The sequence below is a fragment of the Schistocerca piceifrons genome, chromosome 1 (genome assembly GCF_021461385.2).
Source record: "Schistocerca piceifrons isolate TAMUIC-IGC-003096 chromosome 1, iqSchPice1.1, whole genome shotgun sequence".
Lineage (NCBI taxonomy): Eukaryota > Metazoa > Arthropoda > Insecta > Orthoptera > Acrididae > Schistocerca > Schistocerca piceifrons.
In genome coordinates, this window is record NC_060138.1 from 727115416 (window position 1) to 727322745 (window position 207330).

The window sequence follows — 207330 nt, forward strand, 5'->3', positions numbered from 1 at the left end:
ATCATTACAATATTAAATCACTTCCTTTTCGTAGGAAGGCTATTTGGAGTTTAATGTTATGTCACCATCGACATCAAATTTCCATCACACTAAGCCACACCTAAAGAGAAAATCAGTGTTAGTTAAAGAATGATACTGCCATCCATTAAAGGATAATATGTTCATTGCGGTGCAGCTAGTTGAGAATGAACTGAATATGAATTGAACAGAATTTGAATTGAATCTGAACTGTAAAATCAGTGTTTGTTAAATAATAATGTGTAGACACTGTGGTATAGCTGAGAATCTATGGTTACGAATCTTCTTCTTCCCCTTCTTTTACTACTACTACTACTATACTGCTACTACAAGTATCTATTGCAATCTATAGTATGAATCTACCGCTTCTGCCTTGCTGATTTTGCCATGGGACCTACTGTTTGGATCTGCAGCAAACACTATAACACTCTACCAACTGAGACACACTGATCACATGTTTTTAAGAACTACTGTAGCGGATTTTGTCACACAAGCAGCTTGTGGTGTAAGACTCAATCATGCTATAGTGGTTCGAGCAGTACTCACGCTGATGTCTTAGCCATCGAATTCGTCTGATCCGAATGCAACTGGTATGATCTGCAACTACAATGTATGGGCGTTGACAGTAAACATAAGATACCAGATACTGTAGAACTGATTTGCCTGCGTGCTCGGTCTGCTGGAAATCGTAAGCTTGCCTGTGGAACGTAGCGTAAATTATAACAACAGATCTCTCTATCATGGCCATCTGCAGACTTGGTCAGCAAAATACTTGCAGTGGTAGCATATTGTTGAAGGAATCACACCCACATTCTTCAGCGGCGATCTACAAATCCCATGGAAACGTTTGATGTCTATGTCTGTAGTTTATGTGTTCTGACATGGGGTACATTCGCAGTAGAGTATAACAATCTGTGTCCTGTTTCCCAGCAGGATCGTTGTCTCTGTTACATGGACTGAGTTGTGCTGCATTGGTTTGTGGGAGCAATGCCTATACTGCTCTAACCATGTGCTTCATAAGTATTGTGAAAGAGAGGTAAGTTAGTATTCTGTTCACGATGTTAGTAGAACATCAGCAGCATACAGTGAAGTTCAAACCTCAAACGCTGCTGGCCTTCACACGTCTATTTCTGTCAAGGAGTTAGCTTGCATTACATTGGTCAGTGAGATATGTAATGATAGTAGTTGTTTTCTTGAAAGTAGAACCAATAATCAAATGTGAGAAATGAGACGAAATGTATGTTTGAAATATGTGAACGTTGTGACAGTATCATTCTGGAGACTTCCAGAGAACTGAAAGCCGGCCGGTGTGGCCGAGCGGTTCTAGGCGCTTCAGTCTGGAACCGCGTGACCGCTATGGTCGCAGGTTCGAAGCCTGCCTTGGGCTTGGATGTGTATGATGTCCTTAGGTTAGTTAGGTTTAAGTAGCTTTAAGTTCTAGAGGACTGATGACCTCAGATGTTAAGTCCCATAGTGCTCAGAGCCATTTGAACCATTTTTTGAACTGAAAGCATGTCACTAGCTATATACGTAAACAGAAAGTACTTGAGAGATTTAATACCATTAAACATGTTAAATTGCATGAACCGTGGATGTCTATGGTACAAGGGCTGTCTAATACATGCAGCCATGACTACGCTGCTTCTGGCAACATTAAATGTGTTCTGTTTGGTGTAGGTTGTTGCAATTATGGATAGATTAATTGCAGGGAATGCCCTACCGTGAAGAGCTGCATCAAATTCCTAATACAATCCTTCTTGTCACAACTGGTATACTTGTGAGGCTGTGTTCAATAATACGTCTTTCTCAAAGCTATGAAATCTCTGAACTCATATCATTCCAAAGTACAGAAGAAGCGGATGGAAGACTTAGGCTCGAAGCACACGAGCGATTTACTATCGCGCGATCGCAGCATTAGTTTCTCGCGCGTTTCAGCAGTGCATGTGAAACGATGGAGCGGCGCATACTACGGCGGTAGCGATGCGAAATAGTGAGATCGCGGTTCTATGCGCGTCAGTCTGGAACCGTGCGACCGCTCCGGTCGCTGGTTCGAATCCTGCCTCGGGCATGGATGTGTGTGATGTCCTTAGGTTAGTTAGGTTTAAGTAGCTCTAAGTTCTAGAGGACTGATGACCTCAGATGTTAAGTCCCATAGTGCACAGAGCCATTTGAACCATTTGAACTTATAGGCTGTTCGGTCTGAGATTGATTGCCAGACACACAATAGGCTTACCTTACGTGACTATTTGTGGGGTGATTCAATGGCTGAGAGTGGGTGTCTGTTCACGAACCTGTTGTGCGTTCTCTTAGTCAGCCTAGTCAACAGTGTGTGTCACGTGGTTCTCTCCAGTGCGGCAGTGGAGGTGTGCAACACATCGGCGACAAGCGGCAGGTGCGTGCGCAGATGGATGCTGGCGTAATGGTGATGATGTTCGGTTTGTGGGGCGCCCGTAGAATGTCCGAATTATTACACAGTCATATTTTTTCACAGTCCAGTCTAGCCACTGTTACGAAAGATGATGATGATGATGATGAAATGATGAGGACAACACAAATACCTAGTCCCTGGGCAGAGAAAAATCCCTAACGCGGCCGGGAATCGAACCCGGGACCCTGTGATCCAGAGGCAGCAACGCTAGCCACTAGACCACGAGCTGCGGACAGGATGCTGGCGTGAAGTTAACTTCCGAGTGGTCCTGCGTACCTGACTTTGCGACCAGGGGAAGGGGGCTTTCCTCAGTGTGGTGTTTATTTAAATAAAGATACAGGTGTTACCATCCTATACCCAAAAGTTGTTTAACCATAAAGACAGTTGTTTAAATTGCGATGTATGGCTGTTGGGAAAAAATGTTTAAATTTGAGACAGCTGGGTTTTACCTTCGAGCAGCTGTGAAATTACGTTGGTAACGAAGAAGCTACGTTATTTCCTCCTCACGTGTGGACAGTAGTTTGCACTTTCTTATGGAGAACGACTAACGCCTGTGAAATCTTTCGTTCCCATTTCAATGCTTCGTGTGAATCTCCCACCCATCTTCAGGTTTGTGAAAAGTCTGAAGCATGAATAATGAATAAGTCGATACCTACGTAAGAATTAACTCTGAAAAAAAATGGCCACATTATTATATAAGGTTTACATACGTTTTCTGACATCGTAAATAATTCACCTTTATTGTGCTGGGACGAAGATGATTGAGCGCGCTTCACGAGTAGTGCATAAGATCCTTGATTCCATGTTTATCTGTAGTTCTCTTACTTGCCTTTCAGTTGTACAGCGGTAGAGCACTCTTATTTGACGCGTAGCAGCAAGCAGTTGAGTTCTTAGAGAGGGAGATCTGATTTTTGTGGATTTTAGAGGAATTATGTAGCATATTTGATTACGGACATGACAACTTGTTTGTAAACACATGTTATTAATTCTGTTGCTGGAGAAAGATTATTTGAAGGAATTTTTCACGGTAACCAAAGCATGCGCAAGAATGAAGTGTTTGTTTGTCCGAACTAGTAATTAAGGGAAATCTTTCCCTCTTAGATAATTAATAACATTCGTGATTATGTTCATTTCATATTTTTGTTTTCATTGTGTCACAAATAACGCAGTTGGTTGGAATGGCAGTAATTTTTGAATTGAGAGAATTTCGTAATTGTTAGGGCATTCTTATGTTGTACAGTCTTTTTTGATAATAATCAGAGTTTAATTTTTCAAGAACGACTTTCTTTAAAGAAAATCTTCCTCCATCATTATTAGTAAAGTTCTGAATTCTTTTGTCGTGTGAGAATTGCACCTTACACCACACGGAGCAACAGATTGTTTGTGAGAAGCAAAAAAACAAGTTTTGCAATCAATAGTTCACTTTTTTCTGTAGCTGCTGCATCTACTGACTTCTATTTGCTTTCGAGAACTTCCATACAATAGAAGCAAAGCAATAGGCTCAGAATGGGGTTAAGTTATTTTTATTTCAGGGCAGCTCTCACGTTGCATTCTTATGAGGCAACTGTTCGGAGTCAGAAATGTCATGTGTTGAGATAAGCAAACAGATTAATTTGCAGCGAACAATGTAGGTAATCTGAAACAGTTATTTTTCTTTTGAGTGACGCAGCAGTTTGTTTTTGTGGACGGTTCAAGTAAGAAGTAGCACATCATGCCAGGCAGCTTTCATAATGTACTTCAGTATTGAGTTTCAATTAAACAGTTTGCACTGAGTACACAATTAGGTATTTTTGGCGTTTAATTAGATCAGTTTTAGTTATTTCAGGTTCAGTATTACACTAAGTTTAAAGTTTTTTTTATGAGACTGTGCAACTCAGGGCCAATCAACAGTCAATATTGCTCAGCAGTTGAATACGATATCTAAAGCACACATACACGAGGAGAAAGGATGTCCAGTATTTTCATTTACAGGTGCATTTTTATAGAAAACTTACACATGTCTACCATATTCGCCTAGGATAGTCCTCTGGTTTATCTGTGATTATGGATTTAGATTGCAACACAGCTTCTCGAAAGCAAATCAGCACTACGCGTGCATATTCCAACATTTCAGCTGTTGTAATTCCTTTGTCATTTTTGTGTGTGATTTGATGTGTTTTTTTTTGTAAAAATAGTGAGTGTGAAGATCTTCGTTCCATATGCAGACAATAGTGTATCCGTGTCAAATATTTCAGTGGTACTTAAGAGTTTTCGCAGATATTTCTGTTGCATGAAAGAAATTACTACTTACGGTTATTTAACCAAAAATTAACTTCATGTAGTTACTATAGAAATTTTGTTTGGTAATTAAGATTTCTCCATTTCAACATTATGACTAGCAACAAATTATTCCGTCGTGCTGCCTGATCGCAAAGAGTAATGACTCAATAATTAATGAAACAGAACAAGCACAACAGTCGTTACACATAAATAACTTACTTGAGATTTGAGAGAATGCAAGTAACTTTCCAACACAGATGAATGCTTTATTGGTAAACACAACAGAACAGGTATCCAACAGAGAACAAGAAATTTCAGAAGACGAATCCGCAGACGAAAAGCCGTCTCAGACATGCGAAATTTCGCTGCAGCCTCTTTTTGAGACAGTCGATTCAGATTTTGCTTCAGCGTCTTTCTGTCACACAGTACACGAGCCAACATCCGTTACTGACGGTACACACTCAGTCGTTGCAAATCCAGTATACAAGAATGCAGAAATCACTAATCTAACTTTATTAGAGTTGCTACTAAACATTAACATCTGAAAAAACACAAAAGCGCAAGAGGGAATCAGTGAACAATTTCAGAAAATAGGCAAAGCGTTAGAACAAAACGCAAAATCACAAGTAGAAAGAACTAAAGCACAAGAAGAAATAGGTAAAGACATTAGAAAAGTTGAAGAAAAACAGGAAAACCTTTCTGTAGAAATGTGACAACAGATTAGAAATGACTTACAACCTATTATTACGAGGCTAGAGGCCAGGCTACGCAACCTTGAAAGTGAACAAAATAATTTAAAAACGACACAACAGAGCAATGACAAAGAACAGCTACTCCCGCCGGCCGCTGTGGCCGAGCGGTTCTAGGCGCTATAGCCCGGAACCGCGCGACCGCCACGGTCGCAGTTTCGAATCCTGCCTCGGGCATGGATGTGTGCGATGTCCTTAGGTTAGTTAGGTTTAAGTAGTTCTAAGTTCTAGGGGACTGATGACCTCAGAAGTTAAGTCCCATAGTGCTCAGAGCCATTTGAACCAAGCCCATAGTGCTTAGAGCCATTTGAACCATTTGAAAGCTACTTGCAAAAATAAACACCGCTATACCGAGCGCAATAGCCTCAGAACGTCACGACCACATTAATATGATGGTTAAAAGAAATAGAGAACAGGTAGATGCATTAAAACTGAACTCTGGCGAACAAAAAGAACAACTTTGTACGTTAACCAAGGATGCTGAAGATTCGACGACAAAGTTGGCAAATTTGTCTACAAATTCCGATAATGATTCTGATGTCACACGTCCCGTACCATTCTGAGACACAACAGAAATCAGGCACTTAAGAGTTTTAAAGAAAGTCCGGCGAAAGTCAGTTAAAGACAGAAAAAAAGATATAAACAACATGCGAGAATAGTTGACATCTAGCTAAGCAGTAATGACGACACCAATGACTGCACACACACACACACACACACACACACACACACACACACACACACACACACACACACACACACACTTTCGCAAATTCAAAATTGTTAGAAAATTTAGTAATGACATCCACCCCCAAGTCTCGCTATATCAATTTTATACTGTAGAACAAAAGCGAACTAGTACCTTTCGTTTGTTGTAATGTTGTTCTACCATGAACCGACGGAAGATTCGGTTAACAGATCAATTTTTGTTTTCTTTTTCTATTGCAAAACTGGCTTTTAGGCCATAAACAGAAATTCATGTGTGGATACCCCGAAAGCAAGCTTGCTGTCAGAGTGCGGTCTGCAATCTGAGATTGTTAAAGTGAAACTGATTTTTACCGCGCTTTCCTGTATCCGTATTGGTCGCAAACTACTCAGAATTGAGTAAAGTACAGGGTTATTACAAATGATTGAAGCGATTTCACAGCTCTACAATAACTTTATTATTTGAGATATTTTCACAATGCTTTGTGTTGTGACGTAACAAGACTGTTACGCCACACGGTAGTAGCCAAAAGAAAGGCACGCTATACTAATGCTGTAGCCGATAGTGCACGCATTAAGCATACGGGCGTGAAGTCTGGAACATGAGAACTTATGAATGAATAATAAGAAAAGTATGTAGATGCTTTTTACTTATCTTTTCTTTTATTGCTTCCTTGGAATACACGTAAGCTATAGTCACTGATACAAATGGCTCCTTGCTAGTTCGTAGCCATTAACTTAGCTGATGGCTATTATGTCTCTCGGCTAATGAGAGAGAAAGGCTTCATACAACTGGGCGATAGCTAGGTTCGCGTACAACTGGGCGGTAGCTAGTCTCTCGTACAACTGGGGTCGAGTCCTCTCTCGTATCACGAGACCTGCCTTGGTGGTGGCGCTAGGTCTGCGATCACAGTGGCGACACGCGGGTCCGACATGTACTACATGGACCGCGGCCGATTTAAACTACCACCTAGCAAGTGTGGTGTCTGGCGGTGACACCACATTCCTCCCCCGCAAATCGGCGAACGGTCGTGAGATAAGGCTTCCGCCCGCCGTGGGGAGGACCACATGTTGACGTATGCGATGAGGTGGGGAGCCTAACAACAGGCGAGGCTGTGCCACCCGCACCCGGCCATCCGGTCCGAGGGGAGCTAGGAAACGCCTGCAAAACTAGTCCAGGGTGCACGTCAACATGCGGTGTAGGCGCCCGTGAGAAGACATTAGGGACCGAAGGGTCTATGTCCATGGCGTCGGGGGAGCCGACGCGCGATGACGTCATGTGGTCCGGAGCGGGCTGGAGTTCCATGGCGGAGGACAGCTGGTCACGGGAAGCGATCGGCGGCGCGTGACCCTGGGAGGCGCCTGGCGGCTGCAACGAAGCGTCGAATGCGGTCGGCGGCGGCGGCTGCTGCTGCTGCTGCTGCTGCTGCGGCGGCGGCGGCGGCGCGTCGCCATGGGGCAAAATGGAAGGCATCGTCGGTAACACCTGGGGATGAGGCGAGCCAGTAGATGGGTCCCCAGGGCGCTGACCGGACGGCACCGTCGCTGAAAGCAGACGGGGAGCGGCAGAACCCGAGCGACGACAGAGGCGCAGCTGATTGAGATGCCGACGCACCTCACCAGAGGCCCCCAAAACCAAATACATCGCGCGGCCGAGGCAGCGAAGAATGCGCCCTGCGAGCCAACGCCGTGAACCTCGATAGTTGCGATAAAATACAACGTCGCCTGGAGCAAAAGCAGGAGTCTGCCGCTGCACGGGAACCTGATGCGGCGGATGCAGCAAAGACATCAAGGTGCGATGAGGACGACCGTGGAGCAACTCAGCCGGCGAGCGACCATCTCGGGGCTGAGAGCGATATGAAGACAAAAAGAGCAACAATGCGTCCTCCCGAGAATGCGACTCTTTCAATTTCAACATGTGGGACTTGAAAGTCCGGACCAATCGTTCAGCGGCACCGTTGGACTGAGGCGAAAACGGCGCGGATGTCAGATGTTGAATACCATTGGCCTGGCAGAATGACTGGAATTCTGCGGACATGAATTGTGGGCCATTGTCGGAAACAATAGTCTGCGGAAGACCTTCAATGCAAAAGATAGCAGACAACGCTTGGATGGTGGCAGAGGACGTCGTGGAAGACATCCGGACAACAAAAGGAAAATTACTGAAGGCGTCGACCAGAACCAACCATCGAGCATTCCAGAATGGACCAGCAAAATCAATGTGCAAGCGTTGCCAAGGGGAAGTGGCTTTTGGCCACGCAAAGACTTGCCGCGGCGGTGCGGACTGTTGTTCGGCACACGCCGGGCACGAAGAACACATATCCGTAATCGCAGCATCGATTCCGAACCAAGTACAGTGCTGACGAGCAAGTTGTTTCGTTCGCACTATACCCCAATGTCCTTGATGAAGAAGCCGTAAAACAGAGGACTGCAACGAACGTGGGACCACGACTCTGGACTGATCATTATCAGAACGCAACAACAAAACACCACATCGAACAAAAAGTCTCTCTTTGTGAGCAAAAAATCGGCGAACCAACGGATCCTCGATCCGAGACTTTGACAAAGGCCATTGCGTAGCAACAAAACGTAAAACAGTAGCAAGGACAGGGTCAGCACCTGTGGCTGTAGCTACACGACGAAAATCAATCGGAAACGATTCGACCACGTCATCGGTTTCCGAATCAATGAACATGCAAGCAAGTTCGGAAGAATCGAATGCTTTATCCTCAGCAACAGGCAAACGGGACAACGCATCGGCGTTGCCGTGCTTAGCAGTGGACCGAAACAAGATATCGTAGCGGTACTGCGAGAGGAAAATAGACCAGCGAATGAATTTCTGCGCTGTACGTGGAGGTACAGGCTTGGTCGGATGAAAAAGCGACGTCAAAGGTTTGTGGTCTGTGATGATGGTAAAGTAACGACCATACAAGAAATCATGGAACTTAGTAACACCAAACACGAGAGCCAAAGCTTCTTTCTCTATCTGTGAATAATTTCTTTGCGCAGACGAGAGCAATTTGGACGCAAAGGCAATAGGGCGATCATGGGAGCCAACTTTGTGCGCAAGCACAGCACCGATCCCGAAATCTGATGCATCTACCATCAACAAAAGGGGTTTCTGGGGATCGAATGGCGTAAGGCAAGTATTAGAAAGCAACGCCGATTGCAACTGGCGAAAGGCGCGTTCGCATTCCGTCGTCCAGACGAACGGAACACCTGCACTGCGTACGCGATGAAGCGGAGCTGAAAGAGAAGAGGCATTGCGCACATTCACTCACACCTTGTGATTCGAGATCGTGTAACGTTCTGGCGACCTCATCACGCAATGCGTGGGGAACATTGCGCGCCCTGAAAAATTTCGGTTGCGCGTTTACCTTCAGTTCTAAATGTGCTTCATAGTGTTTAGCGCAACCTAAACCCGGTGCAAAAATGTCTGCAAATTCGTCACACAGCCGAGAAACACTGTCTGTAGGCACAGTCTGATTCACTGATAGGACCTGATTTACAATAGACATGTGAAACAACTTAAACAAATCGAGACCAAACAAGTTCACTGCAGAAGAAGAACGAAGAACGTAAAATGACACAAGTTTTGTTTGTCCCTTGAATGTTGCAAGAAGGCTGCACTGTCCTAACACAGGAATTTTCTGTCCTGAATATGTAGTTAGCGTAACATTTGCGGCACGCAACGGAGGTGCGCCCAGTTGTTTGTATGTGTCGTGATTGAGCAATGAAACTGCAGCTCTGGTATCGAGCTGGAATGGTATCACTTGGCCTTCAAAGTCTAAGTCCACAAAAAGTTTATTGTCCTGCTGACGACAAGAGCGACTGTTTTGTGCAATTGGAACAGACACTGGTACAGAATCACTTGCTAATTGACGTGACTTCCGGCGACGTCGACGCACAGTTTTTGTGGGACGATCACAGTTACTGTCAGAGAAAGTGTCACTGGACGAAATGGAATGAACGACATGAATGTCCATAGGCGCAGGTCCACGAGCCTGAGTGTCCTTGGTTCGATTCCGGCGCGAAGCAAAGGGCCTGGAATGATTGTGATTGTCTGATCTGAGCTTTTTCTGGCAAACACTTTGAACATGTCCTTTCTTATTGCAGAAAAAGCAAATAGCTTGGCGTGACGGGCAATGTTCACGCGAATGTCGAGTAGCACACCGCGGGCATGATTTCACTGCATTTGCGGGCTGGCGCGGCACACCTGGCTTAGCACGCGGCGGTCGCTGTGCGTCCGTGCGCGAGGCCCGGTTACCGGGCCGCGCTGCGCGTCCAGCGGGCCGGTTAATGTTACACACGGCTGGCGAAGTTTCAAAAGATTCCTGAGCACAGTCCAGTGTGTCCTGTCTATCCAATATGTCTATCACTTGTTGAAGGGAGGGATTAACTAGTTTCAAAATTTGCTCCCGTATGCGAACATCAGAAACGTTCTGTGCAATTGCATCACGCACCATTGTATCTGAATAAGAAAGACCACAGTCACATTCAAAGGCACAGTCCCTAGTAAGTCCTTGCAATGTTGCTACCCACTCCCTATAAGTTTGACCGGCCGTACGTTTTGTACGAAAAAACGTATACCGTTTTGCAACCACATTAACTGTTTCTTTGAAATAGGCATCTAATGCAGACAAAATTTCCTCGTATGACAAAGTTGCTACGTCGCGTCGGGGAAACAATTTCACTATCACACGGTATGTGGACACACCGACACAAGAAAGCAAAAACGGCTGCCGCTCATTACCTTGAATTCTGTAGGCAGCCATGTGAAAGTTGAACTGGCGAGACCACTCTTGCCACGTCTCATCGGCTGCCACGTATGGTCGAAAGGGAGGTGCAACAGCAGGTTGCGGCTGCGGTAGCGAAGAAGCGGCGGCGGCCGCATCGGTGTGCAGCGCACGTTGACCCTGGACGAGCTGTCCAAGGGCATCCAGTAACGCCTGCGTCTGCTGATTCTGCAAGCGATAAAATTCGGACAGTACATCTGGAGAATGTGGCGAAGCCATGACACAATTAAATGTAAGCAATCAGAAAGAAGTTTTTACTCGTCGCCAATCTGTTGTGACGTAACAAGACTGTTACGCCACACGGTAGTAGCCAAAAGAAAGGCACGCTATACTAATGCTGTAGCCGATAGTGCACGCATTAAGCATACGGGCGTGAAGTCTGGAACATGAGAACTTATGAATGAATAATAAGAAAAGTATGTAGATGCTTTTTACTTATCTTTTCTTTTATTGCTTCCTTGGAATACACGTAAGCTATAGTCACTGATACAAATGGCTCCTTGCTAGTTCGTAGCCATTAACTTAGCTGATGGCTATTATGTCTCTCGGCTAATGAGAGAGAAAGGCTTCATACAACTGGGCGATAGCTAGGTTCGCGTACAACTGGGCGGTAGCTAGTCTCTCGTACAACTGGGGTCGAGTCCTCTCTCGTATCACGAGACCTGCCTTGGTGGTGGCGCTAGGTCTGCGATCACAGTGGCGACACGCGGGTCCGACATGTACTACATGGACCGCGGCCGATTTAAACTACCACCTAGCAAGTGTGGTGTCTGGCGGTGACACCACACTTTGCACACACATACAAAAACTCAAAAAGTTTTTTTAGGCATTCACAAATGTTCGATATGTGCCCCTTTAGTGATTCGGCAGACATCAAGCCGATAATCAAGTTCCTCCCACACTTGGCGCAGCATGTCCCCATCAATGAGTTCGAAAGCATCGTTGATGCGAGCTCGCATTTCTGGCACGTTTCTTGGTAGAGGAGGTTTAAACACTGAATCTTTCACATAACCCCACAGAAAGAAATCGCATGGGGTTAAGTCGGGAGAGCGTGGAGGCCATGACATGAATTGCTGATCATGATCTTCACCACGACCGATCCATCGGTTTTCCAATCTCCTGTTTAAGAAATGCCGAACATCATGATGGAAGTGCGGTGGAGCACCATCCTGTTGGAAGATGAAGTCGGCGCTGTCGATCTCCAATTGTGGCATGAGCCAATTTTCCAGCATGTCCAGATACACGTGTCCTGTAACGTTTTTTTCGCAGAAGAAAAAGGGGCCGTAAACTTTAAACCGTGAGATTGCACAAAACACGTTAACTTTTGGTGAATTCCGAATTTGCTGCACGAATGCGTGAGGATTCTCTACCGTCCAGATTCGCACATTGTGTCTGTTCACTTCACCATTAAGAAAAAATGTTGCTTCATCACTGAAAACAAGATTCGCAATGAACGCATCCTCTTCCATGAGCTGTTGCAACCGCGCCGAAAATTCAAAGCGTTTGACTTTGTCAACGGGTGTCAGGGCTTATAGCAATTGCAAACGGTAAGGCTTCTGCTTTAGCGTTTTCCGTAAGATTTTCCAAACCGTCGGCTGTGGTACGTTTAGCTCCCTGCTTGCTTTATTCGTCGACTTCCGCGGGCTACGCGTGAAACTTGCCCGCACGCGTTCAACCGTTTCTTCGCTCACTGCAGGCCGACCCGTTGATTTCTCCTTACAGAAGCATCCAGAAGCTTTAAACTGCGCATACCATCGCCGAACGGAGTTAGCAGTTGGTGGATCTTTGTTGAACTTCGTCTGGAAGTGTCGTTGCACTGCTATGACTGACTGATGTGAGTGCATTTCAAGCGCGACATACACTTTCTCTGCTCCTGTCGCCATTTTGTCTCACTGCGCTCTCGAGCGCTCCGGCTGCAGAAACTTGAAGTGCGGCTTCAGCCGAACAAAACTTTATGAGTTTTTCTACGTATCTGTAGTGTGTCGTGACCATATGTCAATGAATGGAGCTACAGTGAATTTATGAAATCGCTTCAATCATTTGTAATAGCCCTGTATGGTATAATAAAGATAAAAAATTTTGATCCGTCCATGTGTTCTTGTCCAGTCAGTTATTTGGACGAGATTTTACGTAGAAACCAACGTCTGACAAACACGTACAGTCTGTCTGAATTGATACACATATGCTTAACAAAATTGCCTTCACATTTGTGTCACATTATATTAGCAGGAAGATGCAAATACGAGAAGATGCTTTCCAACGTTTGCACAAGAACTAGAAGTAGTCACCGACAACCGAATCATCAGAAAATATGACAGCAGATATCGTCACTCCCGACATTCATTTCTACTGTACGATCATAGAAATGACGAATGCTCTTGCAAAACTATCACAAAGGCAATTACAAACCATAAAAACAGGAATCATCCACATGATTCACACTGGCAAGACCGAAATAATTATCAATGGTTCAAATGGCTCTGAGCACTATGGGACTTAACATCTGAGGTCATCAGTTCCCTAGAACTTAGAACTACTTAAACCTAACTAACCTAAGGACATCACACACATCCATGCCCGAGACAGGATTCAAACCTGCGGTCGCGCGGTTCCAGACTGTAGCGCCTAGAACCGCTCGGTCACTCCAGCCGGCGAAATAATTATCGTAACAGAAACCATGTCCCTAATGACGATGATGATCTCGGTAATCGAGAGAACAGATACTATTACAGAACAACTACAGGGCTAACTTGTATTCTGACGGATACAATTCTGATAGATCAAAGCCACAGAACTCATGGCAAAACAGAAATTCTGGAGACATTCTTCAAAATGGGCAGCATTATCACAATAACAGACGACAAGACAATCGACGCTGCAAAATGCAAGTAGATAAAGCCTGCCGCGACACGCTAAGATAATTGAGATGAGATCCCCTAGCTCGGTCAACAGTCAGCGGCGTGGAAATAACACACGCGAATGACTCGCAGGGCTGGTAGCTGACGACATTATAGACAGGACTGAAAACATCGCTACGGAAACAGTACACTTCGTACCTCTTTCTAGACGTAAGAGATATTTTATTACGGGAATCAGATAATACATTGATTGCCGATGATACAAGTATTAGCTATCACACCCAATAGAAAAACTGGTGAAATTGTAAACGATGTTTTTCAGAAAATCATTAAGTGGTTCTCTGCAAATGGGCTCTCATTAAACTTTGACAAAACACAGTATATACAGTTCCACACAGTAAATGGAATGACACCATTAATAAATATAGACCTCGATCAGAAATCAGTAGCTAAGGTAGGATATTCAAAATTTCTAGGTGTATGCATTGATGAGGGAATGAACTGGAAAAAACACACTGAAGATCTGCTGAAACGGTTGAGTTCAGCTACGTATGCTATTAGGGTCATTACAAATTTTGGCGATATACATCTCAGTAAATTAGCTTACCACGCCTATTTTCATTCTCTGCTGTCGTATGGTATCTTATTCTGGGGTAACCCATCATTGAGTAAAAGAGTGTTCATTGCACAAAAGCGTGTAATCAGAATAATTGCTCGAGCTCATCCAAGATCATCCTGTAGACACTTATTTAAAGAGCTAGGGATCTTCACTGTAGCCTCACAATATATATATATTCACTTATGACATTTGTTATTAACAATCCGAACGAATTCATAACTAATAGCAGTGTACATGGCTATAACACTAGGAGAAAGGATGATCTTCACTACTCAAGGTTAAATCTAACTTTGGCTCAGAAGGGGCTAAATTATGCTGCCACAAAAGTCTTTGGTCACTTACCTAATAGCATGAAAAGTCTGACAGATAGCCATATAGCATTTAAAAAGAAATTAAAAGAATTTCTGAATGGCAACTCCTTCTACTCATTAGATGAATTTTTGGATATAGTAATTGGGTAATTTCCCCATCCCCCATCCAAAAAAATTAAAATATTAAGTGCCGTGTAATATTTTGTGTAATGTAATATCTTGTATATACACCTTTTATTAACCTGACACGTTCCACATCACTACGAAGTGTCGTATTCATGATCTATGGAACAAGTACTAATGTAATCTAATCTACACAGAATGCCACCGCACGTCCCGTAATGTAACATCACTTTCTCTGCTGTTCCTGACTCCGGCAGTCCATATCAGTGGTTAGTGAAATTGCTTTCAACAGAGGTACAAAAACGACAGACTATCCTCCAATACCTTCACGCAAAATCAATACAAGGTGCTATTTCAGGCAAAAGTGTTGGTGTACGACATCAAACGTGTTTGGATTTCACATATCAAGGCCACAAATTTGTAACGAGTTTCTTAATAGCATCGCTTTCGTCAACAGAAATGCTATTGAGAGTAGACTTTTTAATCAAACACAAAGCAATTTTAGATTTTAATAACGCTGAAATAATCTTAGAAGCTGAAGACAAGTCAGTTATTCTGAAATTTTAAGATTGGATCTCAAAATAACATCAGGACGTTAATTGCCTGTGCTTTTGGCAGACCATACAACACATTTTCCATCTGAATTCTTTTATGATGACGTTGTTTACGTTCTTATTGTGATGGCATTGAAAGTAGATATCCACTGTTTGATTCAAGAGAAAATAGGCAAAAGTAGAGCACTGCACTGATACAGATAGGAGGAAAGTTTTTGACATTTTGCATTTACAGTCAATTGTTTTTACTCACCGTACAGGAATTGTAAAAGGTTTTCAGTGCAGATATTAGGTGAAAGACCACAAAATTTTTAATGTTAAGCCATATGTTGTTTCTGCATGCTACGGAGGTAGCTTTCGCACCCCAAGTTCTCTAGTGCAGCTTTCTTGTGGCTTCGAAAACAATTTCATTCGATCAGTCATAATGTTTCACAACATATTTTTTTTGTTATATTAAATTTCAGCCTTCAGTTGCATAAGCAAAGAAACTTTACCTAGGTTTCGACTATAATAATCTAGCCTTCTTCAGAAATGTCACAATATAAAATTAAAATTAAAACATGCCAGATATTGGCCTTGTCAGACTTAAAGTGTTGGTGCTACAGTACACAGTCATAAGAATCCGTCACTTCTACTGATGTTTTGCCGATAGGCCACACCAACGGGCCAGACAGGTGGGCCGCGGGCGCTGAGTCGTAACAGGGCGCCGCGGGCAGCGACGCAGCGAGCTCAGCATGTCATAGTCTTATGACTGTGTACTGTAGCACCAACACTTTTGAGTTTGACAAGGCCAATATCTGGCATGTTTAGTTTTAATTTTATATTGTGACACTTCTGAAGAAGGCTGCATAGCCGAAACCTAGGTAAAGTTTGGTTGCTTATGCAACTGGAGGCTGAAATTTAATATAATTATATTTTACAGTTGCTGACTCTGCTGCACCACGCTAAAAATATTTTTTGATAATGCCCCACGACTTTATGCTTGTTTTGTAGGCTGTTTTCATGACTGTCTGTTTAAAATATAAATAAAAGCACAACATAAACAGTCAAAAAAATAATCTTTTTATTAGCGACATCTGTCGAGGCTTTGCTGCATCTTCAGGCGTATGCTTCAGTTTCTAGTTCAGATGCATTTCTCCTTGGAAACAAACGATGTCGAAAGATTTAGAGCGTTTTAAGTTTATCAGGATTTTGACTTAAGAACTGCAATAAGTGCAACATGTAAGGATGCTGATAGGCAGGAACCAGCAACTTAAAGCTCACGGCAGATGACGAGCTGCTCGCTGCCTCTCTCCTGACTGATTAGCTGCGTTTCACTTGACAAACAATGAGCCCTAGACTTAGAGCTTCACTCTCGTGTGAAAGAACGCATCAAGTTCAACGCAGCGCAAGTCACATCAACTCTGTAAATCTGTATGCACAGTACGCTGTATGGAAGGATGCAGAGTGTGTCCTTATGGTGATTGGAGAAGCTGAAAGGAAAGGACACATCTGCTAATCACATACTGACGGCAAAATTATAACATCGAAAAATAATTAATGTATAATGAAATTTCGGCAATACATTTGCCTAGGTAACATATTTAAGTGATAAACACTGCAAGATCACATATTAATGGAAGCGTTAGATAAGCCACTGCAAATATAAAATGCTGGTACATTAATAACCAGTGTACCCGCGGAAATGTTGAATGCAATCATGCAAACGTGCATGCTTTGTATTGTACGGATGCCGGGTAGCCGGCCGAGGTGGACGAGCGGTCCTAGGCGCTACAGTCTGGAACCGCGCGACCGCAACGGTCGCAGGTTCGAATCCTGCCTCGGGCATGGGTGTGTGTGATGTCCTTAGGTTAGTTAGGTTTAAGTAGTTCTAAGTTCTAGGGGACTGATGACCACAGATGTTAAGTCCCATAGTGCTCAGAGCCATTTGAACCATTTTGATGCCGGGTATCTGTTTTTGGTATGGAGTTTCATGCCTGTTGCACTTGGTCAGTCAATACGGGGCGGTTAATGCTGTTTGTGGGTGACGCTGGAGTCGTAGTCTAATGATGTCCCATATGTGCCGTATGGAGGGGCTCGGATCGATCAGACCAAGGCAACACATCGACACTCTGTATAGAGCATGTTGGGGTTTCAACAGCGATATGTGGGCTGTGATGCTGTTCATGAATGGCACTACAACAGTACAGTCACAGTGTGTGGAATAACCACAAGAGCGCTCCTGCTGTCATATGAAATCGCACCCCTGACCATAACTCCTGGTGTAGATCTTGTGTGTCTAGCACGCTGACAAGTTGGTTACAGACCCTCAACTGGCCTCCTTCTAACCAACATACAACCATCACTGGCACCGAGGCAGAACAACCTTTCATCAGAAAACATAATAGACCTAAAACTTGCCCTCCAATGAGCTCTCGCTTGACACCACTGAAGTTGCCATTGGCGGTGTTTTGGGATCAGTGGAAAGCACGCTGCAGGGCGTCTGGCTCGGAGCTGTTTGAAGTAACCGATGTATAACAGTTTGTTGTGTCACTTTGATGTCAGCTGCTGCTCATATTGCTGCTGCAGGTGGACTACAACGTGTCAGAGCCATATGCCGAACACGATAATGTTCCCTCTCGACAGTGCCATGTGAGCGTCCGGAACCCGATTTCCTGATCACCGCTGCCAGCAATCATTTACAGTGGCTACATTCCTGCCAACTCTTTCTGCAGTATCGTACTAGGAGCATCCAGCTTCTCGTAGCCCTATTACACGGCTTTGTTCAAACTCAGTTAGGCGTCGACAATGGCGTCACTGTCGCCTTAAAGACATTCTCGACTAATATCGACTCACCTAGTCGAATCTCAAAGGCAACTGACGCTCACGACCGCTACATCTACATCTACATATATAGTCCGCTAGCCACCAAACGGTGTGTGGCGGAGGGCACAATTCGTGCCAAAGTCATATTTCCCCCCCTCCGTTCCACTCGCGGATCGCACGAGGGAAAAACGACTGTCTGAACGCCTCAGTACGAGCTCTTATTTCCCTTATCTTTGAATGATGATCATTACGCGATTTGAAAGTTGGTGTTAGTAATATATGCTCTACATCCTCGGTGAAGATTGGATTTCGGAATTTAGTGAGCATCCCCTTCTGTCGTCTATCTGCAAGTGTGTCCCACTTCAAAATTTCTGTGAGATTTCTAACGCTCTCGCGATGGCTAAATGTACCAGTCACGAATTTTGCCACTCTTCTTTGGACCTTCTCAATTTCTTGAACCAGACCCAACTGCTAAGGGTCCCATACAGACGAACAATACTCTAAGACTGGACGAACTAACGTATTGTAAGCTATTTCCTTTGTTGAAGGGCTGCATCGCTTCAGGATTCTACCAATAAACCGCAAACTAGGGTTCACCTTACCCGTTACTTGTGTAATCTGATCATTCCATTTGAGATCATTTCGAATAGTCACAGCCAGACACGTGACTGATGTTACCGCTTCCAAAGACTGATCATTTATTTTGTACTCATACATTAATGGGGATTTTCGCCTTGTTATACGCAGTGGGTTACACTTACTAATATTGAGAGATAATTGCCAACCATTACACCACCGCTACAGTGTATATTGAAAGAAAACCTGATGTGCATCCTCGTAGTGACGCTATTAGCGCCACTCTTATGCGACTGGAGCGAAATGTAAATAGACATCTTTCAAACGTGGAAAAACGCCTACCAACTTTCGTTTCTGTCGCACAACTATTTCTTGCTGCTGCGAATTTTTTCCGTCAGTATGTTTCCGCAACTAAATTTCTTGTATGCTTAACGCCACGAGACGTAAACTTGTTTTCTTCTCCCTTTCCATCTTATTCTTTTGTATTGTCGACAAAATGGTTACTTCTATCAGATTTTCTCAGGAATGGATTTTACTCTGTATCATCCTACGTGGCTGTTTGTCCTAGTGTCGACACTGCGACGTTTATTTGTGCCACTGGCTAATCAGTCGCGCGAGGTCGTCACGATTACAGCAGTCCTGTAAAGGCTACGTGCCTAGAGCTGTCCGCCAACTTGCACTGCGCCATTCTGTACAGAGAAGGTCCAGGTGACGGCGACCACTTGTCCGGCAGCGGCGCCAGGCGGCTCGGCGAATCAGAACGGCGCGAGATCGTGCCCATCTACAGCTGCGGCTCGCGGCCTTATGTGGCCGTCCCACTTCGCTGCCGGCGCGAGTGATTCACAGGGCCGCGCAGTTTCGTAATGCCGGGTCACGTCGTGGAACGCACAAACACTCAACACCTTGTTACGAGTGCAGAGCTCCTGTTGCAAGTAATAAACTACTGCCGATCAGCGTCTCGTGACCTCAAAAGCACTGGTGGTGAAGTTTACCGCGTCTTCACTCGTACTGAGGATAGGCATGAGACGATGTAAGAAGTCAAGTAAGGTCGGCTCACCTCCACCTTCACTAAATGAAGACTCCACTCTCTAACTCAACCTCTGAAGATTAGTTTTGCTCATTGTGACACAAGGGATTAGACTGAACCTGTTCAACGTTCTCCACTCTTTTTTCTTTCTGCAAGTACCATCCATTTTTCAAGATGATGATTTCTAGCACGCCGTTCGTTTCGTTTACTGCTACTCTCAAGCTGTGCACAATTGTTTCGAGGGAACTTTTTCTTGACTTTATTTGTGACTGTACTTGCTGGTAACCAAAAAAAGGATGAAATTCAGATGTTATTCTTTTGATCCTTCTTCTATGGTTACTACTTCTCGTCAGACGCCAGGATGAGTATTTCTGACAAGAGAGCATAGCTTCTACGGGTGTGTGGACTGAGCATAGTGCATCCTTATCCTCCAAAATTTCTAGTTGTATGGTGAATGACTGATAGTTCTAAATGTAGAAAAATGTAAGTTAATGCGAATGAGTAGGAAAAACAAACCCATATTTTCGAATACAGCGTTAGAAGTGTTGCTTGACACAGTCGCGTCGATTAAATATCTAGGCCAGCCGGAGTGACCGAGCGGTTCTAGGAGCTTCAGTCTGGAACGGCGCGATCGCTACGGTCGCAGGCTCGAATCCTGCCTCGGGTATGGGTGTGTGTGATGTCCTTAGATTAGTTAGTTTTAAGTAGTTCTAAGTTCTAGGGGACTGATGACCTCAGATGTTAAGTCCCATAATGCTCAGAGCCATTTCACCATTTTAAATATCTAAGCGTAGATGTAGATGAGCACAGCCCCTAATGATGCTGCATGTATCCCTGATAGCTACATCCATTACTTTGGTATAGTAGGACTTGTGCCATACGTGGTATGCAATTGCAGAAGGATTCACAAAGCTATAAGAAACGGAATGGGCATATGAGGATTGTAGTGGGTAAGGCCAATAGTCGACCTCGATTTATCGCGAGAATTTTAGGGAAAGTGTGGTTCATCTGTAAAGGAGATCAAATATACGACACTATTGTGACCTATTGTTGAGTACTGTTCGAGTGTCTGGGATTCGTTCCGGGTCAGGCTAAAGGAAGACATCAAAGCAATTACGACGTGAGCTGCAAGAATTGTTACAGGTGGATTCGTACAACACACAAGTATTACGGAGATACTTCGAGATCTGAAATGGGAATCACGGGAGGGAAGGCGACGTTCTTTTCGAGAAGTACTATAAAGAAAATTTAGAGAACCGGCGTTTGAGGCTGACTACAGAACGTTTCTACTACCGTCATCGTACATTTCGCATGTGGACCACGAAGATAAATTTAGAGAGATTAGGACTTGTACGGAGGCTTATGGAGAGTCTTTTTGCCGTCACTGTTTGCGAGTGGAACAGGAAAGGGAATGACTGGTAGTGATATAGGGTATTCTCCGCCACGCACCATACGGTGGGCTCTGCAGAGTATGTATGTAGATGCAGATGAGTACAGCCTGTAATGATGCTGCATGTATCGCTGGTAGCTACATCCATTACTTTGGTATAGTAGGATCTGTGCCATACGTGGTATGTAATTGTGGAAGGATTCACAATTTCTGATTGTTCAAACGGTCCAAATGGCTCTAAGCACTATGGGACTTAACATCTGACGTCATTAGTCCCATAGGCTTAGAACTACTTAAACCTAACTAACCTAAGGACATCACACACATCCATGATCGAGGCAGGAATCGAACCTGCGACGGTAACAGTAGCGCGGTTCCGCGCTGAAGCGCCTGGAACCGCTCGGTCGCAGCGGCCGGCTTTCTGATTGTGCTACGCAAGTTGCTTCCATAACTTTTCTTACAATATTATTCTTGGCAACCATTTTCAGCTTGGTATTCTCACACTGATGCTTAAAAACAAGGTGCAGTCCAATGTAGGCTGGGAATTTTAAGGATAAACAGAGTCCCAGTGTTGTTCCTTCCCAGGTGAGATTAAGCTCATCTTTGCCCTATGTTCCTCAGATGAATAACATATTTCTGTTTTCACCAGGTTAGGTTTGCGCTCGCTTCTCTTATAGCACGTAGGGAATGTGCCAATGCTTCCGACAGACACTTCTCAGATTTTTTGCTTTGCGCAGAGACAGCACAATCGCCAGCTTAGATGAAACTTCGGATAAATGTTGATGATTAGTACAGATGTTAAACAGAAGTCGTTTTGGTGCACTTTCTTGAGGTTATTCATTATTAAGCTTACTCTGTCTGCTTCTTTAGCCTTGAAATTGCTCAAAGAATCTTCGGTTATGAAGGAGCGCCGGCCGAAGTGGCCGAGCGGTTCTAGGCGCTACAGTCTGGAGTCGCGCGACCGCTACGGTCGCAGGTTCGAATCCTGCCTTGGGCGTGGATGTGTGTGATGTCCTTAGGTTAGTTAGGTTTAAGTAGTTCTAAGTTCTAGGGGACTGATGACCTCAGAAGTTAAGTCCCGTAGTGCTCAGAGCCATTTGAACCATTTGAAGGAGCTTTCTGAGCGTGAAGGTTATGAAATTAACTTTTTTGAGATGACGTATACGTTTTCGAATAAAAAGACAGTGATTGTCGGTTTCTCTATCTCCATCAAACCGCCATGGTCGGGGCACTAAAGAGTTTAGAATGAAAGGGGAAGTGCCTGTGACAAGTGGAAACTTCGTCTCCGTCTATGAAGACATTCTCTGAAGGTATAATTGGTAGTGCGCTATTCGCGGAGTGCAGGAATTTTAACTTGTCACTTACACTCTTCTGAGAGTAAAATACTTATTTCTCAATAATGAGATTGATTGATTGACTGCTTTTCAGCATGACGTACTAGAAATATAACATGAAAAAATGGAGCTATGGAAAAGATCAAGACGTTATATTTCCTATTATTGAAACAATTAAGATAGCCAATGCAGCTATACTCATATCCTATGATCATAAAGAGATATAGATTGTTATTACTGTTACTGCTATTCACACTATTGAGTTCTGAGGTACGAAGCAACAGTAGATGTTGTATTGATATCAGGTCTAGGTCAGCATGAGACCAATGGCTGACGAGATGCTCAGAGGAGGTATTAAAAAAGTGTTACAGTATTAAACATTAGTCCACAAAATTCGACAGTTGATGATTCGACGTTCAGGCAGCCAGCACGGGCAGAGTTGGTGTGGCGTTTCGCCGTGGAATGCGCCGGTCAGCTCTCGGCACGCTGCTGATAGCGTGTTGGCTCAGCAGTAGCGACATCACGAGGCCTGTCACCTCTCCCACGTTAACGTTCAGCCGCGTCCATGGCAAGCGAGGCTGCACACAGATCACGCGAGACAATGGACAGGACACCCACGACCCTGTCACAGTCTGCCCACGGGGGAGGCGTCTACCAGCTCTGCTCTGAGTTTGTGAAGTCGTGCAGAGAAGTGTCATGGCTTTCCATCAGAAGAGAGAGCCGGCCGGAGTGGCCGAGCGGTTAAAGGCGCTACAGTCTGGAACCGCACGACCGCTGCGGTCGCAGGTTCGAATCCTGCCTCGGGCATGGATGTGTGTGATGTCCTTAGGTTAGTTAGGTTTAAGTAGTTCTAAGTTCTAGGGGACTTATGACCACAGCAGTTGAGTCCCATAGTGCTCAGAGCCATCAGAAGAGAGAGACTGGCTCCATCGAAGTCCGCAGGTGCAGAGATGAGCGGCAACAGAGGTTCATCCATACAATGAAGGACGTCAATTTGCTCCTAGGTCCTGCTGGTTAACCTGCCAGAAGACCTGCCAAATGGTGAGGGCTACAGTTTCCCATCAGTCTTGACTCGGTAGTTGGTACTGCAGCTCACAGCGACCAAGTCCGTCCAGACTTGATTTGCTGCTCCACTGAAGACCAACGGGTACTAGACGAGCAGAGGGTCGACTGACATAGAGCTACCCTCCTCTCAGGATGGCTGCAAACTGAATAGAACTCCACCAAAATTGTAGAAGTATTTATGCAGGACACGCTTGTATGCTCTGCTATAGTTAGGTGGCAACAATTTTATTTGCCCTCCTGCTTTTCTCGTTTGGTCAGCTCCCTCTCTCCGCCATGTAAGTAACCGAATAATTACTCTTGCATCTCTCTTAGGACTTCTTGCACTTAGGTTTTGCACAGTGACAATTACGACGATATCCCACCCTGACCACGATTTCATTTTGCTACATTGTTCGATCGGGTGTTCAGCTCGCTCAGGGTTTTTTAATACCTTCCACGTTCGCTGATGCTCCATCAGCGGTCCTTTCTTGCTGCCTTTCCACTTGGCTATTGATCTGTGCTACTCCGCCTCTGGTGTTGCCAGGGAAGAACTTTGAAGTTTTTCTGGCTGCACCAAGTATTACACTCTGCTGTGCGACACATTGTACACACTTTACTTCCTCATCCGTTTACAGCTGTGGTAAATGGAAAGACGTAGGGAACGATACTCTTGCCTCATCATTCAGGTAGAAAATATTTTCCGGGCATTATATGTTTCTAGTAAAACAGCGGGCTTCGTTTTGTTTTCTGCATTATTTGTGTATCTGAAAGTAGTCACTAAAGACAGAAAGCAGTAATGGGCATCAGAGCTGTGACTGAAATTAAATACTTTGCTGACCATCAAAATTGCAACATTAGGAAGAATAGCAAATAACGAAATTTTAATTTTTTGTAGTCTGTTAACAATGATGTGTTGAGATTAAATACAGTGGTCTCGAGGAAAGTACGCTACAAGGATGGACGGGACGGCTGATATTTCGAAATGGATGGTTTTATAGGCGAAATGCACTTGAGCTAAACATCTCAACCGCTACCTGATGATGAAGCAGAACCTCTGAAACTTGAAAACTTAAAATTTATATTCTCGTAATGTTGTGTTTTTACTTGTGTTATGAACTTTTTTCAGAAATAGATACAATTAAGAAAAAGACAATCCCTCCAGAACGTCAAAATATTACTCTATAAAATAAATTGTCTGTACTAGTTTTATGAAACACAAGACCATACCGTAATAAAGGTAACGAAATTATTCATCTGTAAAACACTATGTAAATCTTTCCTGAAAAAAATGACAAGACATTCTGTGTACTTCAACTGAACGTGGTTTTAAGGAAACAGTTTATCTTTATTTACTATACCCTTAGCCTTTGTTCCAGTTATTAAATTCTTAAGCTGCAATTTTTACACAGTAAAAAACAACGATGAAGAAAGAGCAAACGAGATTGTTTCTTTTACGGACTATTTCATGAGGAGCACTCGTTAAATGAAGTTAAGATACGTGCATTTGGTCCGTGACTCATATGCTGATTTGTTGCTTGTTTTACGTACTTCATTAAGAATGTGTTTCTCAGTAAGAGGACGTTCTTGCCCAGAGCGTGGTTGCTGCATATACTGGGCAGAGTTAAGGTGGAGTGCAGTTTACCCAGGAAGTAAGAACTAAGCCTCAATCATCGACAAAATGCAGGTTGTCTTTAAACAGAAGCTCGTTAGATAATATCTGCATACAGTTATGCACATTGATCTGAACAGAGACCAGAGTCTTAAAGTAATGCAGAAATATATAAAATTTCGACTGAAGTCCGATGTGTTGAAACTATCGAAGTCCCCATGTTTTGAAACTATCGAAGTGGAACATTTGTCTTCGAGAACAGCTTCTTGTATGCGAGATCCTTTTCCTGTAAATGGTCTGTTGTCTAGATTGTTAGATTTCTGTGATGTGAGTCAGAGTTAAATTCTCTGGCAAGTGACTGCAGTTGTAAGACTGAGGATAATGTGTACAGTCACAGCCGAAAACACATTTTAAACTTTTCTTGCCCTCGAATGTAGTCTTCAGATTAAGGGAAGCAAATTGACTAGTAGTTTAGGAAATGGATGGATGGATTTACAATTTTTGGGCGCTAAACAGCTTGGTAATCAGCGCGCGTAGTTCGGAAAGTAGCTCGAGTTTGTTAAACATTGGTACATATACTGAGGTGATAAAAGTCGTTGGATATCCCCCAATATCGTGTTGGACCTCCATTTGCCCGGCGTAGTGTGGCAACTCGACGTGGCATGGACTCAAGAACTAATTGGAAGTCATCTCCAGAAATACCGAGCCATGCTGTTTCTACTGCCGTTCATAATTGTGGAAGTGTTGCCTGTGCAGGATTTTATGCACGAACTGACCTCTCGAGTACGTCCCCAAAATGTTCGATGGGATTTATGTCGAGCGATCTGGGTGACCAAATCACTCGAATTGTGCAGAATGTTCTTCAAACCGATCGCGGACAATTGTGGCCCGATGATTTGGCGCATTGTCAACCACAAAAATTTCATGAGGTGATATGCTCTGTGATTACAGGCTTTCTCGACGTATCCCAATGATAAAATCTTCTCGGTTGGTCAGCCGAGTGGTGGCGTCATCTTATCGCAAAGTTTCAGTGAGTTTCGTATCCATCATATAGATACGCAGCACATGGCATCCCGACATTTCACCTGAAGATACCGGCTACCAAACTCTTTGGAAAGTTGTGACAAGACTATGCCACCTCTCGGCTGACCACCAAAGAAGATTTTATCACTGGAATATTCTCTTTTTTAAATATGCTATTGTATTGCTTTCCTTCCACTAACCGTGTAACAAAAGTCTTCTTTTGTTACTAGTAAACACCACTAAGTGATCAGGCCTTAGGGATGTTCCGATGGCCGCCTGCTGCCTACAAGGCAGTACTAGGAGCTGTCTATGGTCGTGTGACATGTGATCAGCATGACACCAATCCGTCCGCCGTTATTGCCAGCAGATGAATACTGACGATGCCGCTGCTTCTTTATTCAAGCAGCTCCTCATTTGATCTCAGAAGCGCTGAGTGGGCCCCGTACCAGACGTCCCTACCTCAGAAACCATTTGAGGAGGTACTGTGAATCAAACCTGGGTCCTTTCGCAACGAAAGTACCAACGCTTACTATTTTTTTTATCTTCGTTCTTTAGATCTCTTTCTTCGTCGTTTTCTCGTCGGTGCTATTGTGCGGATGTAGTATGACATCTTTCAAATTCTATCGATGAGAAACTTTCGGCTACGGAGGCCCTCTTTTCTGTTATTAAACTAGTCATCTTACTTACAGGTATCTGCCAGCACACGCTGATAAGAAGATGAAATCTGAGGTGAAGTTCTTGATTAACTCTGTATTTATTCCATTTATTCATGCAGCTCTTCGATTTACTATCCTATTTTGTGGTCCATCGATTGTTGTATTGTCGACTTCTATTTATCGTTTTCCTCATCGTTGTATGAGGAGAAATATTCACTTTTAATTGATTTATGATGTAAGACGTACGCTACAAAACTGGAAAATTTCTTCTGAATTATTCAAATTAAATAAAAGATTGAGAAGTCAACTAATAACTTTAAATGAAAACTATACACGTCGATATAACTTTGAGAGGCAGTGGTCATCTTCAGTAGGATCATGGAAGAGGAATAAAGTAGTGCTGCCATTTAACCTGAAAAAAATTAATGAGAAATGAAATCGAAATAAGTGTTTAGGGCGAATAAACCTGTGAGCACATGAGTAACTTTCTGTGTAAAATTTCATCATATCCATCTGCAGAAGAGAGAGTAGCGGCTGCTTTGATAGTGATATGATACGAGGAGATCTCAGTTCTAGTTTTTATGAAAGAACCGTATCTCGAAGAAATCAGGTGAAGATTTAAATTTAGATTGTTTGGCTATTAACACCTGGTTCTCTTGGTTACGAGCCCTTAACGTTATTTTTGCGCTCTATCCGATTGTTTGCTTATAGCTGACAGAAAAACGTGACGTAGCGTTACTGCGGTTTCCAATTTATAAGCGTTCAGTAAATTAGATAAACGATGGGTAAATTCTTTCAGAATCTCGGCAGGCCTTGAATCAATCAATGCTGATCGCTCAGACGCGATAAGACAGTAATGTGCACAGAGTGATATTTAATTTGTAAGACTCAGTCAGTTGTGGGTTCGAGATACCAAAATAAACCGTAAAAACTTTATGTGTTTGCTTTTTAAGCTACTTTATTCTTAAGCTATTTTTCTGCATGCGTGATTCAAAGAGCAATGTAACAATAGCTATCATCGGAAAACTTGTACTGATAATATGACCAATGGTTCTGTTACACTTGGACGTCAGCATATAATAAATCCAAGTGAAGCTCTCTGTCTTCAAGTCATTGTGCCAGACTGAAACCTGTTGTAACCTGCCTGTCGCTAAAAATGCTTCGTAAATGGAATTGAATGGACTGCCTTAAGGATTGGGTCTGTAGGGAGAACCGGCCGAGGGTAAGTCTTCGGGTTATTCATACGAGCTTCTCTGCTTCGTACGGTCACTCCTATCCGCTGCGACTTCGGGCTCCACATTTTAAGAATCATCTTGTGTTTACCTAGAGCTGCCAAATCATATGCATACTAAATACACTATCTGATCGAAAGTGCCCGGACATCCGTGTGTAATATAGAACTGACCACTAGATGTCAGTCGGCCGCGGTAGCCGAGCGGTTCTAGGCGCTTCAGACCGGAACCACGCGGCTGCTACGGTCGCAGGTTCGAACCCTGCCTCGGGAATGGATGAGTGTGATGTCCTTAGGTTAGTAAGGTTTAAGTAGTTCTAAGTCTAGGGCACTGATGACCTCAGATGTTAAGTCCCACAGTGCTCACAGCCATTTGAACTATTTTTTTGCACTAGATGCCAGGAGAGCGGACCCGCCAATATAAAAAGAGGCGAAAAGTTTAATGTTGTCAGTTGAGAAGCAGAAACAGCGGAGTGGGTCTGTCAGGAGAACTTAGTGAATTCGAACGTTGACTGGTCCTTGGATGTCACGTGAGTAACAAATCCATCAGGGACATTTCAACCCTTCTAAAGCTGCAAAAGTCGACTACTGATGATGTGACTGTAAAGCGACAGAAGGCACAACCACAGTTGAAGCAGAACTATGCAGACCCAATATACAGACTGACAGAAACCATCGAACATTGCGGAGATAGTTCTAAAAATAGTACGAAATCAGCGGATGGAATCACTCGCTCATTCTAAAGTCCTGTCATCAGTCAAGCTTGCACAATGACAGGGCGTAGGGAGTTGAATGGAGTAGAATGGTCGAGCAGATCCTCAAAAAAATGGTTCAAATGGCTCTGAGCACTATGGGACTTAACTGCTGAGGTCTTCAGTTCCCTAGAACTTAGAACTACTTAAACTTAACTAACCTAAGGACATCAGACACATCCATGCCAGAGGCAGGATTCGAACCTGCGACCGTAGCGGGCGCGCGGTTTCAGACTGAAGCGCCTAGAACCACTCGGCCACAACGACCGGGCAGCAGCTCCTCATAAGCCACGAACTTCCGTAGTCAGTGCTAAGCTCGTCGGAGACGGTGACTGTAACAGCATAAAAATACACTCTGTAACAATGTAACGTCTGCGAGGCAGTGGTTTGTGTACAATAAATGAAATGAACTAATAATGAAATGAAGTGGCTTGCCCGAGTCCCGACTTGAACCCAATGGGACACCTCTGGGATGAGTAAGAACGTCGACTTGGCACCAGACACCAGCGTCCAACATCACTGCTTTGTATGGTTTCGGTTTTTGCGGAAGAATGGGCTGCCATTCAATCACAGACATAAAGATAGTCACTGTAAGTGTCTCCAACAGAGTTCAAACCCTAATGAAGGCGAAGAAAGGACACACCCCATATTAATGTCCACTAATATTTGTCCGGATACATTTGTTCAGACAGTGTAGTTAGATAGCAGAGGGCTCTACTTTTGCATACAAATTGCTGGCTTAATGAGGTAAGACACACCAGTCAATGATAGCCTTACCTACTCCATCAGAAGATGCCTCGCGAGACAGTCAAACCACGATCAAAGAGATACATGTTACGTATTTTAACTCATGGTTATTAATGATGATATCCCATTTATTTATGACTGGATGAAAAACTTTGGATTTAAGACAATTCCGTCAAATCTCAAGCAATCCTCCTTACGCACCGAAGAGTGATCAGTTTTTCAAAAGTTTCCACACCGACACTAGTTTGTCGATGTAGTCTGTGTAGTTGCTAGGTACGATGTTGTTAGGTTTGCTTACAGTATGCTTGTGTGTTCCTCGAGTCCCCTGCGACTTGCTAGTCAGTTAGTGCGTGACAGTCCAAGCATCAGGGCGCTAGTAGAAGATGGGATTTACAAATGCAGAAAAAGCCGACATGCTCACGGGATGTGGAGAGTGTTGAAAGAATGCAGTTCGTTCTTGTACCTAGACGTCAACCATCTCGGCAGTTATTTGTCAACTCCTTCAACCAGTTACGTGAAAGAGGTAGTGTAAAACCTAGACGACATAAAGGAAGGAAACAAGTGACGACAGAAAAGGGAGAAATTGATGTTCTTGCTGCTGTTGCAGTTGATCCGCACTTTAGCTCCCGCGCAGTCACACGAGGAAGTGGCATGAGTCAGGCAAGTGTCCTACGCATTCTCCATCGATATAGGTTTCATCCCTACCACATCTCTCTCCATAAAGAGCTGCATGAAAACGATTATGAGAATCATGTTTACTTTTGTACAAGAGCATTAGGGCAGGATACTCCGGATGTGTCATGAATCTTGTTTCGCGATGATGCCACATTTGCCAATCATGGCCACGTAAACAGCCGAGACATGTGCTATTGGTCAGTTGACTTGGTCAGTTGGGACGTCAGCGTTCTCGGAGTGTAAACGTGTGGTGTGGGGTAGTGGACCGCCAATTCATGGGCTCGTTTTTCGTAGACGGAACACTGAACGCGCACAAGTATCGCAGCCTTCTAACAGACCATTTACCACGGATTCTAGTGGACGTCCCTCTGCAGAATAGGAGGAACCTATGTACCAACATGATAGCTGTCCAGCCCATAGTGCACGAGGTACTACAGCATTTCTTCACGAATTGTTTCCAAATCATTATGTTGGACGCAGAGGACAAGTATCTTGGCACTTGACACTTGACACTTGACACTTGACACTTGTAGACCTTGTTCTGTTGAGGAAACTGAAAGACGCTGCCTACAAGGACAGACCAGCTACATCCGATGATATGCAACGACGTATTACTGCTGGCTGCTCGGACATCTCCGCTGCAGAGCTACCACGTGTGCACCAGTCATTCCATACCAGACTGGAAGCGTGTGTTGTCGCTGCCGGTGGTCATTTTGAACACAACCTGTGATGGCCAGCTGTCTCGTTTCTGGTCAGATTCCACATAACTAATGTACAGAGGATAGGCAAAATAGTGTGAACACTTATACCTACTTGGGAACGGTTTATTAATAAGGAATTGGACCCAAGTTTGCTCGTAATACAGCTGCGATTCTCCTTGGATACTGGCACACAGTGATTTTGTAGTCTCCAGTGGAGTGTTATACCACTCTTCGATTAGAATCTCTTCTAACTCCTGTAGTGACGAAGAAGGCGGAAATCTCCTTCACAGTCTGCGCCCAATACCGTTCACAAGCTTTCGATAATGTTCAAGTCCGGGGACTGTGCTGGCCAGGTAAGACGCTGCAATTTAGTTGCATGCTCCTCATACCACGATTGTACTGTCCTGGCTGTGTGAATGGGTGCATTATCGTCCTGAAATATGGAATCTTTGTTGGTGGACAATATTTGAATCATGAAGTGCACCTAATGACGTAAAATGTTCACATAATCGTTGTCTGTAACACAGCCTTTGAGAGTAATGATGGTACCAGCAGAATACCATGATATGGCTGCCCACACCATCGCACTGATCAGCCGTCCTGGATTCATGCTCCAGACACCATGTTTTACGCTTCTTTGCGTTGGTTATCATCACTAATGGTTTCGATATAGTAGATATAAAGCGTATTCGCTTAGTTCTCGGCGGACAGTGTCGATAATGTTCGCCTCCGTTGCGCAGCGGTAGCAAGGGGGCCCGGGTTCGATTCCCAGCAGGGGACTGGTTGTTGTGTGTACTTCATCACCATTTTCATCATCATTGACACGCAAGTCACCGAAGTGGCGTCAACTAAAAAGACTTGCAATACGGTGCCGAACCCCGAAGGGGATATCCCGGTCAACAAATGCCATACGATCATTAGTGTCCATAGACGCTGGACTCGAAAATGGTTGTTGAGCTCTACAGTCACTTTAGCCGCCGTAGTTTTGTGTTGTTTTGACACAATTCGTGTTAGCGTACCACGATCTCTGTCATTTAGTTTTGATTTGCGCCCACTATTACATTTGCACTATGAAGCCTTTCCTTGTGTTGTGTAGGCTGTCAAGACTGTTGAAATAGTCGCTCTTGGAACGTTCAATAAGCTGGCTCTCTTTTTTACTGATGCTCCAGCTAATCGGGCCTCCACAATCTGCCCTCTTTGGAACTCTGTTAGGTCTTTCACTGCACGCCGACCTCGGCCTCTGAATGCAAATACGAAGTGTGCACTATAACCTGCACTGGTGCCTAGCCCGTACTGAACACGCACAGTCCAGCGCGTCACGTGCCTTATCTGTGTTGTTGACCGTCAAACACAACCATCCCATTACTACCACTGTTCACATTATCTTGCGTATCCCCTGTATGTACGTGTGTGGTCGTACAAGTACATGTGTGGAAACTTTCCAAAATACGATATCTCGTACACAACTCGCACTAGAATCTTACAACAAACACTACCGACATTCTAATTTATCTTACTATTATTTTGTTAGTGTCACTAAGCATTGTTAAATTTAAAAAAGGGTATGTCTCCACAAAAAATACGCTTTCTAAGTGTTATTATGTTCTGTCTAACAATACGAGCCGCTGACTACCAATCCATTCTGTGAAAACCGCACACCAAGAACACTTTCCATTTCCGCAATATTTGCGGTGCAAGTTTTATGTGATTCACACATCTTCGTAGCTAGAAATAGTGATATAATAGTACATGAGCAGTTAGCCTATAATGCAAATAATGGCCTAGCTTTTCCCGTGTTCCATACACTGCAATGTACTACGAAGATATCCAAACTGCACCGTCATCTCCTCCAAAACTTCTCCGTGAGACGTATAGGCGACAACACATCGATCAATGATGACCTTACCTGTTCCTCCAACGGACTAGCCTCATTGCGCATGGTCAGAAGAGAACATACTATCCATTACATTTCCTTCGTAGTGTCTTCAATATTCGTAAATGCAGATGTTGTTGTCTTCAGTCCGAAGAATGATTTGATACATCTCTCTACGACAGTCTATATCGTCCATGCCCCTTCATCTCAGTGTATCCGCCACAACCGATATCCCTTTGAACCTACTTACTGCATTCAGGCCTTGGTCTCCCTCTATAATTTTAAGCCGTATAGTTGCTTCCATTATCAAACTGATAATTCCTCGTTGCCTCAGGGTGCGTCCTATCAACCGACCCATACTTAACGTAACTTCCTTTTCTGCCCAATTCGATTCAGTACCTCCTCATTCTTTATCCGATTTACCCAACATATCTTCAGCATTCTTGTGTATCACTAATTTCAAAGCTCCTGTTCTCTTCTTGTCCTCGCTATAATATCTTTGAGTGGCGAACTACAAAAATCACAGGTATTTTAGCTGCCGTAATTGTAAGATCAATCCTTCCTTTCTCTATATACAAACGGCAACCACTCATGATTATTTAACTATTATTAAATGTGATTAGTAAAAAACTAAGTGGTTTCCACAACAGCGCGTGTATTAGTCAACGGTAATCATTGGTAAGCTGCAAACTGTATCTTTGGATGACGGGAAATTCGATTATGAAATATTACGAAGCGTAAATTGTGACTTAAAAGCTATTTAACGTTTCATTTCTAATCGGCCAGAAATAATACAAAATCAGAAACAGTGCGGATAAGTAGTAACGTCGGAAATAGGAAGTTGAAACAATAACATCGAAAGAAGTTATTAACTATCTTGTCTTCGGAAACGTAGCAACAAATGAAGGGTCAAAAGTCAACATTAATTATTATTATGAAAACCCGAAATTAGTCGCCGTTACAGTGAAGATGTTTGTGGCTGCTCCATCTGATATGCAGATATAACGAAAAGTCTGGCATATACAGTAGATGACAACATCAATATCTTACATCAGAGAAGCCGACGACAGCAGATCGACTGAGGGCGGCTACAATACGTAATCTACCCATCCAATCTTCAACATTCTTCTGTAGCACCACATTTCAAAAGCTCCCTTTCTCTTCTTGTTTAAAGTGTTTATCGCTCATGTTACACTTCCACGCATGACGACAGTCCGTACCAATACTTCCAGAAAAGACTTCCTAATATTTAAACCTATATTTGATGTTAGATGTTAGAAAATTTCTCTTCTTGTCAAACGCTTTTCTTGTCATTACCAGTCTACATTTTATAACTTCTCTATATCGGCTATCATTAATTATTTTGCTCCCCAAGTAACAAAACTCATATACTACTTGAAGTGTCTTGTTTCCTAGTCTCATTCCTCAACGTACCCTGATGTAATTCGACTATATTCCACTATCCTTGTTTTGCTTTTGTTGTTGTTCATCTTATGTCCGTCTTTCAAGGAACTGTCCATTCCGGTTCAACTGCTCTTCCAAGTCCTCTGCTCTCTCTGACAGAATTACAATGTCATCGGCAAACCTCAAAGTTTTATTTTTTCTTTCTGAACTTTAATTCATACTCGAAATTTTTCTTGGATTTCTTTTACTACATGCTCAATGTACAAATTGAATAATAGCGGCGACAGGCAACGGCCTTGTCTCACTCCCTTCTCAACCACTGATTCCCTTTCACAACCCTCGTCTTTTATAACTGCCGTCTAGTTTCTGCAAAAGTTGAAAAATAGCCTTTCGCTCCCTGTATTTTATCCATGCTACCTTTAGAATTTGAGAGAGAGTATTCCAGTCAACATTGTCAAAATCTTTCTACGATTCTACAAATGCTATAAACGTGGGTTTTCTTTTCCTTATCCTATCTTCTAACATAAATCGAAAGGTCAGTATTGCGTCGCGTGCGTCTGCATTTCTCCGGAATCCAAACTGTTCTACCCTCAGGTTGGCTTCTACCAGTTTTTCCATTCTCCTATAAAGAATTCGTGTTAGTTTCCTGTATCCACCACTTATTAAACTGATAGTTCGGTAATTTTCGCACTTGTCAGCAACTGCTTTCCTTTACATTTTTCTTGAAGTCTGAGGGTACTTCGCCTGTCTCATACATCCTGCACAACAGATGGAAGAGTTTTGTCATGGGTGGCTCTCCTACTTCTGACGTAACGTCGTCTACTCTCGGGGACTTGTTTCGAGTCAGGTCTTTCACTGCTTTAACAAATTCTCCTCGTAGTATTATATCTCCGATCCTATCTTGATCTATCTCTTCTTCCAGTTCTATAATACTGCCTTCAAGTTCATCTCCTTGTATAGACCCTCTATATACTCCATCAATCTTCCAAATTTCCCTTCTTTGCTTAGGACTGGCTTTCTATCTGAGCTTTTGATATTCACGCGGCTACTTCTATTTTCTCCAAAGGTTTCTCTAATTTTCCTGTAGGCGGTATCTACCTTTCTCCTAGTGAAATATGCTTCTAAATGCTTACATTTGTCTTCTAGCCATTCCTGCTAGCCATTCTGCACTTCCTAACAATCTCATTTTTTTAGACGTTTGTATTCCCTTTCATCTGCTTCTTCTGCTGCACTTTTGTGTTTTCTCCTTTCATCAATTCAATTATTTCCTATGTTATGCAAGAATCTCTACTAGGTCTTGTCTTTTTACCTATTTGCCGCCTTCTCTATTTCATCTGTCAAAGCTACCCATTCGTCTTCTACTGTATTCCTTTCCCGTGTTATAGTCAATCGTTGCCTCGTGCTCCCTCTGAAACTCTCACCTACCTCGGTTCTTTCAACTTATCCAGGTCCCATCTCCTTCATTTCTTACCTTTTTTCAATTTCTTTAGTTTTAATCTACAGTTCATAACCAATAAATTACAGTCAGCGCCCACATCTGCCCCTGGAAATGTCTTACAATTTAAAATCTGCTTCCCAAATCTCTGCCTTACCATTATACGATCAGTCTGAAACCTTCCAGTGTCCCCAGCTCTCTTCCACGTATACAGGCTTCTTTCATGGTTCTTAAACCAAGTGTCAGCTATGGTTAAATTACGCTCTGTGTAAAATTCTACCAAGCGGATTCCTCTTTTACTTCTTTCCCCCTGTCCATGTTCACCTACAATTTTTTCTTCTCTTCCTTTTCCTACCATCGAATTCTACTCCCCTATCACAGCTAAATTTTCATCTTCCTTGGCTATCTGAAACATTATTGAATGGCCAAGAGGTCAAAACCATGACATGACAAAATTCATTAATACGTGAGCTGTACGGAGAACGAATGCCAAGTATAGTGAAATAAAGTACAGACTTTATGATGTGTGGCAGACACTGCATCTGGGGTTTGGGATACGGGAGAGCGCGGGCCGCGCTGGTGGGAGGGGCGTGGGCGTGTACGGGGAGCGTTGTGCGCGGCGGCAGCGCAGTCCGCCAGCGGCCGGCACAGCAGCAGCCAGCAGCCAGCAACCAGCAGCCATCAGCAGCGACCATGGGCAAGGCAACCGCCGTCGGCATAGACCTGGGCACCACCTACTCGTGCGTGGGCGTGTGGCAGCACGGCAAGGTCGAGATCGTCGCCAACGAGCAGGGCAACCGCACCACGCCCAGCTACGTCGCCTTCACCGACACCGAGCGACTCATCGGCGATGCCGCCAAAAGCCAGGTAACAACACCAGCTGTCTTCCGCACCGGCGAGCCACCCTTCTCCGCGCACCCAGCCCTCCCTTTCGCTGTTTTTTTTCTTTTTTTTGTCAGCATTATTCTGGCTGGTCTAAAGCAGCCCGCCATTAATTCCTCAGCTACTCCCTTGCGCAAACATCTTCGTTTCAGAGAAGCACTTGCAACCTGCGTCCTCAATTGCTTATTGGATATATTACAATTTCTGTCTTCCCCTATGTTTTTACCTTGTACAACTCCGTCTAGTACTTACAAGGAAAAGCCCCCAACGCCCCCCTCCTCAGATTTAGTGGTAGGATGGCACAATGGACAGCCCGTCAAAAACTGAACACAGATCGAGCATGAAAACAGAGAGATGGTGTACTGAACTGTGAAAAAAAGAAGCAAAATATGAACAGTGAACGGTCGAAGCCCAAGATGTGAGCAATCGAGCGAATTTTCAGAACCAGGCGTCGTGGTTATGTGGTCAAAATGTGCCGGCCCGTGTGGCCGAGCGGTTCTAGGCGCTTCAGTTCGGAACCGCGCTGCTGCTAAGGTCGCAGGTTCGATTACTGCCTCGGGCATGGATGTCTGTGAGTCCTTAGGTTAGTTAGGTTTAAGTTGTTCTAAGTCTAGGGGACTGATAACCTCAGGTGTTAAGTCCCATAGTGCTTAGAGCCATTTGAACCATACACTAATACGGGAGACAGATATACATTTGTCTTAGTTCCAAAACTCACCTGGACTGTGCAATTTTGCTGGCACGGTAGCTCAGCGTGTTGAGTCAGAGGGTTTAGCTTCCCTCTGTAATAAAAAAAAAACTGAGTGAACGGATCAGCGAACAACCTGAACGGGCGTCATCGGACGTCCGCCCCGAACAAATTCAGCGAACGGTATAGAACAAAATGAGATAAAAAAAAGTGTTGGGCTGCAACTTGGAAGAGCGCTGTTCAGATCTCCCTCCCTCCCCATTTTTTTTCCTCGTAAAATTGTAAACTGGTCGTCCAGTCACTACGAGTCTGTTCGCTGTATTCAAATTTGTGCCTGTGTCATGCAGTAACGTCCGTTTGCAACAGCGATGTCAAGGAAAGGACCTACCTCCTACCTGTTCTACACAAGTACCCCATGTTATGACTCTTACGTTCCGTTTATTTGTTGTTTTTATTTCTATATGAGGTCTGTGCGGAATCTGCCTGCTCTCACTATTTATCGAATTTACTTACACTGAAGTTATATTCTTATCACATGACTCATTCTATAGGCAGTGTATGTTATGAAACTTGCCATAACTACAGAAGGAGAACAGATGCGTCAATGACAAGACACAAAGACTGTAATATTGTGAAGAAAAATGGGTGCGAGGGAGATTCGAACTCGGATCGCTCACTTTCCAGTTCAACACCGTGACCGCACAACCACGGCGCCGTGGCTCTTCAGGTTCGCTCGCTGTTGCACATCATGACCTTGGACCGTTCTCGTTTTTTTCTAAAGTCTTTCTTCTATTATCAGTCACAACGTCAGAACTGCCTCTCTGTGCCTTTATCTGTCCGAAAGTCAAACTGATCGCCACTTACCAGGTCCTCAATTCACGATTTATGCGTGTGTTACGCATGCACCAGTAGCGCAGACCGCCCCTGAGTAGCCAAAGTCACTAGCGCCCACTACACTCGATTCGGAGGTGCCAATTTCGAATTCTGGCTGTCGGAGATATTCATATTACAGGAATGTGACTGACAAGGGGACAAGAAATGACGTATATAGTTTCTGTTGCCTACGCACTATTCTTTGCAACTTCAAAATGCTTCCATAATTGAAGTTGGGGATACGTTATTGGAAATATGATACTGGTTAATCACGAATGATCTCAAATACGAAATCGGACATACTTATTTTGGAGGGATCATCCCAGAATTCGCGTGAAGTTCTTTACAGAGAACATAAAATTTTAAATTAGGAGGGCAGATGAGTGTTTGAATCTCGTCCAGAATACTTGTTTGTTGCCCTAAGCACTGTGCCACTTTGTTCGGTTCCGGTGTCCTGGGCTGATCTCAAGACTGTGGGCAGTGTGTTATCGAATGAAAAAATGTGACACTGTTCGTGATTACTGACACGTCGGAAAGTGTTGTTAAGTTAGGGAAGCAACTGTGCTGACGTACGTTTCCGTTCCACATCATGTCGCTGCGTAGCGGTGATACGCGATATTTCACAAATGTGACAAAGTTCAGAGGTTTATCACTGATGCAAGCTTCTTCTCAGTGTACTAAACTGAATTTATGTATAAATCTTAGTCGAATCGTAAACGAACCATCTGAAAGATCTACTCACGGCGTTAGTTGGTTAGCGGACTACCGTACCATGCCAGCTGACGTATTAGTACACCACATAGTCTTTCGTACTGCTGAACTGCCAATCAGTTGATTATTATTAGATTACTGTAACAGCATGAGGCGCATCTGTTGATGACAGCTGATTGTATCTTAAAAACATCACTTAACTCTTTTGAGATAACCACTCTGACAATATTTCTGTAGAGCATCAGTCTGCATTCCTACATTTCTTTCTCTTCTACAACCTTTACTTTTAATATGGTTCCCGGAAGAAATTTTAGATCTTTCTTCACGTATTTTGCGGTACTTGTAAACAGAATAGCGTGGTAGCGGGAAGGAGAATTATGATTTTAATGTTCAGACGATGACTGACGCATTCGTTACAGACGGATAGCAAGTTCACGTCGGGGACGCACGTGGGTGTATATCGATTTCGTCCTTTTCATAGAAATCAATCCGGCATTTGCTTTAAGCGTTTTCTACAATGATTTTAAAACTACAGGACAGAATCCACGAGTTGGTTAGGAAAATGCGTTTCCTCCGAACAAATAAATCTCGTAACAGCCTGCGCTACACAGGGTCGAGGTGCTCTGAACAGGGCGAGGTGAATACTCGATCTTTCAACTTTGCTGACAGTCATCACGCCTGCAACTCTAGTCGTATAGCACTAGAAGCATTGACGTCTACCAGTAAAACACCAAGATCGTTACCATTGGCTACTAGTAAGTGTATTCCAAAGTAATCAGAGTTCATACTGCTTAACGCGGCATCAGAATTTAATACCGGATACTATAGATGTCTATCTGGCGTGATAGTGAAGCGCCCATAATTGTTATTGGGATGTCATAGAGCCATCTGCGTGTTTTTCATAAGGTCGTAGTACAGGAAACAGTGACTTATCCGAAAGCATGAAATTGTTCAAGGAACAATACTCAACGAGAGTCTTGTAATATGGTAAGCTGAGACATGAAGCCTGAGCTTTTGGTCACATTTGGCAATGGCACGTTCACATGAGCTCAGATATTCTGTTCAGAAAAAGGCAGTCTGGCTGATGGTGAACGCCCGTTGGGCGTTTTACGGTCGACTCCGTCCCACGCGGGCTAGGAATTGAGACCTATTATAAAAGGGTCGTTGGAGACGATTTGCCTCGGTTCACAAACCTTTAAAACGGTGAGATACCCCGTCGCGCAAGTGGAGCCACTCATCTGACAGGAAAAATTTGTTTCGCAGGAATCTCTGCTCTAACTGTTGAAGAAATGTCAGGTCGTCACTATAGAGTTTATTTGTTTATTCACTTCTCAAATTATTTCACCTGGCAAGATCAGTCACTCTCTGTCATCTAACCAGATATCTTTAGTGAGTTTATATTAGGCGGCCGGTGTGACCGAGCGGTTCTAGGCGCTTCAGTCTGGAACCGCGCGACCGCTACGGTCGCAGGTTCGAATCCTGCCTCGGGCATGGATGTGTGTGATGTCCTTAGGTTAGTTAGGTTTAAGTAGTTCTAAGTTCTAGGGGACTGATGACCGTAGCTGTTAAGTCCCATAGTGCTCAGAGCCATTTGAACCATATGAGTTTGTATTACAATACAGCCCCACATAGTTAATGAGTTGTAATTAATGCAAGTAAGAACATACTAACACAGATGTGTGTTAGCAGGACAAAACAAATCAAATCTGGAGAATCAGTTGACTGGTTCGGGGAAGAGCGAGAAATGATAAGGCAAGAGTAGCAGAGGAGGAACAAGGCAGAGATAGGAAGGGTGCTGGAAAAGATGGATAGTTTTAACCGAGTGAGAGGAATTCTGATTCGTTGTTGACTCTATATGGAAACATGGAATCAGGTACCGAATTCATGACCTTCTTCCCAGCAGTGTGTTTTATTACGATCGGAACAGGTCTAGACGGAATGCCACTCATCTTGTAAACACACGGCATTCTCTCACACTTGTACGCTGCTGGCCATTACAATTGAAATACCATGAATGCGGCACACAGCAGATGTCAACGTAGCGTGAAGTGTACTACATGCTTGGACACGCAGATGATTAGCATTTCAGTCCAGCTGCTTAAATGAGGTAGCAGTAACGCCGTCTGCATTCTAGAGATAAGAAAAGATTACACACCAAGTTTTCTCATTCATAAATGTTATTGGAATGTCGGTTGTTGGTGAGAAGATTGTATTATGCCTCGTATAAAGAGGAAGTTAAGACTACGAATAGGTGTCAGAATTAGACAGCGGCAGCCTATAGAGATTGCGGTTTATCGATCCCCAGCATTGCTCCTCTCGTTGGTAAAGATCCCATGAATGTCTTGGGAATATAGACAATGAGTTCGGGCCATATGCAACGTCATACAGGATGTCAGCAGCCCTGTGCGAGTACCGCCCGAACATTTGGCGTAGACGTATTGTTCGCTCGGCCGTGCATAATCGCACCGCCACTTCACCTACCCTGAGTCAGAAAATGCACTTGTTTTTCAGCAAGACAAGCATTCGCAGGTGTTATGTACTTCTTCGTACGCAGCGGTAAGGAGAGTGGGGTACAGAGTGGTGCAGAAGCTGTCGTCGTATGGTAGGTGGGCAGGAGCAGAAATGATTAGCGAACACTTAAATACAATGCACAGAAGTTTTACGTGTAGCTTTTTCCAAGCGTTACGAAGAACCTTTAGAAAAGAACAAACACCACTGGCGTCCAACTATTACAAAAGTGCTTCGTGCAGTCTGAGGCTCCTGCTACTAATGTACGAGCGAACTGTCGAAAGCTGACTAAGACTTAAGACTGTTCAAAACTGCGACTGAGATTGGGTTATTTAGCTGCTGCTAACCATCCTATACTGCGGCGGCAGAGGGCGGTCGTAGTCAGAGCTAGCCGGTGCACATCATTGGATCCGCCGGGTTCCCGCGCGACTGCTATCGCCGTCTGTCGGAAACGTGAGTTTCCGTTGCCAACTGTGAGACGCTGGTGAGGGTGGTATCGACATGATATCACAACAGGGACGAAAAATTCAGCACGGCGACCATTGTAACAGCTTTGCTTACGTGGTAACAGAGAGAGCCACGCCGACGTTGCTGTGGCCAAGACAGGAGTCTCAGCACGTCATATTTGGAGAGCAGTCCTGATTCAGCTTACAGCATCAAAATGAAATTATCCGTATGTAGAGGCCCCGGGAAGAACAACTGCTGCCATGTTGCATTCATCTTTGTGATATTGCCTCAGCACGTAGAGTGATGATATGGGGTGCCATTAGGTATTCAATACGATCACCTCTGGTGTGCAAGTCTGGTAATTTGGACGGCAGCCGTTAAAACTATGACGTGTTAATGCAGGTGACTGTGCCCTGTATTTGAGGTCTCCATGGTGACGTCTTTCAACAAGATAACGCAAGACCCCATCCATGTTGCCCATGCTGTCCTGGCCTAGGGTGTTAGACTGTTGCCCCAGCCTGCACGTTTTGCAGAGCTCTTGCCTGATGAAAACACTTGGCCGTGAGTTGCCGAGAGACTGACATCTCACCAGCCACTACTAGTGGTGAATTCTTGCATGGAACTGAAACAGCACGGGATAGGGTACCGCGTCTGACCTCCTATCTCAGTTCGACTCGGTGTTCAGCCAGGTTAGAGCGGCTGTTGCTCTCAGGAGTGACAGATGTTTTACATTTGGCACTGTTAACTGCTTAATCACCTACAAATTTAATGATGTCTTCTTCCTACTATACCATAAGCACAGAATGAACAAAATTTCACTATTTGTTACCCTCCAGATATTGTAATGGGCAGGAGAGTACATGGCGCTGGTGTGGGCGCTGGAGGAACTGTCGCGGCCACAGGCAGAGACAGAGCGGCGAGGACCCGCCGGCTGCTTGGTCCTGGGCCAGATCGCTGGAGCTGCGGCCAGTCGTCCGACTCGGCTATTTGCGGAAGGCGGGGGCGCCTCGCCCTCCTCCCCCCCCCCCTCCACCTATACCACGCCACTCAGCGCGGCTGCCCAAGACGGCGAGAAAGCGCGACCGCGCAACCCGGTGCGCTGTCCCCATTTGTTCAGGTCGCGACCGGGACTGGGGCTCCTCACATGTTACGACGGCAGGGCATTACTCTAGCAGATGCAACCACAACACGAACGAGGCTGAGCTCGGGCTCACTAACAACAGCGAATCTCACACTGACACTGTTTTTAGAGATGTTCACGAAGTGGATGGAGCCTTCATCCACGATGTAGGTTAGTCTTCTCGCTTAATGACACTGCATGATGGCGACTTCAGCTTTAAAATAGATTCTAAGAAGGAAAAAACAAAGAAAAAAAAAAAGAAACTACGGAGGAACAATCTGAATGGGACGAAAATCGGCGTTGTGATGTCGGAGGTGAAGGTGGCTGCAGAAAGACAGACGGCGTGCATGTAAACACTTCATTTCTCCAACAAGCTACAGCGGTTACAGGTGCGCTCCTAGCGCACACCAGGGTCGACACGCGGCGTCCATTTCCATGGGCGGGGTGAGGTGTCGGTATCCTAGACCACGGCGAAGCGCAGCTGTACTGCTGCACGTTGTTTGGGAGGCTGCGAGGCGCTTCGGCGGTGCTGACGCACCTGGAGCTGAGGTGGCCGCTGGCGGTCAAGGCCTCCACGGTCCAGCTAGTGGTGGCCTGCGAAACCGGTGGTGCTGGGCGGCAGCGCAAGGCGGGACAGCGCGACGACCCATCTTAAGAACCAGGCATACAAGTCGCCGGTTGACGAGGACGGCTGTCCGCGACAATGGCTGGGCCTGTGCGGCGGAGTGGTTTGCCGGCTCGAACTTCGTGCCTGCTGGCTCGAACGCTGCGTGTAAACAACGGCCCCCATTATTGTATCCTGAGGTGACGAAGTCATGGGACAGCGATATGCGCATATACAGATGGCGACAGGACAATAAGTGTAAAAGAGTAATAAATTGGCGGAGCTGCCATTTGTCCTTGGGTGATTCATGTGAAGATGTTTCCGGCGTGATCATGCCGCAAGACGGGAATTAAAGTGCGCGTCATTTATGTTGGCGGCCGAGTTTAGGTTCGTTCTGCGCATCTGACGTCACAAAACACAGTCAGCCAATGAACAGAGAACGACGTTGCCAGATCTCGACTGCAGTGCATAGCATGGATGAGTGTCTTCAGTATTAGAAACGTTCAGTCATAAATAAAGTAATAGAACAAAAGCAATGTCTTGATAGCAGACTTTCTTTTATAGAAAGTTTGGAAAAAGCATTCTTTATACCAATTGCTTCATATTCTATTAATTAATTAAACCAAACAAGCAATAAGACTCCTAATTCTGGCGATAGGAAGGAAAGGTGTTTGTATCAATCTCACGAACCGCTTTTTCGCACTAAAGAAGAGCGGTAATTGTTTATTTCCTATTGTACTTCGACGAAGCGTGAGTAATTCATAGTCATACCAAAAGTGTTTGTCAGTATTTTGCGTGACGTGTTAGACTCCTCACCGTGTTTTGTAGACAGACGATTTGCGTTAGCGTAATGGTTAAGGTGTTGGACTTCTCTGTGAAAGGTTATGAGTTCAAACCTTGTGTGGAACTCAATATTTTAATTATGTAAAAACAATATCGAAGTGCCTTACTTCATGGATTATATTTGTTTGAATGAAAATTTTTGAACTTTCTAGTGCTTTGTCTCTTCATTAACCGTTTCGCTGCTGCAGACACGTGCTCCCCGCATTCCGCGCTGTGCGCAATTTTGTCATCACTGCACTGCTCGCCTGTCCAGACACATGGTGTTCCCACTGCTTTGACACACTTATCATTCGATTTCACAAAAACTATTTGGCCCAAAAATTTGATTTTTGCACGTCTTCTTGACTGGTACCTTCCCCCCATAAATGACTTAATTTTGTTTCGATGTTCAATGCAGTTATTATGCAGCATTAAATGTAGTAAACCATTGCACGAAATTTTGAAGAGTTTGCAGAGGTAGAAGTCCATAGCATATACTTTTCATATGGTCGATTTTAGTTGCCACAATGTTGAGAATGAAATGTGGACAAGATACCTAAATTTCATATAAAATTTACTGTATAACAATATCTCATTTAATTTAAGTACGACATAGGTGTCGTATGTAATATTGAGAAATGTTCCGTCTTTCGCGACTGTAATAAAGGTTTTATTCACACCGGACGCGTTTGGCTTTATTTTAAAGCACTTCAATCAATGAAAGGTATGGCACATATAGAATGGTACTCATGTTCTCTTTCTTGTTTTTGTTCCACAGTCGCAGTTTCATCTATGGTACTGAAATATATTCCTCTTCTGCAACTGTAATAAGCGACTTATTTAGACCAGACGCGTTTCTCTCTTTTGAAGCATCTTCAGTGGACAGTATTCTGTCTCCTCCATTGTCAAGTCACCTTTCGTAGTTTTGTGCTGCGGTAACACAATATTCAACGTTTGTGTTGGCTGATCAGTGTTTTAGCAAATAAATGATGTTTGTGTGTGCCACACACAAAAATTATATTTGACATAGCTCAGAGCACTTCACTGATAGACGGTATATTCAAGTCCTAATGTTTTTGTAAGTCCACAGTTTTGTTTAATGTATTTTGTCTACTTCCTTTTGATTCATTGAAGTGCTTTAAAATAAAGCCAAACGTGCTCAGTGTAAATAAAACTTTTGTTACAGTCGCGAAAGACGGAACACTTCTCAATATTATGTACGACAACTATGTGGTATTTAAATGAGATATTGTTATACAGTAAATTTAATATGAAATTTAGGTATCTTGTCCACATTTCATTCTCAATATTGTGGCAACTAAAATCGACCATACGGAAATATACGCTATGGACATCTACCTCTGCAAACTCTTCAAAATTTCGTGCAATGGTTTACTACATTTAATGGGGGGAAGGTATCAGTCAAGAAGACATGTAAAAATCTATTTTTTTCGCCAAATAGTTTTTGTGGAATCGAATGATAAGTGTGTCAAAGCAGTGGGAACACCATGTGTCTGCACAGGCGAGCAGTGCAGTGACAAAATCGCGCACAGCGCGGAATGCAGGGAGCACGTCTTTGTAACAGCGAAAGGGTTAATGCGGCCGTGGTGGCTTTACTTCATGAACTGCGCGCTTCCCCCTAAACGTAAGCTTGCGAACTATGCTATACTATGGCGCTGCTTCTATTGGCGCGTGCGTCGTGTGCAACTGGCAACGCAGCACTCTCCCGCGTCTGGGCGGGCATGCGCGAGCCGCCAAGATAAAAGAATTCAACTATAACAGACTTCGAACGCGGAATGGTAGGTGGAACTAGGCGCATGGAACATTCAATTTAGGAAATCGTTAGGCGAATTCAATATTCCGAGATTCTCAGTCTCAAGAGTGTGACGAGAATGCCAAATTTCAGGCATTACCTCTCACGCAGTGGCCGACGGCCTTCACTTAACGATTCAGAGCAGCACCGTTTGGGCAGAGTTGTCAGTGCTAACAGACAAGCAACACTGCCTGAAATAACCGCAGACGTCGGTGTGGGACGTACGACGAACATATCCGTTTGGACAGTGCAGCGAATTCTGGCGTTAATGTGCGGTGGCAATAGACGACCGAGGCGAGTGCCTTTGCTAACAGCAGGACATCGCCTGCTGCGCCTCTATTGGGCGCGTGACCTTGTCGATTGGACCCTACACTACTGGAAAACCGTGGTCTGGTCAGATGAGTCCCGATTTCAATTGGTAAGAAATGATGGTACGGTTCGGGTGTGGCGCAAACCCTACAAAGTCTTGGAACCAAGTTGTCAACAAGTCACTGTGCCAAGTGGCGGTAGCTCCATAATAGTGTGGGCTCTGTTTACTTGGAATGGACAGGATCCTCTCGTCCAACTGAACCGATCTTTGACTGGAAATGTTTATGTCTGACTACTTGTTCCGAGCAACGATGGAATGCCCTATATCACTGTGCCACAATTGTTCACGATTGGTTTAAAGACCATTTTGGACAGTTAGAGCGAATGATTTGACCACTCAGATCACCCGACATGAATCCCAGCGAACATTGATGAGACATAATGAGTCGTCAGTTCGTGAACAAAAACCTACACCGGCAACACTTTCTCAATTATGAACGGCTGTAGAGGCGGCATGGTTTCGTATTTCGGTAGGGGTCTTCCAAAGACTTTTTGAGTCCATGTCACATCTAATTACTGCACTACGCCAGGCAAAACGAGGTCTGGAGCGATATTAGGAGGTATACCATGATTTTTGTCACCTCAGTGTATGTTTGGCTGTCTGGCGGCGAAGGAATGCTGCACCAGCTTAACGCAATGCTGCATCGACGGGTGGTTCAAATGGCTTTGAGCACTATGAGACTTAACATCTGAGATCATCAGTCCCCTAGAACTTAGAACTACTTAAACCTAACTAACCGAAGGACATCACACACATCCATGCCCGAGGTAGAATTCGAACCTGCGACCGTATCGGTCGCGTGGTTCCAGACTGAAGCGCCTAGAACCGCTCAGCCACACCGGCTGGCTCATCGATGGGTCATTAACGAAATTCTTGCCACACGTTCACTTAACGTGTGGTTCTTCGACAAGTCGTTCGTGTCGTCAGCCGCGTGCCTTCCGACGTTAACTGGAACAACATGTCCCAAATTGCCTCAGCGTCGCAGCATGCCCAACAGTACATTATCAACAAATTCTTAATTTATACAAAAGAAATTTCACACCCAACATGTTTTCAAAATACGCATGTTCGAAAATGTGTTTTACGAAGAACTGAAAAAGTCTCATTGGGAACTGAACGCAATGGTCAGTGATGTGATGCCCTAGTGAGAAATAATGAGCTGAAAATCAGTATTTTTAAAGTTGCTAAAATGTGGTGTAAAGTTTAAAGCGGGACAAAGTGCCTCTACACAACGTGTTTTCCAGTGTCTCTGCCGCATGGTCGACAGTAACAAGTAATGCCAGCATGACGACGACTATTAAGTGTACATATAGTAAACAGTACATAACTACAAATCTAATCCGTTAGTATATCTTGAGATTTAGAATTCTGACCATTTGTTGTCGACTTCTGTCGAGCGTAGGCCGAGCGAGGTGATTAGAACATGTCGAATGTAAAACTCTGCAATCGCTTCCAGTCAGTAGCATGTACTGGAAGAGGTTTGGGGCAAGGTAGTCCTTGAGCAACCACAAAGTTCCTAAACATCCATTTGGTTTTACAAGGGTATATCTTTTATATGTAAGCACTTAAACACCCTTGGGCTGCATATTACAGTTACGTTTAGAATCAAAGCTTTCACTTTCGTTTCTCAAATATTCAACGTACGCTCCTCCAGACGCACGACAAACATTCATCCGCTGAATTACGTATCACTAACGTCGACTTGCAGTAGAATTTTTGGAATGTGTACTATCCTCGGACATTATGGATTACCTAGAAGAAAACAACTAGCTCTTTATTCTCACGAAGTAATGAGTGCTACCGACAGAGGACGTCCGATTCATCCAGAAGGCTTTTTACACTGTTCCTCACAAGCGACTTCTAATCGAAATGCGTACCTATGAAGTATTGTCTCAGTTGCGTGACTGGATGCGTGATTTCTTGTCAGAAAGGCCACAGTTCGTAATAATTGACAGAAAGTCCTCAAGTAATACAGAAGTAATATCTGGCGTTCCCGAAGGAAATGCTATAGGCCCTTTGCTGCTCCTGATCTACCTAAACGATTTAGGAGACAATCTGAGCAGTCTTCTTGTATTGTTTGCAAGTGATGCAACCATTTACCGTTTTGTAACATCATCAGATGATCAAAATGAACTGCAAAATGATTTACACAAGAAATATGTATGGTGCAAACAGTGGGAACTGATTTTAAATAATGAAAAGTATGAAGTCATCCACGTGAGTGCTAAAGGAAATCCCGTAAATTTAGGTTACACGATAAATCACACAGATCTTAAGGCTATAAACAGAACTAAGTACTAATGGATTACAATTACGAATAATTTAAATTGGGACGATCACACAGAAACGTTGTGGGTAAACCAAACCAAAGACTGACTTGTTTGGGCAGAACACATAGAAAATTTAACAGGTCTACTACAGAGAATTCTTACACTAAGCTTTTCCGCCCTCTTCTAGAGTATTACTGTGCGGTATTTGATCAGCATCAGATAGAACAGATGGGGGACATCAAAAAAGTTCGAAGAAGGGCAGTTCGTTTTGGATTATCGCGAAATAGGGCAGAGAGTACCACGGATATGAATCACGAATTGGGTTGGGAACCATTAAAACAAAGACGTGTTTCCCTGCGACGTGACCTTCTCATGAAATTTCCATCACCAACTTTCTCCTCAGAGCATGAAAGAATTTTTTGGCACCCGTCCACATAGGGAGAAGTTATCATCATAATAAAATTTCCAAAATCGGTGAAACACATACTTTTTTATTTCCAACAGATTATACAAATACAAATTTGGAAACCTTTTCTTAATGAAATAATTTCATAAAACTTTTCATCGTCTATATCGCTTCCCTAGGTGACTGAGTTTCCAAGAACGCTGGAACACACATTTCTTAATTTCCAAGCGAGAAGTCAAATACCAATTTTTATATATGTAACTTGAAAATGTTTGTTGTAGTTCTTTAGTAACTATGCATTTTCAAAAGACTTTCGCTAACTCTTTACTCTCTTACTGGTTAAATTTTCAAAAATGCTGAAACCACACTTTTTTTGACTGACAAATTAAATACCAATTTCCGTAGTTCTAGCTTCAAAATAGCCTTACTAGTCACATATTTTCAAAAATCCTTTCATCCCCTATCTCACCCCCTTAGCAGTGAAATTTCGAATAATCCTTTCTTAAACGATGCCTGCAGTATAAGATCTACACCCTCCCCAAATTTTAAGTTTCTGTCCTTAGCGGATTGGGCTGGATATTGATCAGTCCGCGAATCATTCTGGTCCTATTTCCCCCCATTAGACGCTGAATTTCCAAATCACGTATTTTTTAAAATTTCTAACTGGGATCCCAAAAACCAATTTTCGTAGTTCTAGCTTCAAAATTGGTTAATAGCAACACATTTTGAAAAAGCTTTTCATCCCCTATTTCATACCTCTACAAATTTCAGGTTTCTGTCTTTAGTGGTTGGGTATGGGCGATGATCGGTCAGTCAGTCACGACATTGCTTTTTATACACAGGATGAACATTAATAAAACCGACATAATGCAGGGACGGATTGCTGACTGGAAATGGCGGAAAAAATGCCCATGGTCATATGCCCGGAAATGCATCGTTGCCACGGTAGGTGGCACTGACGGATGACAAGTACTCTGATCACATGCCGTGTGCTCCTTATGTGTTGCAGGCTGAGTAATTGACATAGCGTACTGTAAGCAGCAGAATGGTCGGGTACTCATGTCGGGAACAAGCCGGGATAGTGTTTGTGTACGGCAAAGCAGGTGGAAACGGTCGAGAAGCAGCGTGGCTATGCCAAAACAAGTACCCTCACGGACACCCACCACATTACACTACATTTCAAGCCCTTTTTGGGCGTTTGTGTGACTATGGGTCCTTTCAGACAGACGAACGTGCAGGGACGCAGCGTACTGTGCGAACACCAGGTTTGGAGGACCGTGTTCTACAGGATACTGCGACGAATTCTGGTACAAGCTCCAGCCAAGTGGCCCGCCAACTTGGTGGAAGCCAAAGTACAATTATGTATATCCTGCATGATAACTGCCGCTGTTCCTATTAACTGTAACACACAAGGAACTCACGGCACATGATCAGAGGAACTGTAATTCATCAGCGCCGTTTACCGTGGCAACGATGCATTCCCAGATACATGTTCATCGGACCTCTTTTCTTCCATTTCCAGTCAGGAATGCGTCCCTGCAGTTTGTCGGTTTTATTAATGTTCAGCCTGTACAGACATTTGACGCACTTTTGAATGATGTTCGAAATAATGCGTAGAAGATGAAATGCTTGTTTGTTAGCGGCGTATGAAGACCACTGAGTGAAATTCCGCCAGCTCTTGTACTCTTTGAAATTCTAGGTTTAACCTTGAACTTTAAATGCGCCACCGGTACCACATTTACCAAACCAATTGATCATCCAGGACCTCACGCCTGATGAACTCCAAGATGAACGCGATATTCTAACGCCCGTTGCCGCTTTCAAACAACGATCACCTCTGACTGGCCCTCACCTTATGTCCCCAGCGGAAAACCAACGGATCCTCCAGCGGCAGCGTGGGCATTCGGCTCCAGGTTTGGATGGCAACTTAAACAAACACCTCCTCTGGCTCCCACGCAAGCCGCTGGTCTTATTTACCAGTATCCTGAACCGCTGTCTACAACTCACATTTTTCCTCCACAGTGGAAGCAAGCCAAAATGACTGCCAACCCCAAGCCCTCGAAGGATCCAGTGGTCCTTACTAACAAAAGGCCCATTAGCCTTCTGAATACCATGGCCAAGGTTCTAAAATCATTGATCCTGCATCGCATTTCCCAGCCTCTGGCGGTGGCTGCGACAATCCGTCCGGAACAGTTTGGATTCGCTTCGCACCTGTCGGCCGAACTCCAAGTCCTTAGGATCACAGAACATGTCAGCAAGTGCTGTAACTCCACCATGTCGACGCCAGCGGTTTTCCTGGACGTGCAAAACGCGTATGACAAGATCTGGCAGGACAATCTTGTGTACAAGATGCTGACACAGACGACTATGCCCGACATCTATGTGAAGATCGTGGATAATTTCCTCCACGGTAGTACTTTCTTGGCTACTCAGCAAGGCCATCCTCTAGCTTACGTCTTCTATCCTTTTTAACATTTATATTAACGATATGCCAGTCCTCCCACACTGCCACATGGCGTAATACGCCGATGATACGGCGCTCTATACCACCGGCCGCAACACAGACCAGCTCATTGCTCACCTCCAGAGGCAAGTGGACGCAACAGTGACCTGGTGTCGTTCCAACAAGATTGCCCTCTATGCCACCAAAACTACGGCAGTTTACTTCACTAAACGGCGCCCCATCCTCCGCCACAACATCACTATTGCAGGCGTCCAGGTCCTATGGTCCCCTGATACCAAATACCTAGGTGTCTGGGTGGATAAAAAACTGCTCTTCCATCGCCAAGCAGAATATGTGACCCAAAAAGGACTCAAACTGGTAAAAGCGTTGTACCCATTGTTTACCAGCAGGGAACGGAACCTCAACACCAAGCTCCAGCTATATTGGATGGTTGTCCACCCTTCCATCACCTGTGTCTCCACTGCGTGGGCTACGATTAGTGCCTCCTGGATGCAGACCCTCCAGCGCCTGCTGAATAAGGTGCTTTGGTCGAGGCTGCATGCCCCTCGCCTCACGAGGATAGTTACCCTCCACGAGGAAACGGACATGGCCACTCTCAAGACGTCCACACGAGAGAAGGCAAGGCGTCTCTATGCCAAAGTAGAAGCCCTACGAGACACAGTCGCTTCTTTACGAAACATTAGCACCATGACACCCCGGCTCTGGTACCGACACTCTGTTCCTCTTACCATCCCTTGAGGACTTCGACCATAGCCTTCTTACAGGCATTCATGCAGCGTTAGTATTGACTTGATCACTCTATGGGTGTCAACTATCGTAAACCACCAATGTTGGTCGTCGTTATGTTATCTCTTGCCTGCAACCTGAACTTCCACAGTCGGAGGGTAGTATGGGACTTCAGGTCCCACTGCGATACATTCAAAGTGCACTCCAATGATGTCTTTGGACTGGCATCACTGTGGAATGGAACAGTTTTACCGTCCACCAACACAGTATGACTGTGAGAAACCGGTGAAGCTGTATTTCAACCTCCCACAAAAAAAAACCCTCAGTTGTCGTACGTCATTTCGAGCCTCATTCAAAGGAGCGACAACTGTATCTCTAATCTGTTTCCTTTGTTACTTATATATTGACGACTTCACAAAATATTTGACCGCTCCTTTTCACTTTTTTAAAATTTTGAAATTTTGTTCAGAAAGCGTGAAATTGATATATTTAAATAGCGATCGGTATTCTGTTATTAGTAACAATATATGGATCAAGAGAAAGCAGAGAAGTTGCAATTTTGTTTGTGTTCCCGGTCGCGGAACATGGGGTAACGGTTGTTATGGAATATTTGTCCCTTTTACTCTTTTGACACGGAACCTTTCGTTCCATCTCAACATTGGGGTGAGGATGACCTCAGATGGTTAAGCGATTTTATTTTTTACACCCGATGGCGGAACTTAAGTGTTCCGAGACCGGTCGTGTCCCCAATAAAATATTGTGTATTAAGCAACTGTCCTGTGGTTTCTTCAGTTTTCAAAATGCAAATTATACTGTGATTCTGACGCTTTTCTACAAGTATATTTCATTTACACAGCTGTGAGCTACTGTTCGTGGAATATTTCAGTTTTCCCTCAAATCACTAAATAATTAGTTCTTAATTATCAGGATTAGTTTCAAGCAATTAAGCATTTTTTTTCGGAACAAGATCTCACGCTGATCAGTTTGGTACCTCATTTGTCCATTTCCCACTCTTCGTTTGGATATCAAACTTCGGAGAAAAATCCATTGTCTTATTTCTAGGGGACCTTGTTTCTCTCCTCTCAAACATTTTATCGAAAAGGTAGCTGATGTCTTACAGGATTACCGACTGAGATAGAACAGTGGTAAGACACTGGACTGGTAGACGGGGGGACGGCGGTTCAAATACCCGTCCCGTCATCCATATGGTTTACTGTGATTTCCGTAATTCGATTGAGCAGAATGCCGGAATAGTTTCTTTAGGAAGATGAGGTCGACTTCCTTCTCAATGCTTTCCCAATCTGAGCTTCTGCTCCGCCTCTGACGACCTTCACGTCGACGAGACGTTAAACTCTTAATTTTCGTTCCTTCATTCTTACAAAATCGGAGCGTAAGCGAAGTCGTGTCATTTTACCTCGTACCTCAACACGACCGCGAAATCGAAGTTGCGCAGCACACATGTGGGACAGGCGAGTCTATTTTTAAGGAGACTGTCCCGAGCGATTAATAAGTTGGCGGATGCCTCCGCTGGCGGACTGCACGTGTTGGCACGCACCACGGCCTGGCGGTGTCACCGTACACTGGCTGCCACTGCTGCAACCTACTGCTCTCTACGTAACAGCCACCTCTAGTTAACGCAGCGTCTCCCATCTCCTGAACGCGTGAGGCCTGATTAAGGGAAGAACCCGAATGTGCTTGAAGGAGTCGACTGTTAGCGTTAGAACACCTAAAAAAATGTGTGTCACCCCTTACTTAAGCTACACCGCTTTAAGCGCAGTTTTCTGATCGAAATACGTGTACTGTTTCAGTATTTTCATTTAACAGCGTAATATACTGGTTTACATAGAGAATAATCCCTAAAATAGTAAGGATAGAAGCCCTTTTCTAGGAAAAATGAATGTGTTGTTAAGGTTGTAGTGCACCGTAATCCTGTCACATGCATACCGGCGGCGCTATGATACGCTTGTGTAATCGGTATACAGTGAACAACTGCTTGTTTCAACGTTAGATTGTAGGCGGTGTTGTGTGAATGACAAAGGACCGTGATGTAACGATTTTGGTCGAGTGATGTAATGTAATTGCCAAATGATGTAGTATACTGGAAGAAGTGCGTATTCAGACGAACGTGTCCAGATGGTTATTCGCCTGATCTTATGCCGTTCATTTCCCTTTGGTGCAACTTTTACACGTTCATGTTCTTCTAGCTGTTACTGATTTTTGGACTTTCAATGTTGCTATTATTTTTGGACTTGCAGTGTTGCTAAAAGCTTGATTATTGCTCGTAACGTCAATCAGCTTCAACACACAAAAACATTATCATCCTTTATTGGAGTCTCTGGTTCAACGACTTTATTTTATTTCGTCGAAGTAAAAGTTCTGTGGGAAACCGAGAACTAACTTGAACTATTCAATAACACCATTTTTTATATTACGAGAATATTTACAAAATTGTATGCCCTTCAAAATAGTGTCCATCAGATCCACTTACTCCAAAGTTTCAGCCCATTGGCTCGAACTGTTTTTGCAGTCGTCCATAGTAATAAATATAAATACTTCTAACTCATTTATTTGCTTAACATGTGGTCGTATATTCAATACTATGTTTTATTATCATAAGCGATAATCGTGGTCTGTACAGTCCCATGAAGCTTTTACGTGTTTTATGGAGCAACCCAACTACGTTAAAGAGTATATACACAGACAGTTGTGGCAAATGCTACACAATGCATCACAAGTCCGGTATTTATCTAATTTTATGGAGACGTTCATCGCTTAATGGATATTAAGTGATTAAACTTTCATTCCACACGGAACTTATATCTATCACCAACATCAGTACGACGTGTGATCCAACGAGCACGAACAAGTTCTCGCATTCGTCGTGGCATGGACGCAAAAGCCTAAAGAAATATGTAGCCATGGCTGAAATGCATGTTGTGCTGTGTTTCATGAGGATTACTTGCTGAAGGCTGTACGAAAGTATACATCATCTGATCGAAAGTACTCGGACACCTGTTAGTGGAGATTAATATGGGGTGCGGGTCAGGGATTTTCTCTGCTTAGTGATGACTGGGTGTTGTGTGATGTCCTTAGGTTAGTTAGGTTTAAGTAGTTCTAAGTTCTAGGCGACTGATGACCATAGATGTTAAGTCCCATAGTGCTCAGAGCCATTTGAACCAATATGGGGTGCCTCTACCCTTCGCCTTTATCACGGCTTGATCTCTGCTGGAGACACTTTCAATCACGTGTCTGTATTCCTGTGGAGGAATGGTACCCCATTCTTCCTCAAGAGCCGAAACCAGAGATGATAGTGATCGTGGATGCCGGGATCTGGAGCGAAGTCGACGTACTAACTCAACCAAAAAGTTTTACATTCGATTCAGGTCGGCATTCTGGGCAAGCTAGACCATTCCAGGAATGTTACTGTACACAGAGCGTTGCCTCACAGGTTCTGCTTTATGACAGGATCCATTATCATATTGATATTAAGTCATCGTCTCCGAAATATTCTTCTACTGTAAGCAGTACACAGTACTATGAAATGTGTTCATATCCTCCCGCCTTTAGCGTTTCATTAAGCGCAATAAGGAGATCACGCCCTAACCACGATAAAAAGCACATGCAGTTAACACCACCACCTCCACACTTCACTGTTGGCACTGCGCATCGTGGCAGGTAACGCTCTCAAGACATTCGCCATACCGAAGCCCTTCCATTGGATTTCAGTCTAATATAGTATCATTCATCGCTCCAAATGACTCGTTTTCAGTCATCTACTGTCCAGTGACGCTTCTCTTTACTCCAAAAGAAGCGTCACTAAGCACTACAGAAATGCGTGGGTACTCAACGATTCAACCCTGTTCTGTTCAACTAGTTACGCATAGTCACTGTGCTAGCCGGACTACTGATGTCACTTTAGAAGTCATGAATGATTCATTTCGCTGATTTCGTGCGATTCTTTACAACCGCCTTCCTCAATGCTCGACGTCTTCTGTCTGTCAGTACATGAGGTCTGCTTGGCTGTAATTTAATTGTGGTTGTACCATCGCGTTTCCGTTTCTCGATTACATCACTGACAGTCGACTTTGGCAGCATTAGAAGGGTTCAAATGTTTCTGACTGATCTGTTAGGACATCCAATGACTAATCAACGTTCAAAGGCACTCAGCTCTCCTGGCTCACCCATTCTGGTGTTACGGCTTATCTACCGACAACCCAACTGTTCCCGCATTCTTTTGTAATGGTGTATCCGCCTTTCGTGACATTCAGTGGTCAATTCCACATTGCATCCGTGTGTGCGGATACTTCTGATCATACAGCGTATGTCTCCCTACCGATTCACGGATGTGGTCTGTGGGTGACGAATCTGAGGAGCAGGCTGGCCACTCTCTGGTCCCTGCATTCCTCAAGGGGTTTGTGCTGTGAACTGCAGTGTGTTATCTTCCATTATCCTGCTAGAATATACAATTTTGGTATCTGTTCATGAATGGTATGACAACTGGGTTCACCATTCTTGTGATTCAGTGGAGACCATTCAGCACCTCTACAACAATTACCTAATCGTTCTTGTTGTCATATCCATCAGCTTCCCACACTACGATTCCATGACTTGGGTCTCAAGAGTCGCTGCTCCATGTAAGTATTCACCAGGTCGTCTACAGACATGCATCGTTCTGACCACCATAAACAGACACGAGCTCATCTCTGAACACCACAGACTGTCACTCAGTAATCCAGCTGACTCTGTCTCTACATTACACAAGTCTCTTTTGTCCCTATTATGGTGTCAGCGGTAAACGACGCATGGAAACTCGAAAGCTCAGCCTAGCTTCCAGTATTCTGTTCCCGACGCGTTGTGGCGACAACATGCCAGTAACCTCAGCCAGGCTTTCAGCTGTTGTCATCCGCCAGTACGTCAGAGCAGTAGAATACACTCACGATCTTGTCGTGGTTTAGTCCTTCTGAAAGCACATGCGCCTACTCTTGTTGCCACACTGTTGTCCTTAGTCCATCTCGTCACCACTTGTTTAGCAGTCATTTAAGTACAGCTAACTACCTATGTGATCATTCAGTGTGACGCTCCCATGTCCGTCGTGCCAACGGTTCCAGCTTTTTCAGCGTCAGAAAGATGGCCGTAAACTTCATGTGCATCTCCTCTGAGTACGCTGTGTTGCCAACAGCACCTGTATAGTTCCAGTAGCGCTAGACACGCACAACAGTAATCGTGGACTCACGCCATCCTTCATGAATGCTGTAATTTTAATGAACATATCCCACAGGATTGGAAATAATAGAGTATGAGTTTCTATTTCCGTCAGGATATTATCTTTCATACAGTTTAGAAATCAATGAAAGTAGTTGGTAAACAGGTTGTATGTAACATTGATACAACATTTCAATTTTCCAACCTCTGGTGGTCATATTCGTAATAAATGCGTCCAGCAGTCGAGCCCTGCTTGGATTCTTCAGGCTGGACAGATGTTCAAGCTGCCAAGGTGTTTGCAATTAGCACCTGACCTCTCCGTGTAACTTTCAGCAGTAAAGAAGATACAAAGAATTCACCGAGAGACGTGTTGTATGTGCCCAGAAGAATAATGGTCAGCTTAGTGGCAAAGTGATCGGTTTTAGTTAACAGCACTTGATGCATACAAGTACGATGGCGTGCTGAAAAGGAATCGTGCGTAATTTTTTTATTCTGTTCTCAATATTGGTTGAGGTATTACTCGTCATGCGTATTACTTGGTCGATCTTCCCGCTTTGCTGACGCAAATTCCAACCCTCTGCCACTAGAGAGCTCCGAATTGTAGCGTTTAACGTCACTGTGTGCAACGTAACTACGTCGGTGCGTGAGAAACAGCGTGTTGTAATCGAGTTTCTGACCGAAGAGTTCGTCCACTTGTGCAGCACCGTCTTCTTCAGCATGACAATGGCAGACCTCACAGGACCGCTGAGACATCTGCAACAGTCCGACCCCTTGTGTTCGCTGTCGCTGATCATGCTTCAGAGAATCCTGACTTGGCCCCATCCGATTTTCGTCTGTTTCCAAAACTTAAAGAGAACCTACGAGTATTCAACTTTGATAGTGATGAAACGGTGCAAACAGAAGTGAGGTTGTGCACCATCAACAAAGTCGAAAGTTCTACAGAGACAATATCAATAAAGTGATGTCTCATTGGTAGAAACGTGTTTGTTGCCAGGGTGAGTGTGTTGAGAAATAAAAACAAAAACATGAATAATAGTACATTAAAAGAAAAGATGTAGAAGAAATTTTCTCTTCAAGGTAATTATAAATTGGTTTTTAAATTAGTTTCTACATTGATGAATATAATAGCAAAAAATATTCAATGATAAAAATGGCACTGAAAAATGTAAACAAAGACAATGAAAAACATTGTTGCAAGCTGTTTATGCGAAAAATTGGTTGTATTTGATAATTCACACAATAGATGGGCAAATAAAGCCAATATAATTTTTAAAAATGATAAAATTTTTTTATATATAAAGCAGAGTTATTGAGAATGTAAACATTTTTTACATTGAATATAGTATCCATTATGCTTGTTGTTTCATTAGAGAAGATAGAGCATATTCTGATATTCAAATAAAGGTTAACAAAAATGACTTAATTTCAAAATCATTAGAGTGGATGGAATCAGATGGTATTAATGAATGCTGTTTATTAGATGTATATAAAAACGATCATGGAAGTTATTTTAAATTTAATTGTGGTAAAAGTACTCGGCAATTTTGTTTTATATTCTAAGAAACATCTGCTACATTATTTATGTCTTCATACAATTATTCTCGTGAATAATTATCCGAAACATTGAAATTGTTTTGGTGGAAAATAATTCTTAAATTTTCTTTCATTTGGTGATATAAATTTACTGAATCTGGTACATAATTAATTCTTAATTCTTCACAGTTTAGATGCCTATTTCTGATAATATCTATTAGATTTTGTACATTTTTAAGTTGTGCTCGAATAACATAATACTCATAATTAAAGTCATATAAACTTAACAAAGGTTGGGGTTAAATTTCGATCACTTGTTTGAGGAACAACATGTGATAAAAAAAATTTATTTGTACATATCTTTCACATAAAATTTCTATAGCTTTATCAAATGGTTCATCTGATTATCCTGATTATCCTTAATTTTATTCAGTTCCTTTAAATGATTTATTTGCCCTTTATAAAGTCATATTACATTGATCTTTATTTTCTATTCACTGTGTTTTAGAATGGATGGTAAAACTACTTTGTATCCCGATCTTGAAAAATTTCTGCTAAAGGCATTTTTGATTTCATAAGTAATGAATATAATTCAGTTTCATTTATAAAATTTTATATGAATGTAAGTGTACCTTTGGTTGTACTTCAATTCTATATTTTTTTTGTATATTTGCTTTTAACATTATCACTTAAAGATTTTTTTAAAATTCGAATATTCCAAAACATCACAAATATTTTTAGTTTTAAGCATGGATTATTATTTTCTTCAATCATTATCAAAAAATTTTTGTCATTATATATAAGTTTATTATTGCTAGATTCACAACTGACATCATTTACATGTAATTAAATTTAATATACTTTTTATTTTTTAATTTGAATAACTTTCTTTCCCTATAAATGGAAAGCGAAAATAAAATTATTTGTCCACTGTGCAATCAAAAAAGAAATTAGCGGTTTTTTATTCAGTTCATTATCGTTATCATTGTTATTAATATTGTCATTAGAATTTGCAATGAGATCAATTAATTTTTGTTTATGAGATTTGGGAAAATTCTTTACATTTTCTGTTTTACAAATTGATAGAAGTTCTTTTATAGTTTATATTTTAGTTATCTCCTCTCCATTTCTTTTTCCATTTTTTTCTTATCGAAATAATCAGTAAATTTCATCGGAGTATGTCTACTTACATATGAATTACCATTTTTTTCAAATAATTTTTTAAATCTGTATAACTCAATCCATATTTTCCTTTAAAATAATAGTCTAAGTTCTTAAATAGCTCATTTTGTTTTGGTTGTATTTACATAGAATGAAATTTGAGTATTTGTTATTAAAATGTTATGATTGAAATGTAGCTTCAAGATTTTTAATATAAATTTCAAATAGATGGAATAGATAGGTAAGATTTGACAGATCACATTTATAACGAGATAAATTTATTAGATTGTTATTTTTGAAATAAATCTGACTTTGGATCTTCAGTATCAGAAAATGTTTGACGGCTCTTATTCTAAAGAATACAATTTATTAGATTTGTAATTTTTTAAATAAGAAAATGAGAATTTTTTTGGTGTAGGCAGATGAGATTTGGAGGTTCTTATTTATAAAGAAAAAAATTTATTAGATTTGTAAATTTTAAACGAAGATTTAAGAATTCGGTTTTATCAGCATGGGCAAATTAAGTTTCCCTGGAGAATACTTTGAAATTAGGATCTTGGTTTCTATCCTGGAATTTTTTATCCAATATCCTCTTTAGATATACTAATCATAACCAGCAATTGGGCGTCAAAGGAAAAGAGATGGCAGTTTTCAATTCCTGTTCAAATGACTGTACTCAGGACCCTGATTTAAGTACTAGATCTCTCCTCAAGATCAAAGAGAGGAGATAAGATGTGTCAGATGTTGACTTTTCCTTCGAATGCGGACGATGGGAGTGATTCAGTTGTCACTATTCGAGAGGAGAAGGCTTTGTTTGAGTTAATCACTAACAATGGCATGCCTACAGTGTACATGTATAACAGCTTCACTTGTGACGTGATATACGCGTTTCGTCAACGCAAGTACCAATAGATTGAATAAAAAATGCTTCTTGAAAAGGTCGATTAAACCACCCATTGGTTCTTTACCAGTTCATCATTCTGTTTACATAAGTAGATTGCTTGTCGAGATCTATCAGAGAATAGTTAATGAAGTGTTTCTGGTCCTTGGTTATGATTTTAGTCAGTAAATTAACGTCCAATAAATCTCTTCTTTTTCGAGTCTCTCTCGGATCCTTTTCCTCTTTTTCTTGTTTTCTGTTGTTTACCAGTTATAAATGATATAAGTGCGGCGCACGCTTTCTTGTGCATGTCCGACATCTTAATCTTGTTTCTGACAGACAATATTACTGATGGTGTGAGAGTCTGCTCAGTTTGATAAACTAGTAACTTATCCCTAAGGGTTTTTTCGTTCCGTCGTTACAACTACAAGAATTGCGTGGTCTTCTCACCAGATGCGTTTCGCTTTGTTGAGTCAAAGCATCATCAGTGATGGCGATTCCTACTTCGTTTTCCATACTTGGAAACGAAGCAGGAATCACCACAACTGATGATGCATTGGCTCAATAAAGTGAAACGTGTCTGGTGATAAAATCACATATTTTCTTGTAGTTGTAACGACAGAACGAAAATACTCTCGGGAATTGTAAAGCAATTATGGACAATACAGCCACACAAATGAAGAATTTAGTAATTTATTGAACCTGTGCAGGTCCTTTATAGTAGTCAGCCAGACATAGCAACCTATGATGCTTTGGACAAACAGCCAACTGATGAGCGGCGCACCTTTGCACTTATGAAACAGTTCGGCGTGGTTTTTCAAAATGATACTTGTTTTGGTTAATAGAAACACCGTCCACCAAGGTCTTATTGGAGGAAGATAACTACTGAATCACGATTTCACACTGTAATTATTCCAACCAAACAGGAGAATTTGGATGTGGTCACAAACAATACTTACACTCAGCTGACAAATTCATAGAACAGAGATATGCATATGTACAGGTGGAGGTAGTATTACATACTGAAAATATAAAAGGTTAGTAAATTGCGGAGCTAACATTTGTACTCAGGTGATTCATGTGAAAAGGTTTCCGATGTGATTCTGGCCACACGACGGGAATGAATTGATTCCAGTGCTAGCAGATAAACAATGTGGGACTTAAACGATGAATGTATCCGTTTGGACAGTGAGGCGAAATTTGGCATTAATTGGCTACCTTCAATAGACGACCAACAATAGTGCCTTTGCCAACAGCACGACATTGCCTGCAGTGCGTCTCTAGGGCTCGTGACCATATCTGTTGGACATAGACGATTGGAAAACCGTGGTCTGGTCGGTTGACTCCCAATTTCAGTTGGTAAGAGCTGATGGTAGGGTTCGAATGTGGTGCAGATCCCACTAAACCATGGACTCAAGCTGTCAACAAGACACTGTGCAAGCTGATGGTGGCTCCATAATGGTGTCGGCTGTGTTTACACGGAACTGAACTAATCATTGACTAGAAATGGTAATGTTTGGCTACTTGGATACCATTTACAGCCATTCATGGACTTCATGTTCCCAAATAACGATGCCATCGAGCCACAATTTTTTGCCATTGGTTTGAAGAACATTGTTGACAATTCGAGCGAATTTTTTGGCCTCCCAGATCGCCTGGCAGGATATCATCATTTATGGGACGTAATTGAGGAGTCAGTTAATGCCCAAAATCCTGCACTGGACACTCTTTCGCGATTATGAATGTCTGCAGAGGCAGCATGGCCCAATATTTGTGCAGGGGAAATACAAAGACTTGTTGAGTCCATGTCAAGTCGAGTTGCTGCACTACGTGGGGCAAAAGGAGAACGGACACGATATTAGGGGGTATCCCACGACTTTTATCACCTTTGCATAATGTGCCACGGTCAAAAGGTGTGGCGTAGAAAAGTATAAGATGGACTGCAGCATTGAAGCCAAATATAGCTGATACCTTTCGATGGCGTAGAGATGTCACCCATTCATTGAACATTGGGAAATAATTGTCTCTACCACTAAAACGTGGATACACGAGGTTTCCGCAACTTTTAGGCTTCATAAATGAAAATCTGTGATCCTAAAAATCAGCCAGATGGCGCTTATACTTCATTCTGAACGTGCCATATTTTCAATCCGGAAGGACTGTGTTGGCGAATTGTCTGTGAAATGTCTGTAACCGATGGTTATTTCTTTAGTAACGTCCTTACCAGAGCGATTCTTTATAACTGTGAAGAATGTCACAGTATTCTTCAGTAATTATGTACTTTTCTGTAACATCTCTGTCCCTTTCCACAGTGGTTATATTCCATTGAGGAATGGCATGCGTAACGGCACGATAACTGTGAACCGCTGATGCTCTGAATTTTTCCGTGTCCACATTTTCAAAGTGACGATCAGAATGAGATCCCCAAAGTGATCCGTACAAATGACACTAATTCTGTTCCATATGACGTCCAGGATAGAGTGCCTTGAGCAAACATATGTATCTCATGCCAGAAAAAACACTGGAAATTTTAAGCCACGAAATGGGTAAAGATATGCTTCAGGTGATGAATTGGACAGTAACATTATTTCCTAAAATTCACCAGGATCACATCCCTCTTACCACAAAAGACAGTCATCATCTGATTTTGTCCATTATAAATGTTTTTATCTTTTTTTTGAAAGCCTGCGACTGTGAAAACAATGGTTTTGTTTATAAATAACTTTTTGCTGCCAGTCAAGTTTTATTTATTATTTACACGACACGTTTTGGGAAATCATTCCCATTTTCAAGTCTGTATTTATTTGTATTATGCCATTTTTCGTAATGTTTCCTATGTGTGAGGTTCTGCTTTATTTTGTTGAACTTACTGCAGTGTATAAACAACCCGCAATTTTCAGTCAGTTATCGGTTTTTATGTGTAAGTGTGGCAAAATTTGGATGAACTTGTACTTACAGTTTTCTTATGGCACATTTGTGCAGAGTGTCACACATATTAAACGTCACTCAAACTCTCAATGCGCAGTACACATCGAGAATAACTTACATCAACAAAAACTACTGCTAGTGAAAGGGGATGCCATAGATATAACAGACATTCTGAATTGCTTCAGTACATGAGAAAATTACATTTACAGTGGAACATGAACAAAACAAAAGCATCAGTTACCTGGACCTATATATTACAAGAAACAACAACACATGCATATTCAAAATTTACAGGAAAATTACAATGACAGACACCACAATCCCTGCAACCACGTCACCTTGACATCCATAAACAGGCAGCATACAGATCAGTGCTACATAGAACAACTAAAATACCTGTGAACCAAGAAAACATGCAACAAGAAGTAAGCATAATAAAACAGATTGCAGTTGCTAATGGTCATACTGCTTCTATGGTAGACACAGCCCTAAAAAAAGTGAAAAAAGAACGAAACACAAAGTGCACCACAGAAGAAAAAGACAAAAACAAATGTATATATATAGCATCCTATACATTGGCAATATATCACAGAAAATCGCAAATATTCTCAAAAATCACAAGGTAAAAGTTGGGTTTTCTAAAGTCAAATAAACTGGAGTAAAAACTAATGCATAATATAAAGTGTAATCATGACCCATACTAAGACTCTGGATATACAAAGTAACATGCCAGGAGTGCTCCATATTCTACCTAGCACAAACTGGCCGAAATTTTAACACCAGGTACATAGAGCACATTAAAGCCTACACGCATAACAGACACGTATCAGCAATAGCTTCACACGTACACAATGCAGGATATTCATTTGGAAAAGTGGAGCAAAATATCTCTGTCAACTACATCTAAAAACATCTTTGTAACTTTGTTTATATGTTATTCTCCATATGTTCTGTGCACTGACAGTTGTGAGTGATGTTTAACATGTGTGTGACTCTGCACAAATGGACCATACGAAAACTAAGTACAAGTTCTTCCAAATTTCGCCCCTATGTAAAACTCGATAACTAACTAAAATTGCGCGTTTTTTATATATTGCATTAACTCAACAAAACAAAGCAGATCCTCACACATCGAAAACATGACGACAAATGGTGTAATACAAAGAAATACACATTTGTAAATGGAAATTATTTCCCGAAACGCGTCGTGTAAAACATAAATAAAAGAAAATCGTGACCAGTAGCAGAAAGTTATTTATAAACAGACAGTCATTATATCATTCCCTGAGGGCTGCATATTTTGGTATAAAATCCTTCCGGGTTCAAACTATTACACAGTTGGGCAGGAGTTGGAGTTTTGACGATTTACACCACCATCATCGCCAGGAGCCGACTGGCTTTTGGCACAAAAGGGCGTCTATTGTATAGTCGTAACACACACAATGGGACGGACCACGATTATGTAAGACAGACTCATGGATCCCAGCAACTGCTCAATTCGTGATAATCTCTGCTGAAGTATGAAGTTTATGTTAACCCTGGTCTAGGTGTAGCGTCTCTCCTAAGTAATCAAAATAGCTTACTTCCCAGGTTCGATTCCAGTCACTATTCAAATTTTGAATAAAAATTATTAGCCAGTGCACCTGAAGACTTCCGGTATAAGTTACTCTCGTTCTGTCAAGGGCCACATCAATAAGAGCCGAGCAGTGGACAGATGTGTATTGCACCCTCTTGCCTTTGGCGATGGAAGAATGAGCACTGATCAATGGCATGAGGATGCAGAAAGCAATGGGAACCACTGCACTAAAGGCTCAATGTGTATCCACAGGACTTGTGGACTGTAATTTGAAACGTATCATGATGATCTATCCACTGACAAAAGATTCTGGACTTATTAAGGAGGAGGTAACGATGAGAAAAATATTGCAAAACTAATGAAAGGGTAACATTGTACGAACCAGAGTGTGGAAAGTTAGAAGTTTGGAAGTGGTATGGAAGCTAGCAGATTTGAAGAAGAGAATGCAAGGGCTCAGTTTAGATATGGCGGATTAAGTGAAGTGAAGCAGAAAATCTGCTAATGGGAGTAAGGTTTATTGTGATAGGGAGGTAGCGCAAAGAGAGATTACTTTGAATAATAGAGTGATAGGATTATTATACACAGAATCGACAGAAAACCGATTTGACAATAGTACATATATACATGCCAGGGTCACAAGCGAAAGTTGAAGGGCCAGAGGAAATATATGAGGACACTGAAAGGGCAAATAACGACGTAACAGGTGATGATAACCTAATAATGACGGGGAGTGGAGCGCTGTGGTAGGAGAAGGAATTGAAGATGGTGTTATGGGAGAATATAGGCTCAGTGAAAGGAATTGGAGAGGAGAAAGGTTAATATTCTGCAGTAAAGTACAGCTGATAAAAGCGTGTAGACTGTTCAAAATCGTAGGAACAGGGGGTGTACTTGAAAAAGCCTGGAGATACAGAAAAGTAAAAGATAGATTACAATATGGTGAGACAAAGATTCAGAAATAAGATATTGGGCTGTAAAGCATACCCACTAGCTGATAAAGATTTAGATCACATTTGGTGATGACAAAAAGTAGGCCTAGCTGTAAGAGAATCATCAGGAAAAAGTAGCATGGAAAGAAATGATGTACTGAAGTACTGTGGAAGTATGGAATGCGTACTAAGTTTTCTGAAGCTGCAGATACTGCATTGGTGAAACCCCCATTAGGCAGTTCAGGTGAAGACGAATGGACATCTCCAAAATGGGCAATCACAAAATTAGGCAGACAGACGTAGGTGCAAGGAAGATGACTACAAAGAAACCTTGGCTAACAGAAGTAGACAGGAATACTGCAAAATAAGTCACATAAGAATGAAATAAACAGTAAGTGCAGGGAAGTTAAGACGAAATGGTGCAGCAAAAATGTGAGGAAATCGAAAAAGAAATGATCATCAGGAGGACAAATTCAGATTCAGAATACAGAGAAGTCAAAATAAAATTTTTGTGAAGTTAAAATCAGGGGTGTCAACATGAAGACTGAAGATGATATACCGCTATTAAACGTACAGGACAGAGTGGATAGGTGAATAAATGCGCTGAAGGTCTCTATTAGGGGCTGACCTGATAGGAAAAGAAGTATTAGTCAATATGGAAGACAAAAGAAATAGGAATTACAGTCAGTGTCTGTCAGAGCTTTGGAAGGCCTGAGATCAAATAAACTGAAAGGTATAATAGTAAACATTCCTCAAGAATTTTTAGAATAATTGGGAGAAATAGCGATCAAACAACTATTCAGTTTGGTGTGTATAATCTATGAGATTAGAGAGATTCCATTAGACTTTCGGAAAAATTTCATCCATACAAGACAGCAAGGGCAAATAGATGCGATAATTATCGCACAATCAGCGTAACAGATCTGTATCCAAGTTTATGACAAAAATAATATAAAGAAGAATGGAAAAGAAAATTGTAGATCTCATAGACGAAGACCAGCGTAGCACCAGAAAGAGAGATCTGATGGTGCAATTGATAATGGAAACAGATTTTAAAAAATTAATAGCTTTTCATTGGATTTGTCGACCTATAAAAGGCATTCAACATATCCAATAGTGCAAGATTTTCGATATTCTCATAAAAATATGGGTACTCTACAGAGAAAGATGTGTAATATACAATGTCACTAGTACCATCTATGCCGATCTTGAGCATTTTTGCTCTTAAATGACCTTGGAAAGTTCCACTGAGCTAGAAACTCCATAGCTCTACTACCCATGACATCATCAGCCCCCACCCTCCATATCAATAATTAACCACTCATATCAGAGATGTCACCAGCTTTATCAGTGATGTCATCAACACCACGTGACAAGCCACTCTCTTCCTTGTCCTCTTCGCAACAAAATCATTCATCATCGTTTTTCAGGCAATAGTAATGTCAAGCCAATGCATTCACCTTATGAAGAAGTATCAAACATTTATCATTTTGGGCAAATAAAATTTTCAAGTATAAGTGGGAATAGTCTCTATGTGTTTTACTCTTGAATACATTCCGCACATTGCAAGCTTTCCGGTACTCGTCACCAATTATCATTTCTCCTGTTAATAAACTTTTAAACCTCTCATTTGGGGTAAATGATTTTCTAGTAAAAACTATTCATTTCTTACAGACCCTTACAGAAAAATTTCCGTCTGATTGACCAGATTCCACTCAGAATCATCTTGAAAATATCTCCTCATTTCCTTGAGTTCACCTGATTTCTGGCATGGTACACATATTTTGAGTGAGCAGTCATGAGCTTTAGTGTTGTTGTGGTCTTCAGTCCGAAGAATAGTTTGATGCACTTCTCCATGCTACTCTGTCCTGTGCAAGCCTCTTCATCCCCGGATAGCTTCTACATCCCATATCTTGTTGAATATGTTTACTGTATTCATCTCGTGGTGTCCTATGATATTTGCCCCTTCTCCTCCCCCCCCCCCCCACCACCCACACACTTCCCTCTAATAATGAACTGATGATCCCTTGATGTCTCAGAATGAGTACTGTCAACTGATCCCTTCTTTTAGTTAAGTTGTGCCACAGATTTCTTGTCTCCCCAACTATATTCTCGGTACCTCCTCATTTGTTACGTGATCTACCCACCTGATCTTCAGAATTCTTTTGTAGCACCATATTTGAAAAGCTACAAATCTCTTCTTGTCGTCCATATTTCACTTCCATACATGGCTACAACATACTTTCAAGTTAGGCTTCCTAACTCTTAAATCTATATTCGGTATTAACAACGCTTTTCTTGCCATAAAAAGACAACATTTTATATCCTCTCCACATCGGCTATCATCACTTATTTTGCAGCCCAAATAGCAAAACTGATCTACTACTTTAAGCGTCTCGTTTCCTATCTGATTGCATCAGCATCAGCTGATTTAATTCCACTACATCCCATTATCCTTGTTTTGCTTTTGTTGATGTTCAACCTATATCATCCTTTCCAGACGCTACCCATTCGATTCAACTGCTCTTCCAGGTCCCTTGCTCTCTCTTACACAACTGAAGTCTCATCAGGAGACCACACAGTTTTTATTTCTTCTAACTGAATTTTAATTTATATTCCAAATTTTTCTTGGGTTTCCTTTTTTGCTTTCTTAATGTACACATTGAATAACATCGTGGATAAGTCACAGCTCTGTCTCACTCCCTTCTCAACCTCTGCTTCCCTTTCATACCCCTCGATTCTTATGATTGCCATCGTTTTCTGTACAAGTTGTAAATAGCCTTTCGCTCCCTGTATTTTACCCCTCCTACCTTCAGAATTTCAAAGAGAGTCCTTAAATCAACATTGTCAAAAGCTTCCTCTAGGGCTACAAACGCCATAAAGGTAGGTTTGTCTGTGCCCAACCAACTATATTGCTTCACGTGTTCCTACATTTCTTAGAAATCCAAATTGAGCTCCCCTGTGGCCGGCTTCCACCAGTTTTTCCATTCTTCTGTAAGGAATTCTTGTTATTATTTTGCAACCATAACTCATTAAACTGATAGTTCGAAAATTTTCACACTTGTCAGCACATGCTTTCTTTGGAATTCAAATTACTGCTTCTTCTTGAAGTCTGAGGTTGTTTCGTCTGTCTCACATGTCTTGCGCACCTGATGGAAGAGCTCTGTCGTGGCTGACTCTCCCAAGGCTGTCAGTAGCTCAGACGGAATGTCGTCTGCTCCCAGGTCCTTGTTTCGATTTAGGTCTTTCAGCGCTCTGTCAAATTCTTCTCGCAGTATCATATCTCCCATCTCATCTTTACCTACATCCTCCTCCGTTCCTGTAACATTGCCAAGTTCGTCTCCCTTATATCAACCCTCTATATACTCCTTCCACCTTTCAGCTTTCCCTTTTTGCTTAGGATTGGTTAGCCATCTGAGCTCTTGATACACATACGACTGCTTCTCTTTTTTCCGAAGGTCTCTTTTCTTTTCCTGTAGGCGTTATCTACCTTTTCCTTAGTGAAATATGCTTCTGACTCTTTACATCTGACCTCCAGCCATTCCTGCTTACCCATTTTGCATTTCCTGTCAGTCTCATTTTTTAGACGTTTGTATTCCCTTTCGTCTGCCTCATTTGCTGCATTTTTATAATGTCTCCTTTCATCAATTAAATTATCTCCTGTGTTATCAAGGATTTCTACTACATCTTGTCTTTTTACCTATTTGATCCTCTGCTGCCTCCCTGTTTCCTCTCTTAAACCTACCCGTTCGTCTTCTACTGTATTCCTTTCCCTGTTCTAGTCAAATGTTGCCGAATGTTCCCTCTGAAACTCTCAGCAGCCTCTGGTTCTTTCCGCTTATCCAGTTCTTCAACTTATCCAGGTTTTCCTCTCCTACCTTTTTGCAATTTCTTCAGCTTTAATCTACAGTTCATAACCAATAAATTGTGGTCAAGAGTGTTCATCTGTTACTGAAAATGCCTCTCTAATTAATATCCGATTCCGAAATCTCTGTCCTACCATCATATAATCAATCTCAAACCTTCCGGTGTCTCTGGGTCTCTTCCACGTATACAACCGTCTTTCATCATCCTTAAACTAAGTGTTAGCGATGATTATATTAGGCTTTGTGCAAATTTGAACCAGGTAGCTTTCTCTGTCATTCTTTTCCCTTAGTCTTTATTCATCTATAACTTCTCTTTCTCTTCCTTTTTCTACTATCAATGCGATTCCCCCATCACAACTAACTTTTCGTCTCCCTTAAATAACTGTATAATTTATTTTATCTCATCATACATTTCTTCAATCTCTTCATCACCTGCGGAACTAGTTGGCAATATAAACGTGTAATACTGTGGCATACATGGGTTTCGTGTCTACCCTGGGTACGATAATGCGTTCGCTATGTTCTTATTCATTATTAAATACTCTCCTTCATTACCTCTGTCTGACTTTAGCGAATCGATAAATAATGAATTTATATTGTAGTGCCTCTCGGTGCAATACTGCAGTACTCTTCATAAATAATTAATATTTCTCTATATTAGATGGCAGCAATTAACCGCGACCTGGATTTAGTTTAACTTCTTCATAGCCACCTGTCGTCATTTGATCGCATATGTTTGTGATCAAGAAATGGCCGTCATGATTGGTGAGATTGTAGAAGACGACTGGCACTGTCTATTGAGGCCTGTAGTTTAAGTCGCAGCTGGAATGTGCTGCTCCTCGGTATGGAGCAGTGAAATAGCAGTCAATGAAACGCTAATTCTTCTTCGGAACTTATTTACAAGTTTTTACTTTGCAGTAAAAAGTCATTCACACACTCCCCGCTAACTCACAGCTGTTTAGTGAACCATTTCATGCAATCACTGCCACTTAAACTCGGAGTATCCCCCCAATTGCAGCAGCGTACGTAATAGGCTATGATGAACGGTGTATCCATTGTATCTAATCGCAGTACAAACCAGAATCACTGCTACGACTGCAAGTAGCAACTGATTCTATCACGGATTCCGTATCAGCCAAAATTACAAGAAGCAGCTTCAGTTTGTTGCTGAACTTGGTAAATTTTATAAAATCGCTCTTGCCTCTAGGCACGACACTGGTTTAAACTGTGTGTAGTCAATTAAGTACATCTAACTTTTCTTTAGAATTAAAGTAGCACAGACAACACTCACACACAACAAATGGGTGCCATTGACCAGTAATGCTTTTAACTGCTAGAATTGAGATGTTTTTTATGTAATAGGCATGGCATGTATCTGTGTTACCAAGATACATCAACAAAAGTTTTGTGTCACCCAGATACGTCATGCAAATGCGTTGCTATTGTCAGTATTCCTGTACCGATTAGAATATCACCCCTGATTTTGTTTGTAAACATACACACGCGTTACCAAGAGCGTTACTTGGGGTAAAATGCTGCGCTCAAATTGACTCAAGTCCTTCAGCTGAAAGTAGAACACCGATAGAGATGCTTTAGAGACGTTTGTGGAACAATAGAGTGAACTCCCATCATGTCACGAAGGTCAATCATGATCAGTGATTGGGTCTGCACCATCACGTTCCACGCAGAAGGCTCGTCAACAAGGGTAGTTGCTCAACGTGTGAACTGGGGTAAAAGTGATGTTACGCGGACATTTTTAATGGGATGCTATAGTTTGGTACTTATTTCCCGATAGCGGTTATCGAGACGAATCCAATGATGTGTAACAGTAAGGTCTTTGAAGGTCAACGAAGATCACAAAGGTGGCATGAACGTCCATTTACAGAAGATGTTCGAAGTGATGATCATTGTTATCAATGCAGTGCTGCAATCATCTTACCATGGATTAAGTGGATTTCCTTATCACATCGGCACTTATTGAAGCACATGCTCTGACAATTCTCTCTCGCACATCTTCAGGTATAGTTGGAACGTCTTCATAAACAATGTCATTTATGGATTCCCACAAGAAAAAATCCAGAGATGTCAAGTCTGGCGAACGAGCCGGCCACGACACATCTCCTCCGTGTCAAATCCAACGATTTGGGAATTGTCTCTGCAACTCATTTCTAGCCATCAGCGAAAAATGTGCCGGACACCCATTGTGTTGATACCACATTCTGTTCCTTGTTCCTAAAGATATTTCTTCCAATAACAGACCTAATGTTTCTTGCAGAAATGTGGTGTACTTCCTACCATTAAGATTTCCTACGATGAAATGGGGACCTATAAATCTGTCCTCCAGAATCCCACCCATACATTCACCGACCACGGTTTTTTGTGTGCAACTTGCCGCAGCCGGCATGGGTTTTCAGTTGCCCAATAATGCATGATATGAAAATTAACATTTCCTTGGTTCGTGAATGTAGCCTCGTCAGTAAATAAAATCAAATTAATAAATGTGTCATCCCTCTGAATCTGAAGTTGAGCCCATCGGCAGAATTCATTGTGACGCATACAATCCGTACCAGTTAATTCTTGGTGGAGACTGATATGGTAAGGATTATATTTATGGCGATGCAGAACACGGAAAACACTACTCTGGCTCTTGCCAGATTCCTTTGCGATTTAATGCGAACTAACACAACAATCCACAGTGGCAAGAGCACCAATTTCGGTTTCCTCGCTAGTAACTTTCCTTTGCGGATATGTATCCGATGCATTAAAGATCCAGTTGTTCTCAGTTTATCATACACATATTTAAATGTACGACGTGTAGGGTAAGTACGTTGAGGATATCTTTGAGCCACCTTTGTGACCTTCATTGAGCTTCAAAGACCTTACTGTTACACATCATTGAATTCGTCTCGATAGCCTCTATCAGAAAATAAATATCAAACTATAGCATCCCATTAAAAAAAAACAAAAAAAAAACAAAGTTGACCTTCATATCTCTGACGCGACCCCATCTAGCAACAAAAAACCAACGTCATATTATGGCGCCCGTTATCTCATGCAACATTTGTCCCACAAACTTTTCAGCTCCTATCATAATTTCGGGGTTATTCTAGGTGGCAACAGTTAGTGACTCACCCTGTAGAATATGGACTGAGAGTAAACTGAAGAAAGATGAAAGTAATGGGAAGTAGCAGAACATGATCAGTGAGAAAATTACTATCAAAACTGGAGACACGAAGTAGACAAAGTGAAGAAATGCTGCTACATAGGAAGCAAAGTAACATCTGATGGACGATCCCATGAGCATATAAAAAGCCGGCTGCAGCAGCAAAAACGGCTTTAATGGCTTAAAGAAGTGGCTTTGAGGAAAAAATTTCTGAGCACTTGTGTCTGGAGAACAGTTTGTATGGTTGGTTAGTTGAGTAGGGGGAAGGGACCAAACAGCGAGGTCATCAGTCCCATTGGAATAACGAATGATGGAGAAGGAAGACAGCCGTGCCCATTCAAAGTAACCATCCCGGCATTTGCTTGAAGCGATTTAGGGAAATTACAGAAAACCTAAATCAGGATGGCCGGACAAGGGACTGAACCGTTGTCCTCCTGAATGCTAGTCCAGTGTGCTAACCACTGCGCCACCTCGCTCGGTAGTATTGTATGGAAGAAAATCACGGACTGTGGAAGAATTGAAAAAGAAGAGGATCGAAGCGTTCGAGATATGGTGCAATGCAAGAGTGTGAAAAATCATATGGATTTATAAGATCAGGAATGAGAAGATTGTCAACAGCAGCGGCGACGAAAGAAATTTGTGTTAAAAACTGGTAAGAAAAAGGGACAGGATGATACAACGTGTGTCAAGACATCATGGAACTAACTTGTATTGTACTGAAGGGAGTTGTATTGGGTGAAAACTGTAGGTGTAGACAGAGATTGGAATACGAGGGTCACTTCAAAAGAAATGCACACTATTTTTGTAAAAATACAGTTTTCATTCTGCATATGTGAAAGTTTTACAGTGTGTACAGACATCCTTCCCGCTTGTTTTCAAACTTAGTTCAACCTGTTCCCGTGAGTGGCGCCATCGCAGCATGTCTTCAAGTTGCCTACTACACTTGACGTTCGTCAGAAGCGACGTGCTGTCATAGAATTCCTCTGCTGTGAAAACCAGACAGTGGGAAACATCCACAAGAGGTTGAAAAAGGTGTATGGAGATGCTGCTGTCGATCGCAGTACAGTTAGTCGGTGGGCAAGCAGGTTATGTGATGAAAGTGGGCACGGCAATATTGAGGATTGTCCTCGCAGCGGCAGGCCTCGTACTACACACACTTCAGATAATGTGCAGAGAGTTAACGATTTGGTGACTGCTGATAGGCGCACCACAGTGAACGAATTGTCACGCTACTTTGGGATAGGGGAAGGAAATATTTCTAGAGACGAAGAGGCAATCAATGGAGTGGCATCATGAAAATTCACCCAAGAAAAAAAAAAAAAATTCAAAACCACACCTTCTGCTGGAAAAGTTATGGCTACGGTGTTTTTCGATTCCGAAGGACTCTTGCTTGTGGACATCATGCCAAGTGGAACCACCATAAATTCTGATGCATGTGTGAAGACACTGAAGTAACTTCAAGCTCGACTGAGTCGTGTTCGATAACATCGACAAAAGCAGGATGTTTTACTGTTGCACGACAATGCACGGCCACATGTCAGTCAAAAAACAATGGAAGCGATCACAAAACTCGGATGGACATCACTGAAACAGCCGCCTTACAGTCCTGACCTGGCTCCACGTGACTATCATCTCTTTGGGAGACTGAAAGACTGTCTTCGTGGAACAAGGTTTGAAGACGATGACTCCCTTGTGCACGCTGCCAAACAGTGGCTCCAACAGGTTGGTCCACAATTTTACCGTGCGGGTATACAGGCGCTGGTTCCAAGATGGCGTAAGGTAGTTGAGAGGGATAGAAATTATGTGGAGAAACGAAAATATTGTTCCTAAAGGATGTATCTACACACTGTAAAACTTTCAAACATGTAGAGTAAAAGATGGATTGGAAAAAAAAATAGTGTGCATTTCTTTTGGAGTGACCCTCGTATATCCAACCATTAAATGAGGACGTTGGGTGCAAATGCTGCTGGAAGGGTTGTCAAAGGAGTGGAAGTTGCGGTGGGCTGCTTCATAACCAGTCACACGACTGATTACCACCGAAAACAATACCAACAATATTTTGTGCTAAGACTTATAGATTATGGCACAATTTTAATTTTTGGCTTTACCGTCAAACAAACACACCAAACGCTACTGATATGCTGCCTTTTAAAAAAACAAATATATGCTTACAAAGATTGTCCACGATGGTCAGAACAGGCACAAAGTTCAAATTTTTTACAGTAACAAAATTTTGTACAGGGCTACTACTCTGTAACAAGCCTTTGTAAGTATTTCGTTCTCAGTGGCATCCCAGACGTCTTCATAAATTTCCAGTCACCGTTCACTGCCGTTTGAAGCATCACACTGCGAACAATCCACCGGCTGCGGGGATGGCAGAAAAACTAGTGATGCAAGTGTGGTACCTGCAGTGAACTGTGCACTGGTGGTAGACGCCCAGGAGACGAATGGTTATGCACCCTGAAACGCACCCCAGGCTACACATATGTATACACATCCCTCGACGCAAGACGAAACATCATGATTAGCAAGCCAGACTACGAACAAGAAAATGCATTGTCGAGCACTTTACTTGCTCAGCACTAATGGGTAAATTATGACCACTGACCATCGCGACGTTTTATAACGCCTGGTGGCCTTGCGGGCATGTGGCGCGGTAGCAAAAGTATGTAAGCGGAGCAGACACGGGCGGGGAATCACCCAAGCGAAGATATGGGCTGAAAATGCGGAAATCCATTGAGATAAGCGACTTTGACGAAGGGCATATTATTATTACGCAGAGCTTGTGAATGAGTGTTTCGAAAACGGAGAAGTTGGGCGAGTGTTCACGTGCTACTATCCTGAGCATCTACGGAAAGAGATAGAAGGATGTGAAATGACCACTAGGGGCTAAATGGTTGGACGTCCACGACTCTTCACAGAACTTAAGGTTCGGAGGCTCGTCTGCTCTGTAAAGTAGGATAGGTGGTAATCTGTGGCATCTCTGTCGAAAGAGCTCAATGCAGTGCACACACCAGTGTTTAGGAGCACACCGTTCATCGTATATTGTTGAACATGGAGCTCCGCAGCAGACTACCCCTACGTATTCACATTTTCACCCAACCACATCGCAAATTAAGATTGCCGTGGGCCCGGGACCATTGGGATTGGACCGTCAATCAATAGCAACGTGCCGGCTCTTCGAGTGAATCACATTTTTGCTACACTACGTTGATGGTCGTCTCTGCGAACGTCTTTATCGAGGTGAACGGTGGCTGGAAACGTGCAGCGCGCCACGGACGGTGGCTGCTGGGAGCAGTATTGTGCTGTGGGAGGGAGACATTCTCCTGTGCTTGCGTAGGACCTGTGGTAATAATCGAAGACGTGCTGACAGCTACGAACCGCCTGCATCAATTCATGCTTAATGTCTTCCCCGACGGCGATGTCATTTCTCAGCAGTATAACTGTCCGTGTCACGGAGCCAAAACCGTGCTACAGTTGTCTGAAGAGCCTTATAGTGAACTCACGTTGATGTCTCGGCGACCAAGTTCGCCTCATGTAAACTCTATGTAACCCATCTGTGTCGCTATCGGGCTCCATCACCGCGTACGCAAATCAGTGGCCCGTTATTTACGCGAATTACCTATGACCTATGCGTAAACATCTAATGCCACATATCTCCACAAACGTACCACTAATTGCCAGATCCCTGATACTCAGATTCAGTGATGTATTTCGTTCCAAAGAAGGAAAAACAAGCTATTAAGCAGGTGGTCATAATGTTTGGCTCATCAGTGGAAGCACGAAGTTACCTGCTTATCGTAACGTCCTGATTTTTACCTCATCCACGGTAGCTGCGGTTGCTCATGCTGGAATTTTCCGCTAGGCGTGTGTATTTCTGCGCTTCTTTAGCCGGCCAGGCTCTGGACGATGTCCAGCGGCCAATGTTACGCCCCGAGGAGATGTGTGTGTATGTGTGTCGTGGTGAGGGGAGGCGGGGAGGTAACAGACGACGGCGTGGGCGTAGGTTTACGCCTGACGCGTGGACCGAATCTGCCGATAGCAGCCTCCTGCTGCAGGCAGGCGCTGTTTATACGTCGCCTGTGCTGCTCCCCGTTTCTGATCCGAATCTCCACTCCTATTTCAGATCCAAGAGACGAGTTCCCACGCCACCATGCAGTGTACTCCGTGGCTTGAGGACATGTGACGCTGAAGTGGGTTAACCGTAGACATTCATTTTATTGGAAATATGAAGTGCTCTGCAAAACGGCTGAAATGGACGACACATCGAAATAGCCACGCATACAGCGTCTTGATTTCTTAAATTTCGCTGTACTGGAAATGGTCGCTGTACTAGACAGCCTTTCCCATTCTACAAGACAACTCGTACATATTTTTCACTTAGATAGCATTTTCCAGCACGATAGTACTACCTAATCCACTTAGAACTATTACCTGACATTTTCTAAATGGAGAGAAGCGATCTCAAATACGTATTTTATACAGGGTGCCCAGGAGGAGTGGCCATTATTCAGGGATATGACAGAAACGATCGTTCGAAGCGTAAAGAATAGTAAACACGTGCTCTAAACCGCATACCTTAAGAGATATGAGCGTACCGTAATTTTCGATACTATGAAACAAATCTCTTCTACTGCAAATTCTTTTTTTTCTCCATATTTTGGGGTGTGGTAATATGGATCAAAAGAAGAAAAAATGCCGCTAAACAGGGGCTCTAAAGTGCATACCTTAAGAGCTATGGGCACTTGCTCATCTTCGCTGCTGTGAAATGCATCTCTTCCACTGCAAAGGTGCTCATAACTCGTAATGTATACGTTTCAGAATCTATGTTTACTGGACGTTTTTGCTTGGAATTATCGTTCCTGTCACATCCATGAATAGTAACCATTCCTTCCTGGGATATCTTGCACATAAACTTTTTTAAGAAATTATTGCCCGCATCTCGTGGTCGTGCGGTAGCGGTCTCGCTTCCCACGCCCGGGATCCCGGGTTCGATTCCCGGCGGGGTCAGGGATTTTCTCTGCCTCGTGATGGCTGGGTGTTGTGTGCTGTTCTTAGGTTAGTTAGGTTTAAGTAGTTCTAAGTTCTAGGGGACTGATGACCATAGATGTTAAGTCCCATAGTGCTCAGAGCCATTTGAACCATTTTTTAAAGAAATTATTAGAAAGCTGTAAATGGTCTGGATCGCAGTTAGACAACAATAATTAGATAATTAGTATCGGCTGAAAAAATGAGCCCTCTTCCGATATGAAAAGAAAAATTAGTATAAGTGAATTTTCTGTTTGCTATTTCCTGTCAGATCTGAAGACGATTGATTTTTGAACCGGAACTAGTTATCTATTCATCGTTGTTTAACTGCTATCTCCATAATTAAGAGTTTTCGAACAATATGAAAAAATCCTGTACAATATATATATATATATATATATATATATATATATATATATATATATATATATAGTTAGTTAAAAATGATACAACCTTTTAACTTACGTTGCACTGCATATATATATCTTATTAAGAGCAAACCACCTGTAACTAGAATCTCTGTAATTAGAATCTCTTTGACAACCTTATTGGTGTAGTTTACTGTCTGTTTAGTGAAATAGCACTATCTTCTGTAATAGTATCATCCAACAACATAGCTCTGTTTCACGAAGATGATGTGCTACAAACGCGAAATTTAACCGATAGGAAGAAGATGCTGTGATATGCAAATGATTAGCTTCTCAGAGCATTCACACAAGGCTGGCACCGGTGGCGACACCTACAACGTGCTGACATGAGGAAAGCTTCCAACTGATTTCTCATACACAAACAGCAGTTGTCAGGCGTTGCCTGGTGAAACGTTGTTGTGATGCCTCGTGTAAGGAGAAGAAATGCGTACCATCATGTTTCCGACTTTGATAAAGGTCGGATTGTAGCTTATCGCGATTGCGGTTTATCGTATCGCGACATTGCTGCTCGCGTTAGTCGAGATGCAATGACTGTTGGCAGAATATGGAATCGGTGGGTTCAGGAGGGTAATACGGAACGCCGTGCTGGATCCCAACGGCCTCGTATCACTAGCAGCCGAGATGACAGGCATCTTATCCGCATGGCTGTAACGGATCGTGCAGCCACATCTCGATCCCTGAGTCAACAGATGGGGACGTTTGCAAGACAATAACCATCTGCACGAACAGTTCGACGACGTTTGCATCAGCATGGACTATCAGCTCGGAGACCATGGCTGCGGTTACCCTTGACGCTGCATTACAGACAGGAGCGCCTGCGATGGTGTACTCAACGACGAAGCTGGGTGCACGAGTGGCAAAACGTCATTTTTTCGGATGAATCCAGGTTCTGTTTACAGCATCGTAATGGTCGCATCCGTGTTTGGCGACATCGCGGTGAACGCACATTGGAAGCGTGTATTCGTCATCGCCATACCGGCGCATCACTCGGCGTGATGGTATGGGGTGGCACTGGTTACACGTCTCGGTCACCTCTTGTTCGCATTGACGGAACTTTGAACAGTGGACGTTACATTTCAGATGTGTTACGATCCATGGTTCTACCCTTCATTCGATCCCTGCTAAACCCTACATTTTGGCAGGATAATGCAGGACCGCATGTTGCAGGTCCTGTACGGGCCTTTCTGGGTACAGAAAATGTTCGACTGCTGCCCCAGCACATTCTCCAGATCTCACACCAATTGAAAACGGCTCGTCACAATACGCCAGTCACTACTCTTGAGGAACTGTGGTATCGTGTTGAAGCTGCATGGGCAGCTGTACCTGTACACGCCATCCAAGCTCTGTTTGACTCAATGCCCAGGCGTATCAAGGCCGTTATTACGGCCAGAGGTGGTTGTTCTGGGTAATGATTTCTCAGTATCTATGCACTCAAATTGCTTGAAAATGCAATCACATGTCAGTTCTAGTACAATATATTCGTCCAATGAATACCCGTTTATCATCTGCATTTCTTCTTGGTGTAGCAATTTTAATGGCCAGTAGTGTACTATTTTTCTTTTCATACTCCCAACAACAGTCAATAATAGTTCCAGTATGTACTGAAAATAATAGTCGTTAGCTGCCCATTCGAAAAGGGTCTTGGTTATTGAAAGGCAAACATTAATTGATATGATCTACCAGGTTTTCTTGGAGCGAATAGTTAATGTAAAAAAACAACTCGGCGTAACACTCGGAAGCACACTGTTATACATTAATTGAATAAAATCTATGTACCATACATTGACTGATTATCACACGTCTTCAGTAACAAAGTTTCCATTTTGTTGGCACTTTGCAGAAGCGCAAAATACGTTTTCAAGAGTTTGGTCTCGATTTCTTCTCGACAAATGCTCAACATAGCATTTTATTAAGATGATTACCTGACACTGTCAGCTGTATTGGAGGCGATCTCAGAACCTAAACGCTGTTGTTCTTACTACGGAAGTTTATTCGCCCAGATCGCATAAAAATTCACAATGATTACTAGTTTCAGAGAAATTAAATCGCCATCTTCAGATCGTTTGTATACACGGCCAATTCATTTCGTCGACTGCTCACATTAATTGGACATAGCTGTAATGTAAATAAAGGAACAATTACGGAAAATTCTGACGTCAAACCAACATAAAATGCCTACAAATTCAAAGTTAACTTCCTTATGGAGACGATACTTCATAGTACCGTCTCTCGTCATAAAATGGTTCAAATGGCTCTGAGCACTATGCGACTTAACTTCTGAGGTCATCAGTCGCCTAGAACTTAGAACTAATTAAACCTAACTAACCTAAGGACATCACACACATCCATGCCCGAGGCAGGATTCGAACCTGCGACCGGAGCGGTCGCTCGGCTCCAGACTGTAGCGCCTAGAACAGCAAGGCCACTCCGGCCGGCTCTCTCGTCATACAATAAGATAACAACCGTGCGAACAGTGCACAATAATCACAAATAAAATTCATAAGACGTATATAAAATCCTTTCTTGTTGTGTGCTTGTTGACATCTGATAGGAAACTTACGAGGCAATAATGGAGTACATAGTGTTTTGAAAGACCACCATATGGCAGCTTTCTTTTACAACATAGGATTACTTCTTTGAAATAGAATGTAAAGTATATTTATTATATTGTTTATTCATACAAAAATTTATAAAAGTAAAAGGATTATATAGCTGGTTTTCTAAATGTACGCCTCAGAAAATTGCTACAAAAATGTTTTTACTGTCTCTTATATCAGTGTTATGGTCAGCGTTACCAGATACTAAAAACTATTAAGGCTTGTTGGTTGATTTTGGAGAAGGCACCAAACGGTGATGTCATCGGTCCCATCGGATTATGGAAGGCTGGGGAAGGAAATTGGCCATTCCTTTCAAAGGAACCATTTGCCTCAAGCGATTAGGGGAAATCAAGGAAAACCTAAATCAGAATGGCATGACACGGGTTTTAACCGTCTTCCTTCCGAGTGCAAACTAGTAAGGTTACAGTAATAAATTCTTTGTATCTAGTAATTAAAAATATGATAATGGTGTTATGTGTAGAGTCTCGCATAAGACTGTGTGTGCAATGATCAGCTGATACGTTCTGAGCAACTCGAGGTCTAGGTTATGCTCCAGTGTATTAAATCCCTTCTTTGAATAATGGTCTAGGTTACGATAAGTGTTACATGTTGACTCATTACACAAAAGCTTCGGACCAAATTCCATCTTTAAACTTAAAAAGTGAGAGAAGGGTTGGAAGGTGGAACCACAAAAACACCTGAGGCGGCACCTTGTTATTATTTACAATACACGCTGGTGAGATCTGTTTTAATCTATTGCATTACCTTCTAGCGTAATATCACGTACAATTACATAACATATAACAACGTATTTAAAAAGCTATTAACGGAGTACATAAAAAAATCATTACAAATCTTACAATATTAGGTATCAGATAGCTTTATTATCAATAAAATATCAAAAAACTTTATACTGTTGGGCGAATAAACTTCTGTAGTAACAAGAACAACCGTGTATAACAGTTTATACTTTCGGCTGTGTGAAGCAAAAACGCGCTTTTAATTTGAATTAAGTACAGAAAGTAAGAACAAGGAAAGGAGAAGGACACACTCTAAGTGATGTCCGAAGTAGCCACCCTTTCAGTTTCTGTAAGTTTTATTTCGTCATCTGTTTCACGTAAACGAGAAAACAATCTGATGCTACATATTTCCATTTTCGTGTTTTACAACTGCTCTACATATCTTTTACTAAATGATTTCAAAGTTATTTCTGACGGGAGAAAGTGTTAAGAAATTTTCAGTTATGTTACAGTACGTTTCTCTACCTAGTTCGAATCCCTTCGTTGTGTTTTTTAATTTTTTTATTTACAAAAACGGCACCGTCTGTTCTATCGGTATTCATGTTTAAGTTAGTTTGTGCTCCATTTCTTTTAGTCTCGGTGTCGAGGGAGCAATCCTACAACAACTGTCCTTTTTTCAGGAACGCAGGGATTCACGTGCTCTCGTGTAATGTACTGAAGTATGAAGAATCAGTTGTGTGCGTGTGCGTCTGTGTGTGTATGTGTTATTTGGGTAACTTATAGGTACTGCATAGTAATAGCGAGGAAACTGAAATAAGAAAAACTATCGTCTTTGATTCTTCTCTCCAACAGCAGTCCAGCACCTACCGCAAAGCAAATGATAAATTTGTATGAGTAGGGAAATAAGTTTTCCTTCTTTAAAGGGGCTTCGCACATAACAGATTATACACTCCTGGAAATGGAAAAAAGAACACATTGACACCGGTGTGTCAGACCCACCATACTTGCTCCGGACACTGCGAGAGGGCTGTACAAGCAATGATCACACGCACGGCACAGCGGACACACCAGGAACCGCGGTGTTGGCCGTCGAATGGCGCTAGCTGCGCAGCATTTGTGCACCGCCGCCGTCAGTGTCAGCCAGTTTGCCGTGGCATACGGAGCTCCATCGCAGTCTTTAACACTGGTAGCATGCCGCGACAGCGTGGACGTGAACCGTATGTGCAGTTGACGGACTTTGAGCGAGGGCGTATAGTGGGCATGCGGGAGGCCGGGTGGACGTACCGCCGAATTGCTCAACACGTGGGGCGTGAGGTCTCCACAGTACATCGATGTTGTCGCCAGTGGTCGGCGGAAGGTGCACGTGCCCGTCGACCTGGGACCGGACCTCAGCGATGCACGGATGCACGCCAAGACCGTAGGATCCTACGCAGTGCCGTAGGGGACCGAACCGCCACTTCCCAGCAAATTAGGGACACTGTTGCTCCTGGGGCATCGGCGAGGACCATTCGCAACCGTCTCCATGAAGCTGGGCTACGGTCCCGCACACCGTTAGGCCGTCTTCCGCTCACGCCCCAACATCGTGCAGCCCGCCTCCAGTGGTGTCGCGACAGGCGTGAATGGAGGGACGAATGGAGACGTGTCGTCTTCAGCGATGAGAGTCGCTTCTGCCTTGGTGCCAATGATGGTCGTATGCGTGTTTGGCGCCGTGCAGGTGAGCGCCACAATCAGGACTGCATACGACCGAGGCACACAGGGCCAACACCCGGCATCATGGTGTGGGGAGCGATCTCCTACACTGGTCGTACACCACTGGTGATCGTCGAGGGGACACTGAATAGTGCACGGTACATCCAAACCGTCATCGAACCCATCGTTCTACCATTCCTAGACCGGCAAGGGAACTTGCTGTTCCAACAGGACAATGCACGTCCGCATGTATCCCGTGCCACCCAACGTGCTCTAGAAGGTGTAAGTCAACTACCCTGACCAGCAAGATCTCCGGATCTGTCCCCCATTGAGCATGTTTGGGACTGGATGAAGCGTCGTCTCACGCGGTCTGCACGTCCAGCACGAACGCTGGTCCAACTGAGGCGCCAGGTGGAAATGGCATGGCAAGCCGTTCCACAGGACTACATCCAGCATCTCTACGATCGTCTCCATGGGAGAATAGCAGCCTGCATTGCTGCGAAAGGTGGATATACACTGTACTAGTGCCGACATTGTGCATACTCTGTTGCCTGTGTCTATGTGCCTGTGGTTCTGTCAGTGTGATTATGTGATGTATCTGACCCCAGGAATGTGTCAATAAAGTTTCCCCTTCCTGGGACAATGAATTCACGGTGTTCTTATTTCAATTTCCAGTAGTGTATTTGTGGGCATAAAATTGCAATATTTCAGTTTAGAATATGAGCCAAGACAGTAAATTTCCACGCTTGTTGCCAACGACACTGTCTTTGTAGAGAGAACTGTTGGATTTTGTAACCGTCTGACGTGACTGACACATTTAGTTGTGTGTTTACGTTATCGACTTCCTACTGTGGAGTATTATACCAGCACTCGCGCATTTACGTTACTGTACGATATTACAGTGCCTGTCTTTGTAAGAAGTACGATGCAATGCTCTTCTTACAAATACAGGCACTGAAATATCGTATTTGTACCCTGATACCAGGTTAACGACTTTAGATTAAATATCTCCCCTCTACGGGGGTGACAGTAGGTGTACGACGAGTACAGGTTAATGAGTCATGGAGGACAACATATGGAAATTTGGGTCTAGCCGTGAAGCGTGCAAGGATAGCCGAAATGGTTAAGGTGATCACTCGCGACAAGCAGGAAATTCGTGTTCGAGTCCTAGCCCGACACAAATTTTGAATGTCGTCATTCCATTCTACAGTCGGAGGTGGCCGTTTTCGCAATTGGGAATACATTTTCTGTACTCATTATATGTGATTACGTTTGGTTTCAATTACGTTGTAACACATATGCAAGAGCCTGATCTATCTAGTGGTGCTGGGATGACATTCCACACACGTGTTTTAGGTAATCTACGCAAAACAATGAATATTACAGTTATAATGGTACAACCAATTTCGAAAATAACGCAAGATGACACAATTGTGGTGATGATGTGTTCACAGGTGGCCATGAACCCGAAGAACACGGTTTTCGACGCGAAGCGATTGATTGGAAGACGCTTTGACGATCCCAAGATACAAGACGACATGAAGCACTGGCCCTTCACGGTCGTTTCCGACGGCGACAAACCCAAAATTCAGGTGAGTCATAGCATTTGTAATTTTTAAAATATCTATCAACATATTAAGCCCATGCTATTTCTGCTATTGTCTAAAAATATTCTTTAAAAACTGTAAGTATCTGCATCACGTGACAGTATTCTCTTGTTTACCGTTGTACAAATAATTTCGTTTTATTGGGAGTGGCATTATAGATGGGGACCAAGGAATAAAGCTTTCTTATTATTATTTTTTCCTTAAAGAATGTGTATGTGCAGTAAATTAATATTATCTGGCTCTTTTGTAAACAAAGCAAGGCTTCCCTTAACATGCTCTGGACGAATATCATAGCATAGCACTTGAAGTTACTGTTGCCAGTTTTAGACTGTTGTTGCTTCCACAGTGACTTCTTTCAAATAAACTATTCGACTTAAGTGCTGTTGGAAAACGTTATACTAGATCGCAGAGTGGGAATGAAATCCACTCCCTTTGAGTTCCCTACAGCCTTCGACCCAATCGTCGTCAGATCGAAAGCATGTCTTACCATGCAGTCAGACTGGTACTGCTGGTGCTTTCCAAATGTTTCTAATAATTAGTCTTCAGTTGCGAGACAAGTTATCAGGGTGTAACTTCCCCCTCACTTATCGACCTTAATGACAGTGAAAAATTAAGCCGCGTGTACCTAATGCAAATTTGGGAAAAGCAATCGTCACCGAAGTTAATTTGTCGGTAAAGAGGGAGGAAAGGGTTACATCTAAATGAATGATAAATGCAAATGAAATTAGTGGAAATTATTTTCAGAAAAGGGTAAAATTAATAAAGAAAGTAAATGTGCGGTCGTTACGTTAAAATTAATTGGCGTTAATTAGATATTTGAGATTTGGGGAAAATTACGGTCGCCACTCCTATGGAAAACTTCTATAATAACTGAAAATGAAAGATTAATACACATATAATTAGCACTAAAAGCGTGGCAACTGAAGGTTGACACATGCTGTGTGAAAACTGAATGTTTGTCAGAAGTAATAAATTTCGCTACACTCTTACTTAATTTAGCAAAAGAATTAATAAAACCGGAAAATTGAAAGTTAATTTAGTGACTGAAATTAATAGTGAACTTTGTTTCTGAAGCACTACGAAATTCAATAAAATAAGGTTAGTTTTGGGCTACCTCAACAATCATTTCAAAAGCTACTTGAATCTACGCAATTTAGAAATAAGAGATTTAACTTTGAACTTGAATTAAATGATTCTGAACAATTAACAATAGTAAAATTTAGTACGTACCAAGCTGAGCTGCAGTCACAGGCAAGCTAAAATATGGTAACAAAACTCGCACTCTTAATTTCTGCTTGTGTAATCTAAATATTGTAGACAGCTATGAATACTTTAACTGAACTTTGAAATTAAAGCAGTGAAATGGAATGATATTTCTTTAATGCTGGCGTATGAATTTCAACGACACCCGGGTTCATTCCAGAAAAGGAAGGGACCCTGCTTGGTAATGCAATTGGGACATTGAGCAACAAAGGTTCATGCTAAGTTGCTTTATTTTTGTGATGCAACAGTTCGAAAAGCGGAGGTCTGCCATACAGTTCTAAAACTTTACGTGCTTTTAGTCTTCCTTGTTGGTTGATTGAAGGTTTGCAGTCGTCGATCGGGGAGGTGGCGACAGTCACTCATTGTCGGCCGTCGCTGTTGCAGAAGCTGGATGTTGGCGCGCCTACTTCTCGAAACGGTCACCAGGCGAAACGGACTCTTGATGTGCGCCAGCTAATGCTTCCCGTCCGTGACACCGTGTCTGTAACTATCACAGCCAGTCGAGCGCAATTACATGCTGCCAAACCCCGAAAGCGCGGCAACTCGCGGGATCGTCACACAACACACCTACTCCACTGCCCTACTCCAGCCAGACTCCCTCTGCCCGCGGTCCATGCGGCAGAGTTAACACTACCAAAGATCCTAAACACTTTGGTTCTCCACACGACCTATCGATGTAATCGTTCAATAGCATAGTTTTCCCTAGGCCAGACTCAGCGTAAAAATACAAATAATATTTACAAAACAAACCAATTATACATCGACATAAATGCATATATATATATGAAGGTATCTTCAGGTAACAAAATAAGGAGAAAAATTTATAGTACAATAGGTGGAAATAGGAGGATATGCATTTCCGGCGTTACAAGGGGCGCTGACGAAGGTTTCATGCAAAGCTCGATTCACAATATTTGCCTTTCAGGACATCCCAACGGTCAATTGAAACCTTCGTTCTTCCAGTACCTCTGCCTAATTTCGGATATCGTACGCATTCCTGCCAGATGTCTACAGTGGTTGGACAAGAATGTGGATGCTAGAACATAAATGCAGACGCTGGCCAAACCTGCGGGTTACGCTGTTGCATTTGGCCACGAACGGCACCTGTGTATTGTCCTCAGTTATTTGCAAGTGTCACTTTTCGTGAGAACAGCGCTCTCTCCAGTTGTGAGTGTATTATGTCGGTCCTAATTGAATTCGAACATAGGAAAATTGTTGGTGGTCGTATTGTGGGTGCTTGTCGTGTCCTGACATAGGTGGGAGAGGGAGAAAAGGGGTTACTGATCAGCCTGCGGTCCCGAGCGGTACAGAGCAGGAAGCAGAAGGAAAATTCACAGTGAAGGCATTTGATTGTTTTCTTCTACCTGAGCCTACATTGGTAGCATTTACTAGAAATGCAGATGGTGAGACTTGGTAGGGAACTCGTTGTGGAGACTCTTGTTCAAACAGGGTTTTGACATAGTTGTTTATTCCAGACAGGACTAACTAATACACTGGAGGCTAGTTCTAGGGTTAGAAAAAGCATGAGTAACATTGTTACAACAGAAGCCAGTGCAGAAGTCCCCCAGCAGTGAATGCTAACCACAGTAGCAAACACTAGCAGCATCTTAAGGTAACAACTTAGTTACAAAACAAAACATGCTGAATGTGACACTGTTAACTGAGGCACTCCAAGTGAGAGAGTAGACTTACGCGGAGCTGGACCGAGGCTGGAGTCGACGAACGCGGATTCGGCGCACAGATCGTCTGACTGAGAACTCTGTCTAAATGCGGAATCTAGGGGTTTTAAAGAGTCGCGTGGTGGCACTGTTTATCCCACTTAAAGCCACCCAGCCAATCCCGAGTCTCTTGCAGGCGCCTACCAATCACAGTTTAGTTAGTATTGGTTAAAACCAGTCTTGGTTGCAATTTTAGTTTTTTTTTATCTTTCAAAGACGCGTTTCACCTTATTTAGGCATCTTCAGGTTGTCTAAATAGAAAACAGAGAACAAATACATCTAATTAACAATCGCGATCGCGTTGTGCAGACTTGGATAACATGTAAACATGTATAAACAGATCACCTATTGAAAATATAAACAGATCACCTATTGAAAGAGCAAATATCTTAATTTGGTATTTCTTAAGAATCTTTAGTCAGTGTAGCCAAAGGGCATCGTCGAATATATCAGGCCAACATTGCCTTCGTTAAACTCGGCAAAAACTAGAAATACAAATTGTAAAATCATTGCCTTTTCCAGATGGACGCGAGAGGCACCAAGATCTGCATAACGCGTTCCTGTTCGCAGGAGCGAGTAACAGTAAGATGGGGGCTCAGGTAGTAAGCATAATGCGCCCCAGCGTCGTGGGCCAGTACTGAAGCCTCTAATACATAATAAATGACAGATCGTAAACTGGATATACATACACACTAAAACTTTATAAATGTAATGCACATAAAACAGATAGATGTATTTATTCTCTGTTTTCTATTTAGATAACCTGAAGATGCCTAATAAGGTAAAACGCGTCGTTGAAAGATAAAAAAATACTAAAATTGCAACCAAGACGGGTTTTAACCAATACTGTTAAGCACTGGTTTGCTGTAATGCCACATATGGACTGGAAGACTGTTTAGTTAGGTCCCTCTACTGCTCCTAAGGCGGGGATGTTAATGCAGTTGCACTAAGTCCGTATTTTGTATCAACTTTGTTCAGCTGAAAGCTAAACGTAACTGCTCTGCCAAATAAGTCTTGCAACATTATTGTTATAAATCATTTAGCCCCGCCCCTCAGGCCCCCGGAGTAGGGACTGTTAGGGCAACAGTTTTTGGCGTTTTCGCTCTCTTTCTAATCCTTGTGAGCCTACCGACGTTGCTGTTCTCAGGGGTGGTATCAAGCTGGCTCTATACGCTAATACGTGCCTGTTGGTTACAACGTTCTAAGATGGCAACCTACCACAGTGTCTAGACGACATATGAAGTTACATGTTCATTCATTGAAGAGTAACTAGCACCCTGGGACGGTGTCTGGGGGTGTCTGCATTTTCGCAAGTCTCTCCCCTTACGGTTTACTTCATGTAACATCATCTCTCCTAGTTTCGTCTGCGCTGAGCATCGCCTCTGCTTTCGCGCCTTGGAGCGCCTGTCCTCCTTTCTCACAGCTTCAAGATAACACTACAGTAGCAAGGAATAATCAGTATATCACATGCTTCCGTAACCAAGGTAGGCGAAGTGTTTGGTGTTTCAAGAGGCATCGTATCCAAAATTTAAATGACATACTGGTAACGCGAAGAAACATCATCCGCTAAGTCACTTTATGCGTTTGGTCGTTTACTAGTCGATAGTTATGAATATTATATTATTTGTGATAATAAAAATTAGTAGACTGCCAAATAACACTGTAAATTTAATAAAAGTTCATCCGATTAAACGTATTTTTCCCATTATATCAATTGTAATATAAATAGTAAAGAAAATGACTGTGTTGAAAATAAAAAAAAACTGACAAACGGAACTCGATCCAGCGATCCAGCGGCTTGAACGCCAACCACTTTTTTTTTTTTTTTAAATCTTGTTCTATATTGTTCGGTGAATTTGTTCAGGGCGGACGTCCGATGACACTCGTTCTGTTTGTTCGTTCATCCGTTCGATCTGTTTTTTGTTAGAAAGGGTAGCTAACCCTCTGACCGAACAAGCTGAGCTACCGTGCCGGCACCACTTCGCTGCAGCCGCTTCATGGTTAAAATTGCCACTCACAGATATATATCTGACGACCGAAATTATCTTGCGATTTTCTCAGTAGCGCTTGAGAAGTACGCGCTACTGCTTACACATTTTGTTGTCTTCATGGAGCACTACGAGTGTACGAAGTTTACAGTAAATCCGCGTTCCAAACGTCGTGGCCTTCCCTTGTTAGAGTCTCTGTCCCGCGGAGCGTTCTCCACTAGTAACTGTTGCTGACTGGCGCGTTGGCGTGTCGCAGGTGGAGTACAAGGGCGAGACGAAGAGGTTCGCGCCCGAGGAGATCAGCTCGATGGTGCTGAGCAAGATGCGCGAGATCGCGAGCACGTACCTGGGCGCCGACGTGCGCGACGCGGTGATCACGGTGCCGGCCTACTTCAACGACGCGCAGCGCAGCGCCACCAAGGACGCGGGCGCCATTGCCGGCCTCAACGTGCTGCGCATCATCAACGAGCCCACCGCCGCCGCGCTCGCCTACGGGCTCGACAAGAACCTGCAGGGCGAGAAGAACGTGCTCATCTTCGACCTCGGCGGAGGTGGGTGGCTCAGGTCTTATCACGTAGTCCTCCAACCGGGTGGCGACACATCTGACGGTTCAATGTACCTTTTGGTTCAAATGGCTCTAAGCACTATGGGACTTAACATCTGAGGTCATCACTCCCATAGACTTAGAACTACCTAAACCTAACTAACCTAAGGACATCACACACATCCATGTCCGAGGCAGGATTCGAACCTGCGACCGTAGCAGCAGCGCGGCAATATATCTTTTACTTCGATATTCCTTCCTGTCTAGAACCGTTGGTAGTCACAATCTTCACAAGCCAGGCTGCATACAAATGGCAACTCTGAAAAACATTTTGAGTTGTGAATCTACATTTTCTTTCAGTACCACCAAAGCCAAAGTCCATGCAAGCTTCTAATACTGTGCAACAAGTAACCTTATACGCCGGACGAATCAAGGCCAAAAGATTGGTACATAATGTGAAGAACAATCAAACAATTTAAAATTAGAGATGGTAGTTCTAAGTCTAGGGGAGTGAACTGAGTGAAAGACCAAATCTGCAATAACTGTTTATTGTGTTTTCACCGTATGACGACCGGTTTCATACCCTGGAGGTATATCGACAGGTCATATCTGCATATAGACTGAGACTACACAAGTAAAAGCGCTAATAGTCAACATAGCCTAACCAACAATATAGACAGTAAAGAGATGTACTCAATAAACTAACACTTCATGTGCTACGAATTCCAAGGTGCAAGTGCGCATAAAAACATACCACTCCTCGGTGAAATGGCACAGTCATAAAGCCGACCCCGGACAGCACGTTACAGTCCACATATGATAGGATGAAACCTACGAGTACAAAATATTGTAGAATGAACGAACGTAAACGTAAAGTAAAACACAGCTCGCGGTGTCAGTAGAGTATAAAAAAGGAGAAACCTATCATCGTCAAAATCCGCGGGGGAGCAAAGAATTAAAAGACACACCATCATTGGGAGTCGTCGCCATATTAAAATATATTGGCAGGGGTCAAATAAAACTGCACACCACAGCGCTAGCCACACACTGAGTACTGTGAAGCCGAGCAAGCGCCACACCATCGCAGGTTGAAGATCGCGATGTCTAGCTGTAGAAACCAGATTAAAAGGACGCGCAGACTGGACCTTGGAAATCGCGGTAATATAATGGATCTCAGTGTCAAATAACGATCAAATACAAGAGACAGAAAATATTGACCATTACACTTACGAGAAGTAAAATACACTTTAAATTACTTACGGATAAGTACACTTGTAGGGTGAGGAATAAATGAAGATCAGATTCGCACCATACAGGATAGCTTTATACATCACAATGGGAAGGTGAATATGACACCTAACTTAATTCGCCGGTTATGAGCAAATTTGACTATCAGTATGTAAATCAAAACAGGGACGACACTCAATCGACAGTAATTAACACACCGTTCCTGTATAATACATGTCGATGAGCAGAAGGGGGAACAAGCAGCGAGAGGTGTTTTAGTTTGGAATTTCAGAGGGGCAAGCAGAGGCAAGGCTGCACTACAGGGGGTACCATGGAAACAACTTAAAGGGGAGTCCCAGGCAGAAAGTCAACGACCGATCTGGTGACTTAGATGGGGAGAGCGAGTATAATTGCCCATCTGAGGGAGGACAGGAAAGAAAGCTTTTTAAAAATGTGCTTCGGTATTCCAAATGGATATGAACAAAGCCAGTGACGCATTTTCGATCATGTGTCCAGCGAGTGCTACACATGTGAGAGAGTCAATGTACGCATTTAGGCATCTGGAACGGGCACAAAATGTCCGATAGGCGGAAACGTGCTAGGAAGTAGAAAAGAGCCAAAGTTTCGCCTCAATTTAATGGCAGTGACCTTGCGATTGGTAGACAGAGTTTCCACAATATAAGAGGAACGCTCCTATTGGTCGAAAAAAGCCATTACGTGAAGAACGAAAGAACCCAGGTGGGGAGACAGTTCAGCTATGAGTAAGACAAGACGGAAATTTCGGGGGACTCTTCTCTGAACTGGCGTCAAGTGCAGAACGGTGCGCATAATGCTCTGCAGACGCAGAGAAGAAATTTGGGTGAACACTGCTTTCACAGCGGCTGACATACAGCTAAAAATCAGCTGTAGCATCGTTTAGCTCCAACTGTGGAGAAACGAACCAGCCAATTAGTTAATTATTCTTGCAAGAACTGAGAGGCCGTTATAATATGCAAGCTGCTCCAACCATGCGCGTGTATATCGCCACATTCTAAGACTAGGGATGAGTACATGTTCTCTCGCATAATGAGAAACATAGGGAAAGCTTCTGCTGGAAAATTCAGCAAAGGTGTAATTAGTTTTATAGGAATTTCAGCGGAAGAGAGTGGGTAGCAGACAACGGCTCATTGCAGCTTAAGGTAAATACCGCATGCAGAGGCATAAACTTGTTGGTTCACCAGCTTGCAGCCACGAGTTTTCACCTTACCATAAGCAGTGGCTCTAACAGACCGTCATCTGTTGGATGAGCTTCACCGTAGTTTTTGAATGTGGCTGTTACTTTTCCCATCATTCAGGAGGTGAGGTTTTCAGTTTCCGAGCTGTATCATGTAATTTGTTTTTAAGCTGTCTGTAATAAACATTGCATGCTGCCGCGAGCTGCAGCACCGCACGCTACGAAGCCAGGCATATATTCGCCGGTCTCACAAGCGAAGGCAGAAACATGATATCAATTGATGGCTGAAGAGAGACGCCATAAAGTGGGAGCCGCCCAATAATTTGAAACAATTCATAGAATTCTAGGAGACTAAATTATTGTACCTAAACAGGTGTATTTTGCAAACTGATCATGATCTCAACCTCTATTTCTTATTCCTAGTCAATGTGCTGTTACTATGTATGACATTCATATTGAAACACTATTCGTATTTCTTAGTTGTCGTTTATAGTTCCCCCACCTCCCTCCCCTTAGGTGGCTGGTAGCTTTCATGATGTCGTTCCTCACTCTCTGATGAAAACAGTTAATTTATATGAGTAAAAATAATGATATTAATCTCGATGAGATTATGATGTGTGTGTTCTTGATGCTGTGGGTCCGTGGTAACATTTGGTAGACGAAGGATTTGAAAGCAGATGGGGCTGGAGAAGATATTGATATAGAAAGGATATGGGATAAGTATTGGGAAGAATCAAGAGACGGGATTCAGGTGGTAGCAGGTGGATAGGCATGCAGGAAAAGGGTTGGCTACAGCCTTCATATGCAAATGGAAAAAGTAGAATAGGCTGCAGCTTATAGGACGCTTAGGTCTCAGGAATTATTTCATGGTCCGGGGAGGAATTTCAAAATCATTACTTTAGAAACGGACGTGGAGCGGCTGGAAATATAAAGATGATAGAATGTGGTGACAGGTGCAGCAGCAAACCAGAGTTCTCAAGCATGGCAGGTACAGCGGTATTTAGGATTCCACACTGCGGCAGATGCAGGACTTGTGAAAGTATTCCATATGCTTAAGATGTGGAAACCTTATCAGCTGGTGCAGGATACAGGTAATGAAGGGTAGAAGAAGACTGAGGCAGAGAATACGACAGACAGTGGTTTGTCGGGCGTGGTAAAACTTAACAATCTGTACTTGTTGGATAACCCATACGTGAGTAAGTACAAGGTGTTCCAAAATGATCCGTACGTCTTTGATAACAAATATTTCAGAAGTGGTGACAGACAGAAAGGTGCAGTTTGCAGCGTAATGTTCACACACACTTAATGTTTCAGTTTCCGTTTATCAGACTTAAACATGTGCGCCATCTATAACGTGCACGGCATCTAAGTGATATTCCAGTAGCCGGCCGGGGTGGCCGAGCGGTTCTAGGCCCCTCTTGTCTAGAACCGCGCGACAGCTACGGTCGCAGGTTCGAGTCCTGCCTCGGGCATGGATGTGTGTGATGTCCTTAAGTTAGTTAGGTTTAAGTAGTTCTCAGTTCTAGGCGACTGATGACCTCAGAAGTTAAGTCCCATAGTGCCCAGAGCCATTTGAACCATTTTTGATATTCCAGTTTCTCCCACGTCCGGCCTTGCATGTTCTCATTAATGTGTGTAATTAATGCTCTAACTAAAGCAAGCTTCGTTCGTGAACATGATCAGTTTCAGATAGTCTGGTTCATCATAGATAAGATTCAGAATCTCAACTGCAAATGCTTTGCAGTTTGGCCGGTCATCAGTTTGAAGCATACAGCAGCTGCACCTAGTAGGCATGAAGCATCAGTCTCGTGTAGCTCCTGAGAACTGTGGTTGGTTGTAGCTGCACCTGTCCAGACACTTGAAGAGTTGGCTTGATTGGGCTCCAGAGAAATACCTGTTGCACCCGTTCCACAATTGAATTGCTCCTGTTTGGGTGGCCAAATATCGTCGTCTTCATGAGATTTTCCGATTCCTTGAACCCAGGGTACCATTTCTGATGGTAAGACGTGATGGGGCTGTGCTTCTGTAACGTGTCTGGAAGTACTACTGGACCTGGGTGTCAGTTTTGGTCTCTGTCAACCATTCCAAACACTGTGCCATCTGTTTGGGGGGGGGGGGGGGAGGGGAAGGGGGCATTTTTGTCAATAACTAACGTAAAAAAGTTCTATCTATCTAACCCCATTCCTGAAATACATATGCTCTATATTTTTAGATTTCCAGAAGGGTTTTGACACATATACACCAAATAAATTAGTAAGAGTTGGTACTGATCACCCTTGGTACACAAAACAGGTCAGAACGCTGTGGTAGATGCAACGAAAAAAGCATTCCAAATTTCAAAGAACACAAAATCTCTAATATTGGTGACGTTTTACAAATACTCGAAATTTATCGCGAACTTCTATGCGAGATGCTTTTAATAATTTCTCCAACGAAACACTCTCTCTTGAAACATGGCTGAAAAATTCAAAGAGATTCTGGTCATATGTTAAGTACACCTGCGGGAAGATACAGTCAGTAACTTCACCGTGCAATAACAATGGTGATGTTACGAATAACAGTGTCACCAAAGCAGAGTTACTAAGCATAGTTTTCCGAAATTCCTTCACCAAAGAAGACGAAGAAAATATTCCAGAATTCGAATCATGAACGTCTGCCAACATGAGTAACTTAGAAGTAGATATCATCGGTGTAGCGAAGCACCTTAAGTCAATAAAGGCAACGCCTCCGGCCCAGATTGCATAGCACTCAGGTTCGTTTCAGACTATGCTGATACAATACCTCCACACTTAGCAATCAAATACAAGTTTCAGCTAGTAATAGCGAATACCCTGTTCAAGAATCACAAGAGGAGGAGGTATACTTGGAAAAGGCCGGGAGATACGGGAAGATTTCAATTAGATTACATTATGGTCAGACAGAGATTCCGAAATCAGATACTGGACTGTAAGACGTACCCAGGAGCAGATATAGACTCAGATCACAATATAGTAGTGATGAAGAGTAGGCTGAAGTTCAAGACATTAGTCAGGAAGAATCAATACTCAAAGAAGTGGGATACGGAAGTACTAAGGAATGACGAGATACGTTTGAAGTTCTCTAACGCTATAGATACAGCAATAAGGAATAGCGTAGTAGGCAGTACAGTTGAAGAGGAATGGACATCTCTAAAAAGGGCCATCACAGAAGTTGGGAAGGAAAACATAGGTACAAAGAAGGTAGCTGCGAAGAAACCATTGGTAACAGAAGAAGTACTTCAGTTGATTGATGAAAGGAGGAAGTACAAACATGTTCCGGAAAAATCAGGAATACAGAAATACAAGTCGCTGAGGAATGAAATAAACAGTAAGTGCAGGGAAGCTAAGACGAAATGGCTGCAGGAAAAATGTGAAGACATGGAAAAAGATATGATTGTCGGAAGGACAGACTCAGCATACAGGAAAGTCAAAACAACCTTTGGTGACATTAAAAGCAACGGTGGTAACATTAAGAGTGCAACGTGAATTCCACAGTTAAATGCAGAGGAGAGAGCAGATAGGTGGAAAGAATACATTGAAAGTCTCTATGAGGGTGAAGAGTTGTCTGATGTGATAGAAGGAGAAACAGGAGTCGATTTAGAAGAGATAGGGGATCCAGTATTAGAATCGGAATTTAAAAGAGCTTTGGAGGACTTACGGTCAAATAAGGCAGAAGGGATAGATAACATTCCATCAGAATTTCAAAAATCATTGGGGGAAGTGGCAACAAAACGGCTATTCACGTTGGTGTGTAGAATATATGAGTCTGGCGACATACCATCTGACTTTCGGAAAAGCATCATCCACACAATTACGAAGACGGCAAGAGCTGACAAGTGCGAGAATTATCGCACAATCAGCTTAACAGCTCATGCATCAAAGCTGCTTACAAGAATAATATACAGAAGAATGGAAAAGAAAACTGAAAATGCGCTAGGTGACGATCAATTTGGCTTTAGGAAAAGTAAAGGGACGAGAGAGGCAATTTTGACGTTACGGCTAATAATGGAAGCAAGGCTAAAGAAAAATCAAGACACTTTCATAGGGTTTGTCGACCTGGAAAAAGCGTTCGACAATATAAAATGGTGCAAGCTGTTCGAGATTATGAAAAAAGTGGGGGTAAGCTATAGGGAGAAACGGGTCATATACAATATGTACAACAACCAAGAGGGAATAATAAGAGTGGACGATCAAGAACGAAGTGCTCGTATTAAGAAGGGTGTAAGACAAGGCTGTAGCCTTTCGCCCCTACTCTTCAATCTGTACATCGAGGAAGCAATGATGGAAATAAAAGAAAGGTTCAGGAGTGGAATTAAAATACAAGGTGAAAGGATATCAATGACACGATTCGCTGATGACATTTCTATCCTGAGTGAAAGTGAAGAAGAATTAAATGATCTGCTGTACGGAATGAACAGTCTAATGAGTACACAGTATGGTTTGAGAGTAAATCGGAGAAAGACGAAGGTAATGAGAAGTAGTAGAAATGAGAACAGCGAGAAACTTAACATCAGGATTGATGGTCACGAAGTCAATGAAATTAAGGAATTCTGCTACCTACGCAGTAAAATAACCAATGACGGACGGAGCAAGGAGGACATCAAAAGCAGACTCGCTATGGCAAAAAAGGCATTTCTGGCCAAGAGAAGTCTACTAATATCAAATACCGGCCTTAATATGAGGAAGAAATTTCTGAGGATGTACGTCTGGAGTACAGCATTGTATGGTAGTGAAACATGGACTGTGGGAAAACCGGAACAGAAGAGAATCGAAGCATTTGAGATGTGGTGCTATAGACGAATGTTGAAAATTAGGTGGAGTGATAAGGTAAGGAATGGGAAGGTTCTATGCAGAATCGGAGAGGAAAGGAATATGTGGAAAACACTGATAAGGAGAAGGGACAGGATGATAGGACATATGCTAAGACATGAGGGAATGACTTCCATGGTACTAGAGGGAGCTGTAGAGGGCAAAAACTGTAGAGGAAGACAGAGATTGGAATACGTCAAGCAAATAATTGACGACGTAGGTTGCAAGTGCTACTCTGAGATGAAAAGGTTAGCACAGGAAAGGAATTCGTGGCGGCCCGCATCAAACCAGTCAGTAGACTGATGACCAAAAAAAAAAGAAAAAAAACAACCGCTTGCTCTTCGAAAGATACGTGTCTTAAGAGAGGAAAACTGCACAAGTCACACCAATACCAAAGACATGAAGTAGGAGTAGTCCGCAAAAATACAGACCCATATCACTAACGACGATATGCAGTAGAATTTTAGAACATATACTGTGTTTGAACATTATGAGTTACTTCGAAGAAAACGATTTACCGACGAACAGGCAACACGTATTGATAAAATACAGCTTTAGTGAAACACAACTAGCTCTTTAATGTCACGAAGTAATGAGTGCAATGGGTGCTATCGAAAGGAGACGTCAAACGGATTCAATATTTTTAGGTTTCCAGAAAGTTTTTGACACGGTTCCTCACAAGATTCTTGTTATAAAATGGCCTGCCTATGCAGTATCGGTTCAGTTGTGTGACTTGATTCACGATTTCTGTTAGAAGGGTCACAGTTCATAATAATCGACGGAAGATTATAGAGTAAAATAGAAGTAATATCTGGTGTTCCACAAGGAAGTGTTACAAACCTTCTGCTGTTCCTGATCTACATATACGGTTTAAGAGACAGTCTGATCAGCTCACTTGGATTGCTTGCAGATGATGCTGTCATTTACCGCCTTGTAAAGTCATCAGATGATGAAAACCAATTGAAAAATTGATTTAGACAAGATATTTCTATGGTAAAAAATGGCAGTTAACTCTAAACAATGAAAATTGCGAAGTAATTTACAAGAGCACTAAAAGGAATCTGCTATAATTCGGTTACACGATAAATTACACGAATTTGAAGGCTGTAAATTCAAGTAAATGCTTGGGGATTCCAATTACAAATAATATAAATTGGAAAAATCAGATAGGTAATGTTGTGGGGAAAGCAAACCAAAGACTGCGATTTACTGGCAGAACGCCTGGAAAGTGGAACATGTCTACTAAAATGACTACTTATATAAGGGTTGCCCAGAAAGTAATGGACCGAATTTTTTCTACAACAATTCTTTATTGAACATAATGTGAATTACACACATGAAAGAAAGGTATCTTATCTACACACCCTATTTTTTCACGTAATCTCCGTCCCGTTCTATGGCCTTGCTCCAGTGCTACACAAGGGCGTGTATGCCCTGTCGGTACCAATCTTTGTTCTGGTGGCGGAGCCAGTGCTTCTCTGTGTGAATCACGTCCTCATCATCCTCAAAATGTCTTCCACGAATGGTATCCTTTAATGGCAAGTGACAACATCAGCTTGCTGCATGTCAGGTGTGACAGCCGTGGATGGTCTCCCCGATCGCTGCAAATCGTGGAGCTCCGCCGAACCGCCTTATGATGACCTCACCCTCCGTGGCCAGCGACTCAATGTACATCCGTCGACAGCAGATGCTCCGTAGAGTTTACACAAACATTTGTGAATATTCTGCACAGTTTCTTTCTCTGCAGTAAGAAATACAATGATGGCACTTTGCTTGTAACGTATCGGTTCCAGGCGCTTCAGTCTGGAACTCCGCGACCGCTACGGTCGCAGGTTCGAATCCTGCCTCGGGCATGGATGTGTGTGGTGTCCTTAGGTTAGTTAGGTTTAAGTAGTTCTAAGTTCTAGGGGACTGATGACCTCAGAAGTTTAGTCCCATAGTGCTGAGAGCCATTTTGAAGCTTGTAACGTACATCACCTATAGATGCCATTTTGAAACTGTCCTGCAGCTATGCTATCTGTCGGAAGTGACGGGAACTTGGCGCGCTCACTCAGTAGACTTCAAATAATACGTACGAAACGTTTCGCATTCGTAGCCTTGTTTTCGGCTGAGGAAAAAATGCAGTGGATTACTTTCTGGACAACCCTCATACTACACCTGTCCGCTCTCCTCTGGAGTGTGATGTGGGCTCTGCATCAGATACGATTGACGGAGGACATCGAAAAAGTTAAGAAGGGCAGCTCGTTTTGTATTATCGAGATACAGGGTAGATAATGCCACGAATATGATACTCGAATTGGGGAGTGAAATCTTTCAAACGAAGGGTTTTTTCGTTGCAACAGTGTCTTCTCATAAAATTTCAATCACCAACTGTCTTCGGACTGTGAAAAAAGTTGATTGGGTCCTCCTACATAGGGAGGAATAACCGTCATAATAAATGTAGAGAAATCAGATCTCACACTGAAAGATTTAAATGATAATTTTACTTGCGCGGTGTTCGAGAGGGGAACGGTAGAGAAATAGCTTGAAGGTGGTTCGATGAACCCTCTGCGAGGCACTTAATTGTGAACTGCAGAGCAACGGAGCAGAGTGAGTTGATGGAGGGCAGTTTTTCTCAAACTGTTGCAGGCACTTTTGACGTGTCGGTGCTGGCCATCTCGGAAGGGTCGCTGTTCGAGGTGAAGTCGACGGCGGGTGATACGCACCTGGGCGGCGAGGACTTCGACAACCGGCTGGTGCAGCACCTGGCGGAAGAGTTCCAGCGCAAGCACCGCAAGGACATGCGCGCCAACGCGCGCGCGCTGCGCCGCCTGCGCACCGCCGCCGAGCGCGCCAAGCGGACGCTCTCGTCCAGCACCGAGGCCAGCCTCGAGATAGACGCCCTGCACGACGGCGTCGACTTCTACGCCAAGGTGCGCCGAACTGCCACATTGCCGACTGCTAACCGACACACTGAGCGTCTTCGCAAACATAATGGCTCGATTAATACTTGACTAATTTATTTATTCGTACCGGTTAATCATTACTAGTCGAACTGCTTGTGAAGTGTCAACACTGTCTCGATAGTTGGCTACACTGCATTTTATCGGAAAGCTGAGCTCTGCTGCATGCTCGTGCATCAGTTCTGGTAAACTCGTATTGTTGAGCTGTTACAACAGTGGGCTAGTTTGCATTAGAACTGAGAATTGATACTGTGGAGTATTACATGAAGACGAACTCCATCAAGGAATGTAAAATAAATGTTTCAAGGGAAGTACGCTGGTAGGAAACTGCCCACTATTCAAGATCTGTACAAGAAATGGAGGGGTGGAGGATCCGTTCAGAGTGTGTGGAGGAATAGGCGACCGACAGTGAGGACCCCTGAAACAATAGGCAATAGACAAAATTCACACCGAGCGAGGTGGCGCAGTGGTTAGCACACTGGACTCGCATTCGGGAGGGCGACGGTTCAATCCTGTCTCCGGCCATCCTGATTTAGGTTTTCCGTGATTTCCCTAAATCGCTTCAGGCAAATGCCAGGATGGTTCCTTTGAAAGGGCACGGCCGATTTCCTTCCCCATCCTTCCCTCACCCGAGCTTGCGCTCCGTCTCTAATGACCTCGTTGTCGACGGGACGTTAAACACTAATATCCTCCTCCTCCTCTTCCACAAAATTCACATGGACATTACAGTAAATCCCCTCAAGCCGGTAAGGAGGTTATCGCAGTAGGTTGCTGCATCTCGTACAACATGTCATCGTGTACTAAAGGATATGAAATTAAAATTACAATGAAATGAATACCCCTAGCTGCATACAGGCGTTGATATAAGTCAACGGGGACAGTTGAAAATGTGTGCCCCGACCGGGACTCGAAGTCGGGATCTCCTGCTTACATGGCAGACCCTCTGTCCATCTTTATTTTCGGTATTGTTCCTTGCGTTTGGTCTGGGTGGACGTCACAAGACATCCGTTGAAGTTGATCGTTGATTCCTTTATTCAGTTTTTTATTACAGAGGGCGAGGAGCCCTCTGACCAAACACGCTGAGCTACCGTGCCGGCATCCATCTGAGCCACCGAGGACACAGAGGATAGTGCGACTGCAGGGACTTATCTCTGGCACGCCTCCCGTGAGATCCACATTCCCAACTTATTGTCCCGCACTATATTCATAGTGCCCCTGCCCATTATACTCATTACTTGCGGCTTTTTGCCGATTTCCGTAAGAGTTCGGGCACTGTTTGTGCATCCGCACAGAAGAAGATGGTAAAATGGCCGGTGAGCCTTAACTATATATTAAATTAAAGGTCTATTGTGTGAGTTGGTGCCAGAGTTGAAATTTGGGGATCAGGGAACAAGAGTTCATTACTGTAATCAATTGCTAACGGTTAGCTGGAACTCTTGTCCGCCTCTGGTAGCTGAGTGCTCGGGAGCGCCGTGGTCCCGTGGTTAGCATGAGCAGCTACTGAACGAGAGGTCCTTGGTTCAAGTCTTCCCTCGAATGAAAAGTTTATTTTCACAGTCTGCCGCCGGCAGTGCTGCGAGGCGGTCACGCGCCAGAACGCTGCGGGCGAGGTGCTCACCGTGTGTTTGTGTTTACTTCGGCCGCTGTTAAGTGCCGTTTTCCCTTCTAGACTACCATGGCGCACAACTATCGGAAGAAGACATTACGTTTCAACTTTTGTTCCGACTTCGCCCGACCCAAGGCCCTGGAGGTAGAACGATTTATACGCGATGAAGTTAAAATACCACCAACGGATCTAATTGGTAACCACTTGTCCATAGTTAGCAGTACCGTCTACGTCAAAATGATCAACGATGCGGCGTGCGACAAGGTGCTTCAAGCGGCAAAACGGGGACTGCACTTCTGCCATTCCGACGGCAACGTCGGACCCGTTACCGTCGATCACGAAGGTCTCGGCACACGGACGATAAGGATCTTCGAACTGCCGTTCGAACTACCTGCAGACGTCATCATCGAAGCGCTCCGTCCCTATGGCAACGTTCTGGAACATGTTGCCGAACGATGGGTACAATTTCAAACCTATCCCGTTTTAAACGGTGTTAGACAGGTCCGCATCGAGTTGCAGAAACACGTGCCTTCCTATCTACGTATCGGAGGCTGCCGTGCCATTATAATGTACGACGGCCAACCCCGGACCTGTTCCGGTTGCGGGAAAGGTCACCTACGGTCTGAATGCATTCAACGACGTGTCGCGCAGCTCCCGTTGTCGGAAGTGTCCGTCACACCCACGATGACCGCCCTACCGGTCACTTACGCAGCGGCTATTGCCAAGTCTACAGTTTCGTCCAGTCCGTCGCCCGGTCCTTCCGATCGGCACGTCCCACCGTCCCAGTCACCTATGGACGGTGCGGACGTCCCACCTGACAACCTTGCCGCCGAACAGGTTCCCACACCGGACGCTGAGGAGAACAGTACTTCTTCACAACACCTGTTTGACAATTTCATTGTACCCACCGACGCCTTCGAACCAGGTTGACGCTCCTCCTTGCCGTCGTCCGACACTGAGGAACACGTGCGCAAACAACGCTCGCCACGTAGGTGCAAACGCCGCCGCCGTTCACCCACGGGCTCTCAAAGCGTCGCGACCCGCGACGACGAAGACGACACCCAACCAGCTGACATTTCCACGCAGAGGTTGGCGGACAACTTTCACGATGAACAAGACGTTTCGCAGGACGGGACCACCATGGGGTCGCCACGCACAATGTAACGAACGGTGCGCAGGTTGGGACGCCTGTCTCCCCGCCGACAACTCCAGATCTCTCCCACCACGACACAATTCCCATGGACATTGGACAGTCCCACGGCACAAGGGCATGGGCCGACGACGTTGAGGAAGATACGCCCCCTCCTCCGGATGAATTGCCTCCGCCGGACAAGACTGCCTGTTAACATCAAAAGGGAGGCACTGCAGCTGATGGGACGGGACTTCCTGTCGGTGCCCTCTTCATACTCCCCTTGGCGATGGTCGATGCGCGTCCTCCACCACTGAAACTAACGTACTGGTTCGCCACACTGAACATCAACATGATCGGCACTGCACCCAAGCTGCAACTCCTCTGTGACATGCTTCGGGCCTCTGACGTCGACGTCGCCATTCTTCAGGAAGTACGCGTTGCCTCACTACCACCAGTTTACGGCTACGACTCATACACGCCCACATGTGATCAATCAGGTCGACGTCGCCCTTCTTCAGGAAGTACGCGTTGCCACACTACCACCAGTTTACGGCTACGACTCATAACACGTCCACATGTGATCAATCAGGGCGTGGAGTGGCTTTCTACATACGCGAAGGAATCCCACTCAAGGACACAACAATCCTTCCCTGTGGAAGGGGCATGGCTGTTACCATCATCGACACGCGCGTCATCAATATCTACGCTCCGTCTGGCTCCACAAACCGTCGGCAGCGGTCCACTTTCTTCGGACATGACGTGGCGCCCCTGTTTTCTGGACGCTATGATCGCCTTATCACGGGAGGCGATTTCAACTGCGTCCTCCATCCGCGAGACCAAATGCCTGGTTATTCGCCATGCCCGGCGCTGCTCACCTTAATCGAAGATTTTCATCTAGTGGACGTTTGGGAGAAAATTCATGGCAATACCCCCGGTTTTACCCATTATACAGCACATTCTGCGAGCAGACTGGACCGGTTTTATGTCTGTGCCCACCTTGGCAATGAAGTCGCCCAAGCTGAACGATGGCCCCTTGCATTTTCGGATCACTGCGCCGTCATTTGCTCCCTGGCTCTGCCACCTCAGTCATTGTGGCGCAGCAAAGGTTACTGGAAGCTTAATACCTCCCTCCTTAATGGTCCACACTGCCGACAGTGTATTGCCACTACATGGGCGTCTTGCGAAAGACGTCTCCCGCAGTACACATCCACGTTCCATTGGTGGCTCAAATGTGCCAAACCTGCGATCAGAAAGGTCTTCATGCAATGTGGCAAGGAAGCAGCAGCATGGCATCGAGACACCACAAATTTTCACTACGCCGTCCTCCGTGAGCTCGATGCGCTCCCTCCATCGCCTGACACCCATAGGGAACGACAGCATACTAAAGCTCGTCTCCTCTCTCTCCAACGTGGACGACTGCATGGTGTTGTGGTGCGTTCCCGACGACAAGACCTCCTCCACGACGAAACCCCATCCACAATCCATGCCGCATCCGACCATAGTCGTCGACGTCGACTTTTCGTCCCCAACATCACTACATCCGATGGTGTTCACCACACAACACAGGCGGCAATGCTGTCTGCCTTTGCTGAACATTATCGCCAATTTTATGATGATGAACCGATGGCAACGCCAGTTCCTGATGATCTCCGTCCTTCCTCTGATCGGACCCTCACCGTAGCGGAGTCAACGTCCATGATGTCTGCAATCACCGCAGAAGAGGTGGTAGATGCGATCAACAAACGGGCCAAGAACAAATCACCAGGACCGGATGGTCTCCCAGTGGAGTTTTACCAGGCGTTCACCACGTTAATGCTTCCTCGCAGGACGGAAATGCTTCGGGAACTCTTTACTCCGTCCTTCCCAATTCCACCTGAATTCGTCACTGGCATTCTTCTACCTGTGCCTAAGCCAAAGGGAGGGTCTCATGTCTCTGCATATCGCCCCCTTACACTACTGAATACAGACTACAAAATCTACGCACGCCTCTTAGCAGCGCGCATACGCACCGTCTTACCCATGGTCCTTTCACCAGAGCAGACTGCACGTGGTTGTGGGGCCACCTTACAAACAGCCCTAGGAGAATGCCGTGACCTCACCGCACTGGCGTCGGCTTGTCGCCTTCATGCAGCACTGGTATCCGTCGATTTCACGAGTGCCTTTGATTGCGTTCGACACCCATTCCTCCTCATGGTGGCGACACGTATGGGTTCCCATTACTTTTTGTCGATGCCATTCGCCGGTTACTACTTCCCGCGGTCTCGATGGTACAAGTCAATGGGAGGCTTGTAGGACCGATTCCTATACGCCGCTCTGTGTGTGAAGGATGCCCTATGTCTACTTAATTATATGCCATTGCACTTGAGCCCCTCATCACTGGACTTACCTCTAGACTGCAGGGTCTCACTTTGCGTGACTACACCTTTCACTGCAGGGCTTATGCGGACGACCTCCTCTTTCTCACCTGCTCCTCCACGGAACTCAGTGACGCCATCCAATGGATCCACGTCTTTCTGGTAGCATTCTTAATGTCCGTAAATCGACTATGATGCACATTGGGCGCGGCCTCCCGGCTATGGTGCCGACCCCACTCCCAGTCAGTACCACCCTTCGTTACTTGGGTATCGAATTTACGAGCTCCACACACCGCACAGTGGCCCTGGCTTACCGGCGGCTTTTGCAGTCGATTCGGCACCATGTCCGCGGTCAAGTGCACCGTAACTTAAACCAACTCCAACGTGTGTCCTATGTCAACATGTATGTCGCCCCTAAACTGGTACACGTCGCCCAGATCCTCCCAATGCCGTTACTCCTTGGCCGCCGCATCCAATCAGCCTTTGGATATTTCGTATCAGCAGGGGCACTTTTCAAAGTCCGCTACAACACTCTAACACTGCCTCCTGCGAAAGGTGGCCTTGGACTCGTCAACGTGCGGGCACGATCTTCTCCACTCTTTGTCCACACTCTGTTGCGGCACTGGCAGGGGCCGGTCCCGTCCTTAACACGCAGTCTCTTAGATATCCTCCGACCAGCTTCTCTCGATCCACCGATCAATGTGGCACCTATTTCTCCATTATTGTACTACGTCGCCTATTGTTTCATAGAACTCAGCTACGTTCGGGCCGATCTTCCTGTCACCCGTCCTCCCCGTACTAAAGATTATTATCGTTTGTTTATGCAGTCCAACCCTTGCGACCCCATGGTGCTACAGTATCCTGACATTAACTGGCGAACGGTTTGGAGGTGTGTGCATGCACCCTTTTTACCGTCGTCTGTGGCTGCACTCTGGTACGTTTTAGTCTATGGCAAATTCCCGACTAATAGTCGACTTCATCGCATAGGACTGGCTACCTCCCCACTCTGCCCTGACTGTCAGCTCGAAGACACCGACGAGCACCGTCTTACGTGCCCCCTGAAACAAAACGTATGGCTCCTCATCCAACGCATCGTGGGCTTTTACCTCCGTGCCCCGCCAACGACGGTAACCCCGGATTTCCTGTTGTTGCCCCCAGACATTTCATTACCCTCTTGCTAAGCACCATACCCTAATCTGGTTTCGAGGACAGGCTTTAGAATACCTCTTTCGGAGTGGTCCGCATACAGTCCTTGACTTCTGGTACAAAGTTGTGACCGCGCATAGCACCCTCACCCGAAAACCATCTTACCGACAAACTTTTGCCGGTTATCTCCGCAGCGTCTTCCTTGACCCCCCTCAAAGTTGGGGTGTGCCATGTCTACCTGTCACATGATGCAACACCCTTATCCACTTTCTCATGCATCGACCGAAAAAAAAACAAATAAAAAAAAGGAAGAAGACAGAATATGTTATATTTTGTTGTATTTAATGTTTTTTTGATATTTTGTTTTGTTTAACTAAGTCATTTGTATATGTTTAAATAGTACCTTAAAGAACTCTTGCATAGTGAATATATATGTAATTTTAGTTTGTTCAATACAGATTATTAAAAAAAATAAAAAATAAAAAAAAGTGATCAGCGCGACGGAATGTCATACCTAACGGCCCGGGTTAGATTCCCGGCTGGGTCGGAGATTTTCTCCGCACAAGGACTGGGTGTTGCGTTGTCCTTATTATCATCATTTCATCCCCATCGACACGCAAGTCGCCGAAGTGGTGTCAACTCGAAAGACTTGCACCAGGCGAACGGTCTACCCGACGAGAGGCCCTCGCCACACGGCATTTCCATGTTGGAACCCTTGCTTTACTTCATTTCAGATGAGGACTATTTTATTTGACAGGTTATTTAAACTCCCAGATTTTCAAGACAATCCACATATTCTGCATGAATAATCTCCACTCAGAGACGATAGGTGTTAGGTGTGCGTTGTCTGGCATGCGTATTATTGGGCCCACATTTTTCAATTACACTTTCAACAGTGCCAGATATCTAGAGATCTTTGACTCTTTGTATGCACAGTTAACGGATGCAGAGAAACTGTGTGCAATATTCCAAAAAGATGGAGTAATCTCTCACACATTAACCAAAGTATGGCCCACATCACCAACGTTTTCCGTGAAGACGGACTTGTTAGTGGAGGTATCTGGCCCCCAAGATTCGCGGACCTAACATCGCGTGATTTTTATTTATGGGGCACACTAAAAATAAGTGTATGCCGACAAACCTCTCACAGTAGACGACCTTAAACGGAATATTACTAGAGAAATTAAAAATATTACGCCTGCAGAATTACAGCGTGTTGCTTGCAACGTCATCGACACTAAATCACCGATGCCTGGATGCCCATAGCCACCACTTCCAGCATCTCTTATAAACAAGTAATTAGATGTTTTAACGTTACTGTTAGCTACTCTTTTTTAGTAAGTTTATTGTTACTTGAATATTGGGCATGAGGTGTACCAGTTTTATGTGGGCTACCCTGTATAAAAATGTAGATTTTAGTCAAATACAGGAACTCGTAATCAAAGATGTAAGATATATTTCACTTATGCAGGATTCGGTATAGGCTGCAGCTGTCTTGATATAATACAGGGGATCCTCTTGATGGTATCCACTAACGGACATTTTAGAAGGTAATTATCAATGGAATTAGCAAACAGCCATGTATTACACGGCTACTGGCGAATTTAATTGATAATTACTTGACCAGCCGATGTCCCCTGTCCATGATGAATCAACAGAGATTGTAGGAGCTGTTCCGTTGTTTGTGTTTGATCACACTCACTTGTCAGTGGCTGTGTAGCCCCCACCATTTCATAAGTTGTTTTGATCGCGCGTGCATGTACGAAGTCGGTCCAACATTTTCCAGTGTCGCCAGTCTAGGTGGGAGTCCTGGGGTAGAGCTTCCTCTGTGATAAGGGCTTCAGAATGTTCTTCTTGCTTTAATGATTTTATGGAACTTTCATTTGGTTGCACTGGGTATATGAAATTTCGTCTAGATTTAAGCCTTTTGGGCACGGCTTGATGGTTGCGCACCGGGTAATGCTGGTCATTCATCTTTTTGTTCCTTTCTTAGGCGCACAGGAACGATCTTGTGACATTTGGTGGGGCAATACCCGATTATGAATATAAATGGTCCACTTTAGCAGGTCTCAGGTAGCCAATTATCTTCTTGCAGGTATCACTTAAGAGCGCTTCCATTTTTCTAGTTTGACGAGATCTTTCCCAAACTGGGCATCCATACTCAGCGAACAAAATCATGTGGCGAAAGCTGTGGAACGGTCTACTTTCACATTGGCGCTCCACTCTGCAGATGATAGTTTGTTCTGTATGCCATTACGTGTTTGTATTTTAGCTTTTGTTTTCTCGATATGTTTCTTATATTTTAAGGTTCTGTTGAGAGTGATGTCCAGATAGGATCGTCGGGGACAGTTGTTCAAGCGTGATATTAAGCTCCTTTCCTGCCTCCCGGTTATTGACTAATAGAACCCAGTAACTGTGTACTGGACGTCGAATGTTCCATAGAAACGGAAGTAACATCGAGCGCGCCACAAGGAAGCGTAATAGGACCTCTAGAGCTCTCAATACACAAAAACTGTTTATAAGATAGGATCAGAAGCACTATACGACTTTTCGTTGACGATGCTGCAGTCTACAGTAAATTATCATCCTTGGACGATTGTGAAGAACTGCAAAAATAACTGGACAAAATTTCCACTTCGTGTAAGGAATGGCCGCTCTCTTTAAATGTGAATAAATGTAAGATAATGCTTATAACAAAGAGAAAGAATAGGATAGTATCCTAAGAACAATGGGCAGCATCTTCAGCACGTCATATCACGTAAGTATTTATACTGAGAAGCGATATGAAACGGGAGGATCAAGTAAAATTAGGTTTAGTGAAGGCGAAGGATGACTTGTTAGATTTCTTGGCAGGCTTCTGAAAAGCTGCAATACGTCCATAAAGGAAATCGCATTCAGGACGCTAGAGCGACCAATCCTATTGTTCCAATATTAGTTGTCCTTATGGCGACAGATCAGATATTAAATGAATTCAGAGACACCTAGTTGAAATTGTAACAACACGGAATGCTCGGGCAGTCCTTGGAAGAAAGGAGACCTCGTTCTCGTGCAACCCTCTTGGGTAAATTTAGAGAAGCTGTGTTCGAAGAAGACAGGGTGTTCATTATGGCGCCACCATCGTGTATCTCATGTAGGGATCATGAAGTAGATAAGAGGGGTTAGGGCGTTTACAAAGGCTTACAGACAGTCCCGCTCTCAAAGGGACCGTAGGAACGTCCTTCCGGCCATTTCATTCGTACTGAGAGGACGTGTAGGGCACGACTGGAGTGCCAACATGTGTAAACAGAAAGACGCAACTCTTGATCGAGTTTGAGAACTACAGGCGTAATTAGACTTTGTAAGGGTCACTAGTTTTCAAGTACTCCACAACATAGCGAATAAGCGTTTAGTTTCAGAAGCGCACGGTCTGTGGTTCGAATCTCGCTGCTAGTAATTTTGTTTTTCATTCCCAAGTAATTCAAGCAACAGGCATTACTATGACTGTGCAAATTATCAATATCGAATAAATCATTTCATATTTTCATTACGTTATCCTGAGAAAAGGAGAAAAATTGCTCATAAGATTGGAAATAAAAAAGGATACACGAGAATTTTGAATCAAATCAGTACAGTCACTTAATTTTCATTACTGTATCAGCATTTGTGATAAATATAATGTGCAGTCATTGGAGCCCTGCAAGAATCACGATGATACTGAACACAGAAACACGAAAAGCGATTATTATTGCGACATACAGCACTTGTAATGAACGCCAGATTTTTGTTTGTTGCTTGGTTTTTTCAATCTGTCTGTTGCAAAATAAACTTCTTTTATCTTTATAAACGGTTCTCGCGCATCACAACATCGCGGCGTACCACTGATATAGAAGCATATCACCAGATATATGGTGTAGATAACTGATGATGTCCGATTGATTGAATGTTTGATCAATCTTCTCTAGAATCTATCTCTCTGTTCTGGTTGACGATGTATGTGTCATTCTGTAGTCGTTTTGTAAGATTCTTTACGTCCCTGTAAAAATAAACCTCGCAATGCTGCATCAGTAACTACTTTGATACTATACGTTGGCAGATCATCTTCATCTTGAAAAGTTTACGTGGAAATTAAAAGTAAAAACCGTATGGACGGCGAGATTCGACTCCAAAACCTCGCGTTTATGAAACGAAGCGCTTACTCGCTCGGCTGCGCACTGCTTGTGTACAAACGACCATACAAAATATATAAGCACGCTTAAAATTAAAGACGTCTCTTTAATTACGATCGCAATTTTATCAACTATGCCATTCTGCCACCTGGCGGTGAATTTATGTAGTTTCCTCTTAAGATAACATCTTCATTTTTTTCAGCCATATTTACGTATTTAATTTGTACGCAAAAGAAATCAGAATTCGTTGTTGCCTGTATAACAGTAATTAGCACTTCATACAATAATTCCTATCGAATTCATGTCAGTTCTACAGCCCTATTTACCACTTCGTGTGCAGTTCTCAAACCTTGTGCACATTTCAGAAGCTAGCCGTTTCCGACCTCCACAGGTCTCTTTCGTTCCAGGTATGCGTTCCAAGATTTCTGTCATCCATTGTTTCCTGCAAATATTTTGCCCGTCTTAGGGCTGGCCTTCCTCTCCTTCTTCTCCTGGGTGGCTTTCAGTTTAAAATATTCCTTGGCCACATATGGTTAGGCATTCTCTTTATGCATCCTTATCACTGAAGCGCTCCTTTCTGTAAAGTTTTTGTTACCGAGTTCGTTATCTCCATTCGCCTCCGTACCTCCTCGTTTCGCATCCTCTCTTGCCTCGGTAACTGCAGATATCTTCTCAATGTTCTAATTTTCTCCCTAACTTTCCTCGTTTGATCACTGCTCTATATGAAACTATATTCTCTCCCACTTTGTGAAACATTCTTTTCTTAATGTCCTGCCGATTATTATTACTCCATATTATCCCAAGCAAAGCTTTAGTAGCTTCCTATCCCACTGCTATTCTGGAACTAATATCCTTATCACATGTACCGGTGTTACCTACTATTCTTTCCAACTATTTGAAGCTTCTGCATGATTATATATATATATATATCCCTTGTTGTCCAGACTTATTCCCAAACCCCATCTGTTATACTCCTCTTCAATCTTCATGCATTCCACATACCCTTCATCTTGAGACAATATTAGCTGTTCATTCGCAAATAAAAGAGAGTCAAGAGCATCGTCGCCATTCTTCACTCCCATGCCTGAGCTTTTCCTGTACCTGGCGTTCAGTGCCTGTTCCAAATAAATGTTAAATAGAATTGGTAAAATCCGTCAGCCTTGTTTTAGACGTTTGGCAACGAAACTATTTTGAGTAACCTTAAAACATGAAAGTGTATAGGACAGAAATATAGCTGAGAAACAACGAAGAGTTAATAAACATTTAAACAATTCTTAGATTTACGTCTAGCTAGCGACTACAGTCTAGAGTTTCTGGTGCATCATCTAAATAGTAATTCAAATCCTCTTGATGCGATCGAAGTGTACACTAACGGCCCAAAACATTATGACCATCTGCTTAATAGAATGTTTGTCCGTTTTTGGAACGAAATACATCACAGATTCGGCGTATCAATGATCCGACAATTTGTTGGTAGGTTTATGGAGGTGTGTGGCATTAGGTGTCTATGCACAGGTCATGCAATTCGCGTAAATAACCGGCCACTGATCAGCGTACTCGGTGAAGTCACGCGATAGCGACCCAGATGGGTTCCTTAGGATTTACATCAGGCGAATTTGGTCGCTGGGACGTCAACTTGAGTTCACTATAGTGCTCCTCAAACCACTGTAGCACGGTTCTGGCTCATAGACACGGGCAATTATACTGCTGAAAGATGGCATCGCCGTCGGGGAATACATCAAACATGAAGTGATACAGGCGGTTCGCAGCTGCCAGCGTGTCACTGATCACTACACAGGTCCCATGCAAGCGCAGGATACTGCTCCCACCAGCCAGCGTCCGCGGCGAGATGCACGTTTCGAGCCGCCGTTCACCTCGATGACGCTGTACGCGGAGACGACTATCGACCTAGTGTAGCAAAAATGTGATTCATCCGAAGAGCCGACACGTTGCCACTGATCGACGGTCGAATGCCGAATGTCCCGTGCCCACTGCAATCGCAACTGACGATGTCATTGGCTCAACACGTAATAACGTAGGGGTGTTCCACTGCGGAGCTCCATGTTCAATGAAGAGTGTGGTCCGAAACACTGGTGTGTACACCAGTATTATGCTCTTTCGGCAAAGATGCTACAGATCACCATCACAACCTCCGGCCCCACGTTCTGTGAAGGGTCTTGGACGCCCAACCACTTAGCGTCTAGTGGTAGTTTCACTGTGCTTCTATCTCTTTCCGTAAATGTTGCCGATAGTAGCACGTGAACATTTGACGATGTTCGCCTTTTTCGAGATTCTAGTTGACAAGCTATGCGTAATAATAATCTGCTCTTTGCCAAAGTCGCTTATCTCAATGGATTTCTTCATTTGCAGCCAGTATCTGCGCTAGGATGATCCACCGGTCGTGTCTGCTCCGTTTACATACTTTTGTTACCGCGTCACTTGCCTGCAACACCACCAGGCGCATCCAACGTCGAGGTGGAAAGTGTTCATAATGTTTCGGTGTATTAGTGTACACATCCTCAAAATGCATTTGATAGTTTGTAGCGGCACGTTGCAGCTACATGTAGGTGTCCGACTAAAGCCCCATTTATGTAGAGACTCCTTGATTTGGGCTTTCGTGACAAGTATGGATACTCCTCAAAATGGTTCAAATGGCTCTGAGCACTATGGCACTTAACATCTATGGTCATCAGTCCCCTAGAACTTAGAACTACTTAAACCTAACTAACCTAAGGACAGCACACAACACCCAGCCATCACGAGGCAGAGAAAACCCCTATCCCCGCCGGGAATCGAACCCGGGAACCCGGGCGTGGGAAGCGAGAACGCTACCGCACGACCACGAGATGCGGGCGATACTCCTCAGGTTAACAGAGTCTCTGTGAATAGTTGTGACCCTGGTGGGAGAGTTCGTCATATAAATGCACCTCGTATATGAGGCTCTGTGAACATGTTCCATCCGTTGTGCCATTGCTCTGATGAGATGTAATAGTTCTGGCTGAGTGTGTTCATTCGCTCATTGGAAAATGCTCTCCGCCTGACCAAAAAAGTGCAGCACCCAGAGGACATGGTCGGATGCCAATAAAACTTGTACACGGACACACCATCGGCGGATATATACAGGATTAGAGTTTCAATTGCTTGCTACAGGTAGGACGGTCACCAGAGTGAATTAGTATTGTTCGCTGTTGGTTTGTTACCAGGCCTGGTATAAGAGGCTTGAATGGCTTGAATGATCGCTGTGAAGGACACGGAGATGCCCACGTATTTGTGTGAAAAAGCGTTGTCAGCCGCTGACATCTGACATTGTTGGTGTCCATTTTGCCGGCTCTTCGGACCCAGTATCCAAATTTGTGAGGCACTCGGATGTGAGAATGGCTCAATGCTGGAATGTATAGGCCATGAGTCTAGGCATTCTCGTCTTCAAGGTTCCAGTCAACCATGTCTGACCATCACCAAGAAAGAACGACGTGTTGAGCATCAAACTCAGTCCCTTCATATCTGCACCCATCACCCGAGAAGAAGTAATACATTCGCTGCTTCCTTCTGTGCCATCCCGCACCATTAATCGGAGATTAGTAGGACATGGGTAAAGGAATTATCATGATATGTGTAGGCTGCAGTTAACACCAGAGCACAAACGACTGCACCGGGAGTGGTGCCGTGAACGGAAAGCAGGGACTGCTGGTGAATAGCGTCGCATGGTGTTCAATGATGAATTGTGTTTCTGCACTGCCCTGGATGACCATCGTCGGTGAGTATGGCGGCGACCTGGGGAGAGGTCCCAGTCTCCCATTGTTTTGGGGAGGCATAGTAGTGTTGATCCTGGTGTCATAGTATGGGGAGCATTCGTGCATGACTTCAGGTAATGGCTGGGTATGATTGAGGGAACAAGCACGGTACAACGGTACCTCACTGGCATCCCTCATCCTTGTGTGTTAACTCTCATGCGATCTCGGTGCCATTTTTCAATGGGGTAAAGGTCGCTCACATATGACAATTATTCTATGAACTTTTTGCGTGGTATTCGGGTGCTCCTGAGACCAGCAATATTCCCAGATCTGTCCCAGATAGGACATGTACGGGGCCAGCTTGGACGTCTTCTCTGTCCCAGTGCTATTATGCAGGACATTTAGGACCATTTACAACATTTGTGAGCCAGCTTGACTCAGTAAATAACGCCTTTATGACATCGTTCGGAAGCGAACAGGACATGCAACTATGGTTGAGGGTTTGCAAGGTCGTACTGATAAGTGAGTTCATACTGCCAAGATATTTATACATTTGACTCGGTTTTGTAATCACTGCAGTAGCGTTACATACCCCCTGAATCCGTAACGCTTCATTTCGTTTGCCCCTCCCCTTCTGGGTGCTTCAGTCCTTCTAACAGGTAGTGTATTTCAGTGTGCTGTACATAGAGATCGAAAATTCATAACAGAGGAACTGAGCGCTTAATTTTTCATGCACATCGCATTTATAACAAGAACAGTGAAGCAGTTTAGAATTGACAAATAGTGTTTTGCAGACAGGCACATGACGACGCCTGGTGACGTGCTCTCGGCTGTGTTGGCAGGTGACGCGCGCTCGGTTCGAGGAGCTGTGCATGGACCTCTTCCGGCAGACGCTGGCGCCGGTGGAGCGCGCCCTGGGCGACGCCAAGCTGGACAAGGCGTCCGTGCACGACGTCGTGCTGGTCGGCGGCTCCACGCGCATCCCCAAGATACAGAAGATGCTGCAGGTGACCGACACCGCTCCTCTCTACTGCTGTCGCTTCATTAAGCACTTTCGCAAAAAGGGATAACTTATGATATTTGTGTTTCGTCACCGAATGTCGCAATATTATGATTCGTTATTCCAGAATTCGAATCAAGAACAGCTGACAACATGAGAAACTTAAAGCTCGGTGTGGAGAAGCTACTTAAATCTACACGTGTTGTAAAAACTAGCTGCCAAACCCCGCGTTGCCCGCTATTCATTTTTTCAGTTTTCTAACAGAAACGGAAATAAATAATTGCTGTGTTGTATTGTATATCGAAAGAATTGCAATTCAGTGGATTCACGAAAACAAAAAGTGGTTCAAATGGCTCTGAGCACTATGGGACTTAACATCTGAGGTCATCAGTCCCCTAGAACTTAGAACTACTTAAACCTAACTAACCTAAGGACATCACACACATCCATGCCCGAGGCAGGATTCGAACCTGCGACCGCAGCGGTCACTCGGCTCCAGACTGTAGCGCCTAGAAACGCACGGCCACTCTGGCCGGCTTCACGAAAACACTTTCCAAAATACGAAACAGTTTCTATAACGCTGGGCGCAGCTGCTTCATATTTCTACAATAAGATTTTGTAAACGCGTCGTGGCAACGCCTCTTCATAGCTCTATTGACGGTTATTGTTTTCGCCCACAGCCGTTCAAATGGCTCTGAGCACTATGGGACTTAACATCTATGGTCATCAGTCCCCTAGAACTTAGAACTACTTAAACCTAACTAACCTAAGGACAGCACACAACACCCAGCCATCACGAGGCAGAGAAAATCCCTGACCCCACCGGGAATCGAACCCAGGAACCACAGCCGTTTCCACTTCGCAGTTGAAAGCTGTCGAAAGTACTGCCAGATGTCAGGGATTTTCTTACATTCACTCCACTGTAGGGGTGCATTAGTAATAAAGAATAAATACATTGAAACTTCATGCATGATGCGGAATTTTCCCACGAATTTCAGTGTTTATGACGTCACATCTATTGAACTATTATGTGTATGGTACTACAATGTAATTTTGAAGGTTCATTTGGCGGCATGTGTGGATACTGTCTCCGAAATTTATTGCGAATGGAGTTAGTAGCACATAAGTAATAATAATCACGGTGGTGTAACTTTTCGATTACGCGACTGTAGAAATCACGAGGTTTTGAGGCGAAGAACTCGTCGAGCTACGTTCGGAGCGCGTTTCCATCCGGAAAGGAAGTTCGTTGAAGGTTTTCCGATAGAGAGCGGAGAGATGAAAATTTGAGGGCGCAAAAACAAGTGAATAAGGTGGATGTGGAATGGCTTCCCAACCCAACTCATGTATAGTGTCTCTTTCCAGTTTAGCAGAATGCAAACGGCCATTTTTTACTTCACGCTGTCTTCCTGGTAATTGTTCTTGGATTGCGTCTGCAAGATGTCTCAGTTGTTGAGAATAAATGTCAGCGGTGATGGTTACGCATCGGGGAGGCAGTTCGTAGTACCTACACAGTCGCTGTTTCACTAGATGCACAACATTACCTTTTGTGTGTTCTTGCCGTGTTCTATCAAGTAGCATTATCCCCCATAAAGGGCATAAATGTTTCTGGGTGTCTACGCTGCTGTCTTCCCTCTATTGAACTCAAACAGAAGAATATTTCGGAAGTCTTCCGATTTCTCCATTTGAAACTCCATTTTCTAGCGTCCACAGCTCCACTCGCTATCTCTAAATGACAAACTGACAACATGTAAACTTAAAATAGCAACAGTGAACTACGAATAAAACATGACTATCGACAAATAAACTCATAGCAACCGGAATACTAACATGCAAAACAAAGACGCTTCGGACTTTGCACCAAACCAATATATAAATAAGGTTGAACAACGGATGCGCAGAATTACAGAGCAGTATCCCCAACTTCTGTCTGTTACAGGCTTTTTGTGCGTATTATAAGCTAATCAAAGTATGCTAATACAGAGTGGCCTTAATATATATGCGATTGCATCGAAGAATTAGTGACCAGTAGAACCCAGTACGTAACAGTGGACGGAAAATGTCCAAAAGAAAATAATGTGGAATTTCTAGAAGGAAATGTACGCCCCGCGGAGAGGGAAGGATCATACATGGGAAATGCCTTTAACGGTCGCTCCCATCCGCCTCTTCGAAACGTGTCAGCACAACTGTGGACTTCGTTTGTGCGGATAGTTACAGCAACGCCAGTGTTCCCAACCTACATTTAAAAATTATCACATGGAGTCAACAGCCATCTCTGGCTGTTCGATGACTGTGTTGTTTTCAACAGAAATATAACATCCCTGGATAGTTATAAGGCCGTTCGCAATGACACAGACATGATTTTCACATGATGTAATTGATGATAGTTCTCTTTGACTGCAAATAAATGCAAGATAATGCCCATAACAAAGAGAAGAAACCCGGGAGTACTGATCACAAGATTCTCCTGCCACACCGTTTCGGTGTTTAGGAGTAATACTACGATGGTGTGCGAAAAAGGACCAACAATTATAATCAATAGCAGGGAAACGAGAGGAAGACGTTGGTTTGCTGAGAAAATTCTGAGAAGGTACAGTGCACCTTTTAACGAAGCGTAACAAAGATGTTCAGCGAACGTAAAGAGAATTTTTGGAAGAAAGGCGAGTTTTTCTTGGAAACCTTGTTGGATATATTAAGAAATTTGTACAACCATCTTGTATCTCGGTAGTCATCATGGAAATAAGATGAGAGATTAGGATGGGGACGGAGGCACATATTTTAGCGCCATTCATTCGTGAATTGAGTAGGACACAGAGTTGATAATACTCATGTAAAAATACGTTAGGCCATGATTTAACTTACGTGAATTGCGGACTGCGAGTATACATGTATATTATACATTAAGCGGCTGCCGAGCACATGTAAGACGGGTTATGCGCTAAGCCCAAAGAAACTGATTGGCCAAACCCCTGTAAATGTCTTTTATAAAATCCTATATAGAGGTAGCGTCTTTGGCTACTTATCGAAACGTCCTCGGTCCCGGGTTCGAATCCCGCCACTACTTAAATTTTGAATAAAAATCGTCTGCAATGGTGGCCGAAGACTTCTGCCGTAAGAAGTCACCCTCGTTATGCCAACGGTTTTGTCAAAGAGGGCGGAGTAGCCGACAGTGGTTCGGGGCACTTCCTTGCCTTAGGGCCAGGAAAGTGCCCCTAAAAGGTCGAACAACCGGCAAAGGTCAACGGTATGAGGATGCAGACGACAATGGAAACCACCGCAATAAAGAAACATAACGTGTATCCACAGGACATGTGGCCTGTAATTGAGAAAACTGTCACGATGACCTCTCCAGTGGCAAGAGCTTCAGGACTAGTCCACCATTCGGATCTCCGGGAGGGGACTGCTAAGGCGGAAGTTACCATGAGAAAAAAATTGAACAACCAAGGAAAGGGTAACGTTTTACAAGTCGGGACGTGCAAGGTCAGAATTTTGAACGTGGCAGGCCAGCTAGAAAATCTGAAAAGGAAATACAAAGACTCCATCTAGATATAGTGGGGTCAGCGAGGTGAAATGCAAAGAAGACAAGGATTTCTCGTCAGATGAGTAAAGGGTAATATCAACAGCCGTAGAAAATGGTACAATGGGAATAGGATTCGTTATGAATAGGAAGTGAGCTACTGTGAACAGTTAAGTGATAGGAGTGTTCTCATCAGATTCGACAGTAACAATAGTTCTGTTGTACATGCCAACGTCTCAAGCAGGAGATGAAGAGAAGGGAAACTGAATGGGTAATTCAGCATGTAAATGGAGATGAAAATCTAATAGTTGTAGGAGATTGGAACACGGTTATAAGTTAAGGAACGGAAGAAAATATTACGGGACTATATGGGCTGGGAGTACGAATGAGACAGGATAAAGACTAATTGACTTCTGCAATAAATTCCAGATGGTAATAGGGAATACTCTGTTCAAGAATCACGAGAGGAGGAGGTATATTTGGAGAAGATTGTGAAACACTGGAAGATTCCAGCTGCATTACATCATGATCAGACAGAGAGTCCCCAATCAGATACTGAAGTGTAATGAGTACGGTGGGGCAGATATAGACTCAGATTGAAATTAAGTAATGATGAAGAACAGACGGTAATTTAAGAGAATCGTTCGAAAGAATCATTGTGAATGTAAGTGGAATATTGAAGTACTGAGGGATAACGAGATGCGTTTGAAGTTCGCTAAGGATGTGGATACTCCAATAAGGATACCAGAGTAGACAGCTCACTTGAAGAGGTTAGACAGCTCTAAAAAGGAGAGTCACAGATATTGGACAGACGAACATAGGTACGAGGAAGGTAACTGCGAAGAATCCTTGGGTAAAAGATGAGTCAATTCATCGACGAAAAAGGGAAGTACAAGAATATTCAGAGAAAGGCAGGAATACAGCAATATATAAACCCATTAGGGATAAAATAAACAGCAAATGCAGGACAGCCAAGGCGCAATGGCCGCAGGAAAGACGTAGAGGAATCGGGGGAGCTGGTTCAGCATACGGAAAAGTCAGATCAGTCTTCGATGAAATTATAAGCAAGGGTGTTAACATTAGGAGCACAATGCGAATTCAATTGTTGAACGCAGAGGAAACATCAGATAGGTGGAAAGCTTACAATGAAGACCTCTATGAGGGTGACGACTTGTCTGATGACGCGTTAGAAATCGAAGTTGTAGTCGATAGGGACGACATAAGTGGTCCAGTAGTAAAATTAGAATTTACAAGTGCTCCGGAAGACTGGAAATCAAATAAGGCATTCCATCGGAATGTCCAAAATCACTGGTGGAAGTAGTACCCAAAGTACTAGTCACGTTGGTGTGTAGAATGTACAAGTATGAGACTGGCGACGTACCATCAGGCGTTCCGAAAAATACCATCCATACAGTTCCGAAGATAGCAAGGCCAGACAGGTGCGAGAACTATATCTTAACAGCTCATGCTGACAAAAATAATATACAAAAGAATGGAAAAGAAAAGTGAGGATCTGTCAGATGACGATGAGTTTGCTTTAGGAAAGGTAAAGGCACAAGAGAGGCTGTTCTCACGTTGCGCTTGATAATGCAAACAAGATTGAAGAAACATCAAGACACGCTCATGGCTGTCGTCGACCTAGAAATAGCGTTCGACAACGTAGAATGATGCAAGATGTTCGAAATTCTGAGAAAAATAGCAATAAAATGTAGGGAAGGTGGGTAGTATACAATACCAGCTGCAGTGCCTGGCGTTCCCCAGGACGTTTAATATCTGCCACAGAAAGTGATTGGCCCTGTTCCTTGTGGAAACTCACAGCGAATATAAGCCGCATGTGAACTGCAATCGCTTTAAATGGAAGGAAATATTTGAATCACTGGGTTTCAACGGAAAGCGGCTGAATACATCTTCATCTGCATGAAAAGATGATTAGTTGCGACATCTGTTGTTACTGTCCGCAGCTCGTGGTCATGCGGTAGCGTTCTCGCTTCCCGCGCCTGGGTTCCCGGGTTCCATTCCCGGCGGGGTCAGGGATTTTCTCTGCCTAGTGATGACTGGATGTTGTGTGACGTCCTTAGGTTAGTTAGGTTTAAGTAGTTCTAAGTTCTAGGGGACTGATGACCATAGATGTTAAGTCCCATAGTGCTCAGAGCCATTTGAACCATTTTTGTGTTGTTACATTTTGCGATAAGTGCCTCATTGTGTTTTTGGAGAAGACGACTTCTACTCTTTTAACTCAGTTTTCACTGTTTTAAGTAGGGCTGTGTTTGAGCATGACTCGACCTGTTCCAACAGTTTACGTCACAGTTCGGGAAGTCTCGGGTTCTGTTCGATCTTTTGATCGGCCCGCGATCAAGAGACTATTGTTTGTACTATATTCAAGACTTGCCTTGGCGTTTGTATGGCACTGTGGAATTTAATAACAAAAATAACTATGAAACACGGACTAAAATATCTTGTAGGATATATGTCATGTGCAACAACGGCAACTGATCAGTAAATAAGAGTTTGCGATCAGGTTGCTGTGAAATTCTCGCGTTTTCGCTCGTCCCGCGATCTAGTAACGTTTGACGGTACTGTCTCTAAGACTGGAATTGCCACTGTAATTTATTCTTGCATGCAAATTACAGTTAGTTGACCAAGATATGTTTCGTTTGTTAGGCCCTTAACTTTTCATTAATTTTCTTCATTCTTTCCTCTGAATGTAGAAGTCTGAAGTAAATCGGCCAAGAACTTTGAAGTAAATCGGTCAAGTACGTTTCGAGGTGTTTACTAACAACATATTTTATGTATTTACTTACATGTTGTGTATATAACAAATACATAGCTTATTTTCACCCAAACGTTTATTATTGGATGTGTGCAAATTTGAAGTAAATCGGCTAAGAGCGTTTAGAGATCATTGGCAACAATCTTTCCTTCTTATGCAACTGAACCCGGGCTCGTTTACTACCTATTTTTCACGTGGCTCATCTGTAAACGGGGTTGGTAGTAAACGGTTGCATTTGCGCCCCTATTATTGAGTCTGATATAAGCTGGCTTTTGAAGAGCAGTGAATTGAACTATACACGTTCAGATTGAAACTTATTTATTCAAAAGAAACACTTTAACGTTGTGGCCATGCATTTTTAAGTTCACAAATAATAATCGGTGCAATTCGTACACTGTTTGTCTCACACCCACACACTTTCACTTTGTTCCTTCGCGTACCCTGGCGTCCATGCTTGCACTCGCGGCACTTTGCCGCTCCCAACCACTACCACAACGGCCAACGACAAAAGACCCCGATTTTCCCGCTCATATCCACAGTCCTGAGTCGGGTCACATGGCACCACAGTAGTCAAAATAAACGCTAAACATGGCCACAATTCGTTTACAATATTTATAATATATAAATACTTAAATCTACATACATTATATAATTTTACAAATTCTCACCACACTTATATAATTCGTTGCAATTAAATGAAAACCAAAACACTATCCAACGGAACTACAACGTCCATCAAAACACAAAACAAGTATTTTCTGGTCTATTTTGCCCAGCATATTATCTCTGCTGCTGTGCTTTAAATTTTAAATTACTTGAAAGAGTGCCATATTATCCCCTGTTACCTTACACTTATATATTACATACATATATACGTTTCAAGTCGTATTACGAAATTTTATGTAGACAGTGATCTTCCCGTTGTCTTGAAGGTAAAATGTGCAAAATTTCACCAAGATCGGAATAAAACGGTAGATATGTATGAATTACAATCGAACAAACAAAGAAACGGACACTCTTCTTTATACATAGCTCGAAAAGATTATACAGGATGACTCAGCTGCCCCTACCTATGGGTTTTATGCAAACCGCAGCGCATTTAACTACCACATGCAGGATTATCGTATTCTGCTATGAGATGTAGCAGAAATGAGAAACTGAACAGCAAAGTTGGTGATTACGAAGTAGACGAAGTTAAGAAATTCTGCTACCCTGGAAGCAATATTATCCATGACGGAGGACATAAAAAGCAGACTAGCATAGGCAAAGAGGGTATTCCTGGCCAAGAGAATTCTACTGGTATCATACATTGGCCTTAAGTTGAGGAATAATGTATGTTTGGAGCAAAGCATTGTATGGTAGCGAATCGTGGACATTGGGAAAATCGGAACAGAGGAAAATCGAGCCATTTGAGATTTGGTGCCATAAAATAATGTTGAATATAAAGTGGATTGATAAGATAATGAATGATGAGGTTCTCCGCAAAATCGGCGAACGAAGGAACATACGGGAAATACTGAAAAGAACACGGGTCAGGATGGTAGGGCATGTGTTAAGACATCAGCGAATAACCTCCATGTTACTAGAGGGAACCGTAGAGTATAAAACCTTTTTTAAAATAAAAGGGAAGCTATTATCTTGACTGTTACCAGCAGCGATTTACGCGAATTGTAGCGTCTGTAGAAGAAAGTACAAAGTAATGTTTCCTGTTACCCGTGTTCTCTTGCAACTTCACTGTTAACTATCGAAAGAGGAATTAAAAAATGTGGCAGTTATAATGTTCATTCTGTAACACTTCCCCACAGCATAAAAAAATAGATTTTTTTCGCCTTGCAACTTTTAAAGTTGCAGTAGCTTGCTTTTATCAATAGTTGCAATAGTTAAAGAGACAGAGATTTTGTTTGCTGGTCATACGCAAACGAGTTTCAACTACCTACACTTTGGCCGGTGTACTGCCGGTGTTCTTGAGTTTCAAAAAACACTGATGAAGACTCCGAGCTACGACGTCGAAAGATCATATTGGGAAGACGCGGGACACCGGCAATACACCCGATTCTACAAGATGACAACGGATTGCCGCGAAACTCTAAGAAATTTGACACACGTAGACTTTTTGTGAAGTAGATGCCTTAAGTGGACACACTGAAAAAAAAATCAATAAGTGTGGGGCGTACTTCACTATTAAAACGTTTGCTTCCAACGTTTATTTCAAGTCATTTTCTTAAGTATGCACCTTCAGTGACTGTATTATTACACAGTTATTGGCAGCACAGATACGACTCATACGAAGCACGTTAGTATTTTTCCCTAGTTGTTGGATACCACGGTGTAATGACAATTTGTAGACGTCGCAGCTACAATGAGGAAGTAGATAATATGTACATTCCCACAGTTCTGACAACACTGTGACGTACATTAGATTCTAATGAGGCTCAACAGCGCGTTTACAAACAAACGGTTACACCATCAGTTTTCTCCGTCTGCTGGACAGCAACCATTGCTCCTTCCTCGTCTTCCACTAGCGGTCAACAGCTCACACACATTTTCAGCACCGGTGGCATTGAAGTCTGAACACCGTTCCCGCAGTGCATTTTCATCATGTCGTAATGCGACTGTTTGGCAAGACAGTTCAAGCGTACTAGTTTCTGTCGCTCTCTTAAATCTAATACTTTCTCATTTAATTTTACAAAGCATCTGCAGAAATGTTTCATCATCCGTAGCAGCCGAAGAACTGTTCTGAATTTTTTTTTTAAATGGCAGGACTAACATGAGTTTTCTTGCTGCTGCATACCATCATTACCTTTCTTGCCCAATATCTTCATTTGTCATCTGTTTTGTATTTCGCTCTTTGTTGTTACTTGCAATTGGGTTACTCTCTTCATGATGTATTCTATCCTTATATGTAATCGAAGGTTGTCACTGTCATGCAACTAATAGAGACATAAGTTCGTATCGTGGGCCGGAGTGGCCGAGCGGTTCTAGGCGCTACAGTCAGGAACCGCGCGACTGCTACGGTCGCAGGTTCGAATCCTGCCTCGGGCATGGATGTGTGTGATATCCTTAGGTTAGTTAGGTTTAAGTAGTTCTAAGTTCTAGGGGACTGATGACCTCAGAAGTTAAGTCCCATAGTGCTCAGAGCCATTTGAACAATTTTTTAAGTTCGTATCTGATTTTAAATCGCGTCTACTAACTGCGCTATGTGTTCGGATATACCGTATCTGTACGGGAGACAATGTCACTTGCTGTGGAAATGACACAGCACTATGACTACATTGTATGCATATGTGAAGCGTCAGCCTTTTGTTGGGGGAAGTGCCGCTATGATTAATGTAACAGCACAGGATGAATTCACAGATGTACAGACGGCAAAATACTCTTCGGTATACTTTCATTCCACATCACACCAGTATAAGACAATTTGGAAATTTGTGCTAAGGTCTTATGGGACCAAACTGCTGAAGTCATCCGTCCCTAAGCTTACACACTATTTAATCTAACTTAAACTAACTTATGCTAAGGACGAGACACATACCCATGACCAAGGGAGGACTCGAATCTTCGACTGGTCAAGCCTCGCGGATCGTGACAAGGCGCCAAAGACCTCGCGGCTACCCTGCGCGGCTCCAGTATATGACAAGAACGAACAATATGGTGATCATATGCACTAAAACCCATCACTAAGATCACATTGTAATTGTTTCAGAATTGTCTGTGAACGACGAAGTACAAGTTTAACAATAAATGTAACATTGTGATACCGATGTTCCTATACAGTTATATAAAAAATGTCAGTGCGTGGACAAAACCAGGTTCATAATACTGTAGTCAGATGGAAAGAGAAACTGAGAACTGAGTGATTATTTTTCCTCTGACAATTACTTATTGATAATGGTGTCAGACTGTTCGATTCTGAAGTAAGATTAGCTGCAGCAAATTTCTAAGTAAAACAGTAGAAAATTATTTTCTTGTCGCTTTGTAAGAGACATTCGTAGCAGCGGTAATAACCGAATAAGTTATTTAATACCTTCTTCTCCCCTACCTCCACTACCTTGTTTGGCTTTCCTTCGAAGTTCTTTGCTTCGGAGCAAACACTGAGACCTAGGTTCACATTTTTAAGTTGATACTAGTAAATCTACGCACTGATGACCGTTTCGGCTACAATGTAATAAACTGTGTATTAAATAAGAAAGAAGTTACTGAGTAGTTATTCAAAGACAAATTGTTTGGATACTAATGGGAACTCTATGGATTCCGAAAGCTTCTTGATTAGTGTTTATCTTCAGTATGTAGGTTTAGGCGGGGAATTCTATGACAAAGACAGTGTACACTGTCAGTGGATGTAGAAATGACACGGCAGTGTGATTATAGTTTCAAGAATCATGTGCATATGCGAAACATAGGCCTTTGGTTGGGGGACAGTGTGCTGCGATGTTTAAGCTTGTATACAATGAATGCACGGAACTAAAGGGAGCAAAATATTCCTAACAAGGGACCCTCCCCATCGCACCCCCCTCAGATTTAGTTATAAGTTGGCACAGTGGATAGGCCTTGAAAAACTGAACACAGATCAATCGAGAAAACAGGAAGAAATTGTGCGGAACTATGAAAAAAAATTAGTAAAATATACAAACTGAGTAGTCCATGCGAAGATAGGCAACATCAAGGGCAATGGGACTACAGGAGCGCCGTGGTCCCGTGGTTAGCGAGAGCAACTACGGAACGAGAGGTCCTAGGTTCAAGTCTCCCCTCGAGTGAAAAGTTTAATTTATAAATGAAAAAAATTAGTAAAATATACAAACTGAGTAGTCCATGCTCAAGATAGGCAACATCAAGGACATTGTGGGCTCAGGATCGCCGTGGTCCCGTGGTTAGCGTGAGTAACTGCGGAGCGAGAGGTTATTGGTTCAAGTCTTCCCTCGACTGAAAATTTTACTTTCTTTATTTTCGCAAAGTTATGATCTGTCCGTTCGTTCATTGACGTCTCTGTTCACTGTAATAAGTTTAGTGTCTGTGTTTTGCGACCGCACCGCAAAACCGTGCCATTAGTAAACGAAAGAACGTGCCTCTCCAATGGGAACCGAAAACATTTGATCGCAAGGTCATAGATCAGCCGATTCCTCCACAGGAAAACAGATCTGATATATTCTATACGACAGTGGTGACGGCATGTACGTCACATGACAGGAATATGTTGTCGACCCACCTAACTTGTACAATTGGCGAATGGGTAAAAAGATTCTTCTACCTTGCCCGATTTAGGTTTTCTTGTGGATGTGATAATTACTCCCAAAAAAGTGATGAAAACATAAGAGTTTGTCACATAAACTGAAAATAAAAAATTAAACTTTTCACTCGAGGGAAGACTTGAACCTAGGACCTCTCGTTCCGTAGTTGCTCTCGCTAACTACGGGACCACGGCGCTCCTGTAGTCCCATTGCCCTTGATGTTGCCTATCTTCGCATGGACTACTCAGTTTGTATATTTTACTAATTTTTTTTCATAGTTCCACACAACTTCTTCCTGTTTTCTCGATTGATCTGTGTTCAGTTTTTCAAGGCCTATCCACTGTGCCAACTTATAACTAAATCTGAGGGGGGTGCGATGGGGAGGTTCCCTTGTAAGTGTACTTTAATTCCGTGTCACACAAACTCATAAGGGATGTGAAATACTGTTGCATTTAGTGTCACAGTTCAATAATCGGTATGCATACGCCACGCTCTACCTAGTATAACGCCGTGCATAAGGAAGGGATTCTTAGGGGGTTCATACCTGGAGTTCTATTAGTGATACACCGAAAAGCCAAAGACGCTGATACACCTGCCTAATATCGTGTACGGCCCCAGCGAGCACGCAGAAGTGCCGCAACACGGCGAGCGGATGTCCATGTCCATTGTGCATTCCGACGGACTTGGGCAATTCCAGCAGGACAATGCGACACCCCACACGTCCAGGATTGCTACAGAGTGGCTCCAGGAACACTCTTCTGAGTTTAAACACTTCTGCTGCTCACCAAACTCCCCTGACATGAACATTACTGAGCATATTTGGATTGCCTAGCAACGTGGTGTTCAGAAGAGATCTCCACCTCCTCGCACTCTTACAGATTTATGGACAGCCCTGCAGGACATTGGTGTCAGTTCCCTCCAGTACTACTTCAGACATTAGTCGAGGCCATGCCACGTCGTGCTGAGCCACTTCTGCGTGCTCGCGGGGTCCTATATGATATTAGGCTGGTGTACCAGTTTCTTTGGGTCTTCAATGTATAATTACTTATATAGAAAGTTATTGATTAAATCTCATTATGAAATGTCAAAATGTTAAAACTACTCAAACTTGCTTTTTTAGACTAAAGAATCATAAACCAATAAACTCTAAATTACTTCAGTGTGTTAACTGTATACCTCCGACTGTCCCTTATATATATTTTTAGTTTTGAGTTTATAATGTGCGGCCCAAAAATATTTTTCCAATGTGACCCATGTAAACTAAAAGATTGAACAACCTTGTTCTATATTGTCGTGGACGCAGGTACGATTAGGAGGTAAATACATGGGGTTAACGTATTGGTTTGCACTACTAATTTAAAAATATAAATCATGAGAACCTTTCAGGGATAACTGATAGCATTTAGTAGGTTGGACACCATACGAAACCTATACTATTGGGAAGAAATCAGGAAAATGCAACAGGGGACCTGAAGGCATGTTGTGAAATTCGTGCGTTGTAGGAGATGCTCCGACAATCCTTAAAACAAAAGCGAAAAACAATCTGGAACAGGTGAACTAACGCAGAGATATATTTTTGTTAAGAAAGAAGATACTACATGTCAACTTTTCTTGTAAGACGAAAAGGTAATTCGCTATCCAGAACGACGGCGGTGAGAATTGCAGAAATTATATGGGTGTAAGTCTCCTAAACGCTGTAAACGAGAATTCTACATAGAGGAACTTCTATTGAGAGTTACCGTCGCGTAATATATCGTAGTCTTGGTGCATTCTTGTATTACTTCTTCTGAACAGCCTATTGGTATCATTTTTTTACGCCCATGGGAGTGTATGTGAAGGTACTCTCCGAACATGGGATCGTTACTGTGACCTCACTGCGTCCTTCCTGCGACGTAGGAATGTTTGTAATTTCCCTTTTGTCTGCGTTGCTTAGCATTGTCTTTGCCGTTATCATCGTCATGATAGGAAATAACCGCGGAGAATAGGTAAATCTTGGTATTTCTCCTGAGAGATTTCATTAGAAATTCTCCAAGAAGAACAGAAATAAACGTTACAATGTGTAATTCGTGTACCTTTGATGACACAAAATTATTCTTCTCTCCGAGCTTTTCAGAGAAAAAGCTACACTGTAAGTGAAAGTTCGCTGAGATAAAGTATGAGTAAAGAGATACGTCTTAGAGAAACTACATTTTACTTAAATTCCGGTACAGCAGGTTAGCTAAACATGAAAACATGGCTCTCTCTTTTTAAATTTCGACAAAATCAGCATCGCATGGGCGCCATTCTCTAATTTCAATGACAATAAAACGAAATAATCATTAACAAGCAGATTGTGGCGAAGAAGAGAGAAGGAGTATTTCTCAAGTCCAGAATTACGACTTGTGTACTGCACGTAGTCTAAGAGCACAAGAAAAATTCACTGGAAAATTCCGTAAAACATGCCACGATAAATCAAATTCATCCTTTTTTGGAAGTTTGGTTGGTAAACGAGAAGGTTACATTATCTTTGCTACATAGCTTCAGAACCAGATTTGACTAGCATGCTATGCCATAGTTAAGCGATACAGTCATGTAATACAATGCCTAACTCCGGAAACCAATGTTTGTCATAGGATCCTGGCGTTGCTACCTAAACATTTGGTGTACGTAAGAACTCTCTTTGGCGATCAGGTTAAGAACCGCCAGTGTAAACGACCCGCTTCATTCGCTGCCGGATTCTGACTCCTGCGCCAGATGTGTAGAAGGGGTAGGGGAGGGGAGGGAGGGAGGGCGTCATGGCGCCACTAGTTATGCAGCTCTGCTTGGCGTCTCCCACGCAAGCTAAAAATCGTGCGATCGCCCAAAATAACCGCCGGACAGCGACTTCCTGCAGGGCAGGGAGCGAGGGTAGGGCTGATTCGTCGGTAGAACTCGGAGCATTTGAGCAGTGGCGATATTCAGATAATTTGAATCTTCGCTGACATGTGAGTATGTTCGAGGCAGAGTTATGTCTCCTGAAAGTCATGTTTGGAGAAGCACATAAACCTCTCCGGAAGCTGACTGAAGTTGTAGCTGACTTATGTTGCGTCATGGCGTGCACGAACACAAGCAGAATGGATGCGTTGCAACATGAGAAATGGAATATTTCCTATGGGAACATAGCTTTGTATGAGTTGGCAGTGATACTGTATTAGAACTGATTGAATCGGACAACTTATGCCTAATCAGGTCATGAAAAAAAAAACAAAGGTCTACTTCACACCTATCCGACCTGTATCATCTTTTAGTGACTCAAGCAATCATTTAATTCCCGTTATTTGATGAAGACATGCACAAAGTTTGACAAATAACTGATTCGTTTTCGTGGTATAACACTCTCCATCCCTGTCAGTGCGTATGCAGCTGTCACTATAGGGCAGGTTGGCAGCGGGACTTGTCCGGAAACGCTACATTCTGGCATTGAACATACGTGCCAGTAACAGTCTGAGTGAGACTTTCGTGGTTTCTACAGAATGGGCAGAAATTTCACCTTGTGATAATCCCATTTCCCGGAGACCGATAATCCTGACCCATTCTAGCTGCCTCACATGCTTATATTGCGCCCTGTAGCGTCTACGAGACAACCTGACGCTTTCTTCTCTCACGGAGTTAGACACAACATTTACCGTCGCGAAAGAGAATGCGCTACTGGGTCTACGAATGTGCCATCATCTTTAATCACTTATTGCTAGTACACTGCCCCATTCGACGTACGTGTTCAACTATTCATTTGGTTGATTTTTCAAGTCTGCAATTTTAACAAACTTTTCTGTATTAAGTGAAGAAGCAAGATGTTTTCTAGATCACTTGGAGTGCTATTCAGATTCATCATCAGCGGAAAGGCGGTAGGACGTTCAGTGCTGATTGGCTGTTTCCTCTGTATGCGAGTTATTACGAAATTATGGCGGCATTGATATTAATAATCTCCGTATGTCATATTTCAGATTGCTGCTTATGCCAGTCCTGTATATAAGGAGCACATCCATGTCAGAGGTTCATGGTCGTAAACAGCAGCTAGGAATCACATGGCAAAATAAGATTATGCGCTCGAAATGATCTTACACGCTGCACACATTACGATACGAACATTCCAAGAACTGTGAGAGTGGCTAAGTGAAAAAAAGGACTGCGCCTAGAATTAACGCACGACATCGTGTCGTGATGCAGAAGTCTAAGGTGATGCGGTTCTTCTAAAAACGTTTATTCACTGAGAAAGTCATGTAATATATTTCACTGCCTAAAGATTTTAGTCTGAAAATTAAGGAAAAACTCAGGTGACAAACGATAGGACATTCAGAAGATGAGTCAAGATTGGACTGTATAAAGTCATGCTCCGGAAACCACCTTACGGACTGTGACGTACGGTACATGCGGTACCGCTGTCCCTCTCCTCCAGCCTTTTACCTGTGCCATTCGGGAATGGGGTGTGGGAAGACAGATCGACGTTAAATCTTCGCATTAGCTTTAATTTTTGTCATATTAACAGAATCTTCCGTCGGTTCTTGGTAGAACAACATTATAATAATAAATGAAAAGCACCAGTTTGCTTTTGTTCTACAATATTATTTTTATTGCTAACCGGTTTTCGGCTTACAAGGCCATCTTCAGGCATTTACTGAGTATTATCACCAAAGAAGTTAAATGTTAGCAGACAACACTGGAAGAGAAGTAACACATCTAGAGTGAAGTAGAAACATACAGCGAGTAACATCTTTGCAATGAAATAGTAAAAACTGAACAGTACATAAATAACAATGGAGTTGACAGGAAAAAGTGTAAGTGATCTTATTCACGACGTATTTTTGCGTCAGAACAAGAAATTATCTATGATTAGGAAGGTGAGTGAACCTCTAACCTCAAACTGTAAACAAAATTTTTCGCAACGCTTAATTCACTTATCGAACTTGGTTCTGTCCCCAAAGGAACAAAAAGTGCTTGAAAAAGGTTTTAAATATGCTCCTCCCCACCCTCCATCAGAAAAACAACTGGATGTTATGAAAGTTGATATTGAATATGCCTTAACGAAAGACGCCACTGCAAAATATATAGTTGCCAATGCACTAAAGAACGAAACCAAATTCGTGTGTAACATCCCACGGTCTATTGACATTCACACCCTCAAGTCCTTAAAACAGAAATTGCAACACCAAGGTATCGTTGCCACAAAATCTGATAAAGGCAACAGCATTGTGCTTTTGAACAAATGTGATTATGTGGATAAAGTTAATGATTTCCTGAATACCACAGGCTTCCAAGTCTGTCCTAAAGACCCTACTAAATTGTTCAGAGAGGATGTTAAATATGCAATCATTTCATGCAAAAGCATATTCTCTGAATTTGAAGTAAAACTGTTAACTAATATGAACCCAGTGCCTCCTAGAATGTACGGCCTTCCTAAACTGCATAAACAAGATATTCCTATTCGTCCAGTTGTATCATCATTCACTGCTCCATCATACAAACTAGCCAGTAAACTTGATGTCCTAATTAAGAGCAAGACTAAATTTAAACCAAAGCATGGTATTTCAAACTCTGTGGACCTAGTAAACAAGTTAAAAGGTATATCTGTCTCACACAGTGATAAATTAGTATCCTTTGATGTCAGCAGTTTGTTTTCTAACATACCAGTAGTAGAATGTATAGACATTCTGACAGAGCTGATGCACAAGTCTAATGTCAATCCTGTGGAATTGAATGACTTGAGACTTGCCACACAGACCTGCCTTGCACAGAACTATTTCCAGTTCCAAGGCACTCTTTATAAACAATTAGATGGCTTAGCTATGGGTTCCCCTCTTAGTCCACTGTTGGCTGAAATATTTATGGACCACTTTGAACAAAATTTTCTAAAAACAGAACCTTTGAGTGCAAACTTCAAATACTGGTTTAGATATGTAGATGATGTCCTGTGTATGTGGACTGGTACTACAAGACAACTCAACACATTCTTGAAAAACCTAAACGGTCAACATAAAAATATCCAGTTCACTATGGAAATTGGCAACAAATCCATAAACTTCTTAGATCTCACCATTGACATCAGTACACACACACACATTGTTTCAAAATTTACAGAAAAACAACAACTACAGACACAGTTATACCTTCTTGCTCACAACACCCCATAGCTCACAAACATGCAGCTTTCCACTCAATGGTACACCGTCTCATATCCATCCCCATGTCCAGAGATGATTTTAAAGCAGAGTTAGATACAATAAAATTTATTGCCTCAGCCAATGGCTACAATCCGGTTCTTATTGACCACATCTTGCACAGGAAACAAAAACGGAAAATTATACCCCTCCTCTATGCCCCACCTGCTTCCCCATCCACTGTCTGCAAGAAATGGTGTACTCTACCATTTCTAGGTAAGGTATCACAGACTATAGCCAAAGCACTGAAATCCTGCAAGTATAGGGTTTCCTACTATGTCAGGAACACTACAGCCCAGTGTGTTTTTAATAGCAAAGATAAGATCCAGTTATTAGCCAACAGTGGGGTATACAAAATCACCTGTTCTGATTGTGACAAATTTTACATTGGTCAGTCAGGCAGAGACATATCAACTAGGCTGGCTGAACATGAACGCAGCTGGAGGTTGCAGAATTCAGACTCTGCATTTGCTGAGCATGTACTGAGTGAGGGTCACAACTACCAGCCAGTGTCCCATGTACTTCACTTAGCAAACAAAGGCCATAAACTCAACCTGCTGGAAGCCCTGGAAATTAACAAACATCTTGCCCACAGCCCAGATCTCATCCTAAATGACCAGACACAACTCAACACTTCCCCTCTCCTAACTTCATATAATCATCTTTTATTGTTCATTACTTCCCACACCCTCTCTTCCTACATATTCCCATTTTCCTGTAGTCATTAAGTTGTTTTATTTGTTGCAGTTGTCTTTGTATTCCACATATGCTGTAGTTTCAATAGTTAAGGGTTTGCTTTTAACTTGTACTTGTATTACTGTCCATGTTTAACTCCCCTTGTAGTTGTCTCATCAAATACTGTTCATATTTTACTTTGCTCATTTATTTAATGTAAACTGGTATACAGCCACTGCTTTGATTATAAAGTTAATGTTAAAATGCAGTACCACCACACTCTCAAACTGTAGGTTCCCTCAAACACCTCAATTTTCCTGCATTTATTAATTTCTGTTTATCGTATTGATATAGCTTAAGTTCTTCGTGTATTCTGTATTTACATTGACAACTGTCTCTTCTTTTTTAATTGGTTGTGTATCACTCTCCATGTTTCATACCTCTTGATGCAGCCTTGCCTAGTACTAAGTTTATCTTATTTCAATATTTTTGTTTATCAATAGATACCGTTATGTAGGCATGTTATTCTTATATTGTGCTAAAGGTTTTCCTGTCAACTCCATTGTTATTTATGTTCTGTTCAGTTTTTACTATTTCATTGCTAAGATGTTACTCACTGTATGTTTCTACTTCACTCTAGATGTGTTACTTCTCTTCCAGTGTTGTCTGCTAACATTTAACTTCTTTGGTGATAATACTTAGTAAATGCCTGAAGATGGCCTTGTAAGCCGAAAACCGGTTAGCAATAAAAATAATATTGTAGAACAAAAGCAAACTGGTGCTTTTCATTTATTATTTTAATTTTTGTCGTCGTTGTCACTTGGCGAGACGTATGTGGGAGGAAATAATGTGTTGCCCGTTTCTTCCTGGAACGTACATTCTCGAAATTTCAATGGTGAACATTTAAATGATGCACAACGCTCCTTGGCAGGGTCTGCAGTGCAGTTCGCCGATCGACTCTGTAACGCTGTCGCGACGACCAACCGATCCCGTGACGAAATGCGCCGCTCTTCGTAGAATAGTACCTATCTCTTCTATTAATAAAACCCAGTAAAGCTCGTAGACTGATGAACAGTGCTCAAGAATCGGTCGGGCGTGTGTTTGGTAAGCTATTTTTTCATGGATAAACAAATTCGCTTAAGTTTCTTACAATAATTGTCAGTCTGTCATCTAATATACTTAGAGTTTGTTTTATGTTATTCCACTTTAGGTCACTCGGGCTGGTTACGCCTACTCATTCATTCATTTCAAAAAACACCAGCTGCGATAGCGTTGTCATTTTCTTCTCGTTACGCCTACTTAACGTTAGTTGGTGTTTCCCGTCAGTTGCTGCCAGTAGTCTAGTCGAGCTGCAGTGGATTTCGTCGCCTATTTCTGCACAATGCATTTACTTAATTCCGGGTTCCACTGCCAGTCCCTACACCAACCGTTCATCCTCTGCAGATGTCCGTCTCGGTAGCTGCGCAGTCAGCGCGACTGTTTCGATTCCCGACCGGGTCCGACATTTACTCAGCTTGGGGACTGGGTGTTGTGTTGTCCTTAAGTTCGTATCTTTATAACTGCCATTCCAGAGTTGAGATGGCTGTATGGGTGCGTGCCAAAAGCCACTGAATTAAAAAAATCGCCTGCAGGTCTTCTTGAATTTCTCCACAGTCTTCACTCGGTAAGCTCTTACTTTGTCCACTAAACGGTAGTGCGGAGCTGTATCGAATGCCTGCCGGATATCAAGGGACACGGCATCAGCCGTTGTTTACAGCGCTCTGCACCTCATGGACGAACAGAGCGAGCCGCGTTCCGCAAGATCTCTGTTTGCGGAATTCGTACTGATCTTTACTAAAGACATATTCATCTCTGAAAACATCATAATGCATTGGCATAAAAAGATGTTTCGTAATTCTATAACAGATTGACATCAGCGATGAAGGCCTAAGATTGCATGACCTTTCTTGAAAACGGGAATAATCTACGCTTTTTCCCAATGGCTTGGTACCCACCGCTGCTCCAGCGTACTACGATAAATTGCTAAAAGGGCAGCAAACTCGTTCGCGTGATCTTGGTAGAATTTCCGCTATTGAGTAGTTTTAGTTGATTTTCTGCCTTTCGATGTTCGTGTGACGGTTGAAAGGTGGAACTTTGTGACAATCTTCCGTGGCGATTTCGGAAGACCGAATTCAGTATCCCGGCTTTGTCTCTGCCATCTTCCGTTCCGGTGCCAGTGAGGTCAGTGAGTGAACGAGCAGATAATTTCGACCCGCTTCTTGTATTTGCGTAACACTAAATTTTCTTAGAATTTCCAGTCGGATCGACCGGCAAAATTTTAGCAACAGACTGATGAACGCTTCTCGTATTCGTCTTCTGAAGCCGCGCCTACGCCAACTTCGCCGCGCTGCACCGGACCACTATCTTCGGATTTGCGCGGCGCGGCCGGTGTGGGTGGGGTTTTGCGCTCATTTTGGCTTCGTTCATGTTTTGATATCTCTTACATCTGTGATGGGGATCTCTCTGCTTTCGTAGCAAATTTACAAAGCGACTATTGAGCCTCGGCAGGCCCTTTTCGTCCTCCACACCTTACTACATTCCTTGTAGCAAACATGGTTATTCGTGCTATCGCAGCCTTATGATCACTGATACCCTCCTCTACGATCAACTGATTCGAAAAGTCGGGTTCTGATAGCTGCTTGGACGTCTAAGATGTTGACTAGTTGCTTCTCCAACTATCTGCTTGAAAGACTTTCAGGCAACACATTGAGAAAATCTTACACGAATCCCAGCCTTTGCATCTGTTTTAATCGCATGACTAGCCCATTCTGTAGCTGATAAACTAAAGTCTGTCCATGTTGTAACAGCATGACGAGGAAACGTACTCGCCATTTTCTCCAAGTACTGTCTGAAGCGTTCTGCTAAATACAACTACGTTTGACTACATTTGATGCCCAACTTCACTCCGATTATTTCACATTCGGAATCAGCAACAACCGATCTACATATTGTCGAACTCTTTCCAACCCAGCAATAAATACGCCACCATTATTAATATTTGAGCCGGCCGGAGTGGCCGAGCGGTTCTAGGAGCTACAGTTTGGAACCGCGCGACCGCTACGGTCGCAGGTTCGAATCCTGCCTCGGACATGGATGTGTGTGATGTCCTTAGGTTAGTTAGGTTTAAGTAGTTCTAAGTTCTAGTGGACTGATGACCTCAGCAGTTAAGTCCCATAGTGTTCAGAGCCATTTGAACCATTTATTAATATTTGACCCATTCTCGCGAGTTAACAGGGCTCAAACATCCACACCAGGCAAGATTGAAGAAACTGGACGCACAACACGGTAACATACATCAGCAATATGTACTATTATGTGCTAAGACACTGACGTTCGATACGAGCCGAGGGAAATGCGACGCCGGGACGCAGATTGAGGGATACATGCTAATTCATCATTATAAAGAATAATGCTTAAACCATGTTGAAGATGAAGAATCACTTTATCTTTTATTTCTGAAAAAACAAGTGGAATATTTTTTATGATGTTGAATTCATACAGTATTCAGCGTTATTTAATTATCTACTTATAGTGTGATATTTCTCAGCTTTCGGATACAATTTAACTGTACGCCGTAAGCCGTGGAACTGCAGTGCCTGATCACAACGGTTTGATGGCGAGTTTAAAATTACTTGCTGACATTACGCTATTTGAATACTCGTATCATCACCTCAGAACACATGCTTCCTTCTATTTAACGTAGCCAAACAAAGCCTGGTCTTATTGACCCTGCTATACATATAAGGGTCATTCATAAAGAAAAAAGCCGCGGGTTGCAAAATGAAAACCACTGAAGGGATCGTAATGCCTTTGCTTACGGAAGAAGATGTGGCCGCTATACGAACGCTTAGGTTCTGACCTCGCCGCTAGAGGGACATGGGTTCACTACCACGTGACGACAGAACGAACAGGTGCACACGTCGACCGTCCACTGCACTCAATCGTGCTTAAAACAGAGAAACGATGGCTCCAAAAGAAGAGCAAACGGGCCTTGCTCGTTTACTTACAGCGGAATGAGTGCGGGGAACGGACGTTAATCGAAGAATGGCACAAATGTACGGAGAGCACTGCATTTTCGTAGCAGTTCCGACTCTCATCCGATCTTTGGGTGAATGGCTGTCACAGTAACTGCGGGCATCCACCTGCTGGACAATGGTATTGGTACTGCGCTGTGGCGTACCAGGTCGTGCGTCACCGGCCAACATCTATTCTTCCTTGTGTCACGCCCTGACACTTGCGACGGACGGTGTTTTCCGCATACTTGTGACATTCTTCAATTGATTCCCGTTCCCTGCAGTGCTTTTGCTGTAACGAAACTTATTGCAGCCATTTTATTTTCTTTCGAAGCCTCTATTTCTCTTTCCCAGCACTACTAAATGGAGTGGACGGTTGAAACATCCAAGTGCTCGGTCCCTTGTCACATGGGTGTGCGCTAGAGCTGCAAGATTAACAGACAAAATTACCGAACAGTGCCCGGCGAGAGGATTTGCTGAGCTGAGTCTGAACACGCTAAAACACTTAGTACTCCTCAAAAAATATATTTATTATCGTTAGTTACAGGTTCCGACATATGTTTGTTACCTTTAATCTTTTAATAAAAGTCGTTGCTTTTCGCAAACTTCAAATTACAATAAAAGAATAATTCTGCTTTTATCACATCGACACTCAATTACTAACGGGATTTTGCAAATCAGTAAATAAAATATTAATGGAGTTCTAAAAATACCGAACCTCTCATACTTAAGTACGAAACACCGAGTACGGGGCTGAGATACCGAAGAGCGGTAAAAAAACGAAAAGCTGGCAAATCAGGTGTGCCCCTATGTCCGTCTAGCTGCGAGTTTGGCGGCACACCGCATTCCGCATGCAATGGCATTGCGATTCCTTCAGTGCGTTTCATTTTAAAGCCTCTGCCTCGTTTCTTTTCTTTTTTTTCTTTGAGTGCCTCTTAATATTCAGGATTTTTGGCCGCTCGACTTGCGATTCACTCTCAGCTAGACATAACACTGGTGTTCGTTTATTCTGGGTCTAATGGATTTGCGGCCCGCCCCCCTCCCCCACTGCATAACCATGGACCTTTCCGTGGGTGGGGAGGCTTGCGTGCCTCAGCGATACAGATAGCCGCACCGTAGGCGCAACCACAGTGGAGGGGTATTTGTTGAGAGGCCAGACAAACGTGTGGTTCCTGAAGAGGGGCAGCAGCCTTTTCAGTAGTTGCAGGTGCCATAGTCTGGATGATTGACTGATCTGGTGTTGTAACATTAACCAATTAACCAAAACGGCCTTGCTGTGCTGATACTGCGAACGGCTGAGACCAAGGGGAAACTACAGCCGTAATTTTTCCTGAGGGCGTGCGGCATGCTCAAATGATGATGGCATCTTCTTGGGTAAAATATTCAGGAGGTACAATAGTCTCCGGCAGGTAGGTTAGAAAATTTAAAAAGGGAAATGGGTAGGTTAAGATTAGGTATAGTGGGAGTTAGTGAAGTTCGGTGGCAGGAGGAACAAGACTTCTGGTCAGGTGAATCAGGGTTGTAATACAAAATCAAATAACGGTAATGCGGGAGTAGGTTAAATAATGAATAAAAAGTAGGAACGCGGATAAGCTACTACGAACAGCACAGTGAACGCATTACTGTAGCCAAGATAGACACGAAGCCCACGCCTACTACAGTAGTACAAGTTTATATGCCAACTAGCTCTGCAGATGATGAAGAGATTGAAGAAATGTATGATGCCATAAAACAAATTATTCATACAGTCAAGGGAGACAAAAATTTAATAGTGATGGGGGACCGGAATTCGATTGTAGAAAGGGGGAGAGAAGGAAAAGTAGGTGAATATGGAATGGGGGTAATGAATGAAAGAGGAAGCCGCCTGGTAGAATTTTGCACAGAACATAACTTAATCGTAGCTAAAACTTGGTTTAAGAATCATGAAAGGAGGCTGTATACATGGAAGAGGCCTGGCGATACTGGAAGGTTTCAGATAGACTGTATAATGGTAAGACAGAGATTTAGGAACATGGTTTTAAATTGTAAGACATTTCGAGAGGCAGATGTGGACTCTGACCACGATTTATTGGTTATGAACTGTAGATTAAAACTAAAGAAACTGTAAGAAAGTTAGAAATTTAAGGAGATGGGACCTGGATAAACTGAAAGAATCAGAGGTTGTAGAGAACTTCAGAGAGAGCATTAGGGAACGGTTGACAAGAACAGGGGAAAGGAACACAATAGAGAAGAATGGGTAGCTCTGAGGGATGAAATAGTGAAGGCAGCAGAGGATCAAGTAGGTAAAAAGACGAGGGCTAGTAGAAATCCTTGGGTAACAGAAGAGATAGTGAATTTAAATGATGAAAGGAGAGCCGCGCGGAGTGGCCGCGCGGTTAGAGGCGCCATGTCACTGACTGCGCGGCCCCTCCGCCGGAAGGTGTGCGTGTTGTTCTCGGCATAAATTAGTTTAAGTAGTGAGTAAGTCCAGGGACCGATGACCTCTACAGTTTGGTCCCTTAAGAACTCATACACATTTGAACAATTTGATGAAAGGAGAAAATATAAAAACGCAGCAAATGAAGCAGACGAAAAGGAATATAAACGTCTCAAAAATGAGATCGACGGAAAGTGCAAAATGGCTAATCAGGGATGGCTAGAGGACAAATGTAAGGACGTAGAGGCTTATCTCACTAGGGGTAAGATAGATACTGCCTACAGGAAAATTGAAGAGACCTTTGGACAAAAGAGAACCACTTGTATGAATATCAAGAGCCAGATGGAAACCCAGTTCTAAGCAAAAAAGGGAAATCAGAGAGGTGGAAGGAGTATATAGAGGGTCTATACAAGGGCGATGTACTTGAGGACAATATTATGGAAATGGAAGAGGAGGTAGATGAAGATGAAATGGGAGATATGATACTGCGTGAAGAGTTTGACAGAGCACTGAAAGACCTAAGCCGAAACATTCTATTAGAACTACTGACAGCCTTGGGAGAGCCAGCCCTGACAAAACTCTGCCATCTGGTGAGCAAGATGTATGAGACACGCGAAATAGCTTCAGACTTCAAGAAGAATATAATAATTCCAGTCCCAAAGAAAGCAGGTGTTGACAGGTGTGAAAATTACAGAACTATCAGTTTAATAAGTCATAGTTGCAAAATACTAACACGAATTCAGTACAAATATAGTATAGATTTAAGTGTCAGGAAGTCGTTTCTGAAAATATCTGTATGGAGTGTAGCCATGTATGGAAGTGAAAAATGGACGATAAATAGTTTGGACAAGAAGAGAATAGAAGCTTTCGAAATGTGATGCTACAGAAGAATGCTGAAGATTAGATGGGTAGATCACATAACTAATGAGGAGCTACTGAATAGAATTGAAGAGAAGAGGAATTTGTCGAAAAATTTGAGTAGAAGAAGGGATCGGTTGGTAGGATACGTTCATCAAGGTATCACCATTTAGTATTTGAGGGAAGCGTAGAGGGTAAAAATCGTAGAGGGAGACCAAGAGATAACGACACTATGCAGATTCAGAAGGATGTAAGTTGCAGTAGTTATTCGAAGATGAAGAGGTTTGCACAGTATAGAGTAGCATGGAAAGCTGCATCAAACGATTCTCTGGACTGAAGACAACAACAAGAAGAATGGGTCTGAGGTAAATCTGACGGCACCACAGTGTACTTGGGTATATAAAACGAATTCACGAATTTTCCTGAATCACGAACAAAATAAAACGATTTGTCACTTTAGTTGAGTCAACAAAATCAAAGAATATTGTTACAGCGCAGTAGAGTGGCAGATTTTCCACTTACTGAAGGTAAATGATCGGTACTCTAAGATACCCAAAATGTGTCATTTATCGGCTGAGATCACATAACGTCGCACTTCCTTACAAACTGGTACCGTTCCCATGCATTTACGTAACGATTCCCACAAAATATGTCAAAGTCTCGGTAACGCAAAAAGAGCGTGCTGGGTACCTGGTTGTTGTTTTTTTCATGAGACCAAGATGAAATCACACAAATTAAACAGCTAATATTTTCAGTTAATATGAACGTAAACTATTAGACACGCCCTGTGCTTACAAGCCTGTCACAAATGTTGTCCGCTGCAGTGAACCTATAACGTTTTTAAATCCAGCAAATTAGCTCCCAGCTAAGTAAACACTCTGTTGTATTGCTGTTACCTTTCTGTACGTGCAACTGGTGCTTTATATTGTTGAAAAACTTATTGGTTTTTAAACTGTTGAGTTCCAATAATTAATATACACTGGAATCAAGTATATCGTTCCTAAGATTAAAGTTTTGGTATGCACCTCAAAATTAGTTAGGGTTTTAAACAATTTTATAAAATACGGGAATTTTTACGTGTCTTTGACAGCTCTACACACTTTTTTCTTGTATTTAGTGAAACATTTTCGTTTTTTACTACCGATTCTCAGTTTTAGTCTTTCCATCCTAATGTCTATCGGAAAAGCATACGTGGTAATACATTCAGTCACTATTCATGTAATTCTGCGCTCATTACAGTGGGCAGTACTATCGATGGTAGTATGACGTAATGAATCATGCATCTCACGCGTCGCTGGTTCTCTGGAACATCCGGAGCTGTGCCCGCCTTTTCCCGCAGGAGGCACTGTCTTGCTGTTTCGTTCAGAAACGCGCGCCTTTATGCGAGGCAACGGCAGAGTCGTTCAGGTTTCGCGTGTCACGGTCGTATGCAGTTGAGTCGCGCAAAAAATATATGATGTGGATGAAATATGAGTTTGGAAATTTTCCGTCGAATGATAGATCAACAGTGCGTGATTAATCGCTTTATTCGCGGAGTGTGCGCGTAATTTCACGTGAAAACAGTGGACATTCCACAATCGTCATTCTTAGTCGTTTGCCTTTGTTAGTCTCCAATGCTATTATTTGAATAGTTATTAAGGCTACCGTAAACTATTACAACGAGATAGCTTAATTTGGAAAAGTAATGCAGTAAAGACAAACTTCAGTTTGATAGTGGAACTAAATGTAACTGCTAATATGAACATGATTGGGTCTAACGATTGTAAGGAAGTGTATCAGCTACAAACTCACTGAACGAAGTAAATTGTATGAACTTTTATCCTTTGAAAGTACTCTTCTCGCTTAAAGTTGGAGAGCTTTAATAACCGTAAAAGAAGAGACACATTTCCGTTTCGGAAAACGTAGTCACGTATCGTACGAAGCATGTTCTCTCTGTTAGCCATATCCGTCTCCGATCGCAAAAAAAAAAAAAATAAAATAAAAAAATTAAAAAAAATTAAGAATCAGCAAAACACAGTGGCAGGGAGATTACATCATGTCGCATGCATATTGTCCTTCTAAAGAGTTAAACGAAATGAAGAGGAATCAAACTCTGCGCCGAGCAGGCGCGTTGGGATATGGCGAAGTTAATTTAATCCAGGCTGTTATATATTTGATCTGACAGAGCTATTAATTCGTAATGGTTTTTAGGTCTACAATGATTTTTAAAAGCGAAAAAATGGCTGCTAAATTGCTGTCTTATGGAGAATGTATAAAGAGCATCAACTTTAACCGACAAATACTGTCCTGAAAAAAAGGATAGTTTCCTTTGAAAAAACTAATTTGATACTTATCTCGTTGGTCAATAAGGCTACGTTAGAACGTTGTTCGCGATCTTTTGATGCTATTCGTCAAAGTGAAATGGCTTATCAATACAGCGTTTCAAAGAAATATCTGAAGTGAAACAGAAGCCTCATCCCATACACGGGAATTGAGCATGCGACGATACCTCATGGGCACGGAGGCCGTTTGAGGTCCCATGGCTCGCTCTACAACTGGAACAACGTGGACACTTCGACTGAAATGGCTCGAGTGGCGCTCCTCAGGAAAAACCGCTCCCACACCGACACATTGATGCAGTTATTTAATTTTATTTTTTAATTTATTTTTCATACAGATTACAAATTTTTAAATAGAAATTCGTACATGGAATAGGAGTTGTCCAGAAGAAATGATATTAGGTCAGATTTAAAACTTGCTCTGCTACCTGTCAGACACTTTATTATATTAGGCAAATGACCAAAAATTTTTGTTTTTGCATAATGAACTCCTTTCCGTGCCACTGACAGCTTTAAACTGGATAATAAAGCTCGTCCTTTCCTCTAGTGTTGTGGGTGTGGACATCATTAATCTTATCAAATTGTGATGGATTATTTATGATGAATGTCCTTAACGAATGTATGTATGACGATAACCCTAGTGGATCTGAGATAAATCCGATAGTATCACAATGTAACTGGTCTAACTCTTTGAAGGGGAACCTACTCGGTCACCGTGGGTGGCAGGCACCACGTATTATTCATACTGCTCGCTTATGTGCAAGCATAACCTGATGAGTTACCCCAGACAATTATACCATAAGACATGCAGACCACAAGACGTGTATGTCAGGAGATTGTTTCCAAGATTAGAGCGGAAGTAGCTAAACTTAATTGTTTGGAAAGCTCAGTAACGCACTTCATGTCCAAGGTTTCATCAGTACGTACACCCAAGAATTTGGAACATAATTCCCTAATTACCATCTGCTGTCCATGTGTTACATGGGTTGTTAGTTTGATTATATTGGTTGTACAGAAATGAACACAGTGCATTTTCTCAAAATTTGGGGAGATTCTATTTCACACAACCACTCAATAATTCTTTGGAAAACATAATTAGCTATTGTAAGGTGGCAGAATAAATGGTCAGATTCACACCTTACATGAGACCTTTACAAATCGCAATGAGAAGGTGAAGATGACACCTAACGTAAATCGACAGTTATGAGAACATTTGCCTATCAATATGTAATGCAAAAAGGGATGACAGTCAATTGATGGTAATTAACACACCATTCCTATACAATGCATGACTTTGAGCGGAAGGTAGAACAGGGAACGCAAGTCGAGTCGCGTTTAGTTTTGAAAAGGCAGCTCCACAATGGTGTAGTGAAACCGCGCTGTGGAAGTTACTCTGGCAACCACTTAAAGGGGTGGCAGGAAGGAGGACAGCGACCCCAGGCCAGGTGATTCAAGCTGGAGGGCCACCTGTAGTGCGGTCATCAGTACAAGAGCAGAGAAGAAGCTTTAGAAAACTGCGTTTCGAAATGTCAGTGGGATACAAACAAAAGCAAGTGACGCATTTTTGTCCAGCGAGTGCGACAAATGGATAGGTCAATGTACTTTAGGCATCTAGAACGGGCACAAAACGTCCGATTGGTAGAAACTCACTAGGAGGGAGAAAACTACTGAAGTTTAGATGCAGTTTGATAGAAGGGACGTTGCAATTGGTAGAAGATATTTCTACAAAATAAGAGGAATGCTCCTATTGGTCGAAAAAAGCCGTGACATGAAAAAGGAACCCAAGTGGAGGGAGGCAGTTCTGTCATGAGAGGACAAGAGAGAAATTTTGGTTAAGGGACTCTTCCCTGAATTGGTGTCAAGTGCACAATGGAGTGCTTAACGCTCTGTACAATGCAGAGAAGAAATTGGTGTGTGCATGGCATTCACAGCAGCTGCACTCCAGCTAAAATTAGCTGTAGCAACGTTTAGCTCCAACTGTGGAGAAACGAACCAGGCAAATTAGTTAATTGTTCTTGTGAGAACTGAGAGGGTACTATAATATGAACGCTGCTCCAAGAATGTGCGTGTATATCGCCACATAATAAGACTAGGGCTGAGTACGTGTTTTCTCGCATAACGAGAATCATAGGGAAAGTTTCTGCTAGAAAGTTCAGCTAAGGCCAGATTAGTTTTGTAGGAATTTGAGTGGGAGAGAGTGGTCTTGCAGAAAGCAGCACGTCGCAGCTTAAGGTAAATACCGTATGCAGAGGCGTAAACTTTTTTGGTTCACTAGCTTGCGTCCACTGTAAACTGGAGCAGCCTTGGTAATCTTGCACTCAAATTTGTCACTTGACTAACCATCCACCATAGACTTGATTGTCATCCTAAATAATACCGAACTTTGAACAGGAATCAGACGATTTTCGTAGTACTGACCAACATCATAACGTATGTGTAGGAGCAATTTTGTAAAGAAACGTCCAATTATAGTTTCATATTATTGTGCTCTAGGATTAATGTAAAGAAACTTACAATTAAACTTTCATAATATTGTGCTTAAGATTAATGTTCTTTCAGAGAGTTAATATGTAACAATGTTGTGTATAAACTTATTTCACTTTTTGATGTTGGCAAGTTGCATTATCCATTGCACTGTTTTTATGTTGGCGAGTTGAAAACTGTGTGAAAAGCTGTAATTTGGTGAGAAATATTGCGACATTAAATTTGTCTTTACAACTCACACAGTTGTTCTCAATTCAAGAATAAGCAAGCAAAAAACAAACCCCAGCAACCATACACTATCTCTTCTGTTGTTTTCTCTCTAACGTGATTTAGTGTAACATTAGTATCATGTGAAAAAGTATTAATGCTTCCTGCTGAATGTTAAGTGGAACGTCATTCACATATGTTTGGAATAGGAGTGCGCCCAACGTTGAACCCTGTGGGACTCTCATAGCAATTGCTCCCCAGTGACTAAAATTTTCTATCTCTGCAACACTGTTTGAATTATTCAGTACAACTTTTTTCATTCTGTATGTTAAGTAAGATTCAAACGAGTTGTGTGAAAAGCCGTCAATACCATAAAACTTGAGTTTTTTAAAGAGTGTAACATGATTTACACATGCAAACGCCTTGCAAAGATTACAAAAAATCCCGGCTGTCGATATTCTATTTTTTAAGCCTTGTAATATGAGGTGTATAAATAGCATTCTCAGTCTAGCAATCCTTCTGTAACCAAACCGTGGTACGCTAAGTGAATGTTTCTACTTCAAAGTGATGTACCATCACGTACACTAACTTTTCGACTATTTTGGAAAAAGATATCTGTAAGGAAATTGGACGGTAATTAATTAAGCCTTTCTTATAAAGAGGTTTAACAATTGCATATTCTAATCTGAAAGGAGGCAAAAAGTCTGTTTCACTCTTACATAATTTTTCTCGCGCTTCTCTTAAATTGCTTCAGAGGGAGAATGGTTTTGTATTCCCGCACCCCTAAACCTAACGGCTAGTGGTGTGTCCTTAGTAACGCTGGCTGTGCTGTGGCAGGACTTCTTCTGCGGCAAGACGCTGAACCTGTCCATCAACCCGGACGAGGCGGTGGCGTACGGCGCGGCGGTGCAGGCGGCCATCCTGAGCGGCGACACGAGCTCGCAGATCCAGGACGTGCTGCTGGTCGACGTGGCGCCGCTCTCGCTCGGCATCGAGACCGCGGGCGGCGTCATGACCAAGATCGTCGAGCGCAACGCGCGCATCCCCTGCAAGCAGAAGCAGACCTTCACCACCTACTCCGACAACCAGCCCGCCGTCACCATTCAGGTGCGTGCCCTTCCCTCTACGCTGCTACTGAGGCACGGAATTGGATGTTGCATGCCGAAGCATGGAACTGTGAAGGCCAGAAGTCGAACCGCGCTAGTGTTTCGTCAAATGTGTCCGAACAGACTCAGCTCTTCCATTTGGAGAACTACTAACGTAAACCTACCGGGACTGTTATTTGAGGAGCATCGTTTCAAATCGTGTTAAGTGCACAGATCATAATTCTACAGGAAGTGAAAAAAAAAAAGTTTCGCTTCCTGACCAAATTAAACGTGTCCGAATTCTCGACGGCACAATCTATTTAGATTATATTCCAGAATTAATCATGATTTAAGTCACTTCCCAATGCATGAAGGCACCATTTTAATTGCACTTAATACGTTTTGAACCAGTTCGCTGAACAAAGCGCGGTTTGATCCAATCATGTTTTCGCATAATATGGTTGGTAACGCCCCCACGAAACATGCACCTTGCCATCGGTGAGGTGGCTTGGCGAGCCTCAGCAGTACAGATAGCCGAACTATAGGTTCAGCCACAACGGTGGGGTATCTACTGGGAGGCCAGACAAACGTTTGGTTCCTGAAGAGAGGCAGCAGCCTTTTCAGTAGTTGCAACGGCAACAGTCTGTATGATTGACTGATCTGGCCTTGTAACAGCAACCAAAACGCCCTTGCTGTGCTGGTACAGTGAACGGGTGAAAGCGAAGGGAATCTCTAGCCATCATTTTTTTCCGAGGGCATGCAGATCTGCTGTATGTTTAAATGAAGGTTTCCTCTTGAGTAAAATATTCCGGAGGTAAAACAGCCGCCAATTCGGATGTCCAGGCGGGAACTAGTCAGGAGGATGTCGTCATCAGGAGAAACAAAACTGGCATTCTACGGATCGAACTGTGGAGTGTTAGATCCCTTAATCGCGCAGGTAGGTTAGAAAATTTAAAACGGTAAATGGATGGATTGAAGTTAGATACAGTGGGAAATAGTGAAGTTCTGTCGCAAGAGAAACAGGACTTCTGATCAAGCGAATACAGAGTAATAATGTGAAATCAAATACGGGTAATGCAGGAGAAGATTTAATAATGAATAAGAAAATAGGAATGCGGGTAAGCTACTATGAACAGTATTGTGATCGCATCATTGTAGCCAAGGAAGATACAGAGCCTACATCCACGACAGCAATGCACGTTTATATGCCAACAAGCTCCCCAGATAATGGAGAGATTGAAGAAATGTATGAGCAGATAAAATAAATTATTCAGATTGTTAAGGGAGACGAAACTCTACCATCTGGTGAACAAGATGTATGAGACAGGCGAAATACCCTCAGACTTCAAGAAGAATATAATAATTCCAATCCCAAAGAAAGCAGGTGTTGACAGATGTGAAAATTACGGAACTATCAGTTTAATAAGTCACAGCTGCAAAATACTAACGCGAATTCTTTACAGACGAACGGAAAAGCTGGTAGAAGCGGACCTCGGGGAAGATCAGTTTGGATTCCGTAGAAATGTTGGAACACGTGAGGCAATACTAACCTTACGACTTATCTTAGAAGAAAGATTAAGAAAAGGCAAACCTACGTTTCTAGCATTTGTAGACTTAGAGAAAGCTTTTGACAATGTTAACTGGAATACTATCTTTCAAATTCTAAAGGTGGCAGGGGTAAAATACAGGGAGCGAAAGGCTATTTACAATTTGTACATAAACCAGATGGCAGTTATAAGAGTCGAGGGGCATGAATGGGAAGCAGTGGTTGGGAAAGGAGTGAGACAGGGTTGTAGCCTCTCCCCGATGTTATTCAATCTGTATATTGAGCAAGCAGTAAAGGAAACAAAGGAAAAATTCGGAGTAGGTATTAAAATTCATGGAGAAGAAGTAAAAACTTTGAGGTTCGCCGATGACATTGTAATTCTGTCAGAGACAGCAAAGGACTTGGAAGAGCAGTTGAACGGAATGGACAGTGTCTTGAAAGGAGGATATAAGATGAACATCAACAAAAGCAAAACGAGGATAATGGAATGTAGTCAAATTAAATCGGGAGATCCTGAGGGAATTAGATTAGGAAATGAGACACTTAAAGTAGTAAAGGAGTTTTGCTATTTAGGGAGTAAAATAACTGATGATGGTCGAAGTAGAGAGGATATAAAATGTAGACTGGCAATGGCAAGGAAATCGTTTCTGAAGAAGAGAAATTTGTTAACATCGAGTATAGATTTAAGTGTCAGGAAGTCGTTTCTGAAAGTATTTGTATGGAGTGTAGCCATGTATGGAAGTGAAACATGGACGATAACTAGTTTGGACAAGAAGAGAATGGAAGCTTTCGAAATGTGGTGCTACAGAAGAATGCTGAAGATAAGGTGGGTAGATCACGTAACTAATGAGGAGGTATTGAATAGGATTGGGGAGAAGTTTGTGGCACAACTTGACTAGAAGAAGGGATCGGTTGGTAGGACATGTTTTGAGGCATCAAGGGATCACAAATTTAGCATTGGAGGGCAGCGTGGAGGGTAAAAATCGTAGAGGGAGACCAAGAGATGAATACACTAAGCAGATTCAGAAGGATGTAGGTTGCAGTAAGTACTGGGAGATGAAGAAGCTTGCACAGGATAGAGTAGCATGGAGAGCTGCATCAAACCAGTCTCAGGACTGAAGACCACAACAACAACAAGGGAGACGAAAATTTAATTGTGATGGGGGACTGGAATTCTATAGTAGGAAAAGGTAGGGAAGCAAAAAATAGTAGTTGACTATGGACAGGTGGAAAGGAATGACAGAGGAAGCCGCCTGGTAGGCTTGCACAGCAAAGAGTAGCGTGGGTTGGTTGGTTGGGTTGTGTGATTGAAGGGACCCGACTACTAGGGTCTGCATCAAACCAGTCGTGGGTCTGAAGACCACAACAACAGCCGGCCGGTGTGGCCGAGCGGTTCTAGGCGCTTCAGTCTGGAGCCGCGCGACTGCTGCGGTCGCAGGTCCGAATCCTGCCTCGGGCATGGATGTGTGTGATGTCCTTAGGTTAGTTAGGTTTAAGTAGTTCTAAGTTCTAGGGGACTGATGGCCTCAGATGTTGAGTCCCATAGTGCTCAGAGCCATTTTTTGAACCACAACAACAGCAACATGTTTGAAACGTTCATTTCAATTTTTTAGTGATTTTATTGTTGGACACAGACCATCACGTAAGAAAATAAAGTTATTAAATGTATTTGACGGTAGATCGACGTTTTACAGTCTTGCACTTAGTCCATCTTCCTAGTGCAAGAGAAGGATCAGGTGACAGTCTCTTATTGTTCTACAATAATGAGTTCAGCTATTTACTGCAGAATGATAGTGATGACTCAAAAACAGCATAACAATTTAACGCTTTAGTAGCAGTATTATAAATATCACTGTCATCTACCTCGTACGACACAACAATGGAATTTTGATTGCTTTCTCCTGTATAATGATTTCCAGTTCTTTATGGTTTTGCAGGTGAAGGGGTTTTCATCATACAACTGAGCGGCGATCTTGTTATATTTTGTTCGGTACGCTGTAAACTTTATTTTTTGCTTTCGCTATGTGGAATACTGGGATGCTTCCATGCTTAAGCCTGCCTTCTTTGTGATTACAAGGCGGCTTATCTCGGTTGAAGTACCTAAATCGAAATAGGCCTGCTTACGTCATAATTAAAGATACTAAAATTCAACAAAAATATAAAAAACATGCGTTTACGCAATCTTTCCGCACGAACAACACATCAATCCACTGTAACTACAAATTTCACTGAAAATGATCATTCGTGAAGTACTTCAGGTTTCCGTTTCACGCTGTCAGTTTTCGCAGCTCTATTTCTCATTTCACTTCCTTTCGATCGCTCTCCTACAACTAAATAGCCTCCATGGTGATCGAAAATGCACAGTAATGCAATCAAAATCAGTGCCAGATGGAAATACTGGGAAGAGACAACAAAAGAGCGGGCTAATACCGCAAGCTGAGAAATATGACTTGAACGTAATGCCTTTCTAACTGTCGGCTCCACTGCGCGTTATACGATTTCGTCCGATTCATGTTTTTCAGCAGTAAATTACTATGGAAAAGAATACGAAATGACCCGATCTGACTGAAAGGCGTTAAAGATCATACCACAATTGCGGTGAAAACGTAGCAGAGTGTATTTTGACATCAGCTGCATTTGATACGTTTTCAAACGATGTTCCTCATACCCTGCTCCACGTTAAACCTGCAACACAGTGATGACAACATGCAACGATCGTCAACTTGCCGCGCGGTCTAAGGCAGCTTGTCACGGTGCTTGCGGCTCCCCCCGTCGGAGGTTTGAGTCCTCCCTCGGGCATGGGTGTGTGTGTTGTCCATAGTGTAAGTTAGTTTAAGTTAGATTAAGTAGTGCGTAGGCTTAGGGATCGATGACCTCTGCAGTTTGGTCCCATAAGACCTTACCTCAGATTTCCACAATTTCAACTTGTATGAGGCGTATTACTTACTTGGATATGCAAATGATTAACGTTTCAGTAAAAGCCGACGATGCACACTGGCGTGCAAAAATTGAGGACGAAAGTAACTTCCGCATAATGTATCGCTGCCAAGGAACATAACTCGATGAGGCTTGAACCAAACATAGAAAGAACTGCTACAGCGTAGTACGGAAGGTAGCTGAAAGGAATACGAAATGAGACGAACAGAAATGACGCTTTTATTCGAATATAATAAATAGACTGAAGTCGCCGCGAACCGAGCGAGGTGGCGCAGAGGTAGCACACTGGACTGGCATTCGGGTGGACGACGGTTCAATCCCGCGTCCGGCCAACCTGATTTAGGTTTTCCGTGATTTCCTTAAATCGCTCCAGTTTCCTTTGAAAGGGCACGGCCGACTTCCTTCCCCGTTCTTCCCTAATCCGATGAGACCGATGAACTCGCAGTTTGATCTCTTCCCCCAAAACAACCCAACCCAAGTCGCTGCGGTTCATGATGGTCCGCTTGACATTACAAAGGCGGAACATAGCTCTTAACGGGGTGTGTGATCACCAAGGATGGTAATGAACGCTCTATAATGTGCTCCCGTGCTGGCCAGAAGATTCCTGATGGTAGGTCATTCCATTCTTCAACCAGTGAGGTTGACAACTGCGTGATGGTCGTTCGAAGATGTGGACGTGTTGCAGTATGTCTCCCCAACGTATCCCACAAGAGCTCAATGGGTTTTAAGTCGGGGGAAAGGGCAGGTCAGTCCATTCGCCGAATGGAACAAAGAGCAAATAGCTCCTCGACCTACGCTGTTCCATGCGGTCGCGCGTTGTACATAAAAATGAAGTCAGGATCGAAATCAGCCATGAAAAGATATACATGGCGAAGAAGTGCACTGTCACTATAAAGTGACCCTGAACGTACCGTTTTTATAGATATGGAGGACAGTATGTCCAATACTACCCCTCTCCACTTGATAATAGCCGAACCATTGAAACTATCATGCTCAACAATATTCTTAGTTGCATTAAGTGTTCCAACTCTCACCATACGAGGATACTTTCAGTGTTGTCGAACATGATCGTTTAGGTGGTACAGGTGCTATGTCGTCGGCAGGTATAATGTTCATGGGCCTACTGTCTTGAAAATCGTTGAATATGGTACACTAAACGGTCAACGTTACTGTCTACACCTTCTTCATGTGCGTCTTTTCAGTTTCTAGCATTTGTAGACTTAGAGAAAGCTTTTGACAATGTTGACTGGAATACTCTCCTTCAAATTCTAAAGGTGGCAGGGGTAAAATACAGGGAGCGAAAGGCTATTTACAATTTTTATAGATCCAGATGGCAGTTATAAGAGTCGAGGGACACGAAAGGGAAGCAGTGGTTGGGAAGGGAGTGAGAGAGGGTTTTGCCTCTCCCCGATGTTATTCAATCTGTATATTGAGCAAGCAGTGAAGGAAACAAAAGAAAAATTCGGAATAGGAATTAAAATGGATGGAGAAGAAATAAAAACTTTGAGGTTCGCCGATGACATTGTAATTCTGTCAGAGACAGCAAAGGACCTGGAAGAGCAGTTGAACGGCATGGACAGTGTCTTGAAAGAAGAATATAAGATGAACATCAACAAAAGCAAAACGAGGATAATGGAACGTTGTCGAATTAAGTCGGGTGATGCTGAGGGGAATTAGATTAGGAAATGAGACACTTAAAGTAGTAAAGGAGTTTTGCTATTTGGGGAGCAACATAGCTGATGATGGTCGAAGTAGAGACGATATAAAATGTAAACTGGCGATGGCAAGGAATGCGTTTCTGTAGAAGAGAAATTTGTTAACATTGAGTATAGATTTAAGTGTCAGGAAGTCGTTTCTGAAAATATCTGTATGGAGTGTAGCCATGTATGGAAGTGAAAAATGGACGATAAATAGTTTGGACAAGAAGAGAATAGACGCTTTCGAAATGTGGTGCTACAGAAGAATGCTGAAGATTAGATGGGTAGATCACATGACTAATGAGGAGGTACTGAATAGAAATGGGGAGGAGTTTGTGGCACAACTTGACCAGAAGAAGGGATCGGTTGGTAGCACATGTTCTGAGGCATCAGGGGATCACAAATTTAGCATTGGAGGGCAGCGTGGAGGGTAAAAATCGTAGAGGGAGACCAAGAGATGAACACACCAAGCAGATTCAGAAGGATGTAGGTTGCAGTAGGTACTGGGAGATGAAGAAGCTTGCACAGGATAGAGTAGCATGGAGAGCTGCATCAAACCAGTCTCAGGACTGAAGACCACAACAACAACAACATTCGGTCCTGACTTTATTTTTGAGAATGACAACGCGCGACCACATCGAACAGCGGAGCTGGAGGAGCTGTTGGAACGAAAGCACTGCGGCGACGACAGACCTTATGAAATACATTAAATGTATTCGCAATTACGAATAAGGACAACCATCAGCTATAAAATGTCCCGATCCGGCAAAAATTTTCACTATCGTCATTCCATTCCCTAGCTGATGGTTTTCCTTATTCCCAATTGCGAATACACTTAATATATTTCATAACGGCTGTCGACGCCTCAGTGCCTGTTCCTTTGGACATGCATGCATGTCAAAAGGAACTTTGCATCGTAATCAGAATAACACACGCACTCCATTATCGACTTCATCTGCGTCTACAAGTGCTAGGAAGATATCCTTATTCTTGTCACTATGCCTCTCACTACTGAGTACAATGCAAGAACTGATTTCTTACCTGAAAACAAAATGAGCTTAAACTTAGTTTTCATTTTCAGTTTTATTCAAGTTTTGGTAGCCTTTCTGAGTATAGCTCGCTTTTTCAGGTGTTCGAGGGCGAGCGCGCCATGACCAAGGACAACAACCTGCTGGGCACGTTCAACCTGACGGGCATCCCGCCGGCGCCGCGGGGAGTACCCAAGATCGAGGTGACCTTCGACCTGGACGCGAACGGCATCCTCAACGTGTCGGCGACGGAGAGCGGCTCGGGTCGCAGCGAGCGCATCACCATCCAGAACGACAAGGGCCGCCTTTCCAAGGCCGAGATCGAGCGCATGCTGGCCGACGCAGAGCGCTTCCGCGCCGAGGACGAGCGGCAGCGCGCGCGGGTCGAGGCCCGCAACCGCCTGGAAGCGTACGCGCTCTCGCTCAAGCAGGCCGCCGAGGTGAGCCGGCACTCACTGCACGGCACTGGGCTTGCCAAATAGCGGGCCACCAGCTTAGGCGACTCACTGGTCCCCCTGCTACTTGCTGTTATGAGGGTTGTCTCCACAGCGTTCCGGTATTGCCAAAGTATACACTATAATATAAAGAGAGGACGTGTACCATGCACGGGGAAACGTGAATGTGACTAAAAATAATAGAAATGGAAATTTTTAGTAGAAAACTACAAATGCTGAAACACTATCTGATCAAAAGTATCCGGGTACCACTATCTAATGCGGAATTGACCACCAGATGTTACGAGAGGCGGGCCTCCGAGTGTAAAATGAAGTGGTGGGTACTGTGTTCGTTGTCAGAAGAGAAGCAGTAACAGAAGACTGGTCGCGAGGTCTCAGTGACTTCTAACTGTGTCACCTGAATAACAGCCGGCCGTTGCGGCCGAGCGGTTCTAGGCGCTTCAGTCTGGAACCGCGCGACCGCTACGGGCGAAGGTTCGAATCCTGCCTCGGGCATGGATGTGTGTGATGCTCTTAGGTTGGTTAGGTTTACGCAGTTCTAAGTTCTAGGGGACTGATGACCTCAGATGTTAAGTCGCATAGTGCTCAGAGCCATTTGAACACTTTGAACCTGAATAACAAATCCAATCCTTCTAAACCTGCCATATGCGACTGTTGTTGATGTGATTGTGATGTGGAAACGCGAAGCAACAACCACAGGCAAACCTCATGTAATTACGGATAGGAACTGTCGAACATTGCTAAGAGTGGCTGTATACAAATGTGAGATATCAGCGCAGTGTATCATTCGAGAGTTCCAGAGTGCTACCGGCTTTCCAACTAGCACATTGTCTATGCGCAGGGAGTTAAAAAGAATTGGGTACGATGGTCGAGCAGCTCCTCACCAGCAACAAGCATTTCTGTATTCTGCGTTAGGCGACGCTTGAAGCGGTGTAAAGAGTGACGGCAGCGGACAGTGGATGACTGGAAGCGAGTGATTTGGAGTGATAAATCACGCTGTACCCTGTGACGTTCTGATGGAAGAATTTTTGTTTGGCGATTATCTGGAGCCCGTTACCTGGCACGGAGGAACAGCTGTTACAAGAAAGAGGGGGGGGGGGGGTGTTTCTCGCATTTAGGACGTGGTCCCCTCATTGTTCATAACAAAACGCTAAATGCGTAGAGATATGAACTCATTTTACAACATTGTTTACTGTATACTGGAGGAACAATTTGGAGATGATGATTGTGTCAGCGTGACGATCCACGCTGTCATAAAGCAGCATCCGTGAAGCAACGCTTGGTGTACAACATTTCTGAAATGGACTGGCCTGCGCAAAATACCGGCTGAGCCCACTGGAACGCCCTTGGGGTGAGTTAGAGCGTCAGTTTCGCTCTAGACTCAGCGTCCGACATTATTAGTGTCTTTGGTTCCGGCACTCCAGGATGAATGGGTTGTCATTCTTCCACAGACATTCAGACACTGATTGAAGCTGTCCCCAGCATAGTTCAAGCCGTCATAAAAGCGAAGGGTAGACACACCCCTCACTAATGTCCACTAATACCTCTATGGATACTTTTGATCAGATAGTGTAGGCCCTATAGTCTATTTCGGTTCACCAGGTAACGGTTGGTTAATCTGTTCCCAGTGCACTTGTCATATCAATTCTCTCTGAAAATCTGAGTTTTCGAAATTAATCACCTTTGATTAATTGGCGCCAACGATGAAATGCCGTGGACTCCAATGTAATGTAATCTCTGGTCACACCGGGCGCTACTACATGACATACAACTTCTCCTAGTCGGGGTTCACTGTCATGAAGAATTTTTTACAGGACATCATATTCGCCGTTGACTGTACAAATTATTTATTTCACAATTGCGATTTAGGCCTGTGGGCCATTTTCAAGTGGTACTGCAAAAACGAAAAGAACACAAAAATCATGCACAAAGTCTGTGTACAGAACTGTATAAACATGTCTTGCAGAAAGTAGTACATTTCAGAAATGGTAAAATAATACATCACTTACTTTTTACTGCAGTACATGTCCGTGTTTAAAAACTTTTCGCCAAAAGTAAGCCTTTTCAGTATAGAAATACAGTATCATAAAACAGTACATCTGTACATCGTGAGGTAATGTAAATTACGTGAAATGTTACCAATGCTTCACATAAATCGCTAAAAATCGATATTCTAAACACAGTATTTACATGTGGACTACGGCCGTCGGCGTGAAAAAACCATTCCCAAGACACTCTGCCTCTGCACTACTCAGACATAGTACTCCACAGCATGACAATTTTAAGCTTCATATCATAACATCTTTTTACATCTGTGAACAACATACAGATTTATAGGTGACAGTGTAGTCGTAAGGTGCAAGGGGACAGGATAAAAATATTTATAACGGAGTAACGTAAAAATTCGTATGTTATCTGTTCACATGGTCTCACAGTGACTTGGGTAGTTACACAGAACGTGGAAACAGAAACTTGACGTATTACTTTGTTTGCATAAAGATTGCAACTGATGAAAAAACACAGAAAGACCAAAACGTTCACCAGTGATACAGCCAATAGTGCATTTGGAGAATTTGGAGAATAGATTATGCGACGTTACCTCGTAAATAAAGGATATGTATTTTTACCAAGCACTATTATGGGGAATGTAGATACGTAAAAATATATGTACAGAAGTTATCTAGAGAAAATGATTACAAAATCCAGTTGGAAAAAAGAATACCTAAATGTTGGGAAAAACTTCAAAAAGACATTATTGGGACTGCAGAAGAAAGTATTCCACGAAACATGCATCAAAAGATCTCAAAAAGATCGGAAGTGCAACATGTAAAAGATCAACTAACTTCAGTTAAATCATATTTTAAAGAGAATAACACAAGGAACTTTTATAAACCTTTCAAAAATAGTTTAAAGAAGTACACACCACTAAGATTACAGTGTATAGATCCAAAAACACAAAAGAATGCATATAATAACATGGAAAACTGCAGAATACTTGTGAACTGCTTCGAAGCACTATACAACTGCGATCCACCAAAAGAAGAATTTCATTTTGATAATATAAGCCAAATACAATCAGACTCAAAGCCAAAAAAACTAAAAAATAACAAAGCATCAGGAGAAGACACTATAATTGCTGAATTGTGGAAACACTCTAGTGACAACATTATTCTATGTATAACAAAAGTCATTAATGAAATCTGGACAACAAACAGCTTACCATCAGAATGGACGTCGGCATTAATACATTCACCAGATAAACAAGCAAAGAAAACTGATCCTAAATGAACAGAGGGATCTCCCTCTTGCCCGTGACACATAAGATCTTGTCCATGGCACTTCTGAAGAGAGCTGAAGGAATACATGACTACAACTAGGAGAGTACCAAGCAGGATTTAGGAAGAGAAGCTCTTGTAGGAAGCAAATACTAAATCCAAAGAACATAACAGAAATAAAGAAAATTAGAAACCTGAAATATGTGATAACTTTTGCATGTTTTAGAAAGGCATGTCACTGATTTGATAGAAATGCACTAATTAACATTTTAAAGGAATTCTGCATCGACAATAAAATAACAGATAACTAAAGGACCCGGAGCAAACACAACATCAAAACTAAAATTTCTGGGGAAACTGTCAAAACCATTTGAAATAAAATCGGGACTAAGGCGGGGAGATGGTTTGTCACCCCTACTTTTTAAATGCGCGTTAGAGGAGGTAGTCAGAGAATGGAGAAAATCCATCAATGCTGAAGGTATTCAACTATGAAGAAATCCAAATAAAATCACCAAACATTATTTAGCTTTTGAAGATATGTCACTAATTACTGACTCACTGAATAGCGCCAAAGAACAAATCACAGAACTACAGAAAAAACAGGCGAAATAGGACTAAAAGTATCATTTGAAAAAAACATATTTCACGACAAATGTCAATGGTGCACTCCAAATCTCAAAATACATTATAACACAGTATCAAAAACAAACTGTTTTAAATACCTAGGAGAATGGATAACAAGCAACACAAAAGAAAAAAATAGCTAGGGAAAGTAGAGTGCGTAAAATGGAAAGGGTATTCCAACTGGCAAAAAACATATATAACCAAAAATATCTCCTCTAGAATAGGAGACTAAGACACCATAAAACAGTGGTAAGGCCTAAATCACTGTATGAAGCGCAAGCACTTACACCATTAAGATTTGTGGATCTTGAAAAATTGGAAAAAGATGAAAAAAGAATTCTAAGGATACTACTGGTACTTAAAATTAATAGTGATGTTGAATCCAAATTAAGATCAAATCAAGAGTTCTATTTGAAAATAGAAAAGCTAACTGATGTAATGAGGAAAAGAAGAATTCAATTTTATGGCCACATATATCGAATAGATAGCAACAGACTAACCAAGCAGATCTAAATAGCTATAAACCCAAAAGCACACGGTTAAGTGAAACTGACAAAGACACGAAAAGCGCAGGAATTAGAGCGAACATAATAGATAACATAATACTTTTTAGAGAAGCAACGCAGAAGACTTCGTGGCTGTACTTATAAATATTTATTATCAAGATTAAATTATTTTAGTTTCTTATTTTTATGTCTTATTTGGATGTCAGGATGTAAGTGACAGAATCTCTTATTACGTTTTCAACAGATGACGAGATTTCTGGCGGGTCAGAGTAAAGTTACAGCAGTTCACAATCGTTCTTGAAGAGTTCTCAATAAATTAAAAAAAAAGTGTCATTTGCTTGAATACGATTTTGTACTTCCAGGAGAGCAACTAGTGATCTTGTCTCAGTGCGTCTGTAAATTCCTTTATGGACAGATCAGCGTCTATGATGCAGCCTTGCATACTTATTTTTCTTCTGAGCACTTTTGTATTCATCTAATCCTTGAAACAAAGCTCTAACTGTTAAGTCTGGAGATATTAGCAATCGAATAACGGCTCTACCGATTCACCGACTAGGGGACGTACGTTTGTGTTGCCTCGCACTTCTACTAACATCTGAAAAGGCTTCCTGGTGCCAGAAGTACATTGTATACCGTGTAGTCGACGGAACGTCTTCTACTTGTAGCACCATTATACTTTTTCCAAAACAATTGAGTTAAAAGACGTGATTCATCCGTTCCAGCAAAATCTGTGGACCTTGTTGTTCTCAACAGTTCTTTCTGTCCTAATTACAAGATTTCCTCTCCAGACATGACACTGTCCTAAGGTCACTCTCTTAGAAATACATTGAGCTAATTTTGGGTGGAGATTTCAATATTAACTGATTCTACAAGGAAATTAGTGATAGCGGAGATACTTCAGTACTACAGCCTGATACTATATATATATATATATATACACTCCTGGAAATGGAAAAAAGAACACATTGACACCGGTGTGTCAGACCCACCATACTTGCTCCGGACACTGCGAGAGGGCTGTACAAGCAATGATCACACGCACGGCACAGCGGACACACCAGGAACCGCGGTGTTGGCCGTCGAATGGCGCTAGCTGCGCAGCATTTGTGCACCGCCGCCGTCAGTGTCAGCCAATTTGCCGTGGCATACAGAGCTCCATCGCAGTCTTTAACACTGGTAGCATGCCGCGACAGCGTGGACGTGAACCGTATGTGCAGTTGACGGACTTTGAGCGAGGGCGTATAGTGGGCATGCGGGAGGCCGGGTGGACGTACCGCCGAATTGCTCAACACGTGGGGCGTGAGGTCTCCACAGTACATCGATGTTACCGCCAGTGGTCGGCGGAAGGTGCACGTGCCCGTCGACCTGGGACCGGACCGCAGCGACGCACGGATGCACGCCAAGACCGTAGGATCCTACGCAGTGCCGTAGGGGACCGCACCGCCACTTCGCAGCAAATTAGGGACACTGTTGCTCCTGGGGTATCGGCGAGGACCATTCGCAACCGTCTCCATGAAGCTGGGCTTCGGTCCCGCACACCGTTAGGCCGTCTTCCGCTCACGCCCCAACATCGTGCAGCCTGCCTCCAGTGGTGTCGCGACAGGCGTGAATGGAGGGACGAATGGAGACGTGTCGTCTTCAGCGATGAGAGTCGCTTCTGCCTTGGTGCCAATGATGGTCATATGCGTGTTTGGCGCCGTGCAGGTGAGCGCCACAATCAAGACTGCATACGACCGAGGCACACAGGGCCAACACCCGGCATCATGGTGTGGGGAGCGATCTCCTACACTGGCCGTACACCACTGGTGATCGTCGAGGGGACACTGAATAGTGCACGGTACATCCAAACCGTCATCGAACCCATCGTTCTACCATTCCTAGACCGGCAAGGGAACTTGCTGTTCCAAAAGGACAATGCACGTCCGCATGTATCCCGTGCCACCCAACGTGCTCTAGAAGGTGTAAGTCAACTATCCTGGCCAGCAAGATCTCCGGAACTGTCCCCCATTGAGCATGTTTGGGACTGGATGAAGCGTCGTCTCACGCGGTCTGCACGTCCAGCACGAACGCTGGTCCAACTGAGGCGCCAGGTGGGAATGTCATGGCAAGCCGTTCCACAGGACTACATCCAGCATCTCTACGATCGTCTCCATGGGAGAATAGCAGCCTGCATTGCTGCGAAAGGTGGATATACACTGTACTAGTGCCGACATTGTGCATGCTCTGTTGCCTGTGTCTATGTGCCTGTGGTTCTGTCAGTGTGATCATGTGATGTATCTGACCCCAGGAATGTGTCAATAAAGTTTCCCCTTCCTGGGACTATGAATTCACGGTGTTCTTATTTCAATTTCCAGGAATGTATATATATATATAAAATCATGTTGTATATATATACTGTGATACTGCAGAGCTCGTAAATATTTAAAGAAAATCATATTTATGAATCACCATCAGAATCAGCAGCTCTTGGTGGTTCATAAATATTACTTTTTTCTCGTACAGTCTAACTTACTTTCCAACCAAAGCACAGGGAAACAACAGAATATTTCTTTATAGCATCTTCGTATATTACGTTTCTCTAGTTGATAGACACACAGTGAGAACACTTAGTAATGGTGTGTCAAATCGTGATTCAGAAATATTAATATTATGCTATAAAGAAATATTCTGTTGTTTCCCTGTGCTTTGGTTGGAAAGTAAGTTAGACTGTACGAGAAAAAAGTAATATTTATGAACCACCAAGAGCTGCTGATTCTGATGGTGATTCATAAATATGATTTTCTTTAAATATTTACGAGCTCTGCAGTATCACAGTATATATATACAACATGATTTTATATATATATATATATATATATATATATATATATATATATATATATATATATATATATATACATTCCTGGAAATTGAAATAAGAACACCGTGAATTCATAGTCCCAGGAAGGGGAAACTTTATTGACACATTCCTGGGGTCAGATACATCACATGATCGCACTACAACGCAGTCATCAAACCAACAGTCACATATGCAAGTGAAACACTCTCCCTGAATAGAAAATTAGATTTACACGAAATTAAGAAAGTAGAGAGAAAAATTATTAGAAAAATCCTAGGACCACGATACACACAAGATGGATACAGGCTGCAGACTACCGAGACAACCGAAAAAATATCAAACATCGAGGCAGATATCAGGAAGAGGCGGATGAAGTTTTATGGACATATAGACAGATTACCTGGAAACAGGTTAACTAAACGTCTATTGGACTATATGACATCACTTAAGGCAACAATACCCTGGGTAACTGAAGTTAAGAAGGATTTGAAAAAGGCAAAAATTGACATAACAAACACATCAGACCGGGATACATTCAGAAGAAAAATCGACAAGTGGAAGTTTACTCCAGAGACGGAATCTAAACCTTTCCGACCAAAGTGGACCGAAGAAAGGAAGAAGGCCTTTGGGGAGGCAATGAAGAAATACTGGGAAAATAAGAAGAACATTAAGAAATGTTAATCACCTGCTTATCGTTCTCCCATGGGGACATTCGCTAATAATAATAATAATACTGACAGGAATTAATGCAGAGTCACATTCGAGGATAGTCTGCATTTAGAGATGCAGGCCAACTTGAAATGCAGACATTTAAAGTTAGTCTCAGAACCTACACTTTTAAAGAGTTGAGGTTACAGAGAACGCCAATAACTTATGCCACACACATCAACAAACCTCCATGACTTTCTTTGATAATTCATTGCCATCAAATAATTGCAAGTATAAAAGCAGTACTAATAAGCAATTACTTTGGACTTTAAAATATCAACTAGGAGGAAACGGGAGCAGTTTCGTAATATGATGGACAGTCAATGTTCCCAGTTACAGTAATTTCGCTACAGACAATTATGTAAAGTGCTAAAAAATTCACCACTCCGGCTATATCAATACATTGCACCTAGAGGATTGGTAGCTCTCCGAACTAAATTCAAACGTGCCGAGTAAAACTGTGAGGGACGGGAAAAATCCACCGTGGTTCAACAACAAAGTTAGGAAATTACTGCGAAAGCAAAGAGAGCTTCACTCCAAGTTTAAACGCAGCCAAAACCTCTCAGACAAACAGAAGCTAAACGATGTCAAAGTTAGCGTAAGGAGGGCTATGCGTGAAAGTAAAATTCTATGTACCGACTTGACAGAAAATCCTAGGAAGTTCTGGTCTTACATTAAATCAGTAAGTGGATCGAAGCTACATATCCAGACACTCTGGGATGATGATGGCATTGAAACAGAGGATGACACGCGTAAAGCTGAAATACTAAACACCTTTTTCCAAAGCTGTTTCACAGAGGAAGACCGCACGGCAGTTCCTTCTCAAAATCCTCGCACAAACGAAAAAATGGCTGACATCGAAATAAGTGTCCAAGGAATAGAAAAACAACTGAAATCACTCAACAGAGGAAAGTCCACTGGACCTGACGGGATACCTATTCGATTCTCAACAGAGTTCGCGAAAGAACTTGCCCCCCTCCTAACAGCCGTGTACCGAAAGTCTCTAGAGGAACGGAACGTTCCAAATGATTGGAAAAGAGCACAGGTAGTCCCAGTTTTCACGAAGGATCGTCGAGGAGATGCGCAAAACTATAGGCCTATACCTCTGACATCGATCTGTTGTAGAATTTTAGAACATGTTTCTTGCTCGCGTATCATGTCATTTCCGGAAACCCAGAATCTACTCTGTAGGAATCAACATGGATTCCGGAAACAGCGATCGTGTGAGACCCAACTCGCTTTATTTGTTCATGAGACCCAGAAAATATTAGATACAGGCTCCCAGGTAGATGCCATTTTCCTTGACTTCCGGAAGGCGTTCGATACAGTTCCGCACTGTCGCCTGATAAACAAAGTAAGAGCCTATGGAATATCAGACCAGCTGTGTGGCTGGATTGAAGAGTATTTAGCAAACAAAACACAGCATGTTGTTCTCAATGGAGAGACGTCTACAGACGTTGAAGTAACCTCTGGCGTGCCACAGGGAGTGTTATGGGACCACTGCTTTTCACAATATATATATAAATGACCTAGTAGATAGTGTCGTAAGTTCCATGCGGCTTTTCGAGGATGATGCTGTAGTATACAGAGAAGTTGCAGCATTAGAAAATTGCAGCGAAATGCAGGAAGATCTGCAGCGGATAGGCACTTGGTGCAGGGAGTGGCAACTGACCTTTAACATAGACAAATGTAATGTATTGCGAATACATAGAAAGAAGGATCCTTTATTGTATGATTATATGATAGCGGAACAAACACTGGTAACAGTTACTTCAGTAAAATATCTGGGAGTATGCGTACGGAACGATTTGAAGTGGAATGATCATATAAAATTAATTGTTGGTAAGGCGTGTGCCAGGTTGAGATTCATTGGGTGATTCCTTAGAAAATGTAGTTCATCAACAAAGGAGATGGCTTACAAAACTCTCGTTCGGCCTCTTCTTGAGTATTGCTCATCAGTGTGGGATCCGTACCAGGTCGGGTTGACAGAGGAGATAGAGAAGATCCAAAGAAGAGGGGCGCGTTTCGTCACAGGGTTATTTGGTAAGCGTGATAGCGTTACGGAGATGTTTAGCAAACTCAAGTGGCAGAGTCTGCAAGAGAGGCGCTCTGCATCGCGGTGTAGCTTGCTGTCCAGGTTTCGAGAGGGTGCGTTTCTGGATGAGGTATCGGATATATTGCTTCCCCCTACTTATACCTCCCGAGGAGATCACGAATGTAAAATTGGAGAGATTTGAGCGCGTACGGAGGCTTTCCGGTAGTCGTTCTTCCCGCGAACCATACGCGAGTGGAATAGGAAAGGAAGGTAATGACAGTGGCACGTAAAGTGCCCTCCGCCACACACCATTGGGTGGCTTGCGGAGTATAAATGTAGATGTAGATGTAGAAAATATATGATATATTGTAAAAGTGTTAAGTCCAAAAGTGGGTGCTCAACTTATTGCATCACTTGTATGAGAGAGAGATACTGTTAGTGATGCATCAATGTTGTGCAAACCATTTAATAAGCACTTCCTGTTATTTGCAGTCAATTCAAATCGAAGTCGCATTGAAAGAATATCCTGGGAGATTACTGATCACCGCTGTTGGATTCTAAATTTGATTTCATTTCAAACCACGACCGGTTTCAGACAAACGTCGGTTTTCAACTGGAAGGCGCAAGTATCTATGGGCGTACATTAATTGCGAAAATAAAACAATTCATCATCTCATAGAAATAAAAACTAGCTATAAACGTATTTGGGTGAAGCAGGGTTCACATCTCGAACCGAGCATCTAGATTTGAAGTCCCATAGCCATCCTAAACCTCTCAAGTCAGATTTCTGGAGGTCGATTTTTTCTTCCACGTCGAAGGCCAGTGAGCCTTAAGGACAGCCCTCACGCTTCCCTAGTTATCGAGACGAAGTACCGATTATCGCACGAATCACAATTAGCGACACGATGTGTATGCGAACTTCACAATTGTGAAAAGCAAACAAATGACTGGTGCATTATATTTGGTTCATCATCGATGATTTTGCATAGGGAACGAACGGAGAGGGAAATCACAGCGCAGACACATATTACATTTTTATTAGAATACTGGCGCACTGTTTCCAACGTCCTACTGCCTTCTCTGGGAAAATGACGACGATTGAAGTTTTTCCACAATCAGGGTTTGAATCAGCTACCTCGAAGTCGGATTCCTGTACATTTGAATGCCTTAGTGTTTCCCTCCGTGGAGTTGACTATCACTTTAGCTGAACCAAGCAAAATGAAAAACTTTTTAGTGATTCGCATCCTATGTTCTACAGTCACCTCTCCGGTAAATTTCCCTTGAGCCTTGAACAGCAAAAATATAAATTTATGGGGAAACATTTAATGGAGATGATAAATAACTTTTAAATTTTTTGAGAACTGTTATGAAAGATATCCTGCGCTACAGTTTAGGCACTGTGAAAAAAGATCCTGGACTCGTATTTGGGAGAAGCAGGGTTCACATCTAGAACCGAGCATCCAGATTTGAAATTTCATAGCCATCCTAAACCTCTCAAGGCAAATTTCTGGATCTTTCCTTTGAGAAGCAAGAGGTCGATTTTTTCTTCCACTTTTATTCAACCACAACTAAGGCTCTGTCTCTAAAAATGTAGTCGCTGGGTAACGCTTAACCTTAACATTTCCTCCTCACTTTGACCAACTAAACAGAGGTAATTTTGATAAGTTATCACGAAATTTTAATTACATGTGTGATAAGCATGATCCGTGGAACAAGCACTAGCCTTCCTCATTATGTGAATGATGACGAACGTATGTAAGAAAAGATGGAAATTGCTGGGAACGAAGTCAGTGCTATGGTGCGGATGGTCAAACACTTCTCAGCACATCGCCTGCAAAAACTACTTTCTGCCTTGAGCCATATATAGGAACGTGCCCTCGTAGATAAGCACAATAACAAGAGTAGTCGTAAAATTGTAATCGTAACTTCAAAAAAATTAAGTTACATAATTAGATTTTTGTTTATTTACAAATATATCTCTGCAGTTCTGGTTGAGATTGACATCCTCGCGCCAAAGTGCTGCAGCACGCTTCCAGAAGTCCCAGAAAAAAACAAAGCAGCCCATTGATGGGGTACGTCATTTTGTTGTGGCACCTCTGGAGTAGTGCCTGTACCAGGACTGCAGCAAAAATTTGATTACTTTCATTTTTTCGAAGTTACGATCAAAATTTTAAGAGTAGCTCCCGTATACAGGGCGATTCCGTGATGTTGTTACAAAATTTCAAGGGTGACGTAGAAGGGTAAATGCGTCAATTTCAGATAAGGGATCCTGGTCCGGAAATCGTTATGATACATATGATGGAATACACGTAATGATATGTCGTTGTGCTAAAAATGTAGGATAGATAGCTTTCAGAGTTGGTACTATGGAGCAAAACAAGAAAGCAATGTCTAGCTAATATAGGCTCTAAAATGCATACTTTAAGAGCTATGAGCAGTAGTTCACGTTCGATAGTGTGAAACACATCTCTTTATCTGCAAGCTCTTTAGTTTCCATATTTCTGGAGGAAGTGGCATGGACCAAAACAAGAAATAAATGTCCAATAAACATGGGGTCTAAAATGAGTACTTAAAAAACTATGGGCACTTGCTCAGTAGAAGAGACATGTTCCACAGTAGTGACGATAAATAAGTGCTCATAGCGCTTAAGGTATATACACGGTGTGTCAGAAGGAACGCCCCTTCCAATCATGTGGTATCAACAGCATGGTGCGCACACTGTTCACCCGTCAATTGACGAGATACGGGTATGGTTTTATGGATGTCTCGTCTCTCCATTTGGAGGTGTGACTTGACCAGCACGTTCTCCCAATCTGACGCCTTTATATTTCTTCCTCTGATGGTATCTTAAGTCCAAAGCGTTAGAAAACCTCCCGAAAACCTCCAGGCGCTGGAGGGCAACATCAGTAGAGACATCGCCGGTATTGGTCTTACTATACTGGAGAACACTTTGCGTAGTAGCTTCATAGCTCGTTACATGAGCACTTCGATAAAGGCGGTGCTCCTCTGAGTGATGTGATCTTTAAGAAGTGAGTGCTGTACACCGCCTGAAACTACAAAGACTCACTAACACGGCTGCATTTGTAGATCAAGAAGACCTGTTAATAATGTTTTTGGAAACGATTGAAAAGGAGCATTCTTTCTGGATCACCCTGCATTGTAGAGTCCATATTTACTGGACTTTTTCCTATTTTGGGCCATACTATTACCTCCGAAAGCTGCCTACCCTAGAATCTCAGCAGCAACAGTACCTGTATATGTACTCCACTATCAGAGGTACCAGAACGATTTTCGCTTCTAGCTTTCGACTCGATCGTTTCCAGACCAGAGATCCTTACCTCAGATTGATACATTTACCATCCCTCATTCCTCAATCATCACGGAATGACTTGATCTACTGCCCATGCGAAACATATTTTCTGAATAACTCTCTTACTTCGTAAATTATCATTGCTTATTACCGTACTGTATTCATAGTAATAAGAAACCTTATGTAAACAATACACTATGTTTTCTTCCGTGTTTGCTGGAATCTCATTGGATTTCGTTTCACGTGGAGCGGAAGCCAAGCTCTCTCGAGAGCAGTCAAGTACAGTTACAGGGATACGTTTTATGCTATGCGCTTCGCGCACATCGGTGAGCGATAATACGGGCCAACAGCTTTACTGTCACATTTAACTTCGACGGCACTGGCCAGTCAAGTGGTCCAACTAACCTGCAGTGATGTGAACAGTTACAGTTAAAACGTAAAAAGAGACGAGCAGACAAACAATGTAGCTTCAAATGCCATTTAATTTTTAGACGGAATGATTAATATTCGGCAAAATTCCAGCAATATCGCATCCTTTTTAAGGGATCAGAGGGAGACCATAACATACTGTCTTTCTTAGCTCAGCCAGTATTGTAACTGGAAACATGACATAAACACAGGGTAATTTTACTGCGTGAGCTATGCGTGATTTAAAAACTTATTGGAGGAATTTCATCGTGTAGTTAAATATTGAAGACACTGGCGGTACTATTTACAGTCAGTCGTCTTGTAAGTCTGATCTCTTTCCATATCCGAATCCGAGAAATACATTTCAATACCGTGGTAACGAGTCGATCTACGGTAAAATACGGGAAGTTATCCAGGGCTCAAGGTTTCTCTTCTTTTATACCGTGCCGTTTTGTATCCGCCAGCGTTCAGCGATGACGTGTGACAAAGTTTCTGTACGCCTGACGGCTTAAATCCCTCGTTATTTCTCGTGACAAATCCCTTGCCTCGAGATCAGTTCTGTTGTGTTCTGTTCCTTATCATTCTGGCTGGTGTGAGACCATATCTATGGTGTAAAACAATGGATGTAGTCCAAATAAAGGGCATCTGATTTTTCGTTTTTGTCCTAAAAATTTAATTTGTTATGTTTTCTTAATTTAAGCAATACTGGATAATAAAGAATTTGTATTTGCAATGAAAACTGGAATTTTGCGTGCAATACGTAATTAGAAAAAGGAATACGTGCATGTTTCATAAAACCTGCTGATTAGGTACGTGTTAATAAGCATATATTTCATGAATCTCATATTTGAAAGATGTAGATATTCCGACCTGAACGAATCTCAGTGTACGATTCCACAACGCTACCAATTCATCTGCACATCCCACTACCAAACACGCCTTAAATTTAGTTCTTGGAAAACTTCAAAGCTGATTTTTTCTGTAAACTTGTGAGAAACTTTGAGAACAGTCTGTTTCTCGCTACTTTTTAACGATATTGCACGTGCGTGTTTCACTGGGGAGCAGGAAGCAGCGTGAGTTATTTTCACACTACGTACCAACAAAGCGATAATCAGCACACAACAGTACAGAGATTGCGACTCTACACGATTTTTAATATAAAAACTGCATATTTAAAATATGATTAAGAAAAACGTTGATTGCTGTTAATACATTAGAATATCTTTTAAGTTTCATTCACAGTAACACAGCAACAAGATATCTAATACGTAAATAAGACCTACTTCCAAGAGCGTAACAAAACCGGTGTACGTGTGCTGCGGTCGCTGACCAATCACCGCGTTAGTGTTTGTTTACATCATGTTTAGTCTTATGATGAATAAGGTATAAGAGTTTACTTTGCGGAAGGTGGACAGTGTGGACACCGCATGTGCTTTTGCCGCAGGACGCGGGTAGCAAGCTGAGCGACGCGGACAAGGCGACGGTGCGAGACCAGAGCGCGGAGGCGCTCAAGTGGCTGGACAGCAACTCGCTGGCGGAGCAGGAGGAGTTCGAGGACCGCTACAAGCAGCTGTCGGCCGCCTGCTCGCCCATCATGGCCAAGCTGCACCAGGCGGGCGCCGGCGGCGGCGCGGGCGCAGGCACGGGCTCCGGGGCCGCCAAGGGCCCCACCGTCGAGGAGGTCGACTGAGGCGGCGGCGAGGCCGCTCCGTGAAGAACTCTACTGTACTGTGGCCACACCATTCTAACACACTCCTTACACTAGCCTGCCACTCTCGTTTGGGAATTACTTCGTTGTACGTCACACACTATGCTCCAAATTTTGTTGTCCCGGTATTGCGTTTAAGCGAAGTCTTAAAAAATGCCGTGGTTGAGTGTCTTATATAATTTTCCTGCTTTGATCTAACATAAATTGCCAAATGTTGCTGACAGTGGCTTAAGAGTATTCCATATCCGTATGTAGGATCTCACGTTCTGCGGCGCTGCTGATGTATAATGTTCTCGCAGCTACGCTGCCGAATTGCTGTGTCTTCTTAGTATGATACACACGTCAAGAAAAGCGTTGCACCACGCCGATATGCCGTGCATATGTATTGCTAATGTGACTGTTCCTGTACTGATCAGGTCAGCCCTGTTGTTGTTCCACGCAACAGCAGCCGTGAGCGCTACCTACGGGTAGACCGCCACAGTTTCAGGTGAAAGTAAAGCACCAGTAGGGCCGCATTGGAGTCGTCTATGGAACAGCAGACTGAATATCCGCCATACCGCGACAGACAGTCGCGACCAATGACAGGATCCGCATCATCACGTAGGCTTGCCAACCACGGAAGTTGTTGGATGTGAGCACCGGAGTCAGAATGGTGTTGTATGTACGTGGAATTGGTTCCAATCGACAAGTAGTATCGACGACTTACACCGCACAGGCCGTTCACGGTCGATAGGTGCGAAGGATGATCAATATCTAAGACTTTTCAGTCAAAGGAACCTTGGACTATGACCGCAGAACTGAATTCGGCGTTCCGAGAGGCTAGAAGACGTCACATGTTGCATCGAACAGTTAGGAGACGATTACATGATGCGACTCTCCATCACCGACCACCATGGCGAGCATCATGTCGTCCACACTATGGACACCAATAAAGATTGGTAAGAAATGCAGAACGGACGTAGCAGAATTGGCGCCGGGAGTTGTTTACGAACGAAACACGGATCTAGAATGAGATTTTCACTCTGCATCGGTGTGTGCGCTGATATGAAACTTCCTGGCAGATTAAAACTGTGTGCTGGACAGAGACTCGAACTCGGGACCTTTGCCTATCGCGGGCAAGTGCTCTACCGATTTGGAAGGTAGGAGATGAGGTACTGGCAAAAGTGAAGCAGTGAGGACGGGGCGTGAGTCGTGCTTGGGTAGCTCAGTTGGTAGAGCACTTGCCCGCGAAAGGCAAAGGTCCCGAGTTCGAGTCTAGGTCCGGCACACAGTTTTAATCTGCCAGGAAGTTTCGAAATACGGATCTGTTTGTATCCTGATAATCGCAGACAACGTGTTTGGAGACAACCCGCTAATATTTAACGCCTCCAAGACTGTGCCCCACATAGTCAACAAGATGACGGGGGAGTCATGATCTGAGGTGGCATTATATGGGGCCAACGTACACCTCTCGCGGTTGCTGAGTCCAAACACACAGCTCTGCGTTACATGGACTGTATAGCCAAAATTTTGGTGATACCTTCAGATGGGTGATAACTCGTGTGCTCATCGTGCTGGTCTCGTGAAGATGTTACTTCAGCATGCTAGTGTCACCAGAATGGAGTAGCCTGCCTATTCCCAATCAGGAACCCAATCGAACATGTGTGGGGTCGATTGCAACGAGCAGTTTTGGACGTCGATAACGACCCCGTACTCCGTGCAACTTACCCAGAATCGCTATTGAACCGTATGATAATTTCGACCAGGACTGACGTGATGATCTCATTGAAGATATGACACGAAGGATTCAAGCGTACGTCCCAGCAAGGTTAGTTTCCATGACGCCACGTATTGATGTTGCTCAGGACTGCTGCCAAAAAGCGCCATGGGAAACGGACGATATTGTCGTTACAAAAATATTTTTTTTATTTGATGAGCTGAACACACTACAATTGAATATATGTGCGTACCTCAGAGACAATTTTTTTTTTTGCCACGAATTTCTAAACAAAAGGGTGATGCAAAGCTTTTGTTGGTGTGTGTATTTCGACAGTGTAGCTCGTTTTCATCGTCAGATGTTCCCTGACGTAGTGAAGGGTCGCTGAACACTTCTCTAACTTAATCACACAATGGATCACGGTGCTACAAGAAGTTTGGCACAGACGTCGATGTCCTGGGACAGTGATCATAAGAGAGGTGGTTGAGATTGTTCGAAAAAAATCTATTATCGGAAGCTCCGGCTACAAACTGAGAAGCCCATGCTATGCTGCCTTAAAATCAATAAAAGAACACCGGAAAGCTCAAGTCAAGCACAAACAAGGAAAATAAGCCAGTGGCACACCACCTGGACGGCATTCACTCTTAGAGGGAGCGGACCGCGGACGAAACGCCTCCTACGGGCGGAAAGTATACCGAACGCCGAAACCAGGACCGCAGGAAGGCGAAGAGAGGGAATAACGGGTGGGTGTAGAAGGGCGGGCATTCCTCCTTGGGCTTCAAGAGGGTAAGACCAGTTTCAGGATTGTACTTCATACCGAGATTCAAGCTGCCTGCCCAAGATTGCGCGAAGCCTTCCAACGACAACGACAGATGCAGTCACATGCAGCGCAGACCAACGTGCACATGCGTGTGACGTCGACGTCCTCCCAAACGGAAGGCTGACCACGACACCAGGGAACGCAGACAAGTGAGAGGGAACAGCGCAAGGAATGGTCAAAAGAGCAGAGTTGACAACAGAAGTCCTCACAGATGTGACTCCTCTAACCCCTTCTGAAAATGAGCAAGGGGGCGGCGGGGGAGTGAGTGAGAAAGACTCACGGCCAGTATAGAGAGATACAACATTGAACAAGTGTGAATGTGACGTCATTAAGACGACAACACTAATAGTTATGGCCAGAGTTTCCAGAGTTTCCTTTGGTTGTAAGGCGAATACCGCAACTGTCCCTCTAAATCCGCTCCAAATACATTCCCAATTGATAGACATAAATGCACCCCTCCCCTCAGACTCATACTAATTCAAGATCATCAACTGAAATCAAAATAAAGACGCTGAACAGAATCCATTTTCTAACAAATGGCTGAAAAGAGCGTTCACGCTCTTGAACAGTCCACCTTCCTCCATACGAGGATGGTGTGAAATGTGCACAGTAAAATAAAATACCCCGACGCTTCAGTACGTCATGGAGCACCTGACGATAATAAGGAGCTACGTTGTCAAAATGTCGTCCCAAGAGGACACAACAATCCGACAGCATTCCCACGAGAACATTATAAATCCTCATATGGGGTTAAAATCCCAACCCAGCCATTTCGCTTTAATGCTTCAATGTTTTCTCTATTCTCTTCAGGAGAATGCAGGGATGGTTGTTACAATAGGGTCACTGTTAATTCTTTCTCCTATGCTTGATCTACAGTACTAGTGACTATACCTTGGCATAGGTAGCACAATCTGTACGAATTCTTCGTTCTTCCTAATTTAGGGTCTCCAATTCAGAATGCTTCAAATGCTTTCCAGAACGTAAATACACGTCACTGACCGCTGTACTTCCATTCTGGCGGACGACGGCCCTGTCCGGCTATCCAGATTTAGTTTTCCCATAAGTTTCGCTTAAGGAAAATTCTCCGATGGTTGCTTTGTAAAGGGCATGCTGATTTCTTTCCCCACCCGTCCCTAATCCTAGCTTGTGTGCCAACTATAATGAGCTCGTTGTCGACTGGACGTCAAACGCTACTCTTCCTTCCTTCCTCTGAGCGCTCGTATAACGCGACAGCTGTGTGAGAATCAGAGTTAATTCTCTCTACGCTTCAGGACATTTCCTATTTTTAACAGTTTTAAGCAATATTTTATATGCGCCTAGACTTAATTTGAAAAATCTTATGAATGTAAATCAGCAAGTAGTTTCATTCGTCACTCCTACTACCATAATTATGAATCCAACTTACCTGGTGATAAAACTAACTGAAGTACCCCGAATCCTTCCCGAAATTGTTCTCTTTTACGACAGATAGCTCGCGCAGATCAGTATATCAACAATTGGTCCTATAGTTTGGAGACTGCATATCGTTTCGAAACCTACCGGTAATACTATGAAACGATGTGAAAAACGCTGTGAATCACCTAAGACTTGCACCGCAAATATTTAGATAATGCAAGAAGAAATTGATCTGCCGATTTCACCGTTTGAAATGGTAGGTAGGTGCCCCCCATACTCAGAGAGTTATGGGTTTCAAATGCGTATTTATTTAAAAACAAGTAAAAATATTTCAGTTGGGCAATACGTACTGACAGTACCTCAGTCAGCCGGCCGGTGTGGCCGAGCGATTCTAGGCGCTTCAGTCTGGAACCGAGCGACCGCTGCGGTCGCAGGTTCGAATCCTGCCTCGGGCATGGATGTGTGTGACGTCCTAAGGTTAGTTAGGTTTAGATAGTTCTAAGTTCTAGGGGACTGATGACCTCCGATGTTGAGTCCCATAGTACTCAGAGCCATTTGAAGCTATACCTCAGTCAAAGTAGACTCAATTAGTTTGTCAATGGCGGTTGTTGTAGAAGTCTAGTGTAAGCATTTTACGAGATATCGTAGTGAACATTAGAATACCGACAGTTGTTTGTTCCATGTGGTAGCACAAACTAATGTGAATTTTACATGGATGGGTATGTGCAGCGTGCAGCCCTATGTAGATGTCAATACGTCTCCGGAGGTATCGTGTTGTTGAAAGGGACATTGCCTAGGCAAAATGAAAGGCAAAAAAGGGTGAATACACTATCTCTATGGGGTCTAACACGTAAAGAACCAATAGACACTCAAAGCCTGTGCCAAAATGACCACTATCAGCGTCAATACAAGCCTGCAATCAGCCATGCAACAATTGCTTCATACGTTGTAGCATTTCAGCGGAAACTTCAGCGCAGGCGGCAGTAATACACTGTTTCATGTAATCTGTATTGTCTGAAGAGACTGAAGTTATTTAAGAGGTTGACGTGTATTGAAATATCTTTCGGCGTACATGGCACACGAAAGAACGTCTTAATTCCTAGACTCACCGTAAACCATGAGCATAACCACTTGTTTCGTGTTGGGAAATACTATATTCCAAGCACGTCCTACTACGTCCACTATCAAACAATGAACGACGGGACCGTCGCAATGCAATCACAGTGCACACACAACACAATGTAAATAAATATCACGTTGTCGCCTAGCATCTAAGCAGCATGATGGAACAATCAGCTGTTGGTGTTTACATTGTTCGTAAACTGCTTGCACTACCTCCCTGCAACAAACACCACTGACATTCTTATTTACGTTACTTTTATGGTTTTACTGCCAATAGGTATTGTCCCATTTAAAAATTTGTTTTTCTTTTGAATAACTGCACCTTCGTCAACGTCCAAAATCTATGAGTTGGTTGCAAATACCCGTCATTGCCTACAATTCAATTCTGTGAAACCCGCATATCGATAGTGTCTTTCATGCGCGAAATATATGCGGAGCAAGTATTAGGTGATTCACCCTGTATAAGGACCACACAAAATCAGTAGTAACAAAGTACATCTGTCAATGAAACTGCACAGAAGACCCTACTGTGACCCATTCTAAAATGCTGCTACCATGTTTGGATCCTATCTTACAGTGCTGACTGAAAGCTGAAAATTATAACAAGTCGGCATAGCCCATATGAAAGTGTAATAAACGAAACGTATATCGGACTCAGCATAAGGCAGCGTTGTTGTCGCGAAGCCTTGTTGCGCAATTTTTGAGAACTGATATTTAAGATGTACTGTGGAACTGTTCTCCTGCGCAAGGATCACGAGAGTGTGGTAAGAGACCTTATAAAGCGTACAGAGGAGTCCATATTGGCTCTGAGTACTATGGGACTTAACATCTATGGTCATCAGTCCCCTAGAACTTAGAACTACTTAAACCTAACTAACCTAAGGACAGCACACAACACCTAGTCATCACGAGGCAGAGAAAATCCCTGATACCGCCGGGAATCGAACCCGGGAACCTGGGCGTGGGAAGCGAGAACGCTACCGCACGACCACGAGCTGTGGACAGGAATCCATATTGCCAATTTTCCGTTATACTACGCGAGAATGAAGTAAGATAAGAATGACTGTTGGTAAGAAATATCATTTGTCAATAGAGTGTGTATTGCGTAGTATATTTGTCGATACAGATGATGATCTTGAGAACTCTGCAGCAAAGAGTGAAAGTATCATCGTCGGTTTCCCAAAAATTCCTTCTCCAGCCGTCTACAGCGTTTGCCAGACAAAATGTGAGGCCTGCATGGACGCAAAATGGCATGGTAGTTCGATTGTTTCCGGCACAGTACGACATTGCAACGACTTGTTACTCTCCAGACTCCTACCATCTAACCATTTTTCGCAAAACGTTCTATTCTGGCTTTTGTCATCATTTACTAGTAGCTAGCGGCATGCTCCACGTTAGGTGGTGTCACCTCTCTACCATAGTCTACTCGATGGTAGACAGCTGTTTTTGATGGACGAGTACATCTCAATATTGCATCCTGACGCAACCGCAATCTCAATGGTTCTACGACCCTGTGAATGTATCTCAGAGCGAAGAGCGTGGAAATGAGGCCTGATTGTCGAAAAGAGGAGAATGCGGTGAGAACTACAGACTGTCATGAAGATGAAACGAGCAAAGTGACCTTTGTCTCCTGTTAATCACGTTAGCTATTCTATTGTACGTGTGGTAGAGTGGATTGCTTTTTACATCAGTTGTGCAACGTGTCGTCATACACAAAGTATGTTTCCTCGAAGTTTGGTGCTCTCTTGTGCCAAGTTCAAGTTTTTGTCGGTTTTCGTTTTCGGGTATGTGGCTATAGATAACCGTCCCTGTTCTGGTTATTACTTAGCATTAGCATTTTATCTTGTTTAGCTATACTGCTTTCACGCTTCACTAGAAATTTAGTTGACTGGCTGACTAAATATGTACAGAATATTGTAAAATCCTTTTAATAAGAGAACTGTATCCTTTTGCATTTCACTCTTTGTAATTTTACGAATAATTTCAGCATTTATTTTGGAAATAGATGTTACACACATAAGCTTTTTTTGTGATGATGGCCGATTGTCTGTATACACGAATGAGGGCTTGAGAATAAAGTTCCGATCTCGAAACTAAACGCAAAAAAATAAACACAAAGTGTAGCTGTGGAACTTCTGTTTCCAAAACAAACACTTTCTCAACCAAATACTTTAACCGCAAATAGAATTCTCCTTCGAAAGTAATGAAGAAGATCATGATTAATTTCAGCGTTACGTTTGTATGGAGATAACTCGGACAGTATGGAGTCCTAATATTTCTGTCCGATGTGTGACAGTGTAGTACACTGCCTGAGAAAAAAAACTGAAGCACCGAGAAGAAATGGTTCCATGTCAATGTAACTTCATACACGCACACACCATCGGCGGGTGTGTAAATGATTACAGTTGCAGCTCCCTGTGACAGGTAGAATGGCCAAAGTGTGCGTTAGTATTGTAGTGCTTATTGTTGCTACCAAGCCTGGGAAGGTAGGGGGCTTGAACAGCGTCAGATATTGAGCAGTCACTGTGAAGGACACGGGGATGCCGCGCACTCATATGAGACGGCGTTATTAGCAAATGACTGGTTCGAAAGGGGCATCGTTGTGGGTCTCCATTTGGCTGGATGTTTGAATTCAGACTCGTGGGGCGTTCAGAAGTGGCAGCGGTTCGATGTTGGACTGAATGGGAGCGTGAGAACAGCCACACTCGTTGCCAAGCTTTCGGTCGACCACGTCTGCCCACGACAAGAGGGATTACCGCACTGTGCACCAGGCGCACCGCGCCCCTTCACATCTGCGCGCGCCTTTCGAGAACAAGTAACGGACTGCCTGCAACATTCTACATCTACATCTACATCTACATCTACGTGATTACTCTGGTATTCACAATAATGTGCCTGGCAGAGGGTTCAATGAACCACCTTCAAATTGTCTCTCTACCGTTCCACTTACGAACGGCGCGCGGGAAAAACGAGCACTTAAATTTTTCTGTGCGAGCCCTGATTTCTCTTATTTTATCGTGACGATCATTTCTCCCTACGTAGGTTGGTGCCAACAGAATGTTTTCGCAATCGGAGGAGAAAACTGGTGACTGAAATTTCATGAGAAGATCCCGTCGCAACGAAAAACGCCTTTTTTTAATGAGTGCCACTCCAATTCACGCATCACGTCTATGGCACCATCTCCCCTATTTCGTGATAATACAAAACGAGTCACCGTTCCTTGTACTTTTTCGATGCGGATCCCACACGGCACAGCAGTACTCCAGAATAGGGCGGACAAGCGTGGTGTAAGCAGTCTCTTTAGTAGAGCTGTTACATCTTCTAAGTGTTCTGCCAATGAATCGTAGTCTTTGGTTTCCTGTACCCACAAAACTATCTATGTGATCGTTCTAGTTTAGGTTATTTGTATCTGTAATCCCTAAGTATTTAGTTGAATTTACAGGCTTCAGGTTTGAGTGACTTACCGCGTACTCGAAATTTAGTGGATTTCTTTTATTACTCATGTGAATAACTTCACACTTTTTTTTATTCAGGGTCAATTGCCTCTTTTCGCACTATACAGATATCTTATCTAAATCAATTTGCAATTAATTTTGGTCATCCGATGACTTTAGAAGATGGTAAGTGACAGCATCATCTGCAAACAATCTAAGGCGATTACTAAGATTGTCTCCTATTTCGTTACTGTAGATCAGGAAGAATAGAGAGCCTATAACACTTCCTGGTTTACTCGATGACTTTTCGTCTATTACTACGAACTGTGACCTTTATGACAGGAAATCACGAATCGAGTCGCACAACTGAGGTGATACTCCGTAGGCACGCAGTCTGATTAGAATACGCTTGTGAGGAACGGTGTCGAAAGCCTTCTGGAAATCCAGAAGTATGGAATCAATTTGACATCCCCTGTCGATAGCACTCATTACTTCATGAATATAAAGAGCTGGTTGTGTTTCATAAGAACGATATTTTCTGAATCCGTGCTGACTATGTGTCAATAAATCGTTTTCTTCGAGGTAATTCATAAAGTTCGAACACAGTATATGTTCCAAAACCCTACTGCAAATTGACGTTAGTGATATGGGTATGTAATTCAGCGGATTACTCCTATTTCACTTTTTGGATATTGGTGTGACTTGAACAATTTTCCAGTCTTTAGGTGCGGATCTTACCGTGAGTGAGCGGTTGTATATAATTGCTAAATATGGAGTCATTGTATCGGCATACTCAGAAAGGAACCTGACTGGTATACAATCTGGACCGGAGGCCTTGCCTTTATTAAGTGGTTTAAGCTGCTTTGCTACACCGAGTCATCCCGCACCATTGGCTGGAGACTAGCAAAAGGGAAACTAGGGAACTACTGTGCCGTGCGAAGGCTGCCGTTGACACCACAACGTACATGGCAGCGTTCGCAGTGGTAAGGCAATCGATAAGCATGGGCTGCTGATGAATGCTGTCACGCCGTGTTCAGCCGTGGGCAACCTACAGCTCAAAAAAAAAAAAAAAAAAATGGTTCAAATGGCTCTGAGCACTATGGGACTCAACTGCTGAGGTCATTAGTCCCCTAGAACTTAGAACTAGTTAAACCTAACTAACCTAAGGACATCACAAACATCCATGCCCGAGGCAGGATTCGAACCTGCGACCGTAGCGGTCTTGCGGTTCCAGACTGCAGCGTCTCTAACCGCACGGCCACTTCGGCCGGCCAACCTACAGCACACAAGATTTCGTGCGTATGTGATGTCATTTTGACGTTACTTCCAGTTATTGAAGACCACCTAAACTGGTACCAGCTGTCGTTAGCGTTCGATTCGGGGTGCTCTGGAGACCATATTGGATTCCGAAGTAGATACTCTCGTAACTTGCGTATTATGAAAGTATGCCGTTTCAAGGCAACAGCACATAGAAGATTTATAAAAATACATAGTTCTTGGTAAGGCTTGTTATAATTATACGCCACATAATGACATATATGTGGTTAAAGACTTAATGAGATATGCGTTACAGCAAAAAAGGTGAAATTTCTGAAGTTCATCGTGATGTAATGGTAGTACACGTGGAGTATCGAAGTGCAATAGCTAAGTGTCTGGTTCGTGTCCTTTCTTTTTTTTTTCGTCTTCGAGTTTCTAAAATGTCCTAGGAACTCCTTATTTATTTAACAGAAGTATCTCATGTAATGTTTAGTGTTATGCAGATGTAATAGTGCTCTCTCTCCATCCCCCCCCCCTACGCTCGTCTCTCTCTCCCTCTCTGTCATTGTCAATAACTTACAAATCAAATATGAAACGCACAAATGCAAATAAATATTCGAAACAAGTTGACAATCTGGTAAAACAAATTACCACTCAGGATAAAATAGACTGACACATTTGCAAAATAATTAAAAGGTAACTTAGTCTTAGCCATCTATAAGGCGCAAAAGAAAATTTACGGTCTAGTTCTTTAGGACACTTCTTTTCGGAACTAGAACGTTTTCAATTACAGTACGTTTCTCTTCATTTTATTACAACAAATTTTACCACTACCGACGCGTTTTCGAGATAAACTCAATGTGTCGGCATTTTGAAACAGCATTCATTCATTGGACGTAAGATAAATGAGCTGCTGCTTTAATTCGTTTGCTGGAATGGCTGTCCATCCCCATCCTTTTTAACTACAGATAAACTACTGAAACTAGTTTTGAGAGTTTCTAAAAATAAATTTATGTTATTGAGACACCTTAATGAAAACTGTTGAATATATACATTATAAGAGTCAGTGCTAGCTGACTTCATCTTGTAAATCAGCAAGTCGTCTCACTTTCGGGGTCGATGAAGGCGTACTAGAGAAAGCAATTATTACAACTTTTTCGCTATGCTTTTGACTTTGTCTTGCAAACAGCTTAATCTCTCCTTTATCCACTGCCCAGGCCACATGAAAGCTAAACTTTTTACATTTATAAGCAACGTAACTTAGAGGGTAATGTATCCTGCAGTACAGCAAAAGCTTAACTTCCAGTTATCTGTGCTTGAGGTGAGTGTTATTGTTTTGAACGTCGTGTTCGCCTCACGTGTTGTGAACCGAACGATCACGAAGGTCGGTAGACTGCTCTTTCCGCCTTCGACACAGCGTGTGCCGTCGAAATGACGTTACGTTTGCACGAAGTCTTGTGAACCGTAGTTTACCCTTCAGTGACGAGTAGCTGTTCTGTACTATCACCACCGTCGACGAGTATGGCGGTATTTTAGAGAGAGGTCCCATTGTTCCAAAGATTTGGAGAGGCACAGCGCTGTTACTCCCGGTGCCACTGTGTGGAGAGCCATCGAATATGACTTCATGTCACGGCGGGCTGTGCTTCAGGGAACTCTGACGATTGAACGCTACGCGACGGACATGCTGTGCAGCTTTCTGTGACGTCTCATACGACAGTATCGTGGCGCCATTGTCAACGGGACAACGCTCTTCCATACACGGCACTTGTCTCTAAGAACTGTGTGCGTGCTATTAACGTATTCCTCTGGGTAGCAAGACCCCTAGATCTGTCCCCGATAGATCTTGTGTGGGATTATCTCGGACGTCAACTCCGTCCTAATGCCAGTATCCAGGACATCAAGGACCAGTTGCGACAGTTGTGGGCCAGCTTGGATCAGGAGAGCATACAACAGCTTTATGAAACCCGTCCCTTCAGAATCAGTGTATGCATCCAGATGCGAGGTGGTTCCACGTCATACAGGTAAGTGGACCCGTCCTGCCAAGTTCTTCGTAAATTTCACTAAATTCTGTAATCACTGCGATAACATCACATACCCTTTCAACACGCGAAGTTTCATTTGGTTAACTTAGGCGTTTCACTTTTTTTGGTCAGACAACCGTAACAGCAGTAGCATAAGAGGTATCGTGATCTGTGTTTTGCTGCATTACCACATTACACCGACGGAAGTGAACGACAATGTCGAAGAAGCTAACTACAACTGAAGCTCTGTCAAGACAAGGAAGACAGTATCCTACGCTAGCTCCTATGCATCATCTGTTATATTGCTTGTGAGGAACACATTATGCCCGAATGGACGTGCACAGCAACGTTTATTTAAGCGACCTGAACAGAACACATGCAAAGAGACTCCGTTGACCAGACTGAACGCCCATATTTTGTTGCGAAGAGTGTACAGCGCGAATCCCTGACAAGAGAAATGTTTCGTGTAAGGATCATACTAAAAGCTACACTGCTGCTCTCCGTAAAAGTGCACAATCTTGAAGACCAATACAAAAATAGTTTATTACGGTAATTATTTTAATTAAGTAAATAATTTCGCAAAAGCCGAATGAGATGTCTTTCTCAGAGGGAAGCTTTTTTCGTTTTATTTGTTCTCCAGAATTTGTGCCATATTTAGTCATCTAAAACACATGTGTACTTTGTATGCTTAATAGTACACAGAATTATATTTATATTTACAGAATTATGTACAGAATTATACGCAGAATTATATTTATATTTACAGAATTAAGAGCTCAAGCTCTCAAAATTTTTTCTGCAGTAAATTTTTAACAGATAGCATGACAAGAAAAGCAGAAATTTTCGGGTTATCAGTCCAAACCATTTCTTAAATTTAATCATGAGGGAAACAGAGAAACAAAAATATTAATACCATTAAAAACTACAGGTTCTTCCCTATACTCTTAGGGGAATTACCGCTCACTTTATAAAGGTGCATGTCTCTAGCAAATAAAATATACGACGAAGCTGATTGAGATGGTATCCCATGCCCATCAATGTCTTCAAAAATTTCGGTCTTTCATAGTCCACTGTGGGACACGAGAACATACCTTATTTGGATCGCCGTCTGATTAAGAATCACACTCACATGTATAGAACCTTAAATTTTGATTCTATGTAATTGTAGAAGAAAAGAGGCATGATGAAAGCGAAGTAGAATGATGGTGCAAATCGTCGTTCGGTTCAGATGAGTCCGCCTAAAACCAACGATCTTGTAGGAATTTGAGGTTGTAATGCCGCATAATATCCGCCTTTAATTTGTCGTGACACTTTCCATATTTATTGCCATTGATATTTACCATTGCTCTTGACCTCACGTTAGTAGTCTGTACACGCCAAATTCAAGTAGAGACAGTTCCTATAGCTGCAGTTTGCTTTACTAAGACGTAAGGTTCCTCATTGTGGCGGAGTGACGTTGTTGCGTGGATGAGCAAAATTTCTGTTTTAATCAGTTTGTGAAACATATAGAACTTAGTGACTTGCGAGAACTAGTCTATCGCAGTTGGGGTTACCGGCGTCATGACGCTACTAGAGAGCCATTCTACAGTCGCATTTGCTAGTTGCCGTAAGATATCCTGTGCTCGTATTTTACATCTAACAATCCACCGACAGTGCCTTAGTGATGTTACGTAAGAGGCAAGAAATTTAGCCGCGCGGGGTAGCCGCGCGTTCTGAGGCGTCTTGTCATGTGGTCCGCGAGGCTTGCCCCGTCGCAGGTTCGAGTCCTCCCTCGGACATGTGTGTGTGTGTGTGTGTGTTTTGTCCTTAGCGTAAATTAAAGTTAGATTAAGTAGTGCGTAAGGTTAGGGACCAATGACCTCGGCAGTTTGGTCCCATAAGCTCTTACCACAAATTTCCAATTTTCCATAAATTTATGCATGCTATGGAAGATTTTCTCGCCGTCCACGATGGAGGAATATCCAGAAGAGCCGATATCGTTGAAAAGTATACAAATGTCACTATCGGGCAACAACAAGCCAACAAAGCATCCTTCAAATGGCTCTGAGCACTATGGGACTTAACATCTGAGGTCATCAGTCCACTAGAACTTAGAACTACTTAAACCTAACTAACCTAAGGACATCACACACATCCACGCCCGAGGCAGGATTCGAACCTGCGACCATAGCGGTCATGCAGTACCAGAATGAAGCACCTAGGACCGCTCTGCCACAGCGGCCGGCAAAGCATCCTTCATTGCTGCAGTTGTGGGCATGAGCGTAATGCAGCTCGGAGTACCATCGGACGGCACTTGATGACGTGGAGGAATATCGCCGTGCAATCACTTTGTTTCAAACGAACAGCTTACTAAAATATACAGACTCGTACACACTATTACGTTAAGAAATAAATTAGACAGTTAGGTCACCACAAAAAAGGGAGTGTGTGATTGATGGTAACAAACAAATATCTTATTCTTCCGTACAGTCAGTCTAGTAGTAGACACTAATGCACCATGTGATTTAAGTATCATAAATCTATCATTGCTTTAAATCTATCATTGCTAACATGCAAGGATTGGTAGTAAAAACGTTTTCGTTGTTAACTTACAATATCACTTAGTAAAAGTTGGTTCCGAAGAACGAAACGCACACTGCCACATAGGATATTTCTTTTCTTGCAAATAATTGTACGTGTATCTACTCAATATGTTATCAACATGTGAGTCAAGTTTCAAATATCGATTTCCTGTTTAGAAATTGAGCCTAGTGTTGTTAATAATCAACAATACCTCCTGTTCAACTGGGCGACAGCTTCTATTTGCTGATCTTACCAACGTGATATAAAGTCGCTGCGGCATTTAGACTCATTTTAAAACCATCTTTTTGGAATAGCCGCGCGGGATTAGCCGAGCGGTTTAGGGCGCTGCAGTCACGGACTGTGCGGCTGGTCCCGGCGGAGGTTCGAGTCCTCCCTCGGGCATGGGTGTGTGTGTTTGACGTTAGGATAATTTAGGTTAAGTAGTGTTAGCTTGGGGACTGATGACCTTAGCGGTTAAGTCCCGTAGGATTTCACACACATTTGAACATTTTTGAATAATTAGGCTATCTCGGTCGAGTCAGGTCTAAATATCTAGAGTGACACTTCTAGTTACCCATACACGACGGCATTTTAATTAATATGAATAAATTCAGATAGTAACACAAAGACACGGATTGCTTTCCATGGACTACCTGGATAGAAATGCCATATGAGATTCTCATTTCTAGATCAAATGCTATATTTGATATGGAAGATGACAGTATTCCATTTGATTATTTTGGTAATACTGTGGTAAACCTTGTTCCCCTGTGCTCGTAGCAATACCATGATCAGATAGGTTCAATGATGATAGTCTATGCATCTAGAACCACCACTTTGTGAGAGCCGTCTTAAATTATATGAATCATCAGTCTGTACAAAACTTGGTCCCAGCCTAAGTGATTCTAGAGATATAAGGAACAGTATCACTATATGTAGGTTAAAGGAGGACCTTTCAGTTGGAAGAGTCGGCCGAAGTGGCAGTGCGGTTAAAGGCGCTGCAGTCTGGAACCGCAAGACCGCTACGGTCGCAGGTTCGAATCCTGCCTCGGGCATGGATGTTTGTGGTGTACTTAGGTTAGTTACGTTTAACTAGTTCTAAGTTCTAGGGGACCAATGACCTCAGCAGTTGAGTCCCATAGTGCTCAGAGCCATTTGAACCATTTTTTTCAGTTGGAAGTGTGGTACATATTGCAGTGATCATATTGGGCCAGAAATACGTAACGAAATAAGTGGTCTGTAGTAGCGCCAGCTGCAGCCAAGTGTGGGTGTTATGCGTTACAAAAGACAACACATCCGCCGCAACGCTACGAGACAAGCTAGCCTGGCGAGATGGGTGAACAGTTGACACAGCAGTACCTAAGCGGAAGAGGGCAGAAGCCTTTCCACACAGGCAGCCGCCAAATTGTTTATTATACGTGCCGCAAGACATAGCAAGGCCAGGCGAACACAGCTCAGAAGCTTATAAATAGCCATTTTACACTACAACCACTTCTGTTGCTATCGCAACTCTATCGTGACAGGGTGTGTCGCGTGGGAGGCGAGAACGCTACCGCACGACCCCCGTGCTCTATCAGCACTGCAGGAGGCCGTTGGATGTCTCAACCACGCTACCACTTTCTGTATGGAGCCTTGTTAGGGAGTCGTTTCAAGCTTTTTGATTGGGGTTGCACAGCGTCCGCCCTGGATCCTAACTCGTCACAAGCTACTATAACTGTGTCAGAACACTGGTGTCACATTTTCAGCGCAACTTCTGAACCTGGGCCACGATTAGTCAAGAAATTTAATTGTTGCTGTCAAATTGTCTTGGTCATGGAAAAGAAGCTTGACTGTCTTGCTCTTTGTAAGCTGAATTTTGTTAAAAGTAGTGAACCCTTGGATTTTTCCCACTTTAAAGGTAATGGGACACACAACTGGCTCGTACCTGTCCAATGAATGCAGTATAATTTGCAAGGTTATTCAGCACCACGTACAGAAGTAGTGTGTTTCATTTGTGAGCAGTATGGGGATATGGCTAGACAGCGGTAAGAATCAAAATGGCTGATGACTGGAAGAAGAATTAAGTTACTGAATTTCATTTTATGTGTCTTATAAATGTTGGTGTTTCAAAATGAGCGTCGAGAAGGGCGAGACTTTGATAGAGTCAGACACAAAGAATATCAGAATCAGCTGCAGTTTGTATACGGTCAGAAAAGTTAGCACAATTAATAGCAATTGATAGGGAGTTGTGTCGTTTGAAGGGGGTACAATCGCCATAGTGAAATATATATGCCAGTCACACATTTAGTTGCTCTTTCACTAGTAAATCAGCTGAGGATGTGCATGTGCCGGCCAGTGTGGCCGAGCGGTTCTAGGCGCTTCAGTCTGGAACCGCGCGACCGCAGGTTCGAATCCTGACTCGGGCCTGGATGTGTATGATGTCCTTACGTTAGTTAGGTTTAGGTAGTTCTAAGTTCTAGGGGACTGATGACCTCATATGTTAAATCCCATAGTGCTCAGAGCCATTTGAACCATTTTGATGTGCATGTGTTTGTGGAGGAACCTAGGAATTTGGCAGGGATGGAACGTTGGTCTATGTAGAACTTTTTGGGGTAACAAAACTAAGACTAATTGAAAAAGCAAAAGCTTGTGTTGGTTATACAGAAGCTTTCAAGCAAGCCGGAACATTTGAAGAATTTGAAAAGTGGTAGGCTCATAGGTATATGAAGCAGAACAGTGCCAGGCATTTTAGGGAACAGTTGGGCATGGTAACAAAGAGGTATACAGAATCAATAGAGGAATTTGTGGATAGAATAATGAAGATCAATGACTGTACATATGAGTTGAAGGAATGAAGTAATTTTACGGGGAACTGTGCACAGGGTCTTGACGCGTTTTTAAGAGGGTTGCCTTCAGAAATGTCGAGGAGAGTGCGAAAAGGGGTGCAAATTGATTTGTGCGCAGCTGTTAGACTGGCAGTAGGATGTGAGAAATTGATGCGTCGATTGTGGTGCAAGTTAAACATATTTCATGAAGTTTGGGTATTGCGCCTGATAACGTCGACTTGCTGCCACGATATTTTGGCTGACAACAATTCAGTCATCATCAGGTGAATGTTTCTCACTGGAGGTTGCTAGTTTATGTCGGTAGCTTTATATCAAAAATAGGAGCGAAGACGCAAGCGCAAAGGCAACCTCCACGTGAGCGACCTCTGTTGAGTTACGCCCTCTCTTCGAATATTGCTCTATGTATGGCGTGCAAGGGCATGCGTAATGTGATACCACATGAGCGTTCTCTGTCGGAATGCGCACTCACGGAGTTAAAATTCAAATGTAAAAATTAATAAAATTAGTCACAAAATGTTTTCTTTTTGAAGAAATTAAAGAAATCACTGCATTACACATTTGAAAACCGCCATCACGATTAATAAGGTCTTGCGCTAAACATATTTCCACCAATTCCTTAATAATCGAATCCCAGAAGGATTTCGTCTAGACCATGATTTCCGAGTGGAGATACAATGCTCCGCTATGGCTGGCTTACTTGGATGCGAAAGGCGAGTGTGGCGATCACGTTCAACGCATCTTTCAGGCACTGTGCGCGTCGTCTGGCAAACGTTGGCTTTGCCACACTGACAAGGTAGTCTGTAGACTCCATGCTTCCACAATCCCAGATCGTCCTTGAGCCGAGAAGAGTACAAGTCTTTGCAAGCGGGAGAAAGATTACATTGACTTGAAGTTGTCTTAAGACTCTACCTAATTTCGACGAAGTAATGCAGAAGAATGGGAGAAACTCACTGGGCCTAAACCGTTCCTTCTTCTCTTGCTCTTGTGGGTGGTCACGTTTCTTCTTCTTTAAAGCTGTGCTGATCTGATGTCGAGAATCTCCATTACTTTTGAAGACTCACTGCAGATGTTCCAGCTCCTTTGCAAGGCTCTCTCCATCAGACACAACTTGTGCCCAGTGCACCAACTTGGCCGATAGCAGCTAGACGCCTTGAAAAGCAGTTCCATATGTGTGGGTCACAGTAGACAGATTATCGCAATGATCCATCCACTTTCGGTCTGCTCTAAATGAAATGGCAGACAGCTGTCTTTCTCCACTTCCATCGTAATTGTGACATTCGCGTGGATACAATTCAGATGCAGCAAAAAGCGTGACAGTTCTTCTTTCCTTTGGGACCTCACTACAAAAGGGTCATCCACATCTCGCCAGAGGACTTTTAGTTTAAGTTCTGCCGAATCAAGTGCCCTCTCCTCAGACTCTTCCATAAAAATGTTTGCTACCAGAGAGGAGAAAGGACTGCCCGTGGCAACACCGTCAATTTGTTCAAAATATACACTGCTGAATAAAAAGAAGGTTGAGGAAAAGGGCATGGTGAAGTAGCGCTGTTATATCAGCTTTGAACTTATTGCTGATGAGTGACAATGAGTCCGTGTGAGGGACCCTAGTGCAGAGTGAGATAACATCGAAGCTTACTTATAAGGTTAACTCGTTGAGTCTAAGTTCCTTCAATCTGTTAATAAAGTCACCATAGTTGCTTATATAATATGAATACTTCCCCAAAAAAGGTCTCAGTAAAGACACAAGATGTCTAGCTTAGTCATAAGTTGGAGCGCCGATATTGCTCACAGTAGGACGTAATGGAAGATCTTCTTTGTGTATTTTTGGAAGACTCTGTAACCGTGGTGGAACAGAACTGTGAAGTGTTAATCTGTTCGCAACTTCTTGCGGAAGGGAAGAAGAATTCAGCAACGCTGTCGTTTTTCTTTCTACTCTCCCTGCAGGGTCTTTATCAAGCTTTCGGTACGTCGGTTCACTCAACAAGCTATAAATGTTCTGATCATAGATGTCACGTGGTAACAGTACAGTGCTGATTCCCTTATCCGCTGGAAGGACCACCGTGTGAGGATCTTCATGTAGCTTGTTTAGTACGGTCCTTTCCATCGAGGAAATTGTTCTCTTCTGAGATGGAGCTCTCGTAAGTGCGCGACATGTCTGACTTCTACTGCAGCTTCACTGGGAAGATGTCTAACAGCTTCTTCAACAGCACTAATAAAATCAGTTGAATGCAAGGTTCTGAGCGTAGGCACGAAGTTCAAGCCTTTCCCAAGAACTGGCGTCACTTTGTCGAAAACCTTATACGTAAAATTGACTCGAAAAACATCTTCTTGCGTTAACGTTGCTGACAGGCTGGCACCTTCGAAGATTGCCTTGCAGTAGACTCCATATGGATCCACTCCGTCTTGGCCCAGGTCGTGCCATCGACCCACTCCCAAGAGAGACATGGGAGATTGGAAGAAATATCGATGTGCAGCTAAAACAACTGTTTTGGAATGGGTTTCAGTTCACGGTGAGTAAAACGAATCCTCTCCTTCACTAGCACTAGACCTGCCTTGCGTGTGCTGAACTTCGCAGTGACGATCTTGATAAAGTGTGACATACTGGCAAACTTCGGAATGAGGCCATTGTCCCGGTGTTTCAGTAAAAAAGACTAAGAAATTAACAACCTCGCTCGTTTATTCCGTAACTTATTCAACCTCTGGACATGTGATGCCATCTCCTTCCCGAAGAGGTATTTGATGCGATTCTCGAAATTTTTCTGGCGTAAAAAGTATTTCAAGAAGTTTCGGGATTGCAACCGGATAAAGTCGACTTCCTGCCACGATATTTCGGCTGATAACCATTCAGCCATCTTCAGGTGAGTATTTTTCACTGGAGGTTGCTAGCTCCTGTCGCTTAAACACAGACTATAATTGGCCAGTATAAGGTGTTATAGATGTGGGCAGATGGTGCATGTGCAGAAGGAATTTCGCCATCCACAGGATAGTGGGAATAGAGGCTAAGGTCTGCATAATGCTAACATAGTTCCAGGGGCAGGGGGCAGGGGATGAATCAGGTGTTGAACACCAAAGTGAACCCAATGTCCACCTGTAGGCAATCCCAATAAAATTATATGCTACGAAGTCAAACGCAGAGGCGACTTGTGCAGCCAAAGGGCTTTAGGAAAAGTAAAGGGACGAGAGAGGCAATTCTGGCGTTACGGCTAGTAATGGAAGCAAGGCTAAAGAAAAATCAAGACACTTTCATAGAATTTGTCGACCTGGAAAAAGCGTTCGACAGTATAAAATGGTGCAAGCTGTTCGAGATTCTGAAAAAACTAGGGGTAAGCTATAGGGAGAGACGGGTCATATACAATATGTACAACAACCAAGAGGGAATAATAAGAGTGGACGATCAAGAACGAAGTGCTCGTATTAAGAAGGGTGTAAGACAAGGCTGTAGCCTTTCGCCCCCACTCTTCAATCTGTACATCGAGGAAGCAATGATGGAAATAAAAAAAAGGTTCAGGAGTGGAATTAAAATACAAGGTGAAAGGATATCAATGATACGATTCGCTGATGACATTGCTATCCTGAGTGAAAGTGAAGAAGAATTAAATGATCTGCTGAACGGAATGAACAGTCTAATGAGTACACAGAATGGTTTGAGAGTAAATCGGAGAAAGACGAAGGTAATGAGAAGTAGTAGAAATGAGAACAGCGAGAAACTTAACATCAGGATTGATGGTCACGAAGTCAATGAAGTTAAGGAATTCTACTACCTAGGCAGTAAAATAACCAATGACGGACGGAGCAAGGAGGACATCAAAAGCAGACTCGCTATGGCAAAAAAGGCATTTCTGGCCAAGAGAAGTCTACTAATATCAAATACCGGCCTTAATTTGAGGAAGGAATTTCTGAGGATGTACGTCTGGAGTACAGCATTGTATGGTAGTGAAACATGGACTGTGGGAAAACCGGAACAGAAGAGAATCGAAGCATTCGAGATGTAGTGCTATAGACGAATGTTGAAAATTAGGTGGACTGATAAGGTAAGGAATGAGGAGGTTCTACGCAGAATCGGAGAGGAAAGGAATATGTGGAAAACACTGATAAGGAGAAGGGACAGGTTGATAGGACATCTGCTAAGACATGAGGGAATGACTTCCATGGTACTAGAGGGAGCTGTAGAGGGCAAAAACTGTAGAGGAAGACAGAGATTGGAATACGTCAAGCAAATAATTGAGGACGTAGGTTGCAAGTGCTGCTCTGAGATGAAGAGGTTAGCACAGGAATGGAATTTGTGGCGGGCCGCATCAAACCAGTCAGTAGACTGACGACAAAAAAAAAACAAAAAAAAAAAAACATGGATATCCTGGAGAGGAAGATTGAGACATCAGGGGTGTCAGCCATGGACAGTCGCAAGCGCCACAGAAACTGCATTACGACGGAAAGTGAAGCACCTAAAGGGGAATGCTAAGCAACAGATGGAAGAGTTACCGTTGGGATTTAACGATTCCTTTTTTTTCAGAAAAGCTATTACCAGCAACGCATATTATCCAGCACCAAATACAGACAGAAAATGAATCACCAGTTTACTGCAATTCAAATAGAGTACCGAGGTACTTGCAGCAGATTGTAGAGGAATTCATCGATCAGCATATGAAGGATGGGATTATTGAGGAAAGTAATAGCCCATGTGGGGCCGGAATTATCGTCGAAAGTATGCGGATGGGTCACGAAAATGTAGGTTTTGTTGTGATTATCGGCACTTGAACTCCAAGGATACAACCAATGCCTACTCTTTGACAAACATTACGCAAACCATAGATTATTTATGCCAGAGCAAGTATTTTTAGATGAAGAACTGAGGGAACGGCTGCTTCAGCTACAAGTCGCTCCAAGCGACGGGACAAAAACAGCATTTTCTTCACCGCGGGGACATTATAAATTCATAAGAATGCCTTTCAAGTTGAAAAATGCACCTGCGATATTTCGGAGGTTGTTGAACGGAGCTCTCAGAAGGTTGAAACCACGTCAGTGCACGGTACATCTTGATGATATAATCGTCTTTTGAGTGATGTAGAGCAGGACACACAGTGCCTACGGGAAACATTCCTCAGATTGAGGGCAGCGAATTAATTGTTGAGTACAGGGAAGTGTAATTTTGTGTTAGGAGAGGTGCCCTGCCTTGGTGATATCATTAGTATGGTTCAAATGGCTCTGAGCACTATGGGACTTAACATCTACGGTCATCAGTCCCCTAGAACTTAGAACTACTTAAACCTAACTAACCTAAGGACAGCACACAACACCCAGTCATCACGAGGCAGAGAAGATATCATTAGTAAGGATAGGGTTAAGATGGCCCTGAGGTTAGCTATAGCCGTACTTGAATTTTCTGTAGCTGAATCGACAAAAGTACTGAAATCATTTCGTGGAGTCAGAAATTATTATCGAACGTTTATGAAAGGATTTGTGGATATTGACAGACCCTTAACGCAATTACTGAAGGAAGGTTCAAAATTTGTGTGGTCAGAGGATTGTCATCGTACTTGTGAAAAACTGAAAGAAGCATTGACACTTAGTCCAATCTTAGTCCTTAAAGTCAGTACTGCCATTAGACTGTTGTTTATTTACAGTGTTACATTTACACTTACACAATCGTGTTTTCGGCTTCAAATTGCCACTATCAAGTGTTTTAAGTGTTATAAATTGCCTAAGATGGCAAACTGTCGTATTAAAATACACTAGTAGACACGCTATCTAAGAGTAGATATTTCTGGCAGGGCCTACTGCTTTGTTTCATTACTGAGTACACCCTCAGTAATGAAGCAAAGCAGTAGGCTCTGCCAGAAATATCGACTCTTAGACAATGTGTCTTATAGTGTATTTTAATACGACAGTATGCCATCTTAGGCAATTTATAACGCTTAAAACACTTGATAATGGCACTTTGAAGCCGAAATCGTGATTATGTAAGTGTAAATGTAACACTGTAAATAAACAACAGTCTAATGGCGGTACTGACTTTAAAGAAATATATTATGACTGTGGCTCCGGATTATGAAACAATTATACAATCTTAGTGCTTGCAAATTTCAATAGGGAATTAATTCGGTCATGTGAGACATCGAATCATGCACTTGGTTGTGTGTTGTCTCAAGAGTCGAGGACACAGATCGAGGGCGTAGAACATTCAGTGGCCTATGCATCAAAGCAAATAGCAGAATTACTCTATGACAGAAAAGCAAACGTCGAGCCTTATCCATGAAACCATCTACTTCAAGTGTTATCTCTATGGGAAAAAATTTCGAGTGATAATAGATCATGCACCGTTGAAATGATTGATGGGGTTGAAGGATCCATCTAGCAGGTTGACACGATCAGCAGTAGGACTGAGTGAATTTGATTTTCAGGTCATACACTACTCGGAAAGAAACACAGAAAAGCGGATGGATTTGCAGGAAATTAGTCGTATTACAAATAGAAGATAATGAGCTTAAGGGATGGAAGACAGTACAGAGAACAGATGGCGAATGTAAGCAGTTTTGTGTGAAGTCACAGTTTTGTGTACAGGATGGCTTGCCGTGCAGGAAAACTGTGAGCGCAACTGGTGATGCCAGCAAGGCTGAGAGATAGAGTATTACAGGAGGCACATGATCACGTGTTAGGCATGTCATGAGGGATGTAGCTCTACCAACAGAAGAGTAGGAGGGAGATACTAGTGGAGGAATTGGAAGGCAGACGTGGACCAATATCTGTGAAAATGCATACAGTGTGCAGAGAGCAGATTTGTGTCAGACAAGAGTGCCATGGCAGCGGTTATCTGGAACGTTAACACTGTTTCAATTGCTCGGGACTAGTGTCTGTGGTCCATTGAAGAATACGGGGGTACTTATAAATGGTGGAAAATCGAAAATTTTTTATGACTTTATTAAATTCTATAGTCTTTCCTGACTACAATGATATAAACATTATAGGGTTTCAAATGAAAAATGACCTATATATATCAAATTTTAAAGTGACGATCATGTATGCCACCACGCCCCCTTTCTTTCTGTTACAGAAACCAGTATTATTTCGAAAAGAACTGTGAACTTTCTGTTTGCAGCAGTTATACGTATGATACATTGTGTATGTTGATAACAGTGCAGGTTTCTAGTGTCTTTAAATGATTATCTTTGCTAGTATTTACTTTTGTTTCGCTGAAGCAATTTGTTCACTTGTTACTGAATGTTTGTTGCCCAAGTGCTACATATATTTGTGGAAGTACATATCTTTCAGTGTGCAATAAATACGAACTATGGCATGCATCAAGAAATTCAATAAAAGGAAATTCCGTGGTAACCAGTTCACAAACAAAGCAAGCCACACTGTTGAAAGTAACCTATGCATCAATTCTTCTAGGAAGAAACTCCCACATGGCTCCCCTCCTGGTGATTCAAATTTTTGTGTTAGCAATGAGGCTGTTTGCAGTGGGTTTGTTGTTGTTGATGTGGACCTCTTATCTTCTTTGATAAAGGAAGTGGCGAAATACAAACAATGTTATGGTGTAGGCTGTCTGGAAATAACTGAACAACAAAGTAGCAGGAAGGGTTTAGCGTAAAAATTAGCTGTTCTGTGTAGAGCCTGCAATAAATCTACCTCGAAAATGACTTCGAACATTGTGCATCATTCATATGATGTGAATTTGAAGTTAGTGTATGCAATGCATGAAATAGGAAATCGAAAAAAGGCTGCTCAAACGTTTTGTGGTTTGATGGACATTCCTCCTCCTCGCGGTAGGTTCAGCAAATACATAAAAATACTTTTAGGTGCCTTGACGGTTGTGTCTAAAGCATCAATAAAACGTGCAGTAGATGAAACTGTAAATATTAGTGAAATCATGGACATTGCTGTTGCACTTGATGGGATATAGCAACGTGGAGGACATCGTTTCTTGAATGGTGTTGTAAGTGCTACTTCTCTGTAGAATGGAAAAGTTGTTGATGCTGAGTGCTTATCTAAGAACTGCCTCACCTCCCATGGTAAGACTGAAGGACATATTGAACATCAGTGTTCTAAGAATTATGATGGTTACATGGAGGTATGGAGTGTGATGGAGCCCTACAAATATTTCAGAAGTCGTTAATAACGTTAGATACATGAAGTACCTAGGCGATGGGGGCTCTAAAGCTTTCAATAAAATTAATGAGTTCAATGTTTATAGTGATACCTTGGTAGCAAAACTGGAGTGTTGTGGACGTGTGCAAAAGAGGATGGTTGCTAGATGAGGAAGCTACGAAGAGAAATGAAAGGAAAATTGCTATCTGATGGAAAATCTCTGTCTGGCCGAGGCAGATTGACATAAACTGAAATAGACCTTCTTCAGAGTTATTATGGACTGGGCATTAGACGAACTGCACCTCTGAATGATGTTACAGCAGTAAGAAACGCTGTATGGGCCACCTACATTCATAAGTTGTCCACAGATGACCACCCAGTTCACGGACTTCGCCCTAAAGGAGCAGATTCTGGGTGTGGTTACCAAAAAGCAAAAGAAAGTGGTCAAATACACCATCATAAGCATTCTCTTCCTGAACCTGTTATGAATGAAACAAAACCAATTTTTAGAGACCTGAGTGACCCTGTTTTGCTTAGTAAATGTTTTCATGGGGGCACTCAGAATGCAAATGAAAGTTTCAACCATTGCATATGGGTAAGATTACCCAATAATGTTTTTGTAGGACTAAATACATTAAAAGTTGGTGTACTAGGTGCAGTGATACGTTTCAATGATGGAATGATAGGAAGGTTGGAAGTCCTGAGAAATTTAGGCATAAAATGTGGCTCTAATATGGAAGATCAATTGTTTGTGCGTGACAGACAATGGGTGCATGAAGCTGAAAGATTAGCTCTTCAGGTTATCAAAGAAGCAAGAAGTGCTAAAAGAAATGCCAGGAAGAAGCCTGAAGACGAAGAAATGCTGCAGGATGAAGACTATGCTTGAGGAATGTTCTGAGGCACAGTTTAATTGGACTCATATCTTCATTCGCAATTTGCACAAGTTGTATTTTTCAAAATTCAGGTACAAATATTTCCTAAAATTTGTAACGCATTGCACTAATTTTTGCTGTAATTTGCAATAGTCCTTACTTATGTAGTAGACCTAAGCTTTATTGCAGAATCAAGTAAATTATAGAAAAAATAACATTTTTATTAGGAAAAATATTATAAAAATTAAAATGTAAGATGTGATAGTTTTTATCCTTGTAATATACATAACAGGTAAAATTAAATAGGTCTAGTACCTCAGCCATCATGTCATGCATATCTCGTAAAAATTTGGTCTCCTTCAAATGTATAACATTGGATTAAATGGTACCTCAATTTGAGGAAGCATTTTGGAAAAAAAATTGCATCAATTTCTTTGTAATTTTTTAATAACCCTAAGCAGTTTCAAAAATATTCAAAGTACTTCTAATTTGTTTAGAAAGTGTGCTGCATTACCTGATATCATCAAAAAATCTGTAAAACATATACATTATAAACAGTGCCTGGAAGAAATAGGTGTTGATTTTTACATAATATTGAGCCAGAAAAGTACCCTGTATCCTTAACAAAATAAATGCAAGGAATAAATATGTGCTCGTGATTATAGATAGTTTTTCGAGATACATTAAATTGGTCGCAACGCCCAACCGACAGGCAGCAAGAGTAGGGCAAGGTGTAGTAAACAACTGGGTATTGAAGTCTGAAATACGTGAGATGATAGTGACGGGTCAGCAAACAAACGTTATGTTGGAATCATTCAAGGAATTGTATGAGTTGTTGTGATTGAGAAAAAATCTGAGAGTTCATATAACTATAACATATAACTATAGGGAAGATGATAGGATGCTATGTGGAAGCACACCATACCAATTGGGATGTTTATTTAAGGTATACGGTCTCAACGTGCAACTCGAAGCTGAAAAAAAAACAACAAAAAGAAGTGAGTAAGACAGCAAGAATGTCACATTACAAGGTTGGACAGTAGATAATGTTATCGACTTTTTTACTCCGAAGAGAAGGACGAAGAAATTTTTCACAAATTATCAAAGGGCATATCAAGTTGTGGAAACTACATCACCAGTAAACGTCAATATCCAATTTCTGATGAGGACAAGGACCGTACACGTGGGATATTTGAAACCATTTCATTGAGTCCGGAAGTTATCCCAGGAATTGTGGGGTTGGAATAGAAGGAACATGCTAAAAAGAAGGTGCAAAGGAATGAGTGAGAAGTTTTAGATGGAACAATAAGAAGGCGTCCGTACGAGTCAAGACCTAGGAGATAAGAGTAGATTTACGTTTTGTTTTTGTTAGGTATGAGTATAGTTTAGATAGGATGAATTGGTGGGGGACGGCATTGGACATAAGGCGGAGGAAAGTGTAATGGGTATGCCTGTCCTCGCGTTGGATATGTCAAGAGACAAGTTGAAGAGGATGCAGACCATAATTGTGTTACTGGTCATCGTCAGAGTAAATGCAAGGTGGAGTGATGTTGGCGAAGCAGGAAGATGTGGGGACTACTAGTCATCACTGAGTAGCACAGGTGGTATTTGAAGCATGGGTAACGTGGAACGAGTTGAGACAACTAGAGGAAGCATTCGACAGTTTCTTGCAGGGTGTGGAGATTCACAGTGTTCAAGGAATTTATGGGGGTATGTATGAAGATACATGGGACTTATGAGAAACTGAGAGGCGAGATGACACAGGTTCTGGGGATTATGATGGATACAAGGAGGAGAAGAGATTGGATCACCGAGGGATGCCGACGTCTGAAAATTGTTTTTGGGACAACTGACGAAGAGGACACGGTGGAAGTAGTAACGCAATGGGTAAAAGAAAAGAAGCGCAAAAGTGAGTGGCACACAACACAAATCGAAATTTCGAGAAAACAATACACCAGCTGTCTGAGGAAATGATGAACTACGCGAAGACTGTGGAAGAAACAATGCACCGGTACATTAAGACGGTACTAGCCGAAGCAGAAATATTGGATAGGGAACTAGTGATAATGAAGTAGTTACAGTTCTTGCAGAAAAGTGTGTGGGGGATATGCAGAGAGGCATCGGAATTGCGGGAAGCTATGCAACAGGCTGCGTGAGGACGACTGCGAGTAAACTTGTTGTCACCAGATCAGTACCTAGAGGAGCTATATCTTCATCTATCTACATCTACATTTACGTGATTACTCTGCTATTCACAATAGAGTGTCTGGCAAAGGGTACAGAAAGTGCAAAAAAAATCCAAAATAAAGTTGGTCTTGGAATCTAGACATAAAAGGATTACCTTTATATTTTAACCTAGCTAGATTGGAAGCAAGGAACGGAGTAAAAGTCAACATTTCAGTTTTCTTTCCAGTGGCAGGCACTATACCAAAGTGGTGTAGTCCACACATATCCTGTCAAATGAGGGAAGCTGAGGAAGTTTATCAGGGTTAGATTGCAGCAGCTGTTAGTAGTTGCAGATGACAAGAACTGGCATGTGGAAATGGTGGGAGAGGAATTACAGAAGTATTACACGGTTGAGCTTACGGTTTGTCCAAACAGAGTAATGAGAGAGAGTCAAAAATCTTGTGCAGTAAAGTTACTTCTGGGTCAGGAAACGGATTGCAAGAAAGAGGTGATTAGGCCGGAGGTGTACTACCGGCAGGTTGAGGAACATTGGTTGTACTCTACTTCGATAAAATGATAGTAGCAGCCAGTTGCTACGAACAGGAGAAGCTCACGGCAGCAAAAGGCTAGGGATAGATGGAAGTGAGTTCTACCTGCCACAGTTTCGAGAATAACCCATTTGAGCATTTTGCCTTCTCGGTTGTACTGGCCAGAGGAATCCATGGACTCTTTACCAGCCGAGAATCTGAACATATTAAACGATATTTAGTACCTGAAAATTCTTTAACGAGCAGGATGGACGAATCTCCATGGAGACGTTGATGCAGCATGTGGATCAGTACAGGGAGAACCAGTGCCAGAGAGAAACGATCTTGACCATTGTCATACCGGGTACCACTGGCACTTCAGGTGTACAAGAAGCGAAACACAAGGTAAAGTTCAGTGAACACGATTTCCAGAGCCTAAGAGGCAATAGCAAGACCTATAACTGTAAGTTAAGCTAAGCTAAAACGGAAATAATGGAGTGTAGGATACATAAAGCATAAGGAAAAGTAGTGGTAAGAGCAATCTGGAGTAAAGAGCGGACTAGTGCCAACTGGGCCAGTCACCAGGAAACTTGTCACCCTAGTCTGCATTCAGGTAATCTAGTTTAAGCTGACCAAGGGACAGGGTCTTGTTAAGGAGGAGGGCAGTGTAGCATAGGAACTATATTGGGTCAGAAATGTGCATAGTAGGAAGTGGTTTGCAGTAGCGCCAAGCGTAGCCAAGTGTGTGTGTTATGAATTACAAAATATAACACAACCGTCCCACTGCTGTGAGGTAAGCCAGTCTGGCAGTGTAAATAATTGACAGAGAAGTACCTATGCGGAAGAGGGTGGGAGCCTTTCCACACCGGAAACCGCCGAAATGTTTAGTATACATACCACAATACAGGTACATACCAAAACCCAAGCAAGCGCAGCTAGAAAGCTTATAAATACCAAGCCAGTTTACAGTAAATTCACTTCTGTTAGTATCGCAGCACCGTCACCACAGGGCTATGACGCTTGAGCACCGCCCAGACTGCTGTTCGTGGGCCACAGTTCACTTCTTTATCAAGCCAGTCCACCCCGAAACCAGGAGACCTGCAGCCACCACCTCATCGGACAGCACCGGCCCTTGGAAGCAGCTGGCCGGCCATCAACATGGGACAGTGAGTCACTGCCATTGCATCACCTTCTTGCCACCTGCTGGACAGTGCAGGGTGTGTGAGCCGTGCCACAATATACGGCGCAACAGCTAGCCGAGACCGCCTCGACCCAGACTTAGAATGGCAGCTGACAGGCAGCTGCCTCACGAGCCACTGCATGATCGACACTGCGCTCTCTCAGATTGTGGTGCGACAAATACAAAGGAGGCTGCTGAATGCTTTAGCCACACTGCTGCTTCCTTTATTGAGCCACAGCAGGGAGCTGTAATAAAGCATGCTGGAATTTCAAGAGGTTTGATTGGCGTTACACGGCGTTCCCCTACACCCCCAGCTATTCACTACCTACTACAGGTATTTCAGGTAGAGACACACTTGTCATTTATATACCTGCCTGTCAGTTCGTGAGACAGTTTTTATGTTGGCAATGCTTTTTACAGTCATATCGGGTTTTCAAAAAAAAAAAAAAGTGGTTCAAATGGCTCTGAGCACTCTGCGACTTAACTTCTGAGGTCATCGGTCGCCTAGAACTTAGAACTAATTAAACCTAACTAACCTAAGGACATTACATAGCCATGCCCGAGGCAGGATTCGAACCTGCGACCGTAGCGGTCGCTCGGCTCCAGATGTAGCGCCTAGAACCGCACGGCCACTCCGGCCGGCCCGGGTTTTCAACAAATACCAAGGTTAGCATCTGTTTTGTCTGGAAAGGGTAAGTAAACAAACATATTACGCAAGATTATCATTTATGTTATTCATTGGCCATACTAACAAAAAAGTTAAAAAGTGAAGGGGCACTGTGGGTAGTGACGTGAAAAAGTAAAGCGATAAGTAGTTTTCGTCGATGTACATATTTACACTACTGGACATTGAAATTGCTACACCACGAAGATGACGTGCTACAGACGCGAAATTTAACCGACAGGAAGGAGATGCTGTGATATGCAAATGATTAGCTTTTCAGAGTATTCACACAAGGTTGGCGCCGGTGGCGACACCTACAACGTGCTGACATGAGGAAAGTTTCAAACCGATTTCTCATACACAAACACCAGCTGACCGGCGTTGCCTGGTGAAACGTTGTTGTGATGCCTCGTGTAAGGAAATGCGTACCATCACGTTTCCGACTTTGATAAAGGTCGGATTGTAGCATATCGCGACTGCGGTTTATCGTATCGCGACATTGCTGCTTGCGTTGGTCGAGATCCAATGACTGTTAGCAGAATATGGAATCGGTGGATTCAGGGGGGTAATACGGAACGTCGTGCTGGATCCCAACAGCCTTGCATCACTAACACTCGAGATGACAGGCATCTTATCCGCTTGGCTGTAACGGATCGTGCAGCCACGTCTCGATCCCTGAGTCAGCAGATGGGGACGTTTGCAAGACAACAACCACCTGCACGAACAGTTCGACGACGTTTGCAGCAGCATGGACAATCAGCTCGGAGACCATGGCTGCGGTTACCCTTGACGCTGCATCACAGACAGGAGCGCCTGCGATGGTGTACTCAACGACGAACCTAGGTGCACGAATGGCAAAACGTCATATTTTCGGATGAATCCAGGTTCCGTTTACAGCATCATGATGGTCGCATCCGTGTTTGGCGACATCGCGGTGAACGCACATTAGAAGCGTGTATTCGTCATCGCCATACTGGCGTATCACCCAGCGTGATTGTATGGGGTGCCACAGGTTACACGTCTTGGTCACCTCTTGTTCGCATTGACGGCACTTTGAACAGTGGACGTTACATTTCAGATGTGGTACGACCTGTGGGTCTACCCGTCATTCGATCCCTGCGAAACCCTACATTTCAGCAGGATAATGCACAACCGCATGTTGCAGGTCCTGTGCAGGCCTTTCTGGATACAGAAAATGTTCGACTGCTGTCCTGGCCGGCACATTCTCCAGATCTCTCACCAATTGAAATCGTCTGGCCAATGGTGGCCGAGCAACTGGCTCGTCACAATACGCCAGTCACTACTCTTGATGAACTGTGGTATCGTGTTGAAGCTGCATGGGCAGCTGAGCCGGCCGCGGTGTCCGTGCGGTTCTAGGCGCTGCAGTCCGGAACCGCGGGACTGGTACGGTCGCAGGTTCGAATCCTGCCTCGGGCGTGGATGTGTGTGATGTCCTTAGGTTAGTTAGGTGTAAGTAGTTCTAAGTTCTAGGGGACTGATGACCTAAGATGTTAAGTCCCATAGTGCTCAGAACAATTTTTTTTTTTTTTCAGCTGTACCGGGTTCACGCCATCCAAGCTCTGTTTGACTCAATGCCTTGGCGTATCAAGGCCGTTATTACGGCCAGAGGTGGTTGTTCTGGGTACTGATTTCTCAGGATCTATGCACCCAAATTGCGTGAAAATGTAATCACATGTCAGTTCTAGTATAATATATTTGTCCAATGAATACCCGTTTATCATCTGCATTTCTTCTTGGTGTAGCAATTTCAATAGCCAGTAGTATATATTCATGAGAGCATGAAAAACTTTACAAGGAACAGTAAAAGTTAAGGCAACACTTTATTTGAACACATGTTCTACATCTAGAACTATATGTGACAGTGGTACTACATATTTATTTTCGTCTAATCCGCCATTCTTTAATTTCTGGCTGCGAGAAAGAGCTTACAATGTGATGCCTGCTGCCACTATCACTGCACGCAACACAATTCAAGAGGTACAATATTCTGAATGGTCTGCACAGTTCTACTCGATAGGGTTGCCAGATTGGAATCGAGGCAGCTCGGAACCAACAAATGTGCTGCGGACATTTGTGTGATTGAGGACAGAATTTGTTAAACAGACGTTTGTTTATTATTGTGGTCACAATTTTTACTAACATAACAAAATTAACTGCTATTACTGTAACTGCTAATCATCTACTAATGCCGGCATTACTAATAACCGAACCTACACCAGACCAAATAGAAATAATATTCCAGAACGCAATTTTCACTCTGCAGCGGAGCGTGCGCTGATCTGAAACTTCCAGGCCAGTTTTTCGGACAGACACTCGAACTCGGGAACTTTACCGTTTGCGGGCAAGGGCTCTACTGACTGATTTACCCAAGCAAGACTCACGAATCTTCCTTATGGCTTTACTTCCGCCGGTACATCATTCCTACCTTCCAAACTTCATAGAAGTTGTCCTCTGAACCTTGCAATACTAGCAACTATTTTTATATCAGCGCACACTCCATGGCAGAGCGAAAATTTCATTCTTGAAACATCCCCCCCCCCCTTCCCAGGCTGTGACTTAGCCATTCTCCGCTACATCCTTCCTTCCATGTGTGCTAGTCTTGCAAGGTTCGCAGGAGAACTTCTGTGGCGTTTGGAAAGTAGGAAACGAGGTACTGGCGGAAGTCATTGAAGAAGAGCTACGCCTGGACTCACAAGAAGTAATATATATTCACTTCTCTCTCACAGGCAGCGTCGTCTACATTAAAATGATGACGGAGGGAGGATGCACTGACGTAGTTCGAAAACACGCACACGGACAGAAGTTTAGACATTCTGACGGGCCTACTAGCGAGGTGACGGTAGACCACGCTCGTTTCAGTCTTCGAACAATTTGGGTGTTTTAGCTGTCTTTCGAGTGTCACAAGACATGGTCGCTGAAGCCTCCCGAACTTACGGCAACGTTATTGGTCACATCGTGGAAAAATGGCAGACGTTAACAACATACCACGTGATAAGTGGTGTCCGACAGATCAAGGTTGATCTGTCCAAATACGTACCATCTTATCTGCTGATAGGTGGTGTGTAAGCCATCGTAATGTATGATGGTCATCCATGGACATATCTAGGATGTATACAAGAGGGCCACGTCAGGTCCACTGTCCCTGTCACTTCTCTAGATCCCTAATGGTGACGCAACGCCCAAAGCTATGGTCATAAATCTATACCTCAGCCATGAGCAACCTGGATATGTCACTTCAGAAAGTGCCTGTTCTCTGCTGGAACACCCTCTCTGGAATGACAATGCGGATGGGCGTCACTGGTGCCACGTCCTCTAATGGCAACGACGCCAACAACTCTCCAGAGCTTGACGAATGATCAGCACAGCGCAGTGAACATCGAACAGAGTGTGGCGCCTACCTCTGCTTTCCTTCAGACGGGCACGACTTCAGACGACAAAGGACCACATCCCAACACGGAACAGCACTTCTGAAAGCAGCCAAAACGGAAGAAGTGAAGTTGAATGCCCTCCGACGCACACTCCTTCATATGGCCTCATGGGTAGTGGGGCATATACCAGACTGTGATCTCCCTTCAAGCGCTCTGACAAAAGGAGTGGCCACTCCAGATGTTTCATCTGGGAAGCGTCCTTTCACCACCTTTGATCCCGCCCAACAACTATGGATCCCAATGAGGGATGTTCTCCAGATCTCACAGTGGCACTGTCACCACCCCCAGCCACTGATAGAGGCAACAGTCGACTGCCACCATTTCTAATCTGTTGGCCTGACGATATGGACGACGGAACAGATCGGGATACTGGCCCGCCCACTGGGGAGTGCCCCACGGTGGTACCCAACCCAGCTTCCACCGAGTGGCTGGGGCCCCCGAGGCTTTTAATGCTTACATTTTGTTTGCTACACCGTTGTGACAGATCCTTAAAGCAGTAGTTACTTCCAGACAAAATAATCATCCTTTATGCAATTACAAGTCTACGGTAATGTATCCATGTTTTTATATACTTTTAATTTTATAGCTCTAAAGACAGAGTGAAGCTATTGGGGTTCTGATCCACTGTGCAGTCAGGGTCTTTACAGGCAAATACCAGTCGTATTGTTAACGGGGCAAAGGCTATCGCAATAAGGAACATTTTGGATAAGATTTTCAGTTTTCAGCATTTGCCTTACGATCTAGGGAAATCTGCCGAAAATCTTGGTCATGACCAGGTTATTTTTGGCTTAATGCTGCGACAATATGCCCCAGACAAAAAATACGGAAGTCTGATGACTATGTAAGCATATTTGTTTACGTATATAGAGAGTGCAGATGATGATGTGAGGTATATCTATAGTCCGAACGACGAAATTATTCGTATTTTCCTGTAATATTAATATTTAACGACTCCTAAGGATGCGTATGAGAGAGTGAAAATCACACTTCGCTTGCTCGGGTACCCAGAATGCTGGTGACTCCGATTAGTTCAAAAAATGGCTCTGAGCACTATGGGACTCAACTTCTGAGGTCATCAGTCCCCTACAACTTTTTTTTTTTTTTAAATCTTTATTTCATCATTATCATGTTACAATGTAACCTACTACCTAATACATTAGTAGGTCCTATATTTTACTATTTCTAAGTTCTATCTGCAGCTATGATATTTAACACTACAGGTTTATTTTACTACACTCCATCACCACTATGGGGTTAATCTACCTACTCACTATTCTATGTTACTGTTAGTCTAATATTCCTAGATTTTAGCTTGTTTTGCCTAATTTGTTATGTTACTACTTGCTAATTGTTGTTATTATGACTACTCTACCTGCAGCGTAACAAGTGTGCCAGAATAGATACAAACCTACTTGTTGGCCGTTCCCACTGAGCTAATCCCAGTGGGAGTGCCCCTGGCACTGGGCTGGCCGGTGACATATTCGCTGCAGTTCTATGCTATTTCTATTACCCTAGTTTGATCTTATAACTAACCTTATGTCTAATGTCATGTTCGGTGCATAGTCAAGTCCGATTTAGATGTACTACCCCCCAACCTATTCCGAAAACCTGGCGGATTCCAGCCGTGAGGCGGCTGGCCAAGTCCACGTCCCGGCGGAACAGGGGGGCGTACGCGACAATTCCGGTGTGTGTTTATTTATCTATTATTACCAAGATATTCTCTGAGGACTTTGCTCGAGATTTTGTTTGTTAAGTGGTTCAGGACGTTAAATGTATTTTCGTGCCTGAGCAAGTGGTACGTGTAATTGTTCGGCAATTGTTCCCTAAGTTGTTGTGCATC

The 207330-nt window shown here is 43.0% G+C and overlaps 1 protein-coding gene across 1 annotated transcript; it reads left to right on the forward strand.

Moving 5' to 3' along the window:
- Positions 1–36351: 36351 nt before the first annotated feature.
- LOC124711219 (heat shock protein 70 B2-like) lies at positions 36352–172500 on the forward strand. Its single transcript, XM_047241179.1, has 8 exons — positions 36352–36569; positions 85578–85715; positions 90956–91250; positions 101138–101421; positions 116408–116572; positions 148095–148364; positions 155652–155990; positions 171155–172500. The coding sequence occupies exons 1-8, from the start codon at positions 36396–36398 to the stop codon at positions 171398–171400; spliced, it is 1911 nt and encodes a 636-aa protein (XP_047097135.1). The 5' UTR covers positions 36352–36395; the 3' UTR covers positions 171401–172500.
- Positions 172501–207330: the final 34830 nt, after the last annotated feature.

What these genes read in the sequence shown, in the direction of transcription:
- LOC124711219 (XM_047241179.1), top strand. Translation starts at nt 36,396, where the DNA reads ATGGGCAAGGCAACCGCCGTCGGCATAGACCTGGGCACCACCTACTCG. An exon ending in AGATACAGAAGATGCTGCAG is followed by an intron (nt 116,573 to 148,094) that starts GTGACCGACACC and finishes GTGCTGTGGCAG; the next exon opens with GACTTCTTCTGCGGCAAGAC. An exon ending in AGCCCGCCGTCACCATTCAG is followed by an intron (nt 148,365 to 155,651) that starts GTGCGTGCCCTT and finishes TCGCTTTTTCAG; the next exon opens with GTGTTCGAGGGCGAGCGCGC.